This window comes from Perognathus longimembris, chromosome 14, assembly GCF_023159225.1.
Source record: "Perognathus longimembris pacificus isolate PPM17 chromosome 14, ASM2315922v1, whole genome shotgun sequence".
Taxonomy (NCBI): Eukaryota; Metazoa; Chordata; class Mammalia; order Rodentia; family Heteromyidae; genus Perognathus; species Perognathus longimembris.
The window spans coordinates 24,581,310-24,828,299 of NC_063174.1; the positions used below are offsets into that span (position 1 = coordinate 24,581,310).

General features: G+C 43.4%; 1 protein-coding gene across 3 annotated transcripts; it reads left to right on the forward strand.

Moving 5' to 3' along the window:
* Positions 1–576: 576 nt before the first annotated feature.
* On the forward strand, positions 577–230,800 carry Samd4a (sterile alpha motif domain containing 4A). Of its 3 annotated transcripts, none has more exons than XM_048362550.1 (13): positions 577–883; positions 2,180–2,821; positions 134,078–134,596; positions 173,719–173,982; positions 184,509–184,618; positions 186,665–186,751; positions 194,916–195,246; positions 198,710–198,795; positions 205,009–205,127; positions 210,428–210,629; positions 212,090–212,216; positions 222,680–222,763; positions 226,287–230,800. In XM_048362550.1, exons 2-13 carry the CDS (start codon positions 2,626–2,628, stop codon positions 226,313–226,315), a joined length of 2,154 nt encoding a protein of 717 aa, XP_048218507.1. In that variant the 5' UTR covers positions 577–883; positions 2,180–2,625; the 3' UTR covers positions 226,316–230,800. The 3 variants fall into 3 exon arrangements, with proteins under 3 accessions (XP_048218507.1, XP_048218509.1, XP_048218508.1); XM_048362551.1 differs by lacking the exon at positions 577–883 and adding an exon at positions 1,789–1,975; XM_048362552.1 differs by lacking the exon at positions 173,719–173,982 and having other exon boundaries at positions 580–883.
* Positions 230,801–246,990: the final 16,190 nt, after the last annotated feature.

The window sequence follows — 246,990 nt, forward strand, 5'->3', positions numbered from 1 at the left end:
ACCCCGACGTGGGCCCAAGGGGCGGCTGGATCAGGCACTCCTCGTGTTCCTCCGACCAGGGCTGCACGGGCACGCGCTCCCAGGCCCGTCCAGCCCTGCGCACGGCCCTCCGCCCTCCAGCGCCTTTGGCGTCCACGACCCCGGGAACCTATCCAAGTCCCTAGCGGCGGTGACTCCGGGTGTCCACGGGTCCCAGCGGGGCCGAAGGATCACCCAAGCTGGCGAACCTCATTCCCAAGGACAAGCAGCGGGTGGCAGCACCGCCTCCCCGCGCCCCATCGCCGTCCTCGTCCCCTCGAGCCAGGGCTCTGGAGGCTACAGTGACCCCGCTCCTCTAGAACCCCCAGGCGGCCTCGGGGCGGCACGCACCCGGACCCCGCCCCTTCCCCAAACTTCTACCGGCTGCCGGGTTCCCTCGGTCCGACCCCTCTGCGCCATCCGGCTCCGCCTACTCGCCCTCCTCCTCCTTTTCTGGTCCCCTCTTAGGAATCCGCCCCCTCCCGCCCGTCGGGTCTGGGGATCCTCCCCCGCCCCCCCCCCCCCCGCGTGCCGCCGCCGCCGCCCGGGTTCCTCCCCCCCCTCCCCAGCCCGGGCGCTCCCTGCCAAGCCCATGATGTAATGGTGTATGTTAATCAGTAGCATGTGGGGAGCTCCGGCTCGGGCGGCTCAGTCCTCCGCGAGCCGACACTGGAGGCAGCAGCAGCCACAGCAGCGGCGGCGGCGGCAGCGCCCCGATCCCGCCTCGCCGTACTCTACCAGGGCCGCCCGCCCCGACGGCATGGCCCGCAGGCTGCGCTCCGGGCGCCCCCAACCCCGCTGAGAGCCGCCGCGGCCCGGACCCGCGCGCACTGGGCCCCGAGCCGCCGGGATGTGCCGCGCCAAGGTGAGCCTCTACTTGCCCTTCCGCCCACTGTGGGCTTCCTTTCCCCCAAGAAGTTCTAGGAACCCAGAGATAGGATGCTGGAAGTGAGCCGCGCCTCGAGAGTGGCGCCGTCTGACTCTTCTCCCCGCCTCTGGAGGCCACCCGAACGGGGGTCAGACCAGAAGAGCCCCCAAAGCTTAACTTTTTTCTTTGCGATCATTGGGGGGGGGGGGGGCGTTTGCTGACGGCGGGAATCCTCACTCCCCGAGGGGCTAGAGGGCCGTTCTGGAAAGCCGTGCGTGGGGTCTCCGCTGTCGGGGCACTTGGCATGCGCCCGCCACCGCGCGATCTCCGGCCAAGGAAGGCGCGGGGCGAGGGCAGACCCGCCCGCCCGCGGGCGGCGGCGGGGGCAGGATGCCGAAACCACACGCGCGCGTCCGCACCCGGGCGCAGCCCCACGCACACCTCCGCGGGTTCCCGGAGAAGCAGGCCCTGGGAGACCTCCGGGGTGGGCTGCAGCGCCGTGCCGGGGAGCCAGGGCTCCGGGCCGCGCCGCCGCCGTTGGGCGCGGAGCTTTGGGTGGGGGAAGAGTTTATTTTTGTCTCGAGCTGCTGCCGCGGCTGCTCACGGCCTAAATCCAGAGGGGCGCCTGACGGTGGAGATGCTGGCTGTGGCTGTAGATGGAGCTGCAACCGCTCGGTGGCTTCTCCAGGAGGAGGAGGAGGGACAGGAGGAGGAGGAGGAGGAGGAGGAGGAAGAGGAGGAGGAGGAGGAGGAGGAGGAGGAGGAGGAGGAGGAGGAGGGAAAGCGGGAGGAGGAGAGGAGGAAGGGAGGAGGGAACTGCCACTGCCCCCGCCTCTGCTTTGCACTAGCCCCCACCCCCACCCCCGCGCCCCTTCGCAGCCGCATTGCAAGTTTTCAGCTCGGGGAAGATCTGTTGCTAGTGTTGGCGTTCGCAGGCACAACCCCCGAGGCCACCCCGGGTGGGGCGTGCGGGGAGCCCCGCAGCCCATCGTAGCCGCAGCAACAGGAAGCTGCGGGGTCTCCTCCCGCACCTGGGAAGGAGGCTTCTGGCCATTCCCGGTTGGGGAATAACCCATCTCCCTCATCCCGGTGCGGAGCGGGTGGCTGGCATTGGGAAGGGGGAGCTCGACCTTCGCGGGACGCCCCCCACCTTCGCCCTCACCAACCCCTTCCCCGGCACTCCCCGAGTCCCCTCCCCGTCCTCCCCCTTCCCCCCCCCCCCCCCCCCCCCCGCAACCCAGGCGCGCTCCTGCACTGGCCCCGGTCTTACTGCAGCTCTTCCTGTGCTTCCAGTGGTGATCGACGCTCGGGAATGCGGGTGTGAAAGGTCCGAACAGCCGCCCCAGCGGGGAGGAGACCCCGGGACGCCGGAAATCGCCATCCCGAAGCTGCGAGAAGGGGGGAAAAAGAGAGCATTCTTCATTCAGTTGTGTGCCTTGTAAGGGATATACACATTTTTTTTTAGGAAAAAAAAATCAGTTTTTTTTTTCTTATAAAGAAACATTTCCGTGCTACTGTCTGTCATCGTCTCTGAGGGAAATCAGCCAGAATCACCGGAACGTAACTGCAAGCGGACGGGAGAGGCCGGAGCCTAGCCAGTACCTGCCGCGTCCCGGCGCCGGAGCCACCTTGGAACGGGAACGCGTCTCCGGCGGCCACGGGGCTGCGGCTCTGCCAAACTTTGGGGCGGGCGGGAGTACCGAGGGGGCTTTGAATAGACGGAGGGCGGCCCCCTAACCATGATGTTTCGCGACCAGGTCGGGGTGCTGGCGGGCTGGTTTAAGGGCTGGAACGAGTGCGAGCAGACTGTTGCGCTGCTATCGCTGCTGAAGCGCGTGAGCCAGACCCAGGCTCGCTTCCTCCAGCTCTGCCTGGAGCACTCGCTGGCCGACTGCACCGAGCTACACGTCTTGGAAGGCGAGGCCAACAGCCCGGGTAAGTGCGAGGCCACCGGGTGTCCCCCTCCTCCCTCAGCCCACCCTGGCCAGTCACCCCTCCTCCTGCACCTCTAGCTTCAAATCCGCCCCCCCCACCCCCCGCCGCCGCAGCGCAGGCACCCCCGAGCCGCGCCAGCCCTCGGGGATCTGAGCATCTACACACCGCCCCCACCCCCGCAAGTCTCCCCCTCCGCTGGCCGCTTCGGGGGCTCGTCCACTGTGAACTCCTTAGTCCTATTCCGTGTGGTAGCTACGGTAGCGTGAATGATTGATTTTTTTTTCCTCCCATGCAGTTTCCTGGGAAATGAGTAAGTCAGGTCACGTAGAGTCTGGATTTTCTGTTTTGTGTGTGTGTTTTCCCCTTAACATTCCCGCCACCCCCCCCCCCCTCTTTTCTTTTGGGCAACGTGGCTCACTGGATTTCAGCAACACATGTGAAAGCCCCGGGATTGCCCTATGGCTGCAAACTCAAACCAGGCTGTATGAAGAATGCCTGCAAATGCAATTTTGTTATTCTCCCTCCCTCTTTCTTCCCCTCCCCATCCCACACAGATATAACGGTTTTAAGAGGCGTGTCTTCAGAATAATATGTAGGTGACGCCACAGGCTATTAAAATGACACTTGCAGTAGGGGTGTGACGCGGCTACACTGGCCCTGACGCCGTATTGATAAGGATCTTGGAGGAAGAGCAGGCACGAATCGCACTCCTTAAGGCTTTTCCTTGGCAAACTTTCCCCGAATAGCACAAAATTGTTTCCTGGTACCCCGTTGGTATTTACAGACACCTCAACTAGTATAGAATGTAATCTTCTCTCGCAGAGGGCCAGCAGTTTGCCATTTGCCAGCCTAGATGGTGACAGACTGAAATTATATCCGCCCAGTAATCGGAGGCTGCTGGTCAGGGGTGGAGGGGGGAGGCCTGCTGGTGTGTGATTTTTTTTTTTTTGGAAGGGGGAAATTCTTGGGTTCACACTGCAGCAGGAGGGTGAACAGAGCCCCCAGTGTTTCTGCGGGGTAAAGAATGCAGGTTCCTCTTCCAGCTGTTCCCTGTTAGCGCAGCAAGCCTTTAAGACTGGGCAGAGAGCTCTGGGTTGCCTTGTGATGATAAGGTCCAGTCCAGGGCAGGGGCCCTCGGGAGGCAGTCAAGTTGTGCCTTTACAGAAGCAAGAGAAAAGTCTGCAGCTTCCTCATTCCTCTTCACTGGCATAGTCTCCTGAGGTTGAAATCACTAAGATGGGATGTTTCCATATATAGAATCGCAGGGTGGTGGTGAGGGCTGAAAAATCCTCACGGGCCTTTTCCGGATAGCACCCAAAGGAACCTGCTTCGTGGAGCAAGGAGGTCCATCGAGCCCACAGGACTCCTCACAAGTGTGGCAGGGCCAGGCCCCCTTCCCTTGAGCACCACATTTATAAATAGCTGAAGGGTCAGCCTCTGTCCTAAGCAGTAGAAGCATGAGCAGGATAATTCATGATCTATTTGCTTTGCTTTTTAATGTCAACCCATAACCCAGCACACCTGAGTGGCTTTGCTTTCTCAGGTTTGACAAATAAGGTTAAATAAACTTTTTTTTGTGTATAGAACCCAAGAATTTAAGTGTAGTCATTTATGTTGAATGCTTTGACTTCAACTCGTAGAGACTGTTTAAACTAGTGAGAAGTCTTTACATTTGTCAAATATTGACACTTTTCTTTTTCCCTTTGAGTAATGATGAGAGATTTTTCCTAGTATAGCTGCTGTCAGGTTAGGAAGGAAAGGAATGAGATGTTGTATGTTACTAAAAAGAAGTATTAGTTTAATTTTTTTATTTAACAAATAATTCAACTTCTGTGAGTTTAAGAAAATCATTTGCTAATTTTTTTCCCTCTCAAACTTTATACACACACTCACACACCAAGGTTTGAAATCAGGGTTTCCAGCCTACTCAGCTTGCTTGGTTAATGTTCTACAATTTGAGCACTACTTTAGGATTTTTCTGTCTGAACTGGCTTGGAACCATGTTTTTCCTGGTCTTAGTCTCCTGAAATAGCTAGAATTACAGATGTGAGCCATTGGTTCTCAGCTCAATTAAAAAGACCATACATATTTGTGTAAGGTACATACCTATTTGTACCATTAAATGATGTCGATGTACAAAATATACAATGCCATTATGTAAGATAGGGACCATTTTCTGGATTGATCTTTCATCTGAAACATTTTGCTGGCACTTGTTTTGTTGTGAGGCCTAGATAGAAATTTACCAGAGAGGTCACATGTTTGTCTGATTTACTTTTGGGGGACAGAATCATGGACAGCATCAAGATCTATCACTGAGTACCTGTGGGTCTTTCTTCCTATCTGGAACTTAGCAGAAATGTCCACTTAGCAACCAGAACAGATGGCATAAGTGATCAGTGAATACTTCAGACCTTGTCTCAGAACATATTGTTTTTCTAGACACAATCCTAACCTTTTCACCCTAATCTGACAATGTTCCATAGCTGTATTAGGAATGGCACATGAAGAATAGAATGAGCTGGGTGCTGGTGACTTATTTTTCCACCTATAAACCTAGCTCCTCAGGAGGCTGAGATCTGAAGATTGTAGTTTGAAACCAGCCTGAGCAGAATCATATCTCCAAATAACCAGCAAAAAGCCAGAAGGTGGAGGTGTGGCTCAAGTGGTAGAACACCACTCTTGAACAAAAAGCTAAAGGCCCTTGAGTTCAAGCTCCAATTCTAGCGTACAAGAAAAGAATGGGCAGGGGGTCTTGGAAGGCAGTCAAGTTGTCACATCCCTACTGTAACCAGCAGTGAAAGTGACCCCTAATTACCTGATAGCTAGAAAAGAATCAGAGGAACTATAACTGTAGACACAGAAATTGGAGCAAAAGGCCTGAAGGCTTGGGTCTCTTAAGGTAGGAGCCCTTAGTTGATCCAGCTGGCTTCCCTTAGTAACATAACACGACACAAAACAAAAGACTAATGATTGCTGTTTACTGGTAATAGCAGGAAACTACCAAAAGAATCCATTAAAAAAAAAGAGTCTAAGAAGACAAGAAAAAAGCTCAGTCTACTTGGGAAATATTTACACCCGAGTTAATTAACCTCTGAATCTGTTTTGGTGTCTCTTACCAATTCAGAAAACTAGGCTGTGCTGGATGACTCATTCATTGAATGGCTGAGATTTCCTATAACCAAGGCATCCTGTGTCTTCTACTTCATTTTGTAACCATCAATTAAAGCATGTGCATTTTTCTTTTAATTATATTTTAACTTTAAAATTGGATATAGATGGGAACCAAAGTTATACCTAAAGCTTGACTTCAGTATAGTAAAGAAAAACCATCAGTAATAATATGAACTGACTTTAACCATTGAAAACAATTATTTCAGCTGGGTACCAGTGGCTCATATCTATAATCCTAGCTACTCAGGAGGTTGAGATCTGAGGATTGCCGTTCAAAGCCAGACTGGGCAGGAAAGTCCATGAGACTCTTATCTCTAATAAGTTACTTAAAAATGCTAGAAGTGGTACTCAACTGGTAGACTACTAGCCTTGAGCAAAAGAAGCTCAGGGACAGCACCCAGGCCCAGAGTTAAGCCCCAGGACCAGCAAAAACAAAAACAAAAACAGGGGCGGGGAATATGGCCTAGTGGCAAGAGTGCTTGCCTTGTATACATGAAACCCTGGGTTTCCACATCTATAAAAAACGGCCAGAAGTGGTTCTGTGGCTCAAGTGGCAGAGGGCTAGCCTTGAGCAAAAAGAAGCCAGGGACAGTGCTGGGTCCCCAAGTCCAAGGCCCAGGACTGGCAAACAAACAAACAAACCAAAAAACAATTATTTATTATGGTACTGGGGTTTGCCCTTGGGGCTTCATACTTACTTAGCAGATGCTGTACCACTGAGCTCTTCTAACAGCCCTGAACTTAGATTTTTTTTCCTTCCTTTTCTTTTTTTCCTCTTCAGCACTGGGGTTTGGATTTAGGGCCTAGAGCTTGATAGGCAGGCACTCTAACATTTGCCACACCTAAAGTTCTAGTTATTTTTCAGGAAGGGTCTCACATTTTTTTTTTTTTTTTTTTTTTTTGGCCAGTCCTGGGGCTTGGACTCAGGGCCTGAGCACTGTCCCTGGCTTCCTTTTGCTCAAGGCTAGCACTCTGCCACATGAGCCACAGCGCCACTTCTGGCCATTTTCTGTATATGTGGTGCTGGGGAATCGAACCCAGGGCCTCATGTATATGAGGCAGGCACTCTTGCCACTAGGCCATATCCCCAGCCCAAGGGTCTCACATTTTTATCTGGGGCTGGCCTCTGTGTAGCTGGAATCACAGGCACATGCTCTGTTTATGTGTTCCAGTGGAGTCCCTATAATTTTTCTACCTATGCTGGCCTTGCTCCCTGATGTTTCTCTGCCTTCTGAGTAGCTGGGATCACAGGTGTAAGCCACCCCACTGGACTGCTGTTAGTGCTTTTTGAGCTGGAGTTTTGTGTTTTTGCCTAGGACAGCCTTGAAACTAGTTCTCCTTCCCTTCACCTCCTGAGTAGTTGGGATTATAGGCATGTACCACCACCCCTGAGTGTGTTTTGATACAAACTTTTCATTCTCTTGAATTTATTGAAAATCTGCTTGTGACTCATTGGTTTACCCTTTATGGTCATCAGAGATCCAAAGAAAGTAGTTGACTCAGTGCCTACTGTAGTTTGGGTCTGGAATGTGGCCCAAAGGCTCATGTGCTGAGAGTCCCTATTTTGGTATTATTGCTTGGTGGTAGAACCTTTTAGAGGTGGAGCTTGTACAGAGATGCCCAAGTCATTGGAGGTTTGCTCTTAAAGGGGACAGTGGGACACTTGCCCTTTTCTTCAGCTCCCAGGCCATGGAGTAATAGGCTTTGTTCTGTTGTGGTATGCTACCAAGCCAACTGGTTATAGATTGGAACTGCCAAAACCATGGGCCAGAATAAACCCTCTCTCGATAAGTTAGTTCTTTCAGGTATTTAGTGATAGAAAGATGACTAATACAGTCATGGCTTTATTCGTGTGTGTGTGTTTTTCTTTATCTGTCTAGTGGTAGTGGGCACTAGGCACAGTCAACTCTTTTCCAGAAGCCTCATGACCTCAGAGAAGGGCCCTGCAGGTAGCAGCCAAGGTTCACATTGCAACTTCTGGCAATCTCAACTTGTAGGGACCTGTAGGTCCTTTGATATTTGAAAATAGCAAAAATGGAATTCCCTGACTTTACTGCAGTTCACCAAAGAGAAAGAGGTTGTGTGGCTCTTTATTTATAATATTTGTCATTTGGATTTGAATTTTTTTTCCAGTGCAAACAATGTAATAAATAGAGATTGACAAATTAAGTCATAAAGGCTTTTTAAACCCACAATACAGAGTGTATTTTATGGGGGGAGTTATGTATGTAATGTGTAATTAAAGATATGAGTGACAGGGTTATCTGAAATATTATCAGAAATGATATGGAATTGAAGGGGCATATTTGCCAACTCATTACTCAGTGACCATGTTGGTTCCATGATTTGTGTGTGTGCACATGCACACCTCTTGGTATTGGGGCTTGAACTCAGAGCCTGGGCACATGGAGCTCTTAGGCTCAAGTCTGATACTCCCACTTGAGCCACAGCTCCACTTCCAGCTTTTTGATGGTTAATTGGAGATAAATAGTCTCATGAACTTTCCTTTCTTTGCTAGCTTTGAACAGTGAATCCCAGCCCTCTGAGTAGCTAGGGTTTTAGGCTTGGGCCACCAGTGCTCAGAAATTTTGGTTTGTTTTTTTTTTCGTTGTTAATATGGTTTTTGATTTCTATAATACAGATATTTTTGTCTTCTACTCACTGGTTTCTTTAGATCATACATTCAGTAAATAGAAAGAAGTTTTCATGAGCACGTGTCTGCATAAGGCTTGTAGTTCTTACATTAATTTATTCAGTCAACAAACATTTTCAGGTTGCCTGCTATTTTTGTGTCCCATTGTTATGCAGTGGGAATACATTACTGGATTTCTATTCTGCCATGGGTAACTTTTTGTATTCCAGGGCCTGGTACGTGATAGATACTCTTGGTATCAATAAATAACCAATATGATATGAACTATGCTGAAGTACAGCTATGGGAATAAAATTTATGGAAGGAGGGATGCTGGGAGCATTGTGAACCGAGCAGCTAATTGCTAGGGATGTGTGTGAAGGAAGATCTCACTGAGCAGGGGACGTGCTTGAGTTGAGTTTTGAGGTGGAATGGAGTTGGTTCGGTATATATAAAGAAGCTTGTGGAAAAGGCAAGAAGACTTTTCCTAAGCAGAAAGAACATTTATACAGACATTGCTTTGCGGGCAGGGACTGTGTAGTACATGATGAACTCCCGATGGCTCAAGGAGTGTCCAATACTGAGCTCTAGTAGGCAGAAATTAAAAACAGAAGGGGTGTGAGTATGCAAGACGGAACCAGCCAAGGAATTTGGACCTCATTCTACAGAAATGATAGAGAACTCAAATGGACTGGTAGGCATTAAGTTGGCATGAAGGAGTTGAAGGGGGCTAGTATGGTATGTGTGTGTGTGTGTGTTGTATAGTATATCGTGTGTGGTCTGGGTATATCTGTGTGGATCTACATACTTCGGCTAAACACTTAATCTTTCGTAGGCAGGCATGTCCTCTGAGAGTTAGAAATGGGAGAAGGCTGCAATTCAGGTCAATTTTGTAGCCAGGTAGTAGCTTCATCTCAGGGCACACGATTTCCATCATCCTCAACCTATTGGGAGAAAGGAAAATTGCTGTAAAGAGAAGGAAGGTCTGATCCCAGGGGCCATTTATTTATACCCATGGGAGGGCAGAGGTCACAGAGGACTCTGAGGGTAGAGGTTTTGGAACCTGTCAGACTAGGCTAGTACATTTTTAAGCCTCACTTTTCTCCTTTCTATTATGTTGGCAATACACTTCGTTCTTGTCTAGAAGTTCCTTGTTAATGACCCAGCAGGGATCTCTGTGCTCCTTTAGGGTTTAAACTTGCTTGTCAGTAATAAGGAAGGTGTCTAAATACTCATTTCAAATCTCTTCATTTCCAGGTTCTCAGGAAGAGATTAGGGGTGACTGGGAGCCTTGAGAAGATGGGCACCATCTTCAATATTCTAGCTTTGTTAGTTATACTTTCTTCCCTGCTAGGCCCTAAAGAATTCAGTCCTGATCCTGTTTTCTCAAATAGCTTGTATCTTTCTTGCATTGGTAAGCGTGCAAAGGAGAAATCACTGGGTTCACTAGGGGGGGGGTGTCATTTTCTCTTAGTTGGTCTAGGATGACCAGGCATATCACTGACTGTAAATTGTGGCAGGTCTTTTCCAGTCATACCCTTTGTAGTGACTTGAATTTGGTTGTTTAGCTTAGGGCTTAAGGGCTTCAGTAACTGAGTATGTGCTATATAAAGGCTCTATCAAAGCAAGTAAAAAAGACAGGCACCCTTCAGAGCAGTCAAATTGCCTTGTTTATGTTTAAATAAACATGTGGGGCAAACCTAGGGCTGGAAGGGATGGGAAGTAACTGAAAACTGCAGAGATGTAATTCTGAAGAGAATTGTTGACACAGATAAGAATCATACATTTTGTCTTAACCTAGGGAGATATTGGGAGGTTTTCAATCATCAATAAAATGTCATTTGATAGGAATGGTGGAGGAGGAGGGTAAACTCAAAAGAATTTTATATATAAATTATTCACTACTTGAGTTTTTTTTTTTAGCCTAGTCCTGCCTTTCCTTCCCTCCTAACCATTCCTTCCAAGGCCTGACTGAGCTCATCCAACTCATGAAGATTAAGATGCAGGATCAGACATCTCCTGAGCTATTTTCTTTTGCTTCTGTGGAAGCTGCCTGAGGCAAGATTCTCCTAAAGAGAGCAGAACTTTCCAAACAGGACTAGGCTGTCTCTCTCTGTATGTGGTAGTGAAGGCTTGGATCCTGCTCCTAAAGTTGGCATTTGGTATCCACAGGGCCAGTTGGGAACTCCCAGGAACTGGCCCCGCTTATAGAAGTGCACAGGACTCATTGGAACTCGAAGGCTGGTTCCTGGATTTTGTTCCTGATCTCTGTGTCAACAACTTATTTTATCATTTATTTTATGGGACACTGGGGCTTGAACTTAATGCTTTGTGCAGAGAGATGAGTGTCCTGCTGGAGGGTGGAGTTGGTGTAATAATTCATCTTATGGAGCTTACGCTTAACACATAGAGGCAAAATAAGCATAGACCATAAACTTGCTAGGTGATATTCTTCTGACAAGAGAATCACACTGGAGTTGAATGAAGAGGAGAAAATAGGGTGGTCTGGGCGGTGCAAGAATCTGGGAGATGTCAATTGCAGTGTGGTCTTTGAAACAAGATTCTTTCTTGCCTTTTTAGTACATCTAATCAGTTTCACCAGGAGAATCACACATATTTAGGCGGCACTATGTGTTCACTACATAAGGGGAAGGCTTATTTCTGGGACAATCCACACATGATTTATAATACTGAAGGGTAGGAAAAGAAAAATCTGATTACCTGATATTTTTCATCTGCCTCATCCAGAAAATTCTGAGGGTTTAGTAATAGTTCTCTTGGTCACTCCTAGTAGGATACTTTTGCAGGACACTTTGATTAGAACTAGTGCTAAGGAATGACATCTGCCACACCGATTGGAAATGATTTAAAAAAAAAAAAAGGGGGCTGGGGATATAGCCTAGTGGCAAGAGTGCCTGCCTCGGATACACGAGGCCCTAGGTTCGATTCCCCAGCACCACATATACAGAAAACGGCCAGAAGCGGCGCTGTGGCTCAAGTGGCAGAGTGCTAGCCTTGAGCGGGAAGAAGCCAGGGACAGTGCTCAGGCCCTGAGTCCAAGGCCCAGGACTGGCCAAAAAAAAAAAAAAAGGGATCTTAGTTTACTTCTCAAAATTTAATGGGCAAACAAATCACTTGGGGATTTTGTTACACAGAAGTGTGATGAAGGAAGCCTGTGGTGAGGCCTGACCTGCAGTTGTTAAAGGCTTTCAGATGGTGTTGACCCCACAAGTCTCCCGATCATACTGAGTAGAAAGAACAGAGGTCAGAGGTCATGGAGAGGTGATGAGATGCAGTAACTCTCAGGATTTATGTGTTTTTATCAGGAAGGTTTTGTTTGCCAATGAGAACGTCTGTGCAAGTTTATGGATGCCCAGCTGTAACTCTACAAGAAGAGTACCTTAAGAATCTGTGCCTGAGGCTGAGAATATGGCCTAGTGGTAAAATGCTTGCCTCATGAAGCCCTGGGTTCGATTCCTCAGTATCACATATATAGTAAAGGCCAGAAGTGGCACTGTGGCTCAAATGGTAGAGTGCTAGCCTTGAGCAAAAAGAAGCCAGAGACAGTGCTCAGGCCCTGAGTTCAAGTCCCAGGACTGGCAAAAAATAAACAACAACAACAACAAAAATCTGTGACTGAGAGCAGTGATTTTCCCAGGCTCTGAGATGAGACACTGGTGGACCAGGTCATGGGATTCAACTTGGAGTCTTTTCAGTGAAGCTTGTTCTACCCTCTGGGCCTCTATCCATTGCAACTCACCTGTGGAGAACCCTCATCCAGGCCTGGTTTTCCACTGCCCAGATGGCTCAGTGTTAAGATGAGGCTATCCTTGTCCTTTGCCAACCTGAACTTAGTCTTGTGAGAAAGATCATTTTCAGTCTCTCTGTCCAGTGTTATGAAGAGTGAAGAGAATCCTTCGTGGAGCTGGCAGTCATGTTTGGATGGTGGAGGCAGGAGGGGGGACACGATGCTCCTGTAGTCAGTGAACACCCAGCTCTCTAGGCCTGGAGAAATCTTCATAGATTTTGCATCCCAGGGATGCAAGTGTGATAGATCACTGTCTTAAAAGTGTTTCCAAGCAGGGTGCTAGTGGCTCATGCTTGTAACCCTAACTACTTAGGAGACTGAGTTCTGAGGATTGAAGTTCCAAGCCAGCTCAGGCAGACAAATCTGTGAGACTTTTCTACAATGAACCAGCAAAAAGCCAGAAGTGGAGGAATGGCTCAAGTGATAGAGCATCAGCCTTGAGCAAAAAAGCTTAAGGGAGAATGCCCTGCTCCTGAGTTCAAGCGCCAGTACCAGCACAAAAAGTAAAGAAGAAGAAAAATGCATTTTTGAATGTTACTTCCGCACATAAGCTCTGAGCTAGGCATGCTTTCCATCTTGGTAGCATGATCACTCATTACACGCCTGAGCATTTTATATTCTGTGTTCAGCAGTATTTCATTATCTGATTCTTGGGACTGACTCTCGTATCCTGAACTGAGAGCATTTGGAGAGGCAGAGCAAGGCTCTGTTGTAGTGTTTCCCTGAGCTTTTTGGACATGACCCGGTTGGAATTTCCAGGCATTCTAATTATCAGCGTCTCATGGAAAATGAGGCTTCTGGAAACATACGTTTAGTTTTAAAAAAAATCTCTTTTTTGCTGATGCTATAGATTGTAAGGCTGAGCCTGAAAAGAGCAAGAATGTTAATTCCAGAGGCTGGATGGGAAGGAATGCTTCCCACTTCCCCAGCCTTCTCCTGTAGAGTGCAGTGGCTGGAATTGCAGAAGTGGCATGCCCTGATCTGTCAGTAGGAAGCTGAGTGTTTGTGTGTGTCGCATACATACACATGTCACATTGATGTTCCCCATCTACATTCTGTCTATATGTACACCAGCATGTGATTTCAATGTGGAAATGCGTGACGAAAATGGCAAGGCTGAAACACTTGCATTTTTGAAGAGGTTAAGGAAAAGAGGCAGCTTCAATAAGATCATCTTGACTTGTAAAGAGAAAGAAGGGAGAAGCCATTGTGGCACATGTGTGTAATCCTGGCACCCAGGAGACTAAGGTCAGCAGGAGGACTGCAAGTTCAAGGCCAGCCTGAGGACTCTATAGTAAGACTGTCTCCAAAAAGAACAAAAGTGGGGGGAGGGGAGGAAGGAAGAAAGAAATAGGTTGTGTACCTCGTTTGTGTTAGCTGGTCCAGTGTAATATCCCTGCTGCTCACTTTAAACATGATTTGCCAGTATTTGCATAAGGAAATAGGAACCAGCATGGGTTTCCTAAGAATGCCAAGAATGGGCTCTGAAGAGCTAAATATCATTTCTTCTTTGCGAGGGCCATGGGAAAGAAAGGGAGAGAGCACTCTCTGAGAGTCTGGCTGTGTTCTGGTTAGATCATAAGAACCCTGGGCCAAAGTCTTGCCACAGCTTTCATTCCTTGATGAATCAAGTAGAAGATGGCTTCAGTAACTGACCGTCCTGGCTCTGGCCGCTCTCAGACTGGAGGGGGTCTCTGATGCTCTGTCTCAGGGTTCATACATTCACACCATTATTTGTATGTGGAGTAAGAGTTAGCCTGAGGTCCCCAGGAAGGCAAAGCCTGAGGCAAGGACTGGCCATGCAGATGTTTTTATTTGGGGTACAGATCCTAGGCTAGAGGAGAGGGAGCTAGGAAGAGAAAAACGGGGAAGGCCGGAGAACCAACATAGTTTATTAACAAGGGAGCACTCCCACAAGGGTGCATTCCCACTGAGGTTCTCTGAGGAGCCACGTAGAATGTGCCTCCAAAGTGGCTGAACACCCCACCTGTAATTTCAGCTACATGGCAGGCAGAGGGAGGAGAATCATAATCTGAGGCTTCCCTGGACAAAAATGAGACCCTATCTTAAAAAAAATAAAGCAAAAGAAAGGACTGGAGGCATGGGTAAAATGGTAGAGCCCTCACCTAGCAAGCACAATTTAATTCTCAGTACTACCAAAGGGGAGAAAACAAGTAGCTGAAGGGCAGAAGAGGTGGACCTGTGTGCACTGGTTGCTCTCCTCTGGCCCAGGTGGTCCCAGGGTGTTGAGTCTCTGAACTTCCCCGTTCGCACATGTGTGGGTTCTGCAGAACCTCAACAGAAAGCTAGAGAAGTGTTATGATAGAGGCAGGCTGCTGCGTGTGTGTGTGTGTGTGTGTGTGTGTGTGTGTGTGTGTGTGTCTGGTAGCTCTGCCAAAGCCTTAGTGGATGCCGAGCTCAGCTGGTGGGATTGGCCCTTGGCGAGTACCTGAATCTAACACTATGATATATAAAGTACTAATGTGCAGCCCCTGCACATTAGGTTTAGCATGCCCAGACCTTTGTTAGACGAGGCATGCTTAGGGCTTCTGGCTTTTCGTAGTCTTATAGCTATATTTAAATAGTAACACAGTGTGGTTTTCCCCAAAGCCACTGAACTGTCTAATATAGTTATTGTACTCAGAACAATCTGCCCTCTTGACCAGACTGTCCCTGGAGTCTGAGGTGCAATTCTGGGTAAACACTTGTGGAGATAGATGTGTCACTGTGTGACTAGAAAGAGGATGTTGGGGGCCTTTGGAAACCAGCATAACTGGAAGAGGGTGCACAGAAAACTCGTTACTGCTTAGTTGAGAGGTTGGCTTAGAATAGAGGCTTCAATTCTGCATCTATGCAGAGGGTAGAGGGCAGTGGGTGGAAGCTGCAGTTCTTTTAGCTCTAAGTGAAGGAGAACCTTATCAGAGCTGCCCACACAATGTGAATCCACTAAAGAGGAGAAAGGCTTGGGTATCACTTGAGGCAGGTGCACTTTTGGCGATGGGCTGGGCACGGCATAGTAATTCTTAAAAACTGGCTTTTATTTGTTAAACACCTGCTCTGTGCTAGACACCTTTCTGAATCATTTGCATATATTATTTATTCTACCTGGTACCCTTCAGAGATGGAGTAGAAGCCACCATTATTCCACTTGGAAATAATCAGCCCAACTTCAGAATTGGTCCCATGTCTGGCCACTGCAGGACATGACTGTTTTCTAAAGAAACATGTGATTTCCTGGGTGACTGCTGAAGTCACTTCTGGCCTGAAGAGTCTGTAATTTCTGTGAATTGAGGGGCAGTGGGGACGGGAGAACATTAATTAATGAGTGAACAAATTAATAGGTAAAATGAAAGGTAGTCTTAAAAGTCAATTTCAAGTGATTTCCCCTGTACTCTTCCTGTACTTCTTGGTTGGTTTGGATCATAGATTTGTGGCCTTCACTTTATGAAATACATCTATGGAGCAACTTTATCTCTTTTTTTGAAGTAAAAAGTAAAGTGAGGAATAGTACTGTTAAGTTTAATAAACGATCTAATGAGGATTTATTGAATTGAAAACCCTTTGTACAGTTACTGTTTAAACAACAAAAACAGCAACAATGGTGTAGCAAGCATGAGGCCCTCAGTTCAAACCCCAGTACTCCCCAAAATAAAAAAAAATAAAAAGGTGTCATGCGCTGAGTTAATATTAGTTTGGGATCACCCAAAGAGCAGTAATAAGCATATCTACCAATTGTTAGCAAAGAGCAATAATAAGCATGTCCACCAATTGTTGTTAGCAAAGGTAACTTATAAACAAGTCTAAATCCCAATATATTTTATTTTTTCCATCTAGTTCTAAAACTGAGCATAGTTTTTTTTTACTTTTCTGCTTTTTTTAAATTTTAATTTATTTATTAATTGAACACAAATTTTTTTGACAAGGTGTTGTGAGCATAGTTTTTGTTGTTGTTGTTTAAATGTAGGTTGAATATCTCTTATCAGAAATGTTTGGGACTAGAAGTGTTTCAGATTTGGGTGGATTTTTTTTTCTTTATGTGTGGAACCTATTTCTATAGAATTTACCAAGTTTGGCATCACTAACCTCAAAGCACCAAATCTGAAATGATCCCCAAATCCCAAACATTTTGAGGGTCTTGTCAGTACTCAAAAGAGTATTATATTTTGGAATTTGGGAGTTTGGATTAGGGATGTTCCTCCTGTAATCTCCTCCCCTCCTCTGCTCTGCCTTCCCCCCTCTCCTCCTCCTCTTTCCCTCTCCTTCTTTTTTTATCCTTTTCCTTTTTCCTTCTTTTTCCTTGGCACTTTGAGTGTGTCAGGCTGATGTCTGTAGACCCTCTCCAGGGGTTGAATGATGAAGCACAGCCAGTGGGCATGAGAATTAAATGCAATGTAGTACAGGCTATTAGATAATACACACATTGCTCCACATCTAACATTCAATACTTGGTTTCTAGAATATGTCATTTCTACAGAATAGTTATTTCCATTTTACAAATGAGCAAACCTAGGTTTATAGAGAGTTGGCAATGTGGCTACAGTCACCAATGTGTTTCTCATCCCATATTGACTCTTTGCCATCCTGGGAGGCTGAAAATCTATTCTAGTTCTTAGGTAACTAAAAATAAATATTGGTATTTCAAAGAAAAATACTTAAGGATTTTTTAATGATTCATGCCAACATTTTATGTATGTAATCTTGGGAGAATTCTTTTCAGCTTGTCCATTTCAGCGCCCTTCATGTATATTACTTTTTAATTATGTGCAGCTGTTGGGGTTTTGCCTTTTTTCCACTGGACTATTTTTTGAAGTTACTGGAAACTCATAGATTCAGACATTTCCTACCTTTGTGGATGTGTGGATGGATGTTTCTGCTGCTTCTGCAGGGATGGGCAGGACGAGGAAGGAACCAGCTTTGCAGGCAGATGAGAGGGAAGACTCAGGAATGCATTAGCTCATTGCTCATGGCGTCCTTGACTTGGACAAAGTGAGCATCCGTGTTCTGGATCAGGATCTCAAATGCCAGCTTAAGGGCTGGGAATTAAAACAGGTTCCCTATGTAAATGGTGGGAAGTTTTAGAATATAAGCTTAAGAAAATGCTTATTATAGTTGGTCAAGGGTGGTCTGTAGTATTTTTTGTGCCAGTCCTGGGGCTTGACCTCAGGGCCTGGGCACTGCCCCTGGCTTCCTTTTGCTCAAGGCTAGCACTCTACCACTTGAGCCACAACACCACTTCCGGCTTTTTCTGTTTATGTGGCACTGAGGAATCGAACCCAGGGCTTTATGCATGCAAGGCAATTGCTCTACCACTAAGCCACAATCCCAGCCCCTACCTATTTCATTTTCTAGGGATATAACAGTAAGGAGGTGGGAGAGACTTGTGTACTAAGCCCCATTGTTGACTGAAGATTTGAGACGACTGAGGTCAGCTATGAGCATCTTTTAGTAGCAGAAGAGCTGATGTTCCTTCCAGTCACTTTCTTTTTTAAAAAAATTTATTTATTAACTAAACAAAAAATTTTGACAAGGTATTGTGCACAAGGGGTACAGTTACATAGTAGAGCAGTGTGTACATTTCTTGTGATATCTTACACCCTGTTTTTCTTTCCCTTCCCTAGGTCAGGTAGACATATATACAATACACAGTGTACCAAGAACATATACAGTAGCCACGTGGCTTACGCCATCCAGTCACTTTCTGACCACTCTGACCCAGATTTTGTTGGCTCACAACTTTCTCATGGTTGAGTCAGCCACCACATGAGCGATTTTAATGTCAGGAATGAGAGAGGCCTTGTTTTCCCGAATTTCAGTGATATCATTAAAATGGTCTCCTCCAAGTTCTTCTCAGGACCCTCTTTTTTTTTTCGAATTTACTAACAAGCAAGCACAGGTTTGTTTCATTGAATGAGAACTAGTATCTTTTGAAATTGCAGTTATATAGTGTAAGAAGGGTTGGCTTGACTTTAGCATGCTCTAACCAAGTTCAAATAATGTCCTTCGGGTTTATGCAGAAACTGACTCAGCCACTCTGAAGTGAGCCTAGATTCCAGCAGAGAACTGTATGTCATTCATGATAGCCCAGGGTCTGTGGGAGGGGATGTCATTCATTCACTGGGTGAGCAGTTCCTTACTAGGGCTTTATGCAGGGTGACGTGAACAATCAGGGTTCCCCTAGCCCTTCCCTTGTTCCTCTGTACAGCCCTAATCAGAATGGACTGGTAACTGTCCACTGTCTGATGACATTGTGTCTTAGCCACTTATACTCTCCATACCTAATGTCAAACCTGGCACAGAAGGGCTCTTACTAAGTTTTCTCCCAAAGAATGGAGGGATATCCAGTGCCGGTGGCTCACGCCTGTAATCCTAGCTACTCAGGAGGCTGAGATCTGAGGATTGCAGTTCAGAGCCAACCCGGGCAGGAAAGTCTGTGAGAACTCTTATTTCCAATTAACCACCAGAATACCAGAAGTGGTGTTGTGGCTCAAGTGATAAAACGCTAGCCTTGAGCTGAGGAGGTCAGGGATAGCGCCCGGGCCCAGAGTTCATGACCAACAGAAAATAAAATGAATTTTAAAAATGGAGGGATAAATGCAAAGAAATTTAACTCTTAGCCATGCTCCACAGGGGTTTCCCAGAGGAAATCTAATTACATGAGGTGTAGTAATAAACAGAACAAGATGCACCTCCTTGTGCTTTTAAGAGGGTTGAGATAGTGGGTGGATAGTATTTTTCAGCTCCTTGGAGAAGATCCAGTTGGGGTGTTGGCATCATCTCTTACAAGCTTAAAACTTATCTAAGCTCTTTGAGTCTCAGTTTTCTACTGCAGTGTTTGCAGTAGAAGTCAGGAGGCTGTTACCAGGACCATATATGTACAAAGCCCAACCATGTTATGGAAAAATCAGGATGACATTATTCTCAAAGAACCAATTGAAACAATACACAAAAAGTTCAAGAATGTGAATGTTTAAAAGGTCCAGAGAAGACAACATGGTTTCCATTTCAGAGCTGCTTGATTAGTAAGAACTGAAATAAATAAACACATGGTTCTTCTCTATGTACACCACCCACTGCTGGGCTTAGATCTGATGACTCAGTTGAGATTGTAAATTTTATGGCCCAGGCTCCCCCTAAGATGGCCAGTGTGTAACTGCTCAGTTAAGTTTGTATCTGCTTCCTTCCTATTACTTGACTACATATTTGAATATTTTCTCCAAGTATGAAGGGCTCATGGGTCCAAACTGAAGTTTTTGTTTTGAGTCTACTCAGGGGCTGATATCTGAGGATTACCATTCACAGCCCCCAAGGTCTGTGAACCTCTTTTTCTTCAACTAACCAGACAAAAGTTGCAGTGGAGATGTGGCTTAAGTTGTAGAGAGCCAACCATGAGCAAACAAAGCTAAGCAAGAGCTGGAGGCCCTGGGTTCAAGCCCCAGTACCACAAAAAATTCTTTTGGGAGAAAGTTACATAAAATATTGTCTTGTGACTACTGTTATCTGTATGTAAGTATCCCAGAATGAATATACCCCAAGCCACAGGAAGCATGCAATCAAGATTCTATACACTAATTTGGTGATCTGGATTTTTTTTAATGTAATAATTAAAAAGGTTACTTTTAAAGAAGCAAACTTTTGTGTGTGTGTGTGTGTGTCAGTTGGGGGCTTGAACTCTGAGCCTGGGAGCTGTCCCTGAGCTCTTCAGCTCAAGGCTACTGCTCTATTACTTTGAGCCACAGAACCACTTCTGGTTTTCTAATGGTTAATTGTAGGTAAGAGTCTCATGGACTTTTCTGCCCAGCACACTTTGAACTGTGATCCTCCCATCTTAGGTCCCTGAGTAGCTAGGATTACAGACATGAGCCACCAGAGCCTGGCTAAGAAGCAGACTTTTTTTTTTTTTTTTTGGCCAGTCCTGGGCCTTGGACTCAGGGCCGGAGCACCGTCCCTGGCTTCTTCCCGCTCAAGGCTAGCACTCTGCCACTTGAGCCACAGCGCCGCTTCTGGCCGTTTTCCGTATATGTGGTGCTGGGGAATCGAACCTAGGGCCTCGTGTATCCGAGGCAGGCACTCTTGCCACTAGGCTATATCCCCAGCCCAGAAGCAGACTTTTATAGAAACTACTATCCAACCAAAATATCCTGTGCAAACTCTTTGAGTAATTTTGTATACCTCAGCTAAACAAGAAAATAATTATGCTTTGCTTGTTGTTTTTTAATATGATTTCCACCTTTACCTTTTGTTGAACAAGTATTAGTTGGCAAAAGAGAAAAATCTTGTCTTTGTTATTGTTTTTAACAAAACCTTCCTATATTCACATTTTATTTTGGTGGCAGAATGAGCTGCGTTGGCACATTTTCCAGATTATTGTGGTTTTGCAGATGATCGGAGCAGTTAAAATACCGAAATTCTGAGCAATAAGGTCAAACTTGCATCTCATGTATGATTCTGATATTAAGCTGCTGGTGGGTGGTGTTGAAATAATTGTGGTGTGTGTAGGTTTGGTGTACAACATTTTTGACAGGAGCAATTTGGATTCTTCCTCCCTTCTCATTGAGAGAGAGATTTCCAGAGATAAAATAGGAAATACTTGGTATTTTATTGAACTCCTTAAGTGTTCACATGAAGTGTAGACTTAAACTCAGGGCCTTGCACTCGTTTATATTTTGTGCTCAAAGCTAGTAGCCTACTACTTAATCTACACATCCATTTCCAGCACTTTGCTGGTTAATTGGAGATAAGAATCAATTTTATCTGCTGGGCTGTCTTTGAACCTCCATCCTCAGATCTTGGCCTTCTTAGTAGCTAGAATTACGGGTGTGAACCACTGGCACCGGTCTTGAAATTATTTTTTTAAGAATGTGGTACTAGGAGTTTGAAACCAGGTCCTCCTGCATGCTAGGCAGTACTTTACCACTTGAGCAATACCTTCAGTCCTGATAGTTTGTAAATTGTCTGGACTGGCCCTGAACTCATGTTCTTCCTTTATCTGGCTCCTGGAATCCCTGTATCTGAAAAGCAACCGAAAGTCCTATGTTTTTCTCTGCTCAATCTGGTGACCTTGTCCCAAAGCAGCCACACACCCATCCCTACCCTGTCTCAGCAGAGTGAGTAGCACAGCGAAGTTGTATATCTGCCGTGTGGAAGGAATGAGGTGCCTGTGTAGGCTTGTATTCTGCAGTTGCCCCTTAGGTAACATTCACTGTTTCCCAGCATGCAGCTGGACTTTAAGTGTAGTCAGTTGGCTGTGATCTGCTCCTTGTCTTCCCTTTGATGGATTGCTTTTCTGTAAGCTGATTTGAGCTTTCTCCATTTCACTGTAGCTGGTGGAGTCAACTCAGTTACGTTTTATACCAAGTTACTCATATCCTGACACTTCTTGACAGTTTTAAGATCTTCCAACACATTTGAGTAGAATGGATACTGGAATCTATTTTGACAGCTTTTGGAAATCTAGGCAGTTGTTACAGGAGGTTAAAGAGGTTATTTGTGACACTGGTATTATTGAAGGAACCAGAGAAAAGGTGTATGCACTGTTCAGGCAATTTTGGAGAATTTAAGTGGCTTTGGTTGTCACAGTTAAATAGGTCAAATGTAATGTTCTTAAAAGTTAGACAACTGATAGTATTTTCCATTAATTTCCCTCACCAACAAAGCTATAGTACATTGTGATGTTCTCATTTACCAGTGCCTTCTAAATTGAAGGTGTAGTCTTTAAATACAGCTAGTCTATTACCAGTCTCATTGATAACCTGTATAAAAGTGACCTTTGAGTAATTTCCTAAGGAAGGAATATTTATAGAATTTTGTTGCTGAGCTTAGCGGCTGAAAGGGGTCTATGTAAGTAACAGGTGGCTTCAGTTGGCCTGCTTACACTGAAATTTGATTCAAATAAAGTGTTGCATTATTTTACCATTGGAATTGTGATTATGTGCTAGACTGACCTCATTTTTGGCAAATTCCATTTTAGTGTTGAGCTTCGGGTTTAGAGTGTGATGTCTTAAATGTGTAGAAATGGGAGAGCTTTATAGATAATACGTAGCAGCTCAGGAGTAAAATATCCAGGGTCTTCTTCACGCAGGCAGGGATTTTCAGTCATAGGAGCTGATCTACTGTGTCTTAGATTTAGGGGCAAATGTTCAGATGAACCCTTTAGAATTGAATGGTGTTTGATCGCAAACCCAAAGCATTGAAGAAGGCTCTGTCAAGTTAATGATTAGTGTTTGACACATAGTAGGCATTTGTGGTAAAAATATGCCCGATAGACTTAACCAGATAATTACATTTGGGCCATTACTTAATTTTCAGTATAATTTAATTACTTAAAATAGAAGATCTTCCCATTATTGTCTTTTACCCAATTACTTAGCAACATAATTAACATGTTTTTTTGATTAAAATAAATGTTCTCATCTAAGTTTACACTGGTTAAGAGTGCAACATAATGAATTCAAAGTGTTGACTACATGAAAATGGAATTTGGCATATAAGATTTTTTATTAGCGTACAGTACGTATACAGTCATCATTAGTGTACATTTCCACACATGTTAACAGTATGTTCCCATCATCCTCACTCTTCTGTCACTCTGCCTTCCCTCCTTGCCCCCTTCCCAAGATTGTTTCGACAGGCTTCCTTGTTCAATTTTTGTTTTCTTTTGTTTTTTTTTTTTTTGCCAGTCCTGGGGCTTGAACTCAGGGCCTGAGCACTGCCCCTGGCTTCTTTTGCTCAAGGCTAGCACTCTACCACTCTACCCACAGTGCCATTTCTGGCTATTTCTGTATATGTGGTACTGAGGAATCGAACCCAGGGCTTCATGTATATGAGGCAAGCACTTTACCACTAGGCCATATTCCCAGCCCCCCTTGTTCAATTTTTTTTTTTTTTTTGGCCAGTCCTGGGCCTTGGACTCAGGGCCTGAGCACTGTCCCTGGCTTCTTCCCGCTCAAGGCTAGCACTCTGCCACTTGAGCCACAGCGCCGCTTCTGGCCATTTTCTGTGTATGTGGTGCTGGGGAATCGAACCTAGGGCCTCGTGTATCCGAGGCAGGCACTCTTGCCACTAGGCTATATCCCCAGCCCCCCTTGTTCAATTTTTATAGCAGCAAAACAATCTTATTTTAACCATATTCATCTTTCACAGTTAAACCATTGCTGAAGTCAATTTTACTAAGTATACTGTCTCTTCTATCTGAGAAATATTATCAAAATGTGCAAATCAGATCCTAGTAAATTGAGTGGAAGAGTTTTGAAAAAGACTTTCTCCTTCTCCTTCTCCTCCTTCTCCTTCTCCTTCTCCTTCTTCTTCTGTCCTGAGCCTTGGACTCAGGGTCTGAACACTGTCCCTGGCTTCTTTTGCTCAAGGTTAGCACTCTGCCACTTGAGCCATAGCGCCACTTCTGGCCATTTTCTATATATGTGGTGCTGGGGAATCGAACCCAGGAGTTCATGTGTATGAGGCAAGCATTCTACCACTAGGCCACATTCCCAGCCCCACACATTCTTCTTTTTTCTTTCTTTCTTTTCTGATATGGGAGCTGGAACTCCAGGCCTCTTACTTTTCACTTGGCTTTTTTTGTTTTTGGTGGTGGGGCTTGATCTCAGGGCCTGGACTCTGTCTCTGAGCTTTTTTGCTCAAGGCTAGAGTCTATCACTTTGAGCCACTGCACCACATCTGGTTTTCTGGTGGTTAGTGGATATAAAGGCTCATAGACTTTCCTGCCCAAGCTGGCTTTGACCTGTGATCCTCAGATCTCATCCTCCTGAGTAGCTAGGATTATAGGCATGAGCCACCAGATCCTGGCTTCCCTGGCTCTTGCTCTACCACTTGAGCCACACCTCCATTTCGCAGTTTTTGTTGAAATTTGGAGATAACAGTCTCTTAGATTTGTCTGCCCTCACTGGCTATAAATCTCAATTCTCAGATCTCAGCCTCATGAGTATATAGGATTATAGGTGTGAACCACCAGCACCCAGCTAAAACAATATTCCTATAAGAGAAGGTATTACTTTTCCATTGTAGATTGGAAAAAAAGACAGAATATTATATAATAATATTAATCCTGTTTCTTCATTTTATTGAATCCGTTTAGTCTTCCCTCAACAAATGTATGGATAATTTTCTACACAAATACCCCAAACTATGACCAAATGAAAAGATTATATAGTAGCATATATGAATGAGTATGCTGTTTGGTGAGAAAACATACCTGAATGACCTTTTACACTTAATGTATCATTAATATTTTAATTCACCATAGTAAATTATTTTTGGTCTTTTGTAGTTTTTTTTTTTTGTTTTTGTTTTTTTTTTTTCCAGAGCTGAGGACTGAACTCGGGGCCTTGCGCTCGCCAGGCAAGCACTCTTCCACTGAGTTAAATCCCCAGCCCCTGTAAATTATTTTTATAGCAGTAAATGGTAAATGACTGTGTAGCAATTCCATGGTACGGCTGGCCATGATTTATTTAATAAAACCCTTATACTTGGACATTTAAATTATTCGTGTGTGTGTGTGTGTGTGTGTGTGTGTCCTGGGGCTTGAACTCAAGACCTAGGCTCTGTTCCCAAGCCTCTCTGTATTCAAGGCTAGTACTTTATCACTTGAACCACAGTGCCACTTCCAGCTTTTTCTGTTTATGTGGTACTGAGGGATCAAATTCAGGGCTTCGTTTAAACTAGGCAAGTACTATACCACTAAGCCACATTCCCAGCCCAATTCCCAGATTTTTAAAATGCTGTGATAAAAATCCTTCCAAATATAATTACCTTAGGACATATGCTTATATAATTTCTGGATCATGCATCTTGAAAAATTTACATGTATAGTGTGCTAACCAGATCATCTGTCTCAGAGTTGAGAACTGTAATCAGCAAGTGATCTCGCTTATTACTTCTTGTATAGTTTTTTCTAGAATGGGTATTGTTAAGAACAAACAAAAGAAATCCTTCTTGATTTGGCAGAGCCTCATTATGCAGGTGTACTTGGTGGTACTTTTATCTGTGTTCATGGCCCAGTTACAGTTTTTATTTCTTCCTTTCATCTCCTTTTCTGTTAGAACACTGGTTTCGTTCTCATTTCTTTATTAGCACCCTCTCATGTGTTTTCTTCCATCCACTTTTGCATAATGTAGTTTGATGTCTGAAAGCTTAAAATTTTTATGCAGTCTGTTGATAGGAAAAAGATATTTAATAAGAGTGATGTTTATACCAAAAGTTTACTTTTCTCTCCATGTTTATTATCATTGTTTTCCAGAGGGAAGGAAGAGATAACTGCACAGTTTTACTTTGGTCCTCTCGAAGGACTTCTAACTTGTAAAAATGTCTAAATAAGCTTAACCCATTAAGGATTATAAAGGTTGTGTATTTACAGTATCTGTCTGAAATGTATGTCAAATAGCACAGACTCAGATGAGCACTTTTAAGACAGTTTTGATTTTGGAGTTGGGTCTATTTTACACTGTTAAAATGTTAAAATGGATCAATAACGGGAAATAGTTAAAATGGACCAATGAGTTCTTACATAGAATTACATAAAGATGAAGTGATTGACATACTCCTCCAGCAAAAGCATCTAGAGATGGGATGGAAACGATGGACGATTATAGGCCATTTGAAGCTGATGTTCTCTGATACACAGACACCTATTGAGTCAAAAAGCCTTATGTTCTCCGTCTGCATTTTATAATTATATATGATATGGATACTTTTGTTGGATTTTCCCATTGGCTTCTTTTGGTTCATTCTGCATCTAATTTATGTTACCCATATAAGTAGCAAGAATCAACTATTCAATTCGCTTGTTTAATAAGCCAAGTGCTATGAGAAGCATGTATGCCCATTCACTTATTCATTCACTGAAGATTATTTTGTGCCTTATCCAGATGATGGTTTTTGTAGGAAAGAATAAATGCAGGGTTAGAGTTGAGGATCCAGCTGTATATAAGACAGAGTCCCCTTTCCTAACTTGAAAGCAGAATCCATTACTCAGATTTTGCTTTGCATTAGAAGGGGTTCCCTCTGATGGATCATTCAAAATGTGTACCTTTCAAATCCTTCTGTCTTCACATGCTCTGTAAACCTCTTGCTCTGAATTACATGGTATTTATCACCACATGACATAATGCATTGTATATCTGTTTATCTCCTGAACTCCTCTAGGATGTAGGATGAGAGGAGGGTGTTGTGGGTTTATCGACTACTTCCAGCATTAGAAATAGCATGTGCATACATATAGCATGCATATACTAAGTATTTGTTGAATGAATGTGTTTACTAAATATTTGTATGTTTATAATGTGACTGGCATTACTTATGGTGATAAGTCCTATAAGAAAAACAACAATAGTACTCACTAGACACTGTTGAAAATGAACTATACAACTTATGGGTGAGGATGGGAGGGAAAAACAGGGAAAGAGTGACATTGTCCAAAAAGAAATGTACTCACGGCTGGGTGCTGGTGGTTTATCCCTGTAGTCCTGGTTACTTAAGAGGCTGAGATCTGAGGATTGCAGTTTGAAGTCAGCCCAGGGCAGGCAAGTCTCTGAGATTCTTGTCTCCAATTAACCACCAGAAAGTCGGGAGTGGAGCTATGGCTCAACGTGGTAGAGTATAGGGTTGAGCAAGAAAGTCCAGGGATGGTTCCCAGGCCCTGAGTTCAAGCCCCAATGACCGATTCCCCCCGCCCCCCCAAAAAAACCCTAAATAAATAAACAGTACTCATTACCTGACTTACGTGACTGTAACCTCTCTGTACATTTCCTTTGTACTAACAATAATTTAAAAAAAAAACCAGTATAAGGGACAAAGGGGGTTTGTTTGTTTTTAATGTCTAAGAAAGGCCTGGTTTATAGGAGGTAGAGTGTAGTAGATTATGGCACCTTTCTTTTTCCTGTCTCCTTAGTGTCTTGGAGTTTTTGACTCCTTTCTCCCTCTTGGCTGATCCTGGCCACTCTGTCAATTGCTCTGAGTCCTTGTGGAGAACAACATTCCATCTTTTCAGGACCTGCAGGCAATATGCTTCCAGCAGTAACCCTTAGGCTCCCTTAGGGTTTGAGAAATAGGTACTTGTTAGGAAACATGCTTTCATCATGATGAGTTCTCTCTCTGCTTTACGAATCACATGATCCTGAACTTAAGTTTTCTGAGAGATGCATCATGGAGACACAGAGAAAATTACTTATCTCAAGCTGTCTTTCTCTCACTTGCTGCAGTAGCTGGTCATCAAGCCTTGCAAGTTCTCATCAGTGTCCCTCAATGGTAGCACCCAAGAACACTGGTAAAAGGCTATTTCGGGCTCTACTGGAACTGGTTATCATACTCAACTTCCTGGGATTTATAAGACAATGGTGCCTAAGAGAAATTACCCTGCCAAAAGGCCAGTCACCTCCACTGAGCAATGCTGATAATACCTCTAGTCCTGTGATTCTCACTAGGCTTGTTCTAGTCCCTTTAAAACATGGTGGAAGTTTTGATTTTCACATAATTAAGGAGGTGGTTTGCAACTGGCCTTCAGTGGGTGGGGCCAAGGATGAGAGGCAACATGCTCAAGGCACATGCTACACATGCAATGCTCAAGGCACATGCTACACATTCCATTTGATTTTTTTTTTTTCAAATATCCACAGGTGTGAGGAAAGTGAAAAAGCTACTGGTAATCATCAGAGTGTAGGAACTGCTTTATTAGCAAGGTTTTTCCTCCCTGCTATTTACATTGAGGAAAGTCTGTGTTTTGTTTTGTTTGAGACTTTACCGAGAGTCCTTGTCCATGCTGGCATCACTCCTTGTGATGTTGAAATGAGCAGGTTACAGTGTGGCAGTCCGAGTGACTGTAGCCAGAGGCCAGAGTCTGACCATTTATTATTGTGTCTTCTCAAGATCCTGTGCCTGATCATTTGGTGATTTCTCTTTTATTTCTCCTCATATTGCAGCTAGGGCATAACATGGATTTATTGAAATTATATGCTGATTAGGTATATAGTACTGGTGATTTTCATCTGAATAGCTAGGATTATTAGTTTGTTTTTTTTTTAAACAAATGCAGTTCCAATATACCCTTTCTATAGAACAAGTTCATATTCACAGTCTGTACTCTCTCATCTTCTTTCTTTCCCCAAACATGGATCCTCTCCTGCCTATCATTTGCCAGTTATCCAAGTGAACATTTTCATTTTTGAGATATTTTCAATACAGAAAAGTGAGGGAAGAAAATTGTCATTGTCATGGATCCTTTCACCCTAAGCCAGGCATTCCATAATGAGTTAGAGCTTTTCCTTCCATGTTGTCTTCTCTGTATTTATGGGCAGCTTAACAGAATAAGAATTAGGTACTTTCTAGTGTTTGTATTTTGCTTTTTTCCTACACATTTCACTTACTGCTATATCCTGAGTATTTCTTAATGTCATTAGTCTTAGAGAACACGTTTATTTTAAAAAGTATAAAAATATAATGATAGCTGGGCGCCAGTGGCTCACGCCTGAATCCTAGCTACTAAGGAGGTTGAGATCTGAGGATTGTAGTTCAAAGCCAGCCCAGGCAGGAAAGTCCATGAGACTCTTCTCTCCAGTTAGCCACCAGAAAACTGGAAGTAGTGCTGTGGCTCAAGTGGTAGAGCACTAGCTAGCCTTGAGCATAAAGAGGCTCAGGAACAGCACCCAGGCCCTGAGTTCAAGCCCCAGGATGAGCAAAAACAAAAAACAAAACAAAAGAAGATAGAGTACTGGCACAAAAATAATATGTATGCACATGTATACATATTTTCTTATATTCATCTTCAATATGTACCAGTATTCTTTCTTTCTGACTATATGGCCAGCGATGGATATATATATCATTGCATTGTTTACCTGATGCCTAATTTATTAGCTGTTTCTCTGTTATTGAAAATCTGCGTGATTTCTAGTTTTCTATGTTTTTTGCTTTAATAGTCATTATTATTTTTCTTGCTTCCTGGGGAACCTTATAATTTCTTCATGATTAAGTATTTCTTAATTATTATTAGTTTTGTATTCTGGGGTTTTAATTGTATATTTCATAGCTGTGGGTGTTTTCACTGTCATTTTTCTTTTCTTTGCCTATCAACTATTTCTTGTAAGCGTCAGAATGGATCTCAAATGAATTGTATTTTTTTCCCCATTCACTTCTTAAAGAGAAGAGAAAACTGAAAACTTGCAATGTAAGAGGATGCTGTTGTCTGGGAATATGGCCTAGTGGCAAGAGTGCTTGCCTCGAATACATGAAGCCCTGGGTTTGATTCCTCAGCACTATATATATAGAAAAGGCTAGAAGTGGCGCTGTGGCTCAAGTGGCAGAGTGCTAGCCTTGAGCAAAAAGAAGCCAGGGACGGTACTCAGGCCCTGAGTCCAAGCCCAGGACTGGCAAAAAAAAAAAAAAAAAGAGGGTGCTATTTCCTACCTTTTAGATCACTTAGAGAAACTATAAGAAGGAATGGGGAAAAGATTTCTAGAGAAAAATACACCTAATAAATGATTCCCTTAGCCCTGTGAAAATTATTTTACATATGCTTAATTTTGATTAAAAAAAAAGATTTCCCTTTTTTAAAGGGCAGAACAGTGACTATCTCAAGGGAAGAGTACTTGAACTAATGTGTACTTGAATTGAATTGATTTCAATTTCCATTTTAACAAGGATGTTTACTATTAAAAACACTCTAGCCGCCGGGCGCAGGTGGGTCAAGCCTGTAATCCTAGCTACTCTGGAGGCTGAGATCTGAGGATTGCAGTTCAAAGCCAGCTCAGGCAAGAAAGTTCCTGAGATTTTTTTTTTTTTTTTTTGCCATTCCTGGGGCTTGGATTCAGGGCCTGAGCACTGTCCCTGGCTTCTTTTTGCTCAAGGCTAGCACTCTGCCACTTGAGCCACAGCGCCACTTCTGGCCATTTTCTGTATATGTGGTGCTGGGGAATTGAACCCAGGGCCTCATGTATACAAGGCAAGCACTCTTGCCACTAGGCCATATCCCCAGCCCCAGTTCCTGAGATTCTTATCCCCAGTTACCCACCAGGAAACCAGAAGTGGCACTGTGGTTCAAGTGGTAGTGAGCCTTGAGCTGAAGAGCTCAGGGGTAGTGCTCAGGCCCAGAGTTCAAGCCTCACAACTGACAAAAAAAGAAAAAGAAAAAACAAACAAACACCCTAGCATCTCTAAGTAAAGAGGCATTGTGTGCAGCTTCTCTTTTGAAGAGGTGCTTTCTCAGGCAGTGGAGGGAGGCTTTGCTTAGATCCTGTCCAGGATAAGCCCAGGGAGGGTGAGCCATGGGGCTGAGGTGGAGCGAGTGAGCCCACTGGTAGCTGGTAAAAATGAAGCTTTCTTCAATGCTGCTTCCCGAGTTCTGATGAGATGCTTCCTCAAGTATCTGCTGAACACTTTAGGAGGATGACGCATGGGCCTCCTTTTGCTAAGAAAATGCCTTTGTTTCTCTTACCCAAATAAAATAGATTGCTATTTTTAAAAATGAGTTTTCAGGGATTTATGGCACAAACAACACAATGGCAAAGTCTTTCCATGGATGAGCATATAAGTCTCTCCATGGTTGAGCATATAAGTTCACCATGATTTGCAATATGCCTATATTAGCATATTATCTGCATAGATACAGAATGCAAATGTTACCTTTTTTCTGTTCACTTTATTATTATTGTTGTTGTTGTTGTTGTGTGTGCGTGTGTGTGTGTGTGTGTGTGTGTGTGTGTGTGTGTGTGTGTATTTACCATACTGGGGCTTGAACCCTGGGCCTACATGCTGTCTCTTAACATTTTTTGCTCAGAGCTGGCACTCCACCACTTGAGCCACAGCTCTATTTCTGGCTTTTAAATGGACCATTGGAGCAACCAGCTCTTGGCTACAAATGTTACTTTTAAAATTGCGGTTGTTAACTAGATAATCAGCTAGTGACTACAGACACCTCTTGTTGGAGGCAAAATGATCTGTACAAATAATAGGGCAGGACTTGATAGATATGGAAAACTATATCAGAGGAAAAGCTAAGCTTTTTATTATTATTCAGAGGTTGAATTCTGTCATTGAATCAGGTTTAATTGGTGATTGTACTTTTTCCCTTGGGGACATATTCAAATAGTCACTATGATGTGATGACTAAATCATGGATGAATTACAAAAATTAAACTAGTCTCATTCATATGAACATACCAGCAACTTGCTGGAGCTTATTTTTGAATTGGAATTTAAGTGACAGGAATGTGCATTGCTGATGTATGGCTTTCTTCTTTTAATTTTGGGAGCCCTGAAAATGATGCCATTTCATCAGGACTATTCCAAGGTAGGGCCATCCAAGGAAAACTAATGATAGGGCTACCCATAATAGGAATTTAAATAATGAAAGCATTTTAAGTTTTGCCTATGAAACTCTACTTCATTCCTTCATGCATTCAAAATACATATTCTGTTCTGTGAGCTCCATGTAGTAGTAATAGGACTATAAACTTAGGTAACTTGACCTGTCCTTCTTTGATGTTATGTACATGCTGTTCAATCCATCTCAAATACCCTTCCTCCTTCACCTGTCAGTGCACCTTTCCTCTATCATGGCCTAACCCAAAAGTCACTTCTACTATTTTGCCACTTTAGCTCTGTGCAGCTAGCTCTATGCCGAGTTTCAGTAAATACCTCATTGATGGTTTCCTATCTGAAGACATCTCCACAAGAGCTGTATCTCATTATCTTATATGTACCCTATCATTTAGATGTTGAGTTCCTTGAAATTGGAGTCCTCTTGTTTTTATTGTCTCAGTTTCAAAACGGGGGCAGGGATGGTGCTTAAGATACAGTTACTGAATAAATGATGAAATGTACTGAAAAAGCTAGTAGTGATTAAAATCTTCACATTTTGAACTATCATACAAGGAAGCCAGGATAGTCTTGAGAAATCTCAGAGGGTTACTTAGTGTCCCTCAATGTAGTTTTTTACTATTATGACACTGGAATTCTTAGGTACTTGAATTAAACAGGGCACTGAAAGTGTTTAATGAAGTTAACTAGATGGAAAAACTGCAATATAACATTATATTGGCGTATCTCAAACAGAATTATTAACCTTCTTTTGCTGGTTTTGTAAGAAAATGTAAGAGCATACAAGCTTCCCAAATTCTATGTTCAGTGGGAGAATTCTGCTCTTAGCTTTTCACGTTAACTGTTCTAGAAGGAGATTGCTACGCTCAATGATTTTTTTGATTCAGAAGTATAATTTAGAATGGAGTCCAAAGATGGTTGGAGAAATATCTTTTTCACAGGAAAAAAAGATCAAATCAAGATGGCCTTGCAAGTTATTCTCTTTTGCAAGGGGATTGATCCCACAGTTCTGGAAGGGAGGGTGCTTGGTGTGTCTCTGTTGGCTTTGGGGAGATTCACATTGAAATCTGACTTACACACTTCTTTTGAAAAGTAGTCGGTTTGGCTGCACTGAACATGCATTCCTCCATGGGAGCCAGTTGTTAAGCTTAGTGCGAGCTACCCCTAGGCAGGTTGGCGCTCCTCACTTTGCCTCCCACCTCACCATTCCTTAGTGTGCTCTTCAACCTCCAATGCTTCTGCCTGTCCCTGTAGGCATTCCCCGTTCATGACCGCCAGCATCAACAGAACAGTTTAGAGGAGGAGGTACTTGAGTAGTGTTCTCTAGTGAGGGTGGGAGTTCTGTCTTGGGAGCGTGGAAAGAAAGAATCCGGTCTTATCCTGTCTCTGAGGTCATGGCCATTGTTTATTAGACTAAATGGGAGGAGTTACTGCTAAGATAAATGAAGTTCCACTTTTTTTTTGGTGCAGGTCCTGGAGACAGCTTGAGTGCTGTCTCTGAGCCTTTTTTTTTTTTTTTCTTTTTCTCAAAGCTAGTACTCTACCACTGAGCCACAGCCTCATTTCTGGCTTTTCCGTGGTTAATTGGAGCTAAGAGTCTCATGGACTTTCCTACTCAGGCTAGCATTGAGCTGTGATCCTCAGATGAGTGGTAGTATTGGTAGTGGTGATGATGTAATGATGATGAAGATGGTGGCGATGATGATGATGATGATGATATAAATGTGGCAGGAACTGTTAAATATATGCTTTATATTTTTATTTCACCCAACGCCATATGGCAGACACTATCATTCCATTCTAAATGAGAAATCTGAAGGACAAATGTAGTTAATACATATAAGATAATGTAGCTAAAAGATGGCATAGGCAGGACTTAAACTTAAGTGATACAGTGCCAAGGTTCTAGCACGCTTTTACAGTGTCCACCAAGGATAGTCCCACAGGCCCATAGCTTCTAAGCCTTTCCCCCCCAGTAAATGTTCCTTCCACAGTGAAGTAACAGGGTATGCATGTTTTTTAAAAACAAATTATTATTATTATTACTGTGGTCCTGGTGCTTGAACTAAGGGCCTACATGTTGTCCCTTAGCTAGTGCTCTACCACTTGAGCCTCAGCTCCCAAGTCTGGCCTTTTATTTATTTATTTTTGTTAGTTTATTGAAGATGAGAGTGTCATGGACTTTCCTGCCCATGCTGGCTTTGAACCGCTATCCTCAGATCTCAGCCTCCTGCCTGAATAGTTGTGACTAGGCCTGAGCCCCAGGTGCCCGGCTCAGCTATTCTGTTTATAAATGGCTTTCTTGGTCTCAGTCAGAAAGCACGCAGGTCTTGAGTGTCTCTGTGTTGACCAATCCCGTGGAGGCATAGTCATTGTTAGGATGATGTCACAATGGAGCCGCGCTGACACACGGCCACGTGGCCTGCTACCAGCCCTCCACTGGCCTTCTTCAGTTGGTCCTTTGAAAGATGGGGGCAGACGTGGCCGGCCATGGTCTCTTGAGATCTCCCCCGGCCGCCTGGCTGGTTGCTGTGTCGAATCCAGGGGTCTGTGTGTCAGTGGGTCCTTTGACAATGCCCTCTGCCTCCAGTTTTCTTCGCGCCTACTCAAGGATCTTCCCTTTCTAGCCTCCCTTGGAAGTGAGGAGATGCGTGGACCCAGCTCCGGCAAGTACGATCAGCTAGGAGGGCCTGAGTCGGGACTTGGGGTGCTGCTGAGCTGGATTGCAGGGTTTCCACAGCAGCCTGAACCACAGTCGCAGAAGACCGAACTTTCTCAGCAGTGAAGGCCTTTACCATAAACACTGAAGCGAATCTCCCCCTGGGGGTGACAGGAGCTTGAGACTCCTGGCCAGAGTCGCCTCTGAGGTGGTTAATGTAAATAGGTCTTCCAATCTGCAATGAAAACATGGCCCCCAAGAAAACGGAAATACCAAAGAGAAGAAAGAAACGGAATAGAGAGTCTAGGAAAGTTAAGCACCTAGAGAATTTGAAGTGGAGAAAATACTGAGCTAACATATTGTACATGGCCAGGTGGAATATCTCCTGAAATGGAAGGGATATTCAGATGCTGAGAATTCCTGGGAACGGGAAGAAAATTTGCATTGTGCTGCCCTAATCATGGCCCTTATAATTCTCGAGGAGCTGATCGCCTATCAAATGATAGCAGAAATGCTGGTAACCACCCAAGTGGCTTTGCTAGGGGGCTTGAGCCTGAACAAATAATTGGTGTCACAGAACAAAGTGAAAAATTGATGTTCCTTATGAAGTGGAAAAATTCATATAATGCCGAGTTGGTGCTGGCAGAAGAGGCCAATATTAAATGCCTTCAAATTGTAATTGCTTTCTATGAACAGAGATTATATTGACCTGGAAGATGAAACACAGTAATTATTTCCATTGATGTTTATATATATTCATTAAAATATTTTATAACCTGGTGATTTGCCTTAATGTTACAAAACATTACATTCTAATAAAATCAAGTTCGATATGTTGATTTAAAAAAAGATACCATCATAGTGGAAATATTTACTTTTGTTTCGATTTTTCATTATAAAATGTTTCTGTGTATCTTATTTGCATATTTAAAACATTCATCTGACTATAGGAAAAAGTAGATTTGTTATGTCAGAAGTTATTCTTTCTCAGTCTGTTTTTTTTTTTTTTTTTTTTTTTGGCCAGTCCTGGGCCTTGGACTCAGGGCCTGAGCACTGTCCCTGGCTTCTTTTTGCTCAAGGCTAGTACTCTGCCACTTGAGCCACAGTACCACTTCTGGCCGTTTTCTATAGATGTGGTGCTGGAGAATTGAACCCAGGGCTTCATGTTTACGAGGTAAGCACTCTTGCCACTAGGCCATATTCCCAGCCCTCTCAGTCTGTTTTTAAAATATTTATTTTTTTCTGTTAAAGGAAACACAATCATGGCAAAACAAAACAAAAAAGGAAAACAGCAAAACTAGGAAAGATTATAATGAGGAAGTCAGGAAGAAAATGGGTAATCTGTAATTTATCAGTGTAAACAATACTGTCAGGGACATCCTTTTACACTTGTAGGAACTCAGCCTTTTTATCTTAGAACAAATTTTTAAAAGTGAAATTTCTGGGGTACACATTTAAATTTTTGATAGATATTCCCAATAGTATACCTTAAAAAAAGACATTTAATTCTGATGTCAAATTTCCCTATATATACAGGGTAATAATCACAATTGAAAGAAGCAAGGATTCAAAAAAATATATAAACCAACATAAAGGCAACTTAAGTGTTCATCTCAGGCACTATATATATATATATATGTTGGTACCAGCTTTTACAAATAATCTGCATACTTTAGGTTATTTTCTGCTTTTTAACTCTAGGCAATATAACAGGCCCACAAATTTTTCATGCTTTTTTCTTTGTGTTGTGGGAGGTTTTGAAAAGTATTGTTCTGCTTGTATTGTATCAGGAGAGAGTCTGATGCTGGTCATGAGTATTTGAAGCTAGAAGGAACATGTTCAAATTTTGGTAGTTAACCTGGCTATATGATCTAGAAAGGTCTCAGTCTTCAATTTCATAGGGGAAATACCATAACTGACTCAGAATTGTAAGAATTCGATGAGATAATGCCATAGGTGAAAAGATAAAGTACTTTGTGAACTACAAATATACACATATGCTGATATTATGACTAACAAGAACAATACTGTTTCCACGATTTTCCATTGGAGGTCTTTCTGACTAGTCTTCAAGTTAAAGGGTAATTTGTTGGATGTTAGCTTTTTTACAACCCTCTGCCTCTTCTGACTACACTGGATTTCTGTATCTGAAAAATTTCAGAAGAGTTTGTGGTCTTGGGTCCCTGAGAGAAGATACTTGTATTCCTTCATATTCCCCGATCATTAATCCTTCTTCTAATTCTACCCCAACCCTGTGCCATATCATTTCCTCCTGCCAGGGTCAGTGAGTAACGACAGCCTTTTGGCAGATTAAAATTTCAATTTTAGAATTCAGGAAGCCTGAATTCTGTCCTGGCTTTTCCTCTTTTTAAATTATAGCTACACAACCTTTCTCTGTTTGAGGGAAAGTTAGATGCCAGATTTCCTTAGAGCAGTTTGTGGAGGCAGCTACTTAAGTAATATTTCAACATGAATTGCCCTGCACCTCAAATTAGGACTATTGAAAGGTATTTCTTAGAATATTTTCCTCTACCAAAAATATGTTTATTGAGTTTATCTAGTACTTCCATTGACCTGACCCCGGTAGTTGGAATCCTGGGCAGTGTTGTCAGAATATCATTTCTCTGGAAGTATTGCCTTCTACTAGAATGATGTTACCATGTCTTTGTGATCGAGTTAACCAGCAGATAACCATTGTAGATAAAGGTGACTTTTCTCTGTTCTCCAGGACTTTGAGTTGGTCTGTCCCATGTAAGGAGGTTAGCTAGCAGATTAAACACTTGCTGTTGTAAAGTAAGATGATTCTTTCCTGTGGGATCACTGCAGGCTAGGAGCTCCTTTCCTGGTGAGAATTGAAGCTAGGATCCCTAACAGACCATCAGCTAACAGGACTGACATACTGTGCTGATTATGCAATAGCCACCTTAATTCTTCCTGGAGGAAGTCTTCAGAGTAGGTTAGTCATCAGGTACTCCTGATTCTCCAAGAACTTCTGTTCCATCATATTGGAACTAGGAAACAGCCTCTGTACACCAAGTTAGCTAGAATTAGGAAGCTTTTGAGATGCAAGACTTCCCCTGAGATGCATTTTAGAAAGGACTTTGGCCTCTGACAACAGTTGAAGAGATGGCCACTTGCCTTCCGCTGAAGTCACCATTCCTGGTTTCTTAGCATATTTTATTGAGGGACTATGCCATCAATTCCTCTTTGACCTCAACAGTAGAAACGGATAGTTCCTGCTGACATATCCATTTGCTTCTGTCTTTATGAAATAGAATTCGTAACCTATCATGTGTCCTTTTCAGCTTGGGTTTCCTAAGCTGGGAGCCAAAATTAGTGCTTCATCACAATAACTCTCATCTCTATTTCCTGATGGTTATCCCCTCTTTCTTCTACATGGATTAGCTCTTCTTTTCTTTGTTTCAGCTATCCTGTACGTGTGTGTATTTTAAGCCATTTCAAAATCCACTGGGGAAGTAGGTAAAGTTCAGATCATAAATAAAATGGCATCACCCATATTATTGTCATGGCCACATTGATTCATCTCTGGTGCTAGTGTCTTGCTTCCTTCAGAACTTCTCCTTTATCCTTTTTGGTTCATTTGTTCTTGGGTGAGGATGAAAAGATAAATATGAACAAAACAAGAGTATGACACCAGACAGAAACCCTGGCACTATTTTAGAACAGAAAGTTGTTAGGCCTGCTGTAGAGACATGTTCATTTCCCTTTAAAACAAAAGGAACTTAGGTGTCATGTAAGAAATCCAGTAATTAGCTAGTGGGCTTTCTTGAGTGGGTTTCATTGTCAAAGTTTGCCTGGAGATTCCAGTGCTAGACCTTAGAAGCTTTTAATGGAAGCTCACGTGTGCATATAAAGAGTTGCTTTTGAGGCAGAAACCAAAGCTGACAGTTTGAAGAGCAGACTCTGGGGCCTAGGACCAGGCCCTCTTAGGTCACTATGTGTAAAAGCCACTGGAGATGCTGTTTTGTAAAGCTACAGCTGGCTGAGGAAAGAGTTTGGGATAAAATAATGGTACTAGGTCCTTGGAGAAAGGGAAAAACTCGCAAAGACATCTGACAATAATGTGGGAACTAAAATCAGGGAAAATAATGTTGAAACAAAAAGTAAAGCCAAACCACAGGATTGTAGGATCTAGTTGGTCCTCTCCTCTTTCACTAAGCTGTCAGCTGGACCAGAGAAGGCTCTGCTTTGGTTTAAAGTGGAAGTGAGGGGCTGGATGGGAATAATTTGGGTTCCCATGAAATCAGTATCTCCTTTCCTGGGACCATCTTTCCAGATGTAGATCACTTCCCTAGGATGAAATGGTTAATCCTTACTCATCAGTGTTTATTTTAATCTAGAATAATGTAGCCTATTTGCTACAGGATTATCTTTAAACAAACCAAAAACAGGACAAAAACCAACACCAGAATGGCCCAGACAGTGACCATTAGGAATGAAGATATTTCCTTTTGTGCTTGTTCTACTTAAACACCTTCTAGTTACACAGCACAGAAACCAGCACAGGCTAGCTTAAGGTGATTGGGGTTTATTGCAAGAACACAAAATTGTTGTCATGGGAATGATGAGACTCCCATCAACAAAACTCTTTGCAGCCTAGGGAAGCTAGAATTGAAAGGCTTTAGAGACACAAGATTTTCTATGTATGTCAGGCTAAATGTCTGGGTTTTTGATACTTAAGTGCAAACTGGGAGCCAGCAGTGGGGACATAATCCAAGATCTTGTTGGAAATGCAGTCTTCCCGGGTCCATCTCTGGCTTACTCAATATAAACCTGGTGCTTGTTTACATTAGAGTTTGAGGAAAACTAGTGTAGGTACCTTGTTATTTTAATCACCGAAGTGTAGTTGACCTGGATGCGGGGGGTTCTGGGGCCACACTTCACAGTATAGGCACAGGTGGGTCTGGGCATGGTAGGCACATCTTATATAATACAATGCCTAAGAATATTAGCTTGTCCTCTAACTGTTAGCATCTCTATTGTGGCCATAATGGTTCCCAATTGCGAAGACAAAGCTGATAGAGAAATTGGTGATTTATTTGAACACAAATAAAAGTGAATTGTCCTTGTTTTCTTTGATAACTTCCTTTTCATTAGCCCAAAGAAAGTTAAGCTCAAAAACAGTAGAATATGTATAATGTAGGCCGTTTTGTGCATATAGATTCCTAACTCTGACACAAATGAGCTCTCTGGTGATTTAACAACAGCTACCTCTTGCTTCCAGCTAGCAGAAGTTGATCAGAATGTGCCTTGACAGAGCTCAAGAGTGCCCAGCTCTGCTTGAGGTCCAGTGTACATAGCTTTGGCTCCCACTATGCCCATTAGCCTGTGAAATTGACTTCTTAATGGTTGTACAGGCATTTGGCCTACAGCCAATAGAATGATTGAGCAAGTGAGTCTGGTTTCCCGTATACTTTGTGAGTAAATACTTGAACCATTTAGGATTGGTATGCCTTCATTCCCACAGATAACTTGGTCCTCCTTTGTTGGGTATATTCAGAATTTTAGTAGAAAAATAAAAAAAAGAGAAGTTTTCTACTTCCATTTTTATATTTGGATGCTTCCTTCTCTTTGTTTGCCCTTGCTGACCATACTTGTTTATGGTATAATTAGCCATTTGCTCCTTGGGTAGCTGTTCCACTTTTTGGGGTTTTCAAGGTGCTGTTGTAAGCAAGAATGTAAGGTTTCCACAACGCCTTTGAATTAGAACATTTCTTTTTAAAACATACAATAACTTTCTCTTTGGATGTATTGGGGAAACACACATCTAATCTATAGCTTTAGTGAAGCAATTCAGCTGATTGGAAAGAGGCTCTTTAATCAAGAAAGAAAGGAAGACTCAAGGATGGTGGCAGCAACAGAGATTTAGGACTCTTTTTTCTAATGTACAAAATGAGCTTCCAGTGTTAAAAAAACAAAACAAAACACCTCACCTCTCCAAATAAGGAGTTGACAGCATATCTGTACAAGATAGAATTTTATTCTCAAGACATCACTGGAAAACCATTAGATTAGTGAGTCTTCCATCTTTTCTAGTTCTGAAGTTTTGTTGTGTTTTGTTTTTTGCCAGTCCTGGGCCTTGGACTCAGGGCCTGAGCAGTATCCCTGGCTTCTTTTTGCTCAAGGCTAGCATTCTTCCACTTGAGCCACAGCACCACTTCTGGCCATTTTCTACATATGTGGTGCTGGGGAATCAAACTGAGGGCTTCATGTATAGGAGGCAAGCACTCTTGCCACTAGGCTATATTCCCAGCCCCTAGTTCTGGGGCTGAAGTTTTATAAACTCTTAGAAGGGCTCTTATAAAGGGCTCCCTGCCTCAAGTTCATGTTCTATCTAATAAGTATGTTTAAAGTTTGGGGCTTGATCTGATCTTTATAAAATTATGAAATGAGAAGCATGAAACATACAGATGCAATATTTATGTACTATTAAGTTAATAAGATAAATGTCCCCATACCTACCACCCAGCCTAACAAATAGAATATTGCCAGTATATCTTTGAAGCTAGCTCAGTGGCTGGGTAGCTCTAGGTTGCTTTAATAGATTTGTGCATCATAGTGTTTTGGTTGTGAGCATTCACATCAAGGGGCACCAAGTGAGAGTGAGTGTGTTAATCATGTTATCTCAGGCCCCAAATCTTCAGATTTCTGATCTGTCTGGTCAGAACTTAAGATAGTTCAGTTTTCCTACTGAGAAAACTGGTTTTTTTTTAAACAAGCTAATTATCTTGCTTTAAGATGGTTGTAGTGTTTCTGAGTTTAATTTCTTGGTTTCACTTGATAATGTAGCCATTGTAGTTTCCCTGAGCACAGGATGAGTCCTTGTCGCCTTGACTGTCTTCTGTAGAGAAAGGCAAGCTGCCTGTGAACTGAAAATCACACCTGGCCCTGGAGGAATGTGAAAAACCAGTAGAGCATACAGTAGAGCATAACTGATAAAACTATCTTTAAACCATCAATATTAAGTCTGGAGAGGGTGTCAGTGTGTCTTGAGTGCATTATTGGAACTTCTACTCTTTGATTTTCTGATTTTGGTTACTTGTTACCATCTGAAATTCCAAAAAGCCAAGACTGGTCTCAGATACCTAAAAAAGGAAAAGTGCTTTTTGAAAAATCAGTGTTTTGAAAACAACAGGGTGAAGAACATTCACTAGCCATTCAATTGTGTTATTTTAATTTGATTATTTTACTGTGTGCATTTATTTTTGTATAGGTACTGGGGCTTGAAATTGAGGCCTAAATGCTGTCCCTGAGCTTTTTTGTTCAAGGCTAGTGATCTACTACTTGAGCCACAGTTTCATTTTTTTGGGGGGGTAGGGGGGATGGAGATAAGAGTCTCACAGACTTTCTTGCCCAGGCTGGCTTGAACCTTGATCCTCAGATCTCAGCTAGGAGATCTAAGAAGCTAGGATTACAGGTGTAAGCCACTGGCATCCAGCCAATTATATAATTTTAAACAAGGCAGGGAAACCTCACAATGATGGGAGGACCTAATAGGGTAGGTCAAAGGGGCTAGCTCATGTGTGTGTGTGTGTGTGTGTGTGTGTGTGTGTGTGTGTGTGTGTGTGTGTGTGTATAACTTAGGATCTTGTAGTCTTGGCTTTTTTGCTCAAGGCTGGTACTCTACCACTTGGGCCATACCCCTACTTCCTAAGATACTGGTTCTTTATGAATAACTTCAATGGCTATAATAGTTTCTATGTTGCTTCACTGTTTGGTTTTGTCTATCATGATTAATATCATAAACAGATTTGAGAGTCAACTGTATTTTCTTAAAATAGATAGGAAGCATTATGCCTATGTATGTATGTGTGTGCATGTATGTGTGTGTGTATACTTAAAAATTTGCCTTACAGAATTATCACTCCCCACTACAGATTTTTTAAGGAACCATATGTTTACAACATTCCTGGTAAATAGTTGTAAGCAGGTGTCCTCATTCCTCAGACTGAACTGAGAGAGATGTGACTTTAGAATGAACAGTAATGAACCTATTTCTTCAGGGGTTTATTAGTTACTCAATTTACCTGATGGTTCTGAGGACTAGGAGAAATGAGCTAAAGAAGTTTAAGAAGCAGTGTACTTCTTACAAAATAGAAGCATGTCCTTTCTACTGTATGGAAAAGAATACAGATAGTTATGTCTCAATTCTGGCATCTGTGTGTGCACACGGGTGTGTATTTTCACGCTTAGCATTGCAGTGCTATGTCTGTACTGTCATAGGTCCACTCCTCTGGTTCTCAGCAGTGTCAGTTCTAGATTGGAGAGTGCCCTGCCCTCCTGATGACAATTGCAGATCTCTGTGGTATTGCTGTTTACAGCTGTTTGCAACGTGTTGCTGGGTGCTGCTGAATCTCTGGCATGTGCCTGCTTCCTTCCAGTGCATCCTCTGTGGGAGGCAGAACCTAGATTGGGGAGTTTGCCCGGCCCTCTGGGTATGAGGCTGCAGGATGCTTCTGTCAAGCAATCAGTCACCTTTCTGAGATGAAGGGCAGAAGCCTCATTTGGTTTCCATGTTCTAGAAATCACCACTAGACTTTCAGTATTCACTGAGTTCCTTTCTTTAGGGATTTCTAGGAAATTTGTTTCCTCAAGACTGTGCTGAAGATTTAATTTCCAAAATCCAGAGAGATTTAGTGACTTGGAAAATTCTTAATTTAGCACTCTTTATGGTAAGTAGCCCTATGAAGATGTTTTGCATCCTCCATCCTCCATCTTGAATGGAATCTGTAGATTGGCTTTTGTCTTCACTGTAAAAATGCTGTGGAATATGTATTGGCAGCCAACACGTGATCACCTAGTTGCCAGCCCTGTCTTTGGTACTTTCCAAGAAGAAAGGACCACGTCTACCTCACTAGGTTGTGCCATCCTTTTTGCTTTGCTGGGGTGGGTGGGGTAGAGGTGAAGCTTGGAGGACAGGGCCTTGGAGGACAGGCGTGGCCAGAAAAGATTCGACAAGACACAGGAGAGTGTCTCTTACTACAGCAGGGTTAACACTGGACTTAGGGGAACACGAAGACTTGACAGCCAGGTATAAACAAGGGACAGAGTACTGATTTCCAGGTCATCAGGTTGGAAAAGGTTGTCAATAAGGGGATTAGGGAAGAGGGCTGGGTCAGATGTCCAGGTGGACATTGCTCATGCACAATTGGAGACAGCTGTGGGTGGAGCTTCTGGAGGGTTGAGGTCCTTTATGTGTGCTAGTGGTGGGTAGATTTGGTTTGCACGTAAGAAGAGTAGATTAAGGCTGAAAGAAGAGAATAGAGAATTGGGTAATGCTTATGGATGGCAGATAGCAAGGCACAGAAGGAAGAGAGGAAGCTGAAGTTAGAAGGAGCATGCTATTATGGAGGGCCATTGCATCAAGATGACAAGTGAAAAGAGAAAAATCATTTGAAGACACCCTAGATTTTTGCCACTTACTATGTGATGCTAACCAACTCAATGAAGCTCTCTGAATGTGAATTGCTCACTGCCCAATTGGGGAAGATTCTGATGCTTTTCCATGCCTGACCTAGTTGCTATACAGATCAGAGATCGTGTATTAAAAAGCACCTGCCAAGGGGCTGGGAATATGGCCTAGTGGCAAGAGTACTTGCCTTGAATACATGAAGCCCTGGGTTCGATTCCTCAGCACCACATATATAGAAAACGGCCAGAAGTGTCGCTGTGGCTCCAGTGGCAGAGTGCTAGCCTTGAGCAAAAAGAAGCCAGCGACAGTGCTCAGGCCTTGAGTTCATGGCCCAGGACTGCCCCCCCCCCCAAAAAAAAAGCACCTGTGGTGTCCAAGGGTAATTTAACAACTCTGCCTTGAGCCTCAGCCTCTCAATCTAGATATTCAACTTGCTATGATAACTATTAATTTTTGTTACATGCTGACTAATTTTAAAGATTCCTGGTGAATAGATGTTTTTATAATATGCTTTTAAATAGGCATTGAAAGAAAATGGGGGCATAAATAATAGAAAACAGTTTCTTCCTGCCATCGCTAAGGAAATAGTGGAAAATGCTAAGCCAAGCCTGGAAAGAGCCAAGACTGTGCCTCTTTTGTTTGATACTAGACATAACATGCCAGCATAGACCTAGACTAGGTGTTGAGTTAATATCTGGATATTAACTTCATATGTGTCTTGCCATGTTTTCTTCAGCAATGGATTTTGCATTTACTTTAGCAATAGGCAAGGCATTATATTCAAGGCAACCCACCTTTGTATTTTTAGTGGGAAAAGAAGACTGATTTTCTTCTATAACATCATGTTACGAATCAGATTTAGAGGAGGAAAGAACATCAGGAGAAGCAAGGGTGTGGTTTTATTTTGATATCCATCTTTTTTTTTTTTTTTTTGGCCAGTCCTGTGCCTTGGACTCAGGGCCTGAGCACTGTCCCTGGCTTCTTCCCGCTCAAGGCTAGCACTCTGCCACTTGAGCCACAGCGCCGCTTCTGGCCGTTTTCTGTATATGTGGTGCTGGGGAATCGAACCTAGGGCCTCGTGTATCCGAGGCAGGCACTCTTGCCACTAGGCTATATCCCCAGCCCTTGATATCCATCTTAAAGCTGAGGTACCTGTCCCTGGGTTCTAGGGTAATGCTAGCTGAACAGTCAGCAACAGAAGGAGAGTATGCATCCAGACTTTCTGTGTCATCATTTCAGAACAAGTTGGTACTTTCCATGAGTCAGAATGTTTTTGTTAAAAAAAATTAATGAAGAGCTGGGTGCCAGTGTCTCATGCTTATAAATTCTAGATACTCAGGAGTTGAGATCTGAGAATTGTGGTTGAAAGTCAGCCTGAGCAGGAAAGTTCATGAGACTCTTATCTCCAGTTAAGCAGCAAAAAGTCAGAAGTGGAGCTATGATTCAAGTGGTAGAGCACCAGCCTTGAGAGAGAAAGCTAAGAGACAAAGCCTGGGCCCTGAGTTCAAACCCTAATACTGGCAACACACACACACACACACACACACACACACACACACACACACACACAAATAAGGAAGGAAAAGTTTTCTTTTCCTGTCATCACAGAATTGTCGCCTCTCACAAACCTCTATGTCCTTCGACTATGTGAAAATATTGTTAAATGGGGAAGGAGAATTAAGGTTGCAGATGGAATAAAGATTCTTACTCAGCTGACTTTAAAATAGAAAGATTATCTGGGATTACCTGAATGGGCTTAATGTAATCAAAAGTTTCCATATAAGTGGAAGAGGGAGACAAAAGAAGAGCCTGTGTTGGAGAGATTTGATGTAAGAGAGACTCAGCCCACTATTATTGGCTCTGAAGATGAAGGAGGAGCCCGGAGCCAAGGAATGCAGGCAACTTCTAGAAGCTGGAAAAGGCAAGGAAATAGACTCTCCCTTAGAGCTCCCTAAAGGAATGCAGCCCTGCTGACACTTTGATTCCAGTCCAAAGAGACTTACTTTAGACTTCTGACTTCCAGACTGTAAGATGACAACTGTATGTCGTTTTACACCACAAAGTCTGTGGTCGTTGCTTCCAGCTGTCATCAGGAAGTGAATACAGTTTCAGTATACTCACCCAAAGTAGGCTCTGTCTATTCTTCCAAAGAATAATGGGCCTTTGGCCTTCAGGTACTGTTATGGAAGGCTGACTCATGATATCAGAGAGGAGGGATATTTATAAGGAAATGCTGTATTTATAAGGAAATGGTTGTAGAATTGACCGTTACATGATTTCTTGGTTGTACTGCACTTTTTCCTTTGTTCTGTGTTATTGTGAGTGGACCCTTCCTGCCTGTCAAAAGTCCGTCAAGTCTGTCATGAGTCATATGGCTAGCAAAAGTCAGCAGAAATACTTAAAATATCTTGTTGAAGTTCTTAATGTACTGGTTCAGTGCAAAGATGTTAGGGTAAATAAGAATAAAATCACAATCTCCTTTGTCTCTTGGAAACAAGGCATTATGTGCTCTCTGAAAGATGGAAGTCTATTATGACTCTTCTTAGTTTAGTTACTACTGATACTAAATGGGTTGCACACAGGTGGGTAGGTTATGTGGGCTAGGTTCCTAATTGTAACCAGTTAGTAAACTACTTTTGTCCATTCTTATTTCTCCAGTCTGTCTTTTTCCTTAACTATATAAATACGACCTCTCCCTTCCAAAACCAGACTGCTTTCATTCTGTTTTGAATATTTCATAAAAGTTTCCAAAATAAACAAGGGTGTTTGTAGAATTTTTCTCTTCTGAACAAAGCTAGGGCTTTGTTTCTTCAAATTAGAATGAAACTGAGATGTGACCAAATCAGCATCTTCTTGGAAAAAGCAAGAGTGTATTGCTATGGAAATATAAACTGTACTGTACCTTGTCCAGCAGGAACAAAATTGTCTGTCGGAAAGCAAGACCAGGCCTCTGAGCTCACAGAGTACCCATTATAGTCAGCCCAGAAAGACGTTTTCTTTCCCAGGGAGCTGCCCAGCTAGCCCTGCCTGGCACCACTGCAGACTGTCGGTACTACTTCTCACTTTGCATTCTGCTCAGAGTCTGAAAAGTACTTATATTTTGGCACACTTTTCTGTTGTTAGTCCTACGCCTTTAGACTTGGATTTTTCTTATGGCTAAGTGTTTTCTGGGATAAAGTTAATTTATGAAGCGTTCATGATTTTGGAGCCAAGCTGAATGTAACACTAAGCCACTGTCGATAGACTCTTGTTACTCTAAAATTCCATTCTGATCTTATAAAAATGTTAGACAGTTCAGTTCTCCAGTGACATAGCAGAGAGCCAATGATAAAACCTTTTGAATTTAACATAGTCTTAATAATAGTTCAGCTACAGTGCATTTTTTAGGAGTGAGTGTGGTGAAAAAAATTTTTTTTAAGAAATCACTGTGTCCAGATGGAAAAGTTTTGCTACTTCTACTACCCCACCCCTCCCCCTCCCCTTCCTCTCCCATGCCCCTCTGCCTCTCCACTCCCCTTCTCTCTCCTCCCCTCCTCTCCTTTCTCTTCATTTCATCTCTTCTTCTCTCTTACCCTCTCTCTCCTCCTTTCACCCCTCTTTCCCTTCTCCCTCTTCCTCTCCTCTCCTCTCTCCAACAGAAATGCCCAAATCTATAACATTAAAATAAAAAGCTGTTAGGAACCTTGATGGATTTTTCCCCCTCTAAGGTCTCACCTAATAATAATGATCAACACCCAGCATGATGATAATTAAGACTTTGTAGCACATTTAACTGCTGCATTAAAAAAATCCATGTAGATCGTGATTACTCAAGGCTAGATATAATAATGGCATACAAGTACTGCATGTGAGTTTAAAACAGGAAGCCTCTGAATCATGGCAAGGCATATATATCTTAAAGTAAAAGAAACCTAAAAGATTCCAGGACAAATTACTACTGAAGAACTCATGTTAACAGTGCCACAACTCTCTTCTCGTTTTATTCACAACCACACTTGCCAATAGTAACAGTGACATTCAATAAAGAGCATGCTCCTCCCGTCCCCACCCCCATTCTGTGAGTGAGTGGCCTTTGAGAATGGGCAGCCCAGATTCCAGGAAACCATCTAATCTAGCTTTACCTAAAATTCCTACCTAGACTTCTCTTCTGCTAGTCCTTTTCCTTTCCTGCTTTGGCCTCTGGGTTTCTTTCTTTGTTTTTTTTTTTTTTTTTTTTTTTTTTGGCCAGTCCTAGGGCTTGGGACTCAGGGCCTGAGCACTGTCCCTGGCTTCTCTTTGCTCAAGGGTAGCACTCTCACTTGAGCCACAGCGCCACTTCTGGCCATTTTCTATATATGTGGTGCTGGGGAATCAAACCCAGGGCTTCATGTATATGAGACGAGCACTCTTGCCACTAGGCCATATTCCCAGCCCTGGCCTCTGGGTTTCTATGAGGTTTAAGAGAGAACTGGCATTACTAGGTTATACTTATGTGCATACTATGCTGGGGGATAGGCTAGGAATCCCTGTAGTCATTGCTAAGGATCACACAGACAAATCTCCATCTGTGCATGGGACCCCGTGATCCTACATCACATCTTCTCCGTAGTCATCCCTGAGCCCAGGTGGGCAAGGCGGGCAGCAAGGAGTTCCCACCGGAGTGGGCTGTCCGTTGCTTTTCCCATTGCACTTTGGAATAGCACAGGGTTTTCTTTTTTTTTGGGGGGGGGTGTGTGGGGACAGTCCTGGAACTGGTGACTTGAACTTAGGGCCTTGTGCTTTCACTTGGCCTAGTTTTGTTGTTGTTTATTTTTGTTTTTTATTTTGGCTCCCAGCTGGTGTTCTACCACTTGAGCCACATCTCTAGTTCAAGATTTGAATTGTTACTTGAAAAGTTGGTTATTTATCTTTGGAATGAAACAACTGAAAAAAAAACATGGAAAAGATTGTCAAAAGCTTTTCTGTTTTCATTTAGGTCACAGTCTCTTCTCACTGATTTCAGCTTCCTCCCCCATGGCCTACAATGGCTGTGTTTCCTTTTTGTTTTCACTTGAACATTTGCATAGTCTCCAGGTCCTCTCTGAGCCATTAGATGCTCTTTCCTGCTTGATACAATGTGAGCTGTTATTAATTTTATCTCTTATTTAAAAATCTCCTCTTTCTTTGAATGTAAATGTCTTCATTTCCCTGAATGCCTGTTCAGTCAACTCTAATTGCTGTTTCTTCAAATCTAGGGTCATCTTCATTAGTTTAATTACTGTACAAGCCTGTTTCCTAAATGTGCTAATGGCATGAAAATGACTTATTTCCCTGTTCTCTGTTGTGCAATATGAAACAAGCAAAAAGAAGACTGACCCACACTTGGACTTGTTTTTAATGGACAAATAACAGAATCAGTGAAACTTTTTCGTAAATTTTGTGTCCCTGTAGGCACTACATTGCTTGCTATTACTAAAGTATGGTTGACAACTTTCAACATTTTAGGGAGTGTAAAATAGTAACTGTTTTCCTTAAAATAGTAACTGTTTGCCTTGTTTACACAAGGCAAAGTATCAGCTCCAAAGAGGAAGATAAGAAGCTAATTATTTTTCTAATTTAGCAATGTAGGGAAGAAAAGTGGCATGGAAAGTAGCCATGTGATTGTCTCATGAAGTTCTAGACATGAGACCTGCAGTACTTGGCTCCGTGCATTCAGTTCAATCATCTCACAATGTACCTTGTACTGTGTCCTCTTTCTTTAGTTATATGCAGGGTATGTTGGTTCAGAGGTGCTTGAAAGGGTGAGTTAGAGAGAACTCAGACACCAGTGGCCTTGAGAACCTGCAACTCAGATCCTAGGAAACCACTTAATCCAGCCTTACCTACAATTCCAAGTTCAGAGAAGGCTAAGATTCTGGTTCTCTTTCTCTCATTCCTCTCCCTTATCCCCTTCCTATCTGCCTCCTCCCTCTTCCTCCCCCCCTCCCTCCTTCCCTCTCCCTGTCTTCTTCCTTCCTTCCTCTTTGACTCTCCTCTCTCCTTCCCCTCTGCTCCCCCTCTTCTCTTCTCCACTTTCTTGTCCTTTCCTTCTCACAAGCTGGTCTTCAACCTTAGACACATCACCCAACCTCCCTGGTGTTTCGTCTGGCAACAAAAGCTTCCTCACCTGAAGAGTTGGTAGATGCCTTTATGGTTTACAATGTAACCTTTTCATATTTCACCAAAATTCAGTAATTCTCACAGCAGCTCTCTGGAGTATTTAGGGTGGGTGTCATTGTGTCATATGGAAGAACACATGAGGTTGTGTGGTTAATAATTAAAAGAAGTAATTAAATTGCAGTTACTTTTTCTAACAATACAAAACTTCTGCCAATGTTTACATGAGCCATAGGCCTTGGTCCCTGGGAAATACTGTGTAGAGAACAGGAGATGGCTATGACTCCTCAAGTTGGAAGGCTGAATCATTTCATATAGAAATAATATAGCCTATGGTTCTTAAGAACCATACCACGGTACTACTGAGTACCGTGGGCATTGCATTTTTGGATCATTGTGGGCTACGTAGATATTTATGGGTGCTTTTAGGCCCCTGATCACACAGCATTTCCAAGTTGATGGACTTTTAGAACACAAAGCATTCTGTAGTTGGAGTACTGTTTATATTTTAATGTATACCATTTTTATTTTGTTACGTTCCTAAAATAGACAATATTACCAGTATTTTAAGTATTAAAGAGTACTTGGAGATTACTTCTTTTAAAATATTTTAAAAGCTTTACTTTATTATTATTTTTTTTTATATATGAGGAACCTCTCTGGCCCCCATAGAAGGCATATTTGCTAATAACAAGTTTCCTAAATTTCCTATGCAGGGCTAGAGGTCATGGCTCAACTGATAGAGTGCCTGCCTAGCAAGCATAAAGGGTGGGGGGACATTCCCTCTACAAAACTAAAGCTTCATTTTACTCTATTCCCTTTTAAGTAAAATTTACTGGTCTTTATAATTCATGGTATAGCCATGTGACTCCATAAAAACACACAATATTTCTAGAGAAGATCACTGTGGGCAGATAGCTGGCTCTACTTAATTTTCCTCTGGAGAATGAAAATAGAAAGCTTCCCATAGGATAGGCGGTAAGTCACCCTGTTCTCTCTGCTCATGCACATTTTTATAGCTGTCTTTATTCTCTTTCAGAAGACTCGTTTATACCACTTATTTAAATTCTGGGGTGAAAAAAATCTTTCCATAATGATAGAATTATGTGATGATACCTATTTTTTTTTCTTAAGCCTTTTATGGACAGGCATAGGCACAGAAAAGATCACGTGCTAACATCTTCCCTTCATGACCAGAGCCTGTTCTTCTCTAGGACTTTACCTTGTGTTTGAGGCTGTGGATGGCTTGCTTGAGCTGATACTTTGTCAAGCACTGGCCAAGGGCCTGGGGAGTATCATTCCAGTTGAGGGTCTGAGCTCCTAAAAGGTAATGCCCAATCATTCAGAACAAATTGTGCTGTGCTTAGAGAACCAGATATGGCCAATGGAATCTTATTGGCTCATTCCCTTCTTGAATAATGTAGGAACTATTGTGAATTCCTTTGCTTAACTTTTGTTTTTATAGAACTAAACTTACTACCATTGATTTCTTGAGGTAGTTATTTTGACAATTCAGAGTCATTATAGTACTTGTCTTGTCACCAATCTTGTGATTATTTCTTGTACCCACAATCTTCTGAAATAAGAATGCATATAGTTCAGTAGTTCTGTTTTTTTACTAGGTGAAATGTCATCATAGAAAGTATCAGTGAAAAAACAATGACCTTTCGTTCTAAAAGGAGAATTTTGGAGTTAGTGAAAGCTTAAGACAATGTTGTTGTTAACAGCAAGTCTACCTTTGAGGGCCTAATGAAGAGCAAATAGCAAGTATTTACTTACAATTTAAGGGATTTTTACAAGCTTTGAAATTCAATATTTAATTAATATGGTGATGTTGAAATATGGCAATATTTTTTCACAATGCTGTGAAAGCAAAAGAGGAAAGATAGAGGGCCATTCATTTTCCTGAGATAATATATTCTATGGGGTACATGTAGAATTTCTTTCTCCCCTGCACATGAAAGGATATGCCTCCCCCACTACACTAGATGCTTTCAACAAAAACAATTAATGCCTGTGTTAAGATACATGAATGATCAACAAGCCCTATTATACAAACATGCAAACATGAATTAATTATTATTACCTCCACTTGTTTTTCTTCACTAAATGATGTGAACTCAAACTTAGTTTGTTGGAATTGTATAAGGAAGAAACTATAGAGAAGAAAGAATTGTCTCCTCTTGGTTTCAGAGGAAAGGAGAAGATATTTTAGGTTCATCCATTTCCTTGGTTGCTTCACCTTTTTTTTTTTTTTTTTTTGTGCCAGTACTGGGGCCTGGGTGCTGATTTTTAGCTTTTATGCCCAATGGCTAGCACTCTGCTACTTGAGTCATAGCTTCAGTGTTTGCTTCTTGGTGGTTTTGGAGCTAAGAGTCTCATAGACTTTCCTGCCCTGGCTGGTTTCAAACCTCAGTCCTCAGATCGCAGCCTGCTGAGTAGCTAGGATTACAGGAATGAGCCGCTGCTGCCTAGCTTTTGTCTTTTTTTGAAGTTAAGAAAAGAAACACATGTCTGGTATCCCACGTATTTCATGTACAGCTACTGCATGCATTCATTGGAGTTCATGATTAATCTTGACATTATTCCATCCCGTTATCTGTTGGGATTCTGACTGTTATCACATATCATTCATAGTATTTAAAGTCAGCCCCTTTGAGGACAACTTTATATGCGCGTGGGTCTCCATTTAGCAGGCATTCCCACAACATAAGCAGGAATAGCTTCTTTGTTTCTTGATTTTAGCCAAGTTACAAGTTTATTGATAACCACACTGTGTGGGAAAGACTCCACCCTGACATCAAGATAGATGATACCTTTTAGGCCTGCTTCTGAATTGTTAGATTTTAGTATGATAGGATCTTTTCTTTAAGAACTCACTCCACTTATTACCATCTTTTTTTTTTTTTACCCCTCAAGGGGTTTACAATTGATTGTTTCTAGACATTATTAATCTTTTGGTGACAAACATTATACGAATAAAAAAATTAAATGCTTTCAACTTGGGGAAAATGGCTTCTGTTGCAACTTAGATTTAAATTGGCACAGAACCACACAGGGTGCCTGGCATACATTATTTCTAGTGGCGTGCTACAGCCAGCTCCCATCAACTTCCATGGACTGAGCGTGCACAACTTTGCCAACTATATTTTTAGTGATACTGCTTTGGTAGTCTGAAATCAGCCATATTAGAAGTTTTATTTTCATTTATATTGGAAGTTTTTATACTAAGGCAAGATGCAAGCATTATATGTATTGCTCCCTGCTCCCTGAGAATCACTGGACTGGTAAGCCTTTACCAAGCTACAACTGCTTAAAAAGATAATAAACTTGCTGTTCTGAGGTTCTAAATGCTATCTTCTGAGGGCTGATCATAGAGGAAATACTATATGAGCTTTTCAGCTCTGGGAAATCACAGGTTTAGCTAAACTACCTTCACCCAAACACTTCCCAAGCTTACCTTCCCCTCCAACTTGAGAGTAAACAGGGTAATTCTAACCATGTTTATAACAAATATGTCTTTTAGGATATCTTAACATTTTGCTGAATTTCACAGCTCCTTCTATGTAAATGCCTTTCTCCAGTTTGGAGAGTTGCTAAGATTTACCTTAAGGCTGCTTTTTGGTTTGTACTTAGAGAACCCATCAATCACTGACAAGAAACGTATCCTACCTCACCCCACTCTTGTTTATTTTTAAGTGAACACTTGACCTTTGGAAAATTACTCACTTAAAGATGTCTTGGGTAGAAAAGAAAAAAATATTTTACTTCACTATTTATTGAATCTCTGTAAAGCAGTGTGAATTCTTCTAAACTATCTAATGGGGCTATCATCTGATAAAAAGTCATGTCTTAAAATATGCAGAAGATATATATATATATATATTTCATTTAGAAAGGTAAGGTAGAGTCCCTTTATTGATCAAATGTATGTCATTTTAAATGAGTTTTGATAGTAGATTTATAGAATGATTTCCAGCAGCTGCCATCAAATCTACTCTTAACAGTGATTGAAAAATGGAGTGATTTATAAATGGGGGAAATCAGTAAGAATGGGAATCTACTTATTGATATAATTGATAGGTAATTATTTTAAGTCAGATGTGAAGAAGCCAAAATCAGCTGCTGGTATTCAGAAACAATTATTATCAAGACTTTGAAATGATAATGATTTTCTTCCCACCGTATCCTAAATTATACTTGAATTCTCACATGTTTCAGGGACAGAAGGGGTAATCTTTGGCTCTTCCCTTCTCATCTGCATTTTTCTTTTCTCGCTGAGTCTGTGGGATGTACCTTCATACTCTGTGTGTTCTGCAAAGCAAGGTGTGCTTTTCCTGTGGAATGTATACTTAGAATGATGAGAACAAGTTTAATATAGAGCATGGTTCGGAACCAGGGTGTGTGTGTGGGGGCTATACTTTGTTAGTGCCTAGTTGTTGGGTTTTTTGTTTTGTTTTTTTTTTTTGCTTTGAATGATGAAAACAGAGGAAGATGAGTCAATTAATTTTTTTTTTACAAACATGACTTCTTATTTATCTTGGGAGATGTTTTTCCATTTTTTTCATTCATCTTTGGAGAATTTCTATGATATCATTGACCCTAAATTTGGCATTTCTTCTACTAGGCATCCAACTAAGGCTGACAGCTACTACCCTTCACTGTGAATTACATTCTTGCCAGGCCTGAGGAGCCTCTGGTAGAATGCTTCAGGAATTTGGGATGCTCTCTGTTCCGAGGTTGGAAGGAGGGGGTTGGGTTGGGAGTTTAACTTGCTCCAGGTTGTACAGTGAGCATCTCTGGAATCCAAACCCATCTGGAAAGAGATGCTATCTCATAGGAATGTTCTGAGGGTTGAAAGAATAATAAGCAAATAGAAGCTTCCTAGAACTATGCCTGGGACAAAAATAAGCACTGTGTATGTCTTAGTTATCATTACCATCTTTCTCATTCTGATCTCCAAGTTGGGGTTGTTAAACCTGAATAAAATGCCTTGTGTACACATAGGAGTAGTGACTTTCCCCTGACTTTATTTACATGGCTGTACTCTCCCCAGAAGGTCCCTGGTGAGCCACATAATAATAAATGGTGCAGATTTATATGGTGCTGGGCCTTCCATACCAGCTGAGACACTGGCTTCTCTAGGTAGCAGGCAGAATGTTCTGGACTATTTTTAGGTCTGAGTTCTTTCTCTTTAAACTGGAATGAAACCAGGTAGGAAAGAAGGCTTAAGGACTATCTGCTAAAGCTATCGTGTTTTCTGAACAAATTTATTTATAATTTTAGAGTTGTAACCTAGAGGGGAAAATCATGATTCCATTCTTTTCTTGTGAGCCACACCAGTATGCTCTCAGGGCAGGTGGCAGGAGGAGAGAGGAAGGGCTCTCATGAGAGGGCTTTTTCATGGCCTTGACCTCTAAGTGCACATTTGGCACCTTTCAATTTCCAGATTTCCTGTGTGAATTTTTTTTTAAACAGAAGCTCTTGAACTCAAATAGAACAATCCCAGAGTGTTGCAGATTGGCTCCTTTTCTGACATTCCTGAACCACAAAGAGCTCAAGAAACTTGTGGTAAGTGAGACTCACGTGGGAAGGCCCAAAGACCATCTAGTGGGCCATAAGCATTCCTAGCCTTTTCTTTCTAACCTCTTCTATGCCCAAAGAAAATGACCTTAATGCTGGGTGCCAGTGGCTCACTCCTGTAATCCTAGCTACTCAGGAGGTTGAGATCTGGGGATCACGGTTCAAAGCTGGCTCGGACAGGAAAGTCTGTGAGACTCTTTATCTCCAATTAATCACCCCCAAACTGGAGCTGTGGCTCAAAGTGAGAGTGCTAGCCTTGAGCAAAAAGAGCTCAGGGAAGTGCCCAGGCCCTGAGTTCAAGTGCCACAACTGACAAAAATAATTAATAGTTACAGCACATTGATAGTTTCTGAAGTATTGTCTGAGAGCAAAAGGGGAGATATTTCTGATTTTGGAAATTTGCTCAAGTATAGCTAGACTTTTCTTTGATATACAAATAAAAGCAGGGAATAAACAGTATTTTGGAGGAAACAATTCAGCGTTTTCAAAGTAACTTTTTTTTTTTTTTTTTTTTTTTTGCCAGTCCTAGGGCTTGAACTCAGGGCCCAAGCACTGTCCCTGGCTTCTTTTTCCTCAAGGCTAGCACTCTATCACTTGAGCCACAGCGCCACTTCCAGCATTTTCTGTTTATGTGGTAGTGAGGAATCGAACCCAAGGCTTCATGCATGCTAGGCAAGCACTCTGCCGCTAAGCCACATTCCCAGCCCCAAAGGATAAGTGGGTAAGTGGTTTTGTTTTTTGTGCAAAACACTGATTTTCTTGATTGGAATAGTTTGGTGGTTTACATTAGAATAAGGCTTATTAATGGGATCCAAAGCATTTTTTTGATGTAGCCACGATGTTTTGTTTAAATTAAAATAACTATTTGGGATTTATTTTGTCATATCATTTTGATATTTTATTGAGAAAGTAATAATTTTAATAGTGATTATATTTACTGTATTATAAAAGAGTCATTTTATGATGATGATGATGATTATTATTGTTCTGTGATTTCTCAAATGTCAGGCAACTCATGGAGGGATTGTTCAGGACTTATCAAGGGAGATAGGATGTATCATGATGGATCTCAGAGATAGACTTGTAATATTACCTCCAACACGGAGTTGTACTTTGTGTTAAAGGCACTGACTCATTACGTGTAAACACATAAAATAGGCTACAGCATTGGGAGTTAGGGCCTCTTCAGACAGAGCTGTGTCGATTTGTTCCTGAGTACCAAGGTGATGATTTGAGTTGAAGGAAGACTTCCGGGCCTGGGCACTGTCCCTGAGCTTTTCTTTGCTCAAAACTAGTGCTGTACCATTTGAGCCACAGCTTCACTTCTGGCTTTTTTTGGTGGTTAATTGGAGATAAAGAGTCTCACAGATTTTCCTGCCCAGCCAGGCTGACTTCAAACCACAGTTCTCAGATCTCAGCCTCCTGAGTAGGTAGGATTATAGGCATGAGCCACCCAGCACCTGGCCTGATTCTTACTTGTGGAAAAGCATTGGGTCCATAGATCTCACCTCATCTGTCCTGAGACATTATCCTAGAACTTTAACATTAGGGATTTCTGGCCTCACTCGGCCCTAGGGTTCTGACTTAAACACTCTGTTCTCCAGCCCTTGGCTTTGAGAATGATACTCCTCATAGTCTGTGTAATGCATCAGCAGCATGGGGGTCATCTGCCAGCTTTGAGAGCTATTACTAATACAGTATCTCAGGCCTTATGCAGCTGATGAATCAAGATCTGCATTTTGACAGGATCCCTAGGTCTACACATTAAACTCTGAGTCATACTTCTGTATGACTGTAAGGCTGGCAGGTAGGATGGTCACCTAAAAATGGAAGTGATTTAATTGTGTAGCTGAGTAATTAACTGATCTGCTAGTGATGAGAAAAAGACCTCCATTGTTTGGGGAAGGCCAATATGAATGTTACTTCTAGAAAGGCAGAATTTGAGAATTGTTAGGATCACTTGGGAGCCCTGGTTGCCCACCGTGGGTTCTGAATTCTGCATTTAAGTGAAGACATAGCACAGAAGTTGCTGCCTGCATGCCATGCTCCTGGGTGTAGTTGGTGTGATTCATCAACACAACCAGAAGAGATAATCCTAGTTGAAGAAATTTTAAAAACCAAGGTAGAGATGGTTGCTGGGGAAGCAAGGATGGGCTTGCTTTGGTCCTCGTGGATTTGAGGTGAGTGTGGACATCCACTTCCCATTCTGAAGTCTTCTGAACCTGGTTGGGGGGGTAAGAACATGAGAGGACCTGCTTATAGCTGAAGCTCTTCACTTAGAATGTTGTCCTTCTTGTTTCCTGAAACCTTGGCAGAAAATGAACTATGAGTGCCCAGGGCTCTTTCTCTAACTTACCCAGGAAGAATATGAGAAGGAGGATCGGTGCTACTAAGACTGTAGGCCTTAGTGTGAGGAGACAATTCAATGGCTGAGAGGAACTGGTCTCCTTTCATCTAGGCCTATTTGATATCTATTATGTCCTCTCTAATAATACCTTACACGCCAATGGTGCAAGGTAGAAAGGAAAGCCATCAGCCATTGCTGAGTGACTGTGTTTTTCTTTTGGCACCACCGCTAGAGAACCTCATTACCCAAACCCCCACCAAGCCAAGGACCCCAAGCATTACCAATCTCAGGCCTCCCAGATACTACCTGCTTTGACATCTATTTCCATGCTAGCAGGAAACTTCAGCAACAACCAATTTAACTGAGCACAAATGATGTGCTCATCGGGGCTTGGTAAAAAGCCTACAGTTGAGACCCAGAAAGTAAATGCAGTCTGAGTCACTTGTGATTGTTAATAGACTGAGTACCCACCAAACTAGCAAGAAGGCCAATCGTTTTGTGAGTATGACTACAACCTTATCCTCAATTCCTAAGTTCAGTTGAAGAGCCTCACAGTTGCTATGAAATAGAATGGAAAACCTGGGGAAAGAGCTTTAAAAAATGTGTCAGGGAGTAATGGTGAAGAAGTGACCAAAAATGACTAAAACATGAACAAAACAGCAAAGATACACAAAGTAATTTTTTTAAAGTAGCAGGTAGAAGATATTGCAGATCTACCCTGATATTTCAAGGTGCTTTAGAAATAAAAGGATCCGGGCTGGGAATGTGTCTTAGTGGTAGAGTGTTTGCCTAGCATGCATGAGGCCCTGGATTTGATTCCTTAGTACCACATAAACATAAATAAATAAATATAAATTTAAGAAAAGAAAAACTATAAAAGAAAGGAATGAAAGGATCCTAATCTACATCTTAAAGAGAGAGAGAATTACAGGGTGTAAAATGGACTGTTTGAGGGTAGGAACCAACAGGAAGAGGATAGATCAGAGGAGGGTAAGGTGGTGAATATGATCAAAATTGTTCATAAGCACAAATACAGAATAATGAAGTGTTAAACTTGTTTAACAAGGAGGCTGGTGGTATGGCTCAAGTGGTAGAGCACTTGCTTAGCAATCACAAGGCCCTATGTCCACACTGTGGTACACATATATACACAAACAAATTATTTAAAAAGAGGAGGAAAAGAAAGTGTAACGGGGTGAATTTGATCGAAGTATGTTATATGCATGTATGGAAATAGCGGAATGAAACACCTTTGTACAAGTAATATACACTAATAAAAAGAGAGAAAGAAATATAATGGATCCAGTTGAATTACTAGAAGTCTTGGGAGTGTATATCTGGAGTTGTTATACACTATATACGCTATATATTATACGATGTATAATAGTGTCAGTTTGCAACGCGGATTTGATCGCATACTGTTTTTCTAAACATATTATTATGATGAAAAGTTATTGCTGTTTAACTGAGTGAGTGTGTGTGTGTGTGTGTGTGTGTGTGTGTGTGTGTGTGGCTTCTTTTGTTCCTCCTTTCTTCTACTCCCCTACACTCCCTACAAAAAATTTTTAAGAGGTTAGGCAGCCCCACAAACTCCCAGTCATAGTGTCTTGCTAATTCTATAAATATTTCTGTAAACTTGACTCCAGTGAGGCCTAATTTCAGCAATTGGAGTAATGGGCGTTCCTGCTGTTGCCTACATTTGAGTTGGAAAGCTCTCTGACTTGCTGAGCAATTACTCCCATGTTTCTGCCTCTTGACACTCTGTCATTAGTCTTCCCTACACTAGGTGTGAGGTTGGAGGGAATCTAATGTAAACACTGCCATTCTGAAATTAGCTGCCCAGAAAGTTCAGCAGTGAAAACAGCAAGACCAAGTTTCCTTCCAGAACCTGCAAAAGTCAGTTTGATTTGTTTGTGAACACAGGTGGAGCTTGTTTATTGACAAACCGTGATTCTTCCGATCAGCAGGTGATGTTTACAAAAAAAGAAATGTTATATCTTCACACTTCTCCAGAAATCTGTCCTCTTATTTGCAAATCTTACAGAAAGGACCTCATAGCTAAATGGTTTGTTACATATGAAAATACTTAGAAAATGCCTATGAAATTGAGCCTTATGCTAAATAAATAAATAAACCAACAAATAAATAAACAGCCTGGAACTGGTAGGTCATACCTGTAATTCTTGCTACTTGGCTGAGATCAGAAAATTGCAGTCTAAAGCCATCTGGGCAGAAATATCTAAGAGATTAACCACCAGAAGGCTGACAGTAGAGCTCAAGTGGTAGAACATCAGTCTTCAGCACAAAGTAAATGATAGCACCTGGGCCTTGAGTTCAAACCCAAGTACCAGTAAGCACACACACACACACACACACACACACACACACACACAAACACTCACTCACAATTAAACTCTGAATTAAATTCCCCAGTGCACATTTGCTCATTGGGGATGTTCAGCCCATGACTGTTGTTCATTGTTGCCTTGCTTTCCCTCTGTCCTCTATCCTTGAATACATGATAGCTTCTAGTCCTGTCCCATCTGACTCTCCTGACTCCTGTCTTAAAATGTCTAGTTGTTATGAAGCACACTAAGTAAAATTAATATTTATCACTTGTCCAAAGCTTAGTGTTGACTGTGGGCCATACTTACTGAATAGCAACTGTAGTGCTGGTTGTATAATTCTGTGTGCATGTGTGTGTCTGCCCTTTAGATCTTAGGTTCCAGGAGATCAGGAAAGTCATTAGTTCTATATCCACATCCCTCTTCGCCACCTGTTACAGGTTCATTAGCACCTGGAATGGTGACGGTAGAATTTATCTCCTCTCCATTAGACTTTCTCTTTCCATTGCCTACTATACTTTTTTTTCCCCCAGGCCAATCTATATATTAATGGTTTTTAAATTGTCTCTGAAATAGTAATTAGCCCCAATTTAGTGTTAATACTGTGAGCCTGGAGTAAGAAGTGGGTTGGTCGCAGCATGCTACCAACTAAAATTTTGTAAAGTGAACCTTATTATCGCTTGTACAACAGTGAGTGATCTCATGGCGCTGGTGCCTTCAGGAAAAAGAACTCCACTGTCCATGGGCTCTGTGCTGTGCAAGTGCCTTGTGCGTTGGTAGCTGGCTGCTTTGATTTTCCAAGTTAAACTTCTCCAGTTTGGAAAATTGGTGAGGACCCTGTGTACATATTTGGTGAGCACATTTTTGTTCTCAGTTCTGTTTGTTTCTGCTGCTATAGAGAGAGGAGCTCAAATGGAAGCAGAAGGAAACACAAAGCCGGGAGGAAGTATTGATTCTACATTCAACAGATCTCAATGCTAGCAGAAATAGCAATCCCTTCACCAATCAGTATGTAGAGAGTGAATAAGAGGCTTTCTCATCCTGAACTTCATTTGATCTTCATGGTAACCGAGGCCAGGACAATGGGCATCATCGCACCCTCTTCAGAGCTCAAGCAATCCAAGTTCCAGGAGGTTAAATAATTTGTTTGGGATTATTTAGCTGCTGACATGATGGGACCATGTAAAGGACTTCAACCTTCTCCTGATTACATTTACTTCTCTCTGATCCACTTAATGTATAACCTTATTGTATAATTTTAAAACAATTATTCCTTTAAAATTCAGAACAATTACATAGTCATAATTAATTATCCCCTTTTATTTCCTTCCCCTGGAATCTTGAGTTAATAAGTTCTACCCAGTAAATTTTTTTCTCTCATGGTCAGAATAATTGTCTTGAGAAAAGGGGTTAAAAAACAAATAACTGCATGATGGTAGCTCATCCCTGTAATTCTAGCTACTTAGAAGGCTGAGATCTGAAGGATTGCAGTTCAAAGCCAGCCTAGGCAGAAAAGTCTGTGAGACTCTTCAGTTAACTACCAAAAAGCCAAATGTGGAGATGTAGCCACATTAGCCTTGAGCAGAAAAAGCCACACAAGAGCACGACTCCTTGAATTCAAGCCCCAATACCCACACAAAACAAAACAAAACAGAAAGAAAAAAAAACAGGCAGAAAATAAATGTACAGAAAATTAAAAGAATCACGTTTGGAGAATCCTCATTTTTATTTTCCAGTATTGAGGATAGATGCCTGTACATGCTAAATAAGCAACTGCTCTTGACTGAGCCACTCCCAACCCCTGTCTTAAAAAAAAAAAGAGCATAACTGCTCCCCTGTGATGTGATATCTCACCAGAGTAGTACCCAGAGTAGTATTTCAAAGACAAACTTGAGTTACATTTGCAGCTCTCTGGCTGCTTTCTCTAGCACTCACCTTCAAGAACTTTCTCTGGCCCATTCATTAGATTCCCATGTGCCTGAGTATAGCACTCATTTGGCCCCTGACTTGAATTTTCTTATGTCTCGCTTGTGTTTGTTTGACTGTGATTTAACTGTTAGATTGATGCCTTAGGCATTCTCCAGAATGTGGGCAGCAATGCAAAGACAGGATGACTTTAGGAGCCAGCTGTGCCTCGTATTAGCAGCTGTTACTCTGTGGTCAAGACAGAGGTCACTGTGGACAAAGATGTCCCTGGGTTACCAAGCAGTTCCTTTCGCCTGTCTTTGCCTTGGCTCCTTTAAAGCATGGGCAGATGAGAGGGCCCAAGTGCTATTTGTGTCTGTTTATTTGTAAACTGCAGGTCAAGAAGTAATATTATGTATAAAATCCAGACTAGACAATTGCTCGTTTCATGCTGAGAGGGTTTTAAAGGAAATCAGCTGACTTCCTGACTTACTGAATGAAGTGTGAGTTTTCCTCTCTGTCCTGTTAGGAAACAGGCATGTGAATAGAGTACTTGTAGATGCAGGCCTTTATTTTTGTCAATGCTTAGAAATTTGTGAGAAACAGAGGAGAGGTCTGTTTATTTTAGAATATCAAGATTCATTTCTGTGACACAAAGGCAGAAATGGTTCTTTCCGAGTCCTTTGGTGGTCTTGGGGCCTAAATCTCCATTTCCTGTCTTTCTGCCCAGAGTTGTTGGGTTGCCATAGCAACGTGACTCCTCCTCCACAACCCTGTAAGATTAACTGGGTACAGATTTAGCAGCAAGTCAGGCCGAGATCAAATCCAAATATAGGGCCCTGATCACAGAAAGTGGGAGGCTGGTGGCCATGGCCCGGTCTGTCCCTCTCCCTCAGGCTGCATGTGAAGTGCCAAGTGTTTTGCCCTGAGGGTTTAGGTGGCCCTGATTGGGTGGCAAACTGCAGACAGGCCAGCATCAGGGAGGTGGTTGGAGACCTGCATGGATAAAGAATATTAATGCAGCAGTTGGGCAACTATAGAGATGGCATTGAGTTGTTGGTACCAAAATAAAGAGACCGTGTCATCAGGAATGGTTCCCAGGCAGTCTCATGAATAGGCACATGGTGACGAGCCAGCTCAAAAGGTGCTTCTCAGCAAACACTTACCAGGTATCACACATTGTGCTAAATAAATACTTCATTCTTCATTTGATCTGCTCAACATTTTTTTTTTTTTGACTGTACTGGTGCTTGAACTCTGGTCCTGGGTGCTGTCCAAGGCGAATGCTCTACCACTTGAGTCACAGTGCCACTCTAGTTTTCTGGTGGTTAATTGCAGACAAGAATCTCATGGAGACTTTCCTGCCCAGGCTGGCTTTGAACCGCGATCCTCAGATCTCAGCCTCCTGAGTAGCTAGGATTACAGGCATGAGCCACCAGTGCCTGGACTCTTCTCAACATTTTGAGACAAGGAAGTGGAGGCACAGAGAAGTTAATGAGCTTTCTCAGCATGAAGGTGGTGCAGTTTATAAGTGACTGTGCTGGGATTTGAATCCTTGCAATAGTAGCTGAATGCAGACCCTTAAGTTTTACACTACTGCCTCTAATGGCTCTTTACTACCCTTCATGCGGGCTTATAAGTAGAGTATACAAGGAACATTAACTGTAGATTCTTTTATATTATGTTGGCAGTAATGTGATTTGAATTCAGGGCTCGTTAATTGCCCCATCATTTGATCCATACTTCCAGTGTCTTTTGGTTAGTGTTATTTTTTAGGGTCTTGCTTTTTGCCCAGGCTGGCCTTGAACTGCAGTCTTCTTGATCTCTACCTCCAGAATGGTGTACGTCACAGCTCTTGGGTTATAATTTTTATTTTCAAGAGGGATGTTGTAATAGATTGAATTATGTGTGCCCTCCCCCCCACCCCAGAAACGTTGAAGTCATAACCCTGACTCACTGTAAGTGTGGCCTGATTTGGAAAGAGCATCTTGTGAGTGGAATCAAGATGAGGGCATTGGGGTGGGTGGGTCCTAACCTAGCATGACTTGTATTCTTATGAGCCATGTGAATTGAAGTAAACAGGGACAATATCACTGACCACAGAGGCAGAGACTGGAGCAGTGCAGTTGCAGGTTAAGCGTGGCCAAGCATTGATGGCCCAGCTAGGAGGAGATATAGAACAGGATGCAACCCAGTGGCTCACAAGAAGCTTGGCTCTGCAGATTCCTTCATTTCAGTTTTGATTTTGGACAACTTGATTTGCTTGAAGAACTGTGAGACGATGAGTTTCTGTTGTTTTAAGTCACTCAGTTTGTGTTACTCTGTTACAACCACTTAGGAAGCTAATAAGAACAAGTCTGTTCTTACTGTGTCACAGTTAGTCAATACCAAGGCACACAGTGACCCATGAGTATCTCTTCCGTCCTGTCTTAGCAGTAATCACTAGCTACATGTCATCTCCTTTTTCTACACATACATTTACATTCTTTTTTTCCCCTGACCTCTCTGGTCTTTAATGCCTGTGTTAATTTCTTTTTGTCTTATAACTGTATCACTGTGAATATTACTTCTTCAGAGTCTCAACTCCTGAGTATTGGTATTAAACAATATATCCATGTTTATATATTCTTTGGACCTCAGAAACTTAAAAAAATTCAGTGCACTTTTGGTACAGAAGATTCTTAGTGCTGTAATTCTCTTATTGTCTCTGCTTTCAGTTCTGCACTCATTCATTCATTCATTCATTTATTGTACAGCAGAAAGTATGCTAAGTGTTAGGGCTGTGGTGTTGAACTGTACACCCACAACCTGCCCTTTGGAGTTAACACTAGTGGGACCCAGTAAGCTTAAATATCTAATGCAATAAGTACACACAGCTTTCCACAACCACCAACCACAAAGAAAAACAATATAATTTTAGATAATGACTCTAGTAAGATCATAAAATAAATAGACCATGTACTGTTAGACATATAAAGAAAATATAAGAAGTCATATGATAATGACTTAGGTATAGCCTTTTCCTGTTTGTTTAGCTTTTTTAAAAAAAAAAATGTCGGTCCTGGGACTTGAACTCAGGGCCTGGGCTTTGTCTCTAAGCTTTTTTGGTCAAAGCTGACACAATTACACTTGAGCCACTGCTCCACTTCTAACTTTCAGATGGTTCATTGGAGATAAGAGTCTCATAGACTTTGTCCAGGCTGGATCTCAGCCTCCTGTGTCACTAGGATTACAGATGTAAGCCACCAGCACCTGGCCTCTGTTAGCCTTTAATTATTTAAGTTATTTGAATAGGTACATGTACATGTACCTGTATGTACATGTTTGTGCATGCATAACAAAGATCTAAAAGTAGAAAAGAATATGTAGCACAATGTGACTCTTCCCCACCTGCTCCTTCACCTATCATTTGTTTTTCCAAGTTGTCTGCTCTTGCTTATGTATTTTCTCTGTTACTTTCTTTTTGTCTATGTCTTTTTGTGGATATACACAAGTGTATATATTTATGTTCTTTAAAAGTATACGCAATGAGTTTGAACACTGTTCACTTGTCTACACTTCACTTTTTTGGGAGTAATAGCATGTCTTGGAGATAAGCTTATATTACTATTTCTTGTTCTTTTGATATCTGCATAGTGTTCCACCATGAGAATGTGTATTGGGAGGAGGTGTTGCACGGAGACCAAGGACCTGGGTTCTAAGCCTCCAATTTACTGCTTACTAGCTATACATCTTGAGTAGATTACATACGTTCTCTATGTCTTCATCTTTCTCATCTATAATGACTTACACTGGTGATTCTCCTAAGAGGTGTGTACCAATAAATAGTCCTAACCATAGTGCCTAAGGCTGGGTATTTAGGTGAAGCGATGGACTACTTTAGCTTGGGTGGTCATAAGAGGCCACTCTGTGGGTGTGATATTGAAAGTAAATCCTGATGGAGGTTTTTTGCAGGACAGGAAGGTAGGGTTTCTGTAGACCCTACTTAGGACTCTATTTTACATGCAACAGAAGCCATTAGGAGGTCTTTGTTCACTTATTTTGTTTAATTGACTCTGGTCATGGGATAGTGAGTAGGCAGTTGGAGGCAAGTAGATGAAGGCAGAGAGGTGAGTTAGGAGTGATTACAATGGCTAATATGGGAGTATGGTGCTTGGGTATCCAGGGTGCTAGTGGAGATGGAGGAGGTGGAGCCATTTGCTAATATCTGTATTCGAAGGCTGGGAGATGAACAGTGGGACAAGAAAAGTCAAGTATCATGGTGCCCTCTTGGCTCAACCTTTACTAGAGGTTTGACCTTGGGCAATAATCTCTCCTCTCTGTGCTTCACTATTCTTCATCTATTAAAAGAGGCAAATGACTACACTGTTCTTATATGATGTTATGAATACATGACTTAACATGTGGGAAATGCTCTGTACATGCTAAATAGGTCAACTGGTGTTACGTGTTGAGCTGGGGAAGGCTGGGACTATCAGGTGGGAACTTTCTGGTCTGGTTTATTACTGTGTCCTTAGCATGTGGAACAGTATTTTGCACATTAGCCCTGTAAAATTGAGTGAATGAATAAATAGAAATAAGACCATGGGAGGTGGTATGGGATTGGGTAATTGTAAAGGAAGGCTTTACATAAATTATCTATGTATCCATCAACTGAGAGAGATCTAAGAGGTTGGGAAAGAAGTTAGGGACCTGTGTGGGACATGTTGAGACAGAGTATACCTCCTAGTCCAATGTCCAGTAGATGGTTGGATATGTAAGTCTGGAGTTCAAGAGAGGGATCGATGGCAGAGATATAAATTTGCAAGTTGTTGTCCTTCAGTTCCGTTTATATGGTAAGAGACTGCATGAACTTACTCCTCAGGGAGTGAGGCTAGGCAGGATGAAGAACTGATTTATTTTACCACTAAGAGGCAGAGAGAGGTTTAGAAATTAGCAGGACCCACCTGTGATGCTGGCAGGAAGCCAGGACACTATGGCACTCTAGAAGGCATGGAAAGGACCAGCATGGAGGAGGAGGAAATGACGAGCATTTTGCCCAAAGCGGCTGCGAGATCAGGCCAGGAGCAGCTTCCTCCCTGCCCCAGGGAGGTAGAGCTAGGAGTCAGTATGGTGGCTGTGAGTGCCACCAGGCCTCACCAACTGCACTTTCCTTTCACGTGAGAATTGAGCAGGGTGGAAGAGAGCTTTGTAAATGACGCAGCAATGTGCTTCCTGACCTTTTCTTAACACTGGTTGCAGTAAATCTGTCCTAAATGGCCTTTTTGGGATCCCCGGCAGATGAAATTCCTTTCCCCTTTGTTTCATATGCCACTCAGGACCTCTTGAATTCTTGTAATTTTCATTAAGAATTCCTCATACACCAATAACGAACACACAGACTCTGTAGCCTCTCTGTTAACATGTTGCTCCTTTAGGTTAGGATGGTCTCAGGCATTCAAGTAGGCCACTCAATGCCAAGCCTCCACCTTTTTAGCCTCTTGCCAAATGGTCACCTCCTTCCTTCCTGGAGGTGACATAAATCTCCAATGCTATTTTTGCTGCAAAGAGATTATGGCACAACATATGGAGTCCCAGTCTCCAGAAGCAGAACAAAGTCTTATTTTTGCTTAAGCAAACCACTTGGTGAATACCACAGGCTTAGGGCAACTGTGAATCCTCGTGATTCATGGGGCTGTATCTGGGAGCCTGGAGCATATACATAGCAGCTGGTCTTAGCAGTGTACTAACCTGATGTTTCCCATAAATGTTGTGCATGGAATTTCCCCCATTTGTCATGCTGACCAGGCTCTGTCAATCCTGGACAACTCCCTGGGTGCATTAATATTTTACCTTGAACAAAGGCCATAGAGTTCTATAAGATCACCATTCTCAGAGTGAATATCCAATGATGGAGATTGTAAACGTTTTAACATTATATGCATTCTCCGTCCCATAAACCTGAAAGCAAAAGAGAAGTTATGCTAATTTATCCTAATTCTCTGGTTTCAAAGCGTATTTATCCATAAGTCCTTGGTTGAAAAGCAGATTCACCTATAAGTAAAACATTATTCTTGGAGCAATAACAGAACTTTCTATACAAGACTGTCAGTCATTTATTATCTTGTATTGCATTGTTTCAGGATAGAGTATGTTGTGAGTTATAAAAGAGACCCCAAACTAATTTATTGTATCATGGGAACTGGCTGACAATGATTTCCAGCCAGGCTAGAAATTGAAAAGTTAGTTTTATTATTGGATCCTGTGTTGACAGATATTCCAGGAGAGTAGACATTTGGCACTTCTCTTTTTGTTGTTGTTCTTTTATTTTATTTTATGCTGGTCCTGGGGCTTGAACTCAGGGCTTGCGCACTGTCTTCGAGCTTCTTTTGCTAAAGGCTAGTGCTCTACCACTTGAGCCACAGCACCACTTCTGACTTTTTTCAGAGTAGTTTATTGGAGAAAAGAGTCTCATGGGCTTTCCTGCCTGGGTTGGCTTTGAACTGCAATCCTCAGATCTCAGTTTCCTGAGTAGCTAGGATTATAGGCATGAGTCACTGGTGCCCGGCTTGGCAATTCTCTTATAAATGAAGAGAGACTGAAGAGAAGCCCCTCATATATTAATCAAGTTGGTTTTGTTTGAGATTTATTGCTTTAAAAATCTGATTACATTCAGATTGCTTTACTTTAGGCCCAGAAGCCTATTTCTCCTACTAGGTACCTAGGTAAGGTTGGCTTGCTGGGAGGAGGGGCCATGGTTGAGTAGACCTGTGGACTATATGAGTACTTAGAGACCACAGAAAATTGCTCTTGACATTTTGTTTCTGCATCCCCCTTATAGGAAAATCACCTGCACTATAGAGTGATATGAGAATTAAATTAAATGTTCTATGTCAAGTTCTTAGCAAGTGCCTGTTGCACGGGGGCGTGGAGTGAAAGGCAGCTGCTGTTATGTTGGGCTCTGTGAGAAACACGTGGTTGAGCCTTCTGAAATACCTCAGCATCTGTGTCTCATGTATTGCCCCCTTCCCCCAGCCCCTGTGCCACCACCTCCTGTCTAAAACATCCTGCCCTCATCTGACTCAGCTGAGGCATCACGGTCAAGGGCAAGAGGGGGTAGAAGTATCACATGGGACGGTCCCTACAATCACCACCCATTGGGCCACAGAAAGCAGTGGTAGCCCACTGGCCCACTGGGTAGGGATAGCATTGGCCTTTGCCTCCCTCCAGAGGGGCTCTTCTTATTCTCTGAGTCCCTCAGCTCCCCTGTGTTCAGCCACTAGCTCAATCTCTACAAGCCAGTCAGTTCCCATTTCTCTGCTTGTATTTTTTCCTGGATGTTTCTGGTGCCTGCTCCTTGCCCACCAGATATTCTGAATGTCAAGTGAGTGTTGATTGAAGCTGTCCCTCCCCCTCTCTCCACCCCCACTCTGTCATACTTACATGTTACTGGTTCTATGTCTGACTAGACAAGAAGAGAGCTAGCATTCTGTTATTGATGCCTTTTTTTTTTTTTTTTTTTTTTTTTTTGCCAGTCATGGGGCTTGACCTCAGAGCCTGAGTATTTGTCTCTGAGCTTCTTTTGCTCAAGGCTAATACTCTACCACTTGAGCCACAGCACCACTTCTGGCCTTTTCTGTTTATATGGTACTGAGAAATTGAACCCACAGCTTCATGCATGCTAGGCAAGCACTCTACCACTAAGCCACATTCCCAGCCCTATTGATTCCTATTTTTAAAAAGCTAAATATTTGTCTTTTAAAAATGCCAAATCCTTGTAATTCTGCTTCCTTTCAATAGACTATGTCTGGCCAGAAAGTCTGCATGATTTGGCTAATTAAAGCAAAATATTTGTGTCTGATAAAAAAGAATCTCAGGAGTTTGTTTGCAATGTGTCTTCTGATCCCTGTCTGTAAACCTGTTACCTCAAGCACGTAGCAAAGAGTAGTTTCTGTTGGCCTTAATCCAACAGAAGGAAACAAACCTATAACCACTGCACCCCCCCCCCACCTCTATCCATCTCTCTGTTCTCTTATCCCACCTCTTCCCTTTCTACCTTCCAACTCCTAGCAGTTTGTATTTGTACCTTGGGACTTACATATTTTACTCTGGTTTAGTGATTTTCTTTCATAACCATAAAGATATGTAACTAATTTCCAAAGTCTTTGGGATGTTGATAATGATGTTGACACAGAATCATCCTCCTTATTGATTTTGAGGAAGGAAAACCCAGAATCGCAAAGACATTGCCAGCATCTGTATGTCTCATTTTGGTTGATGGTTTTGAAGACAACCCTGTTTGGGGACTCACCACTGGGAAAAGCTGGTCGCAGTGGAAGGGGCTGCTTTTCTGGTGTGGATCTGCGCTGGGTTAATTGTGGGGAAGCTGGCAGCTCTGTTTGCAGTCTTTCTGGTTTTCATTAGCAGTCTGGTGGTGACAGCTAATGTTAGCTGTTTCCTCCTGTCATTGCTCACAGGAATGGCGCTGAATACTCAGAGGTGGCATGAAGCTTTGGGGATGGCAGTGGCTTCATCAGCGTGCCCTCACCCCAGCCCTTAATCGTCACAGCAGCAGGTCATGCCTGGGAGAAATGAGAACAATGCTGATTAATGTGCCTGGTGCACCGGGAGGGCTGCAGGAAAAAGGCCATGTGTATCTCTTCTGACTTCCCAACAATTACATTCTCCCTGCTTGCTCCTGACCTTCCCCTTACACACAGCCTACTTTTTGTCTTCCTTTACAAAGAATTCCCTTGGTCTTTCACACTGGGATTCTTGCAGGTTTCCTCTCCGAGTCTGTAACTTCATTTCCACTCCCTCCACCCCCGCTCTTGAGCGTCACCTCTCTCCATTCACCCTTTCAGTCCTGCTGAATAAAGGCTCCGTTTTTACTTCCTGATGCTTTTATTCTCTCATTCAATGGACTGTACAGAAGAAAACTATGTGTAGAGGGAATCCACTTGATGATGAATTGAACTCTCAGTCTCACCTGTGAAATGGGGATGATAGTATTAGGTGCTTCACAGGGTTATTGTCACAATGAATGGGACCGTGCATATAACATCATATAATGTCAGCGATACAGTCATCACTCCTCAGTAAAGACCTCCATATCGGGACAGGTCTACCACTACCATCTTCAGGAATATTCTGGGTCCACAAGCAGCAATACTTTGATATTATGTCTCAGACCCTACAAATCACAACCGAAGTCTCCTCAGAGACCCATAATAAAGAATAGCCTGCCCGCCCCTTATTTTCTGTGGTGTTCTGAGTGCTATGATTTATTCCTTTACTACATTAGATTTTTAAAGCACTGTTAACAAATGTCATTGCATTTACTTCATATAACAGCAGTAGGGAGACATGCTCGTTATACTTTCCATTTTATATATGGTGACATTTCCAATCAACACACCACAGGTTTGGTTTAAGATAATCGGCTAATAAGAGGCACTCCCTGTATTCAAACCCAAGTTCAATATAGTGGTTTTTTTTTTTTTTTCCCCCTCTGTGGAGCCATTTTGTTGCGGAGGACCAATGTCCTTTGGTTTTCTATCTGGGATTTTACCAAGAAATAAACATCTCCTGGAAGGTAGATGTTTAATTTTGAGTCTTTCTAAATAAAATGCATTTCTCTGGTCTCCCAGCAGTATCACAGCTCAGATAGATTTACCAGATTTCCTTCTTGGTATCTCACTGAGTGGAAAGGAGATGTGGTCAAGCCTTTGTCCAGGTAGAAAGGAATCCTAGAGACATAGAGTATAGAGCAATGTGTTCAGTGAGGAGCATCTCTGAGAATTGGAGTAGGGTAGAGGAGAAACAAAAATGGGAGCTGGTGTTGCAAACATGACATAAACCACTGCCCTCAAACTAGCCTGGCAATGGTTCTTGGTAGCAGAATCCTTTCCAATCCATCTGGTGCTGTAACTGCTTGCGTCTGACTCTGCCCTCAGATCTCCAGGCACATCTTTGCCCTGTTGTCTGGATGGAGTAGCTATGGGTACCAACTTTATGCCGTCATTCATTAGTCATTTATTCAATACCAGTGTTGTGTGCTTGGTACTATGCTCAATCATTGAGATACCAATGATGGAAGATTTCCTTGGGTAGAGGACCAGCTTTCAGATTCCAGGGCTGGGGGAGAGGGAAAGGCATGGAGAGCCAAATGAGAAAAGTATTTAGAGCTGAGAGAAAGCAAGTCAGTCCTTTCATAGAAGTACCAGCCTTGAGCTGGGCTATCTCCTGTGCTCAAAGATGTACAGGTGAGCACTCAGCAGATTGTAGTTTGTGGCTCTAGAAAGCTTTTCTAAACATCTGCAGGACCTCCACAATGGGCTGAGGTACTCAGATTTCCGTTTAAGCTGGTAGGCAGGGATTGGCATGCTCTTTGAAGTTTTGTGGTGTTGTAAGACACTGGAAAATGATGTGTGTCCAAGTATTCCAGGTATGTTTAAATTGTCAGTTACTGTTTACTGGCTGTCAGTGACTTGAAAGAACATTTTTGTTAAGGAAGTCACAGGGATTCTCCATTGCTGAAGACAAGAATGGAATGGAAAATGGCCTCCTTGAGGTTTGAGAGGGAGTTAATCATGGGCTTCTCCCTCCCCATCCCCTGACACTTACAGACTAGAAAAGGCAGGGCTTGGGTTGTAATGGAGGCCCTTGGCAGCAGCCAGACATGGGGCTGGGAACAAGGCTAGCCTAAAAGGAACCTTTTAGAACAAATGCTTATTGCGGGTAACTGGAGCAAACAGGCAAAGGTTGTTTGGGTGATCAGGAAATGTGAGAGCAAGCCACTTGGAAGTTTTCTTGATTCCTGAGATCCAGGGTAAGCTAAACACAAAGCATAGCTTTTGTTTAGGAAACGGCTACATTATTTCCCAAGTATTTTGAATGCATTTGTTATATCTGGGCATCCCTGCTCTTTGTGCTGGTAAGAATGAGGTGTGTGTGTGTGTGTGTGTGTGTGTGTGTGTGTGTGTGTGTGACACTTGTAAATGTAACTTTCCTCCAAGAAGAGCACTTCTAAATAATTTTTTTCAGATGATACCATAGTTGTAATAGATTAAAAAACAGCCAAGAAGTAGTGAAGAAAGTTCTCCATTGTATCTAGTGTGTTCATTTAAATGTTGATAGATGATATGTAACTTTTTGTGCATGCATGCACATGTGTGTGTGCATGGTGTGGGTGTGAGTGTGTGTATGCATGCACGTGCGTGCGCACACACTAGGACTTGATCTCAGAGCATGGGCACTGTCCCTTAGCTTTTTTTGTTCCTCTCAAACCTTAAGGCTGTCACTCTACCACTTGAGCCAAAGCTCTTCTTCTGTCTCTTTGCTGGTTAATTGGAGATAAGAATCTCATGGACTTTCCTGCGCATGCTGATTTTGAACCATGATCCTCAGATCTCAGCCTCCTGAGAAGCTAGGATTAACAGGTGTATAATCCTGATATGCCTACCATTATGTAACTTTTATTGGTAATTTACTAAGTACCCAGTATTACTGAGTCATTAGATACTATTTTTAATTGCCATGTCACAGATGAGGAAAAGAAAACAGAAGGAGACCATGCAGAGTCTCATGCTATTAATTGTTGCAAGGGTCAGATTCAGGTAGCAAACTCAGATCCCCACTTAAGCTCTTCTATCCATCTGCTGCAGTACGGTGCACAGTTAATTGGGTTCAGTAATAGTGCTCAGTATGTCTTCAAATAGCTAGTAAGGTCATGAATATATTTTACATCTTAGATTAAATACATGAGTGTTGCTGCAGGACATGTGACAGGCAATGTGATATGATTTTTTTAAAGGGCATAAGCTGAGATGGCAAAGAACTAAAGGAAATGAGCTTTGCCCTTGTTACTCACAAACGTGAGGACCTGGGAAAATGTCTGTTTCTTAACTTGTAATGTGACTGAATTGTTCTAGACACGACTCTGTTGTCATCTGGCGATGGTATTCTCAAACTGTAAGAGAAATTCTGTAAGAGAAACTTCTACCTGAAGTTGTTAAATGTCATTCAGTGTAACAAGTACTAAAGGTCAATGGTCCCTTAATATGGATCTATTATTTTTTAATTACCTTATTTCTTTTTTTTTTTTTTTTTTTTGGCCAGTCCTGGGCCTTGGACTCAGGGCCTGAGCACTGTCCCTGGCTTCTTCCCGCTCAAGGCTAGCGCTCCGCCACTTGAGCCACAGCGCCGCTTCTGGCCGTTTTTCTGTATATGTGGTGCTGGGGAATCGAACCTAGGGCCTCGTGTATCCGAGGCAGGCACTCTTGCCACTAGGCTATCTCCCCAGCCTAATAACCTTATTTCTAACGCAGCTTTTAGCATTATATAAAACATGTATAGGACTCACAAATGATTTTCATGGTTAAGGAAGGAGCAGGAGGTAAAATTGGCAAACCAGTAATACAAAAGTAAAGGGGACCGGGAAGAATCTCCTATCCTACAGTGGAGAAGAGGGCTGGGGATATAGCCTAGTGGCAAGAGTGCCTGCCTCGGATACACGAGGCCCTAGGTTTGATTCCCCAGCACCACATATACAGAAAACGGCCAGAAGCGGCGCTGTGGCTCAAGTGGCAGAGTGCTAGCCTTGAGCGGGAAGAAGCCAGGGACAGTGCTCAGGCCCTGAGTCCAAGGCCCAGGACTGGCCAAAAAAAAAAAAAAAAAAAACCTACAGTGGAGAAGAAAAGCCTGTGAGACAGTGAGGGGGAGACAGGCTGCGGGGAGGAAGCTTGCCTCCGGATCTGGAGGAACTGAAGCCAGGGTCTGTCCATCCCCAGACTCTTGGCTGGACACCCTGGACTGTAGGGGCTTCCTGGTCCATAGACATGATTAAAAACATCTTTATACACTTCAGCTGGACTAATGAGGCTTCTCTATCTACTGTTCTTACATTATTTTAAAATAATATATTTTCATTTACTTTTTCAAACTTTGGAGGTTAGAAGGCAACTTCCTAAAAATATGTCACTTTGGCAAGTGTACTTTGAGTTGAATTGTAAAAACAATCAGGATCCAGATAAGCTGTGTAGGCTGGGGGTGTAAATTAGTGGTAGAGTTAGTGCCTGTTAATCCCAAAGCCCTGGATTCTTCAACACTGGAGAGAGGGAGCAACTGGGGGGGGGGGGGGGAGGAAGAAAAGGAAAGTGATGGAGGCATAGAGAGAGGAGGAGGGGAGAAGGAGAAGTAGGACCAGAGACAGACTGCAAGACTGGGCTGGGAATGTAGCTTAGTGGTAAAGTGCTTGCCTAGGATTTCTGAAGCCCTGGGTTTTATTCCTCAGTACCACATAAACAGAAAAAGTGGAGAGGGTTAGGGCTAGGATTAGGGGGGAGGGGGGAGAGATTTTTTAAAAAGTTAAAAAAATATGTACAGGGCATATTTCAACAGAACCTAAACATTTAAGGTGGAAAAGTAAAGTTTTACTTCTCTATATCCATGCCTCCCCTCCTTCCCCCAGCCCCTGGTACCCAGACATGGCCACTGAATTTTCTCTTTATTAGAAATTGGAACCACAATGGCTAGAGGCATGGGTCAAGTGGTTGAGTACTTGCCTCGCAAATGTGAGGACATGAGTTCAAACCACATACCACAAAAAGAAAAGGAAGGAAGGAAGGAAGGGAGGGAGGGAGGGAGGGAAGGAAGGAGGGAAGGAGGAAAGGAGGGAAGGAGGGAGGGAGGGAGGGAAGGAGGGAGGGAGGGAAGGAAGCAAGGAAAGACAAAAGAAGAAAGGAAGGAACAGAAAGGAAATTGGAACCGTAGACAACGTTTGCAGTATAGTTTTATGTGGATTTATGAATGACTGCCAGTTTCTTAGATTATGTTCATTACAAAAACAATATAAATATGCAATCCTTGTTTTAAAAATATCTTCAAAGGAGTGACATTAATCATGATTCATTTTACTCTTAAATTGCTTTGTTGAATGGCAACTTCTTCATATAACTACTTCAAGATAATAAAAATAGAATGAAAGTAAGAAAAAAAACCTTCAACCACTAGTTTTAAGAAAGCATTAGACCTGGAACTTACACATATTGAATTTTATTTCTTTCCACAAAAGACAACAGTGACAACAAATAAGGCACTATGCTGGAGAATGTGTTTGAATTGTGAAAAAGTAACTGTCACCATTATAGAAGCAACAGAGCATTAAAGGAAGCTTTCATTTTGTTTTTGGACTTTTTAAAGATGACAAGTTATTGATAGTATTCTTGTTTGTAAATTCATGTGATCATTGGGGTTTCAGGTCAAGAATACCTCTCAATTGCCTTCTGAGTTTTACTGTTATGAAATTCTGTGTCTTACTCAACATCTGAAAAGGGCTCCCTGTACTTTTCCATTTTTTTTTTTTTTTGCTTTGCATGTACCTAGTGAGATTTTTGTTATTACAGTTCTGATTCTTTTGCTTTCCAGAATTTACTTTTCAAAAAGTGCTAGGGGCTTTCCAAAATGAATCATGTTACTCCATCCTTTATAATTGTTTCTCTGTCATTTGTAGATCAGTGACTCTTCCTATAAAGGCCAAGCACATTAAATAGTATACTTCTGAGCCAAGTTTGCTTTGGCTTCATTTGCTGTGATAGGCAAAATGAGTGGTCCTGGGGTTTGTTCCCTGGCATGACCCAGCTTTGTTTGGATCAAGAGGTTCCCCCATTCCAAATTTCTGCTTAACATTGTAAATGATTCATAGCAGGGAATCAAGTCTTAGTGAGGGAGGCTGAGTCCTCATGATGTGTCAATACAGGTGGAGAGCTAAGAAAAGTTCTCAAAACTACCTCTCCACAAGGAAGCCTCATGACTTCTCTCCTGGAGCCTCTGAAATAGAGAGCAGAAGTGTGCCAAGTAGAGTGCACAGGTATACTTGCTGTCGCATTAAAACACCTTCAGGGATTGTTCACACCATGGAGGGTCCTACCCCAGGGTTTGTGATATAGTGCATCAAGGACCTACGAGTTTGTCACATGCCAAGTGCGGCTGCTGGTCTAGGACTCACACTTTGAGAACGACCTGCCCAGCATGCTGAGAAGCCAGAGCAAAAGAATGGATGGCTGGTTGGCAGATTCCATGTACTGATTTTTGACTATTTTACATCGTCACCTCTGAATTAAAGTTACTGCAAGCAGAGAGATATCTTGTGCTCCAAATATATAGAACGTGTATACCCATTTTTATTTATCCATTAGGAAGATGAACTTTCTAGCATTCAACACAAACCACTCTCTATGTATGCTGTGAAATATAATTCTTACTTCTCCCTCTTGTTTTGAATTTTTTGGGTTTTAGATTTTGTTGTTGTTATTGGTTGTGGGGCGTGAACTCAGGGGCTGGGCACTGTCCCTACACCTCTCTCTGCTCAAGGCTAATTCTCTACCTCTTGAGCCACAGTGCCACTTCTGGCTCTTGAGTAGTTAATTGGAGATCCTTATCCTTATGGAGACTTTTCTGCCTAGGCTTCAAACTCCAATCCTTAGATCTCAGCCTTCTGAGTAGCTACGATTACAGGTATTAGCCACCAGCACCTGGCACTTCTTAGATTCTTTTTAAATAAAAGACTAGTAAGATTAGTTATACCCCCAATCTAACCACTTTCCACACTCCACTTTTAAAATGAAATCATCCTTCTTGCATTTAACTAATGGAAATGTGTTCATCTTGCCAAGCTAGGTTCCATTGTCTCTGAGACAAATTTTCCAAAGGACTAGAAACTCAACAGCTTTTCTACAAGAAAGGGAATGGAAAAGTTCAAATTTAGGTTAGTTGATACATATTTTCCAAAGTTTGGTATTTCAGTAATAGCTGTTTCATTGCATCTGAAGACATTCATTTGACTCTGTGAAGCAAAAGTTACATTTGGGATTTCTTTCCAGCTTGCTTTTAACCTCCTCATATATTATTTAAGTTTATTTTGCTTATAACCCTTTAAGATAATTGATACGCAATCTATAGCAACAGCTAGCATCAATGAGTAGTCACCCATCTATCAACCATTGCTGAGATTTCAGGTATAATGTCAATGATTTCTATAGTGAAAAGTTCTCAATTTTTCTTATTTGTAGATGCTTAAGCTATAGATGCTTAAAGATGAGGAAGGATTAAATAACTTACCCAAGGTTCTTGGCCACTAAATGGCAGAACAGATCTTGGCCTGGCTTACTCCAAAGCCTAAATGCTTCCCAGCTGGGTTATCATCTTTATTAAAACACACTTTTTAAAGAGCTCTGTATACTTGGCATTATTAAATATTGGCTCTTCCCTCAAGACCATTCAGTCTAAAATAGTCAGCCTTATTAAACACATAGTAAAGACATAACACTCACACCAGCATAAGACAACAAGAAATTGAACATTCATATGTAAGTACTTACTCTTTGCAGAAGATACTTTTAAAGAAATAGAATTCAAGTTTACGTGAGATAGGGCAACAGGAATGCAAACTACTTTTCTCTAAAATCGGGATGGACCATCTGGCAAAATGATTCAGGAGCTCCTTAAAATTGAAACATGAGGTCTTAGTACAAGTTAGGTTACAAAGAACTTGTTGAGGTTGGGATTGATCTTGGCAAAAGATTCTGTTGTGAGAGTTGAATAAATTTGTCAGAGTGGGTGGGTGCTGGCACTCCTGGGACAACTCTCTGTGACCATGCTGTCCATTCAAGTTGCCACATGTGACCACTGAATACTTAATCAGCCAAGGCATTGCATTTAAAATTTTACTAAGTTGAAATTGAAGTAGCTGCTGTGGCTAGTGGCTGCTGTATTGAGCAGCATAGGGTAGCAAAAGACAAGAAGATTGGGCAGTAGGAGTCAGGAAGGAAGCTGACAGCCATGCACCTAAACTCAGGTATAGAAAGAATCCTTTGTCAGACCTGGAGGAGAATGTTTGTTAGAGCAATCTAAGGAAGCTAAGGGGTTGCTAGAGGAGGTGTACCATTTTAGACATGAGATGACTGGGTCAGGTCAGGACTCTGAACAGAGGGATGAAAAGAAAGGGCATATTGAGAATTCTGTGGTGGGGAGCATGTGCATTTTGGCAGCGGGTTGGTAGTAGGTTGAGGTACCCAGAGATGGGTAGCTACTTCAAGGCCTCCAGCTTCATGGTGAGAGAAGGGGTTCTATTTGTAGTGCCTGATTTGTGTCAACATAGGGACATTTAGCTTGAGGTGCCTTTTAGACAGAATGTGTATCCTGAGAATGTGTATCAGAGAAGCAGGGTGGTAGAGGAATTGGTTAAAGATTTGCACAGAGGTCAATCCACTTGCAAAAATGATACTCAGAGTTGTGTGTTTCAAACATAGTAAGGTCTTAAGTGTGACTGGAAGGAGGTGAGCATATAGTTTAGTGAAAGAATTAGACAAGGAGCTGGTTGCTTAAGTTGCTGTGGTGTGCCACTTGAGAGAGGTGAAGGCTTGGCCTACATTATCAATGGTGGTTGTGGAGGTTAAAGTATGGGGGATGATAGGTTGAAGGCAGACAACAGAGATGTGCAGTGTGAGGGAAAGCTCGGCATCAGAGTGACTTCAAGGTTATGCCCTGAGCAACTGAATGATATCCTGAGAAGCAAACACTAAGCAGAGTGCCTGGTATACAAACCAGATCAAGTGTGGGCTATGTCAAGTGAGAGGTTTCCATTAGACATCCTGGGGTGGGGAGCATCACAAAGGCAACTGAGCATATGATCCTGAAGCTGTCTCATGATGCCTCATGAGTTGTGGTTTAAGGTTTTGAGGGGAGGAGAGGAACCACAAGAGAAAGCAACTGAATAAGAGATTTGAAGAGTGGGACAGACATTTTAGGAAGTGGGCAGTCACAGGATCCTCTTTTGGAAATGAGGAATAGACCCAAGGAAGGATTATGGTGTCATTGAAACTGGACAAGTGTCTTTTGAAGAAACCACTGTAGTGTGGTGGGACCACCAAGCTGAAGCCCATACTAGGAAGCACTGAGTTCGTCCTTGGAGAAGGAATAAGGAGGAGAGGAGTGTGGGCAGAGGGTGGGCTTATGGAATAGAAATCAAGCTACAGGATGACCTTGTCATGGTGGCTGCTCCTGTCCAGGAACTTACTTTGGGACCATTTAATCAACACTACATGCCTCACGGCAGAATAACAGAGTGGGAAGTGTTGACTTAAATTACTTTTTTCCAACAAGCATAAATGTCAGAATTTAAGGGAATTGCCTATATTTGTCACACATAATCATTTTGTTGTTAAAAAAACACACATAAGATTTTCATTTATATGCCACATTTCATATTTTTTATACTAAAATGTCCAGTGTTAGCTGAGTGCCAGTGGCTCCTTGTAATCAGAAAGCTGAGATATGAAGACCATAGTTTGAAGCCAGCCCTAGCAGAAAGGTCTGTGAGACTTTTACCTCCAATTAACCATCAAAAAGCTAGAAGTGAAGCTGTTGCTCAAGTGCCAGCCTTGAGTGAAAAAGCCAAGGGACAGTCATACCCAGCCCTGAGCTCAATACCCACCTGGTATTGGCATCCAAAAAAAGGGAGGGGGCTATAGTGTTGATCTAGTAGTATTCATTTCTAGTCTAGTTAGACTTTTCGCCATCCAAATGTTTTCTTTAGAAAGTGAGATTTTTTTTTTAGGTTACTATTACTCATTTGTAATGTACTAATATGGCAACATAAAGGACTTCCGGCAGGAATGGTTGTTCCATAGATCCGTCTTCCCACTTACTTCCTCTTTCCTAGTTCCTTATTTACTTACTTATTTACTTACTTCCTTACTTTCCTAGTTCATGATCATCTCCTGACAAAGCCAACAGAAGAACAAGGAAGGGAAGGATAACTGATTTTGCAATAGTTTACTTATTTTTCTTTTTATAGATAAACCTTTATGTCATGTATTGATTTACTAGTCCATCCTGTTCTTGAATGGGCCTGAGTAGTCAATAGTTGCTTAAACAGATACATGTAGAATTCCTTCAGGAATCCTGTTGAGGGAAGAGGATTCCTATGTCATTAACCAGTGAATAATCTTCTTCTCCTCCTTCTTCTCCTCCTTCTCCTCCTCCTCCTCCTCCTTCTGCTCCTCTCCTCCTTTCCCTCCTCCTCCTCCTCCTCCACCTCCTCCTCCTCCTCCTTCTTCCTCATTCTCCTCCTCCTCCTCTTCCTCCTTTCTTCTTGCTTTTTTTTTTTTTTGCCAGTCCTGGGGCTTGAACTCGGGGCCTAGGCACTGGCCCTGAGCTTCTTTTGCTCAAGGCTAGCACTCTACTACTTGAGCCACAGTGCACTTCTTAGTATGTGGTACTGAGGAATGGAACCCAGGGCTTTATGGATGCTAGGCGAGCACTCTACCGCTCAGCCACATTCCCGGCCCACTGTTCCCTTCTTTTGTATCACTGGATGTGATGGCCTCATTGTTGAAGGCATTAGTGGGTAGTCCTTTGCTTTGGCTCTTCCTTCCATTGTAGCAGCTCTGCACACTGGATTACAGTTCTGTTTTGTGGGTTAGCAGTAGAGAAAGAGCCTTCCTTCCCACTCTCGTGTTTAAGCAGCTATTTCTCTTTCTCCCCAAACATCCATTTCCCCAGCCCACGACTGGTTCTTCCCTTCTGAGTAGTTAACATGCCACAGGCACTGCTAGACCAAGTTCCTCCTGTGACAGTGAACATGACTCTGATGCCTTTTCCTCCCACTGGCTGTTTTCCTAACAAAAACCCTTACCCTCTTTTGTCAAGAGTTTATTCTGTCATTTTGCTTCCCTTTGCCTATAAAAAAACCTGCCCCCCTTTCCCCCTCCCCTAACAGAGGCCCGCCCTGGGCCTCATGCTTACACAGAGCATTCTTTTAACATTTTTCACTTGCTTGACCTTTTAATTATTTTTCTTTCATTCTATCAAGATTTCAGCAAGGAGGTCCAGGGACATTAGAGGAAAAACTTTTCTTCAGAAAACCAAACACTTGCTGGGCACCAGTGGCTCATGCCTACAATCCTAATTACTCAGGAGGCTGAGATCTAAGGATCACAGTCTGAAGTTAGCCCTGGCCAAAAAAAACCAAACAAACCAAAAAGACCCAAAAAGTCCCCGTGAGACTCTTATATCCAATTAACCACTCAAAAAAGAAAGTGGAGCTGTAGCTCAATGTGGTAGAGTGCTAGCCTTGAGCAAAAGAGCTCAGGGACAGTGCCCAGAGTTTGAGTTCAAGCCCCACAACCACAACTGACAAAAGAAAGGGAGGGAGGGAGGGAGGGAGGGAGGGAGGGAGGGAGGGAGGGAGGGAGGGAGGGAGGGAGGGAGGGAGGGAGGGGTAAGTAAGTCGCAAGTCAAATACCTTTGCTTTCTGGCTCCCCCAGTGGCTCCCCCACCCTTTAGAGGACCTTTGCCACATACTTTCTTTCCTTCCCCCCCCCCCCCGCCCCCAGTCCTGGGGCTTGAACTCAGTGGTTGGGCAGTGTCAGTGACCCTCTTTTGTTCAAGGCTAGCAGTCTACCACTTGAGCCACAGCACCACTTGCAGGGTTTTCTGATTATATGGTACTGAGGAATTGAACCCAGTGCTTCATGCATGTTAGACAAGCACTCTACCACTAAGTCACATTCCTACCCATGCCACATGTTTTCTGCATATTGTCTCTTCAAGGTTTAGAGGTGCTAGGGATAGGAAAGAACTATAAATAAGAACAACCCCGGAGGGGTCAGATGAGCTCTGATTATGCTCCACATTTTGTCCTTTCTTGTGGTTTAGAATTCCTCAAGGGCCACTGTAGGGACTTGTCTCACTTGACTCAGGACCTGAGATTCAGAGCTGTTGACTCACGTGCAGAGGGGCCTTGTGGTTATGTATCTGTCAACTTGCTATTTATTGAAATACCTCTTATTGTAATGCTGTCAAGGTAAAGAGGAGATGATGCAGGCCCTGACTTAATGATATTCCACAAGTACATTTAATTGTACTGAGGGAGCTCAGTACCACCTTAGTCATTTTATAAAATAGGACTTCCCTACTTCTTTTTTATTTGACAAGTTCTCTTGTCATTGAACAGATTTTCTTCATGGGAGGTATGCTTGCACTTTCTAAGGATGAATGAATGCTTTGCAACGAATGGTCTGTATGTAGGAACTTACACATAGGAAAGGGTTAATACTCTTGAAGAACTTACTTAAAATATGTGTAGGACATGAGAGGTTTTGAAAATAACTTCTTTAGAATGATTAGTATTTATATGTAGTCATGTTGATATCTAATTCTGAGATTTCTGAGATAGAAATATAGATGGTGATTTCCTTTAATAAAGGAGATGTATAATACTCATCCTAGAGTAATGTCTGACTTGTCTTAATTTGCCCTCAAAGGCATCCTAAGTTTTGCAAGGGCTACTAATGTTTCACAATAGATAGGCTCCTTGGGTGTGGCTCTTATATGGACATCTGTGGAAATGACACAATGACCTGTCCTTCTGTGATTGTGCCCCCCCCCCCAATATTGTCCCTTACATCCAGTTCATTCTGTTTCCTTGTTTCCCCTTTCCAAGGTAGGGTGTAGAAAGTGAATGATACTTGGAGTTAGTTTCTCCACAACATCATACCACAAGTTGTCGAATGAAAACCAGAACTATGCACTTCTACTCTCTTGATCTTAATTCCTCACCAGCGTTTAAACCTGTTGGGTATTTCGTCCCACCTTCATCAAACTGTCTGGAATTCTCCCAAAATCCTTTGTTTCAGCAGATCTGTGACCTGTAGCCTCTGTACCTGTATTTGCATGTTTTCGGTTACAGTAAAAATGGTAAAAGAACAACAGGGACATATCCTAACCTTCCTAGTGCTTTGCTTTCTAAATGAGTAACAGTGATCTACCAGTGAAAGAATGTAGCTAACCAGTGTCATTTGGGATCTTCTGAAGTAGTACGGAAACTCCACATTCTTCAGACCAACTTGTGGCATGCCAGCACATTCCTCTCCTATGAGGTGGAGAAATGCTGGTGGCGGGGCTGGGGCTGGGATTTGTCAGCCTGGGGTGGGGAGCTGGTGTTTAAAAATACATTTAATTATATTCTTTCTCTGCAGTAACATTGATACCATTTTTAGCCCATTACAAATACTGTGATTTTCATTTAAATCATATCCATTATCTTATTGACCTAGTTTTTATTTTGTAATCAAAATGTTCTATTTCCAGATAGCTTAGCCCAGAATCCTTTTTTTTTTTTTTCTTTTCTTTTTGGAAAGGTTATGGGTCCTTTGTATTGTTTTTTTCTTCCCATATCTGCATACAGATGGGCTACATCTGTGTTCACACAGTAGAAAGTGGAGCTTGTTTGCTTTAAGAGTGTGATTTTTCTCTACTTAATCTCTAACACTAAACAGGGACATAATTGGCTACAGGACCTCACATCTGGTCATCTTTTTTTTGGGGGGGGGGGGAAGTGGATGGTGGGAGAGTTAAATTCTGTTTTTATTCAAAATGAGAGGCCAATTTTCTCTCTTTTTCAAAATTGTTATTGTAGAGTTGATATACAGGGGGCTTACAGTTGCATGAATCAGGTGATGAATAATGAATACAATTCTTTTTGTACCATGTCTTCCCTTCTGTGGCTCTTTGTTTCTTTACTATTCTTTTGTGTACCCTCATTTCTCTTGTGCACCTTCTCCCTTCCTTCCTGTCTCTCCTTCCTTCTTTTTTTTTGGCCAGTCCTGGGCCTTGGACTCAGGGCCTGAGCACTGTCCCTGGCTTCTTCCCGCTCAAGGCTTGAGCCACAGCGCCGCTTCTGGCCGTTTTCTGTATATGTGGTGCTGGGGAATCGAACCTAGGGCCTCGTGTATCCGAGGCAGGCACTCTTGCCACTAGGCTATATCCCCAGCCCCTCTCCTTCCTTCTCCTCATATGCTATAAGCCTAATAGCTTTGTGTTCACTTATGCTGATTGTCCTGTGCTCTCTGACACTTGTAAAGTCCCACCTGTTTTAGTGAGATTGTTTGCTTTTTTGTCTATTTTTTCTTCCCTCTTCTTCTTTCTTCTTTTTCTTCCTCCTATCTTTCTCTCTTGTCCTGATCAGTAGAGGCCCAGTCATTATTTCTCCTTTCTGGCTAATGAGTTCCCTCTGGAGAGAACCCACCAAGGATGCTCCTGTTCCATCAGCAAGTCATTCACTAGTATCTGTCTTGTCAGGGTTTTGACATGCTTAAGGAACTGTCTACCTTTTCTCTGTGTCTCTCTCTGTCTCTTAGTGCTGAGGAAGGAAGCCAGGGACTCCAGCTTGGTAGACAAGCACTCTAGCCCTTCAGCCCCACGACCAGCCCTTTTGTTCTGTATTTTGTTTTACAGGCAGGGTCTCACTGTGTCCTGACTGGCCTTAAACATTCAATCCTTGGGCCTCCACCTGGACAGTTGCTGGGATTACAGGCTGTACCACAGCACCCAGCTACTTTCTGCCCTTTCTTCTAGGCAAAAGCCTGTGCTTCTCCCCAGATGATGGATAAAATCAGAATTGCAGGACTTAGTATGACCAACCATCTTATTTTGTAGGGAGGAAGTAGAAGACCTGAGAATGATTCCCCCCTAAGATTCTAAGGCAACGTCGTGGCAGAACCAAGTTAACCACCTTGCCCAATTCCTGTTTGGGGAGTGGGGATGGTTCTTTTTTCACCTTTTCCTTTTCTTAGCTAGGAAGTCTTATAGATTCTGCCTGGTTCCTCTTAGCATTTGTTTTTGATCACTACTCATTGAATAGTGTTTGGTTTAAAAGCATTTTAGAGTAACTGGGCTGGGGATATAGCCTAGTGGCAAGAGTGCCTGCCTCGTATACACGAGGCCCTAGGTTCGATTCCCCAGCACCACATATACAGAAAACGGCCAGAAGCGGCGCTGTGGCTCAAGTGGCGGAGTGCTAGCCTTGAGCGGGAAGAAGCCAGGGACAGTGCTCAGGCCCTGAGTCCAAGGCCCAGGACTGGCCAAAAAAAAACAAAACAAAACAAAAACAAAAAAAAACAAAAAAAAAAAAGCATTTTAGAGTAACTGAACCTTAAGTGTGTCACTTTACTGGCCAAAGGAGATACAAAATATTAAATTGAGTGTTAAGTTTCTTAATTCCTGGGGATGTTGGGGAATTTCTCAGGAATAGTATCTTTGCTTCCTGTCACTTCTGTTGATGTTTCCATTCTATGAAGCAGTAGATGACTAGGACATATACTATGCAAGCTTTAGCTTCTTCCTGTCCAACTGGAGTCTCCCTTTTAATCAGGAAACCACACATAAAGCTGTGTCCTGAACTCTACCCAGCATGTCAGTTTGGCCAGGAAGGACAGGGAATTCCTACTGGTAGCAGCCCCTGGGGACTCTGGGAGTAACTAGAGGTCAGATCTAAGCTTCATGAGGAAGACAGCAGTTCCACTGGGGTTCCCCTTCAGTTTTCTGAAATCTTTTCCTGGCTGAAATCAGGCGAAACTCAGGGTATATCCTCTTAGACCAGTGGTCCCACACTTTGGGATTTTAAGACTTTTAAGGTTGCAATAACAAAAGTTTTCTTTCAAATGGTACATTTTTTTTTATTGTCAAAGTAATGTATAGACGGGTTATAGTTACATACATAAGGCAGTCAGTACATTTCTTATCACACTTTCTACCTCCTTTGTTTTTCTCCCACCTTCCCTCCTTCCCTGTTCCCTCCCCCCCCCCCCCGCAAGTTGTACAGTTGGGTTACAGCACATTGTCTTGTAAGTATTGCTGTTGCAAAATAGTTTTTAATTAAGGAAAATGAGCTAGGCACTAGTAGCTCATGCTCATAATTCTAACTATTCAGGAGACTGAGATCTGAGGATCCGTTCGAAGTCAGTCTGAATAGAGAAATCGGAGGCTCTTATCTCAGATTAATCAGCAAAAAGTTGAAAGTGGGGGTGTGGCTCAAAGCCAACTGAGATCACAAAGTCCTGGGTTCAAGCCCCAATACCAGCATCTAAAAATAAAAAGGGATGCAGAACCTATAGTTACCTTTTTATCTTAAAGTAAGGATATTAAAGGAAGCAGTGTCAAAATTGTCATAGGACATCATAGTCTTCTCCCTTTTTCTTTTTTGTGGGAGGTAGGGACTTGAACTTTGTATCTGATGCTTTATGCACATTGGCAGGCACCCTACCACCTGAGCCATACCGAACCCCCAGTTTTTGTGTTTTGTTTTTTTTTGTTTTGTTTTTTTCATCCAAGACTGGGACTCAAACTCACTGTCCAACACTTTACACTCCTTGGCATATACCCTACCACTTAAGCCACGCCTCCAACCCCTACAATCTTTTTATACAAGACACTTCAACATTCAAAGCAGAACTTAATTTCTGAATAAAGGTTAGGTTTCTATCCTATGTACACATAGCTTCATACTGCATTAGCTACATTTTCCATGTGTAATCACAGACAGAAAAAAATGTCACAATAGGATTGGTTTATGATAGTTGGGGATTCATGCTCCCCCTGTCCTTCACTCCGTGGCTGGCATGTCCCTCCCGCTCTGTGTTCCAGCAGAAGGATGAAGATGGCGTACTCGTGGCTCACTGTCTCTGGCACGGGCATAGCCAATGCCAAGTAGATGATGCTTATTCTTATTCTCTCCTGGGTGGGCCCTAATCAGAGAAGTAAATAGGTTGAATGACTACTTCAGGTTGGATCTTAAGGAATATTGCTCTTTCCTGACTCCCACCCTCACACTTGAAGATTAGGATCTGAACTTTAGCTTTGTAGATCTACAGTTTGTTTCCCTCAGTTCTCTGGAGGCTAATCCATAAACAAATACTCACTTACTATTTTCTGAAAGGAAGATAATATCTTTTCAGTGATCACATCAGTGAATATGATCTGCCCCAATCCCATGTCCTCAAAGCAGGACAGAAAGGAAGGGTGGGTGCTTCGTGACAGTCATGGGGTGTATGTCCCTTGAGGGACACAGAATCTAAGCAAGGGAAATTGGTTAGCAGTGCATCCCAGCCAAGTCAAGGAAGAACCTCCTTTGCATTGTTGGCACTGTTGTTTCTTTCCTTCCTTTGGATATTTCTCTTTGTTAAGAGGCGGTAAAGCCTAGTGGTGTAGCGCACAGCTATGCCTTGGTGCAAATCCAGTTTTTGCCTCTTTAGTTTTGTGATAGAGGAAAATTAGTTTTGTTGACCACTCCATGCCTCAGTTTTGTCATCTGTAAAATGAAGATGATAATAATAGTCCACATGCATTTAGTTTAATGAAGAAAGTAAATAATGCATGTAAAAGTGCTTAAAAGAATATTTGGTGCTGGATGCCAGTGGCTCATGGCCTGTAATCCAAGCTACTCAGGAGGCTGAGATCTGAATGAAGATCATGGCTCAAAGCCAGCCTGGCAGGGAAATCCATGAGACACTTATGTTCATTAATCACAGAAAAAGCCAGAAGTGGCACTGTGGCTCAAGTAGTAGAGTGCTAGCCCTGAGCAAAAGGAGCTCAGAAACAGTACTCAGGCCCAGAGTTCAAGCCTCAGGACTGGAAAAAAAAAAAAAAAGAATATTTGGCACATAATGAATAACAGTCGATATTTTCACTAATATTATTGAGAAAGTTTTGTGATGAACAAGGAAGAATGCATGAGAATGAGAAAGGCAGAACTAGTTAGATTCTAACCCTTCACTTTCCATATTGTGGCATTCAGCTCTCTACTCACTTTTGGTTAACTAACATTTGTTACCCTTCATCATTTCAGTAGGCTGTCAAATGATGTCATTCTTTGTAGTTTTTTGTTTCTTTTTGATTACACTGTTAGCGGACTATTCATTCCCTTGACCTTGGATGGATATGTCACATGCTCTTTTTTAGCTCATTTGCTCAAGGCTGACATTCTCCCGATCAAATCATACCTCTCCTTCCAGCTTTCTGCTGGTTAATTGGAGACAAAAGTCTCTCAGATTTGGATGCCTAAGCTGGTTTTGAGCTTAGATCCTCAGATCTCAGCTTCATGAGTAGCTAGGGTTGCAGGTGTGAGCCACCAGCACTCAGTACCTATAGAGAAGTTCTGTCTGTGGTGTGTGGCCCCTGTCGGCTGCTCTTCCTGGCCTTTACTCCGTAAGTTTGGATTTTGACTTATTTGGTAGTGGCAGAAGCCCTCACAACCCATGAGAGGTATAGTGTGTGAATCTGTCTGCTGGATACATGGACACTTAGATATTATTGGAAATAGGCAACAATAACAAAGCAGACCCTGCAACTAGCTTTTTATGTGCTTTCTCACCTTTTGCCAAGCTCGAAGAGCAAAGCAAAGACTGATCTAATTTTCTTCCATGTTTTCCATCCCCTGGAGCAGCTTAGCAACTACCTTACAGGGGAGCTGATGGCTTGGTGGTTGGTGCCTTTGGAAGATGCATGCAGTCCATCCTATCTGTAGATGCCATTAACACCTGTATCATGATCCCTTTTCAATTCCTACCTAATCTTACAGTGACAGACTTCAGTGAATATTGGCCATCAAATTTTTTCACTATACGCTGGGCACTGGTGGCTCATGTCTGTAATCTTAGCTACTCAAAAGGCTAAGTTCTGAGGACCAAGGTTCAAAGCAGGAAAGTTTGTGAGACTCTCGTCTCTAGTTAATTTCTAAAAAGCTGAAAGTGGAGCTCTGGTTCAAGTAATAGAGTGCAAGCCTTGAGCATAAAGAGCCCAGGCCCCAAGTTCAAGCCCCGGGACCCACACCCTCACACAAACACACATGCAATCTTTCGCTATAAAACATTCTAGTTACATTGGCCACTGCCCAAGTTAATCCACTTACCACCTATTGGTAGTATGATGAGTAATTTAAACTAATAAGAAGGTGATGCTTTCCTTCTGTGAGGCATGCTGTCAATTTACACATTTAAGGGGCTTCCCTTCCTCCCCCCATAGTTTTATTGCCTTCTTATCCTTTAAGCCCAGGCGTTCCTTTCTTGTCTCCTTTCTACTTTCCAGGGAGGCTAGGATGAGCAGTGGGTTTGGACTTTTGCCTATCTTATTTGTTCCTTACCAGTAGAGAGTCAGACAGATGCTAGGTTTCTGAGGAGAAGCTATAGGCTGGATGTATGAATGGATGGACAGGCAGACAGATGGGTAGATGGATGGAAATGTTATTTCCAGCTTTGTTGTCAGGGTTTTCTGTTAATAAGTGATGTGGCCTGCTATCAAAGCTGTGCTATATTTTTGCTATATTTTTCCTAATGTTATGGGCACCTCTCTGGTCCTCTGCAGTGATGTAGTTCCGTGTAAAAATAATCTCCTGGTTCATTCCTGGGGACTCGCTGCACTGGTAGGACAGTTCAGCTGTGCTAAGTGACCATCTTAAGACCTGCCTGTGAGGACTGCTCCAACCAGTCAATAAAGAACCAGTCCCTTTTCTGTGCATTCCCCAAAGGTAACAAAGTTCCATCTGGGTTCTGGTTTATGACCATTGGCTAGAATGGCCAGAAGATTTATTGGTGGAGAAGTTTCATTCTTTGCTGAAAAAACAACAGCCACATTTTCTCAGGATCCATATAAAGCTTATCTGTCACCCTGCAGTAGCTGTCTGGCTCTGTTGCAGTCAACCTGTACAAGAGTCTCTTCTTGATCTAGCTGTTGTCATCATTGTGACTTCCCGGGTCCATAGTGACCTTGTTTCTCCAGTCACTGGCTCAGCCTTTGGGACCTCTCCTTTGACCTGGTTTACTCTGCTTCCAGGTGAGGATCATCTGGATGTTCCCAGTGTCCCAGCCTCTCTGTTCCCATTGTTAGTGGCCTTACTTTTGAAATTCACTCTTACATCTTTTTACATTAGTGTTGGTTCCCATAGCAGGTCAGGCCGAGATATCAGATGTGCACCTCTACATGTTGTGCAGAAGGAGAGGAGGAGCAATGGAATAGGAGCTGTACCTAAATCAGGATGACTTTGGGCAAGTGGCTTGCTTCATTGGAGGCTCAGCTTGCATATCTGTAAATTGGGACTGCCTGCCTCAGAGAGTACTGGTGAGGGCTTGATATTGGGAAGAAAGAATTAGGGAAGGAAAATTGAGATCCAGAGGTCCATTCATTTTCTGACTATAGTACAAAATGGAGATGTTTAGGATTACAATTCTGCACTGTTATGGCTGTTTCCTGGTCTCTTACAAAGGCTCTGCAATCTTTTTCATGGGCAGACACATGCTAACTGCTCAAGCCACTGGAGTAATCCAGCTGTCCTTGATGCTGCCAGGGGAGAAGCCAGTCAGCACAACCCACTTTCCAGCTTGGTTGAATGACCCTCTTACGGTGCTCTCCAAGGAAAGACTAGAGAAAACACCAAATTCAGAGCTGTAAACAAAAATTTGGTGCCTTCCTATGTCTAACAGCTGCTCCCTTGAACAACATTTTTATAGCTAGCCATTTTATGAACTGAGATTCCTGTACAACTCTTGACAAGCCATTTTGAAAGGTTATGTTCTACTTCATATCCAGGCATATGACTCTAGTCCTTTCAGCTACAGAATTGTTTTCCCATTAAAATCTGAATTTCTGTGGCAGACATGGAAGAGAGGCAATCAATGATAGCTATATAGTTCTCTTAAGGGTTTCTCCCCTAGCAAGTTGAACTTGATCAGTGAACTGTCTTATGAATGTTATGAACATGGCAGAGCGTGGCGCACAGTGAACTTTGAGTCAAGACGTCAAAAGTGTAGACCTAGGGCAAAGTGCTTACATCTTTCAGAGCCTCGGTTTCCTCCTTTGTGAAACCAGATTGTAACAATTGTTGCATTAAAGTTTTTAGAAGTGCTTTAAAAAGTGAAAAGTATGATTCAGATATTATCCCTTTCCTCATATCTAGGACAAAGATATAAATTTACTTACCTCAAGATACTAAATTAGAAAAATATATAGGGCAAAAATCCTTTTACTTTTTAAAAATAGTTTTATTAACAACAATTAAGTTGTACTAGGGGGGTTTATTTTCACCTGTCCATAGATGCATACCATATGCCTTGATGAAACTCACCCTCTTCTATCATTCCCTCCCTACTCCTTCCCAAACTCTCTTTTTCATACCTATATTTCAGATGCATAATATAGATTCTATAGTTTTAACACCTTTTTATTTCCAAGGAGTTCAAAGCTCTGCCCTGGTGTATGTGTGTGCCATGTTTATAAATCTCTGATTTGCTAGCCAGTTCATTGAAAAGCAGCCACTGAAGTAGATATTTGAGGGATATATCTCAGAGTTTCTTATTCTGTGAAAATCACTCCCATCATGGCCAATGCCAGCAGTTGGATCTTCTGTCCACTCACTGACTTCAGTTCTTATGGAACCTCCTAGTGTGAGTCACAGATTCATTCTTTATGCATGCGAGAGCTCCATACTATTCCACAACTGCAGATCATACCCAAAGATTCAGTCAGCCATTCCCAGATGTATGCTCTTGGTGGCAAAAAAAAAAAAGAAAGAAAAAAAGAAAAAGTTGGTGGGGAAAGTGTGAATGACTCACCTCAAATCTGTCCCCACTAAATGGAAAAACATCTCCAGATGGCCTGAAGCATCTCTGTTTTGAGGACAGCCCTTTCCAATAACAACCATTTATCAGGTGCTGAATGTGAATCTTCTCAGAGAGCAGAATTCACAGATATACAGGCCAGGAAACAGAACAGTCGATAGGGGAATCCAGTGCTTTATCCACTATTGGAAAAAGACGTATTGAGTAGGCACTGAGATTGGCAGCCTCAGTTCACACAGGGAAGAGCCAAGAGCAAGGACTTGGGAGCCAGAGGAGAGTCAAATCTGGCAGACAGAAGACACGTAGGGCTCTTTTGCTGCAGCCACTCGTGGCAGCTCTCACCTGATGAGGGTCCTGGAACATGCCTCTGATGGGTATTTTTTAAGTTATAGGTAGAAAATCCACACACATTGAAGTGACATGACCTAGGCAACCCGAAAGATGAATGGCAAATTGAAATGATTCTTGTGTGGAGATTTTGCTCCACGGAGTTAGAGGCTTGAAAGGTTGGAGATCCAGAAGGAGCTGAGGATACAGTTAGTGAATTTACTGGTATCCTTATTTGATGGGACACTTGCTGATGCCTTACATATCTTCCAAGGGAGAGTCCTCATGACCATTCTCTGCTGTCTTTGTACGGAGTGTGGGGCTGTTAACAGCCCTGTGATTCGTGTGTGGCCTTCTCACTCCACGTGGTTCCCCAGAGAGGTCTTGAACACAAAAGGGGATGCCCTGGGAAGTTCTGCCAGGGTTTCCTGTCTGTTGGGGCTGCTCCCTGTACTGGACAGCTAACCAAAGGTCACAGACTCAGCAGATGCACAGCTTTTGTTGCTTAGCGGAAGGCCTGGACCACAGGAGTCCGAGTTAATTGATCACACCGGGAAAACTACTCCATTGAAGTTGGACATCACAGGATGAAAGAGAAGTGACTGAACTGATTAAGAATGAGTTTAACTGAAGAGCTAAGCTGCCTCAAATTCTTCATGGAAGTAGACAGGATGTAAATAATAAGTCATAAATAAATAAAACTCAAGAGCTAAATAAAGGCCATCCCTCGCAGCTGCAAGTGTTGAAGGTGGAAGGAGCCAGTATGTACTTGACATTGAGCCTGGAGCCAGCCCCACATACTTTTCATCTAGATTTTTTTTTTAATTTGAGCCCTAAATAATAGCAATCTTGAGGAAAATGACGGACTAAAGTCTTAAGTATTAAAACAAGGTATCTAAAGTTGGTTTAAAAAAAAAAAACCCAGCCAGATTTTAAAGGATTAAAGTTTTTACTTAGGACTCTCAGGTTACCACATGAACCTCTGTACTACAGGAAACACTGTGAACATCAAATAAGTGTTTATTCTGCCTTTTTGTTTTTGTGTTTAGCATGGCTCCTCTTTCTTTCTGTCTTGTTTATAGTAGTGCTAGTGAATCCTATGGACGACAGGGGTGGAAATGGGAACCTTTTCTCTATTAAGGGCCATTTGGATAATGGCAATATCATTAGTGGGCTACAAAATTATCAATATAGGCAGAAGACTATGGGCAGCCATACAAGAAGTATAGTGATCTGTTCTGTCATGTGCCAAGTGGTTTCAGTGGCCCACAGGTCAGACGTTCCCCAAGCCTGCAATTAGGTTATAGGATAAAAATCGAGCAGACAAAAATCACTCTTGAAAAGCCTTGGAAAGACATCCCATTAGAAACCAACCTATTCTTCCCCCCTTCCCCCCACATCATTCCAACCTGGTTGTGATGTTTCTCCCTCCAGTACTGGGATAAACCCATAGATATTTCTTTGGTTGAGCCTCCATTGGGGTTTATTAGAGCTCATTTAATCCATTTACCAGTTAGTCTGTGCTCTGTCCTCCCTTTAATAAAGAGAATGAACCTCGTGGTACACTGGGTTAGGTCTCCCTGGGGCCCCTCACATGTATCCCCCTGGCTCAGTTGGAAGTCTACGGACAGACACACGCTTCCAAGCCTGTTTATGCCAGCTGTACTTGTTCTGTTCAACACAGGTAACTAAGTAGCATGTGAATAGATGAGATCCAAGTAGGAAAGTCAGAGCAGTTTCTCTAAAAATTGTGTTGTTGCCTTAGAAAAACTTATTAGTGGTGAACCTGCTCAGAGCTATTGATTCAATAGAACAGGATAATTCTAAAGGGTGAAGAAAGAAGTCATAAGAAAAAAATCTTGGGAGATTGTGCAAACTTACGTAGGAAAGATAATCAAGAATTTCAGACAATGGATTCATCTTCAAAGACAAGGTATTAGCCCCTGCACCAAGTTGTAAATGAGTACATACTCATGTATATGTATTTATGTATATATACATATATACATTCATATGTGCATGTATCTGTGCATATGTAATTATGCATGTATATATGCTTAAGGTATGAAAATATCATTTTTATGATTCTGTTTCAACCATTTTTTTGAGATTATCTGTTAACTCATCCTGATCATGTTGGATTAAAGGATTTCTTTTATAAGGGCAATAGCCACTATGATGTATAAAAATATACATAACTACTGAGAATATCAGGATGTTTATACTATGTAAGTTATAAAAGAACCAAATCAGGCAGAGGAGAAAGCAAGACACACACCTGTCTTGGTGCCATCATTTGGAACACACACTCATCAGAAGAAAATGTGCAGAACCATCTTCACAGGCTCTCAGAGACTCACTCACCTCCTCTCCCCACCCCTCCTTCTCTCTCTCTCCTTCTTCCTCTCTCTGCCCTCCCCCTAAGCACTGAATGTGAGTCCAAAGAACTTATAATGTTTCTGTGATCTAAAAGAAATAAGAGAGAAACCATCTGGAGTGGAACAACAGATTATATTTCAGAGTCCTTGTTCCATGAAAGATGTGATCTTTGGCTTGAAAAGATTTAAAATATATACTTAATTATGTGAACATTAAAAAACACACATGGAATTCTTTAAAATAATCATCTTTGGCTTATTAAAATTTGGCTTATTCCAGGTAGTTCAGGAAGATACCTGTTTCTCATGAAGCGAGGTAACTGGAAGTAAAATCCTAAAATCCATTGGTTGTTTTCTATTCTTTCTGGTTTAAAAACATTTTGGAAAGACTTGCCTTTATTTCTGTGTCTAGACTCTATATCAGAGCACAAACAACTGTAGGGAAAAAATGTAAGACTGTAGATACTGGAACATGTGAACAGAGGTATTTGAGAACACTCAGGAAGAATAATATTTTACGGTGAAGAGGTTGTTATCTTTAACAACAAGAGCCATATGAGTGTACTGTAACTTATGCTAAAATGGAATGCTTAAAATCATAAAGCAGGTATGACTATTGGATTCCTATTCACCCAGAGAATGCAGATCCCAAAGATAAGTATGCCAGAACATGAACTTGGTGGGAAAGCATGAGTCTGCCCACCTCCAACAAAGAGACTGTCCTTTATTTCAGTAACAGCTCTTAGGGCTTTCATTTGGACAGATTATAAGGTGTTTTATTCTAGAGCATATGCCAGATGCTTTTCTTGAGTTAATAGGGAACAACTGGTGGCTGCCTGACTAAGCCAGAAAAGAAACATTTCTCTCTGTGCTCTGGACAATACCACATTTAATAGCATTTCACCTGAGTGGACTTTTTAAGATGGATGGCTATGGCTATGTCTTTTGCTCCTGGGATACTATTCCAACTTTGGATCAGATGGCAGAAAAGACTTTCTCATTAATTCCTGGTCAGTATTCATCCATGCCACTCTTCTTTAACCTTCCATGATACAGAGGGTTTTCTGGGTCTAGAATAACCAAAATGTGCTGACAAAACTTCAAACAGGTTGGAAGCACCGTTTGATCAATGTCTCAGGCTTTTGGAAGAAAGAAACTATCTCAACTTGAAGTCCTATTTTTCCTCCCTCCCTCCCTCCCTCCCTCCCTCCCTCCCTCCCTCCCTCCCTCCCTCCCTCCCTCCCTCCCTCCCTCCCCCTTCCTTCCCTTCCTTCCTTCCTTCCTTCCTTCCTTCCTTCCTTCCTTCCTTCCTTCCTTCCTTCCTTCCTTCCTTCCTTCCTTCCTTCCTTCCTTCCCTCCCTCCCTCCCTCCCTCCCTCCCTCCCTCCCTCCCTCCCTCCCTCCCTCCCTCCCTCCCTCCCTCCCTCCCTCCCTCCCTTCTTTCTTTCTTTCTTTCTTTCTTTCTTTCTTTTTACATTTAGTAATAGAGAATTTTCTATCCTGGCAAGTCAGGAGTCAAATGTCTAGTGACTTACCAAGGTTGATGGGGGTCACCCCCACTCATTACAGAATGAGGCATCGTGTGAATCTCAGAAGCATTCTGGCCACTGAGATGAGGATTTAGAGGCTCTCAGATCAATGAAAGGAGAAGCCCACAGGAAGAACTTGGTATAGTGACACTCCAGCTAGTTCAGATGAGGCCCAGGTGAGCTTCTTAATCAACAACCCATGGTCTCATTTATTTCTACTTTAAGGAAGGCTTAGCAACACATTTGTTTTACACATTCTAGATACCCCTCTGCTAACCAATTTGTATTGCTATTCTTTTTATTTTAATTGTATGAGCCCCCATTATGAGCCAGCTGCCATCCATTTATAAATTACATGTATTGTCAGAGCCAATTAACTAAGAAGACAAATGATTCCCACTGAAGATGGAACATCATGTGTGATTGACAGTGAACATTAACCCTTTGGTCGCCATTGGTCTACAGACACATTCTATCCCTCCTGTGCTGGAAGAATAAAACTCACCAGAAAACTGGAAAGTGGAAGAAACTGCCTAGGAGGTATACTGCATTTTTAGAGAAGTTAAAACAAGTATGACATTTTCAACGGTCCTTCTCTTCATCTGAGCAGAATGACAATATTGTGTTAGCCAACCAAGAGATAAATCAAGATTTCAACCATCTCCTTGCCTTTCATGCCAGGCCTAAACTCAGGAGTTATTAAAATAAGTGAGATTTAAATAGGTGTGGAAGCATCTATTTTATTTCTAATTTCATGCTCTTGTATTTTGCAGTGCAGTTTTAGATCTGTTTGTGAAAACTGATTGGGGCAAAAACAGCCAGGAGAGCAGCTGGGTGGGGACTTGGTTTTCAAGTCTTAGGTGAAGTCCTCAGCTGTGAGTTCATCTCTTACCCATTCACCAAATGACCTTGGTCTAATTTCTTCATCTTGAAAATGGAAATGATAATGCATACTGTCTTTTTATGATAGATAGTAGCATTTCCCCCCCACCCCCCCACCCTTGCTCCTTGAACTCAGGGCCTGGGCACTGTCCTTAAGCTTTTTTGTTCAAAGTTAGCACTCAGCCACAGCGCTACTTGTGGAGTTTTTGGTAGTTAAGTAGAGATAAGAGCCTCTTGAATTTTTCTGCCTCCGCTGGCTTTGAATTGTGCCTTTCAGATCTCAACCTCTTGAGTAGCGAAGATTATAGGCATGAGTCACTAGTGTGACCAGTGGGATCAGTATCTTTCGGGACCTACAGTGAGATTTTGAGAACACTTCTCCCGAGGATTCCATGTTTGTAGATTAAGTCTCTAGTCTGGGGAGGTCATTTTCTTTATGTTCGCTCTTTTAAAAAAAATTTTTTTTATTGTCAAACTGATATACAGAGCGTTTACAGTTCCATACGTTAGGCATTGGATACATTTCTTGTACTGTTTGTTACCTCCTCCCTCATTCCCCCCTCCCCCTCCCCCTTTCCCCCCCTGAGTTGTTCAGTAGATTTACACTAAACAGTTTTGCAAGTGTTGCTTTTGTAATCGTTTGTCTTTTTTACCCTGTGTCTCTCGATTTTGGTACTCCCTTTCAGTTTCCTAGTTCTAATACCTGTATACACGGTTTCCAATGTACTCAGATAAGATACAGAGATAGTGCAGGTACAACCACAGGAAGGGGATACAAGAAGATCTATGTTTGGTCTTATCTATACCTTTATTAGTATACCAGGATGGGCAGCTGCGGTACCCAGATCCCTGGGTTATCTGATTGAGGAACAAGAAAGGTGAACACATTTCTTCTCACCCTGATTCTTACCTGTGGTCACCAGCTCTCTGTCTTCTCCCTGCTACCAGGGCTGGTGACAGGGAAAAGCTCCACAATGTCACCTGCTGCTGGTTCCTTCTGTAGCTGACTTCCAGATGAATAGTGACTCATCCTTCACTCTTTTCCCACATCCATTGCTTTGTCATCTAGGCCATGGTGGTGGAGATCTTGCCATGGGTTGGGCACGTCGCCTTCACTTTTCTTATGTTCCCTCCTTTTAAGTGGAGACAGCTAGAGATAAGAGAAGTTCCAGAAGCCCAGAATGGGGGAGCCATTTAGTGGTGGAGCTTGCCTCCTTTCTAACTAGAAGATTCTGCTGCTGCTCTCTGCTTCCTCATACCTATCCAGTGCAGTTGTCTTCTGGCTGTCCTCCCTTCACCTACTCCCTCCTGCAGACATCATCTCCAGATTCCTTCTTACTTTATTTCCTTGTTGGCCATAGGGCTTGAACTCAGGCCTGGGCACTGGACCTGAGCTCTTTTTGCTTAAGGCCAGCACTCTAGTCCTTGGAGTCAGGGTGCCATTTCCACAAGATTCTTTCTGATAGAGTTCCGTCCCAAGAACTGCCCATTCCTTTATCACACTCCAGCCCTCTATAAGCAGACCCTTTGCTAGTGTTTTCCCCTCTTATTCTCCTAAATTCAGTTCTCAGATATAACCACAATGTTCTGGTTGTTTGACTGTTGTTTATTTTCAGACATGGTGTCACTATGTAGTCCAGGCCAGCCTGGAACTCATGAGTGCTGATATTACAGGCATGCTTCGCCATGCCCACCTCAAAATGTTCTGCTTACAAGTTCGCAAATACTCAGGGTGCCTTTGCACATTATCATTCCCCTTGAGAAGGCATCTTAGCACCTCCATCTCCCATATATAGTCTGTCTGAGCACAATGACTAGTTGTTCTGTGGCATGTACTGATTCATATCCTATAGCAAACCTCCCTCCCAGTTTATTTCCTATACTGTCTATGAGGAAGGGTAGGCACTATTATTGTCCTCCTCATTGTATAGTCAAGGCAAGAGAGGCAGGCAGGAGAGATTCAGTAACTTGCCCAAGGTCTCAACACTAATGAGACCCAGTTAGGTCATGAACTCTGGTCTCCGTCCACCTTGTTATGCTACAGGATAAAGGAAGAATGACAGGAAAATCTAAACACACAGGCTGAACATCACACTAGTACCCGAGTCAGGAGAGCAGACCTTTAGATTAGGCCATCATATTTGGTCTTCTTTTAATGTACATTGAAGAAAAATGCCAATTATAAACCTCCCACAAGGAAGCAGGAACCTGAAGGACTGCCTGGGTTTCTGTTAGAAGTGGACAACCGGGAAGTTTCCTGTACCCTTTGGCCCACATTTTCTCTTTTACATTTAATTTACTACAACATACTTACCCTATTAAATATTTAATGTAACCCAAGATCAGAGTCTCTCAGAAAAGGCAAAGTTGGTGCTGTTCTCCTAGGAGCTCCCCCCACCCCCACATGTGTTTTAACATACTAGTGTCTGGAGAAAAGATGTCTCAGACTTAGGACCACCCTGTCTAGAACTGTATACCCAGTGTCAGGTTGGGCTGGAATTAGCTGACAGAACACTTAACCTGACCTTTGATCTTTGGAAGTGCTCCTTCACTTAGTTCATTGTCATTGGGTTTTTTGTTTGTTTATATATATATTTTTTTACATTAGGTAGGCCTCCTGTAAGTGTCGGTGTTTCTGCTTATAAAAGCACCAATGTTTGTCTCACATACAGGAAGTTTCCCAAACATGCTGGGAGCTTGAAGGCATGCCAAGGAAAGTGGTCTGTCATTTAGGAGCATGGGAAGATGATTTTGCTTGTGTATATGGAACAACACTTGCACCAAGAGTCCGAGAGTGAATAGAAGGAGGCTCCAGACTTGATGAATCACAGCTGAATCATGTCCCAGTATGTGCTGCATTTTTTGAGGGATTCCCTCCCTCCTCCTCCTCCCCTGGATGAAAAGCTCCATTCTTCCTGTGTGAAAGGAAAAAAGAAAATGTCATTTAAACCTCGACCACTGCCATGGTTTTGTGGCCCTGTTGTGAATGCCTTGAGTGTTAAGGCCCAACTAAGGCAACTTTACAGGTTCATAAAAAGTGATTTATTCTTTCTTCGAAACAGAACATTGAGTTCCCTCTCCCTCCCTGTTTGACTCCAAGTATGTCTATCTGATCCTGTCCCTCATCCTCACCCCCATCTGTACCATCCTCCTGTGACTCTCTTGGTACATTTTTGTGATCACTGTCCAGTCATATCCTGGCCATTAAGGGCTTTCTGAGCCACGTGAAAGTAGGTTACCACTCTTCTGATTTCTTGGAAGACATGTATCAGTGAGGGTAGCTTTTCACTTAAAAGGCCAAACCACAGACAGCATCCAGGAAGTGGAGAACACACGGCCCCAGGTGACTTGCCTTTCTTAGCCCTGTTGGAGCCAAGAAAGACATTGCTGTGTACTGGATGGAGCCAGACTATTCCAGGGTAAGGTAGAACTGGGCTCACCCCTCCATGTTGTGTTCTACCAGCTTGTGACCTTGGCCAAGCTCAGTTCCCATCTGCAAAATAAAGACCATGAGGTCTAGCTTACAGGACTGTAAGCACAGGATATGAGATGGTTAGCACATGGTATTGGTTATGGCTATGGTCATTACTGTTGGTAATCTCATCACTATCATTACCTCATGTATGTGGGAAAAACAAAAGGGGCAAGACCACTGTTGCTGCCCAAACTCATGAGACAGCAAGACTACCCGGTCGCATGCCTTATCTAGAACAGCTGAATTGCTCCTGAAACAATTAAAAGCAAACATTAAAAATTATAACCATAACCAGGTGCCAGTGGCTCACTCCTGTAATCCTAGCCAATAATAATAATAATAACAATAATTACAACTACATGGGACTGAAAACAAAGTAATGGGTCCAGAAGAACTCTTACTTTCCTCACTCCAGCAGAAGCCCCCTGCAGAGTGGATTCCTTCTCTTCTTCCTTTCTTTCTCCTTCCTTCCTTCTTCTTTCCCCTCTTCCTCCCTCCTTTCCTTCTTTCCTTCCTTCCTTCCTTTCCACTCACAAATACTGACAGGCACTCGCTGAGCATGAGCAGTTCCCAGGATGGGTCATGGGAGGCAAAATAGAATTGACATGGATTCTGTCCTCATGGAGCTTCCTATCTACCAGGAAGGAGAAGATGCCCACAAAGATCCTAGGGGTCCCATAGAAAATTCATAGACCAAAGGACAAATATAACTGAGGATCTATGGAACTTAGGAGAAGAAGCCATTTTAGCCAGAGCTGGGAAAGGGATTTTTTTTTTCTCAAATTTTTATTATCAAACTGACGTACAGAGAGGTTACAGTATCATACGTTGGGCATTGGATACATTTCTTGTACTGTTTGTTGCCTTGTCCCTCATGTGCCCCTCCCTCCCCCCCCTTTCCCTACCCCCCCAGGTGTTCAGTTCACTTACACCAAACAGTTTTGCAAGTATTGCTTTTGTAGTTATTTCTCTTTTTCTACCCTGTGTCTCTCGAATTTGGTATTCCCTTTGAATTTCCTACTTCCAATACCAGTAAACACGGTTTCCAATATACTCAGATAAGATTACAGAGATAGTGTAGGTACAAACATAGGAAGGTGATACAAAACATCATCAATAATAGAAACTACACATACACATAGGACGTTGAAAGTAGTTACAACTGTGATATATCACTTGTTTCCATAACATGGAGTTCATTTCACTTAGCATCATCTTATTTGTTTCTAAGTGTATAGCTATTGGGCCTTGTGATGCTCTGCTATGGCTTGCCTAAACCTGTACTAATTATTCCCAATAAGGGAGGCCATAGAGTCCATGTTTCTTTGGGTCTGGCTCACTTCACTTAGTATAACTTTTTCCAAGTCCTTCCATTTCCTTACAAATGGAACAATATCATTCTTTCTGATAGAGGCATAAAATTCCATTGTGTAAATGTACCACATTGGGAAAGGGATTTTTGATGGAAGAGGCAGCCTACTGTTTTCGTTCTCAGAGTGCAGCTTCTCTGACTAACTGCTGTTTTCCTGTGACAGCATGAGCAAGCTAGGTCATGTCTCTGTGTTGCTTCCTCATCCTTATACCTAGAGTTGTAAGGATTAAGTGAGATATGCAAAGTACTTGAATGATAGTATTCATCATGTATTTGTGAAAGGACAAGTAAAAGTTTATCCTTCAAGCAAATGTGAGGGTAGCAGGAGCCAGGCAGAGTCTGTACTGAGGCACAGGGTTGAGGAAGGTGAGAGGTCAGGAAGGGAGCTAGGATGAGATTGTAGGATATCTTGAATGTCAAGTCTTAGAATCTTGGAATTTACTGAACATGTAAAATGAGCCCAGGCTTCTGGAATTCAGAAGCCAATGTGTGTGCAAGCAGAATCGCAGGGCAGGTGTCTATGTCTCAGTGCCAGTGAACAGGGTGATGAAGTAGTTGCGGGCAAACTTGGATTATCAGGGCTCAACACGCAGGCATGAATAGGCACCTTGGGAAGAGTGAGGCAGAGCCCCAGTGAGCAGTTACACTACAGGACCAAGGAGGGTGTTCTGGAGGAATGGAGAGGAGGAGGGGGGAGGCTGGGAGAAGAGTGGCCTGCACATGGCAGGGATGTTCCATCATCACCCCCGTCTATTGCTTGCTGTTCAGATTATAGTCATTTTATTTCTTTCTGTGTTCTTACTTTTCTTTAGGGTATAGACAACTGTTCTGTCTCTCTGTTTTATTTTTTTGAGACTTGGGATGTGTCAATCACTTAAATGCAATCACCTTGGCTCTCCCTCAGAGCAGATACAGGATGCACTAGAGGCAGAGAAGTAAGGAAAATGGACCCTAGGAAACTTAATTTTCCATCGTCTATAAACATGCTTGGCCACTCTCCAGCTCTCCCTTGTAATTATAGCTGGATTTTTTTAAGTACATCTTCAGAGAGGGCTGACCAAATCCCCAAGGCCTGTGGAACGATGCCCTATCATCTTTGGATTTGTTTGCAGATTTAAAATTGGAGGGTTTGATGAGGTACTGGTGGCTCACACCTGTAATACTAAGATGTTCAGGAGGCTGGAATCTAGAGGATCATAGTTTTAAGGCCAGCCTGGGCAGAAAAATTTATTAAATTCCATTTCCAAAATAACCAAAACAAAAAAAATATGGTTGGAGGTGTAGCTCAAGTGACAGCAAATGTCTAGCCATAAATTCAACCTCAGTACCAAAAAAAATTTTTGAAAGAGGAAACTTTAAGTGCTAGATAGGTCTTACTTTCGATTTTACTTGTATAAGGACTGTCATCAGGTTTGTTTTTTAAAGCACCAAATTATTAAGTGAATATAGCTCTAATTTTTAAGAGTTATGGGAAAGTGGGAAAATTCCTCAAACCACATGTAAGTCATTTAAAATTGTTTTCAGAACAAGGTAAGCACACAAATAAATCTATATATGTGCCAAATCAAGACCAATTACCATAAAATGTCTGTCTGTAACCTGGGAACAATGAAATGGTGCAGTGCAACTATAAAGTGATTTGTTGCTCTGAAACCAGCTCTGCATCTTCCCACAAAGTGACAGAGAGAAATATCATGGTATTAACAGTTAGGAGAATGATCTTCTGGCCTGGGTTGCATTTTGCCTGCATTAGAGGTTCACTGAAAGAGATTTTGAATGTGACTGGGCCGCTTTATCAAAGGTTACCTTACCATCTTGAAAGGAAGACAAGTTATTCATAAATGATGGGAAATGGTCACTGATTTCTGCTGTAAAGCCATTTTCTTCATACTTCTCTGGTGGCTCATTTTCAGAGTTCTGTATTTCAGGCTAGGAATCACATCCTAGTTCAAAAATGAAGGTTGCCCCAGCCTTCTTGAGGGCCAAGTTCACCCTGACTTCAAACAGGAGCAGTATGTGTTTGTCCAAAGGCAGAACTTGGCTCCTTCCCACGTAGGCCTAAGAGGCCTGTTTATTATATTATGTAAGAAAGACTGAGGTCATATAAACAGTCATGGCTCCTACCTTGAACCAAAAGTCATCCTTATTTGGTGTTTCCAAAGTTAGAAAACAATACAGGCACTAAACGTATCCCCACAGTCAGTGAGAAGCAAAGAATGGCTGCTGTGCACTTGATCAGGGGTTTGGTGACAGTTTCAGCAGAGTGGACTGCCTGCTGCTTTTGGCACTTGAAATTTAGACTAATTTATTTAACCTCTCAATTGCTTAGAAAGAACACGCTAAAAGTTCACTCAAAGTTCACTATTAGGATGTCCAGGTGTCACGGGGGGGAGGTCCTGGGATAAGGGTGTGAGTGAGGGCGAGGGGGCTCTGAAGCCTTTAGTGGGGAGCCCTAGACCCAGTGGGCCCTTGGGCAGCAGAATCTCAGAAGAAACAAAACAACTAGCCTCTTGGTCATCACAGGCTAAGTTGAAGGTAGATCAAATGTCCATCTCTGTCTGTAAACAGTAACAGCCATTAGTGTCAAACTTCAACCCTTAGCTCATGGGTTGTCTGGAGGACTGGATTCTTTTTCAGACTTGAATTCTGGAGGCCACTCCCACCGCATCAGAAGCCACTGATGCCTCTATCCCAGTATGTAGCTTCTAAGTCATTAAAGATCCAGACTTGGGAGACGTCGTAGGAAGTGAGGGTAGCAATGAAAATTCATTCTCTCTGCTCTGGGACCTGCATCCATTTGAGCAAGTAATTATACAGTGTGGCTTGTCCACTCATATCCTAGGAAGAAGAGTTTTCACAAAAGAGAACTAAGTCCCCATAGAGTCCACAGGAAGCCTGACAAGAGGTTTGTCTCTTTTAGGAAGTAATTATAGCAGCAGCAAAAAATACTGCCAAGGAAGTTTGTTACATTTATTGAAAGAGAAGGACAGAAGTTGTGCAGGATGTATGTATGTATGTATGTATGTATGTATTTAGTGCTGATCTTGGGATTTAAACTTAGGGCCTAGGCTCTGTCCCTGAGCTTTTTTGGTCAAGGCTATCATGCTATCACTTGAACTCCAGCTTTTTTTTTGTTTAATTGGAGGTAAGAGTCTCATGGATTTTCCTGTCTGGACTGACTTCAAATCCATGATCCTCAGATCTCAGCTTCCTGAGTAGCTAAGATTACATATGTGAGCCACTGGTGACCAATTTTGTGCTCCTTTATTTTGCACTTTGGATATGAATTTTTGCATGAGTTTTTCTTAATAAAGTACCAACATGGGTGACATTGATCAAGACTTAGTGTATTCATAAACTGACTTGTTGAGTGGCAACTCTTGTACAACTACTTAAAGATAATAAAATAGGGGCTGGGATGTAGCTCAGTGGCAAAGAAAGCGCTTGCCTAGCAAGTGCAACGTCCTGGGTTTGATCCCCAGTATCAAAAAAAAAAGATAATAAAATAATTTTTAAAATGGGTTCCGGGGGGCCTTTGGGACACTGTACAGATCCTGGCTTAGTTCTTACTGTATAGGTGTTTAGTCTATACCAAGAGGACACAGTTTTTCTGCAGACGACTTTGAGTGTCAAGAACATGAGAAGAACCTCAGCTGGTCCTCTTATCATTGAGACAATGCAGTGGATTCCTGAGCATCCATCCCTGTGTCCATGCCTAGAATGGTTCTCAACTATGTAGGATAGGGAGAGATATTTAAAGAATGCATCCTATGTTTCTTTGGGTCTGGCTTACTTTGCTTAATATTGTTTTTTCCAGGTCTTTCTATTTCCTTACGAATAGGGCAATAGCAGTCTTTCTGATGGAAGCATAGAATTCCATTGTTTATATATACCACATTTTCTTGATCCACTTGTCTACTAAGGGGCATCTGGGCTGATTCTATATATTAGCTGTGGTAAACAATCCTGCAAAGAACATGGTCATGCTCGTGGCTTTAGTGTGGCCTTGTTTGTAGTCTACTAGATAAAGGCACAGGAGTGAGATTGTCCCTGGGCTCCTTTTGCTCAAGGCCACAGCTCCACTTCTGGCATTTTCTGTGATCAATTGGAGGCAAGAGTCTCACAGAGTTTCCTGCCTGCTCTAGCTTTGAACTGTGGTCCTCAAATGTCAGCCTTTTGACTAGCTTGGATTACAGGGGTGAGCCACCAGTGCCTGGCTTGAATTTCTTTTATGGCCAGAGATGTTGAATATTTCTTCATGTGACTATTGGCCATCCTTACTTCTTTTGAGAAGTCTGTCTTTTAAGTCTTTAACCAATTTATTAATTGGATTGTTGTTTCTTTTTTTATTTTTATTTTTGGCCAGTCCTGGGGCTTGGACTCAGGGTCTGAGCACTGTCCCTGGCTTCTTTTTGCTCAAGGCTAGCACTCTGCCACCTGAGCCACAGTGCCACTTCTGGCCATTTTCTGTATATGTGGTGCTGGGGAATTGAACCCAGGGCCTCATGTATAGGAGGCAAGCAATCTTGCCACTAGGCCATATCCCCAGCCCGGATTGTTGTTTCTTTGAGGGTTTATTCTACATGTAAACACTCTGGATAGTAAAAGACAAAAAATATACTTGGAAATGATAAATTATACAAGACTCTACACACACAGTGGGACCAAAGGAAGATATTCTTAGGAGAGGATCACAAAGGCTCAATAGCTATATGCATATAAAATGATGTTTATTGACATGAACTCCAAGAAATAGAAACAAATAGTTTTTTGTTATTTTGCTTCTTTATTTTTCTCCTTTGTCATTGTTTTTTTTACTTATGTATCTTTGGTCTTGTATGTAAGTTTATCTGTTTGGGAGAGGGTAAGGGGCAGCACAGAAATGGAGAGAAAAAGGGTGACACTATGCTGAAAATGTATATTGAAAATACCACTTGTGGGGAGGGTAGGGAGAGAAAAACTGGGAGAAAATAAGGGAAGAAGTGACAGTGTTTAAAATATGTATATACTCATTACCTGATTTATGTAACTGAAACCCCTCTGTATATCACCTTTACAATAACAGTAAAAATAAAATAAAATAAAATAAAATAAGTAAAAAGAAGGCAAGGACTCTTCTACCATGGAGAGCAGCTCATTTTGTAACCAAGAAACCACAGACCCTTTCTGCAATGTTTTGCTTGAGGGCAACACTTTAAATTTGTTTCTTAACCGTGCTTTAGTTCTGACTAAGCAATAGTGTAAGAACATGAGAATCTTATGTTTCAGCAGTGGAGAGCTTTAAGGTCTTTAGTTTGTTACTAAATGTGAGATTTAGGAATGCTGTGATTTAATAAAAATGATTGCTTCTGGTAGCAATTCAATAGAGTTGTCATGTCAAATTAAATTTTATCAAGTTTCCCCAGAAAGGGATATTTACAGCCTGGATACAAATGTGGTGAGTGCTTGCTGTGTCTGTGAAAGTGAAGCTAGGGTCACCCTGTGATATAAATGGGGTCACCTTCTTAGATACTGTTTTAATACTCTGTGACTATGGGGGCATGAGAATCCAGTGAACAAGTGAGTTAATCACCTGTTACTATGATCTCATGAGAGTAAGCACTTGTTGGCACGGTTTGGAAAGATTTCAGTTCTTCAGTGCCTTGCTCAGGCATAAACCTTAACTTAAATATAGAAGGCTAGAAAAAAATCCTTGCAAGAGTTCATTTAAATTAGCCCAGTAATCTATACATCTGTGTGTGCTGACTCATGCCTAGATATTTGAGGCCAAATGCAAAAAAAGAAAAAGAAAAAAGAACAAGCAAGCCCGCGTCTCAACAGGACAATGGAGTAAGACCCTAGTCCCAATAAACCCCCGAGAACAAGAGCAGATCTGTAGTAGAGGAAAGATGGGTCACCCTCTTAATCACCTTATGTTGACTTTAACAGAACCTTTGGCATTATTGGATCTCACCATCTTTCATGGTTGTCTTCCATTTTCCAATCATCTTAATATGCTTGTTTTGGGCTTCCACTAAGATCCAAAGTTCTAGAAAGATGTTAACCCTTGGGTTCTTTTAGTGCTTTTGATATTTCTACTTTGTCAGCAGGAATACGCCAACTTCTTTCTTTTCATAGCAGGGTGAGGACAATAATTGTCTCTAGACCTTCATCTCTGAAGCATAGTAAGCAGTTCTCAAAGTATAAAGCAAAAGAGATTTAGACCCCACTTTCCAGAACTGGAATGTCAGAAAAGGTACTTGACAGGGTGCAGAAGAGGTTCCCACAGTCTAGAGACGTATGTGTGTGTGTGTGTGTGTGTGTGTGTGTGTGTGTGTGTGTGTGTGTGTGTGTCTGTGTCTGTGTCTGTGTCTGTGCCTGTGTCTGTTATGTGTATATGTTGTGTGTGAGAGAGAGCTGTCTGGGCTACCAGACCCCCATATGGAGAGTACCATGTGTGATAGTCACCTTTGTGGTCCGCTGGAGCCCTGCACATGCTCTTATCTGCATCCAGGCCACGTTGCCCTTGTTTTATTATCTTGCTTGTTAGCCACTGCCTTCCACTTCTCTGGGAAAGTTGGCTAGTGAAAGGCACCCACAGAAGGGGAGGACAGGAGGAAGTGTTCAAACGTGATCTAGAGGTAGTGATGTTCTCTTTGTTGAGGGGGGTGGGGTGGTCTGAAATGCTACTATCAACCCTAGCATTTATGCACACTTTGCCATGTGGGTAACCAGCTTGTGCACGGTGTGTGAGTTCTTAAAATTAAGTTGAAAAGCTTTTTTGGGTGGAGGAGGTCTATATGTGAAGAAAAAGTGCATTTTATAAACGTTTCTATTTATAGGGCGCAAAACCAATTACTCCACTAGCAAACCAACCTCTGTCACCCCACCTCCTCCACACACGTAGTATTCTAATGTGGTTTATTCCTGAAACTGACTCATTCAGCTCTTCTTGTGGAAGTTGTCAGTATGTATGCCTGGTTGATGGAGAAACTCAGTGCACTGCCCAGGCTGCACAATGCCATGACTCATTGCTGGCATTTTCGAGGCTTTGTAATGGAAATCGTAGTTCCAAGCTACAGTTCTTACCAAGTGGAGATGTGAATATTAGTGGAACAAAGGACAAATCTCCCCATAGATTCCATGTCTTCAGGATGAAAGAAAGATCTTTGTAGGGCAAATTGTTCTGTTCCGTAACCCACGCATGCTTGAATACCACAATATTGTTTTAATTAGTCTTATGAAGCACAATAAAATATTTGGCTTTGGTGGAAAGAGGAAATTCTTTCATATGTTAGAAGTGATTGGCTAAAAGGGCAGTTTTCTAAGTGTATGGTAGTAGTACTAATTGAGCACAGGGCTTGGGTGCTGTCCCTTAGCTTTTTCACTCAGGCTGGTGCTCTGCTAGTTGAGCCACAGCTCACTTCTGGCTTTGTTGTTGTTATAGTTAATTGGAGATAAGAGTATCTTCATCTGCCCATGCTGCCTTCAAACCTTGATCCTCAGATCTCAGCCTCCTGAGTAGCTAGGATTACAGGTATGAGCCACTGGCACCCAGTCTTAATACAGGGTTGACATGGCAATGGGATCTTTAAAAGGGAAGGTCCTGGGCTGGGGATATGGCCTAGTGGCAAGAGTGCTTGCTTCATATACATGAGGCCCTGGGTTCGATTCCCCAGCACCACATATACAGAAAATGGCCAGAAGTGGCGCTGTGGCTCCAGTGGCAGAGTGCTAGCCTTGAGCAAAAAAAGAAGCCAGGGACAGTGCTCAGGCCCTGAGTCCAAGGCCCAGGACTGGCCAAAAAAAAAAAAAAAAAAAGGGAAGGTCCTCAGGAACAGGGAAGTCTGTGCTTTGGTTTTCTGAAGAATGGTTGGTTGTGTACATTGTGATTGGAGGGCAAAGGGCATATGACCTAATGGTGATCAACTAAGAGGATTTACCAAGGCCTGTTTTACATTTCTTGCCAGCTATGTGTCTTTGAGGGTAAGCAGGTTCTTTTCCTCCAGTATCTCACTATGCCTCTGAAATGAAGGCTTTATATCCTGCTTCAGGGGAGGGCAGGGGAAAGTGACGATGATCATCCTGCATCTACTATTTTCTCCAATACCAGGGAGCATTGGACAGTCACTATCTATCATTGTGTGGAGAGTGGGAAGGGTTATGTATGGCCTATTGGGAGAGCAGGGCAATTTGAAACCCTGGATAATCCTAACCTTTTCTTTTTTAGTCAGTTGTGAGGCTTGAACTCAGGGCCTGGGCACTGTCCCTGAGCCTCTTTGTGCTCAACTCTTAGCACTCTACCACTTGACCCATAGCATCACTTCCAGCTTTTGAGTGGTTAATTGGAGATAAGAGTCTCACAGGGACTTTTTTGTCCTGGCTGGCTTTGAATCGCGATCCTCAGATCTCAGCCTCCTGAGTAGCTAGGATTATAGGCATGAGCCACCAGTGCCCGACTCCAACCTTTTATATTAGTTTATTCACCCAAACTTGTCCCCAAACTTATTTCAAATGTCATTCTTTTGGGCTATATGAAATTGAAAAATAATAAATTGTCAAGAGATAAATAGCAGGAAGAAGTAGAGGAAACAAGGAAGACAGATAAACACTTGTTTGGTATTGGGTCTGACTTGAATTTTGTATATGACAGATGGGTCGGACTTTGAGTTAATATACCTAAGGACATTCTTGCTTTTTAAGGAAGAGGGCAGAAGGTCAAATAGTTAAAAGTTGGGTTTTAGTGATTTTTATATGCTTATCATCCATCAAATCAGGAATATTTTGGAGTTGGTAATTGGAAAGTAGGCATTTAGAAGATATTTTCAGCAAAGGAAAAGAATGAGCAATAGCCCTTATAACTCAGCCGCTTTATTCTGATCCTGTCTTCTCTAACAATAGCTCCCTGCTACGTGCTCTTAAAACACAAGTGCTAATATTATGAAGAATGAATTCTATGGAAAACAGTCTAATCTTTTTGAAAAGTGCTAAAAATACCGATCTGCAACCAAGAACATTTTAGCATTTTTCTACCATTTTTAGATAATACAAAATGCTAGGCAAAGACCAGATTTCACTGGACACCCGAGGCCTGGGCGGTAGTGGAACTTTTCACTTATAGAAATAAATATCTTTAGACAAAAATGTGCCATGAGAATGGCTATTGTTACACCAGGGCTGAGTTGTTAGATGCACAGATATTGTTTTCCCTGGCATTCTTTGGAAGTGACTGGTGGTAGAGGAACATCATATTTATTTCTTTTCATATGACGAAACTGAGGCACAGCAGATTACATTCCCAGACTTAGAACTTCATGTTATTCCCTGAGGTCCTGCAGGCAATCAGGAGACAACTCTGAATCGAATGTCTTTTGCATTGCTGGTTTCTGCATGTAACCCTTCCCTCTTCAAGTCCATCTTGTTGGGTGAGGAGTAAGATTTGTGTTTTATAGTCTTCAAGATCTGCTGAGAATCCCATCTGGGCCTTCGCTAGAACCTAATAAGTTAATGACTGGAGAATTTGGAAGCAAAATAACTGTGGGACAAGCATGTGTGTCTAAAGATGGAATGTAGTGTACAGGTTCCAACAAGACCATACTGAAGTATCTGAAGTTTTCTGTGTGGTTGGTGTGCCACCCTTCTCTCCACCATTCCTTCCTTTGCTGGGTCTTCTGGGAAATCCTAGCTTACTCTGAATCTCGGTGCATCAAAATCTTTCCTTTGACCTAGTGTAGTTGTAGAATGAGAACTATACAAGTGAGAAGTGCTGTTGGGTTTTTAATACAATGGCCAGATTTTTGTTTTGAAAAAAAGTGACATCTCAGAAAATAAAAATTAATAAGATAATGCAGGATGCATTGATCCGTAATAGCTAGCACTCAGTTTTTTGGATGCATCTGCTACAGAGCTGCTTCTTGCCAGTGGTGTGTAACTTTCAGGGCTGTCACTGAGACTCTTGCACTGTGATTGTTTCTGGACTATGAGCTGAGATAATGCCCAGGGTTCTAAGTTGGTACGAGGGATTTTTTAATGTATGATTACTTTCAGATGTGGTTATTTTAAGGGAAATACATGACTTAGATGTAGCCAGAGCTGGAATTCTACCACTTGCGTCATACTTCAACTTTGGATTTTTTACTGGCTAATTGGAAATAACAGCCTGATGGATTTGTCTGTCTGGGCTAGCTTTGAACCACAATCCTCAGATACTAGCCTCTTGAGTAGCTAGAATTATAGATGTGAGCAACCAGCTCCCAAGCCTTTTCCAGAAAATGGAAAAGTGACAAGATCCAGAAATTTCCATTTCAGCATGTTCTTTGGTTTATAATATTATTGTTTTAAGAAAACTAACCAGCATTACTGATAGCTAGTGAAACCATTTATATTTTGATGTATTACTATTCTACTCCAGGAGTTTATAGCCACGTAGAATAAAAGAAACCTCCTGCTTTTAATCTTTTTAGAGGACGTTGGAAGCAAAAGTGTTGTTATTGTTAGATAATCATAATGGTATGTTCTGGAGTCCCTTCTCCTCCTGTCTGACACACCCAGTTCACTCACACCCTGGCAGCACAGCCGGGGAAGAGAAGAATAAAGCGATGACTTATTTGCTTTCAGAATTTGATTCTGTATTGCTTTGGAGACATGCTGGGATTTGCTCTCCAACTGTTATTAAATTTCTGATGTCTGTCAAGGTTTAGATTCCTTTGTAAGAAAAACCAAGAAAGCATAAGTGAAGCTGTCAGCCACCCTGTGCAGACCTTTCCTCCAGCAAACCTCGGGGGAGAGGTGCTGGACTCCTGTGCTGCCGTGGGAACTGGAAGCTCCATGCTGCCCCGGGCACCGGAAGCTAGGGAAGGGCATTCTGGATGCTATCTTTCATGGCCACAAGCCTCAATTTACCCACTACCTGCCAGTCATGTTTGTCTCAAAAATGAGATGTGACAATGGCTTGGGAGAAGATTTGGTAAACTTGAAGCAGCACCGAGCAGATGATAGATAACATTAACATTTCAGAAACAAAATTTATGTGTGTCAACCATTATGTGTGGAGGACACTGGTGATTTTTGAAAACTTGTTACTTCAGGTACTGCTTGATAGAGTCCAAGATGAAAAATATGCAGGGAGAACAGTTTACCAGAGTTTCTTTAAGGTTAAACAAGGTCAGAATTGGAATTCTCCCAAAAGAAAAATGGTTGGTAGAAGCTGCAATAGACCACTACCCCAGAGGATGGGAAGATTTATGACTGATGTAATATCTTGCTTCAATAAGAACTATAGGGTTATTGAAGAGTGACCATGAAATAATTATGCTATTGTAACATGCAACATATGGTTACAGGGTTGGCCTTACATGGAACATAGGGGTAAACAACATAAACATGTCAGATATAGGCATTCCCTTTAAAAGGGTTGTGTGGTTCAGGAAATTCTCAAGAAGCCTTGTTTTCATCACATAATACAACTTTTATTTTTTTGTTGGTCTTTGGGCTTGAACTCTGGGCCTGGATACTGTCTCTTAGCTTCTTTTGCTCAAGGTGAGCACTCTACCACTAGAGCCTCCATGCCACTTCTGGCTTTTTTGAGAAGTTTATTGGAGATGAGAGTCTCTCGGAGTCTCCTGTACCGGCTGGCTTTGAGCAGCAACCCTCAGATCTTAGCCTCCTGAGTAGCTAGAGTTACAGGTGCGAGCCACCAATGCGAAGCTAATATAACTTTTAATATTTGTAGTTGTGAAGAGTCTGCTGCATGTACGGAAAAATTTCGAGGCATGAAGGGAAAGGTCCACAGTCTTTACTTATTCTCATGATTCAAAGTGCAGCAGAAGTAGCCAGGGCTTGCTCAGTTCCATGTAGGCTCCTCTAATCTCCACAATTACATCCCATTTTCTCTTCAATATAGTATCTTTCAATATAGTATCTTTCTAGGCCTTGCCTGCACAGAAGCAGAAAAATACAGACTCCCTGGGTAGTCATGTGACAGCACATATGTCTAGGCCCTGAACTTAAACCAGCCCCCTGCTTGTATACCACTAGGAAAGGCTCTCTTTGTGAATTTCTTCATTTCCCAGGAGGTCCCAACAACCCTGTTGGTAATAATACATGATATATTTGAAGCATTTCCTATATATACCCACGACTTGCTCCAAAAAGTATTTAAGAAGTTTTTCTTAAGTGTGGTCTCATAAAAGTTCTGCTCTGAAACTATATTCTATAGCAGCATTCCAAACAAATAAACAGGCAAACCAATGGGTGGATAATAAATAAGAAAATAATAATGCAGTGGAGAACAAACACGTACCAAATTAAAGCGTTCAATCCCCGCTTTTTTAGCAACATAGGTCAGCCCTGATTTTCAAGTGACTGATGTCTTATATTTGAACAACCAGTGCTGCCATGTTTGTAGTAAGCCTGCTGGAGAGAAAATGAATGAACAAGGACACACATTGTTTTCAGGGAGGTTAGTACCTGGACAACCAGCCCTGTGTTCTCTTGTTCTTAGGTACTATCTTCTGCCACATAGTGTTGTGACTTTGGGCCCTCCTCTAAGATGCTATGTACCTACCAAGTGACCCTGGATCTAGGTGGACAAAATATGTGCTGGTACTCCAGACCTCCTGACTCGGCTTCCATCATCTATAAATCTACCATCAGAGCACTAAGAGAATATAGTCATCTATAGAGTCAGACAGGTGTTGGTAGCTCACACCTGTAATCCTAGCTACTCAGGAAGCTGAGATTTGAGGAACTCAGCTCAAAGCAGCTGGGGCAAGAAAGTATGTGAGATCATTATCTGCAGCTAACAAGAAAACAGGCAGAAGTGGAGCTGTGGTGCCAGTAGCAACGCGTCAGCCTTGAGTAAAAAAGCTAAGGGATATTACCCAGGCCCTGAGTTTAAGTCCTAGTACTGGCACAGAAAAAAAAGTCATAGCCATTTCTTCTTCATATTTTTAAATCAGAAAGTCCTTCCTAAAGCTTGCCTGTTTAATAGAGGAGGAGAAAGAGGGACACAGGATAAAATAATCTTTTCAGCCATGAAGAAAACAACTTTTTATTTTTCAAAGCAAAAGGCCTTTTCCAGTCAGATAATATTCCGGTTGTAGGGAGTCTGCTGCATGCATGGAAGAATCTGGAGACATGAAGGGAAGTTGTTCCTCACAGGAGAATGGAAGACATGCTTCCTTATGTTTCTGTGTGGGTCCATTCTTATAGGAAGTGGTGGATTTTTGAGATTGTCTGCTCAGAATGCCTGAAACCAAAGGATTCTCAGAAAAGGGAGTTTTCAGCCCCATCTTTTCAAATTTTACTCTGGCAAAATACTGGCACAGGAAAAAGAGTTTTCCAGAGTTGATTCATCATTGGCTCTGATATTAATAGAAAATCAGGAGTCAAGACAAAGAAGAAGGTAGAGATTTTTAAAGTCAAGTCTGGTTTAAATTTATATATGGTTATTCCAACTAGTCAGTGAAAAACATACATACATACATACATACATACATACATACATACATACATACACACACACATATACACACATATCCTATACCCTATCCAGGCATAAATTCATATCCTATACCCTATCCAGGCATAAATTTTGCACTCTTTAGAGAAGACTTAGCTTTTTTTTTTTAAAGGGTACCAGTTTTAAGGGCCATTAGGGCAAATGAACTGACATTCCTAGAAAAGTGGTAAATATTTACCACTGCGTGATACTTTGAATGGTATCCTCCAAATCACTGGTCTACTTCCAAAGGGTGAGCAGTTTACTTTCAGGAAATGAATTACTCACTTATGGAATGAGACCAATACCCAGGCAACTCAGTTTCCAAATACTTCAAAATGCAAAGGGGCACTTTCCTGCCTGAAATGTTCAAACCTTTTCCAGATGGGCTGAGAGGCTTGAGCTTGTCCTTACACCTAGTGGGGCTTCCTCAGCCCTGGGAGGGCTGCACATTGACTGCTCCATTCCCTCAGTACAGTGCAAAGGCTCCAGACTTACGATAAGTGGCTAAAAGTAGCTTGCTGCGGGACCCTCCATTTCCATTTGCCCAAACACCCAAGAGATCCAGGAGGAATGCTCAGCCAGCAAGGCAACCCCTTCCCCCAATTGCCTTTGCTGGCTTTACTTCTCAGCTGCAGCTGCCCACAGCTGTCTGAGTAATGGAGCTGAGCCTGGGGAAGTAGCCCAGGGTGGTGAGATGCTGGTGTGCTTATTCTTCCAAACCTAGACCCTTGCCCTGGCAGCCAAAGCAGGTCGTCACAAAAGTCCACTGTAGGCAGTTCTTCACCTGGGGACTGAAGCTGGTTTTGCAGAGCAGAAACCTGGGGAGGGCAGCAGATCAACACAGCCCACTCTATCACCCTTGATACCCAAGTTTCAGAGAGAGTGTGTGTTCAGAGGAAGGGCCTGAAAGTCACCTCATCTGAAGATGATTAGGAAAACAAAACAAAACTGAGGATCTTAGCCTGTAAAAGATTGGGGAGGGGAGAATAGCTATGTTGGGGAAAGGAAAAGTAAATTGATTTTCCTGTGGCTTTTTTTTTAAAGCATAATATATACGTAACCTAAAATTTGCCTATGTAACATTTTAAGTCTAGTTCTGTGGCATTCATTAGATTCACAATGTAGAAGGATCATCATCCCGATCCATTTCTAGCATTTTCATCACCCTGTACTCATGAAACAATAACCTCCCTTCTCTCTACCTTCAGCCCACGGAGCCCCTATTCTACTTTCTAGCTCTATGAGTTTAAATACTGTAGCTATCTCATACAAATTGAATTAAACTCTAATTGTGGGCTTTGTCTAGCTTAATGCATTTGGCATAATATGCAGGAACTTTGTTCCTGTTGTAGCCTGTGTCAGAATTTCTGTCCTTTTAAAGGTTGAATAGTATTGTTCCATTGTATATATGTCCTACATCTTCTTTGTCTATCATCTATCCACTGATGGATATTTGGGTTGTTTCCTTTGCTACTGTGAATATTGTTACTGTGAACATTGCCATATCAGTTGTTTTCCTTATAGATGGATTGTGGTTTCAGCTGACTGGGTAAAGGTTGCAGAGGTTGATTATGGTTCTTGTAACCCAAGTTGTCCTGACACTAGGAGCCTCTCGGCCTCACTCACAGGCCCCCCTCACCTCTAGAACCTGTGACTCTCAGGCAGAGGAAGGTACACCCTAAGGTCAGATCAACTTCTGCCAGGAAGTGAGGAAAGTGGAATGGGAACATATCTACCAGTCAGGAGAGTGGATTCTGCTAAACTATCTCTGGCTCAGGCTTGGGGTAGAGGCCATGCTGCTGTGGATCTTGAACAAGATTCTGTGTTGTCGATCCGGAGCTACACAGAAAGCTTTCTTGTACTCCATCATCACAAGTGGTGAGTCTAGTGTCCCGAACTCAGTCCTAGGCTTCCAGAAAGATCATTCCTGGGAGGCCTGCCTGAGCGCTGTTGCACTGTGTAGGTGACAGAGAAGGCTTAAGGTAGAGAGTGCTGATTGGGGAGTTTGAGAGGTGAATGCTAGCCCAGGCGGGGATGCCCCATGCTCCTACTCAATTAGCTTCATTCTGCTATAGTTGAGGGCATTCTTATCATTAGTTGGGAAAGCCTAGCCAGAGAATTCCAGTATTCCAGAGTGGGTTTAATTGTGAGTGATTTCATTTTGTTCTTTTTATGTTGAAGCCAGGGGCTTGCGTCATTTAACAGTGAATTCAGGGAGATTTTTTTTTTTATTTGCATGTGAATCATAGCTTTTCCAGCTGAATGTCACTTACTTGGAATTTTTGTCTGATTTTGTTTTTGTTTTTGTCTCTTGGTGTTTTTCCATCAGGCTCTTTGGCTTACCAGAAATAAAAAAAAAAAAAAATCAAGAAAGAAAAAACAGGGAGGGCTCAATCTGACGGGAGCAGGGTTTGAGTTGGCAACTCAAAAAGGAGAGTATTATGAATGTGAAAAAAAGAAAACGGATGCTTTATTTTGCTTTGAGGGAGGGACCAAAGCCAAGTCAAATTGAGAGCTCTAATTTGGGAATAGTGTTATTACAGGTCATTGGGAGTTGGTTACGCTCTAAATTGGGAGGCCAGTCACATGAGGAGGCAGCAAAATCAGATCACGTGGGGAGTCAGTCGGAGCTGTTTTACAATAAAGTGCTATTTTACCTTCTACATGGTTGAAAAGCACTTAAGTTAGCTTCCGAAGTCACCTTACTAGCTGTGGATTGTGCTCAATTCTAGCCCGTCTGTTTGTTTTATAAATGATCTAGATCTTCCAATATGTGTGCTTTGCTGGGCTTTATTTAGATACTGGAATCTGTTCCCTGATGAGTTGAACATGCTACGTGTTAGAGGTTATATGTCTGTTCTTCACCTTCTTATCTTGTTTATCTTATTGCTGTTCCAAGGGGCTTGCTTCCTTTTCCTCCAAAGGTTCTACCTACCCATTTTAGGGTCAGTGCATCCAGATAACTCTAACACACACACACACACACACACACACACACACACACACACACACACATTCTCTCTTCACCTTGTAGATTCCGTTTCAATACACTGTCACTGCAAATGTCAGCTTGTAAAATAAACCTCACCAAAAGATTGTTCTTGCCCCCCACTATGGCAGCTATGAGCAGTGGATTCTTTCTTACCCTCTTGGCATCTCTGAGGAGAACCAGGAAGGGTTGTGTGTACTAAACTGCTGACTTCTCTGAAGAAGCTAATTTAGATTTTTGGACATCTAAAGCTCTGCTTAAGTCACCTGTGTTTGTGTTTAAATTTTTTTGAATTTTTTTGCTAGACCTGAGGTTTGGGATTCAGGGCCTGAGCACTGTCCCTTCTTCTTTGGTTTCTTTTTGCTCAAGGCTAGCACTCTAGCTCTTGAGCCACAGCACCACTTCTGGCTTTTTCTATATATTTGGTGCTGGGGAATCAAACCCAGGGCTTCATGTACATGAGGCAAGCACTCTACCACTAGGCCATATTCCCAGCCCTACCATAAGATTTTAAAAGGCAGCTCCAGCAGACTCTCTCCAATCAATGAAATGCACTTCCACTGCAAACAACTTGTGCTCCTAGTCCTAAATGTAGCACCTTACTTAGTCTATGACACAGAGTCTGTTGGTGCTGCCCAAACATGCGGACCGATGATGCTTGTGATCAAGGTTAGGAATAGAAGGTGTGTGGAAACTTTCTATAAAAGGCAGCTGGGTCCCCTGGACAAGTGTAGCCAAGTGATCAGGAGCGCTGGCACTGTTTGTGGCAGTACCAGGATATTGATGTGTGACCTTGGGCAAGTTTCCCTGCACCTCTGTGTCTTGATTTGAGGAAGGATGATAAGGAATTCAGGAGATAGTTGAGGCATAAGATGTTATCAGGCTAGTAGAGGCAGCATGGGGTCATAGGATTTCCAATCAGAGTCACATGTTTCTAAACAGGGCTGGGTTTGCTTATCTCTTAGCATAGCTGTTTCTGAATGCCTCTGACATCACAATAGCCAGACACTCAATAATGATGAGCTGTGCCCAGTGGCCACCAGAGGAGGGGAGTAAAGGAGGAGGACAAAGTGGAGAGGGAAGAGATGGAGCAATCCCTTATATGATAATTCCATCAACGCATGAATTTTTCACCTAACACCTGGCTCAACTGTAATGTGTTCAGCTCCATATAACCTGTACAGCATCAGTGCCCTCCCCACCAAACTCAGCAAAATATTATGGTCCTCTAATCAAGAGAATTTTGCTCCTGTTGCTGCTCGTCAGACCAGTGAGTTGATACTTCACCAAACAACCCCCCAGAGTTCCCATTTAGAGGTAATATTCTGACTCCAGGTTCTTTGGGGATTCCTGCGGACCCATCTCAGCACTCTTCCTTAGAGCAGCACTGCGCTCCAGGGAAAATGTTTCTGAGAGTGGGAGTCTTCTAAAACTGTCATAGTACTGAAATTGTTACCTCATTTTGCTCATGAGCTACCCCAGAGTTAGTCAGACTTTATTGTTTTTTTAACATGATTAAAACCCCAATGGGCCAGATTGTGGCTTCCTTATTCATCTTTAGGACTTTTTGCTCCTTTTCAATTACTAGACTGATATGAAGAGAAATCTTAAGCAATCAGGCTTGTCCTGTCCTAGATTATCGTGACATTTTGCCTCCATATTTGTTGCTGGTTACTGGTTATATTGTAGGTTATGGTTTTCCCCAGTCTTAACAACGTCATCTTGAAAATAGGTCTCTGTCACTCTTTGAACTGATTGCTCTATGTCCTTCTGCTGGTACAAAATCATTTTTTCACATCTGGTTTCATGGTAGCTTTGCTGACTGATCATCCCAAAGCTGAAAACTAGAAGCCATGATTTCCTGAGTTTCTTCTAGTGGTTCTCAAACTTGAGCCTGGATCCACTTACCAGGATGACTTGTTAAACAGTTTGTGATTCAGTAGATTCAGGATTTACAATCCTAACAAGTTCTTATTTATTTATGTTCATGTAAAGGTGATGTACAGGGGGTTACAGTTACATAAGTCAGATACTGAGACTACATTTCTTTCTGAACAGCATCACCTCTTGTTTTCTGTCTGTTTTTCACCATCCCAGATGCGCCCCCAAACCTTGTCTAACAAGTTTTTAGATGTGCTGCTCCTCCAGACTTAGTGAACCAGTGCCTTAGTTCTGTGGGGTACCCTCTCCCTATCTCTCTTCCTGAGAGTCTGGGAAGTATTATCTTGGTCCCTAGGATGATGGAGACAATAGCTAACCATTTTGTGGCACTTCACATAAACACTCACTGTAAGCCAGGGTCAGGTTACAAGCTCAGGCTTTACAAAGACTGAATAATTCAGACTTGGTTATGGCTCAGGGCAGAGCACTTTCTTAGTCATGTACTAGACTTTGATCCCTAACATGTTGTTGTTTTTTTTAAGTAATTGAAATATCACAACAGTTGTGCAGGGTGGTTAAATGAATTGCCCAAAGTTGTATAGCTTAACTCAATGAGAATTTAAACTCAGACAACACAGTGAAAGTCAGTGGTATGATTCACCTGTTTTGATCATCTTTCTTTTCATTACCTCCAAGCCACAGAAAACAACAGTGTCCTTTTACAGTTCTTGGAAATGAGTACCTCAGGAAGGCATCCCCAAGACAGCTAGCCAGTCTTTAAGGTACTTACAACCAAAATCCAGGGGTCTCCAGGTAACTCAGGTATTTGTGAGTAGAGGCAAGAGGGGGAGGATCCATGGTACAGGAAGACTTGGGCATGTGGTGCAGTGGGAGAGGGGAGTTGATGTGAAGAGACAAGATAGAGCTCTCTGTGAAAAGAGGCCGGTGCTTTTTTCTACTGGGTCCTCCAGTCCACTTACCCTTCACTATGGTCTCTTCTGTTAATAATTAGCATCTCAATCTGAGAGACAGATGAAGCTATAATAGAAAAGTATATGCATCTTTCTTTTGATCGGTCTGGTCCAGCAAATCTGTGTGGTCAGCACTACTTTAGCCAAGGGAGAAGGAGACACCTTAGTAGTCACTGTCCTTACCATCAAGGAGTCAGCAGCCAGCTCGAAGAAAAGAGTATCATAAAAGTATGCATATCACTGAGTTTCCTTGTATTGGAGAAAAGGCATCAAGGGCCAGTGGAAAACTGTTGGGAGATGGAGGTAGATTCTTTAGTTACCTCATGGATAACCATGGGGGTAGGGAGAGGAAGGAGAGAGTTTGGGTGCATAGTGGGCATTTGTGCAGCAGAGAGTATCCAATGACATATGATAATCTCTTTTAAGATTTAAATGTTTGAGGGGCAAGCTTCTGCTGGTTTAGTGATCATGGATTAAGGTTTTTGACAGGACATTGGTAGGTGGTTGCTAAATAATGTGTTGGATGTTGGTTGAAAGTCATCAGGTAGACCTGGCAGGGGCTTTAGAAAGATTCTGCCTCCTACTGTATTGCTTTTTGTTTGTAGGATAGAGGCCTTCTCTAAGTATTTCTTTACCCCTGTGGTCTGATTCTCCCAAATTACTTTGTATCACAGACATTTCTATGGGTATAAAACTTTTCCCATGGCCATCTAGGACACTACAAGTTGGGGGAAAGCAAAGGAAGAAATGACATTGTCCAAAAAGAATTGTACTGATTACCTGACTTATGAACTGGTAACCCCTCTGTAAAAAACCTTAATAATAACAATAAAATTATATTTTTTTATAAAAGAAAGTTCAGCTCCTCTGCTAGGGAACAAAGATAGATATCTGATAGATGAATATATGCACCCTTTAAAAAAAAAGGTGGTGTCAAACTAGGTTAAAATGGAACAATAAAGCTGGGGATATGGCCTAGTGGCAAGAGAGCTTGCCTCGTATACACGAGGCCCTGGGTTCAATTCCCCAGCACCACATATACAGAAAACGGCCAGAAGTGGCGCTGTGGCTCAAGTGGCAGAGTGCTAGCCTTGAGCAAAAAGGAAGCCAGGGACAGTGCTCAGGCCCTGAGTCCAAGGACCAGGACTGGCAAAAAAAAAAAAAAAAAGGAACAATAAGGCACTGCTGTCTTTCCTTGCTTGAAACCCGTGTGACTAGAGGTTGTGTCTCCTTACTGGTCTATGCTTCTGAGACCCTGGGAGAAAAGAGGAGGATGGTACAGGCAAGTTTCTAAACTCCTTGGCCACAGATGCCCCTTCAGCACCATCCTTGACCCATTGCATTCAGAAGGTTTGCCTCAAGGAAACCTTCACAGCTTCTCAGTTGTGTCTTGGTCCTGCTCGTGATATATGGGTGTACCTTTCTCCTGGGCTGTGTTGGCTTGGTAGATTTGATCTGTCATTTCTGTCTGCTTTCCTCCACCTTCCCTTCTTTCTCCTTCCTTTGGCTTTCTCCACTCCCTATCTTGGTATCTTCCTTTGTTGTAAAAGTTTTAGATGCTCAAGACTCAGAAAAGGTAAGCTAGAGCTCTTGTCCCCAGGCATCACACCTGAGAATTCTGAGTCCTTGCCTTCTACGGCAGCATTTTTACCAAGTTGGCTAAAGCCGAAGGTTCTTATCTGGTCAGGCCTCCTGGTCCAGTCATTGACCTCTGGGCCTATTTAATTTTACAACAGGATGGGACAAGGAGAAGAGAAAAAGGCCCATCCATCTCATTCATAATTAGTGAATTGCATTCTGTATAAAGATCTTTCCTATTGTCCCTGTTTCTCACTACCTCCAGGACATCAACATTAGGAAGTCGCTCCCCTTCTTAAGAAATCTGAAAACACACACACACACACACACACACACACACACACACACACACACACACACACGTTTCAGGGTCTGTCGATTATTTCAACAGACCTAGTAACCTGAAAAAGAATTTCATGCCCAAGTCATGGGTGAAAGTACATGGCCTTTAACCACTTAGCTTTGCATAAATTCCTAGAGTCAGCCAACAGCTGGCAAACCAGGCAGGAAGATGTGACTCTAACTCCCTCTACAGGCCCATGCCTAAGGAGGACAGACGTGCGGCTGGATGTGTTCCAGAGTCACCTAACTCTGTCCTTGTAACTATCTGGGTCTTTCTTTTCAAATATAGCACTAGTTAATTTGTGTCAAGGATTCAAATATCCTGCCTTGACAAAATCGTTCATTCTCTTCTGCATATAGTAACTTGTTCATACATTCTAGATTTTATGCCTAAATGAGTGATGCATACATTTTTATTATTAACACCTCTAACAAGCATATTTTGGGAATATAAATGTGCTATTCTATGATAGTGTTTACAAATTTACACAACACACCATGGGAGTTCTTACACTCACACCTATCCATTGGATTTTTGTCTCTAAGTCATTGAGCCACTTCCTCATTTATTTTAGAAAGGATGGGACCCAGTGTCGCAACAGCCCCCCTGAATCATTTAGAGATACCAAAGGACCCCTGGTGTCAGAGGTGGAACTTGTTCACTCTTACCTTTCCTTGACTTCCTGAAGTTTTCAATCATTTGTGTTTATATGTGTTCATTTTGTCCCATTGGATCAAGCATGAACAATTCTTTGTGATTTCACTGGTATATACTCAAGATGCTTTGTTGAGCTCTTCTGGACATTACTGAGGACTTGGACCTTGGATGTTAACATCTAGCATTGCAATTAGGCTTCCTGAATCGTGGTGCGCTTCTGTTGGGGACTGTGGTTTCTAGTGCTGCTCCTGGAACAAGGCCTTCATCTAAGGGTAGTTCTGCGTAGCATGCTTTTCTCTTCTCCAAGGTCAGCCTCGGGGTTTCTCATCATTTTTCAGGCTATAGGAGCATCATTTTGTTGTGTTCAGGGAGTTGACAGTGTGGTAAACTGGGAATGTGAGGACGAAGATGAGCAAGGGGAAGTTTGTAGTTTCAGAACACTCACAGCCTCTCCTCTGACAAGTTTCTGGTATAAAACACTAGCCAAATGTGGCTTATGGACAGATACATGTGTTTGTCAAGAGTAAGGTAACAATTGTTTTCATCTCTAATTTATTTGTGTCTTAGGAGATCCATTCCTAAGAGGTTTTTCTCAAAATGTAATCTCTTAGTATCAAACAAAAATTCAAACATAAAACAGTCTTAACACAACACTCACTCTCCAACAGATGTTTTCAAAGAGTTGGAAATAAATACATTTAATTCTGCTGTCTTGGTCTTTCAGATCCTTTTTCATGAAGATTAATTGGTGTCAGTTATATTCAGGGAAAGTACCAATTACACTTGTATTCTCTCACGGAATTACCATCTTGAACAGATATTGAGAAGGAGAATGTAGTAGACATTGAAAATTGAGCTATTTTGTTTTCTTTTACATTACCTTCCCATTTTTATTAGAGTTGAAAGCTGAAAGTAACCAATTCAGCAATGTCAGATGAGAAAGAGGTGACTAAACAGATTTTATGTAACATCACCTACCATTGTTTGTAGGACAGCCAGTCTATCAGTCTTTACTTAACAAAATGTCTAGGAACTAGCTAACTTTTTTTTTTTTTTTTTTGCCAGTCCTGGGGCTTGGACTCAGGGCGTAAGCACTGTCCTTGGCTTCTTTTTTGCTCAAGGCTAGCATTCTATCTCTTGAGCCACAGCACCACTTTTGGCTTTTTCTGTTTATATGGTACTGAGGAATCAAACCCAGGGCTTTGTGCGTGATAGGCAAGCACTCCACCGCTAAGCCACATTCCCAGCCCCTAACTAACATTTTGAGTAAGAAATCCAAAGGTCTGCTGGAAGTGGCACTGCTTAAGTGGTAGAGTACTAGCTTTGAGCATAAAGAGGTTTAGGGACAGCAGCCAGGCCCTGAGTTCGAGCCCCAGGACCAGCAAAAAAAGAAAAAAAGAAAGGCAGGAAGGAAGGAAAGTAATCTTAAGGTCTATAAAATATTATCAAATGAAATGCCAGGGGGCCAATCTCATAAATCCATTCAAATATGATTACTAAGGAAATGTTCATGTATGGGAAGATGAAGACACCATCATAACCCCCATGGAGCTTACATTCTAGTGAAGAAAGGCAGAAAGTAGTTGTAATATACAGCAAGTCATATGATCTAGGTGCTCTGTATAAAATAAAGCAGAGCTAGGGATTAGGAAGTATAGGGTGAGGTGGACAATTTAACATGGTGTTGACAGAGAAGGTCATTAGAAAAGTGACCTTAGAGCCAAGTAGAGTTGAGAGGTGCAAAATGTGGGCCAGAGAAAAAGTGTCCCAGGCATAAGGGACAATTAAGTAGCATGATTCTGAGGAAAATGTTTCTGACATGGTCAAGGAAGCCATGGTGGACTGAAGTAAGAGGGAGAGAGATGACCTGCCTGGGTTGGCTTTGAACTTTGATCCTCAGATCTGATCCTTCTAGGTCCTTTGAGAGTGAAGTAGCCCTTTCTGTCTCTTATGAATGACCAGCACCCGATGACCTTCTTGCTCTAAGAGGAATGTCTGTAGGTCCTACATAGAGTCCTGCCTTTTCTGATGATTTTAAGGGGCAGAAACATTTTAAGTGATTCTTTTTTCTGACCAAGTAACATGGAGCTCCTTGTATCAGTTGATTATTGTAACAGATTACCCCCAGCTTTACTAGTATAATGTAACACGTATATCCTAGGAATTGGAGATAGCCTCATTGGTTAGTTCAAGTTCAAGATCTCATCCAAGGTTGTAGACATAATATTGATGAGAGCTACAGAAGTCACTTCCCAGGTTGCTCAGACACATGGCTGCTAAGTTGGTTGGGGCTGCTAGCAGGAGTCCCAGCTTCTCCCCACATGAGCATGTTTAAGCATCCCTGACATACTTAAGCATCTCATTGGAATGGCTGGCTTTTCCTATAACAAGTGAACCAAGAAAGCAAGAGAGAACTGACTGCCTTTTATGACCTACTATCAGAATACCTCCATCTCATTGTTGATCACATAAAGCTGCTATCATAGTAGGTGAGGAGAATACTCAAGGTGTGAATACCAGGAGGCAAAGTCCAATGAGGACCATCCTGGAAGCAGTCCTACTCCCTGAAAGTAGGGAGAGAGTCTTTGTATCTATTCAGAGCACTACATTAGACCAAGGGGTTCCATAATTCTAGACTGCCTGGGTCTCTCATTACAAATGCGGGGATGAATTCACATAGTTGGGGCTCTACCCCAATTATGAGAAGACCAAAGGGTACCATAGAAGAGACAAAGCCCAAAAGCAGATGCCACCACAAGAATCCTACCATTTGCCATTTTTCTCCCTGAGTTTTTGGATGCCCTGTGTCAGGTTGCATCCCTACCAAATGCTTGTTATGTGATGTTATCATCCGTTTGAGTTGTTCAGAGTTGAACTAAATTTAGAAGTGTCTGGTGTCTGATGTATCCAGGATTGAATTTGTAATACAAAATCTTCCAAGTAGTATTTAACCACTTAAGACCCACCAGTATTCCTGTCTTGGAGCATGTTTACTTAGCCAGTACTTGTGTGTCTGTACTTAATTCACAGCCATTTCTCGCATGAACAAATTGCCTAAATGCACTTGTGAGAAACCCTTTTATGGTAAATGTTATTAAACTGAAAACGAGGGTATAATAAAATAGCAATTTAAGTGTAATTTACTAACAACTGGAGCCCTTAAACATTGACATACCATTGTGTAGTAATAATGCCAGAGACTTGGTATTTAAATGCATTCTTTGACACTCCAGGAGTGATTGGGACAGTTCTCTAATCCTCATGTTCTTTAATTATAGCTCTTTTAACTTTTCTTTTACAATTCCTATGTCACTGGTTTATAAATTATAAATCATTGTCACGTGCCCACATTACGTATCCACAAACACTTATATCTCTTTGCCTTTCTCAGAAAAATATTAGAGAATATGTTCACAGGATCTAGTAGAGGTGAGCTTTGGAGTTTGAGGAATTGAGTTTTCCATGCTGTTTTCTTCCAAGAGTGATACTATGTAATGGCAGAGACATCAATGATCGCAAGCATCCATTATTTGAGAAAGGTTACTGATTCCTCCTCAAGAAGGAAGATTTGTTCAGTACAAATCACAGCAAACATCTCCTGGTGCCTGGAGGGTGGTATGGGTACAATAGAGAAAGGCCCATGTAGAGCTAGAAGGGCCTAGCCAGTGTGACCCCAGTTCCCATGGACTGGGAACATTCTGGTGTTTGTTTAAAGGTAGAGAGATGCTCACACTGGTCCAAGCCCTGCTCATTCCAAGGGACTGCTTTCCACAAACTAGAAAGCAGGTAGACCCTGTAATGCTGGGTTGTTAATTTGTCACAAGAAGCCATCATCAGAGAGACCAGACATACTCAAAAGTCTGTATAATCAGCACACTGTCTCCCTGTAGGCAGGCCTCCACAGGAAGCCAAATCATAATCAGAAGCCATTTATTAAGTTGCCCTGAAAAATCACCACAACTGCATCTGGATATACCTCATCTCTGGGATCAGTTCGTTCCCTCCCTGAAGTCATCTAGAGAGTGAACTCACAGAGTGAGCAGATAATCAGGACAAGGCAGACAAGGGAAAGTGAGGTGGATGTTTAGTGACAACAGGTAAGTTTCCTGAGTCTATCTCAAGATGGGAATGGCTAGCAGAAGGACTGAAGTACTCAAGGCCAAATGGCTAAACCTCCTAATTCCTAAGAGAGGCACTTGAGCAGTATATTTATCTTTAGCCACATAACCAATGCCTCAAAACTTAGCAGCTTAAAACAATAAACAGGTCATCACATGCAGTTGCTGTGGATCAGGCAATGTGTGCTTCTGGCTCAGGGTTCTTCAGAATGTTTTCTGTCACTGCAGCCACCCGGTGCTTCCCTGGGCTAGAGATCTGCCACTAAGAGGCAGGCCCATGTCGGTCTTGGTGAGAAGCAGAAGGGTTCCATACCTCAGGAGAAGGACCTCCCCATTGGATTTCTTTTTTTTTTTTTGGCCAGTCCTGGGGCTTGGACTCAGGGCCTGAGCACTGTCCCTGGCTTCTTTTTGCTCAAGGCTAGCACTGTGCCACTTGAGCCACAGCGCCCCTTCTGGCCGTTTTCTATATATGTGGTGCTGGTGAATTGAACCCAGGGGACATGTATATGAGGCAAGCACTCTTGCCACTAGGCCATATCCCCAGCCCTCCCCATTGGATTTCTGAGGGGTTCTCTTACTAGGGCCACTGGCTTCCTCTTGAGCAAGAGGTCCAAGCCGAGAGCAAAGCAGAACAAAGTCATAGCACTTTCATAATCTGATCCTTGAAGGGTACACATTGCCCTTTCCACATTTCCATTGGCCAGGAGTGACTCACTGAACCCAACTTGTACTCAAAAGGAAGGGAACTAGGCTCTGCCTTTCAAAGGGAAGAGCATCAAATTGTGAGCATATTTTACCATTAATTTTTTTTTCATTTATTTGAGCTATTTTAAAAGCACAAAAAGTACCATCTCTGTGGCTCCTTTTTCTACATTTTCCCATGGCTGGCCAACTTCTCTGCTGAGCCGTGTATTTCTTAATATATTGTTATATTTAGAACTACATCATTCTTCTATCTTTTTTAGCTATAATAGTTATACATGCCATTCTAGTATGATGGTCATTATGTATTTTAAGCTAACTTGCCAGTTTATTTTTATTCTGCCACCTCACTAGCCAGGAGACCTGGGGCAACTAATCTGCTCCATCTGTGCCTCTGTGTCCCCATCTGCAAAATAAGGTTAGTTACAGGACCGACCTCACCAGCCTCTTGGGGAGATTAAATGAGTAATTTAGTGCACAGGGCTTGGAAAAATGTATGGAACATAGAAAACATCAAGTATTGTTGTCAGTAGCAACTGGAATAGTGGCTGCCATGGTGTCACCTTCTGGGTGTGGTGAGCCTCAGAGGACAACATTATGTTCATGTTCCCAGTGGTAGTACACAAGAGCTGTAATTGTCCTCCTGACTGCACCAGGCCATGCCAGTCCCTTGGATGGAGCCATTTCAACCGAGGAAGGGAGAGACGAGGGCCAGTAGCTTCTCATCTCCCTTCCTTTTTGCTATGCTTGTTCCTCCTCTGAATCTTAGTCCCTGGCAGAGAACAGTTTCATAGAGATTACATGCTTAGCTTGCACTCTTGAGTCTTAGTTATGTTTTGGTTTTGTTCATAATTTTTTTTGAGTTGACCTTTTGTAGAAGGGTAGATCATCCAAACAGGGCAATGACCTTACCAAAATCTGGTTAGTTTCTTAGCAATGTTCATTCCTCATGCATTTTTATTAGAGATTATTCCCAATTTTTATATTTAAATGTACATAGCATAGTTAAGGATGTAGTTGTTTAGAGCCTTGGCTTACTGAATAGATTTGATCTTCATCTTAAGCATATTTGTCACTTAAAACAAATGTAGTGTTGGTGTTTTCTTCATCTCCCAGAGCAACCTTACCGGGTGACTATACCTACTCAAATGCACGAGTGCTGCCTTATGTCTGATGGTAATTAGCTAAATATAGAGTAGGGAGCTGGGAGGGACTTCCTGGGGTCATCTGTGCCTTCTGGCCTCCTTTCCCATCTGTGCTGACCAGCTTACTAGCCACCAGCCACACGTGGCTTCCAAGCAGTGCAAACGTGGGCAACCAAGTTGAGGTGCACTGCCAGTGATGAAGTACACTCTAGGTCCCAAAGACTGATGCAAACCATGAGGAAGTGAAATAGCACCTTAATAGTCTTATGTTGGTACATCTTGAATGATAAAATGTTGATACATTGAGTTAAACAGATTATTAAAATAAAATTTATTCTTTTTACTCTAATATGGCTACTAAAATGTTTCAAATTTCATACGTGATTACTGAACTGTGCTGATCCATATCATCTAATTCAAGTATGTAGGATACACTCCCCTGCCCCTATGGAGATTCTAGAATCTTCCATGGTGATTTCTCCAAATCTCTGATCATTCTGGCAGCCCAGTTCTTCTCCATATCATATCTTCGTCTCCCGTTTCCATTTGGTGATTTCTACTTCACCCAGTTGATTCTGACATCTCTCCAGGAAAACCCCTATTTGAAGAGAGCCAAACATCTCTTTATAGTGTTATAAGCTCAGTGGTTCCATTTTCTTTGACCTTTTTTTAACTCTTATCTTTCCCAAGTCATTGATATTTTGAAAATTACTTTCCCTGGGTCATCTGTGGAATTGCTATTCTATTTTCAAATCTTTTTATACAAAATGCCTTACATCACTCTAGGTGGGCCTGACTAATACAGAAGAAAGAGAAGTAAAGAAGTAATTGTTCCCACCATTAAGTACTTAATTGATCCTTGGGATACTTTGTCTCATGAAACTTATTTAAGTAGCTCACAAAAAAGTTCTACCACAAATAAGTGACAGTTCTGAGATTCATATCTAGTTTTGCTTTACCCCAAAGGGCATGCTCCTTCATTAAACACCATGCCATCCTTGCTGATGTGTTAGTCAGCTTTTACTACTGTAACAAGATAACCTGAGATAGTCCATTTTAAAAGAGGAAAGGTTTATTTTGGCTCCTCATTTTGGAGGTGCCAGTGCATGATTGGTTGTTGTTGGGTTCTGTAGTGAGGCAGAATATTATGGAGAGAGCAAATGGTGAATGAGAAGCAAAATGAGAGGAAGTGGAAGTTGTGCTATTTCCACTATTTTCAAGAGTATGCCTCCACATAATCTGACTTACTGAATTGAAATCCCTTTGTACAACTACTTAAAATGAAAAAAAATTTTTTAAAGAGTATACCTCTAGTGACCAGAAAATTTCTCACTAAGTCCTATCTCATAAAGGTTTTTGCTATTTCCCCATAGTACCAACCTGAGAAGTATGCCCCTTGCCACATGTGATTTTGGAGGACTATCCAGACCTAAACTTACAGCAGAGATATTTTGAAAGTATTCCTTCTTGTGGTCTAAAGTGGCCTCTCTAGTATTGCTGTAGATGCTACATGAAAGCCAGCCTGACTGCTCGGCCCTTTGCATAACCATCAGCTTCCAAAATAAGACCCTTTTCAAAGGGCATGCAAAGCAAAGTGTGTGGTTAGTGTTGAGTGGAAGGGACAGATGGATCCTTGTGAGGTGTTAAGATCTTCAGAGCTGTGTGCCAGTGACTCAACCTATCATCCTATTGAGATCTGAGGATCATGGTTCAAAGTCAGCCCAGGCAGGAAAGTCTGTGAGATGCTTTATCTCACATAACCATCAAAAAGCTATGGCTCAGGTGGTAGAACACTAGCCTGAACAACAACAAAAAATGTTTTTAATTAACTTGAAAAATAAATAAACTGGGGCTGGGGATATAGCCTAGTGGCAAGAGTGCCTGCCTCGGATACACGAGGCCCTAGGTTCGATTCCCCAGCACCACATATACAGAAAACGGCCAGAAGCGGCGCTGTGGCTCAAGTGGCAGAGTGCTAGCCTTGAGCGGGAAGAAGCCAGGGACAGTGCTCAGGCCCTGAGTCCAAGGCCCAGGACTGGCCAAAAAAAATAAATAAATAAAAATAAATAAATAAATAAACTGATCTTCATATTGGTTTACCTTGAGAAACCTTTAGGACATTATGCTCACTGCAATAAAGCAGCTAAAAAGGTAAATACTATATGATTCCATAATCGGGTTCATGGTGGCAGAGAATGGGATGTTGGCCCACCAGGAACTGGGGAGAATGGGGAATGAGAGTTACTGTTTGATGGGGACAGTTTCAGTTTGAGAAAATGGGTTCGTTTTGGAGATGGATGTAGATCCTGTGAAGGCTCGTCCCAACACTGCACTGTACACCTAAAACAGTTGATATTATGTGTATTTTTTCTATTATGAAAGCAAACTGTACTTTACATAAGAAAAACAGCCTGATGTGATCTGGAGCCACGTTGTTCATTCTAGCTCTGGATCCACAATTGTTTTACTAAGTCAGCTATTTACATCTCCAGGCTCACTTCACTGAGGGGTGTTAGGTCCTCTCCCTGAGGGCTACATGCAGATGCCCCCACCTCATTAAGTCTCCACCCGGTTACTTGGGTAACCTGCAGACCTGGAGGCAGTTACCTCCCCTTTCCCTGAGGTCACCTCCTAATCCACCTGGCCACACCCCTTTCCCCTGCCCTAAATAAAGCAGGGCTGGGTGGGGGGTCGCTCTCTCTCTCTCCCTTCTCTCCCACCATGGATCATCTTGGCCACAGGCCAGCAGTTCGGTAATAAACTTTCTCTCCTGCCTGAATACCGCGTGGCGTTCTCCTTTACCAGCTACCTACTTTAAAAACCTAACAAGGGGGACCCCATTTCTTCCTGACATACTTCTCCGTGTGAGAAGTTTCTCCAATTTCACACTGATTCCTTTGCCAGGATTTAAGTCACTTTTCCCTATTGCTTCTCTGTGTGTGTGTGTGTATGTGTGTGTGTCTTTTGTGTGTGTGTGTGAGAGAGAGAGAGAGAGAAAGAGTGAGAGTGTGTGTACTGGGGCTTGAACTTGGGGCCTAGGCTCTGACCCCTAATTTTTTCACTCAAGATTGGTGCTTTTTCACTCAACCACACCTTCCAGCTTTTTGCTGGTTAATTGCAGATAATAGCCTCATGGATTTTCCTGCCCGTGCTAGCTCTGAACCTCGATACCCAGATCTCAGCCTCCTAAGCTGCTAGGATTACAGGCATGAAATACCAGCTTCCAGCTGAGTCTAAAGTTAGTTTATTTGTTTTTTGGTTGGTCATGGGTGTTGAACTCTGTTCCTGGGTGCTGTCTCTGAGCTCTTAGTTCAAGGTACTGCTCAACCACTTGAGCCACAGCACCACTTCCGAGTCTAGAGTTTTCTAAGGGAAACAGGACTGTAAATTCTATTTGGTTAGACTAAAGCAGCACCTTTAGAGTTGTGAATGGAAATTAACTTGAGCCTCCAAACATCTAAGGGTTTTTTGATCTATGCTTCATTGAAGTTCCTGGATAAAGGAACAGGATACAGGTTTTCAAACCTGTGGTTGGTTAAGCGATTATCTGTTTTGAGAAAATTTAGCCAGGGTTCTTAGACTGGGACTCAAATCCACAGACTTCTCTGAATCTAGAGTGTGCTGTTTAGTGTCCTGGTGAATGTATTTGCTCATTTGACCTGTGTGTTTTCTTTTTCAGGAATCATTAACCAATGGCAACAGGAATCCAAGGATAAAGTGATTTCCCTCCTGTTAACTCACCTGCCTTTGCTGAAGCCAGGAAACCTTGACGCAAAAGTAGAGTATATGAAACTGCTGCCCCAAATCCTGGCTCACTCAATTGAACACAACCAGCATATTGAGGAGAGCAGGCAGCTGCTGTCCTATGCTTTGATCCACCCAGCCACATCGCTGGAAGACCGCAGTGCTCTGGCCATGTGGCTGAATCACTTGGAGGACCGCACATCTACCAGCTTTGGCAGCCAGAACCGTGGCCGTTCGGACTCTGTGGATTATGGACAGACGCACTACTATCACCAAAGACAGAACACCGATGACAAGCTCAACGGGTGGCAGAACTCTCGGGATTCTGGGATTTGCATCAATGCCTCCAGCTGGCAGGACAAAAGCCTGGGGTGTGAGAATGGTCACGTGCCCCTCTACTCCTCCTCATCCGTCCCCACCACAATCAATACAATTGGAACCAGCACAAGTACAAGTAAGTCCCCTGGAAACTCTCTAACGTGGTCTGGTTTGGTGACTTGCTGTGTGTGGCATGTCTTGCTGACAATGTCTGCTCTGAGCACCTTGGAACCCTGGGAGAGAAGGGCTGATGGGAATTCACTGTGGGAAAAGGCTTATTGGTTGGTCTTTGAAAAGATGCAAACATTGGACAAGTCAAAGTGATGGATGATCCAAATTTGGGTTCCAGATAGACCAAGAACAAATAAATAAGAAAAGAGAGGGAGAGAAGAGAAATGGTGAAAGAAGGAAACATCCTGTTTCCACAAACAAAAATGCCTTTCAGTCCCACATGTCTTTCGCCCTGGGGTTTTGGGATTTGCCAAGACACTGAGTTACTGTGTGATTCTCTAAACCTGATTCTAACATGGTTAATCAGCCAGCCTCATGGGCATTTTTTTTTTTGGCTTTTTTCCTTAAAAAACATTTTTCTTTCCTTATGTTTTCTTTTTAAAGATTTCACCCTGGAATGCCCCCTCCCCTCATATTTCCTGGTTGAACCTCCAGTTGTTGCTCCTGACCAGGGAGGGTAGGTTTGCTGATGGAGAATGCTTTTCTGTGCTGGGACCTGGTATGGATGCAGTGGGCTTCCTTTGGCTCAGTCTAACCTTTTAGGAAACATGGTCCAGGAACTGCTTTGAGGGAGGGGAGTAGAAGACACTTCCTCCTCTGCTCTTTGATCACTAAAGCCAAGTGCCATGCTCATAGCAAGCCACTTGGAAGTGGCCAGGAGTCCTCTGGGATCCTGGATCCCAGCTTATATCAGCAAAGTGACCAACCTACCATTCATGCCTGTATCAAAGCAGTGCACCATCCATCTGTACTCCCTGTGGCTGCTGTATGTGAATCTGTGAAGATGGTGTTCCAGCTGAGGTGACTGTCTCAGAGGAAAGGTTTTGCAGTTAGACCTGATGGACTTGTCAGCCTGCAGGTATCTCCACTTAGCAGGTAGGAGGAGACGTCAGGGATGTTGCTTCTTGGTAGTATGTTTGTGTAGCATGCATCAGATCCTGGGTTTCATTCCCTGTGCCACAAACAAACAAAAAATATGAGACAAGACAATTAAAAATGAGCAGGGATGCCTTCTTGGATTTTTATCTCCACTTGAGTCTTTTGGCTACATGACCTCTAAGTGGGTTTTCCAAGAACGTAAGAATGTTGGATTAACTACACTAATTGAATTAGTACCTTTTTAAAATAACCAAGGAAATCCTAAGGAGAACTGCACTGATATTGTTATGAGGATTTAAAAATTCTTTTCTCTGTATAGATACAAATAACTGGACTATTTGAGGATTTAGGTGGTTATTGCACTATTGCTTTATTATGTAAGAGGGTGATGGCAGATGGTGTCTGATGGCAGAGTTGTGATGAAGCAAGGAGCATTTTCTCTAGCCTCCACCTGATAGCACAGGGAATAATGTCTGGGGTTAGTTTCCTGGCTCAAATTTCTTGGGTCAGCCAAGGAATTTTGTTATCGTTACAAACCTCTTTAGTAACTGGGAGAGATGCAAGTTCTAAGCAGTCTGCTTTCTCAAAACTTGGTCTTTTGCATTTTTACATTTTATCATTTTATATCATTTATCCTGAAATTGGTCAGTATACATTGCCATCTGTTGTTTGGTACACTCTGGGTTGGGTCATTACACGGCCCTTACATTTAAGATGGCCATCAGGTTGTAGTCAACAGATATACATTTATCAGCATGACTACCCAGTCCAGAGCAGGGAATGAAGTTCAGGGATGGCTACCTTGACTTTCTCAATCTTAGAACCCCCGTGTTAATACTTGAATTGCGACAGATTTAGAGGTTTGACCAGATGACTAACTTACACAACCCTGGAAAAACAGGAGTTGGACCTCTTTTTAAAGAGCATCCAGCTCTGTCATCCCAGTACTTTGGAGGATGAAGTAGGAAAATCATGAGTTCAAGGCCCTCCTGGGCTACAGAACAAGTTGGAGGCCAGCGTGAGCTACATTGTTAAACCCTTCCTCAAAAAATAAAAGCAAACAAAATCAGCAAAAAGGTGAAACAGCTTAGATCTGCCCTCTGCAAGGTTTCAGTAATGTCTCTTTGTCACACTGTTACTTATAGTCATGTTCTACTGCTCTTCATGATCTATGGTGGATTTGTTCATCAGAACTGCAAACCTTTGGGTCATTTGTTGACTTGTGCCTGTCTCAAATATACACAGAACAGAGGCAGCCTGAAAAAAAAATCGAAAGAACAGAGATATTAGTGTCAATACCCTCCAAGGTCTAAATCCTAAACGTGCAATTTGCTAACTACATTTTTTTTTATTTTTTATTTTTTGGCCAGTCCTGGGGCTTTGACTCAGGGCCTGAGCACTGTCCCTGGCTTCTTTTTGCTCAAGGCTAGCACTCTGCCACTTGAGCCACAGCGCCACTTCTGGCCATTTTCTGTATATGTGGTGCTGGGGAATCGAACCCAGGGCCTCATGTAAATGAGGCAGGCACTCTTGCCACTAGGCCATATCCCCAGCCCACTAACTACAACTTGATTAAGTTAACTAACTTCTCAGAACAAAACCTCCCATTGTAAAATGGGAACACCCATGATTCCCATCTTTGAGTGTTGTACTAAGATAAACATATAAGATATAAAAATATAAATGCCCAGCCCTAGCCAGAGCAGCAAAAATAAGCACACAGTAGGCGCTTGCCAGATGAGTAAGTAGAAGGAAATTGGAAAAGATGGTAAGAGAAGTGATACCCAGATTGCGCTCTCTTGTTAAGTTCTCAGTCTGATTAATGGCACCTTCCCCTGAGCTGAGGCCTGTGGAGAGGACAGGTGCTCTTTGACTTACAGTGGAATGATGCCCCAGTAAACCTGTCCTAAGCAGAAAATAGGATAACTCCAAATTGCATTCAGTACACCTAGCCTGTGCAACATCATAGCTTTGCCTTGCCTATCTTAAACATGCTCAGAGCATATATATTAGCCTAGGTTGGGAGAAAAATCATCTAACACAAAGCCTATTTATAATAGTGTATTGAAAATCTTATGCCATTGATTGAATACTTAAAGTAGAAAAAAAATTAAAAATGGTTAAGTCCAGCCATATCCCAAGTAGGGGCCCATCAGTAGTCTGTGGAACCTTGAATACAGAGTGACTTTTGGACATGTCACTATAATAGAAACTGGGTTGGCTCTGTGGCTCATACTGCACTGAAGAGCTACATTTCTTACCTCTGTCAAAACAGAAAAGAAGAGCTATGCAAAACATAATTATAAGAACTGAAATCAATTAGTCTACACATTTTCAAATTATCAACCACATTAATGAAAGCCACCTTCTTACTGTTTTTTCCTTCTGCGTAATTTCTGTAGTTTATTTTTAATTATTGTTATTATTGAGTAATTGGACAAAGGGGTTACAATTCCATAAATCAGATTATGAATACAATGCTTTTTGGTCAGTGTCACCCCTCCCTGGATTCTCCCCTCATTTTATCCTCTCCTGCCTCTACCCACAAGTTACATCATTTTCTCTTATAGTTTATTTTCATTTTCAACCTTGGTTTATTCCAGTTTATTTTTCCTGACCTTCAGCTAAGTCCCTTACTTGTTTCCTCCCTGTTTAGAGTCCAAATTATTTAACTGCCACCCCTGACACTGCTGTCTACCTACTGTGTGCCTAACACTGTTTGAGTCCATGGGAAGTATAAAGAAGTTTGAGATATTATTGCTACTTGCAAGGAACCTGTATTATAACTGAAGAGACAAGACATGTCAGTTAAGTCTCACATTTAAAGATTAAATATTGCTTTTGGCTTGACTTATTGTCCACAGAAAATTCACATAAGAATCCTTGAGTTATATAAAAGAATGGTACAAAATTATACCCTAAGAACTGCCATTGAGGACTTGTAGGTTTTACTGTCACTTAAATGGAGTCTACCTTACTCTCTTCCTTGCTGCTTTAACAATACCATTAAACAATAGAAACTTATTTGGCTCATGATCATGGAAGTTGGGAAGTTTAAGAGCAAGAGAGCACATCTAATGAGGGCCTCCTACATGGTACATGGCTACATGGTAATGTGCTAAGAAAAAAAAAATGTTGAAGAATGCAGAGAGTGCCAAACTCATTTTAAAACCAGCCCACTCAAACAATACTTAAGCCACTCGAATGTATCATCTCTCAACACTGTTGCATTAGGGAAGAAGACTCCAGTACCTGAGCTTGGAATAACATTTGCAAACTATAACAGGATCTATACTGCAAGTGCTGTGAAGTTTTTGGAATGTAGGAATCCTTATGAATTGGCAAATGAAGAAAGACTTTGGAAGGGAAATAGGACACAGGCTAAGCTGGAAAGGGCAAGGAGAATTTGGTGGGAAAGGGCACTCATGCTGGGAATATGCATGGAGAGTGAAGAGATGGAGATGGTAAAAAGACCGTTGGAAGATAGTGAGGAGAAAAGAAGTTCATGAAGAGGAAAGAGGAGCAAAGAAGTCAGTGAAAGTAGATGGAGGAAAGGGTTTGAGAGTGCCTAAAGAAACTGAGCATGGGAGTGTCATGAGCAATGCTGTATGAGGGCAAGCCAAGCTGATAGCAGATGATTTGTGCAAGGTCAATAGGTTTCAGAAGTGCAGCTGAAAACAAAAGTATCATAGGAGCAGATGCAGAGCAGAAGGAATGAATAGGAGAAATATACATTGGCTATACATATTGATTCACGGATTTGTTTATTCAGATAGAAAATATTTGTTGAACTTTTTTTTTCTTTTTGTATTTCTAGGGATCAAACGCAACTCCTGTGCATGCTAGGCAAGCAGTCTACTACTAGAGTACATCCCTAGTCTTCTAGAGCTTTTCCTTCTAGGGGCACTTGGAACACATCAGTGGAAAAGACAAAAGTCATTGTCCTTATGGAGCTGGCAGTATAGTACATAGTAACTATATATAAAATATTTATATTATACATTCAATGTATATCATATATAATATATAAATTATAGGGTCCACTTGAGATTGATTAGTGATATGAAACAAGACAGAGTCCAGTACAAAGGATCAGGTCTAGATGGTATGGTGGTTACTATATGAAGTGGCGTGGTCAGGGTAGACTTCATTGGGAATCTGATATATCAGCAAAGACACTATAGAGGTATAAGAGTCAGACAAGTGTGTAGAGGAAAGATTAGTCCAAGCCAAGTAAAAAGCTAGAGCTAAAAAAAAAATCCCTAAATAGAAGAAGTCTCAGCTTCTTTAAAGAAAAGCAGGAAGGTTGGTACTCAAAGAGGAGGGCAGAAGAAGATGGAGAGATGACTGGGAAGGATGATTCCACAGGGCATTGTTGGCCATGTCAAGGACTTAGACTTTTGCTCTCAGGAAACCAGAAAGCTATTGGAGGATTCCCAGCAGAAGAGTGATACAACCTGACTCACATGTTACAGGAATGTCTTTGGCTGCTGTGGTGTGAATATCTTATATAGGTATAAAGACAAGAACAGGAAGACCAGTGAGGAGTCTAGTGAGGTCATCCAGCCTGAGGCGAGGATGGCTCAAGGAAGGAGAGTAACTTAGAAGGATCAGAAGCACTTGAGAGACTAGATACAGTTCAAAACTAGATAGAAAGTGTTACCTGCAAAATAACAGTATGAAAGAAGGGATTAAAAAATCCAGTGTGTTTAGCTTGAGCATCTAAAGGCTGATGCTCCTACCAGTTGAGATGGATGAGTCAAGCAGAGTAGATCTGAAGTTTGTAAAAGTGGGAGCTCAGTGTCACAGACATAAGTCTGACATGTCCCAGAGAGAATTAGAGAGGTGGAGCAGGCAGTTGACCAGTAGGTAGTTGGATATATGGATATGTACTTTGGGAGAGAGAACTGTCTAACACATAGGTGATACTTAAAGCTACGAAGACTAGACAAGTTTACTCCTGCAGACATATGGATACAGATGGTGACCAAGGACCCTGAGCTCAGACACCTCAGCCTCTGCAGGCTAGAGGGAAGAAACAAAGTAAAGGAAGTGGAGAAGCTACTGAAGTGAGAGAAAAATGTGCGCGTGTGTGTGCATGCGTGTGTGTGTGTGTGTGTGTGTGTGTGTGTGTGTGTGATATCAGGCAAATGGAAGAAAATATTCCAGAGAATAAAGAATGATGAATTGAGTAAGGTGTTACTCATAGGTCTAAAAATTGACTGTCCCAAGGAGAGACAATTGAAATAAATTGGGGGCAATTAGCAGATGATAAGTGTTGGAGGGTATTACAAATTAGAAGTGCACCTTTGAATGACAAGGTAGTACCAAGCTTGATTTGGGATGTTTGTTGACACTGGGAAGATATTGCAACATTGAGATGGATAGAAAGTTTCAGGTAGGCAGGCTGGGAATATGGCCTAGTGGCAAGAGTGCTTGCTCTTGTATACATGAAGCCCTGGGTTCTATTCCCCAGCACCACATATATAGAAAACGGACAGAAATGGAGCTGTGGCTCAAGTGACAGAGTGCTAGCCTTGAGCAAAAAGAAGCCAGGGACAGTGAGGCCCTGAGTCCAAAGGCCAGGACTGGCAAAAAAAAAAAAAAAAAAAGAATTGGGGCTGGGAATATGACCTAGTGGTAAAGGGCTTGCCTCGTATACATGAAGCCCTGGGTTCAATTCCTCAGCACCCCGTATATAGAAAAAAGCCGGAAGTGGCGCTGTGGCTCAAGTGATAGAGTGCTAGTCTTGAGCAAAAACAAGCCAGGGACAGTGCTCAGGCCCTGAGTTCAAGCCCCAGGACTGGCCACCCCAAAAAAGTTGCAGGTACGCAATAGAACCAAATAGAGGATTTGAAGTTAGGGATTAGTGTGAGACCAAAAAAAGAGGCCCCCAAACTAGTCCTAATCTAATGAGAATAAACCAGTTTTTATCTGTTCAAAGGCAAGAATAATACCTTTTATTCCTTGAAGAAGTTGGATCAAGTGAGATCTTGGCCAGGTGTTGGTAGCTCACACCTGTGATCCCAGCTACTAGCAAGACATAGATTAAAAAGATCTAAATCCTAGGAGAGCTGGGCAGAAAGTTCACAAAAGACCCAATCTCAAGAGAAAAAGTTGGGCATGGGGATGTGTGCTTGTTGTTTCCACTGTTGTGGAAATAAGATTGTGGTCCAACCTGGTCCAGAGAAAAAGTGTGACTCAATCTCCAAAATAGCTAGAGGAAAAAGGGATGAAAGTGTTGTTCAGACTATAAAGCACCTGCCTAACAGGTGTGAAGTCCTGAGCTCAAACCCGCCTACGATGAGTAAAGGGGGGAAAATCAAGATATCTCATGATGTTTGGGCAGGACTTTTTCTTCCACTAGAGAAGAGAATAGTGACTTGGGATTGGTTGAGAAATCAGCCTCATTCTCCTTAGAAGGCAAGGTGATGACTAAACCTAATGACTGAGCAAGAATATGCTGGCTTTTCACCATATACTTGTGCAACTAGAAAGAACCCAAGTACTGGTGGTCACAAACCTTATGCAAGATCTGGTCAATGAGAGACTGCAAATACAGAGTGCAAAGAACCTGGCAATGTATCACTAGGTTGCTTCCTGTCTGAAATCTGCTCTAGAAAAAGTAAATCATTCAGGAAAAGAATAGGATTTCTTGGCTTTTTAAAATGCTTACAGAACTCCATGCATGGAGGAAAATGCTACGTCACTTTCCTCAGACTACCTGTCCATCTCTTTTCTACTCTTTGTTATTAAACCTGGACCTCGAAGACAACTACAGACCACTGCAATGCACTATTCTTTTTAGCGCTTTGTTATTATTATTATTATTATTATTATTATTATTATTAAAGTTTTAGTGCTGGGGCTTGAACTCAGGGCCTCTAGCTCTTGCTCACCTTTTCCCACTCACAGCTGCCAGAATTCTGCTTGTTAACTGGAGATAAGAATCTCTTGGATTCGTGTACCTGGCCTGGTTTCCAACTTCAATCCTCAGATCTCAGCCTCCTGCATAGCTAGAATTAATAGGGGTGAGCTCCCAACCCCCAGCTAAAAACATGCTGACTTTTGTTAGCCACATATAATGCAAGAACTTAGAAACTTTAGGTATCAAAGTGATTCCCCAAACTTCATTGTACCTGCTCACATCTACAAATTCATGGTAGAGTTTAGAATCTTAGTAACCTTAAATCATTTCTTTTGGATTGATACAAGTGTACATTAAAAAAAATCGGTACCATAGATCATAATGAGTAAATTAGTGATAGTAGTCACCAACATAGAGTTTACTACATACTAGGTATGTACACACAACTCAGTATGTCATGAACATTAAATCCTTTACACAAATAGTTGATTTCATCCTCAGCATCCCGTGCTGTAGACATTATTGTTTTGTTCATCTGACAGATAAAGGGGCTCAGAGAATTTAGCTTGACCAGCACCACAGACTAAGTAGTAAGGCTGGGATTTGAACCTAATTAGTCAGACCCAAGTCTGACCCTTAACTTGCATTTACATACCTCTTCCTTCTAATCCCATCCTCAGAATTGATTCCTTGAGTAACCAGGAGACTCCTGTTTTTCTTTGATGCTGAATTTGCCCCCGTTCCCAGCCTGTAGACCAGCTACCCTACTGTTGTGGTGGTCTCCACAGAAAAGACTACCCACCCGCTGCTCCTCTGAGGTCCCCAAAGCAGAGGGGCTGCTTGTGTGCCGGCTTTGACCAATGTACTGTAGTGTCAGCTTTTAGCATTTGGGGTCTCAATCTTTGGTCAACATATTCACTTCCTCTCAATTATAATCTCCTTAATGAGAAGCATTGTATTTCTTCCATTATTATTATTCATTTTAAATTATATTTTAATTATCTTTTAGCTACAAAGGGGTTAAAATTCAACATGTCAGTTTAGAAGTACAATACATTTTGATTAGCATTACACCTTTCATCATTCTCCCCATCCTTCTCAACCCTTCCCCTTCCTTCAATTTTCCTAGTTTCATAGGATATACATAAAATATTATAACTGCATTCTGTTCCTCTCTCTTCATTTATCAACCTTTCTGCCCTTGACCTGCTCCCTTCCCTCTCCTCACCCACCTCACATACCGACTTCCTCATATTCATTTTGGCAGGCTGTGAGTTAGTTGTTCTAAGCCATTTGAATTCTCCCCTGTATATACCATACTTTGGTTAATATGTGACTCTCTATATGTGTGCTTACATATTGATTACTTAGATCTAACTTCCAGCATTGCATTTCTTTACTACTCTTCCCAGAACCTTGGGTGGCTCAAAGTTACAGAGATTTTGGAGATGGCAAACTCCTGGCATGCATTCAGCAGCCATGCTCTCGTGGCTGAGCGCCACTGTCAGATAATGACTGTCTCTTGCTAAGCCCAGATGTGGCCCCTGAATCCTCCTCAATATGCCCCCCCTAGGCAGCCACTATAATTCAGTAAGAGACGGCATGTGGGCTGCGCTGTCTACCCATCTTGCCAGAAATGTTTGCTGAACAGTAGGGTCTTAATAAATTCCTGGGCGCACTAGGCAGATGTTCACAAAAGTAATGAATTTCCAAAATAAACAAGAGAAATGTCCCTAGGAGTTTGCTAAATATTTAGTGATAATATTGATCATTTAGCCTTCTGTCATAGTCACAGAGTAACATTTATTTTTACTCTTGCTCTTTCTGTGACTTAACAAATCATTTTCACAACCCACAGACTCTTTAAAACATACTGGGATTTTGATCATGCAAGAGTTATAGGAATTTTTATACATGTGATGAAATGATAAAAATTAGTGAATATAAAACTTGCCAAGATCTGAGTAAGGTCCGTAGTCTAGTTAAAGGGTTACTGTTGGTTTCCTTGGTTTGATAATACACTATAGTTATATAAGATTTCAGCTTGAAAGAAGTTAGGTGATGGGTACATGAGAACTTTCTGTGTAGTATTTTTGCACTGTGTGTGTGCGCACTTGTGTGCATGTATGTGTGTGCCAGTACTGGGTTTGAACTCAGGGGTGCTCTCCCTTAGCTTTTTTGTTCATAGCTAGCACTCTCCCTCTTGAGCCACAGCTGTACTTCTCTTTTTGGTGGTTGATTGGAGATAAGAATTTCAGAGACTTTCTTACCTGGGCTTGCTTCAAATTGTGACCCTCAGATCTCAACCTCCAGAGTACCTAGGACTATAGGTATGAGCTACTGGCACTTGGCTTGTCCTTTCTTGTGAATATGTAATTATTTTGAGATTGAAAATGTAAAAAAAAAAAATGGCTGTGATAACCAGTACTGTATCTTCTTTATAAAGTGTGCATATGGAGGAGGTATGGTTTGGTTGATTTCCTGAGTAGTCAGTAAAAGTGTTTGTCCTTCCATTAGGCAGGCTCATTATGAGCTGGATGACTGCTAGGCCTTAGAGCAAACATCTGAAACAAAAGGAATTCAGTCAGCTTGGGCTGGGAATGTGACTTAGCCAATAGAGTGTTTGCCTAGCATGCATGAAGCCCTGGGTTTGATTCCTCAGTACCACATAAAGAGAAAAGGCCCGAAGTGGCACTGTGGCTCAAGTGGTAGAGTGCTAGCCTTGAGCAAAAGAAGCTCAGGGACAGTGCCCAGGCCTGAGTTCAAGCCCCAGGATTGGCAAAAAAAAAAAAAAAAAAAAAAAAAAGACCACCAAAAAACCACAAAACTAAAAAAGAAATGCAGCTGACAAGATGAGGAGTAGGGATGAATCTCAAGGAATGTGGCTCCTTTGAGGTTCCTAATTTGTAAATGGAGAAAAATACCTTTTATTTTTTTCATCGTCCTCTTTTAGAAGTAAGTTCCTGGTTTTTTCATGAAATTTGTTCTTTTTCCTTCTGCCATGCACATTGTCTTACAAAACCAGCAGCCACTTGAAGCTCATTCCAGACAGCCTGCAAGAAACCATCAGAACATGAGTATTCAGAAGAGGAGGAGAAAGTAGGCAGGCCTGGCAGGAAAGCACCTTAGGAGACTGACAAAGGATAGGGCCTTAAGAGCCTGGTTCTGTCTCTTAGGCTGCAAGTCCATCCCCAGATAAGCCTTCAGAGGCACTGGTGTAGTTAGGAGTTCCTTATAACTTTTCATGTAGTTATTTTTCCTTCCACCAACAGATTTTCTTTCACAGTCCTTTCCTAAACTTTGCCAACCTGGCATAAAACTACAAAATTCCATTACTGCCTTAACCCCTCATTTGTTCTTCAAAGAGGTAGCTAATGAAATAGTTGCTTTGCTTCCTTTGAGAAGCATTTATAACAGCTGGCATGATATATTTTTAGCTGTAGCTTCCTTCCCCTTTTGGAGAAACTTTTTTTAGTATGGCATTGGCCTTCCTCACACACACTGCATTGTAAAGATGGCTCAGTGATCTCTCAAAGGACCTGGTGTGCCACTCACAGATCCTTTTCCCCCTTTTCCAAAATCCAAAGGTTTTACACAACCCCACTTTCCTCAAGATGCCTAGTATTTATTTTCTAGGATTTAAGGAAGAGCAGACAAAAAGAAGAAGGACAGAAAAACACTGTACTAAGCAAGAAGCCTGCTAGTTGATCGTCCACGAGAGCTCCCAGTGCCCAGGAGAAGCCAAGACCTCCGTAGGCTCCAGGCACCTTGGGTCATGAGGGCTGTGCCATCCATGCTCTGTCTGGGAGGATTTGTTTAGACTTTAATGACAGGAGGGTTATTAAACACTAGATGAGCTACAAAGGAAGACAGTTGCATTCCCATTCTTTACCATCCTTTAAAAATAGACTGGATTCTGATGGGAATAAATGGCTTAAGTTGGACTAGCCTGGTAAAGGGGAGGGGGAAGGAGGGAGAGCTGAACAAAATAGTATCTTTAAATTCTATTACTTCACAAGACCAAAAGTCATGTTCTGATACCAGCTGCTCCACAGGCCAATGAAGAACTTTTAAACTTGCATTTGCTTCTTTTCTCCCCCTCTTCTCAGTTTCGCATTTCCAGGAACATAAACAGGTTACACTGAAGAATGATTTATTATGAATGTAGCTTGTACAAAGCTTTGCTATGTTTAATATAGAACTTATTGAACCCCTGCAAGTCATGGTTTCATGTTCCAAGGGGAGGGAGAACCCAAGTAGCAGCAGTCACTGTCAATGCGGCCTAAGGTTTCTACCTCATAAACTATCATTTCCACCATCCTCCTGTACCCATTCAGCCCTCAATATTCTAGTTAGGTACAAGTGGTACTGGAAATATAAGATATAGCCAATTAAGAGAAGACTATAAAGCGAGGAATCAGCATGGGGCTTGAGGATGCATACCTGTAATTTCAGGAGTTGGGCTTTCCCATGATTTCAGATTTCAAGCCCCAGCTTAGGCAATATAATGGGATCTTCATCTCAAAAGAAGGCAGGAAGCAAGAGAGGAAAGGAAGGAGTGAGAGAGAAAGAAAAGGGAATGGAAAGGGAAACGAAAAGAGAAATCAGAAGGCAAAATAGTCATGGAGCTCCAAAGTCTGGAAAATACTGGCAAAAGCTAAAACTCCATACATACTCCAGGGCCAGTTTCTTGCCCAAATCTGGACCATTACCATGGACAATTTCCGTGGTAAGAGTTAAAGAATGGAGCCAATACGAGCATTCTTTGAGACTTTTGCTTCACTACCAACCTTGCTAAGATGTATCCATTCAGGAAAACCCATATGGAGCAAAAAGAGTTATAATGGATTATTTTATGCATTAGTGTGCTTTAATCCAATTTCCATGATCCAACATGCATTGGAAACAGGGGGCGTATCAAGCAAACACTCTGCCACTGAGCTACATCCAAGCCCTTGGGAGTTTTTGAGGCAGGGTCTCACTTTGCAGTTCAGATTGGCCTTGAGCTTGCTATGAGGTCAAGGCAGGCCTTAAACTTCTGAAAGCTTGACTCTGCCTCCAGAGTGCCGATATTATAGGCGTACATCACCATTCCCAGTTTAATAGTCTGTGTGTGTGTGTTAGTTCTTTGAAGAGAGAGCCCCTGACAGGTTGCTCTTTGTCTTTCCTGCATAAAACATGCTATGAATCCCTAACTTCTTTAAAACAGAGCAGGGATTTAAACACATTTGCAGAAAACAACCTTTAGCACAGACTCTTGCTAGATTCTAGTTTCTCTTTTTATAATGTTGCTTATTGTCCTGCCATATAAATTCAATATGAAATCATAAAGCAAAAGCAATATTTTTAAAGCATTTAACTAAGCTCTCACACAGTTATTATTATTACTATTGTTGGTTGTGGGGATGGTTGTGGGGCTTGAACTCAAGGCCTGGCTGCTGTTCCTGAACTTTTTTTGCTCAAGGCTAGCACTCTACCACTTGAGCCACAGTACCACTTCCAGTTTTCTGGTGGTTAATTAGAGATTAGAGTCTCACAGCCTTTCCTGCCCAGACTGGCTTTGAACTATGATTCTCAGATCTCAGGCTTCTGAGTAGCTAGGATTACAGGCATGAACCACTAGTTCCCAGCTTGCAACTAATTTTTTATAATTCACGTGTCATGATTTCTCAGCACTTTTCATAATTACATGCCTACAGCCAATACAGTCATATACAGGTATTTTTCCCCCCAGTACTGGGGATTGAACTCAGGGCCTTATACATGCTAGGCAAAAGCCTTATCATTTGAGCTACATTTCTAGCTCTCATATACAAATTTGGGGGTTAATTCAATAGAGCCTTGATAGTACACAAGTAAACATATAGGAAGTTGGTGAGTTATTAGCACAAGAAGTAGCTCACATTGCATGGAGAATATTGGTGGATCCAACAAGTTGGATAGTGAAATTGAATTAAGAAAGCTTTTTAGGGTTGTTGGGAGGATTTATTGTGAAATGCTGGGGAAGCACTTGCCAATAGGGGATGCTCAGCAAGTGTAGTCCTTACTACTGACAACACTACACTGGCTGGCAATTGTAACAAGTACTTCTTCCACCAACTCCATGACAAAGCCATTCCAACACACTACATTAAAACCAACCTTAAGCATCCCCTTAAGGATTGTTCCAATGATAGAGCTTCTTAAACACCTTTGAAACTGACTAGATTAAAAAAAAAAAAGGACAAATAGTGAGGTAAAAATTGGTTAATGTTTTTGAGCTCTATTACTAGCAGTCATACATTTTTAAGGAGTAGTAAGTATACGAAGATCACTCAAATATATTAAAATGACTCTTTAGGGATGGAATCGGACTTACTCGCAATACATGAGTCTAGGTGTATGTACCACGAGGGAAGTGAGGACTACTCCCAAGAGGGCAGAATAGTCTGCAGAACAGCAATGTGTCATAGTGAAAAAAATCAGCGGGCTAGTAATTCACTTGGCTGCTAATTCTGTGTAACTTCAAACTCTTGGGGACTTCCACTTCTTTCAAAAGGCTTGGGGCTGGAGTATCTTTAAAGTTCCTTCCTAGCATTTTCATTTGTTGCTTCCCAGGAAGGAAAATCTCCAGCTCATAGAGCAACAAGTAGAGTAAAGCATCTCAGAGAAGTGGGAGGTGTCAAAACCAGGAAGAGATTTCCTCACTATATTCAGCATTAACCTTATTCTCAGAAAAAAAAATCTCATCTTTAAAAGAATATGAAACCCATAACAGCTACCTGGTATATGAAACCAGGAAGTGTGACAGACTAGAGTTAGGTGGGAAATTACTTTGCACTTTACCTTTCTGAGAACCACATCAGTACCATATGTCACCTATTATAAACATATAAAATGAAAAAGATACAAGATGTTAGTGAAGAGGATAAGAGAAGATAATCTAAGAAGAAACAATGGGTTGCTGGGTGATGGTGGTTCATGCCTGTAATCTTAGTTACTCGGGAGGCTGAGATCTGAGTATCATGGTTCCAAGCCAGCCTGGGTAGGAAAGTCTATGAGACTCTCATCTCCAATTAGACACACACACACACACACACACACACACACACACACACACACACACAGCCACTTGAAGTGGAGCTGAGGCTTAACTGGTAGAGTGCAAGCCTTAAGAAAGAAAAAAAGCTCAGAGACAGTGCCCAGACCCTGAGTTCAAGCCCCAGGACTAGCACACAAAAGAAAAAGGAATGTGAGTAAGTTATCCAGCATAATAATGTTAAATAAGGAATGATTTGATCATTCAGAAATGTGTTGAAGTTTATTACTAGGAAAAGACACTACCACATGTTCCTCGATCTGTGCCACATGGAAAGAAAAGAAGTTTGGCAAGAAATACACTGGTTCAGGTCTCAGTGAAGATGAAATTCTGGAGCATGCAGCACTTGCAAATGTGGGTTCTTTTTTCTTAAAGAAAAAGGCCTCATCAGAGGCTCACCAGGCTTAGGTGTCTGTTGCCTAGATCATAGGCCACTTGTAGCCATTCTTGGTCTGTGTTTGTGTTTCATTGTGTTGGGATACTTTTGGAAGAAAAGTGGTCTGTTTGAAGGTGTGCCTATAATCCTAGCTACTCAGGAGGTTTTCTGAGGATTGTGATTCAAAACCAGCTTCTGCAGAAAAATCTGTGGGATTCTTATCTCCAATCAATTACCAGAAAAGCTGAAAGTAGAGCTGTGGCTCAAGTGGTAGATTTCTAGCCTTGAGCACAAAAGCTTAAGGACAGTGCCCAGACCCTGAATTTAAGTACTATAACTGGCAAAAAAAAATTTTTTTTCAAAAAGCAACTTTTTCATACTGGAGTCAAAATAAAATTAGATGAGCATCCCTGGGTTCCATTTTCCCAAGAGACCATCTCTGGTTGGCATCAGTAGTTTAGGTACCCAACACTGTTCTAGAGCACTTAGAAGGCTCCCTTCCCTAAGAGAAAATGAGGGTAAGTGTGAAAAAGACAGAGTGAACTTGCATGGCCTTTGGTTCATGTAAGCTGAAGCATTGACAGAAAACACAGCAATGTCTCCTTTTACACAGGAAGTATACTCCAAAAATGTTGCCTGAAATCTGGGCTGGATACAATTGCATATGCCTGTAATCTGCCAGCTACTTGGGGGGTAGGAGGTGGTAGAGATAAGAAGATGGAGATCCACAGCCACTGCTGGAGAAAGCATGAGACCCTATCCAAAAATAAGCCCAAGAGGGTATGGATGTGGCTTTGGTGGTACAGCAAGAGTGTGAGGCCCTGAGTTCAAACTCCAGTACTAGAATGGTAGGGGAGAAAGGTTGCCCAAGATCACCTTTCTTGGTTAAAACTGTAATTCAAAGTCTGAATTGTCTGTTCCTTTTCATGAACAGAATCTCTCTCTCTCTCTTTTTTTTATTTTTGGCCAGTCCTGGGGCTTGGACTCAGGGCCTGAGCACTGTCCCTGGCTTCTTCTTGCTCAAGGCTAGCACTCTGCCACTTGAGCCACAGTGCCACTTCTGGCCATTTTCTGTATATGTGGTGCTGGGGAATCAAACCCAGGGCCTCATGTATACAAGGCAAGCACTCTTGCCACTAGGCCATATCCTCAGCCCTGAACAGAATCTCTTAAAATCTGAGATTCAGGTCCTCCTTTCCTGAGATTATCAATGTTTATAATGTATGAAGTAATTAAAATAGTATCAAAAGGATTTCTGCAGGTGCTTTTTGTAGTGTGATGATTTAGATGAGCTCTGTTTTGCTGTATTTCCCAAGTACCATTTATATTGAGTTGGATATTACGGCAGACAGTGGTTTCAACATCGCCCTCAGTTGTACTTGTTAATGAAAAGCCTTCTCAAATACACTCAGGAGGTAGAGAGAGGGCGCCGAGGACAAACAGTGACCCAAGGCCCTGGCTATAGCATAGCCTGGCTGGAAAGGTGGAAAGAATTTTGATGTGATCATTATTAGGTCTTAGAGAGCTAGGTTGTAAGAAAGGATAAAGTTTATCATTACTCAAGAAATTGTTTTATGCATATGCTATTGTCATTAAGTCTGCTAGGTGTTAGCGGCATAATTTTTTAATACTTCAACTGAACACTATATGCTAATGTCAACCTAAAAGTCTGTGCTCTCTTACAAGTACAATAGAAGCATCTTTGAAATAAGTGGGCAGATTTGTACATTTGTTTAATTTGAGCAAGGCAGCTCTGAATTCACCAAGTATCTCTAAGCATTATTTGTTTAACTTCAAAGTCTAAATGCTCTCGATTCCCAAGAGACTGACTGACAAGGTGACGCTAGCCAATCCCTAAAATGGATCTGAGCTACAGATCCTAAAATCAAGGTAAGTAAACAGAAATGCTTGCTGTGTCATTCACAAATGAATATTGCCCAACCTCACCAAAAGCAGGTGTCTTGGCAAGAAAATGATGTATTGCTAGCAATTTGTCTTTTCAATCTCTGCTGTTTGTGAAGAATTGCTTAAAGCTTTGAATGTTGAACAATTCTTCCCTCAGTCTTTTTGTTGTTGTTGGTGGTGGTGTGGTGGTGGTGATCCCCTTGTCCCTCTAGCTTGAGATAGCTGCATTTTTTTTTTTTTTTTGCTTTAGAATGATTCTCTTGCTCCTCTTCCCTCAGCCACTCTATCTGTATGCAGTTCAGAGAGCAGGCTAATGATGAGGAACTAGAGAAGCAGTTGGCCAGAGAAAAGCTCTCTGCTGGCATAGTGCTTGCGAACTGTCCTTACATCTCTGCCTACGTGCAAGTCTCCTTCTATCCTTGGCTTTGTCATGAACAAACTTGGCAGTGCCAACAATAAATGCTTTTTCTTAAGGAACAGTGGACATAAAGGCTTTCATATTTAGATATTGAGTCTATGGCAAAAAAAGAGCAATAACAACAACAACAAAGACATGCTCGTTATCCTTAGTCAAGGCTTTATAGTACGGGCTGTTCCTACGAAGTCTTAGAAGCAATAAGCTTTCTGCACTCTGAGGTTAACCTCTCAAACTAGTGGAACTCCAGGCCAAGGGGCTGCTGAAATTCCTTGTTGTGGAAGACTGCTTGTGCCTGCAGGTCATCACAGTAAGTAGTTTACTTTTGGAGCTATAGATTCCTGTGTGACCACAGTGCTATCTTCAATGGCAAGGACCAGGAGAAATGAAGCCTTCACTGAGGCTACTGCACTTAAGGATCCTAATTTTGGAAGTATGTTTCTTCTCTGCCCTTCCCTATTTATTTCCATCAGCTTAGACGTGGCCCCTTGGAATCATCCAGACGGGTAGAGATTTGAACGAGCCTTTGGCTAAGCAGTCAGATCTTCAAAAAATACCTGCTTAATACCTAGATTTACCCCCCACCCCCCAAAAGAAAGAAGTCAGATGATTCTAGTGAAATTGTGAAACTCCGTGAACTGTTAAACCACATCGTCCCCTTCATGGGCAGGTAGAGTTGAGATCTTCCTTTCTGCTGCTGGAAAAGTTGGCTTGTCCTCAAGTCCTGCAGTTCAAAGCCGAATCTAACTTAGAATAGCCCTATCCACAACCCTTAAATCTAGCAATGGAGATGGGCTACTTTCTAAGGTTGAAATAAGGGCTAGGACAAACACTCCCAGCCTTCTTCACATTCCCTTCATTGTACCCTTGTTGTTCAGGAATGTGCTAGTGACAGTGGTGTAGCAGGATGATTAATACACTGGATGGCAGAATCAGAGTCCAGAAAGTTCTTAAGTCCCATATCAAGTTGTAGTTCAAGATACACAGTTTGGAATCAGAACTACTTGAGTTCAAATCCTAGTTATACTGATGACTAGCTGTTTAGCCTTGACCCTTGATGCCCTCAAATTTAAAAAAGGTCTAATAAGTGCTGCTCACAAGTGATTATGAAAGTGCTCTGAGTCTACCTATACTGTTTTTTCTTAAAGATATCCATCTCCCTTGGAAACTTCTCTCTCTATTCTTGTTTGTGCTGGTTACCCTCAGACTAGCCTCCTAGTCTGGCAGTATATGCTTCTTGAGTTCTTGAATTTTTTTTTTTTTTTTTGGCCAGTCCTGGGCCTTGGACTCAGGGCCTGAGCACTGTCCCTGGCTTCTTCCCGCTCAAGGCTAGCACTCTGCCACTTGAGCCACAGCACCGCTTCTGGCCGTTTTCTGTATATGTGGTGCTGGGGAATCGAACCTAGGGCCTCGTGTATCCGAGGCAGGCACTCTTGCCACTAGGCTATATCCCCAGCCCCTGAGTTCTTGAATTTTAAAATAATTTTTTCTTATTGGTTTCTATCTTTCTCAAGACCTCCTCTAAGCCAGATAATCGCTTTTCTCTGTTGATCTTCTAACCAATCTTCCTTTTCATCTTTTTCTTTGCTCATTCTACTTTTAGTTTTTTTCTTTGACTAGGTTATTCTTATAACTTCAACTTCTAAACCTACTCTAGTTTAAGAGCCATCTAAGAGGCCCAGATCTTACATTGTTGTGACAATCTTCTCTAGTTGTTTGAAATGATAAATTGGTCAATTCATTAGAGTTAGAATTTGATAGTTAAATGATAGCTTCTAATGTCTACAGGTATAAACCTCCATATAAATATAACTTCATAATCAAAAAGTCAGAATTAAGGTGAGTATCAGTATTTCATACCCATAATCCTAACTACTTAGGAGGCTGAGATCAGGATTGTTATATATGAGGCCATCCTAGACAGAAAAGTTCTCAAAACCCATTCTTAACCCATAGCTGGGCTTAGTGCCATGTTTCTGTTATCCCAAGTTCTGTGAGAAACTGAAATTAGGAGGATTGTGGTTCAGTGAAGAAAAGTCCAAGAGAATTCATGTTCATGGAGTGAAGCTGGGTGTGGAAGATTTGGCATGTCTCCCTAGCAACAAAAGGAAACCTGAAGTAAGTGGATTACATCTCAGACCTATGCCAAGGGGAACCAAGGACTCCTCCCCATCCTAAAAATAACTAGTAAAAAGCAGGACAGGAAGTATGGCACAGTAGTGTCACATCAGCCTAGAAAGCGTAAGACTCCAAATTCAAATTTCAATACCACCAGAAACTAAATAAATAAAAACCCACAGAATTAAATAAATACAATCCAAACTGGTTAATATGATTAACTTCAGTGGAGGAAAATAATCTTCCATAGGTAGTGACTTTGGCTGATAAAAAGATGTTTCTTTTCCTGATCCTCAAACACTGTCATTTGAAAGCAGTGGTGGCAGCCCCTGACTACTTGGGCAGAAGTAGACAGGTCCCATTGTGTCATGAGTGGTGGATGGTTTATCTGAGAACTGGAAAATTCCAGGTCTGCCTGAAGATAAAACCACACTGGTTCTGGAAAATCCCTGATAGCAGTTATCTCTTATAGGTTCTAGTTCCTGCTGTACTAGACCACACTGTTTATTTAATAATACAAATCTTTGCACAAATGTCAACATTCAGATCCTGAAATATATAACTCTAGTGTCAGCTGAGAAATTAGCCGTTTTAGACCACACACCCATTTTCTACTCTTTGTTTTTTAATAACATCGACATGAAAACTAATGACTGTTTGATGCTATAAACTATGATAGTCAAAAACATAGGTGTTTGGGATTAAAGCCATGGTTCAGGAGGTAGAGCGCCAGCCAGGCAGTGAAATTCCATATCAGATACTGAGCTGAAGTCCCAGTCTTTGAAAAAAAAAAGTGTGTGTGTGGGGGGGGGGGGAGAGAGTTCTAGTCTTAGTTTCATTATCAACTTTTTGATACTGAAGTTAAAAAAAAAGCAGTATCTGTTGAGGTCTTTGATTTCCTTAACTGATAAAAATGCTTAGAGGATATTCACCTAACTCTTTTTTATGTCAGGGTGTCAAACTCAGAGCCTTTCCTATACTAGGCAAGTACTCTACCACTGAGCTACATCCTCACATCCTCAGCCTAAAGCTCTAGAATTTTGAGATAATTTAGGCATAACTAATGAGGGGAACAAATTGCAGTGTGTGTGTGTGTGTGTGTGTGTGTGTGTGTGTGTGTGTGTGTGTGTGTGTACACCCATCCTGGGGCTGGAACTCAGGGCCTGGGCACTTCCCTGAGTTTTTTGTTTTGGGGGTTTTGTTTTGCTCTTCCACTTGAGCCACTGATCCACTCCCAGCTTTTTGGTGGTTAATTGGAGATAAGAATCTCACAGACTTTCCTTCCTGAGCTGGCTGCAAACTATGAGCCTCAGATCTCAGCCTTCTGAGTAACTAGAATTACTGGCATGTACCACCAATGCCTGGCTCTTAGTCTTTTGAAAGTAATGTTTTTAGCAGAAGAGTTCAAGAAATGTAGCACCATCATTAAAATACGTCAGGACCAACTCCACTGGGCATGTAAACATCAACATCATCATGCACTTTTCAATCAAACCTCGGCATAGCTCCCGACCAATTTTCTTGAGAGTTTGATTGAGGAATGTAAAACTGTGCCCCAATGCCATCTGGTGCCAGAGACAGAAGGTTCATTTCAGGGGAAACTGTTCCTGAAGCTCTACTTTTCCTTCAGGGAAGCATCATGATTATTTTAATATTTTTAAAGGGAATTTTAAAAGGAAAAATTCTTAAGGCTGCCACTTCTCCAACACTTACTTTCAAAATAAAAAGATCTTACTTTGGCATCTTTTATGTAGATGCTTGCCTACATCTGCCCTCAACACCCACACAAGAACAGAACTATGGGCTTTCTGAGCCACTTGGGGAAAGCCCAAATGAAAAGAGTTTGGTAGGTGATGTCTAATTCACTTATAGAGAATCTTGATGCCACTCAGACCCATGGATGTTAAGCAATTGCATGGAAGAGCTAGCCTATAGCCAGGGAAGTAATATGAGCATTTCCCACGGAAGCAAGGGAAACTTTCTTGACTCTCACATGACTCTCTTGATACTGTCACTGTAAAAAGGAGAGCCAGGATACGCATTACCACTTCCTCAGAAACTCTCATTAGCCTGGGAGATACTGTGGCAAATTAAATGAAATCGAAATCACCTAAAATTTTGACTTCCTTCAGCAATTCTTCATGTAAAATGTTACTTGGAATATAAACACTGCCTTAAAGCTCCCAGCTGCTGTGTGTTTCCGAATGATCCCTGATGGCTTAATAAATGATAAGAAATGCATTTGCATCTATGCAGCCTGTCTTTTACAGATACTATTTGGCATCCATACTCCTTTTCCTAGAGGTGCTCACTGTTTGTTGAATGGGTGAATAAATAATTTAGCTTACTCTTTTATACCAGTAAAGCAATAACTACTTTTTTCCATTTCAAAAAGCATCTTCTAGTTGAGTGCTGGTGGCTCATGCCTATAATCCTAGCTGCTCGGGAGGCTGAGATGTCAAATCCAGCCCAGATAGGAATGCCTGAGAGACTCTTACTTCCAATTAGCCAACAAAAAGAAGTGGAGCTGTGGTTCAAGTGGTAGAGTGCTAACCTTGAACAGAAAAGCTAAGAGACAATGCCTAGGCCCTGAGTTCAAACCCCAGGATCAACCACACACACACACACACACACACACACACACACACACACACACAAAACATGCATTGTCTTACTTGGTCGTCATCCTCATCATCATCCTTTCTAGGGTCCAGCATAAGATAGATTCTCAGCAAATATTTGATGGATGGAAGGATAGATGGATGGATGATGAATGCATGACGGGTAGATGATGGGCAGATGGATGATGGATGGATGGATGGATGGATGGATGGATGAGTGATTGGGTAAATGGTTGCATTATGAAAGTAGCATCTGTCTCATGTGATCCCACAGCGGCTCCAGGAGATAGCAGAATAGACATTACCTTCATTCTATTTCCCAAACAGGTACCCTGAAGCTAGTAGACTTGCTTGGGATTTTAGGTGTTGATTGTTCAGTGTACTTTCTGCCATGAGAAGCAGTGTTGCATTGAGCTTAAGGACACTTGCTTGCCAGACAGAAGATGGGTTTTAAACCCTGGCTCTTTCTAGTTCACCACTGTCTGATCGTTGATAGGTTCCTCACTGACTCCACACCTCAGCTTCTTCTCTCTGAAATTCGGCTAGGGAGAGGATAATAATAGAACTTACTTTATGAGATATTAAACGAAGATTAAATCGGACACTGTCTAGACCTATTTGGTGAGGTACCTGCCACACAGCTAACATGACAAGTTGATGGGGCTCGTTCCCTTCGTCAGAGGATAAACAACTAGGAAAACTGGTCCTCACCCTTTCATTTGATTGCATGCAGGAAAATGACAGTACAATATCTCTGGTCCCAGGCAAGAAGGAAATTTATTCAGTCACCCTTTATGGGAGACACAATGTGCAGAAGAAAAGCAAGTCTTGGAATAAGACATGAATGGGAAGAATGGTAGAATTATGTGCCTTTCCCTCTCTAGAATTGAACCCTGGTAAGAGCTATTTGTGTTGTTAGGCCAAGTGTGTGTGTGTGTGTGTGTGTGTGTGTGTGTGTGTGTGTGTGTGTGTGTGTGTGTGTCCCCGTCCGTGTCCTAGGGCTTGAACTGAGAGCCTAGGAGCTGTCCCTAAGCTTTTGTGCTCAAGGCCTAGCATTCTTCCACTTTAGCCATAGCTCCACTTTTTGCTTTTTGGTAGCTAATTAGAGATGAGTCTCAAGGACTTTCCTCTGAGTAGCTAAGATTACAGGTGTGAGCCATCAGTGCCTGGCTAGCAGTCTTACCTTGGTAAATGTTTACTAGCCCAATGGGTTCTCAGGGAGGAAAGGGGTACCATGGTGCCCAGCTTAAGGCCAACTCTTTTTTTTTTTTTTTTGGCCAGTCCTGGGCCTTGGACTCAGGGCCTGAGCACTGTCCCTGGCTTCTTCCCGCTCAAGGCTAGCACTCTGCCACCTGAGCCACAGCGCCCCTTCTGGCCGTTTTCCATATATGTGGTGCTGGGGAATCAAACCGAGAGCTTCATGTGTAGGAGGCAAGCGCCTTTGCCACTAGGCCATATTCCCAGCCCGACCAATTCTTAATGATATAGACAAGCAAGTAATGTAAGGAAAATAATGTCCAGTCCAGATGAATTGAGGGTATAAGAGAGAACCTCCCTGCATGAATGTGCTAGTAGCATCATGGAAGATCCACTCCAGGAGTCTGAGAGATCATCCACTGGCCCACCAGAGTGCCCTCAGCTTTTAGAGACTGGCACATGGTGGACCCTCAACAAATAGTTGATGGATGAATGAATGAATGAATTCATCTATTTCTACCTTTTTTTAAAACCTAGGAGGAATCCATTGTTACCCAGCTGTGTAATAGGGTCTCAGCCTGAACTGCTTAGTGTAATGGAGAACACTTAGAATCTTCACTAAGGAGTTCAGCCAATTGGTATTGTGTATAAATAAGTATCCAGGCCAAAAAGAAGTTTTCATGCAGTTTCAGGCAGTAGAATTTTTTTTTCAGTTATGGGACTTGAACTCTAGGCCTGGACACTGTCCCGGAGCCACAGTGCCACTTCTGGTTTTCTGGTGGTTAATTGGAGATTAGAGTCTCATGGACTTTCGTGCCCTGTCTGACTTTGAACTGTGATCCTCAGATCTCAGCCTCCTGAGTAGCTAGGATTACAGGTGTGAGCCACTGGCACCCAGCTTCAGGCAGTAGAATTTTGTGAAAAAATAAAGTGACTTGCCTGACCTGGCTCTCCACAATATAGACGTAAAATGCAAACACTTAAAAAAAATGTGTCGTGGGAGCTGGAGTGTGACTCAAGTGATGTGTTACAGAGTGCCAGCATAGCCACCTCAAAGCCTTGAGTTCAAACTCTGGTACCACCCTCCCCCCACCCCCAAGAAAAAGAAAATAAATGTGAGGGCAAGAACAGGTCAAGTTCAGTCTGCAACAAGGGGAAAAGCTGATGAGCATAGGTAGAAACTTGCCAGTATAGGTAAGGATTCTGAAACATCAAGATGAACATTCTCTTTGGTATGAAACCATGGTGGCAAAGTCATCTCTTGTAAATCTGTGAAACACTATGAAGCCATCAAGAGATAATTTTCATGCTAATGTAATGCTGAAAATATTACACGAGTGTCATTAGATTAGCTGGTACTCTGAGTTTATTTTTTCTATTAGCAGTATTGGTTTATATTTGATTGTTAGTCTGATCATTAACAATATTTAATTATTAATTAACATTTGATATTTAATTCATGATTGATATTTTGTAGCACTTTTAAACTTTCAAAACACATTAGTGTACATTAAATGACTCAGTTCTACACACACACACACACACACACACACACACACACACACACACCAATCCTATGACGTTACCTTTTGGTAACTAATGGGGAAAACTGGGGCACAACAAGGTTATCTGAACCCTTGCTCAAATCCCAAATTCTTCTCACTACAGCAGAGTATTTGCAGTTGAAGCTGGATATAGAGTCAGCACATTTTAACCTTGAATGTGAAAATAAATCTCCTGACATCTTATTAAAATGCAGATCCTAATTCAGTAGGTCCAGGGTAAGGTCCAAGGGTCAGTGTCAGTCTCCCTAAAAACATCACAGGTGCCGCTCATGATTCTGGTCCATGGGTCTAAAACAATTTATTTTTTTTTTGCTAATTGTGAATTAGTTATTTTCTCTCTAGCCCAATTTCCAGACTAAGTCTTTCTGCAGCCAATTACATTCTGAGAGGGTCTGAGGCTGACCTTGAACCTCTTGCTTTGCAAGAGTGAAAAATAACCACTAGAGGAAATGTGACTACCCGGGAATCAAAATATTTGCCTGAGAATCCTCTACAATGTTCTTCCTAGGTATCACTTAGATTAGAAATCTGATGCCAAAATCATTTATTTCATCTAGAGAGTAGGCCAAAAGGGATAAAATTCTGAGCTGGGGAACCTGAGCAGAATTTTATGTGTGAACTCAAAGCAAGCAAAGTGTCAGTTGGTAAGAAAAGCAGTGATTTGAACATTATCATTTCATTGCTTGAGTACACACAAATGTATGCCACTAGGGAAGTGCCTGTGAATGACTCATATTTATAATTTTGGGGTAAGGACCCATGTGGTCTTACAATGGGGAGTCAATCAATGAATCAGTTCTCAGAATCAGATGGAACTTAGCATCGATTTTCTTTCTGTTCTTCTCAAGATGCTTTCTTCATTAAATCGTGGGAATCCTCAGGAAGATCAGGAAGCAAGTCCTTTAGACTGGACTCTCAAGAATTTATTGCCTGTCACAAACCATACTTGCACAATACGCCATACTTGCACAATACCACGTGAGTTCCTCAGGATCATACTAATTTGTGAGGGAGTCAGGCCACATTTTGTCAGTCTGTTCCTTCTAATCATCATTTGTCCACGTGAGTTAAGTAGGGGAACTCTGTTTTTTTGTTTTGTTTTGTTTTGTTTTTGTTGCCAGTCCTGGGGCTTGAACTCAGGACCTGAGCTTCTTTTTGCTCAAGGCTAGCACGGGGAGACTTGAGCCACAGCGCCACTTCTGGCTTTTTCTATATATGTGGTGCTGAGGAATTGAACCCAGGGCTTCATGTATACGAGACGAGCACTTTACCACTAGGCCATATTCCCAGCCCCAGTAGGGGAACTCTGGAGCTAGGGCAGAGCTAACAGGCCCACCCTGGGAGTCTGCATGCAACCCATAATGGGGATGCTTTGGCAGCCAGTCATTGAACTTTGTCTTTTAAAAGCCACTTGAGAAATCAATAAGATGCCCATTTGGTGGCATCTTATTACAACCTTGTAGACTCAGCAGCTGACCCTAGAGAAGGGTGAAACAGAGTTCAGAGGGAATACCGAGTCAGGAAGACAGTCCTGACACAGTGTCCCTCAGCTCTGGTTGTCCATGAAAGCCAGACGGGTGCCTCGAAAAGTACAAATTTGCAACCACACTGCAGAGATTCCCAATCATTTAGTCTGGGACAGGGCCTGGACATCAAGACTTGAAAGAAATATTCCAAGAGGGTAAAATGTTCAGGTAAAGTTGCAAACAGCTAACCTAAAAGAAAAATGTGGTTGGTCATAGTATGAGAGGTAGAATGAAGCATTTTTTCCACTATAAATGGAGATTCGATTCTTATTATTAACGATAGTTATGTTCTATAAAGTTGCTGTGAACACTGAATTAGCAAATGTTGAATAGTTGGGGGTGGGGTTAGGGTTGGGGTGGGAGGGACTCAAGGTTAGAGTCCTGGGAGCTCCTTGTCACACCTAATGGTCCACCAATGAGTATGTGTCATGTGACTATCGTGTGATAAAGTACTGTCACGTGACAGTGCTTTGTATGTTTCTGTGCAAAGATGATTTAATATAGATCTGGTTCACTGACATTGAACTCACACAAGAACACTAACTCATTGCTGAATGAAACTGATCTGGCTCATCACAGCCTTCTTGCATGTAGGAACTTGAGAGAGCACCTCAGCCCTACCCTTGGGAGCATTTTAAATAGCAACAAATACAAACACAATACCAAATAAACATCAAAAAATGCAAAACCTATGAAAAGCATGACACCGGGTGGACACTGGTTTATAGTATCAGAGCTGGGACCAGAATATAGAGCATTGCCTTATTCATCTCCAGCTAGGAACAGGTGCATAGTGACTCAGATTGTTTTTTTCCTCTCTGTTCATGTCCATGAATGACTGTAAAAATGCTTCAGGTATTGCTTTGGGATGATTAATAGTTTGTAGCAAGTAGACTAATTCAGAAATATAGAATCCATGAATAGATAGAAGACATGTAATACATGGACATGTTTGTAGGATGGGTGAAGGTATCCAACAAGACTTGGAGCAAAGGGAGATCCCAATCCCTGGATGAAAGCTTCCATCAGAGATCATCCCAACCTATCTGATGACCCACTGGGCCTGTTCTTTTTGCAGCCAGGGCCTGCTCCAGCCAGCCTTTTCCATCTCATATGCAATTAGTGCAAGTTGTTTAGTCCCGACTCTTACGCTGCAACCATCCTAGGTGCTGTGTTATACCAGAAGCCATGAGCTTGCTATGGTGCTGGAAGTCTTTTATTGCAGGACTGATTTATAATACCCAAGTAGACGCGATGAGAGCAATTACGTAAATGCTGTTTCTCTAGGGTAAGGAAGAACGATGCAGTTTAAATGAAAAATGCAGTGCCAAGTCAAAAATTTCAAATCGTTATGTGTAATTACAGAGCACGGTAAATCAATTGTACACACACAGTACCAATCTCATCATGCTCCCACACCCACCCGGGCAGGTTGTGATGGTTCAGGATGCAGAAGAGGGCGGAAGGGGAAGTGAGAGCAGGAACTGGGATGTGTGAAATCTCAATGACTTGTCTGGAATCACATGGTGATTCAATCAAATGTAATCAAGAAGCCAGGAGAGCCTAAACCATCCAATTTCTCTTAATTAACAGAAAAAAATCATCTAATTAGCAGTGTGAGCCCAAATTGTGGTCTTTTTGAATGGTCATTTATATGTTATTGTTGTGTTTGACATTTAGATTGAATGCTTTAATGAAAATAAGAACTAATTCCCTAATTCTCAGTGAATTGCCCTGTGAGCTGCCTTGCTGAGAATCTCTTATTCTCCTTTTATCGAGGAGCTAAATTAAGAATTAGTCAGGACTACATAATACATTTCTAGTTATTTATAACCCTTCTCCTAATGCTAGAAAGTAAAGGGAAGAGATTGGTGTTTGATGAAGGCAAAGTTGAGTGTTTGAGGCTCAGGGAAATCTTGGGTACCAGTCCTGTATTTGGCTGTTGACTTGGGCCCTATTGGTGGTTGGATATAGGCATACTGTAACAATGCTTCTCCTTGTCTGATTCTTGCTGTTACTTATAAGAATCACTGTTTTTCGTGGCTTGTGGCCTCCTTGAGGCTTGTGGCAGTGATGAGTTTTCTTAGGGTACAGTTTAAGGCAAGAACTGGTAGACAAAGGTGTAAAATGCCCTTTGTATCAGCCCTTTTCAAACAATTGACCCACTTTTCTGGACTAGCATTGCTGTTAGTGACCAGGATACTCTGAGAGGATACTCTGATGATTGGTTTAGTCCTCTCACCCTGGCCTGGGGACCAATGTTCTGAGAGAGTCTTAGTTGCTCAGTCATGAAATCCTGGCTATTTTCAGTTCCAAATATGGACTGCTTTGCTGGTCCCACATCAGTAGCAGTGTGGGAGATGGTTAGCACAGGATGGACGATGCTTTTCATCAGCCTACCAGTGGTTTTTATGTCTGCATGCTAGCTGAGAAAACAGCAGGTGCAAGCTGAAAGTCGTCTTTTGAGAAAGGGTTAGGAGGAAACTTTGGTTATCAGTCAGCTCTGAGTTTCTCGGCTATTTCTCTTCCCTAATCACAGTGGCAGAAACATTTTTTAATGGATACTTTGGGAGAGTTAAAAGGAAATATTTGCTTAAGTCTACTCCTGGCCACTTGCTTATCTCTATTCTTTTCTGTGCTTTTGAGAATTTCAGTAGAGGACTTAACAAAATGGTTCAAATTCTGCAGCTCTGTATGAACTGACTTCTAGATATCTCCTCACTCGATTTGTGGATTAAAAATCATAAAGAAACCCACGAATTAAATATGTGTAGGAATAATCATGTGTGTGTATATGTGTGTGAATGAAAAGAAATAATTCAGAGAAGTAGGAATTAACCTGTATACAGGAGATTTAGGAATGAATTGATCCCCACAATCCCTTGAATTGCCTAAACCCTTAATTTAATGATGTCAAAATACTCCCATAATTGTTGTATTTATTTATTGTCAAAGTGACATACAAAGGGGTTACCATTTCATACATAAAGCAGGAGTACATTTCTTATCAAACTTGTTACCTCCTCCCTCATCTTTCTCCCACCCTGCCCCAATTCCCTCCTCTCCAGTGTCATCCATTTTAACAGAATAGTTTGAGATGCTGAGTTTACTGGCTCATGCTTGTAATCTCAGCAATTTGGGAGGCAGAGGTCTAGAAGGTCATGGTTTAAGGCCACAATCTCCCCACCCCATCTTAACCAATAAGATGGGCATGGTGACATGCATGTGTTATCCCAACTATGCAGCAGGGATAGGTAGGAGGCAGATCATGATCTAACCCTGGCTGGATCAAAAATGGGAGACGCTATTTGAAAAATAATGTAAAAGAGCTGATAGTGTGGCTTAAGAAGTAGACCACCTACTTAGCAAGGAAGCTTAGCACAAGGCCCCAAGTTCAAATCCAGTACCACAGAAAGAAATATTTAATGATATGACCTCGAGGATCCAGGAAGTTTCTTTCATGACTACTTGATTTGAAGCTAAAATCGTGAGAATCATGAGATTCTACTAGTTTCTATTTTTAAAAGTATGTATTGGCTTCTTTTCTAAATTATGTCATAAGTAATGATGCTATAAAGTCAAACAGCAGTTATCTGAAATAGATATTCTACTGGATGGCACCCAGTTTTGCCATTATAGGAACTGACAAAAAGAGGACAAATGAAATATATTAAAGATTAGTACATTAATAAAAGTCTGTCAGAAATAGTCTATTTCTTAAAAGCTCAGATGTTTCAGTGATAATAGGAAGGCAGAAACATCCAGCTTTGCCCTGCCCAAGTCTGAGCCACGTGGAGGTAATTAGGGCTGGCAGCAGTGACAAGGACTCACAGTGCTGCGAAGACTTCTCCAGGCCCTCTCCCTGCCAGGGGACACTTTCATTTCAATACTGGACAAAAAGAAGCTTCAATGGGGAAAGAGATGTAGCCCTATTATCATGCTATTCTCTTTAGCATTCTCTTCTAGAGTCTCACCCGTTTGATTTGGTTTGACTTGGTGTGGTTTGCATAGGCAAGTGTATACTTCCTCTTCCCAGAAAGCATGTGGCTTCCTCCTTGGGCTTGTCTGGAACATCCTGTTCACCCGCCACATGTATGCTTTGTAGCATGTTCTCTCTCCTCTCCGAATGAGGTGGAGTTGGAAGCCTGTCTGAGACAATCTTCTTCTGGTGTCCAGATGTGCTAATGTGCACTGGTTTTCCAAGCTTTTGAACAAGAAATTGAGAGCAAGCATGCACAGTGAGGCTTTTAACCCTCCAGTTTTGCCATTAATCTATTTCCTGAAGCAGTGATGGCAGAGCATGTGAGTGTTAACCTTTGTAATCAGTTCTCCCCTCTTTCCCTCCCCCTTTGCTTAACTGACTCAAATCTGCCCATGACTGTAAATGTGAATGGTGTTATTTTTTTTTTGCATGATTTCACTGATGAAATAATCTGATTTTGTATTTTGCAAAATGTCTTCTTGCAATACTATTAATCATTTCTTCCTCAAAGCTTTCCACCACAGGGCCTCAGATTATTGGTTGTGGTACCACAAAGAAGAGGACTCAAGGGCCTAATACCATGTCACCACTGAGCCTTGTGTAAAGCTGTTGGCTTTTCTTTTTAAGCAAATGCCTGGAATTATTCATACAAGTAGTGATAGCTGAACTTCATTCGTTGAATTGAAAGCTTCCAATAGTAATTCTTAGATGCTCTAAAAACAGAAGAAACTCCTGGGCTGAAATCTGAAACCTGCTTGACACGCGTAGCTAAACCCTGAATGGACAGAAACATTCCACCCTGCTCTAACTCCTTTCAAACAATAGCCTTTCTGCAGTCTGCAATGGGCTGAGCTTTTCCCTCTCTAAACTTGACAAATATCAAACCAACTCCTACAGCAAAACTTCAGGATTATTACATGTTGTGACTCCTTCTGATAGTTGTTTTTAGCCAATGTTCTGCTGATACATCTAAGTTTCTTTTGGGAACAAGTCTATACCATTAGAAGCCAGGCACTGATGGCTCATTCCTATAATCCTGCTACTCAGGAGGCTGAGATCTGAGGATTGCACTTTAAAATCAGTCTGAGCAGGAAAGTCCATGAGACTTTTATCTCCAATTAAGCATCAGAAAACTGGAAGCAGAGCTGTGGCTTAAAGCCATGTGAGCTCTAGCCTTGAGCAAAAAGATCTCAGGCACAGCACCTAGGCCCTGAGTTCAAGCCCCACAACCACCACCACCAACAAAAAAGTATATCATGAGCAACATGTATGTAACTATTCTCCTTGCTCTGCTTTGGCATAAGTAAATGAGCACATGACAAGTATCATCTGAGTCACAGGGAAATCAGGAGATAAATCCTAAATTGACATTTTAAAATAATATGCAAGCCAGACACCTGTAGCCTTAAGCCTCCTTAGGAGGCTAAGAATGGGAGGATTAAAGTCCAGGGTACTCAGGATACTCCATCCTCCAATAATAATAATAATAATAATAATAATAATAATAATAATAATACAGTGTAGCACATCTGCCATTCCAGCAACTATGGAAAGTATAGAATAGGCAGGTCTTGGCTCAGGCACATGGCTAGGTAGAAAGCAAGACCCTATCTCAAAAATAACCAACAAAAATGCAGGTAGAAGCATGATTCAAGTGGTAGAGTGCTAGCCTTGCAAGCACTGAGTTCAAACCCCAATACTATTCCCTTTTATACACACACACACACACACACACACACACACACACACACGTCTCCTCAATCTCTACTTTTACAAATTCCTAAATTAAAATGATGTAGTTTTATAGTTTAGTTGTGCTCATCCCATCGTTGAGCATCTAGAAATGCGAAAACTTAACAAAGCATTTTTTTCAGTGAATCAATTGCTTTTTAAAGTTTTGTCAATATATTTTTGTTATCTTTAAATAGTTATACAAAGTGGTTTCAATTCAACATGTCATGAGTACAATGCATCTTGATCCATATCACTTCTTCTGTTGTCCTCCCCCCAAAAAGACAATTTGTTGAATCAGCAATGTAGATCCATGCTTAGGCATGGTGGTTCACACTTGTAATCCTAGCATTCAGGAGGCAGAGCACGTGAATCTTGAGGTTAAGGCACACCTAGACTATTTTAACAAGATTGTATTGAAAAAAAAATGTTGACACTAAGAATATTAAAGCTACAAATCATCTCTATGTGTCTTCAGGGGGCATCATGAGGGCACAGAACCCAGCCATGGTTTGGGAAGCAGGGTTATTGAGAAGTGTGGAAATTGCTAAATGTCTTTATTCAAAAGGAAGTCAAATTTCTAGTCTAAATTCTAGACTCTGTAGTAAAATGCTAAGTCTGGAAATAGGAGAAAATACATAGTGGCCTCAAGAGAGATGGCAATGGTTAACTTGAACTTGAGAAGAAAGTACAACCTTGAAAAGCGCACAGAACATGAGTTCTTGAACTACCTACATTGCCCAGGGAAGTGTCTCACAACAAAGAAAGACTAGTGCAGTGATCATCTTTATCAAGTAAGCTAAACCAGTGGTATATGAGAACCATATATGGGAACTAGGTGAGTTAATAACTAATATAAAAATGTAGAAACCCCCATATTAAAAAAGCTGTACTTCAAATGTGCTGGTAATAAAGAAAACACACAGAGATATACTTTCCATTAGTATTGTACACTGGGAGAGAGCAAGGGAAACGTGTAACATAGTCTAAAAAGCAATGTACTCATTTCCTGACTTATGTAACTGTAACCCCTCTGTACCTCAGCTTAAAATATTATATTAATTTATGTATATCTTGTATGCATTCCAGTAGTGTCTACAGGCCCATAAAATTCATTAGTCTTACAACATTCTGTCCACTAGCGAGTCTTGGTGTACATAAGGACTTTTCAGTGACTCACTATTCAGTTTAGAAATTGCTGAATAATTCTTTCTTTTTCTAGAGACCTTTTTCTCTAAAAGGTTAGTAATCTGTGCTCATAAAAATAATCTTTAGAGCACAAATTGCATCAGTATATGAGAGCAGAGAAGTATAGAAGTATGTCGATCTTTGTTCAAGTACAATTCTTCTTAGAAAATATCACCCCTTCCTTCACTTTTCTCCTGAGGTATACGATTTGTAACCTGACATTGGCCCATAGAAATAGTCACTCCAGGGGCTGGGAATATGGCCTAGTAGCAAGAGTGCTTGCCTCATATACATGAAGCCCTGGGTTCGATCCCCCAGCACCACATATATAGAAAAAGCTAGAAGTGGCGCTGTTGCTCGAGAGGTAGAGTGCTAGCCTTGAGCAAAAAGAAGCCAGGGACAGTGCTCAGGCCCTGAGTCTAAGGCCCAGGACTGGCAACAGCAACAACAACAAAAAGAAATAGTCACTCCACTATCCCAAACCTTTTACATCCACAGATTCTGTTATTTCTCATATTAGAAAGTAGAAAGGGGAGTTTTTACTTCATTTACTCCAAAGAGTACTAAGTATCTAGAAAGCAAACACCTCTGCCTGAAACTTCTCTCAATAATTAAACATCAAAGTGAAGTCAAAGTTGGTCAACGGAAATCTGAATTCCACTCTCTCCAGAAAATACTTAAAAGAACAGAATCCAATGCCAGGCATTGCATTGTTCTCTGAAAAGGTGTTGAAAAGGGTTTCCTTAAGATGCTGGAGATGAGAAAAAAATCATAAGGTTAGATGAGGTCAGAGAAATTGGCTGGCCCTAAGTGCGGTGACCAAGTTTACCACAGCTTAGACACCCCTGTACATTCCTGCCACATTGCCTGGCTGCCACAGCAGGATTATTTTTAAGTGCTTTTTACATGTTTCAGCTATACTTACTGAATACTTACTGTTTCATTTTGGGTCACTTGCATTTATAAATCAATTTACAAAATTTCAGTATCCTGAAAAGCTATGTGTATGTACCTACATATAGACATGTAGATGTGTACAGGCCTGAAATTTCTTGTAGAGGTTTCAAAAAGAAATATGCAACATTAAATGTGTACTATCTACAGTACTGTCTTAGTTTCAGTGGCCCAAGCACAAATTTTGTCTCCCTTGGGTAGTTTTTTTTTGTTGTTGTTGTTGTTTTTTACTACAATGAATCTGTCTTGAAATTTGTTGTCCGTCTGCCTGCACTATTATAAAAGTCACAAATGCAATGTAAATGCAACCTTTGGTTTTGCTGGAGCTTGCCATATTTTTTTTATACCATCTATGTGGAGTGTTTAAGGTGTCCTTAATTCTGCAACATTGGATGGTTACTTTGGGGCCCATTATATCTGAAGGAGTCATTTGCCATTGGCTACCACAAAGCACTCAACAAGCAAGCATTCAAATGTCTTTGCGAGATCATTCAAGGGCAGCTTCCACAGGCTGAGAAGTATCTCAGCAGTCTGTTTTCATTGCTCTTGCCTGTTGACTTGTAGGAAAAAAAAAAATCTGCTTAAATGTTTTTATTTCCTCCTATTTGTCACCACTTCAAGTGCGTTTTTAAAATTAGGTTTTTTGCTGTTGTTGATTTCTTTTAATGAAGTAATAGGGAGGCCACTGATACTCAGACACTGACCACCTCATCAATTCCACAACGCTGTAGCCTGCTTTCTTACACTCACTGTGTGCCATGTGTTATTCCTCCTGCCATGTTAGACCAAAGTACTTCAGAATAAGAAGTGACACTAAAATTGACTTTGTGGTTACCGGTGGTCTAAACTTGAAGACTTGTCTTCACCTCATGTGGTACTGTTGGCAGGTCACCCATCACCGGCTTCAGTCTCCTCCCTACCAGTAGACAATCCTGAGTGGCCAACAGTCTTAGTCTTGTAGAAAAAAAGAAGGCATTTGTCCAACACGACTTTCCTTCCATTTAAGTGTGATATTTACCCTCACACTAAACCTCTGGCTCCCTCTGAAAATAAAAAGCTTAGCATCACTATGCGTTGGTGAGTCATGCCTGTAATCCTAGCTACTCAAGAAATGGAGACCAGAGAATCTTAGTTCAAAGCCAGCCCAGGCACAAAAATCCATGAAATAAGCCACCAAAAAGCCAGAAGTAGAGGTGTGGCTTGAGTGGTAGAGTGCCAACGTTGAGGGAAAAAGCTAAGGGACAGAGCCCACAGCTGAAGTTCAAGCCCCAGTGTAAGCAGGCAAAAATAAAATAACATAAAGCTAAGCAACAGGTGTGGCAGGCAGGGAGATATCTCTGGGTGTGGTGGCGTCTATAGGAATAACATTTAATGGAAAGGCCTTGGAACCTTAGGTACAACTGATTTTTATATTAGACAGAGGCAGAGGCCAAGTTCATGCCATATTCTCTAGGATTTCAGTTTGGCTCAGGAAAATGCAGAAAAGGTTGAGTAGGTCTCTGTGCAAAACCCTAGAAGCCTATCCAGTTAGGTAAACATTTAGTTCCACTCTTGATAACCAGTGAGTCCTGGGACACTGCCCGTTTCCCCATGGCTGCTCTTCAGTGGCCAGGGGGAACAGCATGGATTTTAAGGAACTTCTGATTGGAAAGAAGCAAGTGGCCCCATCCAGCCATGGAACTCACCTGCTGCCACATGTATTCTGTGTCCTCAGCATCTAAAGAGGAGGACTATCTTTCACTGATCTCCAATCCAGTGACTGCCTCTAAGCAGTTCGGTACCCAGGGATCCACCAGCTGGGCACTCAATCTCTTTCTGGCAATCACTCACTGTAATTGGGATCAGAGTGCAGGAGATCCCCTATATTCACCTGGGGCATGCCTTGCTGGCCCCATGCAAAGTCCCCACTCAAAATGGTTGCAGAGGTACAGGAAAGCAAAGCTGTCTGAGGTGTGGAAGACAACCCTAAACAAGTCTGCCTGGTTTTATATAAATACTTAGACAGGCATGAAATGGATTTTCTGGATGTCTGGCTTTTCTTCCTATTGGCTTCGCTCTTCATTTTTTTTTTGGGGGGGTGGGGGGCGGTGGTACTGCCTCCTTTTTTTTTTAAAGGAAAAAAAGCTGTCTCTTTCTCTGCAAATTTTTTCTTACTAATTCTATTCCTGTCATGTAGCAATGCATTTTCCCAGAGCACTGCTTAAGAGAGTTTGTTCCCTAGTCTATTTAGTGAAAATGCAGGCTGTTTCAGCCTAGTAAGGTCATTTTTAAAGAAGAGATTTATTGTTATCACAAAGGGTAGTGTACAGAGGGGTATAGTTCCATAAGTCAGGTAAATGAATACATTTCTGGTAAGGTCATTTAAAAAAAAAAAAAGCAATGTCCTCTGCCTATCATAAAGGTGAATGTAATTCCTTGCTTCTGATAGAACCTAGTCAAATTAGAAATTTCTCAGGTTACAAACACTAAACATAAAAGCTCCCAGCCAGGTGCTAATACCTCATGCCTGTCATCTAGCTACTCAGGAAGCTGAGGATCATGCTTCAAAGCTAGCCCAGGCAGGAAAATCCATGGGACTCTTTTCTCTAGTTACCCACCAAAAAGCCAGAAGTGGAGAGGTGGCTCAAGTGGTAGAGTAGTAGCAGTAGCCTTGAACAAAAGTTCAGGGACATCCTCTAGGCCCGGAGTTCAAATCCTAGGACTAGCACCCAAACAAACAAACTTAGACACTCCCTTTTCTTCACTTTTGTTAATAAAATCGTTTCTAGGCCTTCTGATTGTTCCCCTTTTGGCCATGTGAGGCTAGATGGCAATGTTGACTACAGTCTGCAATCTCTACTGCTTCCATGGTCTGGTCACCGCAGCCTCCCTACAGCACTTCTGCCCAAGATACACTTTTTGGAAGCACCTCACCCTTTGATTCCACTGCTTACCTGTACACTGGGGCACTGTAATCTACAGCTCAGTGTTTCATGTGGGTGCTGCCCCACTAGAAATGCAACCAGACAAAAAACAGAACCTGTCACCAACAGGCCATCCAACCTACCTACTACAAAACAGAAAGGTTAATGTCAGCAAAGAAGTCCTAGCCTGAGGCTAAATGTGGCAGCTCACTCCTATAATCCCAGCTTCTTGGGAAGTAGAGATAGGATCATGATTAGAGGCAAATAGGCAAAAGGTTAGAGAAATTCTATTTCAAAGAATAAACCCAGCATAGTGATTCACTCCTATAATCCAGCTATGCTCTAGGAAGAGGAAGGAAGATTTTTGTCTGAGCTTGGCCCCAGGAAAAAAGCGAGACCTTATCTGAAAAATAACTAAACCCAAACAGACCGGAGCCATGGCCTAAGTAGTAGAATACATGCCAGAAAGCCCAAGGCCTTAGGTTCAAAACTCAAGTAGCACTGAAAATTAAATAAGATAAAAAGTAAAACCAGGTATTAGTCTGAATTTGAGAGAGCAAATGCTTCACTACAGGGGGTAGAGCCTGAGCTACCATTTAATGGCTTCCCTGAAAAATGTTTAAATATGCACGTGGCTCCATTCCCTGTTAGTACAGCAACAGTCAAAATAAACGGGACCTGTCAGGGAGGGGAGCTGAGAGGACCTTATGAATAGACTTATTTTGTGAAGTTGTCACTTGGCACACTCAGAGAAATCAGGCGAGGGTCACATCGGCTCCTTTGGCATTGAAGTTGGTTAAATCCCTCCTTTGAATGCCTTCCAGTTTATTTGGCTAGTTATGTGAAATTTGTTGCTTTTTCCTAGTTTTCTGGAAAAGAAATTACACATGGGGCTATGTAGATCTTGCCCACAGTATGGAAGAGCTGATCATACTGGTTAAAACACACACACACACACACACACACACACACACACACACACAAAAACACCATTCTCAGTCTACCAAGCGCCCTGCTGGCTTCTGAATAGAAGCCTTGTTACCTGGGAGTGTAAAGTTTTTGCAGTGTAAAGTCTGGCAGGAACCTGTGAGACCGAGGCAAAGAATGGAGCCTTTCACCAAGAGCTGCTGGGCGTCCAGTACCCTGAGGCCCCTGCAGACCCAGTGCCTCCCTCCTGAGATGACAGAGAGCTCCCTGACTCCTGGTTGGAAAGATGGACTCTACCTTATCCTAGTTCAACCCTGTGGATATCCCCAGCAGTGACCAGCCTGTCTGCTACTCAAGAGGCTGAGAGCTGAGCATCTCTGTTCAGGAAGTCCTTCCTAATTAAGCTGGATAGGGTCAGATTTGGGGCTTTTAAGGAAAATGCCTAATGCACAGTCTGTTCCCTTTAAGTAGGTAGATGGCCATTTCCCCAGACTGCCGAGCCTTGTCCAGTTTATGGGCTCATTGCTCTAAATCTTGATGCACAGAGTTAGAGCTAAAAGCTAAATCCAAACTCACAAATACTAAAGGCAACTCAGCTTACCAGCAGGCCCAGCGGCTTCCTTTTGAACTACCCAGAGGGAATGACCCTGCTAGGCTTGCATTCCACTCCCCATGCCCACCAGAGTTGAAGACAGTGGTAATTCTCAGGGTACAGAGGTATTGTGGGTTATTCTGCGTCCCAAGCTCAAGGGGGGTGGGCAATAACCGATTTCATTTTATGTTTTTTTTTCCAGTTCTCTCAGGCCAGGCACACCACAGCCCTTTGAAACGATCTGTGTCCCTTACCCCACCCATGAATGTGCCAAACCAGCCTCTAGGACATGGATGGATGTCTCATGAGGACTTACGAGCTAGAGGACCCCAGTGCCTCCCATCCGATCATGCCCCCCTGTCTCCACAAAGCAGTGTAGCCTCTTCAGGAAGTGGAGGGAGTGAACACTTAGAAGATCAGACCACTGCTCGTAACACATTCCAAGAAGAAGGTAGTGGTATGAAAGGTGAGTGACTGTAAGATGAACCACAGAGTCCCTCCCTTTATCTGGAGTCCAAGGGTAAAGACAGATAGGCATCAAGACAGACAGAGCCCAGCCTCTCTCCAGGCTCATACATGTGAGCCATCCCTTCCCGAACTCCAGGACTGGCCTCACAGAAAGGGCTGTGTCCCGGCCAGTACCTCTTGCCCAAACTTGGGAACCCGAGCAGATAAGGACAACAACCCTCATTTTTGTTTTCAGTGTGTTGACCCCCCCCCCGCCCCCAGACACTGATGCATCCCACTCAGTAGCAGGGCTAAGGTCATTTGTTTGTAAAGGTCTTAAGCTACTCTATATTCTGCTTGCTGTGGCCAGGGATCTGTCACGAACTCAGTAAAACAAACTACTGCTCTCTCACTCTTGCTCTCCCTCCCTCCTTCCCTCTTTTTTCTCTCATAAATATCTCTTTATGCAGAATTGTTGTAGTTCTTCCTTTCTCTCTTTTCCTTTGATATCCAAAGAAACCTTTAAACTCTTTTTCTCTGCATCTGTTTAAGGGAAATGAAAACACCACAGAGAATGTCTGGCTGTTTTAAGCTTGATAATAGATTTGCATATTGGTGATAAAGGCTTTTTTTTTTGTGCAGCCTAAATAGATATTTTTACATTGCTGGTAAATCTGTCCTCTTCTACAGATCCTCATCAGGAGATAGCGATTTCCAAATTACCCATGATAGGTTCAAAAAAGATATGTACATTCTGCATTTTTAGACTGCATTTGTCAAGGGGTAGAAGTCCTTAGAGGAAGATGCTCATAGGGACATGTTGATAACAACGTTAGGTGATGAGACAATAACTACGCAGGCTTGTGGACTGTGATTGCTGAGGGAAGGCTCTGAGAATGCATTCTGTGCTTTCATGAATATATGGTCATGAGGTTTGCTGTGTCTGATCTTTGTATGGTGATCACTGTTGACATAGGAGTCTCTGGATCCTCATCCCTTTCACACACAGGAACTCAGCACAGTGCGCATGCCCACACCTGCCCAGGAACTATCTATAAGAGGACACTAGGCTGAAAATATAGCCCATCAATCAACCTTTACTGACAATCAACCTTTACTCTCATCAAGTTCCTGTGCTGTGTGACCCTCAGGAAGTTTTCTCTGATGGTACAGATGGTCTTTAAAGGGACACTACCGGCAGTGAAAACAGTGTTCAGGAAACTGGATCATAATTTTGGAGACCTGGCAAAATCCACTTATACTATCTAGTTATGTGTTCAGGTAGCCAAGCTGCAGGTCCCAGGTTTTAGGGGAGGTTTAGTCATGTTCTTGACAAGCCTGGCTTGGTATCTGTCATGTAGCTGAGGGACTGCTTTAGACTAGCTTCTTGGCAAGTGGAGCTCCAGGTCTGCATGGTCTGTATTTTCAAGATAGAATATATTGACTGTTCGCACTATATGAGGAGCACTGGCTTGTGATGATTGGTAGGGAGGACCCTGTGGCAGGCCAACTCCCTCTGGGGCCCTGTCATCCCAGGAAGATGCTGATCCCACTAGCTGGTGGCTGGACAGCCATTTTCTTTCTTCCTCTTATTTCTCTTCCTTTCACCTTTCTTTCCTTTCTTCCTCCTTCCTTTCCTTCCTTCCTTCATTCCTTCATTCTTCCTTCCTTTCTTCCCTCCCGCCCTCCCTCCCTGCCTTCCTTCATTTTTGTCTTTCTTTGTAGAACTTATATACATACTTTAATAGTCTCTTCAAGCAGATAACAATATATTTGGCATTGTTGATAAAAAATGAGCAAATATGGTATTTTTTAAAGAAACATAAATAAAAGAAAAATTGAATAATGTCCCATTCCTGTTGTAAGATAGAAGCCAAACCTTTCTAAAGTTCAAGGAACATCCCACATAGATAAGCTTCTTTGATTTATTTCTCTAGAATCAGTGAGTCTTGTCTCCTCGGAGCTTACTTAATCAGAAAATGACACAGACAAGGGTCATATATCTTGTAAAGAATGCAGGCCTAGGGGAATGGTCAGAATATAGACTGTTGGTAGCTAGATGAAACAAAGGATACTTCCCATCTATTTTTATCTTCCTTTGCCAATTTGAATCCAGAATTGGGTCTGGATTCAAAATGTAAATTCATTATTAAGTTAAATGGAAAAAATACTTAAAGGAAAGAATATTATACACCTTGGATTCTATTTGTAAGGAAAGTATACTTGTAGCTTAACAGACAAGTCAGGTAACAGAAAGGTCCACACCAGCAAACACTAGCTTCTCCAAGTGTCATAAGGCCAGTACTTATTAAATACAGATGTCTCTCCTCCCACCTTATTGTGAGATGGTCACCACTAAGAACTCTTCCACATCAAGCTTACTGGGCATGGTCTTGTAAGAGCATGTCTGAGAAGCAGCCCTTAGCATGCCTGTCTCAAGGGTTTGTTACTTGATCTCCACATCTAAGAGCTAGTTTGAATATCTAACGTAGTTCCCACTTTGGAGAAGTGAACTGTGGAATCAAATGAAATGCTTCTAGAAAAGAGTCTGCTCTTCCCTGGGCCTCAGGCCCTTTGGAAGGAGCCTGGTCCATCAGGATGTTCGCAATGAACTTGTAATTGCTTCTCTAATTTGTAACTACTCATTTTACCAAAACAAAGAATCTGCAGTAGAATTTGGAAGAGTTCACGAATTCACCTTAACACCTTTGGAAAAAGAGTAAAAAGTCATGATCATGGAACTTGATTGAATGTGAATTCATCTTTCTGACGAACAGATGCACATACCTTGAGGAAACTCTACATTGATTCTTCCTTTTCTTCCTTCCTCATCTAGAGAGACTAGCCAGGTTTGACTACAGTCATCCCTTAGGAATGTACTTCTTAGGTCAAGAATGTGGAAGAAACCTTTGCTCTTTTTATTCTTCACATACATCAATCCAAGCCTCTTTTTGTTATACTTTAGCACTCTATCAGAAAGACCAACTCCTACTCCCAGAGGACTAATGTCATCTACCTGCACTGCTGTTCTTCCTTCTTTAGTGAATGCCTTTCCCGATGGTTTAAGTTGGTTTCATCAAATTGCTCCTAGGGTACGGAGCTCTCAGGTTACAGTCTCAGGCTAACGAATCAACTACTCAACTTGAAACTGACCCCCCCCCCCAACAAAAAGCATGATCTGAAATGAAATATGAAAATTTCCCCCTTTATCATCCCCTGTGGAGAACACTAATTATGCATGTCAGCTTGAATATACTGGTTGTGGTTTCTAAATTCAAATGTCCCTGTTCTTTTAAAAAACATCACTGTGACTTAACCCCAGGGGAAAGATTCTTGATTCTATCTGAATTGGAACTCAATTATAGTATCCTTCATTCCTCAGGCAGTAGAATGTGCTCTTCATTTTGCTTTCAGTCAGAGAGACTGTGTGATTTCCTAGAAAGAAGTGCATTCAGTTGTGGGAGAATCATATGTGCCTGTCATGTTAGCATCACAACCTTAACGATGATGTAAAACTCAACACCTAAGGGCTTATCAAAATGCCCGGGCTGTTGATGAATGATGTGGCTTTGATGTATAGGAATGAGAAGATATATAGGACAGGAAGAGTCACAGGTTCACTTTTGTCCTTATTCCAGTCAGTGGACTTTTCTGAGCATTTGCTGAGATATAGGAGTAACTAGCTCAAGTGGGACTGAGAATGAGGGCTATTTCTGCTGCCAGAGAGTCACTTGCGCATGAGCAACAAATGGGTACCTAAGGCAGGTGCATCGCTGTGAAAATATACTAACTTAGTAGAGACTTGTCCTGGGTCAGAAAAGGCCCCAAAAGTGCCATAACACAAAGAGGAGGGAAGTCAGGGAAACCTCCTAGAAAGGACAAGCCTGGAGCTGAGTTGTAAGGCATGAGTACAGCCATCCAACAGAGATAAAGGAAAGGCATTCTATACAGAAAGAACCACTCATGAAAGCATGTGAGGAAAGACTTAACCAACAAGATCCTGTGGCTACACTGTTAGGAGTGCTTGAGAAACAGGTCTGCTAGAGGGGAAAGCTAGGCCCCAAGCGTTTCAAAGGAGTTTGTCTTTTGTCCTGAAACTGTTGAAGGAATTGCTGTAGCACCTGTCTAGATTTGTCTCTCAGTAATGGGAGCTTTGGTGCAATGTGGAAAATATAAAGTGAGGAGACGACAGGGGATTCTGGTTTGGGAGGCCAGTGAGAGGTGGGGAGTGTTTCAGTAAGAGAGGAAAAAGGTGAACTTGGTCCAAGGCCAGCAAAAGTGAGGATGGAAACTAAGGAGTGTGGTCACATGAGTTCCATGAGAGAATGGAGAAGGCTGGGTAACTCCCTAAATATAGACAATGATGGAGGGGAAGACACTTATAATGATGGCTGGGTTTCTGCCTAGGACATCTGGATAGCGCTTGGTATCATGCATAGCAGAGGGTCTATTAGAGAAGAAACAGATGTGGGGGGTGGCTTGGGACATGGAGAGTGTGGAAACACTTCCCTGGAAGCGTGCAACCTCCTTAGTGGTCTGCACAAGGCACCACTGAGGCACCTCCCTGGTCCAACTCAGGCTCCTCTCTGGCTCCCCCCGCCCCACCTGCAGTTTCAATACTATGCATAATTATTAGGAAGTGCATTTGAGGGATGCCATTCAGAATAGAATGTCATTCTGTATAGAATTGAATAGTTACCTATACAAGGGGGTAGAAATAGGCGTGTGTCTGTGGACATGAGCTTCATTATGAGTTAATACCAACTAGGCATTCTTAGGATGTGTGCTGCACACTAGCACAAAACTAGAGGTAATTTAACCTAATGTATCCTTGTATGTAGACATAATAAAGGCACAAATACAAACTCTTGGCTCCAGTAACTTTGGTAGACACGTGGCAGTTGAGAATGGAGGTGACTATTGACTGTGAAAATGGTGTGTTTGCCTTTTAGAAGGAATCCTACCTAGGTGGAACTTTAGTAAACTTTTTTTCTCTCCATGGCAAAAACAAAATACATTGTCAACTTTGAAATAGCTGGTTTGGGGTTTGGAGTTGTTCTTGAAACGCAGACCTTTGCTCCTAGGCTCAGAGTCAAACTAGGAAAATTATTGGGAAGTAAGATCTATTTTAAGGGGGGAAACAGAACTTGTCAGAAGTCTTTGTAGGAGAGGCGGGAAGTGCACCACTGCTGAGCAAATAGCAAAGGTTCCCTGGGTAGCTGGAAACCGTTTTCAGCATGACTGTCATCCAAACTAGTCACTGTTCTCTGAAGGTTGCCTTTCCAGATTGCTGTCTTGAATTCCTTTCACTTGGATACATTCATTCCATTTTTCTCTTCCCATTTCTCCACGTTGGGACCTGCACAGATGGGCCCTCATTGGTTCAGAGCTGGGCTCAAGCTTCTCAGATAGGCTGAGAGCTCTAATGGCTCTCAACAGCAACCTAGGATTCCTCTGGGTCCTAAAAGTCTGAAGCATGTAACCTCTGCTCCTTATGCAGCTTGTTTGTCTGGCTGGCGTGCCCTGTGCACACAGCACTTATGAATGCCATGCTTAGTGGAGGTGCCAAGGAGGAACAGTCCTCTGCCTGCATCTAACATGTTGAAGTGGGTACCTTACTGCAAACTTGGCCTTTCAAGACCTCTATATATGTTCACAATGCTCTCCTAGGGCCCACATGGACACTCCCCAGAACCAAGAATTGCACTCAGGAGGCTTCAGCTCCAAAGGGGCCAGATGCCCAGGGCTCCTTTTTTTTTTTTTTTTCCCAGTGGCTACAACAGCCTGGGCTGCTCATTTGTTTCAAACTGGAAATAAAGCATGCTTTGGTAACTTGATACCATCACTGAATAGCTGCTCCTTGTTCTTGCAGTATTTTTCCTCTCACTTGAACAATAAAGAGGTTATCCCTCAGCTAGCTTTCCTCTTTTCTTCACAGAAATCAAGAAGGTAGCCATTTCTCAGAAGGAAAAGGTGGTTAAGATTCTCTTGCCTCTCAGTGGGGAATGGAAGTCAGCTTTGCATCTGCAGGTAGCAGGAGCCACACGTGGACTATCATGTGAGAAACTGGCCATTACTGTCTCTTTCTTCCAGGGAAAGAACCACCTAAATTTCTGCACTTTGTGTTGATTCTTACATTCACCTTGCCCTTTCTCCCCTCTACCTTCTCATTTGTGTTTGGGTGCTGCATGGCTTGTTGGCCTGGCTGACATTTATAGTCATTCCTGCAGCAGGCAGCAGGGAAACTCAGCTCAAGTTACAATAGTGGTTTTTATACCATTGCATTTAACAGGGTGTGCAGTCGTATATACCACAGATTCTCTCCATGGCTGATTTGAAAAGGAAATAAAAGCAAGCCCAGTTTAAAGCTTGATATAAAACATAGATGATAGATGTAGCACTGTCATCAAAACTGGCCATGAGAGTATAAACCAATGTGGACAGCAGCAAGATCTACTCAGAAGAGATTCGTGAAGGATGGAGACGTGGTGTGGATTCATCCAGCACACACATGGAGGCTGATGCTGTCTCCCAGAAACTTCTAACACCTTCCCCTAAAAGATTATTCTGTCACAGAACTCTCCTAGTCTCAATGCTCCTTGTCTGAGAAAACTCACCTACTTCCATGACTAAAATGATAACTAAGAATTATAGAAAAGGCCAATTGGTCTTTAGTTCAGACCACTATCTCCAAGGTTGTAGCCAACTGACTTTTCCCCCATGGCTAGCCCAAAGACAATGCCACTCAAGTGATCTAATATGGAATTCACCATCTCTCCTCAAATCTGCAGATCCCCTTGTGTTTTATGTCTCACCAAGCCCAAACTATCATCTCTCTCACTCTCTGTTTTTCCTGATCTTTCAAGTAACATCAGTTTACATCCTTTCCTTGTCTTCTGCTACTTCTCTCAAGTCATCTTCATGGTCTTCTTAAACTCACATCTTGGCCTTCTCTCTCACTGTCCTGTCCAGCTTTCTGTTGACAGCCATCATGTTTCTAACACACTGAACTGAGTGTGCTGCTACTGCTCAGATTTCAACAGCCATTCATCACCCACAGGGTAATGTCTACTTTCCTTGTGTTTCTACATTTCCTATCTTGGTCACCTGATTCCCCTGCCTGCATTCCACCTTGACTCTGGCCATTCTCCACCATTCAAACATTTTCTCTCCCCTTGATAGTCTCTTGGCTCTGTCCTTGTCTACCAGTCTTGCTTTCTCTGATGGTTTCCTTAGCCAGGGGAGAGACTGTCCAGGGGGCTCCCAAGTTGTTGTTATTCTGAGCAGCAAATTGCAAAGAAATCTTTTTCGCTCCCTAGACCTGGTCCCTAGAATTGGGACTGTACTCTGAACTTGTATGACAGCTATTATAATTGTTTTCACATGTGTCAGCTATGCTGTCTAGTTAGAAAGTTCCTTGATAAAAAAAGACATATTTTCACAGAGTTTGACCCCTATGAAAGTCATTGAATAAATGTTGAATAAGCATATGTCAGCATTCCCAAACCTGAAAAGGGATTCAGCCTAGCATTATAGCAGAGGGCATCTTTCTCTTTTTCACACTGAAACATTAGGGTCCTCCATTGATATGTCCAATAGGAGCAACCCAGAGGAAACGAAACAGCTGTACATCAGCCTGAAGTGGGATCCCTGAAGGTACACTATTCCCATTTATCCGTCAACATCTCTGGGAAACAGCTCTGCTTTTCCCTTTTGCCTGTGTCTTCCAATCATAGCCACACTTCCCCATATTGAAAAATGAAGGTCCGAGGTTACAATAGTGGTGGTTTGTGTTTTTTTTCCATTGCATCTAATAGAGTGGCACGTGGACCATGAGGAAGTACCTGAGCTTTGAGTTAGATCCTCTCCTGGCCAACAACATCTTACAGAATTTAGCCTCTGAGTTATTGGAATTTCTGGCTTTGGGGAATGAAATGGCCAAGGTTCTGAGTTCTCTGGGAGTTTTGATCTGATTCCTGTCAGGGAAGGGTGCCTCACCAACCAGGGAAAGAAAAGTTGATAGGCAATTTTTTTTAAGAACTGGAATTTTGGATTCATTGGTTTGCAGTGTAGGAAGGCAAGCTCTTTGGGTGCATGGCATTGAGCTGGGCACTAAGACACTTGTTCTACAAACAGTACCAATGTGTGTCTTCCCCAGGAACATAAATAAGGTCACAAGAATTTACATTTCCCAGTAGTGTATCCAGAAATAACTCTCAAGAAGGCCTAATTCATCCTGTTCTGAAGTCATATAAGGGCCTTTTCCAAGAAAACTATTCCTAGTGACCCTGCATTTTGACTAAATGAGGCAGGCTTTTCTATACCTCTCTCCAGGAGAATTCCAGTTGTCAAAATAGTGTTATGGGAAGGAAGTAGCACCGGTCAAACTGAGCCTTGCCCCCCTAAGACTTGTCCCTCACACTTCCTGGCTCTTAAGAGACTCGCTTGTTACCATGATATGTAGCATCCAGTTTGCAATGTGGTTTAATAGCTGATTCAGTAGGATCTTATTTGTCTTATTACCTGTGGATTTTGTGTGACTGTGCCAGTAGGGCACCTGGTCCAGATTTGGTTCATGGGGTGGTTGTACATTTTTCCCCTGTGAGGAATTATGCCTCATTGTGGCATTGAGCTACCCAGATGTCTGTGAATCATGAAGGTGGCAATTTTTGAGCAGCAGCTTAGAAATTTTCCAAGATGTGAATAAAAACCATGAAACCTGGTGACAAAGTGGTAACATGTGGTTGAACTGAAAGCCAGAGCTGTAGTTAAAGTCAGGGCTGTCCCCATCTGCAGAAGCATTCTCATTGTTTCAAGACAAACAGAAATATGGGAGAGAATGAAGTCAGATAAAATAGCTCCAGGATGACACGGCAAGGAAAGCTGCAATGTCCTGGATGCTTCATCCAAGGTAGTTGGAGCTGAGGAGGATGTAAGGGGTTACTACTATGCTCGTGGGAAGCTTAGTCTGTGTGTGGTTAATGAATACTGGTGTGGGAGGGGGGATGGGAGGTGGGATTCCCTCTTGTCACAGTAAATTGAAGGGTTCCCAAGCATAGAATGCAGTCATTTATAGCCTGAAATAACCAAGTCTGGTCTTAAAATGCCATTGGGTGTTCTTTTCTGATGAATTCTCAAAAATGTTCCTCATTGGCCTTCATATTACTTCAGATGAAGAAGTAACCTCAGAAGGCCAACGTAAGTTTTAGGAGACCATCCCCCAGCCACATTCCCTGACCAAGCAGGCAAAGCTTTATCTCAGAGTTCTCCAGGCATCTTTCATCAACCTTAGTTACCTCCTCTAAGCAGGAGTTAGAATTGGAAGGTTCTCATTTTGGAATATGTGTGTGGTTCATCAGTATCTCAGAATAAAGAACTCAGTAATCAATTGTACAGAATCTAGTGATCGACTTCATAGAAAACACAGGTGATACTTAACAAGCTTGCTTATTCAGCCCTACCACTGATGAGATATTTGGGCCTTATCTTATGAAAGTTGGTTCAATGTAGGAAAGAACTGGGACTGGAGTTCTAGTTTCCAACTCACAGCATACTTGCTCTGTGATTTAGGCTTGATGACTTAATGTTGCTATCTGTAAAATGAGCCAGGGGCAGAGGAACATGATTCTGGAAACTTTTCAAAGGTCTTGTCAGCTCAAAAACTTTTGATCTTTTGATTTAAAAGACCTTGGGCAAGTGCTTTGTTTCGGTTGTAATGAGCAAGGTAATAATCCTGTGGGTTTTTAATGCAGTAATTGTTGTTCTTAACTCTGGGATCTCAAACTGAGGGCTTATTTCTGATGGACTTTGGAATTTGTACTATCCTGTGGTCTAGCCAATCATTAGACCTTTCAAGATGTAGTGTATTATTTGGTTGACATTTATGAAAGAAATCAAAGTTATGTCTAGACACATTCTATAGTTTGGGGAAATGAACAGCAGATATCCTACAAAAGTGGGATTGGGTCCTAGCATTGGGTCCTAGAATTACAACAACTCTATTTGTAGGTACAATTGCTGCTTGCCCCTCTGGAATTACTGAAACATGAAGAAATATGTATTTTCTTTCCAAAGAAAGTATCCAGAGGGTATAAACTCAGTGTCTAGTTTTAACCTTCTAGATCAGTTCTTTCCAAGTCAACAATAAAGTGGCCCAGCTAAAGTGATGATTCATTGTACTTGGTCATGAACCCCTTTGTTAATTTTTAGGGAGCTATAGATGCCTCTCTTCCCAGCAAATGAGTCACATACTCATAAATTGGGGGTGAAGGGATAATTTGGGGGATTCCCTGAAGCCTATGGACCCTGAGTTAGCCATTCATAGTCTAGAGTAGAATAAATAGAGACTCTTGCTGAGAAAGTCAGGGCTAGCCAGAAACTTCTAGTCCATATTTGCTGCCCAATTAAAATTGCAATAACATAAAGGTTTTATTTTTTTTCTTTTCTCCTCTGACCATCACTTCCCCCTCCTCCTGTTCCCATGTCTTTCATTATCTCTTGTTCCTCCCATCTTCCTCCCCATTTCTTGCACATCTTGCACTACAGATGTTCCAGCCTGGTTAAAAAGCCTCCGCCTGCACAAGTACGCTGCGCTTTTCTCCCAGATGACCTATGAGGAAATGATGGCCCTCACTGAGTGCCAGCTGGAAGCTCAGGTATGTGCAAAAGGGGACCATTCCCAGAGAGGATGAAGTCCAACCATGTGGGGACCCATTCCTGGGTAGTGTCAGATGTTGATTCACGCCCCACAGCATTGGAAGGCAGGGATCTTCCCTGAAAAGTCCAATAGGAGACAGAAATCAAACAGACAACCATGGGGTGATGAGGGTGGAAGAGGGTGAGGAAAACGTAGAATCGAAGTAAACTCCTAAAAGTCCCAGAGGAAAATCCATGTACCTCATAGAGGTGACATTGTACCAAGGTCCCAGTCAGTGTCTCTGCTTTGACTTTTCTGGCTCTCTGGCCGTGTCTGTCCACCCAGAAGTAGTAGGAAGACTCCGGACAGCAAGTCCTATCAGAAGTCCAAGGAAGGAAAGTGGCCTGTGGCCTGGGGTGGCACCCCAGGAAGCTTCTTGGAATTGGAGCTGAGCTTTAAGGGGACAGATGACAGAGATGGAAAGAGGGCCGTGGTAGGGAAGGGACGCACCATGTTCTGGGTGGGTCACATACTAGTTATCTTCTAAGTGGAGATCCTGTAAAAACATTGGGTCATGTTCTAGACACGCCCCATGGCTTTTTTCAGAATCCCTGAGGCTGGACTAGATGGAGATTGGAATAAATGATTCACCGTATTTATTTCTTCTGTCCACATGGGATGATGATTAAGAATAAGATTTCCTAGGTCTCAAATTTCATTTCCCTTCTACATGTTACAAAAGGACAAAGGTCCTCTTCCTTCTTAGGCATCTTTCTCCAAGTGTGGATGCCAAAGGCCAGTCAACAGAACTCCCAAAACTAAGCATGACTCCTACCATGCTATGCTCCAGTCAGTGGACCTGACTCATGTCTTCATTTCCCTTGTTTAAAATGCTATTTGCATGTTTCAATTGACCTCGTTTCCTTTGAGCAATGATTTTAAAGAATTGATGGTTTACACCAGCTAATATTATTTCCCCTGCAGGAAGAGGAGATTGGACTGTTTGGGGCATGGCTGGCTAGGATGCATACCTCCCCCCAGACCTCTGGTTTCCCATTGCTTTTCCAGTACCCTCAGTTAACCTCTACAAGCTAGGCTGAATACCAGCATTGAGAGCAAGACAAAGCCTAAAGTCACTGCACATTCCCAGAGAATGAAAGGCACTAAGATCCACTTCCTAATATTTCTCCCACCATGTTTTGAACCACCATTACTCCCTGAGATCCCAAGGGTTGATGAGAAACTTTTCTAAGAGCATTTCTGTGTTTGGGTCAGGGTTTCAGGGAAAAAAATCTTAAATTCACCAGTTGTTCAACTTAATAAGAAACAAAAAAAAAAAAAAAAAAGAAAGAAGGAAATGACACAGAGCTTTAGTAAAGTCAGAGCTCGGCAAAATCTTCTCAGAGTAATTTAATTCATTTGAACCAAAAGTTGAAGCTAAACAAATTTATTTTTATTACAGACCTGGTTTGGGGGGGAGGCCTTCTACTGGGAAATTTGTTGGGTCTCCAATAACATGTATCTAGTAAAATCCTTAGGCTACCACCCTACACAGTGAAGATCAACCCCAGGCTCTGTGAATCCTGAAGTCTACCTGGGATGATGAGTGAATTATGGAATTCATTTCTACTGTGTTTATTTGTTTCTTAATGGAAACAAGTAGAGGGATGCAAACTAACAAAAATACCTTGTTGATGATATGCCTTGTGGACCACACTAGGTTTTATAACCCCTCAAGATGGGCAAACATAGGAAAAGTTTGAGAACACATGAGGATCTGATACGTTGGAGGACCTCAAAGGGAACCCAGAAGAAAAGAGTGTCTGACTTAAATATTGTCTTTTAAGACTGTGACGAAATCTTATGGTGAAGGGGAAAGCTGGCTGCTCTGTATCTTTCTGTCCTAAATGTGTAGCCAGATAGAGTTAGAATATTTAGGAAGAAGAGGTTTGTGAAAGTCCTCACATGAGAGATAAAAGCTCATTGACTCACTGTATGGTCTTTGAGAGTCTCTAAGCTGATTCTTAAAAATACTTTTTCAACATAATGTGTATTCAATTTACAGAACGTTACCAAAGGTGCAAGACACAAAATTGTCATCAGTATTCAGAAGCTCAAAGAAAGACAGAACCTCCTGAAGTCTTTGGAAAGGGTAAGTTCACAGCACACAAGGGAACATTCCTCCTTTGTCATGAGGAGATGGACTAGGGAAAATCCCCAGGTGAGAGTGTCATTAGTAGGCTTCAGAGAAGAGGATATTGTGGACTTTCCTTACCAAAGCAGAGGTGCAGTGTTCTAAATGGGGCTTCTAGATTATCCTGGTGCAGAAATGAACTTATCCCTGAGGTCAAGGCTACCTGTGGTGGGATGATGGTGAGAAAAGCTGTGTCCTGGAAATGGCCAACACCAACAGTATACACCTTGGCTTCCACAGCTGCGGCTGAAAGCATTGGGAAGATAGACATGGTTGTGCTAAGAATAATTTCAGACTTTAACTTAACCAAATGAATCCCCTTGACTCAGCTGGGAAACACCTTGAAAGTGTGAAGTGCTGCAAAACCTTGATTCTGACATTAAAAACCAGCTATGGGCTGCCCACTCTGCCCTTTGGTTTGCTGCCTGCACAGGTTTTCTTCTCATCCTGTGTCTGGCTGTCATCCTGGTCTGTGTCGTTTCTAGGACCAGGTGATGATGTGATTTCGTCTACAGTCCCAAGGCGAGCATGCCTCTCCTCTGTATTCAAGGAAAGCAGTGTTGCTAAGGCTGCAATTCTCAGGCACTGGTATGGGGAGGGAAATTGAGTAGGTCTTCATGGCCTGCAGAGTATAAGTGGTAATAATGTCTTCTTAGGAATCCCAGGAAACCTTTGGGAGGGAAAAAACTGTTGAGCTCAGCAGGCCTAAAGTTAGTTTAGTCTGGACTGAATAATGGCCCAAGTGGTAGAGTACCATAGCAAATCAGAGGCCCTGTGTTCACTCCTTAATACATCCCCTCCACCCAATTTTTTCTTGTCTAATAAAGCATTTCTTACTCTATGTTTGGCAGCACTGGGACTTGAACAGAGAGCCTTACAGTTGCTAGGCTGATGCTTTAACCCTTGAACCATACCTTCAGCCTGTTCTTTGCTCGTCATTTTTGAGATAGGGACTTGGGAACTTTCTGTCTTGTCCTGGCCTCATATCACAACCCTCCTGCTCTCAGCCTCCTAAGTAGCTAGGATTATAGAGTGAGCCACTGGCATCTGGTTCTAAAGCAAATGTTTGTTTTTTGTGTGTGTATTGTTGGTCATGGGGCTTGAACTCAGGGCCTGAGCTCTGTTCCTGAACTTTTTCACTCAAGGCTAGCACTCTGCCACTCTGAACCACAGTGCTACTTTTGGGGCTTTTTTGGTAGTTATTTGGAGATAAGGGTCTCATAGGCTTTCCTGCCTGGGCTGGCTTTGAACAGCAATCCTCAGATCTCAGCCTGCTGAGTAGCTAGGATTACAGGTGTGATCTACTGGCGCCTGGCTTTTGAAGCAAGCATTCTAATGGGATGGGAAATATTTTACCTTATTCAGAAAGATGTGTGTGCGTGTGTAATTTTATATATACTATGTAGTTATATTTAATGCATATGACATAGTATGTTACATATTTAGAAAATATATGCATAAGACCTTATAAGGAGAATTTCTTTCAGAGCCTCTGGATCTATAGAAGGTAGGGGGAGTCCACTCATGGTATATCCATGGCATATCCATGATCAAAGGTATGTTCTTAATCCAAGTGAATTACAGATTAGCAAGTGAGCTTTCTAACTGAACCAGAGGTTTTGTTGTTCTTAATTTTATGCTAACTCCTTTGCAAGCAGCTTGTCTAACAGAGTGATTATTGCCATTTTTAATCTAGGAAGCTGTTCTCTTTTGGAGAACATGCAAAAGGCCAATTTACTGCTTGTCTCTTTGAAAGTAGCGAAAAATATTTTGCATAAGGATTAGATTGCTAAGTTTTATGGTAAAAGAAAGATTTTTCTTTCTTATTTCTGGAACCATCCTTCAGGACTTCATATCCTCTATCACACCCTGTTAGAGACAGAGATGTTGAATTATTCCCTGCAGCCTGGGGCTAACGTCACCACCGGAAACACCAGGGCCGCTAAGGTAGCACCAAGGACCTGACTTGCCAAAGACTTTTCCATCTAGCCTTTGATGTATCAGCAATCCTCTGTGTCCTAGAATTCACAAAATCCTTTCTTCCCTGATTCCCTGGAATGGGAAATTTTAAAGACGCCAAATGTATGGTGGCTGCTAATGACCAAAAGAAACCCAGTAGAGTGAGTCAGTTGGCTTTGACTTTTTGGAGAAAGAGGAAAGCTGTGCCTGTCAGATGGCCAGGCTGAGCTGACTACAAGAGAACATTCTACCACCCTGCTCTGTCTCTTCAGCAACCAATAAGCCAAAGGTGGGGAATGCCTCCAGCATTCTTACCTCACACAGAACCCACATTTCTAAGGAAATAGTGGGGGCCCCGCCCCTCCCCCTCTGTTAGTTCATAATCAGTAGGAGCTTTAGAGGAGCTCTCTGTGCTGCATTTTGCCATTCAGTTACTGAACACTTACAAAGCAACTGCTCATGTCCGCTCTGCCTCCTCAAGAGGCTCACGGTAAGTGGTACATAGAGCCTGCCCGAGGGCAGCTCAGGGCATAGCTTGGGACAGATAGATATGGTGGCTAATGATCTCACAATCCAGAGTGATCAGGATCATCTCCGAGGCAGCTGGGAGAATCTTTCTGGGATGGCTAGTCCACTGAGTAGAGATGAGGCAGGAGCCCCTTAGAGGAGCCAGGTGCTGATGGGGAGGACACAAGATCTTGAACCAAAACAGAGTCCATGAGGAGAGTGAAAGAGGAGAGAGATCACTTCAAGGAAACTCAGTGGTTCAGGAGGTTTGGGCTTAGATGGTGTGGCATTCGAGGGGACAGATACAGAGAAGGAACCACTAGAATAGAAGAAAAGCAGTTCAGTGGGTTGAGTTTGAGATCTGTATGGGACAGCCAGGTGGAGTTGACAGGTAGATAGCCAGAAAGGAAGGTATGGAGTCCAGGTCTCAGCGGGGTTGGAAGGCCTCGGCTCTGGCCCATCTGTGTGTGTGGTTGCTGGTGGGTATCTTGGAAGTATGTGGGGAGTGATGACCACTGAGGACAGGCACAGATAAGAAAGGACCATGTAATGACCAGGTGCTGCAGGGGACCAAACACTGTCCCTGGACTTGACATTCTGTTGGTCACTAAAGCCAGAATAGGGGAAAAGTTTCTGGAAAATAGAAGAGGTCAGAAGCCAAGAGTGTGAAGAATGAGGCCAGGGGCATAGGACTGTAGGCTGCTCCAGCTGTTTGGTAGGAAAGGGAAAGGGAAAGGGACAGGTGGGTGCAGTTACTGGAGTAGATGTTCTTTAACAAGAAAAGGCTACCATGTGCTTTTAGGTATATTATCTTTCCTGATCAACTCACTCCCAAATCATGAAGCAGAACTATTTTCTAAACCTCAAATCCTGATGTGGACACACACACACACACACACACACACACTTGATTTATTTCCACTTAGAGGAAATAATGTTTCCACTAATAAGTTTGTATCTTAGGACACATCTAAATCTTGGCCTCTTGAGGTTACATCTGAAACTGTTTTTCTCTACTACCACAGAAAAATGGAAGTTCTATTTAACAGTGCTGAATAACACTTTCATGGTGATAATAATGCTTTATGTATAAGGCCCATTTGATACTTGCAGAAGAAAATATTACATATATGCTACCACCTCTGACCCTGATAGCACAACTTCTGCTAAGACAGGCAGGACCACTGAGTCTTTTGGAGAAAGAAACTTGAGTGGGCCCAGACTCCTTAGCAAGTTGCTTCTTGATCAGTACTGAATCAGCGCTCCAGCTTCATTTCTGGGTCGCTTGCCATCCATCCTGTCTGCCCCACTGCTTACTGTTTGCTGTTCCTGAATCTCCCCACATGTGGGGCAGCAGTCAGGGATCTCTTCTCCCGTTCCCCCAGCTCCCTGTCCCAACACCATCATAACATGTGGGTCTTGGGAAGTGTGAGCTTCTTTGAGTGAGGAGAACACTTATTGTTTGAATATACCCAGTGCAGAGTAGTCAATGCCTGCTGATGTTGGGGGTGGCACTTGATGGATAAATGAAAGGGGAGAGGGTGTGGATTTATTTCATTCATCATTTATTTATTTTAATTTCTGGGACATCCTGGGCTTGAACTCAGGGCTTGAGTGCTATTCCTGAGCTTCTTTTGATCAAGGTTAGTAGTCTACCACTTGCTTGAGCCATTGCTTTTTCTGAGTAGTTTCTGGAGATATTTTTATTGCGTAGTTATTCCATTGAGTAGATCCTTTTACTGAGTAGTTCATTGGAGACTTTTCTGCCCAGGCTGGCTTCAAACTGTGATCCTCAGATCTCAGTCTCCTGAGCAGCTAGGAGCCACTAGTCCCCAGCTGAGAGTGGAGACCTGTCTATTGAGTCAAAAGTCCTAATTGTTCTCCCACAAAGGAAGGATGGGGCCAGAGGGACATGTCACACAAGTGCTGGGGACATGATAGGTGCCTAAAGCTCTCTTTCCAGATGGCTCAGGCCTTGTTATCATCACATGCCCTACCCTCCTTCCCCAACAGCTGTAAGCCTGCTTCCTCCAAGGCCTAAATGTCCAGGGATGGACCGGGCTGGTTGGACTGTCATTTCCTTCCAGCTTGTCCACTGAGCCATCGCTGTTCTCTTGCTGAGGATTTCCTATTATCTGCTTCCAAATGAGCTCCTTGCTCAGCAGCCTTGAATCCATGCATTACTTATTGGACAGCTTCATTTTGCCTCTTTGTGTTTATAATGTAGGAATTATATTTTTGGCATGAAGGATCAATAGAGACTTGTCAACGTGGAGAATTAATTCCCACAGCTAGTGAAGAACGCTAGATTGACTTCTATTTGGACCATCTCCCTGCGTGCTGAATGGGAGCATGGAGTGGTGAAGTCGGAAATTCATTTAAGAGGCAGGAACAAAACTGGGTGGTCACAGTGCCACCCCATACTGCTGGCATAGGCAGCGGTCTGGCTAACTGGCTGTAAGCCAAGTGTTTTGTGACAATGGCTTCAAGTCTAGATCCCAGAAAGTTATGTTATATAAGCTTCAAACATTATTCATTATGTCTGTGGAATATATATACATATATATATATGTATGTAAATCTCTTGGATGAATGAATTCAGCTCTTACAATCGCCTTCCTTTACCATGAACTAGAGTGCCTTCTTTCCATGTGGAGGGAACCAGCAAGGGTTTGGTGGCTGTTCATGGTGTCTGAAGCTGCATTGTCCACCTGAGAGATGGTGGCCACATAGGAGGGCATGTAAAATGACATGGACACCCCACTCCCAGCTTTGGCTCACTTGTTCCCCCTTCATAGAGCCATATCTCCCCCCCACATACACACTGCATCTTCAGGTGTGGGCTAAACAGGCAATGAGTACCCTTCAAAGCCCATGGGGCTGCGTAAGGATCTTGAAGTAGCAGCCAGGTGGCAGGTGGTTGGGTCAGGGCAGGTGGTAGGTGCTCTTAGGGCATGGGTCTGCTAAATTGCCTCCATGTACCCTGTCCTACCCATATCACCAGACCCAAAGTGAAGTTTACCAGTCACACACTAGTATCCAGACTCTGGGAAAGGCTGGTCCCCTAGGTAGCGGGGAAGCTGGGGAACAGCATGTGCTAGTTCTCCCCTGGGCTCACCAGCATGGGTGGAGGCTGCCCTGCCACCGAGGACCGTCCACATTCAGAGGGAAGCCCTTCTGAAATGCTCTGCTAAGTGGTAAATGAGTATGTTCCTGAGCACTCCTAGCACTCAGGAGGCTGAGGCATCTGAATCATAAGTTCAAGGCCAGCTTGGGGCTATGTACCAAAATCTGTCTCAAGAGAATTTTCAATAATGGGCTCTCTATGACATAGGCTTTACAATGGGTCTAGCTTGGGCCATTTCTGGTGGATAATTAGAGTTTTACTTTCTCCATAAAACCTTTAGGCAAAGCAGGCTAAAGCACAATTCAGACTTTACTTCCAACTCCCCCTCCCCTTCCAGTCTATTGACTAGGAAACATTGAGAGAAGAAAGGATCGTGTTCTACATGTTTTCTTTCCTTGACACCATCAAGAAAGTTTTCTTGGAGACGGTGCTGTGGCTCAAAGTAGTAGAGCACTAGCATTGAGCACAAATGCTCAGGGAAAGAGCCCAGTCTCTGAGTTCAAGGCCCAGGACTGGGGAAAAACCAAAAAATGAGGGGGGGAGACAGGGAGGGGGGTAGGAGAGGGGAAGGGAAGGGAAGGAAAGGAAAAGGAAAGAAAGGTAGGTTAGTTTCCTTGAGGCCAGATGCTATATCTCACTCCTGTAATCCCAACTTCTTAGAAGATTTTGGAAGGGTCCTGATTTAAGGCCAGCCCTGGCAAAAAGTTATTGAGATTTCCCATCTCGATAAGAACACCTGTCATCCTAGCTATGTAGGGAAAGTAAGTAGATAGAAAGATCACAGTGTAGGCAGCCTAACAGAGTCCTAAAGACTATGTGAAAAATAAAGGAAAAAGGATGGAGGGGTATACTCAGGTGGTAGAGCTCCTGTCTTGCAATGATCAGTTATCAGTACAGCCAAATAGGAAAAAAAAAATTGGTAAAAGAGGATCCCAGGAATGGTTTGCATCTGAGTATCAGTCATACTCTTAAAATTCTGTCCTCACTATTCCAGAAGAATGCATGCTTCACTGGTAACAAGGATCCTGATTGGCAGGGTCAGGTCTGAGGTTCAGGAAGAGCAGTGACTGCAAAAGCATTGGGAGCCACATTTGTGGCACAGGGCCTAACCAACAACTGTGCCAGAGAGGAGCCAGCCCTCCAGCCCCCAGCCACAGGTGCCTGGACAAACTTGATCCCTCCAGAATCAATTCTCCTTCCCTTTGTTAATTAGTAGTATACAGTATAACTGAATGTGCTGTCATAATCCAGTTTTATTAGACAGCATATAAGTGACAGACTCCCCTGGCACTTTACAGATACTGACATCACAATTGCTCAGTGAGGCAACTAATCAAATTTATCATACAGGAAAAGTAAGGACAGAGAGGTTAACTCATTTGCCTAAGGTCATACAGCACTGCAAAGATTCAAACATGGGCATCTGTCTCCAGAGTTTGAGCTTGCTTGCCCTTCCTTCCTTTCTTCCTTTCTTCCTTCCTTCCTTCCTTCCTTCCTTCCTTCCTTCCTTCCTTCCTTCCTTCCTTTCTCTCATTCTCTCATCCTCCCTTTCTTTCCTTCTTCTTCCCTTCTCCTCCCCTCCTCTTTCTTTCTTTCTTTCTTTCTTTCTTTCTTTCTTTCTTTCTTTCTTTCTTTCTCTCTCTCTTTCTTACTTTCTTTCTTTCTCTCTCTCTTTTTTCTTTCTCTTTCTCTTTCCTATTTCTTTTGCTCAAGGCTAGTATAGTTCTACCACTGGTCCACAGCTCCACTTGGGGCTTTTTGGTGGTTACTAGATGAATTTTATGCACTTTCCTGCCCAGACCAGCTTTGAACTGCAATCCTTAGCTCTCAGCCTCCTGAGTAGCTAAGATTACAAACGTGAGCCACAAGCGCCCACCTAGAGTCTGTGCTTATGTATCACTCCCCTGTGCTGCTGTATCATGGGCCAGGTGGAAGGGCACAGGAAGTTTCCGTGCCTTGAATAAACCCTACACTGGACCCGGCTTCATCGTACAACTTGTGAAATACATGAATGTCAGATAAAACACGCAGCCAGACGTAGTGGTGCATATCTGTAATCTCAGTGACTCCAGAGGCTGGGAGAGGAAGATCAGGGGATGAGCCAATGGAAAGTTAGCATGAGACTCTTATCTGAAAAACAAATTGAAAAGCCAAGGGGCCAGGAGTGTGACACATGCAGTAAAGCCATTGCCTGGCCATCGCAGGGCCCCGAGTAAAATCCCCAGTACTGAAAGAAAAAAAATAAAAGCAGAAATCCATTCTGTAGCCTGGCTCGGGGAGGCAGGAGAGAGAGGAGCCCTGACCACATCTTGGCCATCTCTAGATCATGGTGTGGGTTCCAGGTGACACCCGCTGTCCCGAAAGCTCTGTACTCTCTGAGTTTTCTACCTTGGCTGGTGTTAGAAGGGTGCAAATTCAGTAGAGGTGTTGGCAAGGCCCTAGGGCCGCGGGTGCAGGAGCCTCGCCTGAGAATGGCGCTGGGCAGTGAGTGCAGGAGTCTCACGGTGGTCTTTTTCCTCTGGCATCCAGGATATAATTGAGGGGGGAAGCCTGCGCATCCCCCTCCAGGAGCTCCACCAGATGATCCTGACGCCCATCAAGGCCTACAGCTCCCCGAACGCCACCCCGGAGGCTCGCCACCAGGAGCCACCGGTGCCGCACCAGCCTTCGCTGATGGGGCCTGAAAGCCAGGGCCCTGACTGCAAGGACGGCCCGGTGGCCAGCGCCTCGGCCAGCGCCGCTGCGGGGGCCAGTGGCGGGCTGCAGCCGCACCCGCTGAGCAGCTGCGATGGGGAGTTGGCGGTGGCCCCCCTGCCGGAGGGGGACCTGCCTGGGCAGTTCACCCGCGTCATGGGAAAAGGTATTCTCGCTAAGATCACTCTCCCAGAGCTAGAGTGATTCCCTTCCATTGGATCAATGACCTGTCCCCACAGATGGCCCTGGATTCACTGGAGAGGCAGGCAGGGCCAGTATGGCGCAGAGATCAGAATTCCTGCCTCTCTGACCGCTGGACTTCCCGTTAGAGCCCCACTGGGCCTTGAATCATCAGAGGAGGGTGAGAGGGACAGACCATGAAAAAGATAATTTGAGGGACAAATTATTCCCTCAGTGAATGATAGCTCCCCAAAGCAGCAGTGGCTGAGAGTAAACATTGCAGAGTTCAAAGAGCAACCTGTTCTGGGCACTGGTGGCTCACACCTGTAATCCTAGCTACTCAGGAGGCTGAGATCTGAGGATCATGGTTCAAAGCCAGCCCAGGCAGGAAGGTCCATGAGACTCTTATCTCCAATTAACCACCAGGAAATTGGAAGTGGAGCTGTGGCTGAAAGTGGTAGAATGCTAGCCTTGAGCAAAATAGTTCACTGACAGCCCCGGGCCCTGAGCTCAAGCGCCCAAACTGGCTCAAAAACTAAACAAAGAGCAATGTGTGCAGAGAGGCTAGGCCTAAAGGTTGTCCCTCACCACCAGAGGTTCTTCCAGGGGGCCCATATGGTGTGAATTCTTCTGTACATAGTCTCTGGGGCCTAGGTTTCCATTCTTCCTTCAGATTGGATCCACCCTACAAAATGCTCTTCTGCTGAGATCTTGTAGTTTATTTCATAATGACTGGGTAGCAGGTACAGTTCTCTGTGCTTCACCTAGGCACTTAATCCACTGCCCTCCTCCCCACCCATGCTCACTTTATAGAAATAGAAACCAAGGCACATAAACCAAGCAGCCCACCAATGCTCGCACACAGCCTCTGGCAGGGCTGATATCTGGACCCCGCAGCTTCTCCACTGCCCACCCCAAATGGTGACCACTGCATCTCATTAGCGCTAGATGGAACGAGGTGATGCCCTACCTCATGTCTCCCCCCAGAGAGTCACTGGTTCCCCAGCTAACTCTACTGGCCTCTTCCATCTCTACTCCACACTGACTTCATGTTGTTGAGTTTTCAGACGCATGTGCCTTCCCCTCTCCCCAGCCTTGGTGCACACACATTCCCTCTATGTGGAGCAGGCCCCTCTGGTTCACTAGGAGCTTCAGTGAAGAATCACACAGTGGCCTCATGTTTGGCTGGATGGAGCAGCAGACATCCTCACCTCAGCATGCACTCGTGCAGCACATGCCCTCTTCCTCCCCGCCCCCCCCCCCCCCCCGCCTTCTGCAACAGCCTTGCCTGGAACTCCCCACCCATTCTCATCACCCATATTACATCTCTGCATCCTTCACGGCTCAGTTCAGTCAGCATCTGGGTCAGGAAAGCTGCTTGAACCCCCAGCTGGGTGAGGTACCCCTCACCAGTCCATGGCCCCTATGGTCCTTAACTTAACCCCTTGTCTCCCAGGATTGCTCTCGTTGGTTTGCTTGACTGTCTTTTTATACTATCACTGTTTGGCATAATACATTGTTACTGCCTGCATATTATTATATAGTGCTGTCAGACTATTATTTATTTAGTGCCAGTCCTGGGACTGGAACTCAGGTCATGAGTACTCTCCCTTAGCTTTTTTTTTTTTTTTTTTTTTTTTTTTGTCTTAAGGCTGGTGCTCTGTACATGAGCCACAGCTCTACTTCTGACTTGTTTGTGATTAATTGGAGATTAGAGTCTCATGGACTTTTCTGCCCAGGATGGCTTTGAACCTTGGTCCTCAGCCTTTTTGAGAAGCTAGGATTATAGGCATGAGCCACTTTCAATAGTCACTGGACACTTAGGTGTAGCATGGACCTAGTTGACACTCAGAGTGGAAGGTATAGTTGGCCTAAACTGTGAACTGTCCCAGCTCACCACAGACAGGCTGGGAACAGCTCTGCGAGGGCAGGCTGGACCACAGTGTGTCCTTGACCTCTGGGAAGGGCCAGCATGTCCTGCCTGCTCTCCTTCTGCCTGCCCATGGCTTAGACCCTCACATCCCTATCCTTAAAAATGTCCAACCCTAGAATCATTTGTGTTTGATGGGATGGTTCACAAGAAATCTTGATTACTTAAAAAACTGTGATGAGTGCTGATACTTTTCCTTAGAAAGAGGTTCTGACCTTTGTTGTCCAATATTCTGGACCATTTTAAAGAACCAAATTTCCACCAACAGAAATGGATACCAGAGCCTTACAATAGAGGTGAGAAATGCTTCTTCTCATACAAGTCCTTAAAACAAAAGACTTCACTTCTTAGCTGAGCACATGTGGCTCACACCTGGAATCCTGGCTACCTAGGAGACTGAGAATGGGAGGACTGACATTGATGACCAGCCTTAACAGAAAAGTCCGAGACACAACAAAAAGAGGCTTGTTGATGTGACCTATGCCACTCATCCTGGCAACTATAGGAAGTCTAAAATAGGTGGATCACAGTCCAGGTGCTCATATAGACAGGAAAGGAGACTGCTACCTCCAAAACAGCTGTGAAAATCAGGGCCTGGAGATATGGCTTCAAGCCTCACTTGCCTCACAAATGTGAGGTCCTGAATTCAAAACTCCAATACTCTTAAAAGAGAAAGAAAGAAAACCTTGAAACCTTATCTAGAAGATGTCCCCCAGCTTCCTTGGGGCTGGCAGCTAAGGCAGGTCCTGCTCTCCCCACCTCCCCACCCATCCTATGCTATGTTGGACTTGGGCAGTTGTCCCTGTGAGTAAGGATGCAGCCCTGCCCTGCCCGTGAGGGCAGCAGTATGGGCATGAGTCTCTCCACCTAGCCCCTGAAGTGGGGACAAGAGAACTGGTCCTCAGGAGACCCACAGCCCTCTGATACTGCATGTCCTCTGTCCACCAACTAACAGCCCTGCCTTGTGTTGCATTCACATGAATGTGTAGGTGAACCTGTGTGTGCATAAATGTACACATCACTTTGCACAAATTACTTCCAATAGTGAGTGGCAGGTTACTGCCCACATACCTCACAGCCCAAAAAAGAGTCCAGCCTGCTTCCTCCACGCATAAACGCCACTTCTCCACATGGCAAGTGGCTCATTCATGGCAGAGAGCGGGGGTGCTGTCTGGCCTCTGCAAAGCCCCCTCTCACAGAGCCACTTGCACAGACAACGCAGAAGATACCTCGGCTCTTCTCTCACCAAATATCTCTCAGGCCCACTGGCTAAAGGCTTAATATAGACTGGTATGACAGGAATTAACCCACGAAGCTCCCGTGGTGAGCAGGCTTTTGACTTCAGTGGAATGAGGAGACTCTTGGCGTTTTGTTTGTTGCAAGCCTTATCTAATGCCCCAGGCCCACCTTCTTTACAAGGCCTTGGCTCTGAGAGGAAGTCAGAAGCAGATCTCAGAGGTTAGCATGGGAATGTGTGAATCTCATCCATGGTTTTTTTTTCTCCCTCCTTAATTTACAGTGTGCACACAGCTCTTGGTCTCCAGACCTGATGAGGAAAATATAAGTTCCTATTTACAGCTCATAGACAAGTGTCTCATTCATGAGGTGAGTAGTCACTGCTTTTACCCAACTCTCTTCCCAGTTGCTCAGAGATCTTTTTGAGTTTCTGTGATGTGATCATTTTGGTGTCCAGCAAGTTGTTTTGGAAGAGTGGATGTTCATGAGTAACAGCTCAGGCAGAACCAGCCTGGTGCTTGCCTTGAACTAGCCAAGAGTCACCAAACCATGAGCTTGGGTGTGAGGGGAGAGCTGAGAGGACTTTGAGTCCAGAAGAACTGCCTGGAGTGGCCAACACAGAGCCCTGCCATCCAGCCCTGGCATCCTCCAGCCTTTTAAACTGGTGTTGAAACAGTTTTGCATTTTAGGGCAGGAAAACCAGAGGTAGAGTTAGGGAAGGAAGAGAAAGCACACAAAGGAGCACACAATAGTGAGCACTTGTGTGTGTGTGGTGTGTGGTGTGTGTGTGTGTGTGTGTGTGTGGATTAATAGCTGCTCAGCTGTTCATTTGGGTTTGTGGTTTTTATAGGAACTATATTTGTCATATATATTTTTTGGAAGGAAACCGAGGCAAGCTGGAAGTGGGCCTATGAAACTCTCAGAATGTCATAGTCTTTCCAGACCGAGCCAGGCAGAGTCCTGGACACAGCTGAGCTGGCCACTACTACACACACACACACACACACACACACACACACACACACACACACACGCATACACATATATAGAAGGAGGGAGCTGAACCTCTAATCCAGATATGCAGTGGTTACCTGGAACCCTACTCCTTATCCTTGTCCCAAAGACAGCTTATCTGAACTTGGGATTCAATAACCTGGGGTAGTGAGGTTCTAAGATATCCCCAAGTCTCCTCACTTTTACTTGTAGGCAAAACTCCAGGCATCCAGTGGGCCCCGGGGAGGAGATGCTCAGCACAGCAACCTAGATAAGCCCCTTTCCACTTAGGTGGACCCAGCTGAGGGTCTTTCTGTGCTCCGGGCCTTCTGCTGCTCCCCTGGTCTGAAGCGATCCACCCCTCATATGGAGGTGCCTGGTGTCTCCCCAGGGCTCTGCCTAGCCACTCTTTCCTCATTCTCTCCAAACTGTCATCTCTATAGCTGGCCTTTGTAGGCAGTGTGAACGTTTATGCCTGCTCCAAGGGCTGAAGCCACAGCCCCATGTCACAATGTGAGCTTAGTGCCTGTGCTGGAAACAGAAATGCTCCATCTTCTGAAATATTCAGCCCTGGAATGTTTTGCTTAAAAATAATAATAAAATGTGTATCTGTAGTTTACCCAGAGCAGCCAGACACTGGTCTAATAATGACCAGCGCCTATACTGAAGTGCTTACTTGTAGATGGATTTCAGCAAGGGACAAGGCCACATGCCACAAGCCCCACTAACCCTTGGTGATTTCCAATTGGGACTCTGCACTTGTCTAGGGGGGAAAAAAGACACAAGGAAGGCAAAAACACATTGAAAGATGTTACAACGCATTCATTCCAAAAGTATTTATCGAGCATGTAGGCCCTGCCCCTAGCTAGGTGGCTCATGGTGTAAGGATGATGTGAAGAAAATCAAAAACAGATCCTCACACCTATGACAAACTTTGAGGAACGCCAGACTCTGGTGACTCACCCCTGTAATCCTTGTTCCTCCAGAGGCTGAGATCTGAAGATGGAGATGCAGAGCCAGTCTGGGCAGGAAAGTCTGTTATTCTTATCTCCAGCCCTAGAACTGACACACAAAAAAGAAAAAAGAAAAGCAAAATTAAAACAAACCTCCATAAGAACCTCAAAAGCTCAAAGGAGGAGTGATGGGTACTGGACCCAAGGGCCAGACCCGGGGGGCATTTCCTAGGCAAATTGTCCCCAAGCTGAGCCCCAAAGGCCCAAAGGCTGGAGTGTTGGGGAGGCAGTCATTGCTGGATGGCTTGAATCAGGGGAGCATTTAATGAAACTCTGCTTCCTCTCCCACACTTTCTCCAAATGGAGCCTTCAAGATACTGAAAGACAAGGTACCTTTCACCTCACCTCCAGTCAGCCATACCCGTGAGGCCCAAATAATGAGTCCTCCACCACTGCCTCTCTTACACAGTAAGCCAGCCTCCTGCTTTGTCTGCACAGCCCAGGAACGTTGGCCTGATGCTTTTCAATGTTCTGCTTTCCTCCCGCTCTGCTTAGACAACCTGGCTGGACTTGCGCTTCTCTGGGAGCCCCATGGGACTCAGAGCAAATATGGCACTGGTGGTCTCATCTGATCTTGGCAGTGGGGGGCCTTGCTTATAGGAGCAGGAAGGATCTCCGTCACAGCTGCCTGCCTGAATCCATAGGCCCACAACTGTTCTGGAAAGGAAGGAGTGTTGCTCAAGACTTTTTATCATTAACTTGATTTTGAGAAAGAACAAAAGCATCTGAATAGTTTTCCACAGCCAGAGGTGGTTCTTTCTTTTTCTTTTTTTGCCAGTTCTGGGCCTTGAACTCAGGGCCTGAGCACTATCCCTGGCTTCTTTTTGCTCAAGGCTAGCACTCTGCCACTTGAGCCACAGCACCACTTCTGGTCATTTTCTATATATGTGGTTCTGGGGAATTGAACCTAGGGCTTCATGTATATGAGGCAAGCACTCTTGCCACTAGGCCATATTCCCAGCCCCCAGAGATGGTTCTGTATGGGCAGCCCACCCCCTCCCTGGGAGGCCCCAGTCCCCATCCCGGCTGGCTGAGGTGAGGCTGTGCTCCCAGACAGGGCTCCCTTTCCCAGCCACAACATGCCAGGTCTCCAGCCGGCTGGATGCAGGAAGATGTTGACTAAACCAAAACACCTTCCTTCCTCCCCAGAGAGGAAGCGCCAACTCCTGGGAGTAGTGAGAGAAAGATCAGGAACATTCTGAGCATTACTTATGAAACCAGTTGTTTCAAGTCCTGGATTTAAATCCTAGATTTCTTGAGTGTGAGAGTGTGTGTGTGTGTGTGTGTGTGTGTGTGTGTGTGTGTGTGTGAGTGTGGTGTGCACGCATGCACTACTGGGGCTTGAATTCAGGGCCAAGGTGTTCTCCCTTAGCTCTTTTTTTTTTTGGGGGGGGGGGAGGTGGGCCAGTCCTAGGGCTTGAACTCAGGGCCTGAGCACTGTCCCTGGCTTCTTTTTACTCAAGGCTAGCACTCTGCCACTTGAGCCACAGCACCACTTCTGGCCATTTTCTGTATATGTGGTGCTGAGGAATCGAACCCAGGGCTTCATGTGTACGAGGCAAACACCCACTAGGCCATATCCCCAGCCCTCCCTTAGCTCTTTTGCTGGTGCTCTAACACTTGTGGTTAATTAGAGATAAGAGTCTCTCATATTTGTCTGCTGAGCTGGCTTCATACCAGACTCCTCAGATCTCTGCCTCCTGAGTAGCTAGGATTACTGAAATGAGCCACCAGGGCTCACCTTCTTTCCTTCCTTTTTGGCAGAACTAGGGTTTGAACTCAAGGCCTTGATTACTAGTGCTCTACCACTTGAGCCATGACTTCAGCCTTCTTGTTCTAACTTCCAGGAAAGATAAGTTTTTGTTCCTTGAGGCTTTTCACCTGGCACATAAACAATAGGACATGCTGCAGCCATCTTCCTCCAGACAGATGGATTGGTCTGGGTGGGACAGGGACAAAGCACTCTGAACTGGCTGACTTGGTGATAGTCTCTTCTTCACCAGATCCCCAAAACATTGGGCTGGCAGTGGAGGGGCAAGTTGGTAATGAAATGTCAGCCATTCGCACTGCTTTGCAGGCACACAATGCAGTTTTCACACATCCCTGGAGCAATCACAACCTAGCTGGGGACTGCTCTCTGGACGCCCTCCAGCTGAGAAGAGCCACCACACTCAATCAGCATGCCAAGGGAACAGCTCCTGTCTGTGGCCCTGAGCTCCATGAGCCCAGTGCCAGGGTGTTGTGAGTGACAGCTCTGTGTCCCCACTTCATCTTCTTGGAGGCTGTTTGTCACTGTGGGAGAGGTTGTATACCGATGTCATGTAGTAATGTCCTTAGAAGGATGTGTGTAAAGTGAATCATTTGCTCCTTTATCTTTTTATCCTAAACATTAGGCCAAATGTTCCTCCATCTGGCTCCAGACCAGCTCCATATTGTAGTTTTGAGATTCTGAAGCCATTTGGATTGTGTTGCTGTTGGGACTAAAGGTCACAGTTGAATACCAAATGTGAAGAATCCTTATAGACAGACCATCCCCAAAGCACTAGTCTGTGTAACCAAAATCTCTTATTTAGGACACGTGGCTGCAGTGTGCATCAGACCATTTCTAAGAGCACCGATAATTCTCCAAGCTTAAGCTTTCCGTGGGTTGCTTCCATTCATCTTCCCAATGTCCCTTTGAGCAAGGTAGCATCACCCTCAGTTTCCAGAAGGAAGGGAGTCTTGGGTAGAGGAACTTGCCTAAGAGTGTGCAGGATTCACGTCCTGCCCATCTGGATCCAGAACCTTCCTGGGCTGGACTCTTCTCTCCCAAGTCTTCTTGACCACATAGTGGGATCTTGTGTCCACCCTCCCCCCCAAACCCTGGCCCACATTTAGCTGAAGAAGCTGATCTAAAGCAAGATTTTGTCTCCACCTTTATTTAATCCAGCAGAAACAAATACCTTTTTCCCAGGCATACATGTAGATACACATTTAGTGAGCATTGCCATCAAATGAGAGCATCACAGAGGAGGACCATGCCCTCACCTGCTGGTCATGGGGCTGTCTCATGCACACATGCGCAGGGGCTCTTCCCCTCTTCTCTACGGAGCTTTCCTGAGTTCTTTCCTTGGACACGCACACACGCATAGACCGATGCACATCCTCACTGGTATCAGCTAAGGCAACCCAAGAGGAAGGCGATTGAAAGTTGTCAACGTAGCTACGTCATTATTCCACTTTTGTCCACAGAGCTCCACAATGTGGTGGCCCCTTAAAAGATTACACGTCCTCAGGAGAAAATTAAGCTGTCATTTATTTTTTTTCTTCATGTAAAGAATCTGTTTCCTTTATGGGACCTCGTCATTTGGCCTGTTACTCTAAGTAATATTTTATTGCTCCGTGAAAGATTTCATGCCTTATCGACTTGGGATTTGCTATCTGGCATTGTGACTGCTAATCAATCAAGTTAGGTAGAGTTCCCATGGCTTGTGTGCTCCAGGCCTTTCGTGGGGGACTTATAGATGGCATGGGGTCCTTGCCCGCTTGGAACCCTGTGTCGGTGCTCTTCCTTGAGAATCATCAAAGCACTTACTACAAACCCAGTCTTCTGAGATGGGCCTCCAGATGTTTTCAGTCAGGCTCTGAGATGTGAGAAGAGCCCAGGAACCTGCATTTAACAGTCTCCTTGGCTGATGTCAATATACTGTGAATTTAAGGTCCTTGTATCGGGGACTCATGTCTCTGGGATGTGGTGAGTTCAAAAACTGTACATAAAAATTCCTAACCGAGTTGTGTGTTGTGGAACAGCAGGCAAAACATCCCTACACATCACTTTTACTGGAAAAAGCCATGTGAGCATCAAATCTATCTCTTTTTCTGAAACCCCAGGCAAGGGTTCGTCCTGGTTGGTGCACTGGGGTTTTGGTAGGGCATAGGACCACTTAAGTAGAGATTGCTCCAGCAATGCCCTGAAAATGCAGAGAATGGAAGTGGTGCTGTGGCTCAAGTGGTAGAGTGCTAGCCTTGAGCTGAAGGACTCAGGGACAGCGCCCATGTCCAGAGTTCAAGCCCCATGACTGCCACAAAAAAAAAAACAAAACACAAAAAAAACACAAAAAAACCAGAGACTATGCACCAGAATCTCAAGTGCCACAGAACACTCCAGGGTAACCACACGCCACCAGGCAGATAGATTTTTGGAGTGGTTTAGAATTTCCATTGATTATGAAAATGCAGGGAGCCTGCAAAAGCCAGGTTATCCAGCAATCAATTCTACAATTTATTCTTGGTTAATAAGTAGAGTCCAGAGAGGAGTCGGAGGCTGGGCAGGTGGGTATAGATGGGCCTGAAAGGCAGCCCAAAAAAGGTCATTGAAAGCATCCTGTAGGTGCCTTCCCTGGTGCTTCCAGTGCTGTGTAACTGGAATCTCACAGACAGCATCCACATGAATCTGACTGCTGTTTGGACCAGGTTGAAAACAGGTGACAAAAAGGCAACTGCAGAGACACCGATGTGTTCCCCTGTTAATTGTATGTTTCTCCCCTATAATACCAGGCTGCGTCACCCATTTGAAAGTCCTGTTTTGTTTTTGCAGGCATTTACAGAGACGCAGAAAAAAAGATTGTTGTCATGGAAACAGCAGGTGCAGAAGCTCTTTCGGTCCTTCCCTCGGAAAACCCTTCTAGACATATCAGGATATCGACAGCAAAGAAAGTATGTGGGGTTTTTGCCTTTTGTAATGCATGGTGATTTCCCTCGTGCCTCGATGCATGCCTGCTTTCTGGGGCAGGAGTCTAGCTGATCATTCATCCTCGTTCATACAGATGTCCTGTGGCCTGTTCTAAATCTCACCCCATACACAGGTGGGGGTAGGAAAAGGCTGTTTAAGGAGAGAATTCCCAGAGGTAGAACTGAATGTGAGCTCCTATGACTCAACTCACACGGTCAGAATGATGGCGTTGGTCTAGAGGGGCATGGAGTGACAGAGCGGCTATGAATTCATGAATCCCAGCAAGCATGGGGGACTGATCTGCAACAGGATCCTCAACCAAAGTGGGCTCCTCTATCAGCACCTGAAGGGCTAGTATAATTTTTCCCCTCCCTTCTAGCTGTAGACAAGCTAATTATAGTTGGTGGCAGGGTGAAGAGCCCAGTGCTAGTCTATTTTGGTCTGAGCTGCAGTCTAATAGTAGAGCAGAACCATTCTAGAATGATTTTTCATAGTACTTCAGCTTCTTGCATGCAGTTAAAAATAAGCCTAGGGGTACTTTAGAACCTGTTACCTTAATATGGCTTTCAATGGAAGAATCTGATTGCATAAGAAAAGTGAGCTGAGTGTTAGTTCTTAGGAGAGATGGAGAGGTAGGAGGAGAGTGGACTTCAGCCTGGAATGACAGGCAAGTCATTAGGAAATAAGAGATTCCACATTGTATCTTACATCTTAAAGACATGAGCAAGATAGCTAATAATGTCTTCCCTTACACCTAACAGGTTCTGAATTCATTTCATTCCTTAGTGTGTATAGAGAAGTTTCCATGTTACAGTTTAGGGGTATTTGTTGGCATAAAGATGCCTCAAAAACATCACTGTTCTGTATTATTTGAGGGACATAAAGCCAATCGGAGTTTGTGAAAAGCCTTCATGAATGATTGATTTTAAAATTAGTTATCACATTCCTGCATACAGCACTGTTGTTTGTTAAGCAAACATTTATTTAGCACATACTGTGTGCCAAGTGTAGCCAAGCACTTTAAAAATATAATACATTTCATCCTTGCAACAAGCCTATGAGGTAGAGCTGCTATTCTTAACCCCAATTTAGAGATGGCTTGGTAGTCAGTGGCACCCGGGGCTTGGATCAGGCAGGCCAGTGCCAGCCCTGGCTCAGTACTCCTCCTCATGGAAGAGCCAGGAGATTCTCCTGGTCTCGAGGTGATACTCAGAAAGCACTTTCCAGGCTGCAGGAGAGTGGTGGCTCACACACCACCAGCTGCTCAGGAAGCTGAGATTTGAGGATTGCAGTTTGAAGCCAGCTGGGGCAGACAAATCTAAGAGACTCTTATCTCCAGTTAACCAGCAAAAAGCCAGAAGTGGAGGTGTGACTCAAGTAGTAGAGTACCAGCTTTGAGCAGAAAAGAAGAGAAAAGCCAAAAAAGAAAACCAGCACACACACACACACACACACACACACGCGCGCGCACACACACACGCGCGCGCGGAAGAAAGAACAGAAGGAAGGCAGGAAGAAAGAGGAAAGAAAAAAAGATGGAAAAGAAAGTAAGAAAGAAAAGGCTGGGTGCTGGTGGCTCACACCTATTATCCTAGCTACTCAGGAAGCTGAGATATGAGGATTGCAATTCAAAGACAGCCAGAGCAGTAAAGTTTCCTTGAGACTCTTACATCCATTTAACCACTCAAAAATCAGAAGTGGGGGCTGGGGACATGGCCTAGTGGCAAGAGTACTTGCCTCGTATACATGAGGCCCTGGGTTCGATTCCCCAGCACCACATATACAGAAAACGGCCAGAAGTGGCGCTGTGGCTCAAGTGGCAGAGTGCTAGCCTTGAGCAAGAGGAAGCCAGGGACAGTGCTCAGACCCTGAGTCCAAGCCCCAGGACGGGCCAAAAAAGAAAGAAAGAAAACCCAGAAGTGGTGCTGTGGCTCCAAGTGGAAGAGCGCTAGTCTTGAGCAAAGAGCTTAGACACAGCACCCCAGCCCTGAGTTCAAGCCTCTTGACTGACAAAAAAGTAAGGAGGGAAGGAGGGAAGGAGGGAAGGAGGGAAGGAGGGAGGGAGGGAGGAAGGGAGGGAGGGAGGGAGGAAGGAAGGAAGAAAGGAAGGAAGGAAGGAAAGAGAGGGAGGGAGGGAGGAAGGAAGGAAGGAAGGAAGGAAGGAAGGAAGGAAGGAAGGAAGGAAGGAAGGAAGGAAGGAAGGAAGGGAAGGAAGGAAGGAGAAGAAGAAGAAAAGGGAAAGAAAGGAGAAAGAACATTCCAGTAAAGCAACAGTGTTGCCAGCTCCCTGGCCCCAGGCCCTGAGGGACTGCAGCCTTGGCAGCTGGCCTAGGCCCCACCTACTCCCAGTAGATATCTTGAGACCTGGAGGAAATACAAAGTCTGCTCCTCAGCCTCCGGCCTCCATCCTGGCCCCCTCCCTCCCTCTTAACCGAGGGTGACTCCTCTCAAGCTAGGGAGGAGACTCCAGAACCTGACTGCCTGCTGCTCCTGGTGTTGGGGATGTAAATTGTGAGAAGGCAGCCATGGCCTTGGGATGCTGAAGTTGAAGATTAGGCTTTCAAGCTCTACTGCAGGTCTGGTGCTGCTATGAGCCCTGCCTGTTCTTCATGCTCATCAGAGAGCCCTGCTCAGGGCGGAGCTCATATATTAGCCTCAGCCGCTTGAGAGTGATCAGTTAGTGCTTGGATCGCGTTTGCAAGGTGGGAATCCTGATTGATCTTTTTATTGAATCCATAAGAAAGAATGAAATCAGCCCCCAAATGTGACTATTCAATTGGATACTGCTAAAACCCTGGAAAATACTTTGCTTTCATGACTATTTCCTCTGGGATCTTTTGATGTGACTAATTTGCTTTGAAGACCTATTTCTCCTATAATACCAAGGTAACCATAGCCCAGTCCCAGCTTGAATTATCACAAATCCTAAGTTAATTGCTCCTTATTAATGTTATTTTGTCAAAGATTTTTGTGCATTTCAAGGTAATGGTAACAATTGGACTCAGGCAGCAAAGGAGAGACACAGGTGGACAGAACAAAATGAGAAGGAAAACTTATCTTTGCCACTTTGTGCTCTCTCCAGAAAGCATGATTATTTCATTAAGCTCAGCTATCTTAATTAAGTGTTTATTCAGGTATCAGCTGTGGCAACTTTTAGCAAATCTGGCTTTGTAATAACCCATCATAGACCCTCCCTTCAGGAGAATGGTCTGGCCAAATTTTTACCATCACATCCTTCTGCAGAACATTCTAGATTGTACTCTGCCTTCCCAAACAGATAAGCCCCAACTCTCAGAGTCCTAGGTGACTCATTTCTCCTGTAACAGAACCCTCTTCACATTTTACCCTAAAGAATACAGTCTTGGGACAGGCATGATGGGGTAGCACACACCTGTAATTCCTAATCCTAATCCCTGAGGGGCTGAGGCAGGATGTCCAAGGCCAGCCCAGGATACACAGCAAGACCCTAAAATAAAATGTAAAAAAAGAAGAAGAGTCTTGCCTTCCTGGAAGCACAAATCATTTTAGCAACATTCATTGACTGCTGTGTTTTGCATATGAAATAACTGGAAAAATCATTCCAAAATGGAAAGTGAGAGAAAAAAAAATAAACTATCCACACTAAATAAGGAAAAACATCTTAGCAGAATCCTGAATCATCTGCCAGGTGGCCAGAATTCTGACTCCAGAAATCAAGGAGCTAGTTTTTACGGCTGAAAAAAAATAAAAAAGAAACAAGCAGGGAGGGGACAAAAAGGAAAAAAAGACACCGCTTTCCTTGTTTCCCAGGAGAGACCATTCTCTGCAAAGGAGGTCTCTGATCACATGCAAATTATAAATCAGGTACACCACCCAGATCCCAGTCCCTAATTTCTTCTTGCAAATTAAAAGTCTTACTCTTGTTAAAAAAAGAAGGAAGGAAAAGTGGGGAAGGGTAAGACAAAGGCACCAAGAACCTCCAGCTTCTTCCTCCTCTTTGGATGCAAATGGAGAGCACTGCTCTTTGGCCACAAAAGCCTGGAAGTAGGAAGAAACCAAGCCTAGAATTCTTTTCCCCAGCCCTCTCTCTTCCTAGGAAATTTAGGAATCCAGGGGAGAAAAGGGATGTTGCGCAGAGCTTTTCTGTGCTGCCTGACCAGACAACCCCCTCCCCCCACATGCACAACTCTGCCTGGCTCAGGAAATGACTGTTTTGCAGGGCCCCCTCGTCCTCCACCGCTACGTCAGCCTGTCTGCGGAGTCTCCTCGCAGGCTTCATACAAACTCCCCAGTGTAGCTGGACAAGCAAGTCTGCGACATCTAGTGGCCATTGGCAGTAGTACGTGAGCGTGGAAACCTCTGACTCTCTTGGAAAGAATGTGTTGGTTCCTGAAATCCCACTGGCTGCTTTGCAACCTCCCAGAACTGAGGCTGGTGGACAACATGAGTTCTTCAGTGCTGAGCTCACCCAACCCTGGGGGGAGCAGCCTTCTGCCTGGACCCAGGAGAAGCTGGGAGCCTCGCTGGCCTTTGAAAAGCCCAGTCTGCAGGGAGTGTGAGGCAGACCATACCCTAAGCCTGGAGCACTGGGTATCATTATCTCATAGTTCTGCTGCTAACAGATTAGGCAGGCTGTGGAGTGTAGAGGACCGTCATGAGGGCAGAGACTGCGTCATTCATTCACTTAATTATTCCCCCAGCATTTATTGTGCCAGGAGCCCAGAATGAAGAGGACAGACACTGGCCTTTGTTTTCTAGAGCCTTCCAGAGCCTCTGTTCCTCCAAGTGTGCAGCACCAGTCTGATAAGTGTACCACAACGTGATTGAAGGCCTGCTAGAACAGAGTCATTTCCATTCTGGCCCTGGCTCTGCTGCTTTCTTGCCTTGTGCTTGAAAAGCACCCATCTTCTTGCCCACCCCCTCTCCCATCTCCCCCCAAGGTGGACCAGACATGGAATCCAAGAGGGCAGTTCACCTGGGCCCATATTGCAGTGCGCTGCCCCCTGCTGGCTGTGTGGCCTTAGCAAAATTAACAAGCTCTCTGTTTCACTTTTCCCACTGTAAAAGGGATACAGCCCTTAACTACACTGGGTTGTGAGCAGGTGAAGGGCAGTGTATAAGTTCCCAGACAGGTTACGTGCCCCATGCTCTCAGATGGCAGCTGCCCTTTTTATCACAGCCCCTGGCTAGCATGGAGCTCTGCATAGACCTTTCTGCTTGTGGACTGTCCCAAGGAGGCAGCCTGGGTTCTCAAGGGGTGTTGGAGAACTGATGGTCTCTGGGTTCTTTCTTCTTATTCTTACAGTCGAAGCTTTGGGCAATCTAACTCCCTCCCAACGGCCGGCTCTGTGGGCGGTGGCATGGGCAGACGGAACCCACGCCAGTATCAGATCCCTTCTCGCAATGTCCCCTCTGCCCGCCTGGGTCTCTTGGGCACCAGTGGATTTGTCAGCTCCAACCAGCGCCACGCCACAGCCAACCCCACCATCATGAAGCAAGGAAGACAGGTTCGTTCCACTCCCAGGGAAGCTGGAGGTTGCTAGCCTGGGGCCAGGCGGGAAGCTTCAGGGCTTCCCAGATGACCCCAGGGTGGGAAGAAAAAACTGTGCAACCTGAGCCTCCCAGGCAACTAGCACGTGTATGGTTTCCCTGGGAGTCTGAGGATCCCTGAGGCTGTGTCTGGAAGGCTCAGCACCAAATTAGCCTTAGGGACCCTGCCTAGAGGCCTTTTTAGAAAGACACAAAGATGCTATGTTGATCTTTGACCTCTACACACCTCACACCTCCCAGCCCTGCCTTCCAGAGGTTCCAGAGGATAGTACTTAAGGAGCTTTTGTTGCCTTTCTATCTGTGACAAATAGCTCTTTTGCCGTACAGGATAGCTCTTTTGCCTAACGGTGCAGGATTAATTCTGAGAGAGGCTGCCATTCCCAGCTGGTCAAGATCCTTGCTTCAAGCTCTGAAGCTGATCTCTCTGATCCATGCCCCCTACTCCCCGCCTCTTCCCTGCGTGCCCTCAGCTGTACAGATGAGGCTGCACAGGTTAGCACTAGGATTAGAGGGACACTGCAGGTCTGAGACACAGGATTCCCAGGAGAAAGGATGAGGATGAGAGATTGGCTTTATAAACAAGAAAATAAACTCCAGGACAGATGGGGAGGATCACCCCTGCCACCACCAGGAGCAGCCCAGGACCTGAGAAAGCCCCATTTTCCGATAATTGTCCTCAGCCCCAAATCCAGTTAAGAGAAATCCACTACTAGGACACAGGAACTGAGTTTGGCTTGCCCGCTGCTTATTTTTCACCTTAAAGGCTGGCCCTAGAATCAATCTGAAGCATCTCAAATAAGAACTCTGTGATTTCCTATACTCTATGTGTTTTTCTTTTTCCTTTCTTTTTTTTAAACCAGTCTTGGGGCTTGAACTCTAGGCCTGGGCATGAGTATTTTGCTCTAGCACTCTGCTACTTGAGCCTACAGCTCCACTTGGAGCTTTTCGGTGAGTGATTGGAGATAAGAGTCTCAATGACTTTCCTGCCTGGGCTGGCTTTGAACCAGGATCTTCAGATCTCAGCCTCCTGGAGTAGCTAGGGTTACAGGCATGAGCCACTAGCACCCTGCTTGTTGCAAACATTTCTAGAACTCCTCCCTACTCTTTTCCCTGGAAAGAGTGTCCAATCAGTCAAAGCAGTTTGGGAGATAGAGGAGATAGAGAGCCAGCTGGTAGCAGCAGAAGCTACAGCTGATAGGGAACCTGAGAAGGGGTTCATGAACAAATGCTGGGGTGAATGTATGAAATCCTCTCGGTACACAAATGGGGAGCTCCAGCCTCCGGAGCCTTCCCTAGACATTAGATGGGCATTCCCCTGGGACTCTGAACTCTGGCTGGGGCCCTGTTTCCCCACCCCCACCTGTCCCACGGTGTCTAGACTAATGTCCCTCCCCCTCCCCTATGTCTTGCTCCCTAGAACCTGTGGTTCGCAAACCCAGGGGGCAGCAACAGCATGCCCAGCCGCACGCACAGCACCGTGCAGAGGACCCGCTCGCTGCCCGTGCACACTTCGCCACAGAACATGCTGATGTTCCAGCAGCCAGGTAGGCCCCGAGCGTGCCCCAGAGCTCTCCCTTCCTTCTCCCCCGGATGTCAGAATAGATGCCCCGGTGACCCAGCCGGAAAGTGCTGAGCCTCAACTGTCACCACGCATTCTTTCGAGCTGGTAGAAGTCTTTCCTTTTTTAAACTGTGCCTTGCCAGCATGAACAGCGGCTGCCTGGCTGGGAGCCAGCTTCATGGAGCCCCGGAGTCAGTTGCAATGTGACGGGGATGTTTTTGATATGCGTCATATTCCTAGATTGATTGATTAAACAGAGGTATCGCTGGAGGGGTTCCGTGTGTGTGCGTGTGCGTGCATGCATTTGCATGTGCACATGTGTGTGTGCACGTGTGCATGTGTGTAGAAAAAGTGAGAATGTGACAGAGAAAGCTTGATCGGGGTTGTGCTGGCTTGGGATGCCTTTGGAAAGCCATGCCCATTGGACCAGCCATCTTTCCTTTCCATGGCTTAAGAACAATTTGGCCCACTTAAAGTCCATTTCCACCAAACACCATGCCTTCCAAGATAGGGTACCCAGAGCTGTCCACAGCCAGCAGCTCCTTGAATCCTTTCTCCACGTAGGCAGTGACCTCCAGATTCCTGGGAGGAATGCAGAGCCACACAAACAACACTACATCTAGGTAGCTTCTGCCAGCCAGGCAGCAAACCAGAGATGTGTTGTGTCTCCTGGAAATGCCCCCCAGAGGTGGTAAGAGGACTCTGGCCAGCAAGCCCTGCAAGAGTCTAAAGAGGGAACATGGCCTGTGGCATCAGATGGCCCAGGAAGCTTCTTAGAATTGGAGCCGAGTTTCATGAGACGGATTGCAAAGGTGGGAAAAGGGCAAGGCAGTTCAAGGCAGAGTTCAGGCTCGGGGATGGCCCAGAGCTAATGGCTTATGCCTGTAATCCTAGCTACTCAGGAAGACGAAATATAAAGATCTCAGTTCAAAGCCAGCCTGAACAGAAAAGTCCATGAGACTCTTATTTTCAATTAACCAGAAAAAAAAGCTATAAGTAAAAGTATGGCTCGAGTGGTAGAATGCCAGCTTTTTAAAAAAAAATTATTGTCAAGGTGATGTACAGTTACATACATAAGGTAGTAGGTACATTTCCTGTGAAACTTGTTACCTCCTCCCTCATTTTTCTCCCCCCTCCCCAATCCTCCTACCACAAGTTGTATGGTTAGTTTACAACATATTGTCTTGAAAGTATTGCTGTTGAAATGGTTTCGCATTTGCCTCACCATTTTGATGTTCCCCTTCCCTTCCCTAATTCAGATAAGACATTACCTAGGGTACCAGAATCAAATACAGTGACAACAGGGGCTAAATCATAGGGAAGATAAACAGAAGAAAAAGAAATAATTTCACATAGTACATTAAAAATAACAACAATGATAAACCACTTGTTTCTATATCTTGGACATATTTCGCTTAGCATCATCTTATATGTTCCTATGTACATAGCTGTTGAGCTTTTGTGATCCTCTGCTAGGACTATCCTAGACATATACTAATTATTCCCAATGAGGGAAACCATAGAGTCTATGTTTCTTTGGGTCTGGCTTACTCCACTTAGCACGATTTTTTCCCCCAAGTCTTTCCATTTCCTTATGAATGGGGCAATGTCATTCTTTCTGATACATAGATAGAATGCCAGTTTTGTGCAGAAAAAAATTAAGTGAGGGAGAGCACCCTGGCCCTGAGTTCGAACTCCAGTATGCACACACTTACACATATACCACAGAGACAGACAGACAGACAGAGATAGAGAGAACCAACCCAGGGAATAAAACTACATAGAAAGTGTCACATTCTGGGCCCACAAGTCTGGCCCGAGTAGCAAGGAGGAGCCCACAGGACCTGTTAGCTCACTCAGGCTGAGGACTTTGGATCCAAACTTAAATGGTCACACTGTGATCCCTGTCCCTGAGGGTCAGGCCAGGGTGTGCAAGGGAGAGGCACCCTGGAGGCAAGAAAGGGGGAGCAGGAGGATGCTAAGGAGAGGACGAACCCTTGGGGAAGGCTGGTCAGGAGCGGAAGCACCATCCACAGGACCCCAGGCCTGGGAAACTTGCTCTGCCTGTAACTCTAGAGCTCTTCTCATTGATAACTTCCTTTGGGTCAAAGCCTCTTTTCTCCATTTCCATACTGGCAGCTATTTTTTCCAGGGAAGAAATGATTTCAAATTTAGGGTTTAAGAGGCCTTTTTCCTGACTCATGGAGCCCAACCTTGTTTTCATACAGAATTATGTAGAATCCGTCTCCAATAAAAAGTGAACCTGGACAAGACTTGGAGATGTCCTAGACACCGGTACTCACCTGTGAATGTTCACCTTCCTCAGACCTGAGCCTGTATCCCAGCAGCCCTGTCACCTCACAGATTCCCTACACAGCCTGGAACATAGCAATGGCCTTCTTGATTTCTTCTGGACTGTTGTTTTTTTTTCTCCCCCTTCCTGAGTCTCTTTACCCAGCTGTCCATCTTCCCCATCATTTTGCTATACTCTCCCAGAGCTTCCCCCATCTACACTGGGAAAACCAGGGCCAGGAGGTTACCATTGTAAGCGCTGGGCCATCCCTGATCACTGAAGGTCTGTTGGGTTGGATTCCAGCCCATACCTTATAGTTTCTCTCCACTGTTTTACCAAATGCACACAATTGCCATTCATTCTGAGGGCCACTAGGGCTCAGAGCCTTCTCACCCTCTTACTTTTCCAGAGCCTGTTTCCCTTGAGCTTACAGAATCAAATGACACAGAAAGGGCTCATAGGAGAAGGGAGCCTCACACTCCCCTAGCTGGCCTACTCCCCAGTCTCTTGTTCTAGAGGTGACCACTTAGAACAGTCTACTTTCAGTTTTCCTGCAAAGTAGCTACCTACCACTAAATAAATTTGTTTTACATACTGGAACTTATAATTCTGGATCCCTTGGGATTTCATCTCCCCCCCCCCCCCCCCGCCCATGAATCTTTTGCCTGAGAATCACAAGCCTATCTCCAAGTAGGCTTAAGAAGTCATTGTGGATTGTTGTATTTGGTAGTAGCAGTGGTGTGTTTTTTGGTCTTCCTGGTGAACTAGGTTTGGACTCAAGGCCTTGTGCTTGCTAAGCAAGTGCTCTACCATTTGAGCCACACCACATACCTTTTTACTTTAGGTTATTTTTATTTTTATTTTTTTTGCCAGTCCTGGGGCGTGGACTCAGAGCCTGAACACTGTCCCTGGCTTCTTTCTGCTCAAGGCTAGCACTCTACCTCTTGAGCCACAGCGCCACTTCCGGCTTTTTTGTATATGTGTGGTGCTGAGGAATCAAACCTAGGGCTTCATGTATGTGAGGCGAGCACTTTACCACTGGGCCATATTCCCAGCCCCACTTTAGGTTATTTCTCAAATACAGTTTGACCCCTTCTATCTTAGGTCTCAGGTGTCAATCCTTTCTTTTTTTGGCAGTTGTGGAGCTTAAACTTGGGACTTAGGTGCTGTCCCTGAGAGTTTGTGCTCTACCACTTTGAGCCACAGTGCCACTTCCTGTTTCCTGGTGGTTAATTGGAGACAAAGTCTCACAGACTTTTGTGCTTGGGCTGACTTCAAACCACAATCCTCAGATCTTAGCCTTCTGAGAAGTGAGGATTATAGATGTGAGCCACTGGCGGCTAGATTTCAATCTTTATACCTTATACCTATGCCTCCCACATAGCTGAGATTACAGTCATGAGTCACCACACCTAGCTTGTGGAGTCCTGATCCTTCAATCTTGATTCTTCCCATCTTTACCTGAGAATACAGTCATGAGCCATGGTGTCCAGCTAATAATGACAGTATTTCTAATAGCGCCCAAATCAAGAGAACAGATTTGCAAACTTGCTGATTGCAAATATACTGGTGAGCTCTCCAGTACTCCACCATTCTGGGTGCCTCTTTCAGGATGAGGCCCTGACGGGAGAGGCAGACCCCAGATCCCTCACTGAAGACCAAGGTGGCTGCACAAAGCCTCTGCCAAGGGCACTGCTTTGCAGCCTTTGTTCCTGGCCTCTGCCCTTATTAAAACCAGAAGTTACCTGGGGGCTCTTCCTGCTTCTGGAGGAGACAGCCCCTTCCCAGAGACAACTGCTCTTTCTCCAAGCCGGGCCCAGATAAGGCTGATCCAGAGAGATAGGCACCTGGCAGAAGGCAGAAGGGCCTTGACCTGAACAGTAGCGTCATCTGGTTAGCTGTGGGCATCTCATGGGCTGGGGGCCACATGCTAGGTAGGACTGGGTTACAGGTATCACATCAAGATGGCAGAAACCAGGAAGGGTGAAAGTAGCTTTCATGCTCATACAAAGGGGAGTTACATGGAATGCAAAATGGAATAGAGACGTATGAATTAAGACTCAGAAAACTGCCTAACAATACAAGGGAGTTCTCCCCCACCCCTCCCCAGCAATTAGGTGTCTGAAAAATCATCTATTTGAAGTCTCTAGCCAAATCTTAAAGAATGCAATGCATTCTAAGAGAGTGCTCTCTGTGAGCTTACAAATAATCTTATTACCATGGAAGCCTTTGAATCTCTCCAAAGAACATAGAGAATAGCCACCAGAATGCATCCCCAAGTTGTGTCAATGAGCCGTCAACCTTGTTCAGGTGCCTGAGATGCTCCTTTCTCCCTTGGCTCTGACAGAATCCCAGGTGCCTTGGTCCATCCTGGGTGGCTTCTCACTTTATTTCTAGCTGATTGGGCTTCATGTGTCTCAGGACCAGCAGGAGCTGGTAATCTCTGTGTCTTGCTGGCCTCTGGGAGGGTAGAGCCCCTCTCCTCAGCTGGGCCTCTTAAGCAGAGAAGCACAAGGTCTAAGACACTCACCACGAGGGACTTAAGCTCCAAACTGTGTGTGACACAGCAGGGACGCCATGCTGCTCACAGAGTCAGGGTGTCTTTCCTGCTGGAAAATTGCTTGGAGAGTGGTCCTTTCTTTTGGAAGCATCTGTGTTCCTGCTGGTCCAGGTTCAGCTGCCCTTGGGATCTTCAAGGCTATACAATTCCCTTCCCCCAAGCGTCAGGGAAGCCTAGAGTAGATTTCACAGGGAAACCTCCAGCAGGATAAGTTGGGAAGCCTTATAGACCTGCTTTCTGGAAATCTCTTTCCTTGCATTAAAAACCACCTGCCAGCCTGAACATCTGGATGTGAGAAGGATAAGATGGTATTGCTACCATGTCAAATCTCTTTCAGGTGCTGGCACATGATTCACATCCTTCCTTTCTTAGATGCTTCACATCTTGGAGTACAACACACTAGGCCTGATCGTATTTTTCCCTCTTTAGTGTTAGTTTCAGATTCCTAGCGAAGAACTACCCTTAGAAAGAGTGCAGAGAAAGCTACTCAGGAGGCAGAAATCGAGGATTACAGTTTGAGTTAGGGATACCCCATCTCAACAAACAAATCAGGCATGGTGGTATACCCCCTGGTATCCCAGGTGTGTAGGAGAGAAAGGTAGGAAGACTGGTCTGAGGCTAGAGAGAAATGTGAGACTCTCTCTGAAAAAATAACTACAAATAAGGTGTTGTTGGTTCAGGCCTATAATACTAACTCCTCTGGAGGCTGAGATCTGAGGGTTGAGGTTCAAAGCCAGCTCAGGCAGGAAATTCGTGAGACTCTTATTTCCAGTTAACTACTAAAAAAGCTGGAAATGGCACTGTGGATCAAAGTGGCAGAACACTAGCCTCAAGCACAAAAACTGTAGGCCCTATAAGTTCAAGCACCACAGACTAGTACAAAATAGTAGTAGTAGTAGTAGCAATAGTAGTACTAACAAAAAGGGTTGAAGGCATGGCTAAAGTGATAGAGCACTTGCATGTCAAGCACAAGGCCCTGTGTCCAAACTCCAGTCGTGCCAGAAGTGCTGAGAGAGGAGGCGGCATTGGAGCCCAGACCCACTGGGGAACAGAAGAGGAAGGAAGCTACGGTGCCCAGGCAGAGGCCCCAGAATAGGACATAGTTACACATTTGCTCTTCACCTTTTGCCTTGGCACATGAGTCCATTTTACCACAGCCAAGAACCCATGAGACCCCTATGTCTCCTCCTCTGCCTCTAAGAGTCACCATGAGGCAAAGGGATGGAGTGTCTTCTGGTCCCATATCATACCCACTGTGTTTCACCAAAGTGAGTCCCAGAAGACCCAGAGGTCAGGAGGTCCTAGCAGCCTCTGGGGTGCCATTCATCACTCAAATTCTTCTGCCACCTGCCACGCCATCTCCATGGTACTCAGCTTGCCTGCTGCCCTGGGCCTGCCTCCCTGCCCGGGCTATTTCTTTTCCTCTTGTTGTTTACTCCCCCTTTCTTCCTGGTCTCCACCTTGTCTTGTCACCTATCTTCCTTTCTTTGTTATGGCGGTGCTTGGGTGCTGTCCCCTTCAGAGTCAGCCTGTCTCCCCTGCCTTGCTTCTTCCTCTCAAACAAACTGCTTCTCCTGTACCCATACTCAAAGCTACTTTGGTTATTCAACAGAGCTGATTTGGCAGTCCGTGGCAAAGTGGGGTTTCTAAAGGTTCTTTCCAGAATCTCTCAGTCTGTGCCTTGTCCTAAAATCCTAAAAAAAAAAAAAAAAAAATCAGCTTCCTGGTTAGAGTTTGGCTCAGCGATAGAGTATCAGCCTAGCAAGCCCAAAGTCAATGTCAAGCCCAATACCACCAAAAAAAAAGAAAAAGGAGAGGAAGGAAGGAAGGAAGGAAGGAAGGAAGGAAGGAAGGAAGGAAGGAAGGAAGGAAGGAAAATAAAAGAAGAAAGAAGAGGCAAAAATTGGTCACTCACATCAACAGCCTCAGTACCTCATAGTGTTGAGAAATTGCACCTCAAGTGTCACAAACATGGATCCTGAACCCCACAGTAATATCTCTTAGAGATGGGAGCTGTTCACTTCTGGAACATTCTTGCCTTTGGATCTGAGACTGGACTATTCTGCACTTGTGAGGAAAAGACATAAACAAGTCAGCCTGGCCCGTGAGTCCCTCACAAAATCTGGAATGATCTAAGGCTGAGACAAAGAAGAATCTAACGCAGGCTGAGCGTCTATCCCTTAGTGGAAATGTTTGCAACTGGGACTTCTTCACATTTGGAAGGGTTTTGTTGTGTTGGGTTTATTTGGGGGGTGGGGGCGGTGCCTGGGAATATTTGCAGAGATTTTACTAATTAAGCACTACAAATCTTGAAGAACCAAAATATGAAATTTTGCAAAAAGTTTTAAAGTGTCTGAATCAGGGCAACTCAGCAGGTGCTCGGAGATGCAGTCTGAGCAGAGGAGATAAGCCTGCCGTTGAACAGCCACAGAGAAGGCACCGTGAGGCCCACGCTGGTCCACACTGCCCTGCCTTCTGTCTGTCCAGGCCAAGGTCTGCGTAGGTGGAGCCATCGCAGAGGTGATGGGGGCCCACAACCACCAGCTGGCCCTCAGGGACTCTCCTCACCAAGCCACATGCTTTATGTGTGTGGCAAGATGCTATGAGCCCATCTTTATCAAAAACACAGCAGAGTGGTCACATGGCAGCTCATTTGTACAACTGTTTACAGACTTTTTTTAACCCACAATTAATTTACAACCAGGTGCCGGTGGCTCATACCTATAATCCTAGCTATTCAGGAGGCTGAGAGCTAGGGATCATATTCAAAGCCCAGCCCAAATCGTGACAAATCGTGACTCTCTGATGTCCAATTAGCCAGAAAAAGCCTGAGCTAGAGGTATCAATGGTAGGTTCAAATGGTAGAGCGTCACCCTTGAACAAAACAAGCCAAGCGAGACTGTGAAGCTCTGAATTCAAGCTCTAATACCAGCACAAAAACAACAGTGATTTACACTCTCGGGAAACTGCTGGATGAACATATGGGCTTAAAATTGTTTCAGAGCTGCTTCAAGAGTGGTGGGGGTGGGCTGGGTCACAGCTCCCCAAAGTGCCAGAGTGAAGAGCGAGGGATGACGAAGCCAGCAGATTTGCTCACTCACTACCTAAAAGAGCAGCCACGACGGTTTGGGGATTTTGGAGCAGAGAGTCCTGTGTTTCTCAGCCCCCCGCCCCTTTCTGGAACACGCAAAGTCGGGCTTGGGAAAAATGGCATTTTGCTGTGTGTTGGCAAGAACTCGTGCAGCTGAAACACTTCTCTACAAATGTCGAGCATCTTTATTTATCCCAATCTCTCCGCAGTGTTTGTTTAAAGGGGAGCACTAGCGAGTAAACGCAGTCTTACAATGAGCATATGGGTGGCTATAATTGCTGAGGTTTGTTTTTTTTCCTTCATATTTGCTAACTAGCTATATATAAAATGGTGTTTCTATTTTATAGATTTCACACCCCAAAGGCTGCTAATTTTTGCATGCATATGATTTTCACATGAATGGATGAAAATACGAAAATACTTTTCCTTCTAGAATTGTCTAATTGCCCCGCACCCCTGCTCTGAGTAGCAACTAATGGATGGAGGCAGGAGAGACTCCTGCCATTTTCTTTGCTCCCAACTTCCCTCGATGCCTGTTGGCGCCCAGCCACTCAGGAACTGGCCCAGCGGTCTTCTAAACCCATTGATGCTGGAACTTGTGACGAGAAGAGCACTAACGGCTCCCCAGTGCTCATTCCCATCGATCCATTTGGCCAAGTTTCCTTTTGAGAATTTTAAATAATAGAAGCGACATCTGCCTCTGAATTAGCTGGAAATGGGAAACCCAAATTTCAAAAGAATGTCTTAATGAATAGCTAAACAAGTGCTCTGGTTTAGACCTTGGTTTCAACTTCCTATCCCACCAAACCACATTTCTGTGTCTCTCCTTCCTCCTCTCCCTCTACCCCTCCTGAAGTGGGAGAGGTAGAATTAAAACACAAGGACAGAGACAGCTTCTCAGGTCACAGAGGAAGGCAGTGGTAAGGTAGAGATTTCTTAGTCACTGGGCCACATCCCATGTCGACACCCACTCGGGGGTATTTTTCTGTCCCCTCTCTAGGACTTCACAGTTCTTAGGAGTTTATTTCTTTGTGTGTGTATGTATGTGTATGCATGCCAGTGTGCTAGTACTAGGGCTTGAACTTGGAGTCTGGGCACTGTCCTTCAGCTTTTTTGCTCAACGCCAGCATTCTGCCACTTCAACCTTCCTGCTTTCTGGTGGTTAATTGGAGTTCAGAGTTTCACAGACTTTTCTGCCTGGGCTGGCTTTCAACCACGATCCTCAGATCACAGCTTCTCAAGTAGCTAGGATTACAGATGAGCCACCAGTACTGAGCTTCTCCTACTTGTTGATCCTGTCCTTCTCCCTGCTGCACGGATATGTCTGAGTTGTGCCAAATGTGGTCTGGCTATGTTGGGACCTGCAGAGATAGGAAACGGCTGTGGCTGTCTGCAGGGTGCTACTAGAAGTTGAGACATTTGGAGGTGCTGCAGGATGAGGGACAGACTGCTACAGAGCCTGAGAAACCAAATCAGAAAGCGCAGGAGGCTCCTAGCACCTGCCTCCTGCCAGGGAGCCGGAGGGGCTCCAGATGGTGGCAGGGTGAGTGGAAGACAAAACCCTAGTGCCTGTAGAATAGGTCTCCCAGCCCTTCCTACTGAAGTAGGAGTGGGGACAGTCACCTGCAGTCACCATGGTATGCAAAAGGACATGGACTCTGGAGTCAGCTGGCTGGCCTTGATGGGTGACTGAGCCTCTCGGAGCTCCATTTAGGAACTGCATTTGTTGGGCAGATGGAGGAGTTGGTGCATCTGAAGTGCCCAGCAATCTCACATGGGGCCGGGGGTTCTTACCCTGTAACTCTTCATGAAGCACAAACACAGTAGGCTGGGTGTCAGCACAGGGAGCAGCACTAAGTCCCATTCCAGAGATGGCAGCACTCAACAGGCGGAACAGGAAGTAAATACACACCAGATGTGGATGGGAGCCAGGAAGGAAAAGAAAGAAGGGGAAGGGATAGTGTATGTATGCAGAGGGCTATACAGTAAAAGATGGCAGAACCTGAGCCATGAAGGCAGGAAGAGAGTGAGCCAGGAGAACATCCATGGACTACCATTCTAGGCAGAACATACAGCAGTGCAAATGCCCTGGGGTAGAAAAGGGCTCAGGATTGAGCAGGGATTGGGGGAGAGTTTATGAGGACAGGGAGGTAAGAGGCTAGATCATATGGGGCCTTGCTGGCCATGACCCTAGGGTTGGCTCCTACTCTAATGGGAAGTAGCTGGAGGGCTCCGAGCAGAGTGAGAGTGGTAGACTGTGACTATGACTAGCTATTTTTAGCTACCAGTTTTCTTCCAGCCACCTGTGCTCAGGATGGACTGTGTCTAACACTCAGAGGTTGGTTGCCCTTCACAGTGACCCTGAAGGTCCTTCCTGAGTCATCTGCGGGGGGGTGGGGGGTGGGGGAGAGGATTCCAGACCCCCGTCCTGGCAGGAGGAACTCGGGGACCTTGTGCATACTTTAGACTCTCCGTCACCAACATTGCCCTTGGTCCCTTGCAGAATTCCAGCTTCCTGTGACTGAACCTGACATCAATAATCGGCTGGAGTCCCTGTGCCTCAGTATGACCGAGCACGCCCTGGGAGGTGAGTGTCTCCCTGGTGTGGCCCCTTCGCCACGCTGCTGCATTCTGGCAGCGGCTCAGGGGAGCAGGAAAGGGACAAGGAAAAGTTGGCAGGGGACAGAGACATCAGCCTTAGAGGTGCTGGGGGTGGGGGGCCTCAATGGGAGGCAAGTCAGAGACCTGGAGACCAGAAACCCCATCAGGGTCCCCTTTCCCCAGAACACCCCTCCCACACACACCGGAACCCACCACAGCCCTGTCACAGCCAAATGTGGGGACTGGAAGTGCCAGGCACCCAGGATGGAGCTCTTAGTGGGAACCTCTCCCATTGCGCTGGCTGCTTTCCTTCTCAGAGTTGGATCCCCAGGTCTGGGCCAAGCGTAGCCCAACATACTCTAAAAATAGAATTTTTGAAACAAAGATCCCTGCTTGTTTTCATATCTCCCTGTTGCAAATGGCTTGCGTGATGCCTGGAGGCCCATGCGCTCTGAGCTTTCCTTCACCACGTGAAGTGACAGGAACGGTTCCACATGCCTGCATGCAGCAGAGCCAGGAGTCACACCCCAAAGTGGCTATGTGCCCTCTCCCCTTTGTCCCCAGTTATCTTCATCACAGATACCCAGTGAGGCAACTCAGGTCATAGGCCAAGAACTGAGCCACCCGTGTAAGGCCCCGTGGTGCAGCCGCTGGCAGCAGAGGGCAGGAAGGCTGCTGTTAGTGTTAGCCATCCCTGCAGAGAGCTTTGTCAAGGCCTGAGGTTTGAGATGTTGAATCCCTGCAGACTAAAGATTGTGTTCAAATGCCATCTTACCCTGAAACCAAATAGGAAATAGATCAATTCTATATATGATGCAGAACAAGAGGCCTGGAACTTCCTCCACCAGGCCTCAGTGTAGGGCTCAGGAGGTGACTGCCTCCATCAGCCACTGCGACAGCACAGGGCTTCAGACCAAACAGTGCAGAGACCTAGCTTCTCTGGGGACCTCCCCAGGAGTTCCAGGGGATCCTGTTTGCAAATCACTGCTCTCTGCCTGATCATGCTGATTCTAGACATTTTACTGCATCATTGGGTAGCTTCTTTCTCCATCGTAAGATTGGGCCAGCAGCTAGGTGCCAGTGGCTCTTTCCTGTCATCCTAACTACTGAGGAGGCTAGATCTAAAGATTGTGATTTGAAACCAGCCTACGCAGGAAAGTCCGTGAAACTCGTATTTCCAATGAACCATCAAAAATCTGGAAGTGGAGCTGTGTCTCAAGTGGTTGAGCACCAAACTTGACTGAAAAAGCTAAGGAACAGTCCCCAGACCCTGAGGTCAAGCTCCTCCTGTATTGGCACAAAAATAAAAGATTAAGTCAGCAGCCCCCATAAGAAAGAATGACAAACAACCAATCTGGTAATGGCTGTATTTGGGTCAGCAACATGAGGCAGTCAGCATGAATAAGAAGGAAGTATTGGTACATACTACAGTAAGGATGGACCTTAAAAAATACACCAAGAGAACAAGGCAAGTATGAAACACCATAGTCTGTGATCCTCTGATAGCCAAGTTCCAGCCCTGTGCACTCCTGCTCCACAGCTGCCAGCCTGTGGGCTGAGAAGCTCCAGCTCCATGTTTGGCTCCCCAGGACCTGATGGGTAAATGGCATGTGGACACTCTTATCCAACTGCTAGGTACACTATTAGCATTAGTAACAAGAATGCCAGATGTTCTTTATTAAAGGGAGTTTACATTGAAACAACTTCATTTGCTAGCCCATTTTTCTGTTTTTATAGACTACCTCTCTGAACTGATGGTTTGTTCCTTTTTGTTTTGCTCTGTTTGCTGTTGTTGTCGTTGTCATCTTAGGAGATTAGTAAGCCTTTTCACTGATTTTTTGTTGTTGTTGGAGGTGGTAGTGATGGTCATGGGACTTAAACTCAAGGCACTCTACCACTTTGAGCTACACCTCTACTTCCAGTTTTGTAATGGTTAATTGGAGATAAGAGTCTCTCAGACTTTCTTGCCCAAGGTTAGCTTGAACCTCAAACCTTAGATCTCAGCCTCCTAAATAACCAGACTTGCAGGTGTGAGCTACCAATGCCTGGCTCTTTTATTGCTGTCCCCCCCGCCACCACCACACACACACACACACACACACACACACACACACAGTAATCCCTTTGGTGGAAAGTCAAGTGAGCTGTTTCCTGGGTAGAGAATGCAAATTAAATTCCGGGTAGGTAGCCTAGGTGGAGCACAGTGGCAGTGGGCCCTCCCATGATCATACCTCTCTCTAAGCCAATCCCTTTCAAGTGCTAGGAAGTTGGTCTTCTTGAGCCCAAATGCCAGTGAGTTGTCATTTTACAGGAAGACAGACAAGTAGAGGAAAGGAAAATGGTAAAAGTGGTTCCTCTGCTTGCACCTCAGGAAGAGAGTGTCAAGTTCCTGGGGCACCCCATCCTGACGATCAACCCAAGTGCTTGGTGTCTGCCATGTTGGTTTATGAGTCATTATGTAGGCTTTCATCCAGCTCTGTGAGATTTTTTTCCCCCCTGATGCATGACCCAAGGCATCCTGGGAAGATGAGCCACCAGTCAGCCTCTAGAGCAGACAGGCTGTGTGTACAGGTATGCCCCCAACTACAGAAGTGAGACTAGAGAGAAGAGAACATAGTCCATTCTCTGATTTCTTTTTCATGCACTTCACTTTGTTCTTCCTTCTCGCTTTCTCTACTTCCCCTTCCGTGGGACTTACCAGATCACTGTAGTCAAGATGGTGATTATACAAATAGCTTCCTCAAGGCACTGAGCTGGTGTGCATTGGAAGTTTGTCAAAATGACCATACAACCTATGATGGCTGCATGTGAATGCTGTCCCTTGGAAACTGGCAGTGCACTACTATCCATAGTGGGTGTGGACTGACTGGCCCTGTCCTGTAACTGAATGCAGTCACCCTGGAGAGATGCATCATGGGCCTGGAATTCAGGAGAATGCAGCTTGAGTCAGGTTAGGTGAGAATTCTGGGTTTCCAGCTCTCTAAACCTGTGAAGGTTTGGCATTCACGAATGTTCCAGGAGTACACCACACTTCTAGACATGAGGAAGGGGTCCTCTACAATTATCCTAACACTCATGGGAGGAGGGGTACATATACACATGCACACACACACACACACACACACACACACACACACACACCCGTTCTCTCAAAGCCAGTTATCACATATAGAAGGCACAAGCTGATACACAGAAAGTGAGGAGTTACTGAGATGGTTCTTGATTTCCAAGGACGTTAGACATTCATCCTTTCATGTTCCTGCCTTCTTGGACCATCGTTCTTTATAGAAATTACACTCATCTTGTCTGCATCCTGCCCAGAAGGTGAGCACTTGGGAGGGAAGGATTATCTTGGAGCCCAGACTCAATATGGCTCCTAGGGGGAAAAATGGCTTACTCCCAGAGGTTGAATGAATGAGTAAAGTGTCTCGAGAGGCCGGAGGTACTGGTGTTAGTGGGCTGACCTGGAACTGTCAACTATGTCCCATGTGTGCTTCTTTCTTTTCTAGACGGGGTTGACCGGACCTCCACAATCTAGAAGCTGAAGATGAGAGTGACCGCGCTGGCCGTGAAATCGACTGCTGCGGGCCCAGTGTCAGACATCTTCAGGGTTGCATAGAATCCTCCAAGATACTTTGCAGTCTTTTCCCCCCGGTCCCTCGCCCGTTTTGATTTTGTGAGAGCGTAGGTCATCCTTGTAAACATATCAGTAGACCTGGGATTGGTGATGTTGTCATTTGTCTCTGTCATGGGATGGTTTGGTGTGCAGGGTGGGAGGGGTCTCTAGGGAAATATGGGCCTGGGAGGGAGGGGAGTTGAGGGATGCAAGTGACTTCCTGGCTGGAAAAAGAGGAAAGGAGATTCCTGCCATGAAAGAAGTACAAGAGGCAGGAAAGAGGCAGAAGCTCCAGCCCTGAGGAGTCTTCTCAGAGAGCCTGAGTTCACTGTCAGGCCACAGAAGATGGATATGTGCGACCAAAGCAATATGGCGGCTCATCTTGAGTATGTCTCCCCTGATGGAATGTCCCAGAGGCCTCTGCTTTGAAAGAGCTGCCGGAGAGGGCTACATGGCAACAGGAGCAAGAAGGAAGAAATTCCCTCCAGCAAAATTTCAGATAAACTTTTGATTTGTGTATTGTTTACATAAGAACTTTAAAGGGTACATACTATGTAAAGAATTTGGGTAGAACTTCTCTTCCTACTATGGTTTTTGTAAAGGGGTTATTGTTATGGATTCATTTTCTCTCTCTCTCTATTTTTATAATAGCAGCAGGGTTGTGTTTTCAAACAGCTGCCAAGCAAGCACTGCTTCTTAGGAAGGTGGATGCAGTCACGTAGGTCTGAGTAGTTGTCTTTCACTTTTAGGTGGAGGAGGACATGGGCAGAGTTGAAGGATGAGGATGGTGTAGCTATGCTAGGGCATAGCACTAGGCAAGCACACAAGAATGACAGCACCATGTGACCAGTGATGGATTTGCTCACAGATCACCCAGTGATTCCAAACTAAGCTTGTGGTCTCTTTCTGGGCTGGATTTGCTTTTTATCCAAAGACCTGTCTTCCTTTCCACCTGATCCAGGGGTTTCATCCCTAGCCCTCCTGGTCTTGCTCTAAAGTCACCAGGTGGGTACAGGTTCCACTGAGTGAAGAAAGATAAGGATGGATGGTTTTTCCTTACAAAGAGGTCTCATCCCCAGATAATGAGCTCCAAACATAGTGGTGTGGCTCACAGGAATCTGAGCTTTTTTGGACTCTACTCCCTTCACTCAGTCCCTGCTTGAGGAAGGCAGAAAGGCCCAAGAACCGTGTATCAAGGATTAGTAAGTGTCAGAGAGCAGGTGGAGAGGTGCTGGGTTCACCCAGTGGGAAAAAGCAGAGGGATAGTTAATGTCATGATAGAAACAATGGCTCTATGCAATGCAGCGTAAGTCAGCAACTTACTCTGTTGTTGGCTAATTTCTCTCTCCATACAGAAGGGAGAAAAAAAAGGCAATCATTACACAGTGAGAGATTAACAAACTATGGTACCACAGCGTAATAGCTGTATTTCTTAAGTGCAAGAAAGACAGTGTTTTGGAATTTGATGCAATGGCGGGTATTAGAGGAAATCAGAAAGGAATTTTGCTATGCACTGGAAAATGGGGTTGTGTAAATGATGGTGTAAATGTCAGCCAGAAGCCAGCGCAGGCTTGTTTATCAAGTGGGAAAGATTGGTCCCCCTTTTCTTTAAAATGGAGTTAGAGTTAAAATTAAAGAGATCCGACCATGAAAATGACTGTGCTTAATTATGGTGGATTTTTTTTCTCAACTTATGATAGATTAAGATATAACCCCATCGTAAGTTGAGGAGCATCTGTAAAAGAAGACATACATTATATTCATGGATTCAGAGATTTAAGACTCCCCCCCATCCTTTGGTCATATTGAACCTTTATGGTGGATTTTTTTTAAAGTTAATGAAGAGCACACCAATTTAAAGGGCCTTAATAAAACCCAAATGATTTTCTTTTACCTTTAAGATTAAAAATGTACATGGAGCAACAGTCTTCGATGCTGAGTAAGGTGGTCAAGTCTTTTTGCAGTTCAAAAAAGCTGAAGATACCTTAACTAGATAGAGCCTTTCCTGAGCACTGAAAGCTTGAACCTATGACTTCATGCAACACATTGAAAATGAAGAAAGAAAAAGGTTCAGACCTTTCTTTGGGTGTCTCCATCCTGAAGATGCAAATCCACATTCAGAAAGAGGCAGTGTTTTTCACTTGACTCTTTTAAACTAAGTGCCATTAACATCCATCTCCCATATCCTTTTTTGTAAACAAGCTCATGTTGAGGAATGTGCTGGGATGGGTGGTCACAGGTGACAGGCGGGAAGAGCACAATGTTGGTAGGCCGAAGGTGAGGCCAGAAGGATTGAGGATGTATTTGGAGGGCTGCAGAGAGAGTTAATCAAGAGGAGAGAAACAATAGTATTACATGTCTCATAGAGAGAGGAGAAAGCATTGTGATCTGCTGCAAAACATGCATCCATAAGTGACTCAAGTTATTCAGAAAACAGATTGTGAACACAATCACATTAGCATGAATCCTTTAAAAGGACGAAAACCTTAAAGTATTTGCAAATCTGAATTTCTATTTATTCCTTCACTGAACATAGAAACAATGGTTATCCGATTATTACAGATATTATTTTGGATATGTTACTTATCGCTATGGCTGGTAACCATGATAAAGTCTGATATTAATAACAACACAATTCTTTTTTTAAAAAACAAAAAAAGAAGAAAAGCTTATTTTTCATGAACTGTGTAGAGATTTGTCTACTTAGTTGTTTTGCTAGATTAGTGTTTTCATTTTCGTTGTTTATTAGATTGGATCTTCTGATGAATTTTTAGGAGCCTGTCCTTACCGTTGTTGAGTCCTGTGTTGACTGCAGGCAATACAGCTCAATTAAAAGAATAAAACTCCTAAATCAAAAGAATTTTATTTATAAAAGAGTCAAACAGTTGCATGCGTAAAGCTGTGGAGTCAAATATTTAGTAATTCAGCGGCAGTGCCTTTTTTTGTATTTATCCATTGACCTCCCCTCCCCCACCAAAATGCAACTGTTTTATATTAAGTAAATAGTCAACAGTTTAAAAAAAAAAGTCTCAGAGTAAAATATATTTCACTACATGAGTCTCCCCCCAACACGCACATGTAGTTCTGATTTAAGCAGTGTGTACTTGACATGTCGGCGCTGTCCCAGGGACAGTGGTCTTACAATAGTCTTTTCATGTATGATGTTTCATTGGTGCTTTTTATTCATAGTGGTTTCTCATGAGAAACAGTAGGAGGAAACACAGGAACTGTGTACAAGACAGGAACTATTGCTGCTCGTATGTATTGTTTTTTTTCCACATGCTTTTGAATTTAATATTTTTTTCCAACAAGAGCCAGCAAGCGACATAGACACTGCTGGGTCTGCGTGCGGAGGGCTGCTGCTTGCACCTAGTTCTCAGATCCTGGGTACCAAGGGGTCCCTTTTTGGAGCCTCCAGCTGGGCTCCATCTCCCATTCATTTGAAGCGACACTGAGGGAAACCACGTTTTCTTTTGAGGTGTTGCTGGCTGCCTCTTACAGAATGGGAGCTTTCTCCAGGTCTTTTGTTTTTCTGCACTTCTTGCAGCTACAGCAGCCAGGAGGTGTGTCAATGTGTCGCCCGCAGAGCCTGCTCTGAGGGCTGAGCTGGGCTCCCTGCATGGGCTTGCCTCCAGAAAGGCAGAGAGAGGAGGACCCGTGGCCCACTGGATGGCGCCTCTGCTGCTGCCTGAGTAAGGGAAGCCATGTAACCCGGGTGACTGGGTGTGCCTGTTACAAGCAGAAGCTGCAGAAAGATCATTTGCACATGGAGCTATGATAACACTAATGGTTTTTTCTTTTCTTTTTTATAAGTCATGAGAGATGTTTGCAAAGTGAGTTTTATTTTTTGTAATTCCTTTATCTTTACTTAAAGGTGAATGTCTATTCCTCTGGGAGGAATTGGAAGAAAACAGGAATGTTAATAATGTCAAACAGAAGACTTCCTCCCTTATTAATATATAACCCTCCATGTATTTATGCCTAATGTAAGCTGACTTTTAAAAAGCTTTTCTTTTGTTGCATGCTTCGTGCAGGCATCTATGTTGTACATGCATGCGTGCCTTTCGTCCTGTTTTCCTGTATAAAGTTAGTGACAAAAGAAATATTTTTGCCTAGTTCATGTTGCCAAGCAATGCATATTTTTTAAATTTGTCATATATGGAAAGAGCATGTTTGTTACATGTAAAAGCTTTACTGATATACAGATATACTAATGTTTGAAGATGCCATTCTTTGCAAGTGTACAGTTTTCAAATGTTGTTACCAGTGAAACACCCTTGTGGTTAAACTTGCTACAATGTATTTATTACTCATTTCCTCCCATGTAACTAAGAATCATGGCTATATTTCATATCAACATTATATTGAAAGTGAAGGGAAATGATTAATACAAGGTTTTGTAACATTGGTGTGTCTTTTTTTCTTTTTGTCAACATGATTGATTACAAGCATAGAGGCTTAAAAATAAGCCAGCAAGGAAGAAAAAGCATGAATTCCCATCAGCTGGCCTCACCTGACCATGCCACAAAAACTATGTCTTGGGCAATAAGCTGCAAGGTAGGGAAAGGTGTGTAGAAATGTGTGCAGTTTGGCTGACACCAGGAATAGCCAATAAATGTTTCCTGAGTTAGAGTTGTGGTTCTAAATATGAATGCAGAGCCAGGTGCTGGTGGCTCTCACCCATATCTGAGGATCATGGTTCAAAGCCAGCCTACACTCTTATTTCCAATTAACTACCAGAAAACCAGAAGTGCTACTGTGGCTTAAAGTAGTAGAGCACTAGCCTTGAGCAAAAGAGCTCAGGAACAGCTAGCTCCCTGGCCCTGAATCCAAGCCCAAAACCAACCAAAAAGAAATAAGACTACTGGTAGCTTCTGTGTTTTTGAAATGTTTCACACCTAAATTGTGGCACAAAGAAACCAACCTTAGAACCTTGGAGTTTTGCCTACATGTGGTTGGGTCCAATATGATATATAGTAAGTATAAGTTCTAAACATAGTGTGAGTTGGGGCTGGGAATATGGCCTAGTAGTAAAGTGCTCCTCACCTTGTATACATGAAGTGGTGCTGTGGCTCAAGTGGTAGAGTGCTAGCCTTGAGCAAAAAGAAGCCAGGGACAGTGCCCAGGCCCTGAGTTCAAGCCCCAAAACTGGCACAAAAAAAAGTGAGTTAATCAAGCCCAAGAGAGACTTGGGCTTGCATTTGCTTAGAGATGGGATCTCAGACAAAGCATGTAACAGCTCTGAGCCTTGGGTTTCTGTTTAGTTTTGGCCTACATGGCACTCAAAGATCATGTCATTAGATCTATAACCAAATGAAAAAAGCAAAAACATGAGTTAAAGATCATCACTCCCATGCTGGGCACCAGTGACTCACACTCATAGTCCTAGCTACTCCGGAGGCTGAAATCTGAGGATTGTGGTTCAAAGGCAGCCTGTGTGAACAATTTTCTCCAAATGACAAAAAGACAAGACTGAAGGTGTGGCTCAAGTGGTAGATCATCAAATAATCAAAAAAAATAATAAAAAAAAACTGAGGGGGAGTGAGAAGTCCTAAGTTCAAGCTCTGATACTGGACACATGCTTGGCGTGCTTGTGCACACATACACACAGACACACAAGTTGTTGCTATGATAAACGCCCATTCTCTGAAGCAGCCACAACTTGGCATTGTGATGATGACCACATAGAGTCTCCCTCTTCTCCACTCTCAGCTGCTTAAGAGACATGAAAAATCTAGACTGGTCCCTGGAAACAAAGAAATGCCTCATAAGCTAAGACATAAAATGAAATTCCTCATAAAGTTGTATTCTTGTAACCCAAATGAGCTATATCACAGAATGACTGTTGTAGAATAAAGGGAGGAAAGGGAAGCACACAAGAGAACATTAGAGCCTCACTTTGAAATGTACAGAATGAACTACATGTAAAAGAAGTGAGATTAAAGAGATGGAACAGGGAGAATAGCACAGAGGCAAGGCTGACTCCCAGTATTTTGTCAGCAAAACTACCACACCTCTCTAACTGTGACCTTTGTAAGGGGGTGTTCAATGCTGGAGAAGAGGTGACCCATAGAGGAAAGATTTGAGATACCAACAGACCCACAAAGAGATTGCATTCTTGTTAAAAGGAAATAGTTAAACCTAGGTACCATAATGGCTGGGAAGAGCTGGATTGAAACAGGAATCCACAAGGGCTGCCTAGAAGTAACAGCTCATGTTCCACAAGTGAATGGAGAGCAGAGCCAAGGGAGCAATGTAGCAGTAGTCCACACTCATAAAGCCTTTTGTTTTTTTCCCTTGCACAATCACCATATCTACCACTAGATGTGATCAGCCCCAAGAACCACTGTCTCTAAAAATTGAGGAGAGAGTTGGGAGAGGGTACTTTCATGAGCAAGAACAATTTTTATGCCTCAACTATCACTAGGAAAATGTGAGGTCTTTATGTAGTACCGGACCTAGTCATGAGCACTCTGCCATTCCCCTTTCCTAGCAGGCCAGGTTAGCAATACCACACTATAGCCCTGACCTCAAAGAGGGCATTCCCCAGGCTCTCCTGTTTTCCATCCATATGCCTTAACACTTGACAATCGCCCTTCCTGAGGTGTTCTGGCCTCCTCAGCAGTAGCTCTGAGAGGCTTTAGTTCCCTCATTAAATCTCAAACCATCTGTGAACTCCACTTATGGTCCAGGTTGAGTTTTGTTCTCAATTTTTCCATAATCCAGATATGAGTTTGCTTAAATTGAATAGACAAAGTTTTCAGCAGGCTGAGAATGTGGTTTAGCGGTGGAGTGCTTGCCTAGCATGCACAAAGCCCTCGGTTCAATCCCTCAGCACCACATAAACAGAAAAAGCCAGAAGTGGGGCTGTGGATCAAGAGGTAGAGTACTAGCCTTGAGCAAAAAGAAGCCAAGGACAGTGCTCAAGCCCTGAGTTCAAGCCCCAGACTGGCCAAAAAAAAAAATCAGCAAATTCCTTGGGCTGGGATGTAGCTCAGTGGCAAAGTGCTTGCCTAGCAAGTGCAACGTACTGGGTTCGATCCCCAGTACCAAAAAAGACAAAAAAAAAAAAATCCTATGCAGTAAGAAGCCCTGGTCCATCTCCCTAAGTTCAAGTGCGAGATAGAGGATGGGGGTTTGTCAGACAGCAAAATCAGTGTAGAAGATGGTGGAATTCCTGTCAACACCTACCTGACCCAGCCCAAACTCACCCTCAGTCTGGTAGAGAAAGTGGCCCTTCAGCCTCAAGGAGGACTGGACGTTGTGATTTGATCATTTGTCATTTCCAAGAGTAGAAAACAAAATAGTTGGAAGGAGAAAGCAGAGAACGAAGTAGAAAGTCCAGTAGGAAATAGTGAAGGGGGAAAATGAAGAGCCAGACTTTGAAGTCAGGCCCCACTTTACCACGTGAACCCCACTTCACCACGTAAACCTGAGATAAGCAGGCCCTGTGAGCAAACCCAGGACAAGCTTATTAGGGCCCAGCCGGTCGAGAACTCTAACGACTGGGAATGCTTAACTCTAACCGCCCCTAGAATGCCTCGAGCCCTGAGCCAATCAGATTTGTACTTGTAATCTTGCTTGCTTAAACACCTGATTGCTGTAACTTTGTCTTTTGCCTTTATAAGCTCTGTGTAATCGCAGCTGGGGGCTGCCTCCTAACCTCCGCTGTGTTGGTGGGTAGGACAAGGCCTGGGCCGCGGCCCCGCTTAAATAAAGTCTTGCCTTGCTATTGCATTTCGGAATGTCTGAGTCTCGGTGGTCTTCTTGGTGGTGGTCTCGCGACTTGGCACAATAATAGGAATGACAGAAGGAGGTTAGAGAGTGAAATGGAAATCTTTGGGGTGGGTCTTAACCTTTTACCTGAAGGTGGCAGTCTCCACATTAATTACTCTCAGTTTCTGGTCCTGTGGGATTGAAAATGGAGAGTAGTTTCTGTGTATGTATGTGTACCCATGTATGGTATACAAGTATGTGAAGTAGGAAATGTAGAAACAGAAATAGAGAAACTTGGGCAACTATAAGTACAACGTCTCAGTTACAATTAAAGACTCCACTGGAGCAAACTATTGTTTGTGTTCTTCCAGGCTTCAGCCTGGTCCAGGGCTCCTCTGGCCAGCCCAGTCCATATAATTTTTGTCTACAGACACTGGTCTCTGAGATGCAATCCCAGGACTTCAGGAAATTGTCTCTGTGGAGTATTTTTCCCTTCTACTTCAATCTTGAAAAACATCTGAGAAATGTTTTGGCAACCTTATGAAGCTGGCACTTTTATAAAATAAAAAGACTGCTCTGTGTTTGCATTTGACTCAGAGTACAAGTTTTACATAGTGCGTTGTACAGTTCTGGTTTTTTTCTTAAATTTTGTTTTTTAAATCAAATCCAGTGGAAGCAAAATCAGAGACCTGATGAGTGAATTGGTCCCCAGCAGAGCTGTCAAAATGAGAGGTAACCAAGTTTGCACTCCTATGGGAACCAGAAGGTCTAAGCGCCCTTCATTTTTATGAATAATTATTTATTTATTGTGCAATGCTGTACAGAGGGGTTACAGTTTCATACATAAAGCAGTGGGTAGATTTCTTGTTCAACTTATCTCCTCCCTCATTTCCCTTCTCCCCCTCCCCCTCTCCCTCTCCCCCAACTCCATGAGTTGTTCAGTTGGTTTACACCAAATGGTTTTGTAGTATTGCTTTTGGAGTCGTTTGTCTTTTTATCCTTTGTCTCTCAATTTTGATATTCCCTTTCCCTTCCCTAGTTCTAATACAAGTATGTTATTTCATTGACATAATTACGTTCAACATGCCATGTGAAACCTTAGCTCTTTTTCTGTTCCTCTTGTATCCCCTTCCCGTGGTTGTGCCCCTGCTATTACTGCATCTCATCTGAATACCCTAGATACTCTATGTACTTGTATTAGAACTAAGCGCCCTTCTGTTTGTTCTAATGTCCCTGGGTGACATTTCTGGAGGGAAGGGGTACCATAAAACTCTTTAACAGGCTCAATTAGGTGATCAAATAAACCTACAAATCCCTCAAATCTTTTCAGTGGAACCTCATCATCTTGTTTTAAGTCATGTTTCTATTACCCATCTGGTCAGTAGACTGACTCAATATTCACTTCCTGAACCTCACTTTTAGCACTAGGTAGTGACTCTGTTATATATCCAGCATTAAATATGTAAACAGATTACAGATGAGAGAATAAAATGGATATATACTGTATAACTGCCCCTCACACACACGCACTGCCTAATGCTCCAAGCCAAGGCCAGGGTGGAGGGCTCAGAATTCTATGCCTTCTCTCATTCCCATGCACTGGGATCTCCCAATTTACCCTGCTTGTTGGAAGATCTAGATTCTGAATCCTTGTTTAGCTGCAGTTAACTATCCATGGGTGCTTCTAAAGAGCTCCATCCAACTGTCCCTTGGGACACACAGATTTAAGCCTCTTAAACCTGGCTTTGTCATCTTCTCTGTGCCTGGATGTCTGAGAATGGACAGCTGACCAGTTGGATACCTGGAGATAGGCAGTCTCTCCAGAACATGAGCACCAAGTTCTTCTTGAAAACAATACAGTTCAAAGTTACAGTGAGGGGCTGGGAATATGGCCTAGTGGCAAGAGTGCTTGCCTCGTATACATGAAGCCCTGGGTTCAATTCCCCAGCACCACATATGTAGAAAACGGCCAGTAGTGGCTCTGTGGCTCAAGTGGCAGAGTGCTAGTCTTGAGCAAAAAAGAAGCCAGGGACAGTGCTCAGGCCCAGAGTTCAAAGCCCAGGATTGGTCAAATAAACAACAACAAAAAAAAACAAAACACAAAGTTACAGTGAGTCTTCTTCCCTGGGAAAGTATGAGCTATGTCTGCAGGCTCCCCAACATCCCTTAGTCTTTTAGTATGAGTGGTATAACCCCAGGGCAAAGTGGTGGGGGGAGGGGTGGTCCTATAAGAGAATGGGACATAAAAGTAATCCCAGGACTTTGCCATGGAATTCAGAGCCAGGCCAGTAAAACTCAGTTCAGTACTGGGAAGATCTCAATGGCTTCTGTTCCCAGACTAGTGCTTCTGGACCCAAGATGGAGTCTCTGAACCACTAAGATACCAGACATGGATCAATGGTCCCAATTAATATGACTTCTATTCCAGTCAGCACCTGTGGCTGACAGCAGTGCTCTTAGGCATGATGATGGCAGGCAGGCCATGGTGGCACAGGTGTTTGAATCCCCTCCCCTATCTCCTCTGATATCCTTTCGGTAAAACCCAGTGTTTTAGCATTGGTGGCCACAGAACTGTCTTTACCAACCCTCCCTCAACCTCATGCAGTAGAACTTGGAGATAATAATTACCTGCTTTGGGAAAGATTTTTTTTTTTTTTAAGGAGGAAGGCACCAAGTGGATGCATAGGAGCCTAAGGCTCCTGTGGACCTCCACAAGGAGCCCCAAACTGGTCAGAGCCTCACAGCCAGTGACTAACAAGGCATTGAGGCCCTCCAGGCCTCAATAGAAGCTTATTTGGATAGATGACCTTTTTTGTTTTTTTGTTTTTGTTTTTTATGCCAGTTCTGGGGCTTGGGATGCAGGGCCTGAGCACTGTCCCCGGGCTTCTTTTTGCTCAAGGCTAACACTCTACCTCTTGAGCCACAGCACCACTTTCGGTTTTCTGTTTCTGTGGTGCTGAGGAATCAAGCCCAGGGCCTCGTGCATGCTAGGCAAGCATTCTATCACTAAGCCACAGCCACAGCCCAGAATAGATGACCATTTGAAAGCACTGAAGTACTCTGTCAGGCCATTCTGAGCTATCCATGTGGGACAAACAGACCTGAAGTGCCCTCTGGTGCTGAAACAGTGACAGCACACCAACTGCAGACCAGCAAATCTGGACCATCTAGTACTGAAATAGCAGAAGGGACCACAGGGTCAGAAAAAATAAGCAGACTGATTAAACTTTCTTGAATGACAGGTACTAACAAAGCCAGAATATGAAGGCTGAAATAAACAATCTTTCAATGTGCAGATAGCACCATATATGAACATGCAACAAAAACTTTCATGAAAACAGCATCTTATCAAACTGACAAAATAAGGTGCCAGAAACCAACCAAGAAGCAATCATGATGTGCAAACTCTCAGATGACTCAAAGGAGCAATTTTAGGGAAATTCAATGAGTTTCCACACAACCCAAAGAAATGATTCACTACTCTTAACAGAGAAACTTAGCAGAAATAATGAAGTAACTTTTTTTCAAAACCAAACAAATCTTTGAGCTGAAAAGCATACTAATCAAAAATGCAATTCAAGGTACTGTGAGTCTCAACCTGGCCACATACTGGAATAATGGCAGAATAACCAGATTGTTGCCTGGGTTCGATCCCCAGAAGCTCTGAATTAGTTGTTGTGGACCATGACCCATGCAGGGAGTATTAAGCTCCAGGTAATTCTAGCTGTGTGGCTGAGAAACCACAGACACATAAAGGCAAAGCTCTTCTCTTTTCTAAGGTGGTCACAATGTGATGTGCTCCTGCAGCTTAGTGAGCTGAAGGGAAAGGCAGAAGTTGCCATCCACTCATTGCAGAACTAAGCACAAGCACCTCCCTGGCGCCATCCCTTAGGTGCTTTCCTCCTCTAAACTAGGAAGAACAAGCAGTAGGGTTTCTGTAGGCTCAAGTCACTTTTCAGACTTCTCTCTAATGGCCCGCAATGATGCTTTCAGTGCCTGCCACAAAGACTGGATTTTGTATATTCTTTGTGTTTTAATTAGGTTAATGAATATGGCTCCCTGGATGCAGAAGACATTAGCTAAATGATACATCAATAGCCTGATTATCCAGGTCTTTGTCAGTATAAGTTCAATAATGCTGCATTAACAGATAGCCCCAAAGCTTCAGTGACTGAAAACCACAGGCTTCTCTCTCACTGGGCTATGTGTCCATCACAGGCCATCTGGGACCCAGGCGGGCACATATGTTACCAACTGGAGCACTGATATCTCCCATGGCAGAGGAAAAAAAAATGGCTTCCCCCAGAAGTGAAGTATGTCACTTCCATTCACACTTTGTCCACCAAAGATGCAGCCTCACCGCTGCATCTAACATGAAGGGATCTGGAATCTTAATCGTTTTTGCCCAGGAGATACAGATGGAGACAGACAACAGTACTAATGTTTTCCACGTGAGCACATGAATGGCTCAAGGTGACTGAAGGCCCCGGCTCCCTGTCCAGGCCAATTCCCATCCCCGGTACAGATACAAACTCTGCTCAGTGTCTTGTGCTCACTGCTTCTCAGCAGCCCTCAGAGTCTGTAAATGCTTTCATCAGAGTCAGAGAATAAAGTGGTACCCTGGGTGAGTGGATGGCCATCCAGATCACTCTGGCTGCCCCACAGCTGACATGGATATAGAATCACCAGGGTCTCAGAGTCAGTCCCAGCCTCCCATTGAAACACCTATCCTGTTAATCCCGACCAGACTATGGGTAGTCAGTTGCCTTTATCACTCTTCTCCAGCTGGGCTACAACCTGTGGCTCACTCCGGGTTCAAAGGCACAGCACAGAGGTGCGCCCGGCCGTGCAGGTGCTTTTTGAGCCATGGCTCTTGCCTGCAGGGCCCTTTGAGGCTGCTCTGACTCAGTCTCCCGTTCAAAGGCAGGCTCAGCGCAGAGCCTGCAGGGAGCCAGTAGGTCTGAACGTTTGAGGGACTGACTCAAAAAAAAAAAAAAAAGAAGAAAGAAATTTAAAAAAAAAGAAAAAAGAAATAGGAGAACATATAGAAGTGCCAGTCGAGGCTTTCTGCCAGAGCCAGGTGGGCTGAGGTACCTCCTTCCCAGCACTGCTCCCACTGGGAGAAGCAGTGTACCAGACAGCCCCTGCTCCACCCAGACCCACCCAGATGTGCCACTGATGCCAGCTCAGGCACATGACCGAGGTACTTTGCTTTTGTCTACTAAGGCTTGAACTCAGGGCCTAAGCACTGTCTCTGAGGTTTTTTTTTTCCCCCCAAGCCTAGAGTTCTACTACTTGAGCCATAACTCCACTTCTGGCTATTGATGCTAATTGGAGAGGTAAGAATCTCATGAACTTTCTTGCCCAGGCTGGCTTTGAACTGCAATCCTCAGATCTCAGCCTTCCGAGTAGGTAGGATTATAGGTGTGAACCACTGGTGCCTGGCTAGGGTGCTTTGCTTTTAATATTTGTGCTGAATATTAATACCGGGCATTACTTGCCCAGGGCTCAGGAGAACCTTAGAAAAAGGAAGTGGGTGTGCATTTTGGACTCCTGCTTCCTGTGCCTGGGAAATGGAAGTGTCTCCCATCTGGGTGCCTTGAAGAGGCACTGTGAATCGAAGTGAACTGGCTTCAATTCCTGAGAATCCAGTGCTCAGTTCTCAACCCTGCCACTGACCAGCTGTACGTCTTTGGGTGAGTGACTTTGGTTCTCTGTGCCTCAGTTTCCTTATTCAGGCAACAAATGGGTCCTGCACAGTATGGTGAGCTTTCAGATGGATTAAGTGAGTTCATGTATGCAGAGCACCTAGAAGTGTACCTGAGCCCTAGGACATACCCTGGAGTGTTAGTGACTAATATTATTGTTGCCACAATGACAAAACCCAAGTTCTGTCCAGTCCATACCTCCTCAGCCAGTGGCAAGAGTCATTAGGCACAAAGCCAAAACTTGAGGCCATTCCCAGCACTCTCCCTAGCCTCAAAGCACTCGCGAAGCCAGGAATCCTGTGGACAGTTTCTTCATTCACCTTGGAATTCACATTGTAGGTGGGATCTGACACTCAGGAGCCATCAGCTCCTGTGACACCAGGAGCTACTAAGAAAAGCAGAAGTCTTCCAGCTCTATGTCCACTGTGGATATGGAGATGGACACACAGATGTGGGGGTCAGCAGGGACTAAGCGCACTGGAAGGTGTTCTCTCCTTCTTTCTTCTGACCTGAAAGAGGCTGGGTATTCATATGGCTGCTGAGAGGTATGAAATGGTGGAGGAAGAGGCAGTGGTTCAGTGTGGGATGGGGCAATATGAGAATGTGAAACATTCTGCGAATGTAAGGTGCGGGTCCTATGGCCTATTCCATCAGGGCAGAGAAGCAGTTCTACCTGAGGGCAGTTCTACCTGTTTCTAGCCAGTCACTCACCAGGCAGAGATAAACTGACTTACAACCTAGGTTTTCCCACATGTTGCAAATGCATAAGTGTGCATCATGCATGGACACACATGGACACACACACACACACACACACACACACACACACACACCATGCATGCCTGTGCACACTCCATGCCTATATTCAGGGTTGATGTGCCAACTCTGCAGCATTTTTAGTGAAGATAAATCCCTCCAGGCCTGATGGGAACCAACTAAGCAATGTATTTTGGTGGCTTTAGCAAGCAGGGAAAAGGTCACCTTAAACATTTTCCCTGGCAAATCTGTCACATTCTGGCAGCCTAAGAGGAACATCCAGAAATGAGAAGGGAAGCCACACAGCAGCCAGAGCGCCCTCTGGTGGGCTTCGCTCCCAAAGCTATCTGGAACTGCACAACTTTTATCAGTGCAAATTTGCTGTGCCACAACCCAGGTGCCCAGAAAGGAGTTAAGAGGGGGAAGATGTTATTCTTGTTCTTGGTTCTCAGAACTTCTCAGATCACTGACTTTTCTAGCCTGGGATCATTCTCCCATGCCGATATGCATATTTTATCATTTATATCATCTGGAAGCACTGTATTTTGAATCCCTTCATGTATCCTCCCACCTGTCCAGGGCCCTTCTTTTCCATTTGTTCTCATCTTCATAGCCATAGTGGCTGAAATCTTACCTGATTTTACAGCAAGGGTATGTGACTCATGCAGCTGCCTAGTTCTCAAATGCTAGAGATCTGGCTTTAAAATTAATTAATTAATTATGGTAGTCATGGGGCTTGAACCCAGGGCCTGGGCATTGTCCTTGAGCTTTTTATTTTTTCCTCAAGGCTAGGCCTCTACCACCTTGAGCCACAGCTCCATATCTTCCTGCCTGGACTAGCTTTGAGCTGAGATCCTCGGATCTCTGCCTCCTGAGTATCTAGGATTACAAGTGTGAGCCACCGGCATATGGCTTAAATCTAATACCTACAAATTAACCATACAAAAGGCACCAGTGCCCATCTTACAAAGATGTCTACAGTGAAAAGACATCTTCTCACTCATATCCCCCCAGGTGGCTGCTCCATGATGACTGAGGCTGTCAGTTTCTTGTGCATTTCTCTGTGCATATTCTACGCACATACACAGTTTGCAGAGCACAATGCATAGGCTAGATACACTATGCCCCACCATGCCCTTGTCACTCAGAAACACCACTGAAGATGGCTCTGTAGCAGTGAGCCATGCATACCCAGGCCTCATTGTTTGTGAGTCCATTGTGTGGGATAACCACTAAGGATGGGTAGTGACACGTTCACAAGCTTTACTCCCAGCAACCCACCAGCGCAAATCTCCTTGCACATGTGTCCTTTCTTAGGAGCTGAATTGTGGGCTCACAGCACACATGATTTGTGATTATGACAGGTGACATTGTTCCAGCTAACATTCCACTACCATCACCCATCGGCAGAGCCTGGGCCCTCCCAACTCCAGAGCTCAGGCCATCTCCATCACAGCCCACTCCCCTACCAACACCTCAGAGTCATGACTAGGATTTCACTAGTTGAGTCTCAGTCTTTAGTAAATCACATCTGGATCCTTAAATTTAAGGCAGAGGAGCATCTTTCTGACTGGAGAACTAAAAGGTCCATCCAGACAGTAAGCAGAAGTTCTTGGACAGAGTGGTTCTTGGGAATGCCCTCAGTTTCCCTAGACCTCTAAATGGAGCCAGGCTGGGGCTTCTTCCCTCCCCACCAGGCCTTCAAAGCCCAGCCCTCCTTTGGCTGCTGGTCAGCATGGCACACAGGCATGCCCCTAGGAGGAACAGGTCATGCAGGAGGCTCCACCCCTGCCTGGTGAAGGGCTGGAGGAGCCGCTACTTTTGAGTGACAGGGGCCCCAGGTGAGATGGCCAGATGAGAGACCCACCTACCGCTGCTCCATGCAGCCCCTCCCCCACTTTCCCTGTCCCCTACTGGCATCAGGGGCCATCTGCTCAGCCAATATCAAAGCCATGTTGGTCCCGAGGATGTATGAGAAAAGGCAGATAGCCAGCAGAAGAGAAGCCACTCAGCCCAAGGCCTGCTCAATGCCCAGGGTGGTGGGGGGCAAGGGTCCAGCAGAGCCTCATCTGCTCACCAGCTTTGGAGGACTGGGTGACAGGGAAGAGCTCCAGGCTCCTGTTCAGCATGTGAAACCATCTGTACCGATTCAGGAAAGCCACCCCAGGCCTGCCTGTGAGCATTCCGTCTGTCAGGCAGACACCCCAAGAGCTGCCTGGGGCAAGTACTGTTATTGTCATAATGCAGATGAGGAATCAACATGCACAAAATTCGCAGAGACACAGGTGAAACCCAGGTTTTCTAACTGGCTATTTGACACATAAGGTCATGTGTGACATCAGACTGGTAATCACAGTATTCCCCAGGGAAATCCACAGCACTTAAATAGAAGGTGTGTTTGCTTTCCATCACTGTAACAGGACACCAGAATACCTAGATACCTGAGATTGTCAACTTAAGAAGAGAAAAAGCTGCCAGGTGCTAGTGGCTCATGTGTGTAATCCTAGCTATTCAGGAGGCTGAGATCTGAGGACCACAGTTGGAAGCCAGCCTGGGGAAAGAAAGTCCATGAGATTCTTATCTCCAATTAACCACCAGAAAACAGGAAGTGGAGCTGTGGTTCAAAGTGATAGAGTGCTAGCCATCAGCAAAACAGCTCAAGGACAGCACACAGGCCCTGAGTTCAAGCCCCATGACCACCAAAAAGAAGTAACACAAAAAGGGTTCTCAGAGTAGCTCAAATAGTACTGCACTTGCTGAATAAGTAGTGTGAGGTTCAAAATTCAAACCTCAGTACTGAAAAAATCCAAAGGAAGAGCTGGGAGCTGGGCATTAAGGCACATACTTGGGAGGCAGTGGCAGGAGGACTGTAATTTTGAAACAAGCCTGGAAAACTTAGTGAGCCTCAAAGTAAAATGAAAAGGGACTGTCAAGGAAGCTCAGTAGTAGAGCACTTGCCTAGCAAGCATTCCTGAGTTCCCTTAGTTTGATCTCCAATGTTTGGGGAGAAAAAATAAGCCCTAATATCTCAGCCAGTCATGTCCTGTGTATGTCTGAGACATTGGAGTCGTGTGAATGGAGGTAGACATGGAAGGAAATGGGCCATGGCTTGGTAACTGTGCTGTAAGTACACAAAGTCCATTATGCCATCCTATCTGCTTTTGTGTATGTCTACATTTTTCTGTAATAAAACGAAGGAGGAGGAAGACACACAAAGAGAGTGCAGCAAAAACACCGTCTCCTCAGGTGCCTGATTGGGAGCTTTCCATCAAAGGCAAAGTGCCTTGGAAATCTGCTCTCATCAAGTCCAGCAGGCAGGGGGAACCTGAGCTTCAGGCCCCTGAGCTGCTGGGGCTGAGTTCAGGGCAGCAAGGCCCTCTGGAGCAGCCCCAGGGAGGAACGAACCTCTGTTATCATCAGCACCATTGAGGCTGCGCTGGGTGCCGGGGTATGAATCATCCGGACTCAGACGATTCTCACCCTGCATCACTGGCAAGATCACAAGAAGAGTGGCAGGAGTGACGCACGAAGCCACTTCAATCTTTATTAAAATCTTTCTTGGGCACGATGTTCCCAATTTGTTTCTTTGTTCCTGGTATCTGGAGTTGCACGCTTTCTGATTGTCTCAGAGATCAGGCAATTTGATGGACTGGCTGTGGTGGAGGAAAGGTATATTCCAGAAGAAAGATCCCCTCTCCCCCAGGCTTCCAGCTGCCCAACCACACGGCCTCTCCAGTGTGGAGGGTCCTGGCCAGAGCTTCACAGGGTGACTAGCAGGTGTTATGGTCCCTGCAGAGATCTAGGCATCCTGGGTACCAGGAATCCCAGTACTGAAGACCTGGAACTCAAAGTCACATGTGACTAAACCTAATGGGCCCTTTATGTTTGTTCCTGGGGTTCCAACCTGACAAAAGTAGCCCAAGGCTTCAGGATTCATATAGCAACCCCTCTCCCCTTGGTCCTTCAACCAAAGCATTTGTCTCCTTACCTGCCTTACCTATACATGCTTTAAACATTGCTTTTTTTTTTTTTTTTGCCAGTCCTGGGGCTTGAACTTGGGGCTTGGGCCGTGTCCTTGAGCTTCTTTTGCTCAAAGCTATCATTCTACCACTTGAGCCACAATGCCACTTTCGGGTTTTTCTGTTTATGTGGTGCTCGGGAATTGAACCCAGGGCTTCATGCATGCTAGGCAAGCACTCTACCACTAGGTCACATTCCCAGCCCTAGACATTGCTTTTTTATTTTTTTTAAATTTCTGCCTTTTCTATGGGATTTGCTATGAAGCTCAGAGTGGCCTTGAAATCATAATCTTTCTGTTTCAGGCTCTCAAGTGCTAAGATTACAGACATATGCCACCATGCCCAGCTTTTAAGTGTGTGTGTGTGTGTGTGTGTGTGTGTGTGTAATATTATCTGTATAATATGTATATAACATTTGAGGGGGGCTGGGCTTAGTGGCTTGCAGATGCACATCTGTAATCTGGGCTACTAATGAGGCAGAGGCAGGAGATCTCAAGTTTGAGACCAGCCCAGGGAAAAGGTAGGAATGCCCTATTTCAAAAACAAAGAGAAACAGAGTACTAGCCTTGAGCGGGAAGAAGCCAGGGACAGTGCTCAGGCCCTGAGTCCAAGGCCCAGGACTGGCGCAAAAAAAAAAAAAAAAAAAAAAAAAAAAAAAAAAAACAAAGAGAAAAATAAAAGGGCTGGGGGCACAGCTCAAGTGGAAAGCAAATGACCCTGGGTTCAATCGCCAGTACAGTGCCACAAAAAATAAGAAGGGAAGGGAGAGGAGGGGAAGGGAGAGGAGAGGAAGGGATGGGGGGGAGAAGAGGTGATGGGGAGGGGAGAAGAGGGAAGGGAAGGAGGGGAGGAGAAGAGAGGAAGAGAGGGAAGAGAAGAGGAGAGGGGAAGGGCAGAGGGGGGAGGGGAAGGGCAGAGGAGGGGAGGGGAAGGGGAGAAGGGAGGGCCCTTGGACACACAGGGAAAGAAAAGGAAAAGAACAGGAAGTGTGGCAGGCGGGAAGTGCTGGGCTGGTAGGGACCAGCCGTTGTGTCAGCACATGGGGAACTTTCCTGACTGGGGGGCAGATGTATTGCCTGGAACTGCAGACACCTACACTCAGACTCACTCTATGAGCAGAATGAATCCCACCTTGTGGCCAGCTGTTTATAGCTGAATGCATTCCCAACCCCCATCCCCAAAGGAAGACCTGCTGCTGTTATCAGAGCCACAAGGATCAGGGATACACACGTGATCAGGGTTACCCCAACAAGAGTAGGGAGTGTGAAATGGAGAAGGCAGAGGGGCTGGAGGCAGGCAGAGGAACAGAGGGCAGCTGAGCTATGGAGAAGGTAGACAGATTCAGAAGTGGAGGGGAAAAAATCCATAGGAAGAAGGGGAGAGGGAAGAACAGGCCAATGACAAGAAGGGGGTACATCTGGACACCTCAAAAGCCCTGACTGTGTAAGGAGAGCCAGGGGCCAGGCAACCTTCCTGGTACTGTAGAGTCATTCAGAGGCTCCCAGGAGAGGCCTCCATGCCCGGCAGAGACGGGACGGGCAGCCAGTCTGTGGGGCTTGGCCCCCATCCCTCCACACAGGGGCAGCGGCCAGGCACAGAGAGTCAGGGCCAGCCAGGGTCAGGGAATTTCCAGAATGTCTCCCCTCAGGAGACTATCAGAGGATGGGCCCTGCTGTGAAATAATCTGCTCCCTGAGTTGTAAATTGTAAGTTGTAAAGGCAGCTTTTAACAATAAGAACATTTATAATAAACATAATAATAGGCTTTTATTGATCCCTGCCTGGTTCCCAGCACTTAACTCACTAAGCACAGCGGATGGCATCTGATATAGCAAGCCCAATAACCCTGTTAGGCACTATTCAAAAGAGGAAGCTGGGGCTCAGAGAGGTTAAGTAGGTGGCGCTGGTCACACAGCCCTTAAGCAGCAGGACTCAACTAGAGGGCAGCGTTCACTCATAGGATGCTTGGGGTCCCACATGACAAGTCCTCTACTGCGGCCTTTCATGTAGTCAAAGAGGTTAATGGAATTTTCAAGGTCAAGTTTCCCATCTGGAGCTGTTACTTCATCAAAAAGAAAACAAACCCACAGGCCTGGTTGATTACTCTCCTTAAAACCCCTTCTTGAAGTAGACAGAGTAATAGCCCTTCCCTCTGTGGTTTGCCCATGGCTGGCAAGGCCATGATGGGGAGAAAGGGGATTTGTTGGAACTGAAAAGAGAAGAGGAACGAACCACCCCAGGCAGCTTCCATCTGTGAAATCCAATATTCATGGCCACTGCTGTTGTTATCAGCATTGTGACTGTAATAATTAATTTGCATTGAGGGCTGTGAGTGTGTGTGTGCGCGCGCGTGCGCGCATCCATGTACATGCGCACACCGTACCAGGGTTTGAGCTCAG

Coding starts and splice junctions, on each gene's coding strand:
- Samd4a (XM_048362550.1), top strand. CDS start 2,626: ATGATGTTTCGCGACCAGGTCGGGGTGCTGGCGGGCTGGTTTAAGGGC. Junction 198,796..205,008: donor ACAAGTGTCTCATTCATGAG/GTGAGTAGTCAC, acceptor TTGTTTTTGCAG/GCATTTACAGAGACGCAGAA. Junction 205,128..210,427: donor GGATATCGACAGCAAAGAAA/GTATGTGGGGTT, acceptor TTATTCTTACAG/TCGAAGCTTTGGGCAATCTA.